Source organism: Episyrphus balteatus, chromosome 4, assembly GCF_945859705.1.
Source record: "Episyrphus balteatus chromosome 4, idEpiBalt1.1, whole genome shotgun sequence".
Classification (NCBI taxonomy): Eukaryota; Metazoa; Arthropoda; class Insecta; order Diptera; family Syrphidae; genus Episyrphus; species Episyrphus balteatus.
The window spans coordinates 79,071,774-79,319,407 of record NC_079137.1 but is presented as its reverse complement, the minus strand read 5'-3'; the positions used below and the strand labels follow the sequence as shown (position 1 = coordinate 79,319,407).

Below are 247,634 nucleotides of genomic sequence, written 5' to 3'. Positions count from 1 at the left end.
GCTATAGGCCGACTGAATTTTGTTAAAGAAAAAGATAAATCCATTTTTTTTTAATGTACCTTAGCATATTATACTTAAAAATTGTTAGTAACATCCTCCCTCATTCTTAAAAAGTAAAAAAACAACAACAAAAATTGAAGAAAAAAATATTGTGAGTGGAAAGGAATCAACTGGTGTCCAAAACCCCAATTTAAGCGTCTGTTATATTTTATTATTAAAAAGAAGAAACAGAAAAACAAGAAATACAAATTCAATAAAAAAAAACAAACACTTTGGGTTTAAAATGCCACTATCTTAAAAATTGAAAAGATGAAAAATTGAATTGTAATAAAAAATATAAAATTTAATATGTGTGCAAATTCAACTCAAGAGTTTTTGTCAAAAAATAATAAAATCTTAACTGCTTTCTAGTCAGTTTTACCTAAATAAATAACGTTTATTTTTTTTCTTTTATTCTGTGTTAGCTTTAAATTTATTATAATTATTATCAAAAAAAAAGAGAAAGAAAAAAACAAAACTTAGCCAGTTGATTTATTAGAAAAATAAAAACATCAAAACTCACAATTTTTTTTGAACAATTTTCAAAAAAATTAAAATCAAATCAAAAAACAAATAATTCAAACAACTAGAAATCTCACATTTAATAATCAATTTTTCATATCTATGTATATTGTTTAAATTTATATTTAAACTTAACAAAAAATATAGTAAAAATGTGTAAAAAAAAAACAAATAGTAAAATATTTAACTCTGTAGATTTTTACCAACCACCACCATCCAGTATGAATTTAAAACAAAAAAAAAATGAAGAAGAAGATAAAAAAAAATCAAGACAAAAAAAAAACAATTTGTATTTCATTATACCAAATTAATTAATTAATTATTATTATTATTATATACCTAATGTTTTCTGTTAGTTAATATTTCAATCAGTGTTATAAAAAAAATACATAGTTAAATAATAGTTTATTATATATATATATCATAAAACAAATATTAAGCCGTTGCCTTTTTCTTTATAACAACAAAAACAAAAAACGAAAAAAAAAAATATCAGAACAAAATTTTTAATTTTGTGAGAAACAACAAAAAAAAAAATACAATCAAAAAATGTAATTACTAATTTATATAAAACTAAAAACAAAAAACAATACGTAAAGAATGTGAAAGGTGGAGATGCTTAAACACAGTAAAGTGATGCGGAAATCTTTCGAATGGATTTTTGTGGGACTGTAACAGATGAGGAGAATGTCGTCAAAAAAAGTATATTTTTTTTACTGGAGAAATGTTTTCGAAGGTTTGTAAAAGTTTATTGTTAGGTTTAATAGTTCTTTTTTCAGTTATTAGATCAAACAAGCAATCAAAATCAAGAGACGAAACATTCCGAACAAAAAAACAGAAGGATTTAGATACATATTATACACCCTTCAAATAGAAAAAAAGAGATTTGAAGATTTAATCAATCAATTTTTTTGTTTATTAGTTATCTCTCGTTAGAAAATGTCAAATATATTGAGAAGGATTAGCTGACGAGCAAACATTTCGCGGCAAAAACTGTTAAATTCAATCTCACAGGACAACATTAATTATGTGTGTATTTCCAAGTTTTCTATACATATTGGCTGAAATTCCGGCGATTGATTGTCGCATTCCTAATGGATATTGTCTTTGAGGACTTCAAAAATCTGAGGCTTGATTACATAGACTCGTGACTTAAAAAAATACTACGAGAATAAGTCTGGAACGGGTATGTAGGGCGATTTTGTCGGTCAGTGTGAATTACTAAAAAACAATTAAATCGCGATCTTTAAGAGCAAAGCAATTCTATGTTGATCATGTGTATTTCTTAGGTGTTTACTTGACTAGCTGCCACAATGTTAAATAAAGGTTGATCAATAGTAGGGAGACAAGTAGTTAAGTATCTTTTGAACTAAACGAAATAAATTGACTTTCGTCAGAAAATGATGGAAAAGTATTCTTAAAACGGAGAGGCACTTGTTTTAAAACTTCTGATGTCAAGATCTCCTGGTGTCTGTTAAAAAGTTCTTAATTTTTGCAACTTATCTAGGAATTAATATGAAAACAACTATAAAGAGCTTTGAATATTCATATGTTTAGTTATCCGAGCGATACTCACAATAGGACAGAATATGCTGATTTAGGTTTTTTAGTGTTGACCCAGAAATATAAACAGATTAAAAGTGTCATTGCTCTTATAAAGGTTCTTCTAGTCCGTTGGAAGGTGCTAGTATGAGCTTTAAAAACTATTCGAGTAACTTTTGCTCCATAAAACGTAGCACAATAACAAATACTTTAGAGATATTGCTCTTCGTTCAGTACAAAGAAAAGTATTAAAAAAAATCATAAAAATCTCTTTGAAGTGAGAATACGAGTAAAACTTTTAAGAAGAGTTTTGCTATTTGGAAAACGATTTGAAACACAAATTTTACACTTGTCTAAAATGGATAATTGCAATTTAAATATTTGAAGTAGTTTCCAATTTAACTTTTTAGACTTTCGTTGTTGTTATTAGACATGATACAAAATATTATTTTGGATTATTCTGCGTTTAAATTATTTCAGAGTGCATTTTCGTACTCACCCTGAACGTTTCGCAGCAATATTGCATTGTGCGTGGTCACCGGGAAACTGATGTTGAAGTTTGTTGTTGATTAGCTTGTGCAATGAGTGAGTGAGTACGAAAGTGCACTCTGAAATAATTTAAACGCGGAATAATCCGAAAAAATCATTTTTATCATAAAGTACAATTGTTGAGATTCAATTAACCGTGTCTCAAAAAAAAATCATATGAAAAAAATCCAATTATAAGAAATACACGGCTCTTCTGATTTTCATTCGAATTCTATATTCTCGTATTTTCGAATTTTCGCTGTTCTGCAATACGTATTTGAACACATTTTCCGGATTCATAGACAGTCTAAAAAACTTAAAGTTAAATGAATATCATTTCGAACTAATGTCATATTTCTATAGTCTTTCAGATAACCTTTTTTTTTTCATATGGAACTAATTACCATCTCATCTTCGGAACATAAATTCATGATAATGGCGTTTTTAAGGATTTACTTTCATCAGAAATTTTAATGAATGGAATTTTCATCGGAATTTTAATCACTGATTTTGTTATTAATAAAACGACACCTTAGTTTAAACATTTTCTCTTTTAAATATAAGTTTTTGAATTTTTGAAGATTTTCCAACATGTTGACAACATTCTCTTCATGGATTGCATAAAAAAACACATCAAAAATATAATTTCATTTTTCAAATTACAACAAGGAGGCTATAAATACATACAACTTCACCGATTCATTAAAACAAAAAATTAATTAAAAAACTTTCATCACAAACGCATCTCTTGTTGTTTCATAAATAAAAACAAAAAAACAGATTTATAAGTTCAAAAACTATATGTTTCCTTTCGTTCCACCATAACATACATATTTAAATTTATTACAAAAAAAAAAATACAAAAAATAATCAAGAAACAAAAAAACAAGTAACAAAGAAAACGAAACAAAATAAAGTTATAAACATAAAACATACATTAAACAAAAAAAAAAAAACAAAACTAATTAATTGTGATCGTCAAAATATATTATTATTATTAAATATATATATTCAAAAAAACAAAAAAAAAATTAAACTTTTATTGTAAAATCAAAACAAAAAAAAGTTTGAAAAGTGATTTAAAAAATTAACAAAAAAAAAATTATGTGTTAGAATTTTTTTCGAATTGTAAAACGAAAACAAAAAAAAAACTCATTGTGTGAAAAAAAAAACAAAACAACAAATTATAAATAAATATTAGTGTCTTAATTTTATATATATATAAAAATGAAAAAAATAAAAAAAAAAAACAAAAAAAAAAAAAAAATAAATGCCCTCTGTATACAAGAAACAAAAAATTTAATATTAATATAATACCTATAGATATTTTTTTTATATCTTAACAATTTATTAGCGGGTTTCTTTAGATATATATATATTAAAACAAAAAAAAAAACTATTAAAAATATTATTATTACAAACATATTATATATATATTTATATATGTAATAATATATATTATACTTACAATGAAACAGTAGTAGTTGTTTGGCGGGCTATATAATTTTTATGTGTTATAAATCCTCTCAGACAACCGTAACAAGTTCAGGGTTAAAGTAATTTGTTTTTTTTTTTTTCATTTAGTTGTTGTATTTATTCCCCTTTTTGGTAATTATATTGTTTTGTTTAATTATATTATTTTCTTCTAAAATATCAAAAAGAAAACGAAATTAATTAAATTTAAAGTTATTTGTTTTTTATACTAATGTTTGACCTTAAATTAAAGTTTATTCGATTTATTTGTTTCAAATCAGAAATTATTCGTTAATAAATTTTTTGTTTGTATATTATATTTAAAAATGACTTTTTTTTAATTTTTATTTAATGTATTGAATAGTTATTGCAATATTGCAAAATTCGAAGATTTGGAGTGTTTTTGCAATTTATTTTCATATTTTTAATTTTTTTTTTAATTTCATTCCTTAAGCCTCTGTCGGCACACGGGTGCGAATTTGGCAGGACAAAAATAAAAAAAATTACGATTTTTCAAAAAAGTGGTCACAAAAAAATCTCTTAAATTTTTTTTGAAATTGTGAATGCAATGTTCGAATTCTTCGAAAAATTCTGCATCAATTTCATGTATTATTCTCTATAAAATATTGAGACCGAAAAAAGTTCTAGCGACATGAAACAAGTATAGACCGAATTCGCACCCGTGTGCCTATCACGTCACAAAAAAGAGGTTTTACAGAGGGTTAATATTACGTACTTTTAGTGAAAGCGTGAAAATTTATTTTATTTTTAATAAACTGTTTTTGTTAAAAAAATAATTGTTTTGTTTGAGATTAAAAAATTCATTTTCATTGAAATCGTAGAGTCGTGTGATTAAGAAATTATAGGGAATAGGCTTCTTTTATAATTGAGTCCTTATTTTGTTCGTTTGTTTTGCTTTTTACTAATGATAGTTTTGAAAATAAAATAAAATTGTTTATTTTATTTTTCAAATTATTTACATACCTTAAAAATCGTTTAAAATCAAATTTTATAGAATTTTGTTTATCTGGTTTATTGCTTTCGGCGTTCAATGTATTTACTTGCTTTCATCAAGTAAAAGACTTGAAAACATAAAATGATTCCATTTGAATTTAAAATGAATGCTCTTCAGTAGAGATCAATGTGCTACTACAAAGCAAAGAATGTTTGTTATATAAATGTTTGTTATATAAAAACGATGGCAAGGTGAAAAGTTCTCAGTCTAACAACGGCCGACAGTTATTTTCAGTTTAAAAAAAAGTTTTATTTTTCTGCATAATCTCCTTGTTTTAGCGTTTATCCCGGAAGAACTATTCAGCCCTAATCTAAATGAAAACTCTCGGGGAATCGCGTTCGAGAGAAGGGCTTCCAAGGAAAAAGGTTTGGTGAAATTTTGCGCTTTTTCTGCTTTTTCATTATTTTTAACGACAAGGGAACAAAAATAAAACAAAAAAGGAATGATATTTTTAGAATCTTTCGATTAGGGGCCCTTCTCACCAACACATTTCCCCGGGAGTTTTTAATCGGAATCGGGCTGATTGTGTACTTGTGAAAAAAGATTTTTTTTTCTTGAAACCGGCCTCTCATGAGTTTTGGCATCCATCTGATCAAGAAGGTTTGAGTTATAAAGTCCTGTAATTTTGCTACCCTTCTCAAGTTAATCGACCTGCAGAATCCCTTTCAGATCTCAAAAATCTCTAGCCACAACCTTTCCCGGCAGAGACGATCTACTTTGGTTTTCGCAACAAAACTTTGTTTCCGAGCCCCTATTTTTTTCTTGGCTTGAGGATCCGTTGCTTGTTAGTTTGGAACGTCCCTTCGTATCAAAATACTCAAAGAGATAAATGGATTTTGGAAGTCTTCAAATAAAATTGGGGGTATTTTCGTTCAGTATAGATAAAAAATGCTGGTCACTAGTGTGGTCCACGTTATAAGGCAAAAAAATAAACCATATAATTCATTAGTTCCCCACGCATTATTTTGCTTCAGACATCAATACCAACACATGCTGAAAGTTTTAGCCCTCAAAAGTAAAAGGAAGAGGGCGCTCATCAGCTTTGGAATATTAGACTTTGTTACCCTTACCTTACCCTTAATATCTGATTATATTGTATTAGGACTTGGCTTGAGGTTGGAATTTGGCTTAAACATGATAAGCACGCATGTTCCCGACAACCATGTAAATGATTTTCATGTTTCTTTGGTTTTGAGTCACTAGCTCGTATTTCATTGATTAATTCTGTTTTGTTAACTTTAAGCAAAAAATACTTAGAGACGAATTTAAATGAACAAAAATTATTATCTGTGAAAATATCACTTAACTATTGGTTTTTTATGAAAAACTTTACCACATCATAACTTAATCCACTTGATAAATCTAAACAAGAGTTAATTACTAGGCATGAGGACTAAGCTATAACAGCATGTGAGCAAAAACTTTGAGCTTGTTGAGCGCCCACTTACACTTCAGCTAAAAAGCTGAAATTTCACGTCTGTAATACAAAACACATATGCAACCAATTTTTGAGTGGGGAACAACGGAAATGTAAAAACCAAAAAATTGGACCACCCTACTGGTCACCCTAATGCACATAGATAAAAAAAAATTTTGTGGGTGCCCTTATTGGAGTTATAAAGGGTGTAACGTGAAAAATCAAAAATTTAAAACAAATCGAATACAATGGACAAGAACTCAGAACACCCTTCTAAGATCGATATTGAAAAAAAAAAACTTATCAAAGTTTCAAGGCCGAACAGATTTGGATTGGTTTCGTTTATTTCATTATACCTAGGTTTCGGAAATAAATTTGACGTAGGATTTTGAAATTAGCTTCCGTCTGCTTCCTCCAATTTAATATAGCTCTGCTTTAAGATTTTAACAATAATAGGGGATGAGTCAAGGGGATAAAAACTTGGGTGATTTTATAACGATAGCTGTAAGCTTTTTTTATAATATTCTTTATTCTTCTGAGTATTAATTAAGTGGCGTTCATGGTTTTCAAAATGGGCAAAAAAATAGTGAAATTACGCCACATTATGCCGAATAATTGTGTACCTACTACGAATGGAAATAGTCTTTCGCTATTATTTTTGATTGAACCTGCTTCTAATGAGAACAATTATTATTCTAATGATTTGCCTTTCATAAATTTTGATATTTTTGTTACTTTTTTTAAAATTTGTTTATGGATTTTATTTTGAAACGAGTTGATTCTTTTTTTTTCTGTTGGTAAATTGTTAATTCCATTTTTTATTTCTTACAAAATAATTTTTAATAAGCAAAATGTGTTCGTTTTTTTTTCCAATATTAGTAGATACTCTTAACTTTTTGTTGAATAAAAAAAATAACAAACCTAATTGTTGATTTTTGTTTTTTTAAAATTAGATTCTAGGTTTCAAAAGAAAACAAAAAAAAATCTTTTCTTAAAAAAAAGTAAACTATCACTATAACAATTTTAAACTACAAAAAAAAAAAAAAGAAAGTAAAAATAAATCCCACAGAACAAAACAAACATGAAACATTTGTTTTTCTTTTTTATATATAGTGCTTAAAATACAATACTAAATTATATTATATATATTTTTGTATGCTTATGAAAACACTTATGATAAAAATAAAAAAAAATAAAAACATTAAAAAAAATATTAAATGTTTCCAAAAAAAAAATTAAAAAACAAAGAATATAAACAACCATTAATAACATAAACTCAATTAAAAAGAAAAAAAAAAAACGCAATTTGACTTATGAATACAAAAAAAAAAAGTAAATAAAATATAAACTTTTAATAACAAACTACATATTTTTAAGAGCAATATACTTCGATTAGTAAAACTAAAACTAAAATTTAAAACAAACCAAACCAAAAAACAGAAGAAAACTATGACTCAAAATCTTAAATTTTAAATAAAAATTATACTTAAAATATATATTCATAAACAAAATATAAAACTTTGAATTAACAAAAAATTTTATCAAAAAGAAAAAAACCAAACTGTATTGGAAAAAAACAAAAAATTAAATTTCACAATATTTATTGAAAAAAAAAACAAAATATCAGAATTTTATCGATGTCTACTTTGTGTAATGGAATATATCGTGTGTGTAAAATTTTTAACCAACAAAAACAAAAAAAATGAATTTAAATTGACAAGAAACAAAAAAACATTAATTATATTATCAAAAAAAAAAAAAATTAATAAGAAAGTATATATGAATATGAATAAACATACATATAATAATATTGGTTGTGTAGAATTTATCAAATAAAAAAAAAAACGAAAGAAAACAAAAAAAGCATGTAACAAACAATTAAAATGTATTATCAATTTAATTCACTTTATTCATACACACGAAATGAAATTAACAAAAAAAACAAAAAAAAGTAGTAAATGAAAAGCATAAAATCCAAAAAAAAAAAAACAAATATCTATGTGCAAATTTAAACAAAATAGTTTTTTCTTTTTTTTTATTTTCAAAAAACTCAACGAAACATTTGAGACTTTCGTTAAATTTAGCTGAAACCCATTGTTTCCCTAAGCAAGATAGGATAGAATCACTCAATTTATTACATAATCTATCGTTATTAGGTTAAATATAATTCCCTCATAATTTGAATATTCTTGGGACTACACACGGTAGATTGTGTGATTATTGGTAAATGTAGTTCTAAAACTTTCTTAACATTTCGGATTATAAAATCTAAATATTTTCCGACTTTATGAAAAAAAAAGTAATAAACCAAAATGAAGCTAAAAATTAACGTTTTTTAAACTTTTAAAAACATTTCAGCAATATAAAACAATTTTGAATGAAACAAAAAGAAAACCCAATAAATAAAATATTATTCTTACTTTACACAAAAAAACTGAAACCAAAACTGACTTAAAACAAAAAAATAAATAAAAATACAAAAAATGCAAAAACAATTTAAACTTTTAATTAATTTTAGATATTAAACTACATGTGCACAACCTATTCGTACATAGTTAATAATTACTAAAACCAAAAGATGCATAACTAAATCTATCTAATTGTGGATAAATTGTTTCAAATGAATTACAAAAACCAAAAATATATAAAATGCAGCGAGATATAAATATTATAAATTCCAAAACAAAATTCTACTTTCTCAATATGTGTCTACATAAAATAATAATTTTTAAACCAGAAACAAAATATATACAAATTTAATTAAAAATATATCTCTTAAGCAATGTGGAAGAAAATTATTCAAAAAAAAAAAAAACTTCAAATTTGTGACAAAATCCAGCAACAAAAGTAAAGTAAAAACACAAAAAATTAAAACAACAACAATTATAAAACAATTAAATGAAAAGGTAAAAAAAAGAAACAATTTAAAAATAGAAGACATACATAAAATATAAATGTAATAACACAAAAAAAAAGAATCTATTATTATTATTAAAATAAAAAATTTTGTTAAACCAGAAATTCCTCAGAGCTTTATAAGAAACACAAAAAAATGGTACATATTAAAGTATTAAAAGAAAATATTCTACTAAACGGAAATAATTGTCTTTTTATTTAAATCTTTTAACTATGCGAAATAAGATATTCTTTCGGACTTCAAAATGGTCTTTCGGTAGGTATTTTTTTTGAAATTCTTAATTTGAAGGAAATAGGCTTTTTGCGAAGGTCGTATCATTTGTCACAAAATTCCGTAAGAATTTCTAAGAATGCCTTATGTAGTTTGCTAATGTATTGCCCCAATAAGTGTGAACCTTTCAATTTTCAAATGAAAGTTGCGTTCCTTCGAAAGTACCTACTACTCAAGTCATGAAAACTTTTTCAAATGACTACACTCTCGTTCAATTTTGTAGTAGAGCGATGACCAATTTTTTCAATGCTTGGGTGGTAGCAACAGTTTCAAAAATAGCCGCGTTTTTTAATAAAGAAAGTACTTCGATAAAAAAAGGAAAGCGACCATTTTGAAAACGAAAGAAAATATGCGACAAATTAAGAACAAATTCTTTCGTTTTTCATGTTATATGAAGCAAACCGTTTGCATGCACAAAAAAATTTGATCGTCTATGCCAGGTTTTCTAGATATTTCAAAAATAAGATCTTAGCCCGGGTCGTCCAAAATACCAAATATTTCATTAAATATCTTCGTTTATCGCAATATTTTCTTTACATTGGTTCATGACTGATCCATTAGAGAAAAGTTATTCCGACTTTGATCAATATGATTCGCTCCAAATTAACAAGAAAATTTTAAGCCTAGAACGCTGATCTCGCCAGATTTAAGTTCACATTTTTTTTTTGACTATTTTTCTGTGCTTTTTGTAAGAAGCTGGAATTCTTAAAAAAAAGTTAAGATCGGTTAATTTTTTGAGAGAAGTCTCAAAAGGCTAAGAAGAAAAAAATGTCTTGCTCCTCATGCAAGAAACCAAATGGCTGGAAAGTTCGAATTATAGCTTTCATTGAATTGGTTCTTAGAAATTTTTTATTTATGATTTTAAGGTTGCTGCCTTATAATGGTTGTTAGGGAAATAATAATGACGATAATCAGACCTATTGTAAGTTTCACGTGGAATGTTTTCCGCCCAGAATATTTTTGTCCACACGGAATTTTAAAAGCGATCATGAGTTTCCCCCGAAGGGAATTAAGATTTTCCGCTAAACTAGTTTCTTGTTCGGCACGAAAATTTAGGTGAGAGAAGAGCTGTCGAATGCCTCGCTAATTACCTAAAAAAAATACAGGGAGATGTTCGAACTCACAATAGGGGAAAAAAGAAATTAAATTTTTCCAGGTGGAATCTTGTTCGCGTGAAACTCACAATAGAGCTGAATAAGTTTTTTTTTTCAGAAATCCAAAATTGATATTTTTGAAAATTTTAAAATTTCGTTCGAAATGTTCGTATAAATTTGTCAAATGGTTTACGACAAAATCAGAGATCAAGAAAACCGTTCTATGGCAGGAATCGGTTAATAACGGTTCAAAATTCCCTATGGCATGATTATTTCTTCACAAAAATGTCAAAAACAATTACAGGGGTTAATACAAGCCGATTTGAGAAAAAAAGGTTTTTTTATGGCAAGCACCGTTAGTTTTGGTGTTAAACCAAAAATTTCAGTTTCCCTCTAAGCAATATAACCAAAAAATCTTTGGTAGGTACCAAATTTGAAGAAAATCGCTTCAGTGGCTAGGACTGATAGATAGATACAGCCACACAAACTGGCAGACGAAATTGAGAGACCGAATTTTTTCGCGTTCTCTACCATCGTATTGTCATGTGTGATTTTCATTTGGAGTTCGATTTTTTAAGACTCCTTAACTTTCCCCATAGTCAATACCGTCTTCACGAACCACGGGGCCCGGGCCCAGAGCCCCAATTCTCAGGGGGCCCCGAAGGAACGACAATTTCTCTCACACATTTATTCTCAAAACATTTTTGTCGGGTAGACCATCTACTAAAAAATTTTAATTTTTATATGGCAACCAAACAATCAAACAAAGTTTTTTTCTACAGCTAAATGGAAAATACATGTTTTCAAAATGAAAACAAATTATGTTGCGTTGTATGTCAGCTATTACATGAAGCCTCAAGAGGCTTGACTCTTTTTTCGAATTTTCTTTTGATAATCATTCTGTGAGGCGCGTACTATTACACGATGCCTCTTGAGTCAAAGACTCAAATTTGACACTTCTCTTTTGATTTAAGTATTGTTGTTGTTGTATTTCATCAAGAAGCAAAAAGAATGAAAGGGAATGTTGAAAAAAAAGAGTGGAAAAAGAAACGTCAAAAAAGAGTCTCAGAATTTTGGCCCACGACTCTCCGGTCGGATAATTTTTTGTTTGATCTTCTATCTCTTTTGCACTCATTACTTTTGAAAAGAGGCGCGCCTCTTGAGGCTTCATGTAATAGCTGACTATGCGGACAAAATTTTCAATCCAAACGATCAATCCCAAATTCAATTTTCCAAAAAACACGACAGTAATTGTTATAATATTTTCAAAAAACAAGAAAATTATCTTTTTCTGTCCACTGAAAGGTTATTTGTTATTTATTTATAATTAAAACAACGAATCTTTTTCCATAAATAATAATTTCCTTTGAAGTTTGCAAAACTGTCGAATTTGTAGTAGGTAGGTATGTGTTGAAAAAGTGTAAAAATGGCTCATCGACGGTACATCAATATTTTGGTACAATGGAAAACGCCATAGAGTAACGGGTATAACAGTCGGCACCCCCAAGCATTTTTACTTGCCCTCTAGGGGAAGTATTGGTTTCGTGTCGAAAAAAAAATGAGGTTTTAATCAAAACCAATATTACGATGATGGAGAAGTCCAAAAAAGTGGGTCTCGCAACTCCTTCCATCTGTGCGTCCATATTAGGGCTGTAAAAGTAACGACAAAATGAGTACCCGCATTTATACGTTACTTTTGATACTAGTACCCGCATCAATAATATCGTTACTCGTTACTTTCGTATGTTTCGCATTTTTCGCATATTTCGTATGTTTCGGGTGTTTCGCATGTTTCGTTACTTTCGTTACTTTCGCATGCTTCGTGTGTTTCGTACATTTCGTATGTTTGGTATTTTAGGTATGTTTCGTACATTGGTATAAGGGTGTTAATTTTTTTTTTTTTTGAAAAAAACCAAAAACAATTTCTATAATCTAAGCTACATTTTAAGGTCATAAACATTAAAATTAGTTGCGGCATTCTCATGTAATAAGAGTTTAAAGGTAGCTATATTGAATTTTTTTCGTTTTTGTTTTTAATCAAACGTGGAAACTTTTTTGATTTTTTTCCAAATTTTTAGACAAAACTTGGGTAATTTTTTGTTTATATTCTTTCAGTAATCTTATCACAATTCTTTAGAAACCTTTATTTGAAAAGTGCAACGCGCAGATCTCGAAATATTAACACTTCAATACAACCATGTCGAACAATTTTTCATTTATTTTTTCTATTGAGAGTGATTTTCAAACCTCGTTTTCTCTGCTTTTTTTTGTGTTGAAAATTTTGCACCTAAAATAAACTAATTTTTTGAAAAACCAAAAAACTTTTGTACATTCTTAAGCTAAATATCAACTATTAACACAAAGGCCATAAACAGATTGGTTGCGTCGTGGTGATTAAGTGATGATACCGATATCGAACCGATACGAGATGAGATAAATGCTGTTCAATTCAGAATGTTCTACCGAAGGGAACCGCAAACGAATACGTAAAAAGCGTACTCAGTTTTAGGGAAAATTGCGGAACGCAAATTATCCTCATTCCCGAACACGCCCATGTTTCGTTTCCTCCCGGTCCAAACTTAAAAATTGTCACTGCAGCCAACCTAAAATAAAAAACCATTCAATCATTTCATTCAGTCAAACTCATTCCATATTCTCATTCAAAGTTGTCGTCACTCATGTCAGACACCACCTCACCACACACAAGCAAGAAAGTAGTACCTACTTGAAATCAAAAGAAAAAAAAAAACAAAAACTTAAAACCACGAATAAAACCAAAATTGTAATTATTTGTTTGAATCAAACTAAAGAATAAAATAAATTAAACAAATCAAACAAAGGAAAAGAAAAATTCTTTTTATTAATTACAAAAGGAGAAAACAGAATACAAGTACGGCTATGCCCCAACAGATGCAGTGTACCATTTTGTTTTTGTTTCACATTTCGTATACCTATCCAAATTGGTATTCTAATTGGAATGTATCTACACTACACTCAAACACACTTTCACATATCTCACTCCCACATGTCCATAAAAAACAGGTACGAAAGAGAAAGAAACTGAATTCTTATTTACCCCTTTTGATATACATACACAAAAACAGAACAACAAAATCGTAAAATACATAAATGATGATACCGAACCGATACGAGATGCGAAATAATGCGCACACGACAAATGCAGTGTACCATTTTGTTTTCGTTTCGCATTTCGTATATCCAATCCAAATTGGTATTGGAATTGGAGTATCGTCGTTACTCGTATGTTCCGTATTTTTCGTATGTTTCGCACGTTTCGCACGTTTCGTATGTTTCGCATGTTTCGTTACTTGTTCAGTACCAGTAACGAAACATACGAGTAACGAAATTATTTGGGCAGTAACGTTTCGTTACTCGTTACTGAAGTGAATACCCGCATTTAAGTAACGAATACATACGGTTTCCTACAGCTCTAGTCCATATGTACCCATTTCCACATCCTAAACGGGTGGACGGATTTTCTTCAAATTTGGTACAGATGATTTTTTAGGAATTTTGAAAGTTGTTTTTTTTTGTTTTTGAAGTGAAAACTTCTTTAGTATCGTAGTGATTTGAAAAAAGATGAAACGAAAACGCGACACGACTTCAACTTGTTATAACTTTTTTGTTTAAAAAGATAGATGAATGAAATTTGTACTGTAGATAGGTAATTAAATAAGTTATAATTGTACAAAATTTCAATTAATTTCATATTCAAAATTCGGAGATAACGGTAAAAAAATGTTCTTTTCCAACACACAATATATCTTTTGATCTAGTGCACATACAAATTTGATTTAACATTAATACGCATGCTAATAACATAAGCTTTTATTTGATATATCACACATAACGGTACGTGATGCTCTACAAGTTATACAATCTTAAATTGAAAAAAATTGAAAAATACCTCAAAACACATCTGGAGATCTGTTGGCGATGACCAGCTACCAGTGTAGGAAGTACCGTAATCTCAGTCTGGAAATTCGACATGGTTGACTTTACAAAATTCTAACTTCTCTTGTAGACATCTTTGAAATAAGATTTATACATCATTATACAAGGTGAAACAATAAGCTTTCACATGGTATAAAAGTTTTTATAGGTTGTCAAACAAAAAAATTGAATTAATAGCATGAGAACATAAAAATAAATGTTTTTTTTTTGCTTTTTTGATGAAATTTCATCGAGTTTAAAAAATTCTAGCTCTTTTTGAAGATGTCTCATAGGTCTGATCGATATATATATTTTGAGCTAAGACAATAAGCTTTCAGATGGTATTAAATTTTTTATAGGTTGTGAGGGAAAAAATGCATTTAATAGCGTGAGAAGATAAAAATACGTGTTTTTTCGCTTTTTTTTATGGAAATTGATCGAGTTCAAAAAATTCTAGCTCTTTCTGAAGATGTATCATAGAACTGATCGATATATATATTTTGAGCTAAGACAAAAAGCTTTCAGATGATATAAAATTTATATAGGTTGTCATATCAAAAACATGGATTTGAAGGTGATAGAATAAAAATAGGAAGATTTTTTCTATTTTTATTTTCAAGAAAAATGATTTTTTAAGGTTTCACTTCTACCACGTGTGAATTGCACACATGACTTTTTTTTTTTTATATGTCGTTTAGAAAGTGTAACTCCCATACAAATCTTTCAAGTTATAGAAAATTACTCAAAAACGGCTCCAACGATTTTGATTAAACTTTGCAGACGTAATATTCAAAGGAATTGCAATTTTTAGTTTTTCTCAAAAAAGCCAAACAACAAAAAGAAAAAAAATTCATTTAACAAAATGTTTCCCTAAATGTCGATTCTTACCTAACGTCAACAAAATTTCTTTGAAATTTATGTAGATGCAGCTCTTAAAATCTACAAGTAAACTGACATAAAAGTGTTTTGAACTGTAAAAGCAAGTACGTGCGACCCATTCGTGCATTTTATTTCACTTTGAATTGCGAATTGCTCTCGTATCGTATTAAAAGATTGACACATAAAATCCATTAAATAAATTAACTTTTTTTACAAATCCAAAAATAAATTTTATTAAAAGTTTTCTTAATTTTAATATCAGTATAAAATCTTTTTATATCAAAATTTTGATTGAAATCGGTTGTGTCGTTTACAATAAAAAATCGGTTCTCTGGCAAGTAGGTACCATTAAAAACGGTCTAAAATATATTTTTCTTATTTTAAAAGTGCGGCCTTATTTGCAGCATTACATGCAATATCGTTAGCCGTTTTTGAATTTGAAATTGCAATATCTCAAAAGCTTTTATATTTTATTGGAGATATCCGTTAAAAAGGAGACATTAAAATAAAATAAAAACGCCTCCTGAAAATCACGTACAAATCGTCTGAACCGAGTTTTTAGCAAATCTAATAATCCGTTTGAGCTATTTTTTTTCCAATTTTTTCAAACTGAAACAAAGACAAAGCTTACCTGTGATTTTGTTGCTACTCATACCTCTTAAATATTCAATGTTTCACATGCATATTAAATAAATAAAAACACCATATACTTGAATTTATTACTCACATTAAAAATTCATATTTTTTTTTAAGTTTATTTTTCCTTAAATCGTATTTTGTTTTTTTCTTTTACATTTAATAATTTTTTTTTCAGAATAAATATATTTTATTATTTATATAATGTTATAAATTTTATTTTATGCAATTATTATGTTTTTTTTTTTAATTTATTTTTTGTTTTTCTCCCAAATATAATACAAGTTTTAAATAAATTTTATTTAAAGACTTAATTTTTTTTATAATTTCGTTTATAATTTTTTTTTTTATATTTATCAACATAACAAAAATTAAATAGCTTACATTTTTTTTTACAGGGCTGTTAGTCAGTTGTTTTATTTTGTTTTTCTTTAGTATTTAATTTTGTTTATGAAAGTTTTTAAAAATTCTTCTTATTAAAAATTCTTAATTTTTTTTATATAATAATTCCTTTGTATCATGAACACATCTAAAATGTTGTGTTTTCATATTTTTTTTTTCTTAAAACAATAAAACCCTTATTTTTTTTTTAAACTTTTCCATTAAATTTATCAAACAAAAAAAAAAATTAATGAAAATTGAAAATCTCAAGAAAAAATAAATTAAAGAATTTATCACAAGATGACGGTCCACAGGATATAAGAGCTCCTGGACCGAAAATGAAGTAAAAATAAAAATATATATTTAATATAGCCGCATAGTTGTAGTTCATTTGATCATTTATTCATAGTTACTAACTAACTTCCTGTCCTCTGTTTGCTCTGCTCTAAATTTAATAAAACGTCCAATCACGTCTTTTGAAGCGTGTTTGATTACGTCTCTCTTTCAAAGCCTGTACATTAGGTCACGAAGACATATAAGTGCAATGTGTTTTCGGTAGCTGTTCCGACACCTCACCCGGTGGAATAGCAGCCCGCTTCCAGTAATCTCGCACGTTTTCAACTGATTTCAAAACACGCAAAAAATTCTTTCCAGCCAACATTGCAATATCCTCCTCACTCCAATTTGGATCCTCCAGCAGAGTAGCCAACAAATCGGGATATTTCGATACATTCTCCAAACCCACCGGAGGCTGTTCAATCCCATCATACCCTGCCCCAATCCCAATGTGCTGAATTCCAGCAATCATACGAATATACTTTATATGTGCCACCACGTCCAACAGAGTCGAGGTGCGTCCACAGGAAACAACCTCCGAGTCAAAACTAATCATAATCAGTCCGCCATTGTCCGCCACCATTCGCAACACATCATCGGGAATGTTACGTGTCGAATTGCACAATTGCCGGGCTGCGGAATGTGAGAAAATAACTGGCGCCCGGGTAACCTGGAATACGTCACGTGCCGTCTCATCGGACGATTGTGAAAGGTCAATCATCATGCCCAAACGGTTCATCTCCTTTACCACTGCCTTCCCGAAGGTGGACAGTCCCATTTCAAATGCCGACGCGCTCGACCCGGCCCACGGAATGTCACATTTGTGTGTCAAACTCAAGTATCGGGCGCCAAGTGAATGGTAGGAGCGCAATACCCCCAACGATGAGCCGATGGCATGTCCGCCCTCGATGCCAATCATTGAAGCCATTAATCCTTGCCGTCGAACTGTTAGGATCTCCTGATACGAAGTAACTAAGGCTGTATCCTTCGGATACATATCGGTGAGTCGATGTATGATGTCGATTTGCTCCAATGCCAGTTGGACAGCGTCCAGCCCCTGGGCTTCGCATGGCACATATGCTGACCTGTAATTATTTGGAACGTGATCAAAATTGTCAATAATGAAAAAATAAAAACAAGTAAATTAGAATATATGCTCCTTACCATGCTTGCACACCGACAAGTCCTTGCCGTAGTCTTGTGATGTCTGTTTGTGACCAGGCGGGTCGATTCCACATCGACTTGTGATCCATATCGTGGCTTAGTTCAACCAACTCGAGACTACTGTGCGCGTATTTGCGGACATTCCAGGCAAAGTCATTATGTCCATCGACTAACGGTACATCGCGAAGGATTCTCCGCACTATTCTCAGTCTTTGTTCGTGTGAATTACGGCTGGGAGCCATTAAGAAATGCTGGTAGGCGAGCATGGCTGCGACTAAGGAGAGCGCCAGTGCTGCCATCAATGATAAAGTGTAAATGCAAAAGTTACGCTTCGACGAAGCGTGTTGTTGGGTGTCGTTTTGATTTTTACTCTGCCTGGATGTGTTGGGCTTAATGGTAAGTCCTTTGGTCTTCTGTATGCTTGAGATTTCAATCGAATCGCTATTGGATATTGAATTTTGACGAGATATCGAACGGCGGATGTTTGAGTGTTCTGTTACGTCGGGTAGGCCACCAAAGCCGGTTGTCTGCAAAGAAAAAAAAAAAAAATAAGAGAGGGTGTTTGTAAGTATAACGGATATAAGGAAGGATGTTGGTTTTTATAGAATAAGGATGGTTTGATTGTACACACGAAATGAGCTTTGATTTACGCAAGATAATTATACCGACCATCAAAACGAACGTTGAATGGTATCAGTTTTATGGGGGTTTGAGAGGATAAAGGAGAAAGTCTGTCTTTCGGATGAAATGTGATTGAAATTAGATCCTTTTTCCTTTTTCTTTAATGGGAAATTGGTTGCATGTTCACAAAAGGGAAGGAGATAATTAAGAATTTCTTTTTTCTTTTCTTGAATTGGAGGAAAGTTCATATTAATTTTCCAAAGAAAAATAACCGATTGAAGGACGTGCGGAAACTGTATTTTTCTTTGGTATAATTTTGTGTGAAACCTAAACTAACTTCCTTTCTAAGGAAAAAATTGTGGAGGAAGGAGTGCATATAAGATACTTATATAATTATTATAAATTTCTACAGAAAAGGATGTAATATTTTTTTTCTCAGAATCGCTCAAAGTAAAAAAAAAACGCTGTGGCTTGATAAGGAAATCATTTTTAATATGCATATCGATTTACTTTGACAAAAAGTGGGTGTGAATAATATTTGTGTCGGTACACTGTACACTTTTGTAGATTATAAAAACTTAAAAAAAAAGTATGAAAAATATTTTTACTATAAATTAACGTTTAAAAGACATTTTTATTAATAATATGGTAAAAAAAGCTTAGTCATTACCCTGGTACCTACTCATTAAACAGAATATAATAAACTATCTTTAATCTATCTCCAAGAGCCATATTTTATCCTTTTAAATATGTTAATTTTTTTTTATTATTTTTTCTAAAGGATATTTGATATACATAGAAGTGTGTGATATCTCAAAATCCTAGTGGTTAAGGTTACATATCGACGGTTAAACTTCATAACCTCGTAAGTCGTTTTTCAAGTTTTTCAGAAATCCAAAAACAATATGTTGTGTTTCTTGTTTTTGTATAGGATCTATCAATACGAGCTTTTGAATTTTCCTGAAAAATGTTCAAAACAGCATTGTAGAACTGAATATACCAAAAGATAGCTCTGAATTTTCTGAATTGTTTGCATTAATAATATTTTTTCGAATTTTTTGACTTACGAGGTTATGAAGTTTAACCGTCGATATGGTGTTTCGTTCGAAGTAGATTTTAAGTAAATTACATTTTTCGACTCTTGATTTGGATAAAAAAAGCAAAATATTACGGAAAAATATATATTTTAGATCAAACGTCAAAAAACATTTTATTCAAAATTAGTTTTTGGGAGTTTATAGCGAAAATAGTGTTTGAATAAATCTGTAAACAGTTTTGAATTCAGAACACTCAAATTAATTAAAATCACCTTACAGAATTCTTGCTCCCGACTTTTTTTGGTTTTTTGGTGTTATTTTTAAGTAAGTTATTAAGAAAAGGAATTATGATGAATATTTCACTATCTTAGTTAATAAGACTACTTTTGCGGGTTTTACAATTACATATAAAAATGCAAGCAAAGCTGAAAAGAACATTTTTTTAAAATAAATTTCAATCTAATTTGGGTTAAAAAAATAGGAAAGTCATATATGAGTTTTAAAGTGGAAAAATATGATCCTAAAATTCAATGAAAAAAAAGCAGAAACAACCGATTAAATTGAAACTACATATTGGGTTTTGGTAGGTGTATGTATTGAAGTATAAAAGACACACTTATTGAAATATTATTGGTTTTTGTAGAAAAGCATTTTTAATTGAGCATTTGATTTTTCCAAAGAGCCGTTTTTAGTGTTTTTCAAATTCACTGTGAAATCGAAGATTATGTTGCCAACAATCAAAGAGAATTTTTTTTGAATTTTTTTAAAGCTTTAATTAGTCACTGACATATGATTATTTCTATAATCATCCTTGATCAGATCAGTTCAAGGTCATCAAAATAAATAATAAGAACAAAAAAAGAAAAGAAAACAAAAATAGGGACAAACTTATTAAGAAAGACTTTGAGCTTTAAATTTCTTTTTCAAGCACTCCAATACGACCAATATTAAGAAAGATATGTACTTTACAATTTTTTTGACCATTTAATTTTTTCCACTACACTGAGGAAAAAAAAACGCAAGGTAAAATGTAAAATGTTCAACGTTGATTGAATGTTGAAAAAATTAAGAAACTTCTTCAAAATAAAATTAAAACAACTTAAGAAATTTTTTTATTTTTGTCGGACTTCAGCTTTTGTTGCATTTAATCACTCTAATTTTTAAAAGTGAGATAGCACGTTGGTAAAGCATTCGCCTAGTAACCCAAGAGTTGTAGGTTCGATCCCTAGCTGCTGCCAATTTTGTTTTTTTTTTTTTTTTAATAAATTGATGCTTTTTTAAAAGTTAAACTTTGATTTAAAGAAACGGAAAACCACTTTAAACTAACGATGTTCTACTTTGATTTTAAAATATTCGTCTTCAACGCAAAATCATTCCTAAAAATAGTTGAATCAACGTGGTTTGCGTTGATTTTAAGTTGTTTTTTCCCTCAGTGTATGCTATACACAAACATATCGCACCAATATTACAATACTGTTTGAACTCAAAATGTAATATCTTTCTGAATTATAGAAAAACTATTTATGCTGTTGTTGATTGCATGAAAATATTAGAGTAGTAATTAACAAATAGCATGCAGTTAGCAATTATTTCCAATACTGTTTATATGACGTTATTATTTATAATATATAGTTTACTCCTGTTTAAAACAAAATTTGAGTTGCAAATAAAAATTAACATTAACTTTTTATTGTATAAAACAAAATGTTGCACATACACCACAGTGACCCATTTTGATATTTTTTTCATATATCTTTGTATAAGATGCGACGGAAATTAAGTTCAAATAAGAAAATAAGAAAAAATGTATGGGAAGGATATCTGCAATTCTGCATTACGTTCGCCTTTTTGTTGGGTAGGGCAGTTGTAATGTTTGTCTTGAAACATTACACTGTTCAACAAAATTAACTTTTTTTTGGCACAAGAACCAAATCATACTTTTCCGAATTTGTTTGGTGTGCTGAACTCGAATCCGAAGTACGAAATATTCAGCTTGAAATGTAACCGTTCTAAAACGTTTTTTCAGAAAAGTATATTTTGGTTCTTGTGACAAAAATCTTGTTGATCAGGACATAAATCTAGTTGCTTTAGTACTAAAAATTTAGAAGAATTTGTTTTCAAACTCAAATGAAATAAATAAAAAAACAAAATGCTCGACTGGGCCAAACGTACATCTTCTATTAAAAAAGTGTAATTTATTTTTATCATTAATTTTAAAAATTAAAAAAAAAGGATTACAAATAGTTTTTCAAATAGAGAAAACACATTTTTAAATTGTCTCCAAAACAAAGTACATATGTCATTTAAAATTTTGTATTCAAAGAATTTTTTAAATTTTTCTTTTGAAAATAGCAGGAACGGTTATTCAAAAAAGAAGTTTTTTTTTTATACAAAAATTTATTATTTAAACAAAAACGAACACAGAAGGCTTTAAGAATTTGTATTATGCATTATTTTAATATAACGGGTACTCAGGCGCTTTGATTAAAATTAATATTCATTTATATATGAGAAAGGCAGAAATAAAGAAAACGTATCCATGACATTTACGTTTATTGTGGTTAAACAAATTTTTGAAGTGAAAACTTCTTTAGTATCGTAGTGATTTGAAACAAGATGAAACGAAAACGCGACACGACTTCAACTTGTTATAACTTTTTTGTGTTAATACACTACTGGAAAAAATTAAGGGATCAAAAAAAAAATTCCAAATTTATGGGCAAATTTCAACAGGCCGTAACTTCGAAAGAAATGGTCGTACAAGAAATCGATAAAGAAGGAAATTGTAGCTCCAAGTGTCTAGTTTTTGGATTAGAACTTTAAAAATTTTTAACCTCTGCGGTTTTTGAGTAATCGTAGAAAAACCAGCAACAAAAAAATTTTCAAAAATTTTTAAAGTTCTAATCCAAAAACTAGACACTTGGAGCTACAATTTCCTTCTTTATCGATTTATTGTACGACCATTTCTTTCTAAGTTACGGCCTGTTGAAATTTGCCCAAAAATTTGGAATTTTTTTTTTGATCCCTTAATTTTTTCCAGTAGTGTAGATAGATGAATGAAATTTGTACTGTAGATAGGTAATTAAATAAATTATAATTGTACAAAATTTCAATTAATTTCATATTCAAAAATCTGAGATAACGGTAAAAAGATGTTCTTTTCCAACACACGTTATATCTTTTGATCTAGTGCACATACAAATTTGATTTAACTTTAATACGCATGCTGATAACATAACCTTTTATTTGATATATCACACATAACGGTACGTGCTCTACAAGTTACACAATCTTAAATTGAAAAAAATTGAAACATACCTCAAAACACCTGTGGAGATCTGTTGGCGATGACCAGCTATCAGTGTAGGAAGTACCGTAATCTCAGTCTGGAAATTCGACATGGTTGACTTTAAAAAAATTCTAACTTCTCTTGTAGACATTTTTGAAATAAGATTTATGCATCATTATACAAGGTGAAACAATAAGCTTTCACATGGTATAAAATTTTGTATAGGTTGTCAAACAAAAAAATTGATTTAATAGCATGAGAACATAACAATAAATGTTTTTTTGCTTTTTGGAAAAAATTTCATCGAGTATAAAAAATTCTAGCTCTTTTTTTTAGATGTCTCATAGACTTGATCGATATATATATTTTGAGGTAAGACAATAATCATTTAGATGGTGTAAAAATTTTTATAGGTTGTTAGGTAAAAAATGTATTTAATAGCGTGAGAAGATAAAAATACGTGTTTTTTCGCTTTTTTTGTATGGAAATTGATCGAGTTCAAAAAATTCTAGATCTTTTTGTAGATGTCTCATAGACCTGATCGATATTATATATTTTGAGCTAAGACAACAAGCTTTCAGATGATATAAAATTTATATAGGTTGTCATATAAAAAACATGTATTTGAAGGTGATAGATTAAAAATAAGTAGATTTTTTCTATTTTATTTTTTTTTTGCAAGAAAAATGATTTTTTAAGGTTTCACTTCTACCACGTGTTAATTGCACACATGATTTTTTTTTTTTTGATTTCAAAAGAAGGATAACACACTTTATTAAATTAAAATCGTTAGAGCCGTTTTTTGAGAAAAACAAGCTTTGTATTGGATTTTTTGTCGCTGATGAATATTTATGGCATAGCCAAATGTGAGTTATATTTTCTTAGAAAAAAAAAACACACATCGAAGCAATGTTTTTTTTTAATTTTTTGGTGGATAAATTTATGTTCTCATGAAATCGAATTTGAAACAAAATGATGATATTTCTTCAAATCGATTTGCGCTTCTCCCCACCCCTTCCTTCCCATTTAATCAATAACTTTCCCATTTTCTTTGAAATCTGAAGAACTTAACTGAATAAACAGCTAAACCTATGCAAAACCAAACACAAAATCAGCTAAAATCAATCACTGATCCATCAATCTCCTTATAAGACTTACCCAACATCATCAGGAAAACAGATTCGAAGATGAAAATTTGGTTAACTTTTCGTATAGATTCATTCATACATCTATACGAGTATAATAAATAATTAGGTTACTTCGAAATGCCATCTTGTCAATGATTGAGTGTTGTACAGAAAGCCCACACAAAGACATAAGCCCCCATTCAAAACACAGCACAAAGTACTTAATCGATTCACCAAATCCATCACCCATTCCCTTCTCGATATGTACCTAATATAATTTTATGTGATGAATTAATCGGTGTAAGTAATTTACATCTCGTGGTTACTTCGCATAGGTAAATAAATATACTTTACTTGCTCTTGCTCGATGATTAAGTGAAAGTTAACTCAAGTTCTGTGAAGATGTGGATAACTCTTGTGGGTATCCCACATAATGTGTTATCGTTCCTCATGTAAATTAATATACAAAAGCCACAGCAGCAACGCCGAGCCGAGTTCTAGTTTGCCTCAAGAAGATGTAAAATGTACCAAGTTGAAGTAGGGTGTTAATTCACATCAGGTTAAAGATAATTACAGAAACCTGACTGATGTATAAAAGCAAGGCAAAGCATATACACGTTTGGCTCTGTGCGGTCTGTCTGTTGGCTTTTGAAGAGTTTATCCCAGGCGAAGAAATATAATTAAGTGTGAAGGAGACGGAGAGAGGGAGAGACTGAAAGAGATTCAAGTGAAATTGGGCATATAGATGGGCTATAAATTTGATATAAACCACTGCTGATTTATATTACAGAGAATTCTGCTGTTTTCATATATTGTCTCGAGATGTGATACAATCTTCTTCGTCTCTCTCGTCATGATGTAGGTTTTATTGTTCGTATCTTGGAAATATGGCTGTGGGTTTTCGAGAAAGACATTAAAAGGACAATAATTCTGAGTTTGAGTGGAGAGATTGTTTGGCATATAAATACTTAAGTAACAAAAGACTCTTGCTAAATTGGTTACTTTTGGATCCTTTGAGGAAATGGCGCCCAATGGGAATTCATATTTAGAATAGATGTTTTCATTTGGGAATGACACATACCCATGCAAGAAGCAATCAGTGCTGAATTTATAGATATAGATACTATAAGCACGTACTTTGAGAGTTCCGTTGTTTTGAATAAGAGCTAATATGTTTTGAAGCATTTTTTTGTTCAATGTCCAATTGAGTGCTTATTTGACGAGAGGGAAATAAACTTTTGTATTAGGTCACGACCCAGACCCACGAAAAAATTAAATTAAGATTCATAAATTTTAGATATAATTAGTAAACATAAATAAATGCTTAATATTGTCAGTCTTTGGGTTTATTATTCGACTTTATTATTTAGAAGACTATTTGAAAAATACCAATCAGAGAAATTGAAAAGTGTTATTGAAATGTATCTGATATAAAAATATTTTTTTTTGTTTTGATTTTTCGGCGGGCCACCCGTTAAATTTGTTCCACTTATCTATAACATTAACGTTGTGAAATTTCAAGTCGCCTTGAGCGCAAGAGGGTGCTGATAACAGTTCAATGTTAAGGCTTTGTACGTTATTTGATTTTTTTTTTTTTCAGTTTCTTGAAAAGTTAATATTTTATTTGAAATTTTACTTGTTTTTATAAAATATACATATAAAATATTTTTTTCGAAAAAAAATTTGAGTAATAATTTATTATTTATAGTCAAAAAGTGCAAATCAAAAGTCCTCAACAAACAGCCGTGTGTTCTGTTGCTGAAATTTACCTGGATGTTTTTTTTTTCAGAATAAGTACAACAACAACCACTTTCAAATCAATTTTTTACTTTTTTCTAAAAAAAATTCAATTTAATTTTTTTAATTTTTCCAAAAAAAATAAAATACATTTTTTCAATATCAATTCGAAAACAATATGACGTCAATAGGATGTGGAACCAAACTAGGTGGTGGACCAACCACTTTTTGAAAATACAAGCGTGTTGACCACCTTAATCGAGCCGTTTTGTCATATTACCGTTAGCGACATGGCGTTACTCGAAGTTTCCTTGCTTTGTTTTAAAGTATCCTATTGCATGTGTTCCACCCGTGACATACCTACCTTGTTACGGTCTAATCTTCAGTTATGAAGCATGTCTATCAAGTATTGTTTGCTTTGGAGAATGTCATGATTCTAACATCAATCATTGATTTGGGTCACTGTGGTGTATGCGCAACTTTTTTTTTTGTAAAACAAAAATCAATGATTAGTAAAAAAAAAATTTGTAGCTTTCGCTGCTGTTGATATCGTATGATCATTTGTTTTGCTAATATAATGCGGTGCGTAATCTAGCGGAATAATCTATTTATATACTTTTTTTTAAGTGCATATCATTTTTCAAAAAATGTAAATAAAGTTATTGAATTAGATTTTGCATAAGATGTTACTTTTTGAAAATGAAAATGATCAAAAAAAGTTGGAAGTCTACTAAAGGTTCAAAAATTAAAGAAACTGAATGTGAGAGGGTATTGATGTTAATAACATCAAGGCCCTGAAACTCTCGTAAACTCACAAAATTTTAGTGGCACAGAAATATGTTCATAATAAATTACATATAGGTAAGAAAATTGAAAAGAAATAAAATGCACTACTGGGGTTGAACTTACTGGCTCTTATAGTAAAAGTAACTCTTGTATTAAAGCTTTTTATTGAACAAATTTTGGGAAAATTAAAAAAAATTTATACGTACATATTTTAAGGAACTTCATAAATAGTGTACAAAAATAAAATCTGTTTTTATAATTAATTAAACACTGTTTTAAAAGATCTTTATTTTCACAGAACCGAGTATGCCATTTGATTTCATGCATAAAAAGGATTTTTCAGAAAAAAAATTTTTTTAATCGTTAGAGCCGTTTTTTTTTTAAATAATTTTTATACATACATATATACAAATTTTCTAACATTTTTCAAAAAAAAAGTTGGTATGTCATTTTTAAGAAAATATTATTCAACATATAAAAACGAAATCTCGATAAAATTCATCAACCCGTTTTCAAAAAATTGATTTTTCAAAAAAAATTTTGAAATTTTTTTTTTAAATTCCAAAAATGTGTTTTTTGAAAAATTTTAAAATATTTTAATATAAAAATTGTGTTAACGTTTTTGTATAAAAGTTTTGGTCGAGCTTTGTCGTTAACGAGAAATTCATAAATAAAAAAAAAACCGTTCTATGGCAGGTACCGTTAATAACGATACGAAAAATATTTTTTTTATTTCCAAAGGAAGCTTTTATATGTTAAACACAAATTTTAATCAGAATCGTTATCTACAGTCGTTTTTGAAAAAAAAATGAACTTTTCTATTTTTTACTTGCGATATAAGTACTATATATCAAGTTATGCATTCGTACAAAAAAAAAAGTTGAGATAACATTTTTCCATGACATTACGATGGTAGAGAATGCCAAAAAAGTGGGTCCCGGAAGTCCGTCGGTCTGTCTGTCAGTCTGTCTGTCTGTCTGTCTGTATACGAAGCTACAGCCTAAACGGATGGACCGATTAATGTCAAACTTGGTATGTAGCGTTATTTGGCGACTCTCCAGAGGGGTTTTTCGAATTAATTTTTTTGGACCAAAAATAACAGTACTTGTCATATACCGATTTTAGTAAAATTCAAATATCTCAAAAACGGCTCTAACGATTTTGTTTAAAAAATTCAAATGTTAGTTTTCAGCTAAGGTCTATCATTCAATGAAAATTTTTTTTTTGAAAATCATTATTAACGGTACCTGCCATAGAACCGTTTTTTCCAAATCCGATTTTCTCCGAAACCGCTTTTTCGATTTCAACGAAACTTTTTGTGAAAAAGCATTTATATAATTTAAATATAAGCCAAAAATAAAATTTTGATTTTTGGATTTTTAAAAAAATTTGAAAATTTTTTTTTTTGAAAAATCAAGTTTTCGAAAACGGGACACTGAATTTTTTTGTTTTTAGATGTTGATTAGTGATTTCTACAAAATGGCATACCAATTTTATTTTAAAACTTTTTTTCCAAAAAGTTATTTATAAAAAATTAGTTTTTTAAAAAACGGCTCTAACGATTTTGAAAATTTTTTTTCTAAAAATGCATGTTAATATATCAATCAAAACTGCATACTTGTTTTGGAGGGCAATTTAATTTCAGATTTTATTTTATTTTTTTTTTAAACGAATTTTTTTTTTCCAAATTTCTATATAAACAGTCTTAAAAATTTAAGCAACTTTAACTCTAAAAGCAAGTTCGTGGGACCCAGTCGTGCATTTTATTTTTTATATGAAAGATATTGTTAGTATCAATTTTGTCTTCTAGGAAATTACCCAAAACTTTTAACTAACAAGTTTGAAGAAAATTGCTCCATTAGTTTAGGCTGTAGCTCACTTTTTTGGCATTCTTCATCATCGATATGTCATGTAAAATTGTTATCACGAATTCGATTTTTTTTCCGAATCCTAAACTTTCCCTATAGTACCTATATCGCAAGTAAAAATAAAGGTTGGAAACCTACTCTTTTCACAATCGACCATTTTTTTTATAATTTTATTTCTCAACCTATGAGAGTTTTCTTTCCTCCTCACATCTCAATATTTGACAGCTCACAGACTCAATAGGAACCTTCTCATCATTGAGTTCATTACTTTGACAGTTTGACAAATCTAAATTCTACAAAATAATTGTGTCTGTGCGTAGGTGTGTTCCTTTTTATAAATGAATTTCCAAACCTCGTACAATCCCTACCCATATTCATATATATTTATTTTGACTTAGAAAGCTTTAATCAAAATGGTTTCTGCAACGAACGTTTAATATAAATGAATATTTCATCAAAAAAAAAAAAAAACTTAATTCAATATAAAGTTGTTCTACAAAACATAAAATCCACACCAGTGAATATTGTTCAAACGTCACGTTTACCTAAGATCTTTCTCTTTCTCTATTCAATCTGAGCCTTTTGTAACACCCACACATACAGAATCATACCAGTCTCAGTGATTGTGTCAACTTTCACATTTAAAATGTAAATTATTTGTACCTACCCACAAACCATAAAATCCAACCCAAGTTAGCCCAGCCCAGCCCAACCAACTAACCAACAGAACCGACTTCACTAGAAAAATGAAGCATGGTCATTGTTCTTTGGCTTTTATGGTAGAATAGTAGCCAGGTAGTCAGGGTTTCAAAGAATGTTACATAAAACAAAACAAGCAAAAAAAACTTTAATATACTTTTCCCATTCTTGCACACTACTATACTATTTGCAATAAAGCCAAACGCATTTAAATTCAATTTATTTTCAATGCAAAAATTTCATAAAAAGTTGACAAATGCAAATGGAGACATAAGAACCACCAAGCTAAAGCACCTACACCAACACGAAACGGAACCTAGGAAAAAAAAAAATAAAAAAAAGGCTTTGGAAAGCAATCCTTATGAAGAATTTTTGTATCCTGTCGGTTTTGTTTGCTTTTATTTTTGTGTTATTACGGTATTCATGTTTTTTCTATGAAAAACCATATCAACGGACGAATAGAATACCTTCCTCTCGTACTACTCGGTTGATTGTGTGTGGACAAAGTTTTAGAATTTAAATTTTACGACCGACTCCTGAAAACGGGCCATAGAATAAAAACAAAGGATCTGTAGAACACACGACAAGTTGTGCGGTTCATGCGTTGTCACATAGTGGTACTGGTTCTGGTGGGTTCCTAGCTCATGTATAATTTAGATCTGTGCAGAAACAAGCTTATTCGATTTCATGAACTTCAACTTCAAAAACATTCATTGAAACCACCTGTCATCGGTTAACAACATCCACATGCTAGAGCAGAGCATTTTCATATACAAAAGTTTGACGAATTCAGACAAAGAATGCTTCTTCTCTGATAGAAAATGTCATCAGAGAAGATAGTTCTTGGAACTATTTTCCAGTTTAACGAGACTTTTTGTGTTACTTTAGCTTGGTACTGTGCCACTAAGTGGGATTAATTAAAAGTTCGACAATTTGCTCCTCTCTGGAAGAGAGTTTTTGAATGGTCTTTGAACCCAATTCTAGCTTCGTTACCAACGATGACAGACGAAGCGTTGGTGCATACCAATCGAAATTCCTCTTCTATATTCATTCATGCTTTAGATTCTTATACCTACTCGTAACCTACAACAAGCTTTTTCACAGAGAAGAAGACACGAGATGAAAATAAATCCTTAAACTCAAGGACTTTTTGTGTTGTTGAGAACGACGTCAAATCGAAGCTGTATCATTGTTCTTCTTCATTGAACTTTAACTCAATGTAAAGTAAACACATAGCCTTTTACCATAATAATAGCTATAACCAATGTGATGCGGAGGGTTGACATTCAGAGCTTCCCACTTTAAAATCACTTAACTTTTTGCGAGACATAAGACACCCATCAGACTTGGAGGTATCTCCTCTCGACTAAAATCAAGAAGAAAAAAAAAAATAAAAATGTCCTTGAAAAAAATTCTTGAAGAATTCTTGTGGAAATTCTCCAAATTGATTTTTCATGCTATCTTATTGTTTTTGTTTTTATTCAAAGTGTTTTTGTTTTTTTTTTTGTCTTTTTAAGATTGTTTTAGAATTTTATTTTTTTAAATATAATACAATTGAATTTAAAAACAAATTTAAACTTTTTTGCTTGCTTGCGTGGCGTTGTCAACATTTGCATTTAATTTAAAAGGATAGCAAAGGTATTTAAGGAGTTTTGTGGCTTAGAATTGTTTAAAGATTATTTTTTTTCAATTTTAAAATACTTTTTTGTTTTCTTGAATTGTTTTGCGAGGTTTATCATATTTTTTTTTTTTTTTCACTTCAGATTCTTTGATGAAATATAAGTTGTTTTGAAACTTTTAAATAAATATTGCTAAATGTGACAGATGCGGGAAATCAAAATGTGACATCTTGAGTTTTTCTTCACTTTATATTTCATAAATGCAAAAAAACAACAAAAAAAAGTTACCATTTCGTCAATACTAATTTTGTTACTTTTGCAAATACCTATGTAGATTTATTTTTCTGGCAACTTTTAGTTCACAAATCTGCAAAATTTCGCAAAATTTCGCCTTTTTTAATATCTTTTTGTTGCTTTTGTTTTCTGAACGCACTACCTACTTTTGGCCGTGTGTGAATTGGGTTAAATATTTAACCTCTGTTATACTTTTGACAATATTGAGGTGAATAAAAAAAATTTCAGCTGTATAGCTTATTGTTTAATATTTTTCTCTGCTTCTTTTCTGTCATGATACATACTCCTTAAAAAAAAAAAAAAACAAGCAAAACTATCTGCCTAACCTAAATTTAACCTGGTCCCAATTAATTTTTAACAGCTGAACATTTTTTATTAACCTCAATAGTGTCAAAAATTTAACAATGGTTAAATATTTAAACCAATTCACACACAGCCTTAATTAATATATGAACGCACCTCATATAACATCCCTGCACATTTCAGCACATTCAAAATATTTCATTGCAAAGAAGTATGAAGTGAAATAAAGTACGTGTTATTTGAACGCAAAGTCAAGTTGGAAATTAAATAAGACGAAATTAGTTTTATTGTGTATTTTTTATTTTATTTCCTTTAAATACATGATTTTTTATATGACAACCTATATTAATTTTATATCATCTGAAAGCTTATTGTTTCAGCTCAATATCTTTTATATCGTCCATTTCTATACAACATCTACAAAAAGAGCTTTTTTTCTCAAACCAAATCACTTTTCATCAAAAAAGCAAAAAAATCAATCTTTTTTCTCCTTTAACACTATTAAATATATTTTTTTAAATGACAACCTATAGTAAATTTTATATCATCTGAAAGGTTATTTCACCTTTTATATGACGTATGAATCATATTTCTACCATGCCTAGAAAAAAAAAAAATAAGAATTTTTTAAAGCCAACTATGTCGAAATTTCAAGCTGAGATTACAGTGGTCATCGTCAACAGATCTCCACAGATGTTTTGAGGTATTTTTCAAGTTTTTCGATTTAAGATTGCGTAATTTGTAGCTCGTATAGTTAATTGTGATATATCAAATGAAAGGTTATGTTATCAGCATGCGTATTAAAGTTAAATCAAACTTGTATGTGCACTAGATCAAAAGATATAACTTGTGTAGAAAAAGAACATCTTTTTACCGTTATCTAAGAATTTTGAATATGAAATTAATTGAAATTTTGTACATTTATAGTTTATTTAACTAACTATTTACAGTATACATTTCATTTATCTATCTATTAAAACAAAAAAGTTATTACAAGTTGAATGTTCGTGTTGCGTTTTCGTTTCATCTTGTTTCAAATCACTACGATAATAAAGAAGTTTTCACTTCAATAAGGCAAAAAAATTTTTCCAAAATGAAAAATTCACAAGATTATTCCTCCGACAGGCCTACATACTATTAAAAAGCTTAGGATTCGGAAAAAATTGAACTCGGAATAATAACCAGGCATAACATTAAGATGAAAGAGAATGACAAAACACGAAATCCAAAAAATGGTGGATTTCGCCAGGGGGTTGGCGTCCGAAAAACCAGGGCTTAAGCTTTTCTAATACCCCTCTTTCAGATTTGTAAAATTCAGCCGTCCTGTATTTCGTTCCTCAAAATGCTTGTTTTATACTAACTTTCTTGTTCTAGAGATAGAACACAAAAAAAAAACTTTGTAAAAGCTGTATTCGGCCACCTTTTATTGATAAAAGTTTAAAAAATGCAAAAAAATAAATACATTTTTGAATCATTTGATTTTATTATTTATTAATATTCGAAGTTGTCTCTTAATTCTTAAAAAATAAAAATTTAAATAAAAAACATTAAATTTTTGTAAGCTTGACCCAATGAAGTCAGTGGCTGGAGTTGGGACACTAGGGGCCGAAAAAAGTAAACAAAGGCCAAAGGCCGTATTTAGGAAAATCGGACTTTTTGAAGTGAAAACTTCTTTAGTATCGTAGTGATTTGAAACAAGATGAAACGAAAACGCGACACGACTTCAACTTGTTATAACTTTTTTGTTTTAATAGATAGATGAATGAAATTTGTACTGTAAATAGGTAATTAAATACATTATAATTGTACAAAATTTCAATTAATTTCATATTCAAAATTCGGAGATAACGGTAAAAAGATGTTCTTTTCCAACACACGTTATATCTTTTGATTTAGTGCACATACAAATTTGATTTAACTTTAATACGCATGCTGATAACATAACCTTTTATTTAATATATCACACATAACGTTACGTGCTCTACAAGTTACACAATCTTAAATTGAAAAAAATTTAAAAGTACCTCAAAACACCTGTGGAGATCTGTTGGCGATGACCAGCTACCAGTGTAGGAAGTACCGTAATCTCAGTCTGGAAATTCGACATGGTTGACTTTAAAAAATTCTAACTTCTCTTGTAGACATCTTTGAAATAAGATTTATTCATCATTATACAAGGTGAAACAATAAGCTTTCACATGGTATAAATTTTTTTATAGGTTGTCTAACAAAAAAATTGATTTAATAGCATGAGAACATAAAAATAAATGTTTTTTTGCTTTTTGGATGAAATTTCATCGAGTTTAGAAAATTCTAGCTCTTTTTGTAGATGTCTCATAGACTTGATCGATATATATATATTTTGAGCTAAGACAATAAGCTTTCAGATGGTGTAAAAATTTGTATAGTTTGTTAGGGAAAAAAATGGATTTAATAGCGTGAGAAGATAAAAATACGTGTTTTTTCGTTTTTTTTTGTATGGAAATTTTTCGAGTTCAAAAAATTCTAGCTCTTTTTGTAGATGTCTCATAGACATGATCGACATAAATGTATATAAGCTAAGACAATAAGCTTTCAGATGATATAAAATTTATATAGGTAGTCGTATAAAAAACATGGATTTGAAGGTGATAGAATAAAAATAGGTAGATTTTTTTTTATTTTATTTTTTTTTGCAAGAAAAATGATTTTTTAAGGTTTCACTTCTACCACGTGTGAATTGCACACATGATTTTTTTTTTTTACAAAAACTAAAATAAATTATTTTCGGCAACAAATATTTACTTTTTTTTTTGTTAATTTCACCAAAGAAGAAATAAATAAAGTAGGTAGGTACATTTTACTTCAAGAATTATTCGAAAATGTTGATTTCTGATGTTTGCTGTTCTTTATTTTATGAGTTGTTCTTGCTACTAGGAACTCTACCCTAATTAAGTAGGATAATATCACTACCATATCTGTCTTTGTACTTAGATGATATTGGAATTTTGAAACCCAAAACGCTCTTAAAATAATCAAGCTGCAAAGCCCATAGTAATGCCATTTACTACATTTATTGAAACAAAGCGACAAAAGTAGAGTCCATAATATCACGACCTAATTTCGTTCCAAAAATCAATAATGACTATACTAACTATACGCGTAATCTTTACCACATCTCTGCATTTCATTTGAAACTGGTTCTTAATTTATTTTTTTAATTTTTAAAATACCATACTGCCAAATATTTGAAAGAGTATTTTATGTAGGAGGTATAGAGACTATATTTGCTTAAATTCAACAGTTTGTGGGGAAGTACGTCCAATATGACATACCATAAGCTTTTTCGTCAATAAAATAATACCCCTGGTGCATAACACAATCTTTGCATTTTTTCTTTATTCTTTATAATATTAGGAACATTTTGTAGTACTCTTTGTATTAAAAAAATAAAAAAATTTAAATAAATTAAAACTTTGAAAAAAAAGTATCGAAATTCATTTTGTCCATATCGTATGGACAAAATGACATAAGTCATATGGACAAAACGACATATGACATTTTATATGCAAAAATACAAAAATTAGTTGGCAAGTGTAGATTTTCAAAGGAAAGCTTACTTGAATCCACCTAATTCTTCGTATATAGGACTTAAAAAATTTGTTGGTGTCCAGTATGCTTCACCTTAATGTAGCCAGCGGGACACCGAATGTTTTTGATCTTGCAAACCCGCCCATTTTGTTTTCATTAGCAGCTTCAATGGCCCCCGCATCGCCTGAATCATGATTGGCGGTCGGAAGTTAGCTTATACCCCATTGACATATTTAAAGTTAAAATTTAAAAAAACAACAACAATTTCTATGAAGTTGAAGGTATGTCGTTTTGGCCATAGGTAGGGTATGTCATTTTGTCCATATCGTAGTTTTGACACATTTTTATACAAAACACTGTTTTAAACCCTGACTTCATAAAAAATATTAATAAGTTTTTAACTTTAAATTGTAAACTGTCGTTATACCCAATAAAATATTCAAAAAAGCTACATACAACTCCCAAAATAACAAAATTAGTCCAACCCCATAAAACATGAAATAGCTCCTATAAACACACTTCACTTTATATTTTTGGTTTGGGGCTGTCAATTGAGTTGTTATTTTGACAGAATTTCAAATTTCATTGGTTTCACCTACTGAGATAGGAGGTAGGGTTACATGTGGTACACATTTCAAGTTAAGGCTGCTATGTCATATTGGCCGTGTATGTCATTTTGGACGTATTTCCCCTAATTATATTATTCTCTATGGGAATTTCAAAAATGTTCATCTTTTGTTTTCTCTTTACTAACTTAATTATTCTTGTTTAAAGGATAATGCTTTTTGACAGGCAAGCTTCGATGTAATATGAGATAACTACATATTTCCATAGTTAAATTTTTGTTGAATAATGAAAATAATCTGCACATGTAAGATGTAATACCTTTTAATCAATCATGTCATTTGATTAAGGGCGTAATATTATTTGTATTTGTGTTAAGTATTTCCTTTTCCAAAAACATTAAATCTTTTAATAACTTTAATCTGACACGTGAGGAAATGACACACAAAAAAACTTACTTACTTACTTAACTCAAACATTTATGTTATTTCATATTTATTTATTTCAGATTCACTCATAAGGTAAGGCATATGTCTTTGAAATTATTTAAAAGCTTTTAATAAATTTAGCAAGTTTTGGGAGTGGAGGTATAGTAAAACTCGCTTAAGAGAAACCCTCTTAATAGAAAAACCCGCTTATCTGAAACACTTTTGTCATTCCCGAATATCCTTTTTCATTTAAAGGAGGTTCATTTAAGAGAAAAACCCGCTAAAGTGAAATTGTGACATTGTGCCGTTTCACTTAAGCGGGTTTGACTATACAACCAAAATAAAGGTGTGCAGTTTAATATTTATATGCGAAATCAAAAGTCAAGATGTACGGTTTTTCAACCAACCATATCTCAGCTCTATTTTTGGTAAGTTTTGAATTCAAACAAACAAAAAATTAAACGGAAAACATTTTCACTTAAACAGCTTTTATCTGAAGCTATAAAGATTGCATTTTCAAGATTGAGGTCTTCAAGGTTAGAAAAAAAAACAGAACATAATAAAATGTGAAAACTTGTGAATTTAGCCAAATTATGTGTATACCTTATTTGGAAAGCTCATTTTCTATAACTCTCCGAAAACCATATAAATCCGCGAACTAAAGCTGTCTGACTTTTGAATCCGATATCAGGACGCGTACCTTTATTTTGATTATATCTACAATGCCAAAATTCTCCGTGAGCTCTTAGATAAGAAACGAATAAGAATACAAAACTAAGTTAGCAATAAAAGCGAAAGGCACTGTTAAAGTGATCGTTAAATGTGAGCAAACGATTATTATCTAAATGGCTTCATTTTCAAGCTTCAATGGACTTAAGACAGATATAAAAAAGATTTTGCGGCAGATCGTGAAGGCGTTTGATTTGACAAGATTAAGACAATGTTAGTTATTTTTAGACCAACGAGAAATAGAAAAAAGAACATTATCGAGATCTGCAAGTGGAAACGCATTTATGTAGTGACAATAGACTTGGTCCAAAGGTGGACCTTTGTGGAACTCCAGTTAAAACATCAAAGAAGTTATGGAAGAGTGTTTTTGGATCGGCGTTAGAGGTCGAACATTTGAGTTATTTATCAAGTATTATCAAAAAGTCAACCTAAAATTACATGTTTTAAAGTTAGGTTTGATGATAAAGATTAGGTACTGAATCGACTGAAGACTTTCTACAAAGTAAATTGGTGTTACAATCTCTGTATCCCGACAATAAATAAACTTAAATAGTTAAATCTCAATTTTAACGCTTCCCTATCACTTTTCGAAGCTGTTAAAAGAAATATAATTAGATTTCCCATCAAAAACTATTGAGAAAATTGTTTGTACCTGATCGATAACACTGGTCAACAAGGTTTTTGCCACAAGAACCAAAATATACTTTTCTGAAGGTTTTAAGGGTGCTAAACTAGAATCCAAAGTCAGAAAAGTTTGATCGGCCTCCGTTCTTGAGATATTACCGTTATAAAATGACAAAAAAGTACATTTTGACTGTTTTCAAGGTTATGTTCTTATGTGAGGTATTTCATTACAAAGAAATTTCTAACGGTGTCAGCAATAATTGTTTTCCTTCCAAAAATTGTTAAAATTTTTCCGATATATCTTTTATTACTCGAGATTTCTTAAGAATAAGTAAGTTTTTGGCTCAAAAACAGCACTGGTCACCCAAATTACCCTTTTTTTTTGTCACAAGGACCAAGATCATAGGCGGATTTAGGGGGGGGGCACGGGGGCACGTGCCCCCCCCAGAACTTAAAGTTCATACTTAAAGGAAATCAAACTATAAGAGTTTTAAAAATATATGAATAATAACAGAAAGAACTTGAGTAAAATTCTTGTCTATTTCTGGCTGAAAATGCGAATTTTGTTGATTGTTTCATCCCTTTCCCATGAAAAGCTCCACCTCACAAATAAATAAACGATTTTTCGATTTAAAAAAAAGTGAATTTTCAAAGTGATTTTGGTGAAAAATTTTGATATGGACATCGAATGACATTGAATGATATAAAAAAAATAATTGTACCTATATGCAACTCTATTTTTTCATACAGAGGGGTTAAAAAATTTGCACTTTTTTCGTTGTTTTTTTTCAACATTAGTGTTTTTAAAATAGCGGAACACGTCACAAAATTGCATAAACTATACGTTATAGAACTGCAATATATGTAGAACAAACTTGCATTTCAGAAGTTTGCCCAAGTTTGCACCCCGAAAATAAAGACCCCTTGAAAAAAAACTCCTCAAAAGCGACCCTTACTTATAGATTTTTATAAATATTATTTTATTGAGCAAATTTCTCCAGGGATACCTCTAAAAATATGTAAAAATAATAGTGTTCCAAATTTCAAAAGAATCGGTGCAGTAGTTTTGAAGTTATGAGGAGCACCGGCGTTGAAAACATTAGTTGTGGGGATAACGATTTAAAGTTTTGAACTCTGGACTAAAAGACTAAAACGTTCCTAAGGGTAGTATTAAAATACTTATAACTTGGTCAATTTGGCTCCAAGAGACCTACGATTTGAACACAATATTCTTGAGGTATAAAACAATTTAACCCCTTGCAGCCCCATGTGACATTTCTGTAACAAACCGAAAAAGATTGCATAAAAGCTCTACAAACTATTTTTTTTTCTTTTGAAGCTTCTAATATTATAATCTTTAAGTATTGCTTTATCGAAATAGTACTTCAAATTTCTAATAAATAGCACCAATAGTTTTTAATTGACAGTTAATGTTGAAAGTTGGGCTTTTTTTGAAAATAAGCAAATTTGTATAAAAACTACGAAATTCAGAAAAAAAATAGTTTTTATTAGTAAACCCCACGGGGTTTTATTTTTGGATTTTAAGAAAGTGCCTAAAAATTAATATTAGATAGTTTTTTGCTTGAATTTTTGAATTTTTATATAAAAATACACTAGCCCAAAAAATTAAGGGAACAAAAAAAAATCGTGATTTTTTTAGTGATTTTCGATAGGCTGTATCTCAGTAAAAAATGACCGCATCGTGATAAAATAAAAAGGATGTGAAAGCTCTATTCTTCTTGTTTTAGGATTAAATATTAAATTATTTTATTTCTAACGGTAAAATAGCAAAATTGTTGCAAATGTTCAAAAACCAAAATTTTCTAATTTTTTTATGTTTTTACTTCTCTCGTAAGGAAGTGGGAAGATTTTTTCTGATAAAATGATTATTATTTTTAGAAAGGCTTTTTATTTGGCTTTAGAATTCCTTTTGTTTCAAACTTCTACGATTTTTTTTACACTGCAATATCAGTCATCAAACCAAAAACCATACTTTTGACTTTGACTGTCAATATCTCAACAACGGATCACTAAACAGAAAATTTAAGGACACATTTAAAAATTTCATTCAATTCTCTACAAAGAAAATAAGTTTGTTTTGTAAAAAAAAATGTTTTCTTATTTTTGAGATTAATTTAGGAAAGCTATCAAAATAGGCATTTTTACGGTTTTTTAGAAAATGTACCGCTATTTAATTTCTATGGGTGAAAAGATTAAACTGAGGCTTAATTATTGAAGCTTAATATACCTGGAATTAATATGCAAAGTTTCAGGCTTATTCATCAAGCAGTTTTTCTGTTGTGAAGGTTTGAACATTTGAGATGAAGTAAAACACCATATTTCTGCAGTTCTAAATGACTTACTTCTTGTTACTTTTTTATGAGCAAAATCAATTTTTTTTGAGTTTATTTGAACATTTTATTGATAAATATCGTTTAAATTATAGATAAACCAAAGAAAAACAAAAAAAATTTCAAAATTAGGAAAAATATCCAAAAATGGTATAAAAAGCTTTTTTTCAAAATTTAAGTTTTTTTGAAAACTTTTAATTTTTTCTTGGTTTATCTTAAATTTAAACGATATTTATCAATAAAATGTTCAAATAAACTCAAAAAAAATTGATTTTGCTCATAAAAAAGTAACAAGAAGTAAGTCATTTAGAACTGCAGAAATATGGTGTTTTACTTCATCTCAAATGTTCAAACCTTCACAACAGAAAAACTGCTTGATGAATAAGCCTGAAACTTTGCATATTAATTCCAGGTATATTAAGCTTCAATAATTAAGCCTCAGTTTAATCTTTTCACCCATAGAAATTAAATAGCGGTACATTTTCTAAAAAACCGTAAAAATGCCTATTTTGATAGCTTTCCTAAATTAATCTCAAAAATAAGAAAACATTTTTTTTTACAAAACAAACTTATTTTCTTTGTAGAGAATTGAATGAAATTTTTAAATGTGTCCTTAAATTTTCTGTTTAGTGATCCGTTGTTGAGATATTGACAGTCAAAGTCAAAAGTATGGTTTTTGGTTTGATGACTGATATTGCAGTGTAAAAAAAATCGTAGAAGTTTGAAACAAAAGGAATTCTAAAGCCAAATAAAAAGCCTTTCTAAAAATAATAATCATTTTATCAGAAAAAATCTTCCCACTTCCTTACGAGAGAAGTAAAAACATAAAAAAATTAGAAAATTTTGGTTTTTGAACATTTGCAACAATTTTGCTATTTTACTGTTAGAAATAAAATAATTTAATATTTAATCCTAAAACAAGAAGAATAGAGCTTTCACATCCTTTTTATTTTATCACGATGCGGTCATTTTTTACTGAGATACAGCCTATCGAAAATCACTAAAAAAATCACTATTTTTTTTTGTTCCCTTAATTTTTTGGGCTAGTGTAAATTATTTAAACTTTTTTTTACTCCCAAAATATCGAAATAACTAAGTAAATAATGACTTTATTGAATTTTTAAAAAAATACGTGTTTTATTAAAGATAAAGGACAATCGATTGACTTATTAATTTTTAAATTTACGACCTTGGGTTACAAAAGGTTAATGCAAATAAAAAAAAAAAACTGGGTTTCCCGGCAAAAAAGTAGGATTCAGTTTTTTTGTTATTCTTAGGAACTTTAATATTTATTAGAATGAAGTCTTTAGTATTTGACTAAAAACTACTAGGTCATTAACTAATGGTATAATTATGTCCATAATATTGCAAAATTTTATACAAAATCAATTAAAAAACAACGTAAACATTTTTTTTTTCAAAATTTCATCTTTAAAACTTAATTTCTCAAAATCTATTTGGTGAAACAACTTAAGTCAAAAAATTAAACAAAGAAAAGATTACTAACTTCAATATAGCACAGAATTGTACGTGCATTTTCTGATTTTTTATATTTTTTTTTCTTCCGGCTAATCCAGGAGTAAGAGGGTTAGCACTTAAGTGGCTTTTACTGTAACAAGAAAATGAAAATTTTTCCTTCCGAATAACTTTTTGGTCATTTGGTACCTATTTGATGTGGGAAATGTGCCTAAATATTTTTGGCCAGGTTTTAGACCACTGTGGGTCGTTAAAATTTTCTGCTTGTTAGTCAGTCGTATGGTACTTCACTTTATTTCTAACTGTTATTGCTGTTTTTTTTTGCCAATCCGTCCCTTGTGCCCCCCCCAGAAAAAAATCCTGGATCCGCCCCTGACCAAGATATACTTTTCTAATTGTTTTTGAGGTGCTGAACTGGAATCTGAAATCAGAAAAATTCTATTAGCCTCCGTTCTGGAAATACTACCGTTAGGAAATGCAAAATAAAGGTTTTTTTTTAATAACGGTTATATTTCAAATACGGAGGCCAAGCAAATTTTCTGACTTCAGATTCGAATTCAACACCCCAAATTCCTTCATAAAAGTATATTCTGGTTCTTGTGGCAACAAAAAAAGTTCAATTTTGTTGATTAGTGTAATTGGATCTTTTACCTATTGTTTTTCAGAATGTCCGTTGAAGCACAACATTTTTATAGTTGCATTATTACTTATGGACTTTCTGTACCGTATCTCGAAAACAAAAATTTGAAAATTCCAAGCAAATATTGAATCAAAATTGAGCCTTCAGCTGAATAAAATTGCGCCAATGAATCTGATATAAAGCCATTTCGACTTGCCAGACACTTTTAAGATATGAATATAGAAAATACAAAATTCCTCTCTAAATGTTTTCATTTTATATAGAAAGATGTCTTAGAATTAACTTTTGAGTACCTATACTCTACCCATATTCTGTAAACAGAAAAAAACAACAACAACAAAATCCTGTAAAGTCTGGGATCTAAAATATATATCCTTTCCAACTTACATCAATATTTCAACAAAAATCCACTCAAGCAAGAAACTTCATACTTCTACGTCAGGAAACATTTTTAAAACATAACATCCTTTCCTCAAGAAAACAATAACAAAAAAAAAAGTAAATAAATATAAAACGACACAATTTGAGGTTAACATAATTTCTAGACCTTTTTTTTAAAACGCTCCACTGAACCCTAAACAAAACAAAAACAACAAAAAAACGATTTCTCTCATATAAGTTTAATTGCTTCTCGTTTTTGAAGAGCGCACAAGGCAGAGGCAGTCACAGGGAGCAAAAGAAAGCGACTACTCTCGTCCCTGTTTTTAAATGCAAACATACATTAACATCAAGTGTTCACCTCTTCCTTTTACCTATACTCTCTCTCTTTCTCTGGATGTGATGCCTTCAAGCCGAAAAAGGAGAGGAGGGTTTTTCAACTTGGTGATGATGATGTTTTTGTTGACGTTGGATCCATTACTGTGCCCTCCAGATTGCAAAAAAGACCTTATACATTTTAAAGCTATTTACCGTCTCCTTCAGACATGTTTACAAAAACCTTATGCTCGCTTGCACGAACATTTACTTCCCTTTACCCATTCCAAAACCTACCTTTGAGGCCGAAAAATAAAGGCTTAACATAACCTAAGTACATTTAAAATGTTCAAGTTGTTTCCCGCCTTCTTTCTGCTTCTACCACCAGCGTGATTTAATAATCTTGCGAGGCCTTTTTTTCCCTCTCTCTGGGACTATTATCAACTCTCGGTCTTTAAAACTGAAACTATGCTCTGATACTTGTGGTTCTTAAACTCTATTAGGCATAATAAGGTATAAGAACGAGACGAGAAACGAGGTTAAATATGCCTAAAATGGGAACGTAGAGCCTAGAGAAGAATGAAAAAGACGCGATTTAATTCTTCGTCAGCGCAGCTAAAAGGAGATTAGTATTCACACAAAAAAAAAAAACTATAACCAGTCCTTAACTAAGCCTCATTAAAATATGCAAATATAGGTTTTGCGCCCTTTGATGTAGGTCGGTTACTCTTACTTGATAATCCATGAAATTGTCATCGAAGCTCATATACGAATTGTACATTTCTGCTGACGATGTTCCAGCACCAGCGCCACTGGTGCATGACTGCTTCCTGGCCACTTCTATAGACTCCATCATGGTCTCCTCTTCACCCGGTTCTCGTTTAAATGAAACCCTCTTTGGAGTGCTGGTAGCCTTACTGCTGTTTACACAGTCCCCAGCCCTGCGGAGTGTCCCCACCAATGCCCCACTGGTAACCATATCGCCGGCAATGCTCATCATTGCCAATGCATTGCATCCAACAACTGGGTAATCCTCATTGTTGGCTCCAGCACCACCTCGTTCTCCGGTGACTGCCCTTAGTTCGTATTCATTGTTATCAATTGTACTACAGCCTCCGAAACTGAAACCGGGAATGCATGTGGTTGCTACTGTTTCATTTCCATCCATTCCACTCATGGTGCTCTCTGTGGAACGTAATTTGTTATTGGCGCTAGTATTGCCAGCCGCTCTACGTCTTGATTGTTGGCTATCATCGCAGCTCTCTGATGGAGCTTTTGAGCGAGTGAGAGTTGCGTAGGAGCTGCTGCTGGTGGTGGACAGACGACGATGCCTCGGGCATCCAGTGGATTCCATGGCAGCAACAGCGGCGCTCGGATACATAACCCCACCGCAAGCAGCACTGGTAACAATAGGTGCCATTGTGGGAGTCTGCTCGTTGGTAATGAGGGATGGCATGATTACCGCCCCACTGCCACATCCATTACTCATGCTACCACCACCACCACCGGACTGTGACTGTACATAATAGGGTTGCTGCTGTTGATAAGCGACAATAGGGTTTACACTGGCGGAAGCGGCTGCGGAAACAGACGAAGACGGATGATGGTGCAACTGATATGAGGGCGGCTCCAACTGCTGATGGTGCTGATTAGTGTCGTTAATTATGGTTCCGATTACTCGGTGGCCACTATTATTTCCTCCCACAGAACCGCCGCCGTCCATAGAGGTTATAGCTGAAGCTGGGATAACCATTACCGGTACCATTGTTGCGTTTGATAATCGCAACATCTCCAATTGACACAGTTCATCGTAGTTTAAAGGTCTTAAATCCATTTTTACACTGTAATTTACACTAAAAAGTCGAAAAGGAAACGAGAACACAAAACCGCACAAAACAGAAAGAATTTCTATTCTTCTTTTGAATTCGCACAATTCAAACACACCCACACACGCCCAAAAATGTTCCCTTTTTTTTTTTTTTTATTTTCGCTTAGACAGAACCAGAATTTAGAAAACTTGCAGAGGGGCTAATCTGAATGAACCGGTAGATGGCGCTATTTGAATACATCGTTGTTATCGAGTTAAAAGTAAAACGGAGACTGACTAGTTTCATCTGTTTTTTGGCAAGGATTTACGGTTTTACCAGGGAGCTTTTTCTCCGAGCTGGATGGCAGTGTCCTGCGCGGTAAATCCTTGTGGATTGTATGTGGATTGTATCTGTTTTTTCGACTCAGCTCAGCTTGTTGCAGGTTCGTGTTGTGTGTGAATACTTGTTTTTTATATGCGTCGCTCGTCCTTATCGTATACCCATCCTGTCTGGAGTCTGAGTCACAATGATTTTTCGATAAAAGGGAAGCTAACCTTAGGGTTTATATTTTACTTTTTTTTTTAAACTGGATTTTACGATTGGATTCGGTCTGGGGTATAAAAGTATGAAAAGTACCGAGAGCGTACAGTAAAAACTCTTCAATGATCCTGGATATCCTGTTGGATAGGGTTTATGTATTGGAATTGGCGGGGTTGTTGGTTGGCGTATAGCGCAACAAATTCGCAATTGACTGGGTTTAAAAGTTTAATGAATTGGGATTAATTTTATGTTACAGTATGATTTAGTTGTCTAGTGCGATGTTATCTCTTAATTTATGCTATAGGAATTTCAGCAAAATTTATTTTCAACTCGAATTCACCCTATTTACAAAATAACTAGGAGTGTCTGATGTTGGTGGTGTACACATTAGGGAACTCAGGGGCTTTGGGGAGTTTGTCATAATTTCATCGCTTTACTGTATTCTTGTGTGAATGTGTTTGTAAGGATTTTGTTTACCCAGTTTTGGGTAAATTAAGTTCCAAAAGCAAAACAACACTGATTGCTTATCATTTTGTTAGTAATGAAGGATGACACTAAGCCTTGAGTATATCTCTTAGTCTATATAGTATATGTGTTCGCAGGAGGATATAGGGATAAGGAAAATATAAGAAAACAAATCATTTTCTCTTGATCTATTGACGGTTTAGTTTAAATTGGATTTTGGTAGCTATATTGACATGACAGACAACGGATTTTGATGAAGATGGATTGTTTGTTTGTCTTTTGTGCGAAGCGAAATGGACTATAGATAGAATATATAGAAGTTTATGCGAAAGGTCGATATCGATATCATCATCGATGAGTGCGTGTGTAATGGCCTACGAATGATACAAATGTTTTTGATTTATCATCAATTTGTAACGAAATATAAGAAAGTTGAGAAACTAAATTTAAGTTTTAATTGAATCTAATCTAAGATGTAGAAGGAAAGAAAGATAATCCTGTTGAGGGAACTTTTAAACAAATGGCTTTAAAAAAAAGTTTAAACCAATTTTTGAGCGGAAGAATTTTGAAGAAAATATAATTTTTTTCTTTTGAGCTCATATTTTTATACTGGAAAAGGGTAAATTTACCTTGTTTAATGCACCAATTTCACTTCGATCACCGATAGCTCAAAGATGAAGTGCGGCATCGGAGTTGGTTAAACAGCTACCACACAAAAAAATTAATAAAAAGTTCTGACCTGTGCACAGTGGGTCCCGCCATAGGTCAAAAATAAAAAAAGTAAATGTCAATTTTTTAAAATCCAATGATTAAACAACGTTCTACAATCTCCCATCGAACCAAAACCAAAAAAAAATTGACGGTTACCCTTTTTTTCATTTCTTAATAGCCATTCAAAGTCGGTATATAAAAAAAAGTACAGTTTTTTACTTGCGATATAGGTACTATAGGGCAAGTTTAGGATTCGTAAAAAAAATCGAACTCGAGATAACAATTTTACATGACATTACGATGATGGAGAATGCCAAAAAAGTGGGTCCGGCAATTCTGTCTGTCTGTCTGTCTGTCTGTCTGTCTGTCTGTCTGTCCGTCTGTCTCTATCTGGAGCTGCAGCCTAAACGAGTGAAGTGATTTTCTTCAAACTTGGTAGTTAGCAGTTTTTGGTGATTCCCTAGAGGGGAAATTGAAATTTTTTTTTTATGACCAAAACTAACGGTACCTGCCATATAACGGAAATAGAAAAGGTAATTTTTTTCAAAAACGGCTCTAACGATTTTGATTAAAATTTTTGTGTGTAGTACTACACATAAGGGCCAACTTTTTAAATAAAAAAAATATTTTTTGTACCGTTATTAACGGTACCTGTCATAGAACGGTTTTTTTCGTTTCTGAATATCTCGTACAAAATTAACCCGATTTAAATGAAAATTTTTATACAAAAGTGTGTAAGTAAAGATAATATTAAAATTTTAGAAAATTTTCAAAAAACGCATTTTTGGTTTTTTAAAAAATATTTCAAAATTTTTTTTTGAAAAATCAATTTTTTGAAAACGGATCAATGAAAAATTTTGAAATTTAGTTTTTATGTGTAAATTAATTATTTCTTCAAAATGGCATACCAACTTTTTTTTTGAAAAATGTTAAAAAAATTTTATATATAAAAAATTATTTTTTTAAAAAACGGCTCCTACAATTTTCAAAATTTTTTTTCTAAAAATACCTTTTTATACGAGAAATAAAATGGCATATTTGTTTTTTTTTTAAGATATTTTAAAACGGAGTTTTATTAATTATAAAAACAGATTTAATTTTTTTATACTACTTATGAAATTTCTTCAAAATATCGAATTTTAAATTTTTTAAATAAAAAGCTTTAACATTATAGTTACTTTAAGCATAAGAGCAAGTACGTGCGACCCCAGTCGTGCAATTTATTTATCGCTGCAGATATAAGGTGTGAACTTGCGATAGTGATAGCGGGTGTTAAAAATTGTGAACAGTATTAAATTGTTATGGATATTAAACGAGAAGGTTAATACTTTCTAAAAACATAATTATATTGTTTAATAACATTAAGGCTAATTGTAATGGGGCTCGTTAACGAAGCAATTTTAACCATTTTTATTTAGCTCAATTTTCATTAAATTAGAGATTTAGTTGGTTTGCCTTCGAGTGCCCTCTACAATTTAAGTTCTCAAATGAAGAATACCGTTCTACCTTTCGAAATAATAGCACCGTTTTTTCCCCTTTTTTCCCCTTTTCGAGTAATACGAGTTTAAATGACGATACACGGAGAAAAAAAAATACAACGTAAAACTAAAAAAATTCCTTTTTGGCACTATTATTTTTATTAAAGACTGAACTAGAGGGTAAGGGTAAAGTGCTCGACTGACAGGCAGGTCCATTTCCGGCATTAACCATTTTTTTTTTTATTTTCAAAAAAAAAAAATTTTTTTTACCTTTTTTTATTTTTCTTGAAAATAACCAAAATTTTAAAAAACTGACTTGATGCATTTTTTTGCAATAATAAATCATATAAAATGATAATACAGGTGTTTCATTAAAAAAAAAATGGTCATTATATTTTTGATCGCACTTTGTATGGGAGGTGACCCACTGTGCTGTGCTGAAACTGAATCCGAAGTCCGTTTTATTCGATCACGTCAGGTTTTCTAGATATGATAATACATTATTAATATTATTAATAACACTGTGCAAGTCGAAATCTTTGACAAGTGCTATGTTGACTGTTTCCCCTTATTGCGGACCTGATAAATCGATTGGCATCATTAGTTTTTCGATTTATCGGTACGACTTTGAACAAAATTTTTTTCGGAAGTTTTTTTTTAATAATTTTAAGCATTTTACCCGGTTTAAAGTAATTTTTCTTGTTTATATTGATATTTTTTCTGCTCAAACGTTATTTACTACTGAAAGTGAATCTTCTTTACAAAATAGTGGTGATATTATTTTTTCTATTATAGGTGATATAATTGTTTTTTTATTTTCTCCCAAACTATGTGAAGTAAAATCTTATTGTCTATCAAATTTTCTCAGTAAATCATACATTTTACTTCGAAAAAACACAAAGCGCCTTTAAATTAGTACACATTAAGAATTTTTTAATTTTTTGAAAAAATGATAATAAAATATCAAAAAAAAAAAAAATTCCAAAATGTGACATTTAATTATCATCCTGATAATAAAAATATTGTTTTAACATTTTAAATATCATAAAACACACTTTATAGAGCATTTTTGGCTGATATTTAAAAAAAGTTAATGTGATATTTAAAAAATGTAAAATTGATATTGGTTTTTTTTGTCGGTGTAAAATAAAATCTAACTTTTCCGTGCCATAGATTAGAAAGGGTGTTTTTCCGCTATTTGCCCCTTTTTTGGAGTGATATTAGACTTTTAGAACTGATATTATTTTTTCAGCGTTTTTTTTATCAAAAAGTCTCATCAAAACATTGTTTCTCTCCCAGATTTCTACCCAAAAACAAAATATTACACTGTGCTACAAAATAAAAATCATGTCAATTACTTTGGAAATGACCTAGCAGAGGTTGTAGGTATTACTGAGTCAAACATATTTCGGCACTTGAAATTTTTCGTAGACCCTCAAAATTTCAATTTCAAAAAACCGTTTTTCAATGTTTTCAGATTTCAACGATTTTTTACTCAGAAATTATTGGGTCAATTTCAGATTTGTTTACAGTTCTAAACAAAAGAGTACTTGTTCTTTTTGAAAATATTTTTTTATTATGCTTAAACACCAAATTGAGTGTAGATTTTATGGGCTGAATCTCAAAGTACAACATTTTTCCACGGTTTTTTAGAATTCGGAGACCGTTTTAAGCTTCATTTTGTGTTTTGGAAATTTTTTATAAACAGTTTTATTGTTTTATTTATGGAAAGCTTTTACTCATTAAAAACAGTTAGAATTTGTGGAAGTTATGGTTTTTTTACTAGAGAAAGAAATTTCAATTTATTGCAAGAAAAAACCCAATTTTCATGATTTTTTGAAATTTTATTAAAATTTTGAGGGTGTTTTTTTGCCACTTTTTGCACCACTGTTGAGGTGGCAGGCATCGATTTTGTTAATTACATATGCTTAAACTACAGATAAAAAATAATTTAAGAGTTATCATCTTTAACATTGAATAATGACGCTGGCTCCCGGGCTATTAGTGACAGCCAGGGCCATAAATTGGGAAAAAATCGATCTAAAGGAACAAAAAGAAATTGTTACTTTTTTAGTGAAAAATTATCGCATACTGACAAAATAAAGAGCTTGTGAAAGCTACATTTTTCTTATTTTACGATTTTAGTACATTTTTTTTTCGTTTACTTTACTGCATAATAATAAGAAATATTCCAAAATCTGAACTTAAAAAAATTTTTTTTTAATTTTCTTTCATAAGAAAGTGGGATATATTTTTTTTTTGATAAAAATCTCAGCTCGAATCCCATGAACATGGAAAATTGGAGTGACAAAATGCTTGTAATTGGTCCACCTTTTTATAATAACTGTTAGTTTGGATGCTATGATTTCATGAACTTTTGACCTTTGGTCCCTGGAAAGATGACAATTGTGCCCTTAATTATGAAAGTGCAATAAATCACTGCAAAAAAAAAACGATTGAAACTAGCATAAAACTTTTATAATTTAAGGTTTAAACTTCATTTAAAAGCCAAATCTCAGGTAATAGACTTATTTAATGTTCTTTTAATTGTTTCAAAAAAGAAATACCATTAAATTGTATAAATAAAATTATTAAATTAATTAGTGACTAAGTCCACTTTCATAATAGAATCGTAAGTTTTAAGAACGTAGTAAGTCCACTTTTTTTCCGAAATTGACTTTTTGATGCAACACATCTTCTAAGTTGAAAAAAAAAAATGATTTTTGGTGTCGAAGTTATAGTGGTTGAAAAATTTTATAAGTTTGAAGAACAGAATAAATCCGTGTTTCCAGGCCATTGATTCTGTCTTAACTAAGATGTTCAAGGGTTTTAATTGCAGAAAACGTTGAAGGGGTTAAATTTATAAGAGAAGATAAAGCCGGTAAGTGCTATTAAATGAGTGGGTGAAAATTAAAGATAGGGGTGTAAAAGCCCCCTTTTTGGTTTTTTCAATTATATCTCGTAAACAAAGCATAATTTTGATAAGTTGATTTTAAAACTTGTTGTAGAGAATCAAATTTAATATCGAAAAAATGTTTTTTAAAAATTGAAAAAAAAAAAAAATCCATACCAAAGCACCCCAAAAAAACATGAAAAAAAGTCAAGAAAAGCGATTTTTTGATTTTGTTTTTCTTTTTTAACGGTATTTTTTTTCGGGCTAAGATAATCATATACATTGCTCATACATAAAAACAGAAGATTAAATTTCCTTTAAAATTATGGTCTGAAAAAGTTTTTTCATTGAAAATTAACCAAAGAATATTCGAACCTATTTTGATTTTCCCATTTTTTGTTTTACTCAAGTAAAAAATAGACCACAAGGGACTGATTGGCAAAAAAATCAGCAATAACAGTTAGAAATAATAGTGAAGTATCATACGACTTACTGAAAAGCAGCGAATTTTAACGACGCGACGCACATAGGGGCATTTGCCAATTTTACGCGGACAAAATTTTTTTCCGGTTTATCTTCATCAACAAGGTAAAAGCTTGTACTTAGTACTGGAATGAAATGTTTTAAGTGTTGATTTCAATGAAAATATTTTTCTTACTAAACCACTTTTTGATCAAACAAAAAAGTGTCAAGAATGGATCCCAATGGTTTTTCTATTAATGGTATCGCCAATATAAAGGTCTTAAAATTTAAGAAAAATCATAAAGATTCAGGTTCTGTAACTCAAGAAGTTGAATCTTTAAAAAAACTTAAAATATGGATGCTGAATACAAGGTAACCATTTTTCAAAACCTAAAATCTTTAAGAAGGGCAAATGTGTCGAAGTTGCAATTAGTTGCACATTTTTTTACAGATTCAATTAGATAAGACATAAGAGTTTAACCTTTAGAAAACATTAAATTTTATCACACAATAATGTGAAATTGTATAACTTATCTCCTTACCAACACAGAAATTTAGTTTTTTTTACGATTAATTTATATTAAGATTCAACATATCACTTTTTTATTTATAAAGTAATACAACATTTAGATACAACATCTAGTAGACAGTTTCGTATCTCCTTATCAATATTCCATAAAAACTTTTTTCTACATCCACTTCAAAAAAAGTACCTACATAAGCACAGTCGCTAAATTACAAAAAAACAATTAATTTTATATTTGGGCTTAAAACTTTGAACTCTAGAGCGCTGCTGTTAGTCACCTGAAGGAATAACCAATTTTAAAACTATTAAAAAAGGCTAAGCAAGTTATCTACTTTTATTAGGATGTTGACTTTTTACGTTTGGATCAGTTTAAAATTTCGTGTTTTGTCCGCCTAAATTGACTAAATACCCCTATGTGCGACGTCCAGTGCGCTATTTTGGTCTAAAACCTAGCCAAAAATATTTGGGCACATTTTCCACATCAATTAGGTAAAAAATGACAAAAAAGTTATTCGGAATTAAAAATTTTCATTTTCTTGGTACAGTAAAAGCCACTTAAGTGCTTACCCACTTACCTCCCGATTAGCCGGGAGAAAAAAATATTAAAAATCAAAAAAAGGTACGTACAATCCTGTGCTATAACTTTTCTTAAAGTTAGTAATTTATTCTTTATTTTATTTTTTGACTCAAATCGTTTCATTTAGCCCTGATTTTTCAATCGTCAGTTAGATTATAAGAATAATAAATGCCAATATAAAAAAACTTTTATTCCTAGTAATAAGCTCTTAGGTTTATCGGACTATTGAAAAATTGGCCCTAAATAGTTTTTGAGAAATTAAGTTTTATGATTTTGTATAAAAATTTGCAATATTATATACATATTTATACCTTTATTTAATGACCTGGTAGTTTTTAGTCAAACACTAAGGACTTCATTCTAATAAATGTTAAAGTTCCTAAGAATAAAAAAAAAACTGAAACATGCTTTTTTTCCGGGAAACCCAGTTTTTTTTTTATTATCTCAAGAATATTGTGTTCAAATTGTAGGTCTGTTGGAGCCAAATTGACCAAGTTATGAGTATTTTAATACTTCGCTTACGAACGTTTTAGTGCAGAGTTCCAAACTGTGTAGGTACTTCAACCCCTCCGTATGAAAAAATTGAGTTGCATATACAATACATTTTTTTTTGGAATACCATTCATACCTTGATTGTCGATGTCCATATCAACATTTTTCACCAAAATCACTTTGAAGTTAAAAAAAAAAAAACGCTTAGAAAATTCACTTTTTTTTAAATCGAAAAAACAATTCGTGTTTACCCAACAAATAGTCGTTTTTTAATTTGTGAGGTGGAGGTTTCATGGGAAAGGGATGCAACAAACAATAAAATTCGCATTTCCAGCCAGAAGTAGAAAAAAGTTTAACTCAGGTTCTTTCTGTTATTCATATATTTTAACAACTCTTATAATTTGATTTGCTTTAGGTATGAACTAGTTCTGGGGGGCCGTTGAGCTCTTCGGTTTTTTGCGTTTTCCCAAAAATTTTGCAAAATGGACTTAATCCGTTCGTTATGGACACAGTTATTGACAATTTAACATATTTGGAACAGGGATATACCTCCACAAGATATATAGCATTCGCAATTTTAATTAACCTAAACACAAATTAGTTTCACCTTTTAACAAATATGTTTCACCCTTTAGCAAATATATTTCACCCTTTAGCAAATATATATAGCTAATTAAACTAAAAGCAAATCAATTTAACCCAAAAGCAAATATAATTAAACTAAAGCAAACTATTTAAACTTTTAGCAAATCTATTTAACCAAAACACAAATTTATTTCACATTTAAATAAAAAATGATAGTGATAATGTTTTTTTTAAATAACGTTAGGCCGTTTGCTGACATTGGAATAAGTAGAATAATGTCAATAACATTGCTAGGGCATTCTACTTTTATCAATTTTACTTCAATAACTGCAACCAAGTTATGGTCCATGTTAATCTTACTTAGAACTTGTCGTGCGTATATTTTGATTAAAGGAAGTGTCTTTTTTCTATAATAAGCTATACTTTAAGAGTTGGAGAATGTTACTTTTAATTTTTTCCAACATAAATTTTTTGGAAATAAAAAACATTAAAAAACACTGGTTTTACTGCGATGTAACTCAGAAAGTATAGCTCGCATGAGCAAATGAGATATGGGAGAAAGAAAGATAATCGTATTTTCGAACCGAAAAAATCAGCAAATTTCCTGTGCCACAAGTCGTTTTCGAGATATTGAGAGTAATGCGATTTTTTAAATAGCGGATGTCCCACCCAACAAAAAATTACGTAAACTGAGATTTATTCTCAAAATAAACCTCTCTTCAAAACTGCATCAAATCCTAGGTGAAGTTTCTTTTTTGTTAGATTTTTCTCTATTAACTGAAATGCACATTTTGTTTATAGGGTCTTATTGTGGCTTTTGGGGTGTTTCGTTGATTTTAGTGCTACGGACAGCTTCTAAATCCTAATCCTTTCTTCATAGCTCGATACCAAAAGCTTTTTCTATAAAAGGTTTAATCAGTTTGCGTTTAGTTTAAATAGATTTGCTAAAAGTTTAAATAGTTTGCTTTAGTTTAATTATATTTGCTTTTGGGTTTAATTGATTTGCTTTTAGTTTAATTATAGTTGCTAAAAGGTGAAATATATTTGCAAAAAGGTGAAATATATTTGTGAAACGGTTAAATTATTTGCGTTTAGGTTAAATAAAAGTACGAATGCTATACTTCAATAACTGCAACCAAGTTATGGTCCATGTTAATCTTACTTAGAACTTGTCGTGCGTATGTTTTTATTTAAGTAAGTGTCTTTTTTTCTTTAATAAGCTATACTTTAAGAGTTGGAGTATGTTACTTTTAATTTTTTCCAACATAACTTTTTTGAAAATAAAAACCATTAAAAAACACTGGTTTTACTGCGATGTAACTCAGAAAGTATAGCTCGCATGAGGAAATGAGATATGGGAGAAAGAAAGATAATTGTATTTTCAAACCGAAAAAATCAGCAAATTTTCTGTGCAACAAGTCGTTTTCGAGATATTGAGAGTAACGCGATTTTTTAAATAGCGGATGTTCCACCCAACAAAAGTTACGTAAACTAAGATTTATACCGAAAATAAACCCCTCTTAAAAACTGCAGCAAATCCTAAGTGAAGTTTTATTTCTTATTAGATTTTTCTTATTGTGTTTTTTCGGGGTGTTTCCTTGATTTTAGTGCTACGGCCAGCTTCAAAATCTTCATCTCTTCTTTGTAACGTACTCTCGAGATGTTGTCGAGTCGGAGATGAAAATTTAAGAAAACTTCAACCCCAAAACCACCCACTCCATACACTACCAGTAGGGTTCAGAGCTTACAGGGACTCTAAAACCTACATGGAAGCAAAAGTGGATGGGTGTCCTGTTCCCTAACCGCGCGGCATGCTTGCATGGCCAAAGGTTAGCTCGTCGGTGGGGGGATTCTTGTAGCCAGGGAACTGGACGGCCGTTACGTTTTCATGCCGTTGAAAATTGTACGAAAAATATCGCGAAGCTGATTTGTCCATTATTATTTTTACAACCTGAAAATATTTTGTTTCCTTGTGAAAGTGAGGAGAGCCAGATGTATTGCTCTCAGAGGACTATCCCACCCTATAGTGTCACACATTCCTACTCTATGAGCAGGTCCATGTGACCAACCTAGTTACCACGGCCTCAATATTTGTAGCAACCCCAAAAGAACAAAATAAAACAAAAAAAATAAACTAAGTTCTCATTTTGCCGTTATCGCCTTATAGCTCACTCTTGTGAGAGCCACATCCACCTGAAAAAAAAACCTAAACCATAATCATGGTTTCAACTTCAAAAAGCCAAAATAAAAAAATTTATAGCAAAAGTCATCTTATCAAATTCACAACAAAAAAAAAAAATGACTAAATTCGATGCAGAATAAAATTAACATATCCATATGTAAGTAACCTCAGTAAAGATAAAAGATGTTTTTTTCTTAATTGAAGTGTACAACAAATTTTATTAAAATTTAAAAAAAATATCAATAGAACCTAATACGAAATGTTTCGACAAATCACTTATAGCCAAAATGATAATAAAGAAAAATGTATAAATGTTCAAATTTTTTTATAAAAAAATATAATTTGATTATAAAATAATTCAAATTAATATGAATTCAATATTAATTCATTAATCATCACAAAAAAAAGTTAATAAAAAAAAAATCACAATGACACCTTCCTTAGCAATGTCAACAAAAAAAATTATCAATTAGAAAGTTTCAGTGTACTTTTTTTCTTTCTTTTTCTCTATATATATTTTTTTCTATCTTTCTCTTTAATCTTATTATTCTTATCTTTCGTATCTTTCTTGTTTTCACTTTTCAAATATCTTTATCTTTTATGTTTAAATTTGCAACAATTAAAAATTATTTAAATTAAATTAAATTATATTCGTTCGTTCAAATTTTCAATCAATAAATTAATATTCTCACTTACCCCACAAATTGTTTTGCAATTTTGCATATTTTTATGTGTTACAGTGGTGAATTGTATTTTTGTTCTTCGTTGTTTATAATTCACATTTGGTCATTTCCTCCTGATAATGTGCACACCATCGCAGGATTGAGTTTTTGTTGTTGTTTTGTTATGATTTTGCTTATTTATTTTAAAGCTAGACTAAAATAGGGTAAAATAGAAAAAAGAAATTTGAACGAATTGAATGTACAAGGTCAAATAGTAGATATGCAATAATTTAAGATTTATAAAACTTTTTTTTTTATTTTTTTACTTGAAAGAAAGATTTTTAGGTACTTAGCTTTTATAGGTTTTGTGATGATTTTTTTTTTGAAACGTGATGAGATGAAGGCTCAGGTAGAAGATGATTTTATATGTTTTTCCTGGATATTGCTTATTTAGGTTATAAGTGCAATTTTAGATGTTTTCCTGGATGTTTTCCGAGGATGAAAGTTTGGATGATTTTGATTGTTGAGTTGAGAGTGTGTGTTGTATTTTTTTTTTTGCTGTTAATTTTATTTAGTCCTTGCAGGATTTTTAAACAGGATCAAAAAAAATAAAAATATGTACTTTTTTTACACATTTAAATAAAATAAAGGTGCCAAGATGGAGATTTTGGGGGTGATTTTTTTTTTGTTTGCTCAGGCTGCGAGTCAAATAGTTTTTTTTTTCTGAATTTGGGCGATATTGTGCGGCTTAGCAAAAAGAGCACTTTTAGACTTTAAAAAGTCTGATTGGATGGTCGGGTTTTTAGTTTCGAATCGAATTCGATCGATTTTTACTCTGGAGCACCTGATTGAAAAATTACATTAATTTACATGTTCGTATCTAGGTACGTAGAGCGAGTAAACGAAAAATGTCTCACCTTTAATTTTAAGCAGTAATGTTTAATAAAACACCAAATTAATGTAGGTATGTAGGTGTTAATTAAAACAATTAGAATTTTCTCCACCTGGAGCACCTGGTAGAAAAAAATCACGAGGGCAAGTATTAGGGTAAAATGTAAAGCCAACTCAATTAAAAAAATCTCACCTTTTAAAATAATTGGGTTTTGCGCACAAAAGTAGGTATTGTTTTTTTTTTTAAGATAACAATTATTTGTAAAAAAAAAAACTTGAAAAAAAAAACTTTAAATTAAACTTTTTTTAAAAAAAAACTTGAAATTGAAAAAAAAACACTTGTAAAAAAAAACTTCTTGTATCTTTGACTCGGATATAACGTATAACGTGTAATGTACGGAAAAAATCACCAAAAAAAGGAAAGATTATGATTTTCTTGAACTATTTATACCCTTGAGTAGACTCACAGGTTCCCTCACACATACACTCTCAAAACAATCATGGACGAAATATTTGGGTTTCCGTTTAGTCATTTAATCAATGGTTTTTGACCACAAAAATACAAATAATATCTTAAAATTCATTTCTGAATTTTTCAAAAATATGTGTAATATTTCTTATCATTTTTGGTCAAAATTCACCGATTTTAAGATTTTTTTTGATATTATATTTCACTGTATATGTGAATTTCTTTTTTGTAAAATTTCGAATTTCGAAAATTTTATAAGAAAATTTGTCCTTGAACATTAATTTTTGTTTTTTTGTTTTTACCTTTTTTTTCTACCTATAAGCTTCTATTACGACCAAGTTGATTCTAGGTGCCTCGTAGTCCAGTGGATAGAGATGCTGAACACATCTCAGACCCCCTGGTTCGAGTACCGGTGCGTGCACCAATGTCTTTTTTTTTCTTTTTGTCATTTTTTTATATTTTTTCATTTTTTTTTTTCTTTCATAATTGTTTTTTTTTTTTTTTTTTTTAAACTACCTAATACAAAACAACTCTAAAAAAAAAACAACCCTTAGCAGTTTTGGAGAGGTGTAGAATATCCTTACATATTTTGGAAAGATTTCATATAACACCAAGTCGAGCTTACTCATTGCTCCTACGTGTATGCAACATTTTTTTTATTGATATATATTTTTTTTTTTGTTAGGTTCCACAAAGCTGAAATATACCTAACCACAGCTTCTCAAACTATTAAATATACAAACACAGCAGACATAGAACACTAACAATGACCAACGATGTTCTAGTTCTAGTAACTATTCACATCTTAAACACAAAAAATAAAGTTGTTAAATGATAGGTTTCCTACAAAACATTTTCATTTTGTATGCTACGAAGCTTAAAAATGAAAATGCAAAGAAACCTGAAAATGTAATTCTATCAAGAGAAAAACCCACTCCCGAGGATAAAGTGTCTCGTGTTCAGACTGAGTTAGCCTTGAGTTCACTTTTTTTTTGTTTTACTTTTTGAGGTCTTTCGAATGAAATATTCCCAGTATTTGTCCTTGTTCATTCTCCAACTCGTAAAGATGGTTACCAACAATCCTTTTAATTCTAGCCTTCAAAAACTTTGGACACAACTTAGCATTTCTTTTTTTGAATGCGTCGCTAAGGATAAAATTTCGTTTATATACAACATCACCTATCTTGAAATTTGAGATCTTGCTTCTGGTGTTGTATTTGTGCTCGTATTGAAAATGTGCTTTTTCAAGTGCTTCTTTAATACTCGCATGTAGCATGTTGATTTTAGAAGATTTTGGGATGATGTTTAGCTCTGAACTGTTGGCCTTACCTAGCTTTCTAAGTAGCTTGAAATCTGACCCATGTTCGACCATCTTTTGACCAAACAACGCTTCATACGGAGATACTCCAATTGCCGAATGCACAGCTGTACGCAACGCACATCCAATGGCAGGTAAATGGTTATCCCACTCCCTCTGATCCTGTTTTAGGTATGATCTTATAGCTGTGAGTATAGACCTGTTTACCCTCTCGCTAGCATTAGCTTGCGGTGCGTAAGATGCGGTTTTGATATGTTGTATACCTAATGATGACAAAAAATTTGAAAAGGACGAGCTAGTAAATTGTTTCCCGTTGTCAGTCATTAACGACTCTGGTACTCCAAATAAACAAAACAGATGTTCATGTAAAAATTGAATTGCAACTTCTGATGTCGCTGTTCGCAAGGCTTTTATAATGACAAACTTTGTCAATTGGTCGAGAGCAATAATAATAAATATGTTTCCTTTCTTGGAACGTGGATATGGACCAAGAAAGTCAACATACAGATGTTGGAAAGGGTAGTCAACCGTAAAAGCTTTCCCCATTTGTTCCCTCAAAATTTGGTTGGATGGTTTTGAAGTTTTGCATATTTCGCAACTGTTTATAAATAGTTTGACCTGAGATGCCATATTTGGCCAAAAGAACCTATGTTTAAGCCGGTGTAAGGTTTTGGCTATTCCCCCATGCGCAGCTTTAGCTGGCTGATGAGCCAGAGAAATGAGCATTTCGGTCAGCGACGATGGGACCCATAACTTCCATGTCTGGTCATCCTCGAGAGGATTCCCTGTACTATGATTGACCTTCTTGTACACGAAACCGTCCGAAACAAGAAGGTCAGGTAGTTGATGTTTTTGCTCTTCGATGCTGTCAATGATCTTCAGATATTCGTCCGACTTGAAAGCGGGATCTGTAAGATCTAGGTGCAGCACATCGGAAGGATCAATTGAAAGGGCTTCTAGACTCACTGCATCTGTTGCATGGACCCTGGATAGAGCGTCAGGCACAACATGTAGTGAGCCTTTTCGATGCTCGATTTCAATATCATATCCCTGGAGTTTTAGGCTCCATCGGGCCAACCTACCACTCAAATTCTTTTGTCCCATCAGCCACTTCAGACTGGCATGATCAGTTATGATTTTAAACCGATAGCCTTCAACATATTGTCGGAACTTTTCCACCCCTAATACCGCTGCTAAACACTCTCGTTCTGTGACGCTATAGTTCCGTTGTGCACCATTCAGCTTGTGGGAGTAATAATAAATTGGACGTTCTACTCCTTCATCGTCCAGCTGACATAGTACACATCCTATTCCCGAGTCGGAAGCATCACAGAGAATTATGAACGGCTTTTTGAAATCCGGATAAACTAAAACAGGAGATGTCGTTAACTTTTCTTTTATCAGGTTAAAAGCTTTCACAGCTTCCTCACCGAATTCGAACTTAACCCCTTTTTTCAACGAGTTTGTTATTGGGGTAGCAAGAGTGGCATAATCGCGGATAAACCTCCTGTACCACCCTGACATACCCAAAAATCTGCGAGCCTGACGTTGTGTTGTTGGAACAGGAAAGTCACTTACTGCAGCAACCTTATCTCTGTCTGTTTTCAGACAACCATTGCTCACAACATATCCCAAAAATTTCAACTCTTTGTAGCAGAACTTCGACTTTTCAACATTAATTGTAAGTCCAGCTACACTTAACCTACTAGCGAGTTCCATAAGGATTTTGACGTGTTCATCAAAAGTTCGTGAAATAACGAGAAGGTCGTCAACATAGGGGAACACATTTTGCTTAAGTTCAGGAGTCATTACCTTGTCCATAAGCCGACACATACGTTGGACACCCCCGCTAAGACCAGGAGGCATAACAACAAACTCTAGCAACGGTTTACCAGGCACTGTGAATGCGGTTTTTTCCCTTGATGACTTTTCAAGTGGGATTTGTAGAAAAGCATCTTTGAGATCTATGCTCGAAATAAAAACCGCATCCTCCACCCGCGACAGAAGTCCCTCTATCGGATGAAGCGGATAGGCATCATTCTTAGAGACAGCATTAACTTTTCTGTAGTCCAGGCATAATCTATTTTTGCCGGGTTTACGCACTAGGACTACAGGAGAGCTCCATGCACTGTTACTCGGTTGAATGATACCCATCTTCAACATCCGATCGAGTTCCTCGTACATCATTTCCTGGATTGCGGGTGAAACAGGGTAATGCCTTTGCTTTATGGGCTTGGCATCCCCTGTATCGATGACGTGTTCTTCTAAAGTTGTTCTTCCTAACCCATGAATGGCAAACGATGGAAACATTTGAACGACTGCTTTGATTTTTCTTGACTGCTCTTCTGTCAACTCATGTGGTTCAAAACAATTATGTGAGGGGGGTTTATCGTCTTTCTCTGCTACTATTTCCGATACAATTTGAGGAGCTAAATTAAATGCTAACCAAAAATTTATGCCTAAATATAAGGTTTGTTTTAAAGATGGAACAACAAACATTTCTATATCTTTACTTAGGCCATTATACGTAACTGAGGTTGTAAATTTACCTTGTACTGGCTGATTTGTTCCATCTGCAGTTTTTACGTTGGATACAAAATTTGTACATGAAACGCCCCATTTCTTTAGTAACCCTAGTCCACCTTGTCCCAAACAGCTAATGCTGGCACCACTGTCAAGTAACCCCAACATGGTTTCTCCGCAAATGGTCACCTCGGCATATGGCCTAGGGTCTCCATTAGAGCAAAGTGTGGTAGCTTCTACAGCTTTATGAGCTAACTTTTTTGTTTTAACTTTTTCCCGTATTTTTAGGACATTTTTGGAAACTGGTGTGGACTTAGGTCCAAAGATTCTTTCTCTTGCTGCTTCATATTCTAGAAGACGTTCGTGAAGAGATTTTCTAGGTTTGTTTTCTAATTTTTCTAATTTTTGCTCAGCTAAATCTATATTTGTAGCGCTATTTGTTCGTTTTAAAATTTGAAAAGCCTGATCTTTATTTGGCTGTACATCTTTTTCGGTTTTAAAAGGATGTTGTACATTTTGTTCGTTTTCGTTTAATTTTGTTTTGGATCCCGATTTTTGTTGGGAGAGCAATAAGTTTCGGGTGTCGAATTGCTCTTCCGCATGTTTCCCGGACATTTCGGATTAGGACATCGAGGAGATGTTGTATCCTCTTTTCCGCAATTATAGCAAAAGAGTGACGTCTGAGCCACGGGACATTCAAGTCGACCGTGACCAACGTTTTTACAGTTCCAACACGTGAAAGAACTCGTATCTTTTTGAAGAGCTTCAATATGGTCCTCAGATTCTATTGAAGGATTAGATTTATCTACTTCAACTTCGTGGACATATTTGCGAAACTGAGGAACTACGTTTGTTTGTACCTTACTCTTAGGAATCTCTTGGTCATTGATAAATTTTTCCATTTTTCTACACACGTAGACCAATTCCTGTAAGTTGTGAGTTTGGTATGTCACAAGTAGTTCACCCATTCTTCTACGCACATTTTGCTTTATAAGGCTAATGAGCTCAAAATCAGGTTTGGGAACAGCAAGCCTAGTATTTAACTTTTGCAGGTCTACATAAAAGTCATCGAATTTCTCGTTTGGTCCTTGACGCCTGTCATAAAGTTTCTTCGATAGTTCGGCATCAGTCTCTAAAGATCTGAACTGATCAATAAGGGCTACTCGCAACGAAGCCCAATCACCAGACCTATGACTTTTCCTGTAAAGCCAATACCAAGTTTCTGCAAAGCCAGAAACGAACTGGTTAAAATGTTTATAAATATCCTGCCAAGTTACATTGTACCCATCCTTAGCTATTTCTAATCTGAACAGGAAGTCATCAACGGTCATATTAGTACCATCAAAATTCACACGCCATTTATGACCGCTAAAGAATTTGGGACCTATACTATAGGACCTATCAAAAGATGGAACATTGGCTTGGGCGGGTGGTGGAATTGCCCCAGAAGCTAAGATGGACGGGTCACTCAGTCTTAGATTTTGCAGCTGTGCTAAAAATTCATTTGCTGAACTATAAACTGGTGTTGGTTGTGCACTAACGGAAGCGGAAGAAGTTTGTCTTTGTTGCTGTTGTTCTTGCTGAACGGGAGGGTTAATAGAGGCTGATTTAGCTGGAGCTTCACTACGTTTACGTAATTCAAATTCATTTGGAGATTCTGTAACTGCAGGAGATCTTGCTGCCGCAAGTTCTTGACGAATGATGGTTGTCAAATCCTGCCTCATTGCAGCAGAATTTCTCTCCATTTCGAGTTGGATACGCTTCAAATCTTCAGCTCTACTTAACCCAACCGTCGCAGAAACAATTCTTTGGATGTATTCCGAGAACTCTACCTCATCAACTTCTAAGCCTCCAGTTTCATTACGCTCATTCTGTACAGCTTGTTTTTCATTTTGATCAGATCTTTTTTCATTATGCGGGTTCCGAGGAACTTTTGGAATAGCCCCAGTTCCTGCAGCAGCACCAGTATTGGATGCTCCCGTTGCGTCAGATGCATTTGAAACATTTGAACCTATCCCCGTATTGTTTCCAAAATTATTGGACCAATTTCCATATTGGCTATGGTTTCGATTACGGCCATAAAAAGAGCCTTTCCTATGAGGAAGCCCACGCCTCGACATTGTCAAAAAAAAGATCAACAGCTCAAAGTGAAAAACCCAAAAAAAAAGAAGATCCCAAATTTTGAAAGCTTGTAACCGAATTACAAAAACTTAAAATTAAAACGAAGCTCAAAAAAGTTAATTAAGAAAATTTGTTGGTTTGCAAAAAAAAAATATGAAAATTAAATTTTTCGAAAATTTAAAACCTAATATGCAAAAAAAAAAAAAAAAAAGGAATCAAAGCTTTAATCAAATTAAAAAAAAAAAAAATAAAAATAAAAAGGTAATAATAAAAATCAAAATAATAACAAAATAAGAAAAAAAATTTAATCGAAATCAAAAAAATTTAAAAAAAAATCAATTGGAAAAAAAATATAAACCGAAAAAGCACAATATTTTTTGAAACAATTAAAAAAAAAATTGTAATTAAGTGAAGATAATTAAGTTTAAAAAAAAAAATAAATCGAATATTAATAATAGATACAAAAAAAAATTAATTTAAAAAAAAAATAAAAATTAGAAAGCCAAAAAAATCAAAAAAAATAAATTCAGAAAAAAAATAAATTAAAAAAAAATATCAAAAATAGTTGAAAAATATTGTTCTTTTTTTTACGATTTTCAAAACGATTCGAAAATAAAAAAAAAAATCAATCAAAAAAAAGGAAAGCGACTTTACCGAAACAAAAAAAAATTAAATCAAAAATCACAAATGAAATCAATAGAAAAATTATAAAAAAATAAATCAAAACAAAAAAATGTCAAAAAAAGTTTTTCAAAATATTTAAAAAAAAGGATCTTTTTTTTTTTTTTTTTAAATACCAAAGAAAAATGTAAAGTAAAAAAAATTAAATTTTGAAATATGTATTTTTAAAATGATATTTTCAACTAAAAATCTTAGTTGAAACAAAACAAAATATATAATGTATTTTGTACTCAATATTCATGATGTAGGTGGATGTGACTCTACGTTTTGAGAATACACCCGAGCTAAACGACGAAAACGATTGTTATATACTCACTCACAAGTAAACAGTATCTTCGATTTCTAATTATGAGAAGACGTGGACAATTTGAAGATTGTAGTGCTTATATGAAAATTTAAATTTTGAATAAAAAACAAACATAAATAAGTTAATCTTTTGCAGCGAACTAGTAGGCTCTTAGCCACGCTATCGGTCAAAAGATTAAACAAAAATGTAAGTTAAAGAAAATGAAAACTGAATCTAATTAAAAAAGTTAAATATTAGAAAGAGAAAAGGAATTAAGTTTATCTTTTGCAGCGAACTAGTAGGCTCCCAGCCACACTATCGGTCAAAAGATAAAACCAAAAAAGGAAAGAAAAAAAATAAATCTAATTTGAAAGGTAAGAGAAATATAAGTATTTAAGGAACAGAGAGAGAAAAGGTCCGAAGCAACAGACTAGACGAGGATCACACCCATCTACTGGACATCTTATCCTTACTCAAACTGAGAAACCAAAAAAAATTATATTTACAATTTAAGAAAAGCAAAAAAAATATTAAATGAAATCAACCAGGAAATAATCGATACCTGCAGCAGACTAATCGAGGATCTCACCCAATTACTGGTCAAGTTCTCGAATTTATTTTCCTGATGCCATTAAGAAAAATAAAAAAAAATTTAAAATTGAGAAAAAAAAATTAAAAGAAAAAAAATAAGAATTGAATGTAAAATAATTTAGCACTAACAACTTGCATTGAACCAACGCGACTCAAAAATCAAAAAAAAATTATAAATTTTTTTTTAAGTTTTTCAAAAACAAGACAAAATCGGGCCCCACGTTGGGCGCCACCTGTAACGTACTCTCGAGATGTTGTCGAGTCGGAGATGAAAATTTAAGAAAACTTCAACCCCAAAACCACCCACTCCATACACTACCAGTAGGGTTCAGAGCTTACAGGGACTCTAAAACCTACATGGAAGCAAAAGTGGATGGGTGTCCTGTTCCCTAACCGCGCGGCATGCTTGCATGGCCAAAGGTTAGCTCGTCGGTGGGGGGATTCTTGTAGCCAGGGAACTGGACGGCCGTTACGTTTTCATGCCGTTGAAAATTGTACGAAAAATATCGCGAAGCTGATTTGTCCATTATTATTTTTACAACCTGAAAATATTTTGTTTCCTTGTGAAAGTGAGGAGAGCCAGATGTATTGCTCTCAGAGGACTATCCCACCCTATAGTGTCACACATTCCTACTCTATGAGCAGGTCCATGTGACCAACCTAGTTACCACGGCCTCAATATTTGTAGCAACCCCAAAAGAACAAAATAAAACAAAAAAAATAAACTAAGTTCTCATTTTGCCGTTATCGCCTTATAGCTCACTCTTGTGAGAGCCACATCCACCTGAAAAAAAAACCTAAACCATAATCATGGTTTCAACTTCAAAAAGCCAAAATAAAAAAATTTATAGCAAAAGTCATCTTATCAAATTCACAACAAAAAAAAAAAATGACTAAATTCGATGCAGAATAAAATTAACATATCCATATGTAAGTAACCTCAGTAAAGATAAAAGATGTTTTTTTCTTAATTGAAGTGTACAACAAATTTTATTAAAATTTAAAAAAAATATCAATAGAACCTAATACGAAATGTTTCGACAAATCACTTATAGCCAAAATGATAATAAAGAAAAATGTATAAATGTTCAAATTTTTTTATAAAAAAATATAATTTGATTATAAAATAATTCAAATTAATATGAATTCAATATTAATTCATTAATCATCACAAAAAAAAGTTAATAAAAAAAAAATCACAATGACACCTTCCTTAGCAATGTCAACAAAAAAAATTATCAATTAGAAAGTTTCAGTGTACTTTTTTTCTTTCTTTTTCTCTATATATATTTTTTTCTATCTTTCTCTTTAATCTTATTATTCTTATCTTTCGTATCTTTCTTGTTTTCACTTTTCAAATATCTTTATCTTTTATGTTTAAATTTGCAACAATTAAAAATTATTTAAATTAAATTAAATTATATTCGTTCGTTCAAATTTTCAATCAATAAATTAATATTCTCACTTACCCCACAAATTGTTTTGCAATTTTGCATATTTTTATGTGTTACAGTGGTGAATTGTATTTTTGTTCTTCGTTGTTTATAATTCACATTTGGTCATTTCCTCCTGATAATGTGCACACCATCGCAGGATTGAGTTTTTGTTGTTGTTTTGTTATGATTTTGCTTATTTATTTTAAAGCTAGACTAAAATAGGGTAAAATAGAAAAAAGAAATTTGAACGAATTGAATGTACAAGGTCAAATAGTAGATATGCAATAATTTAAGATTTATAAAACTTTTTTTTTTATTTTTTTACTTGAAAGAAAGATTTTTAGGTACTTAGCTTTTATAGGTTTTGTGATGATTTTTTTTTTGAAACGTGATGAGATGAAGGCTCAGGTAGAAGATGATTTTATATGTTTTTCCTGGATATTGCTTATTTAGGTTATAAGTGCAATTTTAGATGTTTTCCTGGATGTTTTCCGAGGATGAAAGTTTGGATGATTTTGATTGTTGAGTTGAGAGTGTGTGTTGTATTTTTTTTTTTGCTGTTAATTTTATTTAGTCCTTGCAGGATTTTTAAACAGGATCAAAAAAAATAAAAATATGTACTTTTTTTACACATTTAAATAAAATAAAGGTGCCAAGATGGAGATTTTGGGGGTGATTTTTTTTTTGTTTGCTCAGGCTGCGAGTCAAATAGTTTTTTTTTTCTGAATTTGGGCGATATTGTGCGGCTTAGCAAAAAGAGCACTTTTAGACTTTAAAAAGTCTGATTGGATGGTCGGGTTTTTAGTTTCGAATCGAATTCGATCGATTTTTACTCTGGAGCACCTGATTGAAAAATTACATTAATTTACATGTTCGTATCTAGGTACGTAGAGCGAGTAAACGAAAAATGTCTCACCTTTAATTTTAAGCAGTAATGTTTAATAAAACACCAAATTAATGTAGGTATGTAGGTGTTAATTAAAACAATTAGAATTTTCTCCACCTGGAGCACCTGGTAGAAAAAAATCACGAGGGCAAGTATTAGGGTAAAATGTAAAGCCAACTCAATTAAAAAAATCTCACCTTTTAAAATAATTGGGTTTTGCGCACAAAAGTAGGTATTGTTTTTTTTTTTAAGATAACAATTATTTGTAAAAAAAAAAACTTGAAAAAAAAAACTTTAAATTAAACTTTTTTTAAAAAAAAACTTGAAATTGAAAAAAAAACACTTGTAAAAAAAAACTTCTTGTATCTTTGACTCGGATATAACGTATAACGTGTAATGTACGGAAAAAATCACCAAAAAAAGGAAAGATTATGATTTTCTTGAACTATTTATACCCTTGAGTAGACTCACAGGTTCCCTCACACATACACTCTCAAAACAATCATGGACGAAATATTTGGGTTTCCGTTTAGTCATTTAATCAATGGTTTTTGACCACAAAAATACAAATAATATCTTAAAATTCATTTCTGAATTTTTCAAAAATATGTGTAATATTTCTTATCATTTTTGGTCAAAATTCACCGATTTTAAGATTTTTTTTGATATTATATTTCACTGTATATGTGAATTTCTTTTTTGTAAAATTTCGAATTTCGAAAATTTTATAAGAAAATTTGTCCTTGAACATTAATTTTTGTTTTTTTGTTTTTACCTTTTTTTTCTACCTATAAGCTTCTATTACGACCAAGTTGATTCTAGGTGCCTCGTAGTCCAGTGGATAGAGATGCTGAACACATCTCAGACCCCCTGGTTCGAGTACCGGTGCGTGCACCAATGTCTTTTTTTTTCTTTTTGTCATTTTTTTATATTTTTTCATTTTTTTTTTTCTTTCATAATTGTTTTTTTTTTTTTTTTTTTTTTAAACTACCTAATACAAAACAACTCTAAAAAAAAAACAACCCTTAGCAGTTTTGGAGAGGTGTAGAATATCCTTACATATTTTGGAAAGATTTCATATAACACCAAGTCGAGCTTACTCATTGCTCCTACGTGTATGCAACATTTTTTTTATTGATATATATTTTTTTTTTTGTTAGGTTCCACAAAGCTGAAATATACCTAACCACAGCTTCTCAAACTATTAAATATACAAACACAGCAGACATAGAACACTAACAATGACCAACGATGTTCTAGTTCTAGTAACTATTCACATCTTAGACACAAAAAATAAAGTTGTTAAATGATAGGTTTCCTACATCTTCATAGCTCGATACCAAAAGCTTTTTCTAGAACAGGTTAATTCAGTTTGCGATTAGTTTAAATAGATTTGCTAAAAGTTTAAATAGTTTGCTTTAGTTTAATTATATTTGCTTTTGGGTTTAATTGATTTGCTTTTAGTTTAATTATATTTGCTAAAAGGTGAAATATATTTGCTAAAAGGTGAAATATATTTGTGAAAAAGGTTAAATAATTTGTGTTAAGTTTAAATAAAAGTGCGAATGCTATATAAGTCCATAGGTAATGGATGTTTTATTATGGACTTGAATCCTAATCTACTGGGACAAAATCCTTTATTTTCTTAAGGTGGGATATAAGCCCACAATTTAAAGTTCTTTGTAAAAACAAAAACCAAAACTCTCAAGACAGGTTACAAATGTTTAAAAGGTTACTAATTCTTTCTACAGTCAGGTAAGTGTGGGGAAGATACTGGCTGAACTGGGACAAAAGTCCATAATGTCCATAACTCTTTAAACTGTTATGATATATAGATATTTTTTTAGTTCCAAGGTGTTCAGAACTCCTGGATTCAGTTTTCACTTTGCAAATCAGGTGCAGTGTTTATTTTACTTCATCGTGTAAACGGAAAATCGTCACTATCAGAAACATGCGTAAAAAAAGCAATTTAAAAAAAAGATATAGGTTAAATTTTTGTTTTTTTTTTTTAATTTTGCCTCATTTAACCGTGTTTTCTCACACACCTTCAAGTAGATCAGAATTAATGGCATACACTTCAATGTATGTGAATAAATTGCTTGCATGTTATTTTTTTTTTTTTTTAATTCTAGGAAGCAAATGCCAATGTCGACATTTCTTTCACATCATCATCATCGTATTTTTTAATTAAAACGACAAAATCAACATAGATTCAACAGCTGGCTGAAATGATGGTAGAGTATGTTCAATGTTCATACTTCAGACATCATCATCCTGAAGCTTTGCATTATCGGAAATTCATCCAATTACCTTTGTGCGTTATGTATTTTTTTTTTTTATCCCAACAACAAAATATAAACTGCTAAGATGAAAAAAAAAACTTAAATGAAATGATGCCTCGTCAGCATCAAAATTGATTAAATTTCATGTTGCCGCCAGGACTCAGCAGTCAAAAACGAAGTCCTTTCTCTCTCTTCAACAAAAAATTACACGTTTATATAAAACTGAAACAACAAAAATAATATAAAAACAAATCCCCACATCCATCTTTCATGTCCGTTGTGTTTCAAAGGAAAAATAAAAAAAAAAAACACGAACATAAATTTGTTGCGTTCGAGCGTGTAAACACGTAATATGTATCAGTGCGATAATTGTAGCTTTGTTCCATGGAGGTCCTTTTAGGCAGAAAAAACGAAGGGAAAGAGAGTTTGACCTCATCCCCCCACTATACAACTTCTGCATCATTAATCCATTTTATTTCCCATTTTAAGTGGAGTCCTTATTTCAGAAACTTATATTTCGTTGGTTTGTATATACAAGGACCTCCACGATACCAAGGATTAGAGATTAAATGTGCAAAGTTTTTCCTTCTTCAAATTAAATAAAACACATGTTGGCTCTGTATATTTTGTCCTAAAAACTTGATTACTTTTCATTCAATTTGAATATAATCCCAAAGGATACACCAGAAAGCAGAGTGATACACATATAAAAAAAAAGGTATGAAAAAAGAGGAGATTTATTTATTTATTTTTTGGTAGGAGGTAAGGTATCCTTGTTTCGAAAGTATGGCAAGAGTCTACGTATGCAAAAGTTTATGTGTGCCATTTCTGAGAGTAATGAGATCGGTGATGAAAAACTCTAGGAAATAGCTTCATTAAAAACGAATTCAGTTTTTTTTTGTATAAAAGGACTTTTATTTCGCAATGAAATAAGTTAACCATGTATGTTTTTCCAACTTATTACATAAAAGGAACGTGTTTTATGTTCTTCTCAGTTAAGTATTTGAAGAATGGAGAAAGTTTTTTCTTATTTTTGTTCCTTAGAAAAATGACTTATTCGAATGAAGGTGTAATGATTAATGGGAAAAGGGTTTGAGTTTTGGGATGTTGTGGGTTTTTTCTTAGATAATAATTATAATAATTTATTAAGAAAAGGTCTTAATTACTCACAGTTTTATGGATTCTTTTAATTTGAATCTTAAACCATTGAAGAGTAAATTTAATTAAAAAAAAAAAGATCAGGGATAAATTATCCCCTTTTTGTTGGATAGTGAAATTTCTTGAATTTTAAAATTAATATGCCAATATTTTCTACACTTTGAGTGTTTTTTAAACAGAATTCCTGTTATTTTCACTTCATTTTCTATGAAGTTTTCAATCTCGTTTAAATTTTCTCTTAACTGAAAAAAGTTGTGCTATCAATTTCGCCTATTATAAGTTTTCCTCGAAATATTGTTCAGTTGATTTCCTTGAAGTACAATTTTCTTGCATGAGCCTAATTAAAATGAATTTATTTTGTTGTAAATGTCAATTAGCTGATAAAATTGAATACAATTATGATGTGAATACTTTTCAAGTGAAGAATAACAAACAACTGCAATTTGAATTGGATTTTTCACTAGAAAAGTTGAATATTGCAATTTTAATAACAAAAATGCACCAACTACTCTTTTACTGTCTATTTGAATATGATTAAGATTTGAAAGCATGGTCTTGACACCTGTAATTTTTTCAATGAAACACTTATTACAAGTGTCTACAAGTGTGCCAGCGATTTGTGGTAGTAATGACGTAATTAAAATAAAATGCACGAGATGTTAAAGTCTTGTGCTTCAACGATGCTTTAAGTGACTAAATAATGAGATGGATACGCACTGGGAGAACCATCAAGAAAATATCCAGACCCTTCGCAAGCATTGGCCCGTTTATCAAATAATTGCAAAATTTTTGTTTGTGATGCTGTAAGTTTATAAATTTTAAGGGTTCACCCGCATAATGCTCATTTACATTCGATTATATGAACAAATTCTGTCCAATTATCTTAATGGAGGTAAACCTTGCAGTAGTAAAGGGGGCTAAGAGTGAAGCTTAGAGCTATGTAGAAGAGCTTCGCATCTTCGTCGACAGATTCAAATAGAGTAGAATGTTGTTTTTCTAATGAAGGAAGAACTTAAAGCACAGGTCTATAACTATCGGGTAGGCATATCATTATTGTCCTTGCAGTCATAACAGGACATGTCCGAGTAAAAATAGAAATTGAACTGTTAAAGAAAAAATTTAAAAAAATCTTGACCTACGCGTCACAGCTGCACCACCTCCGTTTGGCGGAAAATTTCGGCTCACCACTGCCGCACCACAACTGCACAACGTCCGCACCATTTAATTTTGAATGAAAAATTCGGTGCACCATTTCATTTTGTATGAAAAATTCACTGCACCATGATACATAATTTTGGATTATTGAAAAATCAAAAAAAAAAACTACCGACAAGGAGGAGATTCGAACCCGAGTATCCAAAACACTTTCAATTAGAAGTCCAACGTCTTAACCACTCGATCACCAAGTCTTGCTTGTACGAAATGGCAATTTGTTGCTTAAGTCAAAATAACTTTGAAGACGACTTAAACATTTGTATAAGTACGAGAATAGAATCTTAGATCATGGTGCAAACGTGGTGCGGCGTTGGTGTACTGAATTTTTCATTCAAAATGAAATGGTGCGGCGGTGGTGCAGCGAATTTTTTCATTTTTTAAAAAAATGAAATGGTGCGGACGTCGTGCAGCGGTGGTGGGGCGGTTTAGAAATTTTTGATCATGGTGCGGACGTGGTGCAGCTATGGTGCGGTGGAATTCCATTTATACTCCATTTATACTCCACGTGCTAAAAAAGGGACTTTCAAAGTATATCAGATATACTAACTCTTTGAAGTCAAAAAGTGATACAAACAATAACATTTGACTATACAAATGGATTGTTTATTTTTATCTTACAAAAGTCCTTTTTTTAAAATACAAAAGCGATGGAATTTAAAAAAATTCTATATTCCTAAGGCTCAAACAAATATCCCAATTCAAAGAATTTTCTACTTCATCCCCATACAAACATCTGATGTAAACAAAACTGTTAAAAAAAAAAGTATCACAAAATCCAAAAACCAAATAAAAAACGAAACTTTTCTATTTAAACACAGAATTTAAGTCTTTTTTATTCTCAATCAAAAAAATATATACAAAAAAAATATCCTTTTTTTTCACCAGAATATTCTAGGAATTTTTATCTTCCCTTTAATTGAAAGCGATTCTATCCCCACAGGTCTTGAAAAAAAAAAACTTTTTATATAAGTGTGTATGTATGTGAGGAATGCACTGCGATGCTGCTTAGCTTTACTATACTATCAGTGTTTCACTGCTCCCAATCTTTGACGAGTTGTAGTAGGTATGCATGGAGATAGGGATTTTTTGTACTCATTTCCCTTTTTTATTTCAGAAAATAACAAATTTTAACCCTCCAGGCTCTAGCAGCACATCCAGCGCATTACTTTCTCTATAATACAGACATTTTTTTTTTTTAAGCAGGCAGAACAGAGAACATTTCGTGTTCCGGCGGCACAATCATTTCACTGCAAACACCCACTGTTTTTTGTTGTTGTTAGTGCTTCTGATGCTGCCTTCAATGCAATGAGCTGCTCTGTGTGCATGTGTGGTGAATCCTTTTTTTTGTTGGTCTTCCCTGTTTTTTTTTTTGCGAAAGGAATAACTTTTAATCTCTTTTACTACGATTTTTGCTTTCCCTCTTTTATTTTTTTTGTCTATAATATAAATTTCATGTCAGTTTGGGGGAAAAAACTTACCCCCTCTAGCGGGAGAAACGATCAAAGCCGTTGAATCTACAAAGAACGATAAAGATTGAGTACTTTGACCAAAATAAAACGACGACAAGGAGCAAGTTCAATACAGGGGATTATTGGCAAAGTGTGGCTGCAGTTGCCAAAAGCCTTTTACTATCCTTTCTGCCAACACACGAAATTATAATCAACTTCATAGCAGGACAAAGAGGAGGACGAACGAGGACAAGTCCCATTCGATGGTATAGTGATATGGTAGGTGGAAAGTCGACATAATAGCCCTGCTGAGGAAACTGCGACCAAGTATTGCTGGCTCTGAAACTGGGGCAATGAGAAATGTAATGACTTCATCCATATCCACCATATATGTGGAACACACAAACTACTGTTGAATGGCGCCCACATACTCTCGCGAAAATGGCGAAAATCCCGACGACGACGTCGCGTTGAATTATTGTTATGCTGGCGTTTATGGGATTCACGGGGCTTTAAAAAAAAAAGAGGTTTTCATAGGCGTCGCACAAATTGCTATTACTGCCGAGTGAGCCGCATTCACAAATCGTTGTAGCCAACCCTCTCTTTTTGTAATGCGCTCCTCAAACAAACATCAGAACAGACCCTGAATTCCAGGGGCATCTGGTGGCAACAATAACAAATCTCAATTCAAAAATTGGCATAGTTTGCTGTCAAAATGCGCATTGTACATATTTTAGCTTTAACTACAGGACAGAACACAGGCAATTGCACCGCATCACACTCTGCAAAATGCAAAATGTTTGTAACACTCTCTAAGCTCTTCAGCTTCTCGCCCTAAACATAAGCTCTGGTGTGTGGGTGTTGTGTTTGTTATGTCCGCTCTGGTACGATATAATTAAGGACACCGCAACACAGACTCCACCAAACGCTAAAACATTGAAACTCTCACTGCGAAATAAATATAAATTGGTTTTTTGTTTGAATACACTGCTGTGGAACTGTGCGACATGGAGGACGGACTTGAGTGTACAATCAATGCTAGAGAAGAGCTGTAAATTATATAGCACATTGCACAAGGCACATCAGAGACACCCCAACCAGCCGTGTGCAATTTCAACACAACAACTCAATTGTGTCCAATGCACCGGACACCACCAGCATAAGGTTGATAAAAACCTTTGTGATAGCAGCAGGTGGCGCTTCATTTGAAACATGAACTCAACACACGTAGAAAAAAAAAAATGTGCAAACAAAACTTTTTCCGCATAAAGTTTGTTAAATAAAAAAATCATTTTCAAAAAACAAAGAACTTATTTTTTTTGTTGGTGTTGTTTTCAACTTTTACCTCTGACTGAGCTCGCGAAGAGAGGGAGTTTGATATGAATTTATGCTCCAATAAGTTGCACCTGCAATTTGCCACGAATATTATTCTGTAATTGGCAATTTGTCTGCGAATAATTAATATATATAGAATTATTTTTTTGTTGTTGGGACAAAAAAGAGGAAATTATAAATAAAATATCACGCATACGCCCGAGTAATCGAAAAATTATTTTTTTTTTTTATTTTGTAATAAATTTGGAAATAATTTTAATTTAATGTGAGAATTGTTGTACATTTTTATAGAGAAAATAAAACATGACAAGATAAAAAAAAAAAACTTTTGCAATGAAAGTTATTTAAAAGTATTAAAAAAATAAAATCAATAAATTTTCTCAGAAAGATAGATTTTTTTTTTTTGGTATTTTTCAGAGGAATCAGCAAAACAAAAATTGGTTTGAAGAAAAGTTTTTTTTTTTTTATTTCGTTATTTGTTGTATGCGTCTTTCATTTTGAAAGGAAGAGCATAAAAGAAGAACAAGAGAATATAAATTAATTCGTTGAGATAATTATTTGGGTATATATTTTTTTTCTGAGTATTTTGTGTATGAAAAAGAAGGAAAATAGATAAAAGTTTTATCTTTATAGACTTGAAGAGATAGAAAGAGAGTATTTATCGAAAAAATATAAATTAGGTTCAGTCAAACGATATACAGACGACGAATATATAAGGCTTATGTGTAATAATAAAATAAATATAAATAGGATGGATTTTGAGAGTTGTTTATTTTATCATAGACTACGACGCCGATGAGAGTGTCTTTAGGATTACTGAAGTGTGTTGGGATCAGAAAGGCTAGATAATTGTCATGTTTTTGAAATTATCTGAAGAATTGTAGATGAGAAATAAGAAGCTTTATAATCAATACAAAAAATGTATGATTTATTTTTTTACTTGCGATATAGGTACTATATACATATCTATATTATACATAGATACTTTACTTTTATCATAATGATATATGCATTCGTAAAAAAAAGAAAATTGAGATAAAATTTTTCCATGACATTACGATGATAGAAAATGCCAAAAATCTGGGTCACGGAAGTCCGTTTGTCTGTCTGTCTGTATACAAAGCTTCTGCCTAAATAAATGGACCGATTGATGTCGAAATTTGGTACATAGCGTTTTTGGCCACACTCCAGAGGGTTTTTAAGAATTAATTTTCTTGCACCAAAAATAACGGTACTTGTCATAGAACAATTTTAGTAAAGCTGTAATTTCTTGAAAACGGCTCCAACGGATTTTTAAAAAAATTAAGAACTTTTTTTTTGAAAAATCAAATTTTCGAAAACCGGACAATGAATTTTTTGAAATTTTGGTTTTAGATGTTTTTTTAGTACAGGTAAAATAGGCATTTATAAAAAAAAAAAATTGTTACACTCATGAAACTTGGCAAAAAGTTTGCTTTTGGGATAAGACCCAAGTACAAAAAAAGTCTATGAAAAAAAGTTGGTCGGACAAGAGGGAGGGGGTGAAGGTCAAAAATATACTGAAAAAAATTGTTTTGTTGAATATCATCATATGACACATGTTTTCAAGGTATTTTTTGATGCTAAATCTAATGACATTAAAATAAAGTCAATACGATTGCTCTAAGAAAAGTTATTTCCGATTAAAACCAGGGTGCTTGTTTTTTGACCTCAACAATTAAAATATAACCGAAAACCATGTGAAAAACATGCTACACTGACAAAATTTTTGATGAAGGTTTAAAATAAAACAGGGACAAAGGATTCATAAAGTTTTTAAAAATATTTTGGGTGAAAGGGTGTTTTTTTGATAGGTTAAGTTGTGTGTGAGAAACATATCATAACAGCTAACTTATATTTTATTAATTTTTAAAACTTGGTGAAATAGTTTTGGTTGGTATAAGAATTAAGAATCTATAAAAAGTAAAAAATTATTTTGAGTGAAAGGGTGTTTTTTTTTCAAGAAATGATGAAATTCGGAATTAGTACCACAAAAACTGGGAAAAAATTGTTACACCAATGAAAATTGGTAAAAATGTTTCATTTATAACAGAAAGCAAGAACTCAAAAAGTCTATACAAATATTTTAGGTTAAAGGGTGTTTTTTTTTTGGAAATAGGGAAAAAATCAGTGATAAGTCCGATAAAATCAATGGTATAAATGGTACCCTTACGAAATTCAATAAATATGTTCTCTTTCCTATGTGAATTACGAATAATGTAAGTCTATAAATTTTTTTTATTTGAAAGGGTGTTTTTTTAGATGTAAAGAAAATATGGGTATATTTGAAAAAGTGTGAAATACTAGAGTAATATTAGTGGTACCCTATTGAAATTTAGCAATTATTTTACTTTTAAGATAAGAAACAAGAATCTTAAGTGTCTATAAAAATATCATGGTTAACAGGGTGTTTTTTTGAGTGAAAATAAAAATGATGGGTCATATCCTAATGAAATTTGGTAAAAACATTGATTTTGGGATAGAAAGCAAGAATAAAGAGTTTTCATAAAAAAAATTTTGGTGAAAGGGTGTTTTTTTTCCAAGAGACAGTAAAATCTGTAATTGGTCCCAAAAAGCCAATGATTCGCGTAAAACGTGTAAGAACTTATTTATAAATGTTTAATTTGTCATCAAAACCATAAATAAAATGAATCATTGGCATATCATTTGGTATATCTTTACTCATGTTAATGATAAAAACAGTAGAAACTGTACAGAGGTTTTTATTTTTGAAGAAAAAAGAAATGCTAATCATTGGTATCTTTGTAACGTTTACAAGATGTTGATATCTTTTTTGGTTGGTCAGATATTAATTCTTAAAGCTAATTTTTTATTGAACCTGATAATTTTGGACTTTGAGGCCAATTTTTTTTAGTGTTTTATTTATAGCTATATTTTTATGAAAAAAAAAAAACAAACCAAAAACTAATAAAAAAAAGTGATTTGCAACAGTTTCTACTGTTAGTATTAACATTAACATGAGTAAAGATATATGTACCAAAATAATTGTACGAATGGGTACACTTTTACTGACCGAAAACTCAAAATCTGGTCATACGATTTTGTTGTGTGCTATGAGAATTTTGTTCGGGAAATGAATTGCAAGTACTGTGCAAAAAATTGGATCTTTTGACTGAAACGACTTTTTCATACGGGAGTCCTTGCGGGGTCCTAAAAAGTCCTACAAATTCTATCAAATTGAACCCTAAGAGCAAGTTCGTGCGCAGGAGTTAGCGTGTATTTGTTTGGCTATAATGGGCCAGAATACTATTTTATCTTTTTGGTTATATCACAAATTAGTGGAAAAACTATTGAAGGTTATTAATAAAACACTGCAACATAAAGTTTTGATTGAAATATTCACATAAATCACGGTAACATTGTGGCTTATCCTGGTAACACAAGTATTTTTTTTACACTAAATATTGCCATCCCAGAGCATCAGTTTCATAGAGGATGTACTTGAATATTGAGCAAGGAATAACATCAAAGTTACCCTGCGTTACCATGTAGTATTGCGTGACCACGGAGTTACCGGATTTTTTTCACTTCAGATTCTTTGATGTAGTAAGCTTAGAACAAGCTTTTAACTACAATCAGAGGCTCATCATAAGTGCATGTTAGTGGTTAGTAGACAAAAAATACAACCTCCCACATGCACAATATAAAACAAAATAATTACGAACAAATTTACAAGTTATAAAATTATAAGTACAAAAAATCCAACATGTATAATTTATTTAAAACATTGATTAACAGTCACGATTGTGGAGCACTGGTTCGAAACAATGTTTTTAAACCCATTTTCGCCAAATAAAAGTCTAAGGATGAATGGTTCAAGTTAAAAAGTTTACTCATGCGACTAAGAGGCTCATTAATACCATAGTTTGTTCTATGAAAGTCGATATGCAAAGGTTCAAATCTTCGTAGGAGGTGAGATCCACCCGGATAATTTATACCAATACAAGCTAATAGATCAGGGGCGTCAATTTGGGAATTAATAAGCTGATGAAGAAAGATTAAATCATTATTTACACGTCTTTGTGCTAAAGTTTGTATCTGAAGAAGTTGAATGCGATGTTCATAAGGTGGCAAGTTGAAAGGGTCGGTCCAAGGAAGACCTTTTAGAGCGAAGCGTACAAAATTGTGTTGAATAGATTCGATTCGGTTTTTATGAACTTCATAAAAAGGACTCCATAATTGAGAAGCGTACTCAAGATGGGGTCGAACGTAGCAGTTGTACAAGTAAAGTAGAGTAACAAATGGATCATCAAATTCCTTTGCCCAACGTTTAATAAAACCAAGCATTGAGCATGCTGCTTTTCACTTATCAGATTTTTACTATAAAATGCTAGACTATCACAAACAACTTGCTCAAAAACCTTTGGAATGCAGGATAGTTTCGAAATAGGCCTATAATTCTTTATATCTGTCTTATCACCCTTCTTGAAAACAGGAGTGAGGAATGACTTTTTCCATTAGAGGCTGAACTAGGGACAAAAATAGTATAAAATGAGTTTTAAAAAATTTTTTTTCACCTATTTTTAACTTTGAAATCGATTATTTCAAAAACTATTGGTTATATTATATTGATTTAAAAATAAGAATCAAATGTACAATTTTTCCTTTCGGAAATGGTATCATTTATTACTGTAAGTGTTGCCGTTGTTTTTTAATAATTTTTTTTTATTTTGATAATTTTTGTTTAGAAAACTGCCCCTCCCACCTAAAGGGGGGAGATAGACCCCCCTTCCAAAGAAAAAAATCTTTGTATTGAGCTCCTCTACAAAAACCCGTTATCAAATCCTGGCGCCCAAGTTATCCCACTACGTGCCGAAACAACATTTTTGTTGTATACCTAAAAGTTCGAATTTCTGTATCTGGGTTGAAATCGAAAAATTTTTTTTTCTCAGCCAATTTTGAAGTGATTTTCATAAAAAATACCTCGATTGATTGGGAAATAGATATAGTTTATGAATATATTTTTTAAATAGCATGTTGTTTTGAAAACATATACTCTAAATTGATGCCGAAGTTGGGCAAATGACGAAAAAAATGGAATTTTTGAACTTTGGCAGCTTATAAATTCTAAGTGGTTTAACCGAGTTACATGTTTTATACATTGTTGAAAAGGTATATTTATCTTCTATCAGAAACTGTAAAAAAATCGAAAATGGATAAAAAATTGTCGAAGCTAGAATTTTTTCAATGGGTGAAGGTCCAAAAAACCGTTTTTTGCCCGTAACTCCAGATTTTGGGGGTGTTAGGGGATTTTCAAATAACGTTTCGTAATCAGTGCGACTAGCTCTACAAAACCTGATAGGTCTCCGCCCGCGTATATTTTGAAACCTCATTTTTGTAACACCGTGTTATTATAATTATTATTTGATTTTTTCATGGAAATGGAACTTACAAGGCAGCTGTTAAGGATGTTATAAAAATTTGTAACTGCTTCATCAATATTAGATAATGTAAGTATATTTTCTATCCCTGAACTAGATATGTTTTCAGAAAGCAACTCGAAATTTGCTTTTTTAAAATCAAGAGTATAAGAGCAATCAAAATCGTTACTGTTTTCAGTAATATGATTGCTCCAGTCAAAGAAGATATCCAAAGGTGGATGGTAACCGTCTATATTAGTGATACCATATTAGTGATACCAGTTCTAGGATTTTTCAGATAAGTACCGACGAAAATTGTGTTATTATGTATGTAGTAAAATTAAGAAACCCCCAAAAAATGCAAAATTAAACTGGGTCATGATGTATGAGACGGAAACCTTGTGAAACAAGCTTTTCAATTCAAAATCCATTGTATTTCACGTCTCTTCATGATTTTGTTAATGTTATGACGTTTATATTCTGTTGAATAGTGAGTCAACAAATTAACCAAAATCCTATAAAAGTCTTGAGAAATTGATGATTACGAAAAAAGAGATCAACTCGTATGTTCAACAAAGTGCTTCAATTTATAAACAACTTCGTAAAAAGACATCAACCGTCTCAGCTGATGAAAGTAACCCGCCCTCTTAACCTCTCCTCTCAAATGACAAACAAAAACCACGTCTTTACATTTTCATCTCACTTAACACAACCAATTTAAGTCTAACTACCAACCACTTCAGTCTGCCAAACGACTTTTCATTTACCACTCAATTCAAAATGTCGTCTCTTATTCTTCATGTCCTCTCCTTCGCAACTTAACTCATCCACATTACTCACAAGAGTGAAGGTGGTAGAGGTAACGTTTATACAGCTCCATATACGTGTTCTACACCTGCTAATTTCGAGAAGACATTAAAATAAAACCAAGTTACATGTTACATAAAAATTTTGTACTCTCATTGTAGTTGCCCTATTCAATTTTATGAAGCACTCTCTTTCGCTCTATTACGAGCTCGCAATAAGCCATTTGCCATTTTGCTCAAAACGAAACACAATGCAACACAAAACACTGAGATCACAGAAGTTCTATCTCTATTAACCACCTCTTCAACACTCAAGTACGTAGTAAAATTTCACGAAGTGTTTTTGAACATTTTTGTTGGTATCACTTTAACCTCTTGCCCTTCTACACTCTCAACCACCATCTTGCTTTGATCTGAAAATTAGGCATCCACCAGGCAAAAGTGAAATCATAAAAATTCTCATCTTATTAGAGAGAGATGATTCCGGCAGGAAATCCAACCAAACATTAAAATTGAGAAGCGAAGCTACCGAAAATATTTAACAATATAAACAAAATAACAAGAAATTCTCCTCTCTCCCTAGAGACACGTAAACTTCAAATGAAGCAATAAGAGTGAATTTCTAAGAAAAAAAAAAAACCGAACAAAATTTCTTTTGACAAAATTAGACTCCATAATCATGATGATAATGTGTGTACTTTGGGAGTATCTATAGACTCAAAGCTTGTTAAAAGTCGAAATATCAATATATTTACTTTATAAGCCAGCAAATTATGAAAGATTATCTTGTCTGTGAACACAAAATGCCAAGGTCTCGCATTGGGCGCCAGTTTATTCAAAGGAAAAATCCATTTAAACTTCAAAAAGTTCACAAATTGAATTGAATTTTTATCAAAAATTAAGCGAGACTGAAGGAATGAAAGGAAATTTGGCTCCTCGCTCTCTCACGAATGGAATCCGGAAAATAACATGAAAGTACATCACGTAGCAACGACGATGTCGAGGTACCTAGAGTTGACGTGTGGCATGGCAGAAAGACCAAAACGAGTGGAGTGTAGTGAATCGCCGTGGTGCCTCTCTGTGCTCCTTTTACGATCCACCACCACAGGCAGCCACAGGAAATCAAATATTGTATTATCCTTGTGTCTATTGGTGGTGAATGTCAAATAATGGACCTTATATGTGAGTAATATATCAATGCTGGTGTGGTGCACTGTTCAATCTGTATTTTATGGGAAAATGTCGTTTGCACACAAATATCATGGAGTATGTGATGTGTGGTAGAGTGGCAGTGGCAGTGGCATTTGGTAGCAGATAGAGTCAACCAACGAACGGAACGTTTCAAGGATTTTTTGTGCACCCTAGAATGAAATGCTTCTTCACCTTAAGGGAGCCCTTAACGGTAAACAAATCAAAATTCAATTTTGCTCCTTGGTATATTAGGAGCTGTATAGAGTAGACCCAGACTTCTTGTACTCCTCTCTAAACCAGGGAGATTCTTCCAATTTTTATTTCCCATTTTATCCTCGAATGAGTTTTATTTTCTCATCTCAAATAGGTGTTTTTTTCGTCTTACCAACCAATTTTAAGTATTTATTTGAACGACAACGACAATTCTCTTGGGTGAGAATTGTTTGTCTTAGAATTTCCCATATTGGTGTTCCTACCTTAAGAAATAAAGGGACTTTTGTTTTTTTTTTATATATTTTTTCTATTTTTCCTGGAAGTTGTTTTATTCAATTTGTTTGAGAGTTGTTGTCCAAAAAATTACTGAACTGAGATTAGGAGCAAATAACAACAAGGTTTCTTCTTGTGTTGTTCAAGTATCAAGGAATTGAACTATATTGGATAAAATTAAAGTTATAAAAAAATAATAATAACAATTTGTATCTGCTTTATACTATTACCGAAAATGACTTACAACTTAGAATTTTTATATTCAGCTCAAATTCAGCTGAGACTTACCTCATTCAGCTGAGTTTTTTAGCACATATTTACCAGATTCTGTTCATATTAACCAGTTCTAGCTATGATTTACTCAATTCAGCTACTTTTTCAGCTGATATTTTTAATTCTCTGTTATTATTTAAGAGTTTCCGATGTGTTAACTATTTAAGCTGAGTTTTGGCTGTGATTTGCCAGTTTCAATAATATTTACTCATACTTCTGGTGAGATTTTACAGTTTATATATTCTAGATTCAGCTGCATGTCAGCTGTAATTCAGCTGATATTCAGTTAAAATTTACCATATTTAGACGTTTCCGCTGAGTGTCGGCTGAGGTTAACCAGTTTCGATGGACAATTAATCATCCTGAAGTGAGATGTAACGGTTTTGGGTAAGATTAACTAGATTCAGTGGCGGTTTCAGCTGGTATTTACTAAATTCAGCTGACATTTATCAACTTTGGTTGAGATCGTTCGATTTTGGCTTTGATCAATTCAATTCAGCTGGTGTGTTCACTGATATTTACCATTTTCTTCTATAACTTAAAAGCTATCGGTTCTGGCTACGATTATCTGGCTAGAATTTCTGTTAAGGCTTACCAATTTGATCAAGATTTTCTAGTTTTGCTTGTAATTTACTAAATTCAGCTTATTTTTCGACTTAAAATAATCATTTTCTGATGAGAAGTTTCGGTCAAGATTTATCAGCTTTTGTTTTCGTTTCCTCAATTGAAATTGTATTTTGGCTGATATATTCTGTTGAAATGTATAAGTTTTTCTAGAAATTCACTTATGTTTGATATGATTTACTAAATTCAGCTGCATTTTCGCTAACAATTTTCAGTTAAAATTGAGTTTTTCTCGAACTATTCCAGTTTTGCCTATTATTTACTAAATTCAGCTAATGTTTATTCATAAATTTGGGATGATTTTGCAGTTTTTTCTTTTGTTTACTTAATTCAGCTCGTGTATTCTAGTTTCTGGTAATAGTTTTCAGTTTCGGTCGAAATTTGATCAAGTTTTGGCTGTTATTTTCTAATTTGTTCTGTGAACTTATCATTTTTGAATGGATTTACCAGTGTTGGCAAAGATTAAGTAAATTCAGCTTTTAGTTTTTTTTTAATTTTCCAATTTTTCTAAGATTTATCAGATTTTGTCAAGATTTGCTGCTTTTTTCTACGATTTAATCAATTCAGCTGTATTTAAACTCTGAGATTTAACAATTACTGTTTAGTTTCTTTTGAATTTCCAAGTTTTTAGCTTTAGACGTACACTATTCAGCTTGATTTCAGCGAATCGATTCCATGAAATCAACAAGTTTCCTCAGCAGAATCAACAGGTTATCCTAATTAAAGCACATTGCCATTATAAAACAAACGGAACTAGAAAGGCAGACTGCAAGGCCTTCTTCTGTAAAAAGAGTCAACCACTACATCCTTCTTACACAACTTAAACGCATTTGAAGTGACACTTTGGTTTAAAATTTCTACCAACAGTTCCTAATTCAATTTATATTTCAAATTTCCAACCATAATTAATTGAGATCTGCAGTAAAACATCTTATAAAAACTTCTCATCAAAAGCACTTATCAACATTTTACAATATTTCATTACATCTTTCAAAAAAACGCCATCGGGTATTAGTTTCCACTTTGATGACCTTGACAATTTTCATTCAACATTTTCTTGGCTCAGCCACAATCCTTAGCCGCCACTGCAGCCACAGCCGCCACCACAAACATGATTTATATTTATTTCAAAAAGTTAAAAACTTTATACTTTCGGGGAACTTTTTAAAAGGGTTTTATTTACACAAAACCCCAAAAAACCATAAGGCTTTAAATACGCCACAGTGGCTGCTGTTTTTTCGTAGTGGGAGTGGGAGTTACAGAGGGCGTTGCGGTTTGATCAAGATTTTTGACACACACACACACACATTCACACCGTGCTCATCGGTCGGTATATAACCTAAAATAAGAAGTTTTTAAATTACGAACATCCTGTTCGTCCTACATTTTACAAAAGTCGTTGTGCATCGCACAAAAACTTTTTCATGCACTAGTTTACTTTTTATGTTCTTTTTTTGTTAGTTTTTGTTATACTTCTTATGCGTCCACCTTTTTCTTCGACAGCAGCATTTTCTGTTCTGAAATTTTCTGATAAAGATAAAGTTTTTGGAAGTTATCCATTTTCTACCTGGTTCGTGGTGTCTCTGGATGGCATAAGTATGCCTCTGCTTCTGACTCTGACTCCATAGTTTTTTTTTTACTATAAGACCGTATTTCAAATTCCAACGCAAATGACAACAACGACACGGTAAAGGCGACTGCCAACGACGACGATACGGCGACGAACGTTCATTTCTTGGTCTACCTCTAAACCTTAAAAAGGTGATCGACCAAAGATAATTAGTTTTTCATCGTCATTTTTCAAAAGTAGAAATTAGCTTGGTAAGAAGAAAATACCAAAGCTAGCAAAGGCATTTGCAACAAAAGGAAATGCAGAAAAACTTTTTTTTTTTATTTTGGGGTTTTCCAAAATTGTATTAAAAAAGTTTTGCATTCTCTCCTTTTTGAGGGGATGCAATAACTTCTTTTATGTTTTTTTATTTTTCTTATTTTCTTAGAAATATACTCGTAAATGCAAATTGATGAACGATGCAAGGAAGAAAATTCACTTTTGCTTTATGGAAAATTTCCAAATGCCAATTCCAATAATAAATAAATTTATTTACTATTGTTTTGCCAGGAAACTTCACATAACTTTCAATTCAAGGGTTGCCATCGATCTTGTAACATTTATTTATTTTTTTTTCGAATCTATTCCCTGAATGTGTTCATATTTTTGAATGTGCTCATCATCTTATTTTAATGTGACACTTTTTCTCCGTGTAGCAAAAGATTTCTAATGCCAAATCAGTAAACAAGGCCTAATCTTAATTATTGTGTGACACACTAAAATACGTACTAGGCTTAAAAGCTGTACTAGCGTACAAGGGTTAAAAATTTTTGTAACTAATTTATCTACAAACTGAACACTAATGCAAACTGATTTCTATTTATATGTCTTCAATGGCCTAATGTTGGGCGCCATTGAAGCATGAATCCATTAAAAGTTTGCTTCAGAAATCTTTACTAATCTCATGAAGCTTATGTTACATTACTAAAGGCCTCTTTCAAAACTAACTACATAAACTTCATTAGCTTCCTCAACTTCACCTGTGGAAATGGTAACGGAGTTACGAATAACAAAGTTACGCGCGACAGAGTTACGGCCGTCAAAGTTACGAAAAACAAGAGTTACGAAAAACTAGAGTTACGAATTCTAAAGTTATGTTAAGCTATAACATGTGATTTTTGGGTTGGCAACAATTGCAACAACAGTTCACCACACCAAAATAACGTCTGTAAAAAAAAGGGGTGGTTTGGTTATTATTTTAATATAAATAATAACAAAGTGAGTATTACAATTATATTATTATATTAATTAATAGAAAACAAAATACGTATTTGCAATATTAGTTGGACAAATAAGAAGTTAAATTCAATTATGTCCCCCAAACTTACATTAGTATACTTATGTTTTTTTTTCTATTTCAACGTTTTTGCGATCTTCTCACAAAAACAAAACCATATATGTATATCTATACCTATCCAATCAAAATTTTACAAGATTAAATAACACCCATTTTCGCTTTACTCATTTAGTTCTGACCAATGAGAAAAATGTTAATCTCTTGTTTGTATTTCCATAATTCCATATCGTTACTCGCAATTGTTGCCAACCCAAAAATCACATGTCATAGCTTAACATAACTTTAGAATTCGTAACTATAGTTTTTCGTAACTTCGGTTTCGCGTAACTTTGACGCTCGTAACTCTGTCGCCCGTAACTCTGGTATTCGTAACTTCGTCGGTTTCCCTCACCTGTGACTTAAAAAAATCAGTAGTTGATTCCGATTGGACCTCGGGACAGGACATACTTTTCATGATCTAAATAGTACAAATGTTCTAAAAAGTACTTCGAGAAGTCGGATATGCAGAATCTACATTAACGAACCGCTGTTTGGCGAAAAATTTCGCCACACCCTTTCATTTTGTATGACAAATTTCACTGCGATGGCCGCACCACTTACCATATTTTACAATTTTTACAATTTGTATTGACCAATAAGATATTTCAATATAAAAAAGTTACACATACACCACAGTGACCCGCAGTTAAGACGCAAACCAAATTATAGCTGACCAGTTCAATAAAAGTCAACATTTTACATTTGGGATCCTAAGATTTCAGAGCCATTAAGTATCGCAGAAAACAAATTATAAAACAAAATGGCGGAAGTTGACGGAACTTTTTATTTTCTTACATCATACATATTTATTTTCTTGACTGAAATTTCTGTGACGGATCACATCCAACATTCAATGTCATAAATGATCGCCTTTTTGTAACAGTAATTATAAATCATCTTGAGAATGACTTCTTGCAGTATTTTACTGAACTGTTATTTACCCATAGTTGTTCAAATTGTTTTGGGACTATCTTATAGGTTTGGGTCATAACAAAAGTCTTTTAAGTACTATTTTTTCAGAAATAAAGAAATGGAGTATTTGTGTCATTATACTGTACCCTTTCCATTTTGAGCTGCAAAGTAGTTTTCAAAAGCATCCATTTGCCAACTGTGAATGTATCCTCATTAAATTTGCTTATGATCGTGACTGGTATCAGCTGATGAAATTCCGAAACAAGCTACTTCATTTCAAACTGAGTGATATTCCCTATTTACTGTTATGTCATTGACACTTTATGACTCCCTAATCCATTGAAAGCAACTATTTGCTGAAGCGATAGTACACGGAGAAAAAATAAAGCTAGGGATAACTTTACTTCTGGTATATTTAATCATAATATATAATCAAAATAAACCAGAATTTAGTTAAATTAACCAGAAATAAAGTTAAATATACCAGAAGTAAAGTTATCCCTGCGTTACTTTTTTTTTCTCTACGTCTAAGGTTGTGCTCAACATTTATAAGAGCTGAAATGATTTCAGTTTTGCCACTAAACTAATTTAAATAGCGGATCAATTTTTATTTAGTGAGTTATTTCAGAGAAATAGAAATTGAAAAATTCAATCTACAAAAACGATTTCAAAAACTTTCTAAAAATAGATGTTGGTAACCCTACTGCTTCCAATAATATATTTATTCAAAACTTTATCTTACAAAAGAATCACGAGAGAACAGAAAAGAAGTGATAAGAGGGAAAATAAAAGAAACTTTTCCGATAATTGGTCCGTTTTCTACTGATTGCTTTTTTTGTTTTTCTGTTTTTTAATAAAAACTTTATTTATTGTTGTATGGTTTTTAATAATTTACAATCGATTTTCAATTTTTTTTATCTCATTTGTTTCCTTTTCCGGTTAGCATTTAAAAAGGGTGAGTGTTATCGGGTATAATATGATCTTTTGTAAAACTCAATATAATTGTTGCAAATTGCTATGAAAACGTTTTCTAGAAAAAAGAATTCAACTTCAATTGACTTCAACTGACATTAAACAAACACACATACACTTTATAAAGCTTAATATACCTGGGTGTAGGGAGTTTTGTGAAAGAACGATGTTGATTACGTTCCTCGACCGACAACACCGACAAAGATGGAACGTACCGGATATCCTGAGTTCGATTCAAAGTGATTGTATCACATCACGATAAGACGACCGACGACGACACACTTACACACACTCACTTTGAAATGGCAAAAAGAAAAATGAAGAAGAAGAAGAAGAAAAATACCAATTTAAAACTAAAGAGATTTTGGACTATTGCCAGGTGGAGCGGAGCATCACAGGAACAGAAACGGGAACGTTAGTAGGATTGGTGGGGAATAGACTAACGTATAGTGTGATATATAACGGGCACGGCCAAAACATGAGGGACAATGTTAGAAAGTTTTCTGTTTTTTTTTTCCTCCTACTTTTCCTCATTATTTGTACAGCAGAGAGAGAGAGTGCATTTCGCAATAGGAAATTCCGGTACAATGTCGACCAGATTTTCTCATTTCCGCATTTGGCTATGTGATGTGTATAGTCTCGGCAGTCGGCAATAGTAGTAGAACTTGAGAGGATTTGAACCGTGAAAGTTTGTTGGTTTAGTTTTCTGTTATGTGAAGGTTGTTTTTAGGTGAAGTTGAATGTATTCGACATCGATAGTTGTTCATCCAGAAAGAAAAAAGAGAGAGAAAGGGAGATATAGTGAGAGTGAAGAGGAAATATTGAATGATAAATGATGAAACGGATGCGACATGCTTCGAAACAGTAATTGAATTTTTTTTAGAGAAAACTACCAATTGAAGAAATTACGTGATGAATTTGAAAGAACTTTGACTTTTTAATAAAAGAAGTATGCAAAAGGAAAACTTTGTGAGGATTTCTTACAAACTTTTTAAGTCCTTAACACAAGACAAAGAAAATAGAACAACAAATTGTAGTAGAACAAAAAATTGGAACTACACACAATTCCTTCTAAACCGCAGATAGACATTTTCTTATGTCGAATAATAGTACTTTTTAACTAGTACCGAAGTAGTGTGATGCTGTTTATTTAAACCAGAGGTCTTTGTCAAAACAACAGTGAAAAAAGTTTAGCCATCTTCAAAATAGTGGCACACAAAAAAGAACTTCCCAAGAGATCCCTTGGTATAAGTTCATTATGAATGCCAAAGGACAGGCGAGTTTTTGTATAGAGAAACAAAACTATCAGGTAGAAGAAAAAGTGTGAGAGACTTTCAAATTCAAAAGTTCCTTTTGACAAAGTTTTTTAAAAGTCGAAAGTTGGTTTTGAGTATTCGGAATACTCTTAAAATAAGAATGAGAGTTTGTCTGTTTAATGTGAGTTGTCTGAACTTAAAATAAAGAAACAAACTAAAGTAGTTAAACGTAACAGTGTAGCAGTATAGCACTTTTTAAATTAAAAAACAGAAGTAAGATACTACATTATGTATGTTTTTTTTAGGCTACATCAGTTGATAGTTGCGTTATTTTAGAAGACTGCTCATGAGAAGATAAAAACGATAATCTAGTACTTTTAATTTTATATACTTGCGTTCGCGAGTTAATGGGAATTGCATTGGTTTTCTTTAAAATTCGCTAGTAAAGTACTCATGATTTTTTAAGAAAAGCGACTAACATTTTATTTTTTTTTTTTGTTATTGTAGTAGATTAAGTAACAGAGTGGGAATATTTTGTGTGTTTTAGCTGCACTCTCTTAAACTAATATTCCTTCCATTCAGTTTCTTTGATTATATTAAACAATCTTCAAAGATGTGACATATGAAAAGTTGTAGCAGTAAATGTACTAGATCATCTAATCATGAGTAAACTATTTACTCCAATGGAACGGGGCTATTAGTAAAATGAAAATTTTGCCATTTTTCTTAACACAATGCTTCAAAAAATTTCAATATTTATATTTGTTTAATTTTTGTCTATTTCGTTCAACTACTTTTTCAGAAGTTCAGTATAAAAGTTCACTACATAATGTAGTAGAAGAAGTTGAAAGTAATTTAAATGGATTTATTAGGCGCGTTTCTTTAGAGGTCGTAGACTACGCATGAGTTATTTACAAGGGATTTTCAATGTGAATAGTACTAGTTGACAGTACTAGATTTTCGTTTTTTTAGCGCTTACGAAGTCTATGTAGTGTATGTTAGTTTCTTTAAGAACAATCAGAAAGTGCATTACGTTGACAATCTATTAAATTCAATTTTCTAACAATCTATTACATTCCTTCAATTTTCTAACAGAAATGAAATAATATCGGTGACAAAACCCAGCCCTGCGTGATCCCTTTTTAGTATGTATATCAATTCATCCAATTATGTTTCCGTGATACTTCATTTCTATAACTACATCAATATTTTAGACAAACAGAACCACATTAGCAGACCGATATATTTGGTTTTTACCCAGTTCACCAAATGAATGATTTCATCTCTAGCCTAACAAACTGTTTATGTAAATTAAATGTATATGTCTCATATAGTCGAGGCAATAATAATAAAAAAAACACTTGCACAGTGAATATAAATTACATAGCACACCCTCAGTGAGATTGATCAAAATAATAATGTAACATGCATGGCTGCATCAAAAAATCAGTTATACCTAAAATACAGACTCTCTCAAAATCTAAAACCCCGAACCTAAAATAATCTGTTGCCATTGCGATAGAAATGAAAACAAATCACGTGAAATGTGAAAAGCATCGACAAACAATCGAATATAATGTGATTGCTATGGCTTGGGCCATGGCGGGGCGGTGTATATCGATATAATAGATATGCTTCCTGCGTGTACACAATCCAAAAAAAAAAAAAACCTATAAAGTACGCGTGAAACAACAGGCAAAAATCCTCTTTCGTCGTGTATATAAAAAGGACTTTCTAAATTTGTATGCAAATGTCACAATTCAGAGCGAAAAGGTACGTGACAAGCGTATTTCTGTTGCTGGTGGATGTCGTCGTTTCGTCGCGTCTCGTCGTGCTGTTGTCAACAGAAAGTATCTATACAAGTACTATAGGAGCATAACGCAGAGGCAACAACAACAACAACAACAAAAAAACAATATTGCCACCATTATTATCCCGAAGATACTTACTCTGATAAAACACGCAATCGTATTAATGTCAAACCATTCGTGCGTTCCACTGAATACATCCATTTGACTTTATTAATTTCCACTGAATGTGTTGTCAAAGTAATCTCGATCTCGATTTTCTCTCGATTCGACTCTTCTCTCCAACTGCTGTCGATAGCGTAAATTACTACTTCTATGCTATACTGTTGCTTGTTCTATCGTTATTTTGGTATTTTCCGTGTCTGCATATATATCTCTATATCTGTCATTTCATTTAAATTTCTATTTAACTTTTCTTGTCATTTAACAGGAAAACACACGGTTCAGGTACCTCTCTTTCTCTTTCTCTACATTTATACTATCTACATGGAAAATTGTTCATTGTTTGGATTTTCAACTACAACACATATAAACGAAAGCGCAATTGTCACTTTGACATTTTCAATTTGTGATTGACAAAGACTGTCATCAAATGTACAGCTGAATGCATTCGTTCTCATATAAAATCAAAACATCTGCATATCAATCACATTCTGTCATTTTGGTAATATTCAACCGAAACGATGATGACTAGTACACAGCAAAAGCAATAGAAAACTGTGTTTGGTTGTGTAGTAGAGTTGTTGTTTTTTTTTGTACTAGAATATACCTAACCTTCTCTTGTTAACAAAATCGAAATAAAAAAAAAAAAAGACAATTTCGCCTGGCAGTTCTAGCTCTATTGAAAACCTGAACGGCAATATAACGCTATATGAAAGTGGCAGCAACCAGAGCACGAACAACCAGCATACAGCCAGCACCACTCAATATAAGAAGTATGAAGAGTATGGAAAAGCTTTTATGTTTTACTCCTCGTACTCGTTGATACAACATAGATGTTGCAAATTTTTATGATTATGCCTTTTATGGAAGTTTGATTGAGAAATTGCCGTTCATAGGGCTGATGGTGATCAATTGAGTGTTTAAAGTAATAGCTTTCGAGTTTGATTGGAATTTTTTTTTTTGTCGTAACTCTTTTTTGCTGTGTTAAGAAAATTCCTAGGGCAGGATTTTAATGTGAAGTGGCTATGGATGATAATAGAAGAAAAAAACATGAAAATTGAAAATAACTTGAGGCATTCTTAATAGTGGATTGAGAGACAAGGTGAAATATCAATCATTCAATTTTAACCAACATTTACTTAAGTAACCTTAGGATTCTTAGGATTCTTTAGTAGTAGATTACTTGCTCACTGATGTTTATTATTATAGCACTAGATCACACGATTAAACATTTAAAAATGTAATTGCATTCTACTACATTTAATTTCACGAACGTTTTGAGGAGACAAAAGCCGCATTCGATTATACATAGGAGGTAAACTTATGAGTAGGTGATCTAGTACATTTGCTACTACATTAGAGTGGAGCGTTTTTGGACTTTTCTTTCAGATCACTGCGTGCAACTCATGGTTTATGCCTTGTGATCTTCTGAACATATTGCTCGTATTTCACGAAAATCGATATTTTATGAGGCGTTAGAACCCATCTGAATTGACTTAATCTTTTTCATTTTACTACCAACTGCTCATAACTTATGCTGAGTGGTCTCTAGAACCAGATCTGATCCCCAATTTTGAGTTGTTAATGGAAAAAACGAAATCGGGAAGGCTCCGAAAAATGCACATTTTCGCAAAAATTCAGATTTTTTAAATTGTATAAAATCCGACCCAGAACAAATTTCTTTTACAACTTGTTTGTATTTGCTATATTTGTTAGAACCTATTTGAACCTTATAAGCTATGGAACACTCAAACTGAGAACTTTTCTGTAATAATGACGTCGTTTATGGGGGATTTAAGAAAATGCTACTTTGACATCCCCTGACCCATTTCAATAGAATTTTAAATTCTAATGCTACACTTAAAAACTTCGTTAATAATTTAATTTTTATAGAAAACACTAACCTTTGTAACTGCATTTAATTTATGTCGATATCTTATTTCAATCCTTAAATATTTGACATTTAGGTGTTTCCATAATTCTTGCCCATACTAAATTCTTGCCATGCTAAATTTTTATTTCGAAGTCAAAATAGCGTAATAATTATACCGTTTAACGATTTATTTTTATGAATTTAACAATATTAAAAACAAAAGTTTATGGAAAACAAAAGATTGTATGGTATTTAAGACATACCGTGTGCAGGTAAAGTTAAAAAAAAATTAAGTATGGACAAGAATTATGGATTGTTCCATTGTTGGTCTGAATGGATGTATTTTCACTGAAAAATGTAAAATTTTTTCCAGTTTTACACAAACATACAACAACGCCTCACTTTGGGCGCCACTTTATTTTATTCCGAATACGAACAACTAAGATGGTAATAATTTTTCTTATGACATCTCATATGTTTGAAGATTTTGTAAATACCCATAAGGAGACATTATGTACTCTTTTAAATTTATAAATTTGATTATAATAGTTTGCTCAAATTAACTGGCGCCTCGATGTGAAATTTTTAACACAATAATAAGTTATTTGTAGATCTTATATTGCACTCAATGTAAGAATTTCTAAAACATTAAAGTTAAAAAGTCTGTCGCCAGACAAAAAGGTTTTCCACCTGCACGATTCTTTCGAAATAAAATGTTGCCTCACATTGGGCGCCAGTTTTTTTTTTCAGAAATTCTATTTAAATTTCATTTAAAATCATGCTCGTCTGCATGATGGGAATTGCTTTGAAGCAGCAAAAACAAGGACCTGCCTACTTCAATATAGAGCAGCTCGACCCACATTTTGAATAATTTAAACTTCTATTAAAAATTGGGCAGGTTGAATGTATTTGCAATAATTATTCAGCTTGACAAGTCAGTAAAATGAACCTTCGATGTATGGATTTATTAATAAAGTTCATGGTCGAATCAGAACTGTCAAGAGCATTACCATAAAAAAAATTTAAAATTCCAAGTTTTAAAGTATCATTGGACAAGTGTTAAAATCCATAATACAAATTCAATGCTTTCAAAAGCCTAATTACTATGAAACTGTAATTCTTTTGTAGAATGCTCTTATATAAAAAAATAATTCCAAATAAATCCTCAAAAACTCTCTTAATTATGCTTTGCAAATTGGATTCGCATTCACACACACTCAGCGTATTATTTATTCAATAACCACTGCAAAGCCTCATCAAAAGTAAATAAATTGTTCATGATTAATAATAATGTAAGTTTTTTTTTGTATTTTTTATTTATAGCAAAAAAAAAAACTTTTCCTCATAATTACACATGCACTCAATATCCTTCAAAATAAAATAAATACAAAAAAACAACAAAAAAATTCATGAATAAAACTGAAACAACACACATAAAGCCCAAATTGAAACCATTTAATTAAGGACTTCGAAATTCTCTTCGATTTTTTTTTTGCAGGATTTTCTGTTTTATTTTTTTTTTTTACATTTACATTTATTTACAGTTTGAATTATATTTCAGCACATTTGCACCCAACCGTATACAACTGACCAAATCGAGCATCTAAAGCAACATATATAAAAAAAAAGTTATAAAAAAAAAAAACAAAGTCAATCCCAGGTCGTCGTTGTCGTCCGTGGGAAACAACCATCGACAGGACTTCAATATACTATACGATGAGCTAAACAAACACGAAAAGCCAATCTAAAAGAGTAAAAAAACAAACCTTAAATAAGACCGACAAACTATACATGGACATTTGCTAGGTGTTTGTTTTTTTTGTTTTTTATTTTTACTCCCAACGAAATGCTAACCAAATGAAATAAAAATTTATTACAATTCCCTTCGGCCAATACAATGAATCCTTGATTCTAGGGACGATGTGACGGTGAGTGGGTTCCAGTTGTCAGGTCCGGGATATGATTTTCATAAAGGGGGCTATTGATTCTTTCTAGATTGTGAAAGAAAAGGTCCAATAGTATTCATATAAACATTAAAACAGAATGAGGAAAAAAAGTGGTATGAGTTGTCCCAAGATGTTTTAAAAAGGCACCAGCTTTCTATTGTTAGAAACAAAACGAAGAAAAAGTCGAAATTAATTAAAATTGTTTGTTTTTCTTTGGAAACTCTCGACATTACCCCCCTCTTTTCCCCCCTTTCCCTCTTTTATCTCAAAAAATGTCTGCGGGCATCACTTCTTCAATTTTTGTTTCTTCTTATTTTCTTCTTTCAATTTGTCAGCCTTTTTCATGTTTTTAAACCAATTTCCCCCCTCCTTCGACAACCCGTCCCTGACACATTGATAACAATACCAGTTGGTTAGGTATAAAAAGGATTTAGGACGATGGTGGAGATGTTGTATAGAGGCACGTTGGCGCTAGTTATTTGGTGGTTTTGCCAACTTTCATAGTTCAATGGTCAACCATAATACATAAACTATAGACCGGCAGCAAGAGAGCACACGACTATCTGCGAGTACCAAGGGAAAAAAAGATTTGCACCCGTTTTACATAAGTTCTTACAACCCTAGTGAACAAAAAAAAAAAAACGGCAATGACTTTTGCCCATTAACCGCGATATCAGGCAGAGAGAGGGTTTGCCTTTTGCGCTAGGGCTTCTTGAATCCCGAGAGAGTTTAGGACGAATGACCAAAAAAAAAAAAAAAATGAACAAAAAAATGCAAATACCTTAAAGTTTTAAAAACTCCCTTGAGTCTCGCTGTGGAATACATAAAGAGGACTTTTTAACATTTTGTTTACCCGGCGATATAGTCCAATCTTGATGGTAATGGAACTAAGTTCCCCGAAAGAGGTTAAAGGGTGAATATATAGTTTGGGGTAAACTTGTAGAGCTCATGTTATTGCATATAAAAAGAAGGACTAAACGACGACGACCGAAAACGACGATGACGCTGACCACATTATCCCCAACGGAGTGACATTTAAAATTGATGAATGAAAATTTGAAAAGGGTTTTATTTACCGGTTTTTTTTTCCTTTTTTTTTTAGAGAGAGCAAGCTCCGGGTCTGTGGATTTAGTCCTTAAAATTTTGTTTTATTTTTATCGACTTATCTGAAGAGAGAGAGGGAGAAAAAAAGGAGGTCGATTTTAATCACCTGATGCATGGGAATGCCAAGTAGTTAGACAACCACGAAAAAGCCATAAAAAATGCAACAAGGCAGAACACAAATTTTCAAGTAGTTACCTATACTACCTATATTATATAGTCGAATTTGATCCTTAGTCCTTGTGGTTTGATAGGTAAACCTATAAGGTATATAATGGTTAAAAATAACTCAGTCAATGGATTGTCTTGCAGAGTGGAATTGATGTGGATTCTTCGAAGACAAATGACAGGATGTCGTGTCGTTTTTTGGCTATAATGTGGGTATATAGAGCGGGTTAATGTTCTGAGATTTTTTTTTTTCTTCTGTATATTTTGGTTTGGGGATAATGCGTTGTTGTTGTTTTTGTAGTAATTTTAAGCTCATTTTATTTATTGCCAAATAAAATTAGGAACAGATCATACGGTTCATTAACTATTTACGATTTATTAATGTGGATATTGGGGAAAAAAAGCTTCAAGGATACGGTTTGTCCTTTTAACAGAAAGACGTTTTTTTTTTCGCTAACAAATTGATATTTTAGAGTGGATAAATGAATTATTATGTGACAAAGGCGACTCTATTATTTAAGAGGTTTTAAGGGTTGTGGCAGGATAAAGATAAAACAAAAAGAAAAAAATCACTTTGACCTTTTATCCCGAATTGGTCGGTTATCAACGTCGTCGTCCGGATAAAAAAAAAAAACAAATAATCAGTTGAAAGAAAAGAGATAATGGTGGAATTGAAATGAATATTTTTTAAATTTAAAAAAAGAAGCTTAAATTATTCAAAATGACCGGTGAGATGTTGTACAATGAGCGAGGTAGGATTAGAAGGTCTTTTCGTTTCTCAACTTTATTTTCAACCATGACATTATGATTTCAGAAAATGTGATCGTTATTCTATTTTTAATCAAGTTGAGCAGTGAACACTCCCAATTGCAACAGTGTTCTATTTTCTACCAATTTATCATTCAAAAAGAAAATTAACGTACCAATAGTAACTTTTCGAAAGAAGTTTCTGTTCACTTCACTGATTTCTATGGTTTTTTGTGAAATTTTTTTCATATTTTTCATATTTTTCATTAGATCTTCTTAGTTACTTATGGTAATTTAACGGCTCTGCGAAATTAGGCCCCAGGAAATAAGGCCCCCAAAAGAAAAAAATGAAATAAGGTTCCAAATTGAGGTATTATTTTCATAATGAAACTATGCCCCAATGAAACAATAAAGCCCCAACTTGTTTTGAACTTTTTTTAGAAAATGAATTAAGACCCCAATTTTTCTTTTTCATGATTAATTTATTTTAGGTACCTAATCAAATATCATGCCAAACCAACAGAACCATCTTTTTGTACGAAACTTTTAAAATTGCTCCTCAAGACCTCAAGGATGTTTTAAACAGTTGTTGCGATTTTTTCCAGCTATTCTGTTACTTATAAATGAAATTTGTGTCAATTTAGCCGACTCACATCAGAATTAGCTATCGGCTCTTAGACTATATAAGTAGAATTTCACAAAAAAATTTTTTGCAAGACAATTTAGTTTAGCATTTTCATGTAAATTATGAATAGTGAAATAAGGCCCCAAATCGTTTTTAAAATACATAAAATAAAAGTAAGTCCAAAAATTAATTTTAGGGTCTTATTTCATGATTTGATTATTTCATAATAAAACTATGCCCCAAAAACAAAATGAAACAAGGCCCCAAAAAATGAAATAACACTCCAAAATTTGAGAAATTTTGTTGTTTTTTTGAGTGTATTTTTTTGGGACCTTATTTCATTTTTTTTTAGTTCAATTTTGTCGTAGGCTACTTCATTGCAATTACTTGATTTAACAGAGTTCTTTCCTGCTAAATAAGGTTTTAGACCTCTAATCATTTGGCTATTTTAGTTTTTTTTGAACAAAATCTCCAAAAAAATAACTCAACTTGCTTATATCTCCAAGAAAAAATCTCCTTTTCGCAAAAATAAAATGAGCTAGTCTTTGTGTGAAAGGTGTTTTTTTGAGGGAATAAGTTATGTGCAATATTCCAAGAACAGAGTTTGAAAAATTGTACCCAATTGAAATATAATAATAGCAGTAATAATCTTACATTAGGATAAGAGCCAAGAATCTTAGGCAGCCACACAATTGTTTTGAATGAAAGGGTGTTTTTTCGAGGAAGGGAAATGTTTTGAACTAAAATTTTTTTTTTTATTTTAAATCTTTTTGGTTTTAATCACAATTTTGGTTAAGTTATTTTCAGAAGGGTACAACATTAATTTTATTAATTAAAAAAATAATTTTTTGGTTCTATCTCTTTAACATTATAGCTAGATTTCAATAGGGTACCAATGTTCTTAACTAGTTCTTGCAATAAGCTCAAATGTTCTCTTCACCTCAAAAACAACAGTATAATTGTATAGGCTTATTTTTGATTCTTCATTCCAATGGAAAATACAACATTTTGAATGAAGCTCGTAATGTTCTAATACCTCGTAACCCAGAAAAGTCGATTTTTCAGTAGAGGCGAAAAACTAAGTATGAAATGTATGAGAACCAATACAAATGATCGGGTTTTAATTAAGAAAAGCTCTGAAAATATCGATTTTAGGCAAACAGGATCTTTTTTATTACCTACATCCGGATTTTTTTCAACAATATCGGTAATTGCATCATTATCCCAAAAAATTTTTCTGGGTTACGAGGTATTAGAACTGCAGTGACGATTTATCATTAATTTTTTAAAACTTAAATGGAATTTCCTGTTTTTGCGATAAATGTTTTCGAAATTTTCTTGGGATATCCTTTTTGTCACGGTTTTTTTTTGGACAAATTCTACATTTTATCTTTATTTTAGAAAATCCCCCCTCCCGGCTAAACGGAGGGGAATAGACACCCCCGTCCCATACAATTTTTTTCTTGCCTTGACTCCAGTATATCGTTCATCTCAATGGTTGCCAACCCAAGAACATCGTTTCATAGCTTTGGTGTTCGTAACTCTGGTTTTTTGTAACTTCGGTTTTTCGTAACTTCGGTCAATCATAACTTCGGTCTTTCATAACTTCGGTTTTTCGTAACTTCGGTTTTTCGTAACTTTGACGCGCGTAACTCTGTCGCGCATAACTCTGGTATTCATAACTTCGTCGGTTTCCCAGAGAAAAAGACCACCTAAAAGTATGCGAATTTTTGCATAGTTTTTTGCCAAGATTACTTCCATCTTAAATACACTAATTTATTACTCAAAATCTAAAAATATGATTGAATTTATGCTAAATACTATATTCATTCATTTAGCTTAGTTATTGAAACATTGCTTCGCTTAGTTGATTTGAATCTATAAAACCACCAACTCTCATTAAAATAATTAACTCCCTTCTTCATCAAGATTAAAACCAGTTCACCAATATCCCAAAAGATAAATATTTATTCTTCTACCAAAAATTTTAACCTCCACAATTTAATTAACTGAAAGGTGAGAATAATTAATTTGATAAACCATAAAAACAACCTCTAAATAAATATAAATTTCAAATGCCCATTCTACGTTTATGATTAATTGCATTAACTGTCCACAAAAGATCCCTTTTTTTTTTTCTTAAACAAAATGCAAACAAATTTACCTCTTAGCTAAAGATATAATAAATTTCAATTTTCCCAGTAAAATCTTCTTCTTAAAAAAAAAATGTTACTACAAGACAAGACATAACCAGAAAGAAAAAAAAAAAAGCAAGAAAAATGTATAAAAATAAAATAAATATTCCAATAAAAAAGCTATAAATCCCCAAATATATTATAACCTCAGTAGCACTTTAGCTTAATAACTTCTGCAACAACTTATCTGACTTTGAATAATGTAATCTACTGAACTGAGTATTTTATAGACCACAAATCACTCTTCTCATCCTTCTCTTTCGTTTGAACTAAAAACCCACCAAAAACAAAAAAAAAAAAAGGATCCGGAAATAGTCAAGACACCCAACAACAACAAACAAAGCAAAATATCTATAATATTCACCCTTTTGTCCCTTTCTCCCTGATTATAATTTATATATTTAAACCCCAGCTACAACAGCACCCTTGTTATGTGTGGAACCCAAAAAATAATCCCCAGAAACACTGACCTCAAAAAAAAAAAAAAATTCTCAAGAAGATCAAAATCCATTGATCCCAAGGTGGTGATTATGAGGTTTACACAAAAACAAACAGAACTTAAACCCAGTTATGTGTTCGTTCTCCGGCAGAGAAGGACCAAATTCAATGGTAAAGCCATTTGAGTCCCAATTTTAGGAAAAAACAAACTTCCTCTAGACAAACACGCAAATGGACTTAAAAAAAAAAGGGTTAATGGAATTGAACGCGTCATAAATTCCATTCAAATTCAAACTTTCCTCGTCTCTGTCTGTCAATTGATGGAGGACCTTCACGTGCATGGGGCTGATAGATAGCTTTGCCTAACATATACAGACATTTAACCAAAATCAAAACAAAGAAAAAAGAACCCTCCCCAAAACACATTATTTTATTTCGGGGGCAATAATAAACACGTTCCAATGCCAGAAGACCCAATATTTTCCCCGCAAAACGGATGACTGAAAATCCAAAAAAACATTGGGCCATTCATTTATATGCCTCAAATAGCACATTAGCTTTGATAAAAATTAATCGTTCATCTTTTCCTTTCGAACACACAACAGAACACACAGAGAAAGGACTCGAATCGGATTTCTACCACACAATAGAGAGAGGAGCCAGGACGTGAAAGGACGAAAAATGTGATATAATTGAGGGCGAATGGTTTCGACATGGCATCTGTCCATCCATCGATCTAGCCTCGAACAACTCTATACACAAAACACGATACTGAGATACGCATCATCGCCGCATTGTGGCGCCCGCAACCGTCATGTCGTCAGTCGTTCCAGGATGCAATCATTTAAAAAACAAGAATTTCATTGCAAAATTTTGCATTTATTCGCTCGGCCAAGCAATCTTCCGCTCAATCAATCCTTTCCAGTTAGTAAAATATATATAAAATTCATTCCTCTGCGAAACTTTATGTCCTGGGTGCGGTTTGTTGGTTATGTATAGTTCTGATTCGGGTATTGGAATGCATTGGTTCGTAATTTCGGAGAGACAGCATGTGAAATATTTTTTACAATTCAATGATAAATTCTTTATATTTCGTTCGACTTTTGATTTTGTGTATATCCGCAACTGTCAAACTCCCAGGACCCATCCCCTTCAATATACTACCCCAAGGGTAATAGGATTAATAAATTTGTACAAAAAATGGGGGTAAGGTTATTACCAACAACAATATTAAGTTTAAATAGAACAAAACTCTTCTCAAAAAACTTGGGGCAAGTTCGTTTATAAGCAAGTTTATAAGGATAACTGGGACTTTGCATGTGTACACATAACCCAGATACTTATCTTATGGGTTGTGTCCCACATTCTTGTGTGACAAAACATCCCACCATCTGGCATTTTATGTTGTGTGTGGAAGAGTGTGTGTATGAGCGGGAGGGAATAACGGTGTGAAAGTGGAAAATTTGAATTAATAATCGTTAAAGCTTTAACCAGTACATAGTTGAGGATGGCATCATCACACATATGTACTTTTTCATCAATCTAGAAAATAATAACTGTTGTTCTGAATCTATGCCTTAGAAAGATTTCTTTGAGGATTAAATTTCAAATCTGATATTCAAAGTGGACGCTCGTTGCCGAAACAAGTTATAAAAGTTTGTGAATAAAAGACGATATTGTTTATAGTGTTAAGCATTTTAACCACGTAGACAATTTTGAAGAGTAGAAGTACATTGCAAAAGTGTAAAATATTGTTGGTTCCTGTTGCCTCTTTCCCATATACTCAGATAAGTATAAAAACATATAATGTTAAAAATTGCTTTCTTTTATTTATTAAATATATATTCTTTTTTTTTTGTTATAGGTGCATATTTTAAAATTAAAAATCGTAATTTGATATTTTTGTGAAATATGGAGGCACGTACGTAATCTTCAACTTTGGACCGGCAAAGGGGGAAAAATCAACACAAAATAAAAACCATATTAAAGGCGATTCTCAACAAATCCTGTACAATTGAAATTGTCATTGCAAACTAAAGCAAAACATGGAATTTAGTAAGTGTTGCATTTTATTTTATTTCTCTAAATATTTAAATTTTGTTTTAACTTAATATTATCAACATTTCTCATAGGTACTAAATTCTTTATATTTTTATCTTTCCCCAACTTATTCAATTTTTTATTTTTTTCATATCCAGAGTCTAATGGTGCCGATTTCAATAAGGTAAGAATTAGATAATTTAACCTTCTAGCTATTTCGATTTTTTAAACCAAATACTACATATTCATTTAACTTATACAAACTTTTTTCTATCTTTCCAGATGATGCATCCATTAAAGAAGTAAAATTAAATTAATTTATAGTGAAATTTATAGTGACAGTGATCAATAAAACATTTTTATAACGTTTAAACTTAATAATTTCTTTTATTTTTAAAAACAATTTTCATTTTTTTGTTTTAGATTTTGGGTTGTTTTCTTTTGCAGTTTGTTTGTTTGGAATACAATTTTTTAGGAACAAATTAAAGGCTTGGAATGGTAATGTATTATATGCATTTATATAAATAACTGCATAAATTTTAATGAAAAGTGTATTATATTTTATGAAAACAATCATAAAACTTTAAGAAAAATTCATAATTTTTATGATTTTTTTCAGCAAAATTTCATTTGAATTTTTACGAAATTTATGAAAAAAATCATAAAATTTAAGAAATAATCATAAAATGTAAGAAACTTTTCTTAAACTTTGTTCTTAAATTATAGAAGAAAAAAAAAAAGATTTAAGAAATAATTGTGCCCATGATTATGAAAGTGGACTAAGTCACTTTTTGCATTGTTTGAAGAAAAACTTACATAATAATTTTCTTATAACGATTTAATTATATTTCTTTTATGAAATCACTAGAGGAGCAATAAAGAAGTTTATTTACTGCGATTTTGCTTTCAAATAAACTTTACCCCTTAAATAATAATTATTTTTAAGCTCGATGTCATTTTTGGGAGTGACTTAGTCCACTTTCATAACTAAGGGCACAATTGTATGAATTTTTCTTAAAATCTAAGAAACTTTTCTTAAACATGTTCAAAACTTTTCGAATTTGTTTATGAACAGAATTCTTAAAATTTAAGAACTTATTCTTAATTTAAATTAATTTCCCTTATGAATTTGTTCTTAAAAAGATTCTTAAATTTAATGAATTTTTACATTGGCTCATTTGCCATGAATTTTTACATTAATTTAATGTACAAATTCATTAATTTTATTTAGCTTTTTGGTTCAGTGTAGAGGTCATTAATTTTTTTCTGGAGAATTATGGATTTCCTTGTTAATAAATTTTTAACAATTCTTTAATTATTTCTATCCAATTTAGGAAGTATTTTCTCCATATTAAGAAACACCCTAATGTATTTTGATATAGGTAGGGAAGGGACCTAACTCATGAAATGAGGTTATGTAGGCAAAAGTGACTACTTAACAACACTTAAAGGAGTAGGTAGAATCCTACTTTCATATCTTGTCGGCAGCTAAAAGTGTTCTTCATTTAAGTTTGTTGATATGATATTTTTTTTGTATTCTTTCTTATTTTAATTTTTAGTTGAGTTGGTCCTATTTGCATCGTCATTTTCATCATCATCATCATAATAATCATCATCTTGATCCATCACCATACGCTATTGCTATCGTGTTGTGTTGTTCTTGACACTATAAAGGAATAGATAGAATACATACAAGTATTTTATTATGTATGTGTTTTCCTATGAAGTACCTAAAACACATATTGTAAGAATGATGATGGTCGTTAGCATGCATATTAAAGACGACCATATTCATTCAGAGTTTCCAAGTGGACAGTTTTCTCAAGATTTTACCTACCTACTATTTTTTTTATTTAATTTTTATGAAGAAGAAGAAAACTTTAATTGCAATATCCTTGGAGAAAAAATAATCTTAAGAATAATGTTATGTTTCTTTTTTTTTTCTTCCTCGAAAAAAAAATTAAAAACATTTACAGAGAAGAAAAGGACTAAAAAAAAGTACTTAGAAGAAAAGAATGAGTGCAGTAAGTTAAGATCTTATTCATGCATAATGATTGCTGACTGCTTCTACATGTAAATTTGAATTTTTCATTTTTTTTTTCTTCTTCCTTTTTTTTTTTGTTTAGGTATCCTTGACCAAGCTATGTCTTGACTTCTTATTCAAATTTAGTAAAAAAAAAAAAAATTAAACACTTTCAGTATTCACTTCATTTCATTTGGACTTTGAGGCATAAGATTCATTTCAAAAATGCAAAAATAATTGCAGTCTTTTTTTGCTTAGTACCTTGTGAAAAATACAAGCAGATGTGCTGCCCTTAAGTATACTTACAAAAAAAAAAGGAGTTAACGTACAAAGCTGACTTCTTACTTGTAATAAGGAACTTGTTACAGAGAAAGAAGAAGGAAGTTTTTTTAACTGATTGGACAGCAATCATGGAAAATTTAACTAAGAAAAACTAGTTAGGTATACAAAGAACTAATTTAGTGTAAAGTTAAGTGGTAATTATTGAAACAAATACTGACAAGAATCAGTCAAAGATTTATTATTTTCTACTGAGGGCTTTCACCTACAGTCAATGTTAGCAGCAATTGGAAGCATTTTCTTACTTTTAGGTTGATGTAGTTATGCAATACTTAGATGAGAAGATATTGATGTGGAAATGACAATGTTATCAAAGTCGGACTATGGATTTTCTCTTGAAATTTTCTCTAGATTAAATAAAAAAGAAATGCGTGGCTATTATTTAAATTTTTAAATGAGAAAAAATCTCTAATTAAATGTTGTTTTGATTTAAAAAAAAAACGCCTTGACATCAAATTTCCACCTCCATGATTTTGACCCATTATACTTTAAAGTAAGCATTTTGGGGGATAGATTTTAAAGGAGCAGATCATCCAAGGAACCATTCGAGGAATTTGTTAAATTTAACCTCATGTCCGATTTTGAACGTATCGTCAAATACAAATCGCGTTCAAAACTTGTCCAAAACGCGTACAAAACGCCTCCAAATTGCGTCCAAAATGAGTATAAAATGCGTCCAAAACGCCTCCGAAATGTGTATAAAACGCGTCCAAAACGGTTCCAAAACGCTAACAAAACGCATCCAAAACTCATATAAAACGCATTCAAAACGAGTCCAAAACGCGCCCAAAACGGGTCCAAAACGCGTTCAAGACTGAATATAGAGCAACTGTATGGATATAAACAATGTCTTTTTAGAGAAATGTCTCAACAAAGTAAAAATGCTTCAGCTGTAATGAAAACTACACCATTTTGGTAGTTTTATTTATATTAGTTGGGGAAACTAATTCTTAACTGCAGCAACAATTTACAAAAAAAAAACGTTTTCTTACAGAATGTGGGTCCGATGTCAATAAGCAGAAGCAATTCAAAAGTCTTTTTCCTTGCGGTCGATCAAAATTTTTTAATAAATTACCAACATCGTTATGGTATTTAAACCATGAAAGAAATGATTGTTATGTTATATCAGTAGGTACGTGGACATCTTAAAACTGACAGAAAATTACAAAAAATTAACACAGTGAACGTTGACGCTGCGTTGACAGATTAAGTGTTTTTAGTGACGTCATAAATTCAACTTGTTGACAAAATTTACTGACAGCTTATTTGAAATTTGAGAAATGGAGCGTACTGAGTGCAAAATTTTTATGTGGCTGAAAATAAACCAGACCCAAATACTTGTCAACCGGACACAGACAGGTGCAATTTAAACAGTCACTTAGAGACATTTCAGGGTTATTCGTACTCCATATAATTCAAACTCTTAAGGCTCAATGCAACAAGTCTTTTCTTATAAGATTTGAAGTGAGAGTCAAGTGGCCTTTTGCCAAAATCCTTTTGGGGTCAAAATCCCGAAAACCGAAATCCCGAAAACCCTAAAATCCAAAACCCCGAATAGGTTCCCGGAATAACAAATAAAATATATAAAATCAAAAATTTGCTCCAATTTTTCATTTTGTATAGTTTTTTGAGATTTTGATTTTGGAAAAATAATCCTAAGTGTAAATTTAAGGTAAATTGTTAAAAGTAATATTAATATATAGTACTGTTGCCATCTCTTCGAACATGATTTCAAGATCTTACGGAGTTTTTAAGTAGTCTTGTGTTGTGATTGAATTAAGTGGGAAAAAATCGTTGAACTAAAATTAATAAAATTGTGAATCAAATATCCTCTAAACTTTAGTTCTAAACGTTTCCCAAATAAAAATCATACTTTTTTAAATAAAATTGAATTCAACTTTTACCAAAATCGACAATTATGTATCTTACAAAACTAAAGGTAGCTTAAACCTCAAACATTAATCGATTTAATTTCCCAACTTTAATTGAAAACTTGTCCTTTTTTTTACTTCTTGATTCATATCACTTACTATCAATTCGCAAAGAATCAATAAATACCTAACCTTCTCTTTATGACCTTGCATTCCCAATAAAAAAAACATAAAACAAATTGACAATAAATAAAATCAAAAATCTTTAACCTCCATTAAATCTCATGTGTCAAATTTATATGATTTAACTTCCAATTTCAACAAAAGCCAATTCTAAGATAAGTTAAGCTACTTAACACTCGAATTCATTTCCTTTTTCATTTGATGATAATAATATTTCTAACTATTTTTAGGCTCCATAAACCAACTTAATGACTTCATTTTTGGTTCATGTTCCCCAAAACAAGAATGACAATAAAAACCACTTTCGATAGAAACTACAACTTGAATGCATAATTCTATTCCACAACACACATAAGTATCCAACGAACAATGAAAGAAAGAAAGAAAGAAAAAAAAAAATTTTGGTCCTTCGAGCCGGATACTCATTTAATGATCAATCAATTTTATTTCCATCTTCACTGTTGCGGATATATCATTCCAAATAATAAACCCTGCTGCTGAATTTCTATAGAAAAAACGACGAAGTGAATGCTAAAGGAATATGTTTTTTTCTCATTTTAAGTTGGCAACTCTATAGTAGATATGTTGTAGAAGTAGTTGAAGAGGACGCATTTTTATATGCGCCTTAGCTGAACGACTCTTACGAGAGTGTTTCAATGTTCACTCATCATCATCCTCTTCTTCTACTTATTCTAGATTCTACAATCACACATTTTTGCTACCAAAAGCAAACAACTATCCTTGTTTCCGTTCGTTCTCTTTCTGTCCGTCACCCTGCCAGCAGCGCCCTCTCACCGTCACTTTAGCTCCGCTATAAATTGGAACGTTGCTCCTTTTATGTTACAAAATTGTACTTACACTATACACGAGGATCACCACAACGACATGGAACAGTGGCGGCGAGGACGATGAGGACGGGGGACGGAGGGCTAAAGGAATTTAATGGTGATGCTTGTTAATATTCCTTTTAGATGGATGGTTGCTGGAGGAAATAAGTAGAGAAAAGCATCTCATGAATGGGAACATACAGCACACATGTAAGCGTCTTTATATAGAAAAAGTATAATGTGCAATAGGACCATAAGAAGGACTCTCTGATGTCTTTTCATTTCTTTGGCTATATTATTTTCTCCATCTTCATTCCGGCGAATGTAATTCAGAATCTAATTAAAACACGTATACACTTGTACGAGGTCTGTCAGCCAGCGCTAGCAAAAAAGTATAGTTTCCCCACAGGCAATGAAGATGATGATGAGCTTATAGACCTGCCTTGCTTGTATAGTTACCGTTAATGAAAGTAAACAGACGACACACGACAGAGGGCGCTTTTCTTTCATTCTTTTTCAAGGGTCGAAGAACTCAAGACCTTCCTGAAAAACACATTTATACAAAAGAAAGCTCCTCTACTTGTGTTCCTGACACCTTGAGCGTTGTTTGGCTTCAAGCCTCAAGTAAACTTTAGTGCCATTCGGATACCTTTTCATTTGATTTGAGAGAAGAAAAAATCCTATAAATGTTGGAAGAGCCTTCTTTTCAACGATGAAGGAACATAGTGGCGAATGAAAAGTATCACCATCATTTTTGTTCTACACTCTCTCGTATTCTATTGGATTTTCCGGAAATGAATCCTTCCTGTATCCTTTTGTGTTGATATAGTTTTTTCTTTGTTCTGTTATTTAGCCTTAAACAATGCGAATTCATTATTTATTCGAGAAGAGAGAGAGAAAAAAAGTCACCCATAGATGGCAGCAGTATTTTATTCTATCAGTTGACAGGAGAAACGTTTTTCCAGTTTTTTCAGTTTTTTCCTTACTTTTTTTTTCATCTTTGCAATGTTGTCCCTTTTTGGTTTGGTTTTGTTTCTTGTTGTTGTTGTGTGTGGTAATCTTTCATGCGAATCGAATATCTACACTTTAAAAAGGATACTCGTCGTATACAACAAGAAACCAAAAAAAAAAAAGGATTTTGTTTTTATTTTCATTCTATACGTGTTGTGTGTTGCCTGTAGGTATATATGGCTCTTGAGGAGATCGTCTCTGTAGGGTTTTTTTTTCAGTATATTGGAACCGTTTGGGATAAAATTTAAAGGAGATTTGGGTGAGTGGTCATTCTTGATGGGATTCTCCCTTTATTTTTTCTTACTTTTTTTTTTTATTGAAGGTTGACGTTTTACACATACGGATGGATATTTTTTTTTTTAAACAGTACTGTTAAAAAATATTTGTCAATTATTGGAATCGCTGAACACCTGTTATGCAAATGACTGAGACAGTTTTAAAATCGAGTAAGTTTCACTTATGTGAAGCTTGTCGAAGAGACCCGATACAAAATGACTTTAAATATTTAATAAACACGGTTGGTGTAAATTTTAACTTATATAGAGTTCCCGGGTGCCATTTACTGATATCATTTTTAATATAAGTATTTTAAGGCTTATGTCAGCAAACTTATACTTATGATGATTGTAACTAACATTTTCTGAAACCTGGGTCACAAAAATAAAATTATATGATTAAAAAAAGCCTTGCTCGGGCGCCATTTTCAAATAAATTTTCTGTTCGATCGATAAAATCATAGAAAAATAAACCAGCATCGATCATAAGAACTACCTTTTCAAAGGTGTTTTAACAACTTTCATATCAACAAAGGGTTGGAATTCTATATTTCAATATTTTGTAGAACAAGGCAACTATATTGGGAGCCATTTAATATGCTAAAGTAAACTTTTTCTTGGGAGCACAGTTCTTGTTTGTTTCGTATTTTTATGATTAGGGGTTTAAATAAATTGCATTTTAAATAAATGTAAAAGTCAAATTTATCTGCTCGGGAGCCAGTTTTTGAAATTTTATTTGTAACAAAGCTGTTTTTTCTTTTATTTAAAGAAATAAAATCTTGCAAAAATGTCTGCTGCGTGTTTATATTCTAGATAACTACTTTGTGTTGATGGTGATCCGTCTGTGGAGAGTTACTTGCATTGATCATAGCGATCATAGTTAGTTTTCGCTCGGGCGCAATTTTAGGAGACATTTTTTTTATAACTACAAAGACTGTCTTTTGCCCTTAAAATTTGATCCAAAAATGTAAACAATATTTGGATTTTGGTACACAACAAACGTATACCTACAATTTGAGGATATTCTTACCCGGGCGCCAGAAAAATTAAATTTTTTTCCAGACCGATCGAATTAAATTAAAATAAAATGCACGACTGGGGTCGCACGTACTTGCTCTTATGGTAAAAGTTACTCTATGTCAAAGCTTTTTATTTAACAAAATTATGGAAAATTTGATATTTTAAAAGAATTTCAAAGTAGTAAAAAAATCTCTTTTTGGAAACAAAATTCGAAAATCGTTAGAGCCGTTTTTTTAAAAAAATATTTTTTATATGTATATAAAAATTTTCTAACATTTTTCAAAAAAAAAAGGTGGTGAGCAATTTTGAAGAAATAACTTAATTACACATAGAAACGATCATATTTGAAAATATTTCATTGACCTATTTTCAAAAAATTGATTCTTCAAAAAAAAAAAAATTTTCAAATATTTTTTTAAAAATCCAAAAATATTTTTTTGGAAAATTTTCTAAAATTTTAATATTACCTTGACCTAAACGCTTTTGTATACAAATTTTCGTTGAAATCGGGTTAGTTTTGTACGAGATATTCATAAACCAAAAAAACCGTCTTCTATGGCAGCGACCGTTAATAACGGTACAAAAAAATATTTTTTTTACTTCAAAAGTTGGATCTTATGTTTAAATGTTTAAAAATTTTAATCAAAATCGTTAGGGACATTACAAAAAAAATTATCTTTTCTTTTTACGTTAAATGGCAGATACCGTAAGTTTTGGCCCTAAAAAAAATTTCAATCTGTCCTTTAGGGAATCACCAAAAACTATTTAACTACCAAGTTCTGTTTCGCCATACGTCATATTATATATAAAATCTCGTCCTTTTTTTGACTTTTCCTCGTTGAAAAATGGAAAATTTACCGTACAAGGTTTATGAAAACCACTTATAAAATTTTGTATTAAATTAAAAATGTCGTAAACTTTCAATCAATTTTTTCCACATTTGAATCGTTTATTTCAGAAACAGCATAAGTCCACTTTTCCCAAAAAAATTTTTTTTGGAGATTTCTCATTTATGTATAGTAATTCATCTTCTGGAAAAAAATTAAGTATGTCAGACCCCCCCAAATACGAAAACTGAAAGAAAATGCTTCAAAATATATGGAAATATTTCACCCGGTGACAACATTTTTTACTGCAAATACATGACTTTTTACCAGTTTTAAGATATTTTGGCAGCAATCTTGACAAGCACACCCTTTTGTTATACATCTATAAAAAGGTAAGGTACTCTATCTATATCTTTTAAATTCATTAAAATTGAACTCTGGGTTCAAATTTTATAGCCAGATTTCTCGCGGTGGTAGCGTTTTTAACTGTTAAATATGTGACATTTTACCAGTTTTTAATTATTTTGGCAGCCATCATGACACGCAAGCTTTAAAATTATACATCAATGAAGAGGTAAAGATTTACTCTTTCTACTGCTATTTTATTCATTAAAATCAGAAGAAGGGTTCAAAAACTATAGCTAGATGAAAACAAAAGTTTTACCGACAAAAATTCGTTTATTTCAGAAACGACATAATGTAAGTCCAGCGACTTTAAAGACTTTAAAACCCGCTAAGACTTGAAAAAAGGTTTATATTTTTAAGGTTTTTAAATGCGTCTTTAGCTAGATTATAACTCGGCATACTCTAAATTTGAAGTGTTCTGGAGTTTTTACATAAAAAACAGTTTTTTGTTGCTCCTGAAAAGTTAGTGCTCATGGACTTATGCTGTTTCTGAAATAAACGATTCATTTACCAAATTTAGATATTCCTATAAAAATGTTAACAGTTCGTTACCACAAGTTTTATTCTACCATGACGTGATAGGATGATGAAGTGTGACAGTTTGTGCCGAAATACAGTACCTGAAATGACAAAAAAAAATTATATAAATAAGCCTTTTCGCTAAGTTTTTATTGAAAAGTTATAAATTTAAAAATTGAAGAAAATAAAAAAAAAATTACCACAGCACTGTTTTATTTATGTTTTTATTTCAGTACCCCTTAAAAAGAAGATATGTACATTTATATATGTATTTTCTGTCAAAGAGTGCTATTTATTTAAGACTCGAAGACTTCTATCACATTGGGGGTTTTAAACTTTAAATTGAACTAGGTCGTGCTCTCGAAGATTAAGATATGGGTAATATATTCACATACATAAAACGTATACTTTGTGCATATACATATAAAAAGAAGGTACTTGTTTATGACATGTGTTTGTATGTATAGGTTTTTGTTTGAATATAAATTTAACAAATATATTAATATTTAAATATAATTCTTTACTCTTGTTGTACATACATAATATTCTTCAACTTTCGACCTTTCTCCCTTTTTAAAACATGTTTGTATATTTTATTTAGGTATAGTATGTACCTACCTCTAACTACTCACTCACTCATACATTTTACAGAAATGACAGGGCAAAGTGTTCACTCATCTGGTAAGACATTTTGACATTTGACATATAAATATGAAAATCGAACTGAAGTGGAAAATTACTTCGTATTAAATTTGTGTTTGAATTGTGTTTATGGTTTTTTTTTCTTTTTTTATGTTGGAAAAGGAAAAGGGAAAAGGAATCAATCTGGAAGATATAGGAGGCATACAACATGTGTAGGTTACATTTGTGACCAAAACATAAAGTTTACAACGGTTATTTGGGTTATTTAAGAAGGAAAGATTACATCAATCTAAATATTCTTCCTTTTAAGAAAAAACTAAGACCCAGTTTTACATTCGAAAAGGAGGTAATTAAGGATCAGTTTTCTAGTAAACATTTAAAGGTTAAGAGACGGTAACGCAATAACTTTCCATGATTGGGGGCCTTATCGCCACTTATCCGGCTGTAAAACTGATCATTTCAGAAGTAGCAAATAGTATAAACGTAACGGTCAGTTGCACAGTCGATTAAGACGACCTAAGGTGACACTTACTATCTTAAAGTGTGCACTGCGTTACCATCTCTTTTCTTCGTTATGGATTGTAAAACTGTTGCAAATTGTTATGGAAACGTTAATTTTAACAAGAGTTATTAGTAAGACCAATCAAATAAAGTTTTAAAAAGTTGACTGAATTCCTTTATTTCAAAACTACGAACGTTACCTGCGTTACTTTTAATGATTGAGGGCTTTAACGCACCTTATCCGGCTGTAAAACTGATCATTTCAGAAGTAGTAAATAGTTCAAACGTAATGGTCAGTTGCACTTTGCACAGTCGAGTAAAACGCCCTAAGGTGACACTTACTATGTTAAAGTATGCACTGCGTTACCATCTCTTCTCTTCGTTATCGATTGTAAGACTGTTGCAAGGTGTTAAGAAAACGTTAATTTTAACAGAAGGAGTGATCAGTAAGACCAATCCAACAAAGTTTTAAAAACTTGACTGAATTCCTTTATGTCAAAACTACGAACGTTACCTGCGTTACTTTCTATGATTAAGGGCCTTATCGCCTTTTATCCAGCTGTAAAACTGATCATTTCAGAAGTAGTAAATAGTATAAAAGTAAAGGTCAGTTGCACCGTGGAGTAAGACGACCTAAGGTGACACTTACTATCATTAAGTGTGCACTGCTTTACCATTTCTTCTCTGTAGAAAACGTTAATTTTAACAGAGGGAGTGATCAGTAAGACCAATCCAACAAAGTTTTAAGAACTTGACTGAATTCCTTTATGTCAAAACTACGAACGTTACCTGCGTTACTTTTAAATAAATTTAAATGCCTCTGAAATATTTATCATATTTGGTTTTGGGGCAAATTATATGTTTATTTGAATAGTGCATAAATTTGAACTGCAATCCAAAATATATTGTACTTTGTGTGACTGCATTAATGTTGCGTTACGTGACGTTTGATGTTGATTTATTTACTTGATACTCAGAAAATCTAGAAAATCAGCCATTTATGTGGAAATATGTTGCATATAAATTATACTTTCCAGCGTAACGTATCGTAATATAACAAAACGTAACGTAACGTTACAGCACGTAACGTAATATATTTTTAAAAATTTAAAACAAATTCATGATTCTTTCAAATGCCATAATATTGTTCTCATTTTCCCTTCTTTAAAGAATGATATGTTTCAAGTATCGTTTAATTTTTCCTTCTAAAAATTCCAGTCAACAACTTTTCCTTTTATGAGCTTGAGTAGAGTATATCTACTCCAGAAATCCACTTTAAGTATTCACATCCATCGCCATCTGGTTCATCTCCCATAAAGTAGCTTAATTCTATTCAATTGTGTACCACATGTGTCACTCCTTGCCAACCCCATTTTCGAAAATGATGTTTAATTATCTCATAACCCAAATTCCTTCTCCCATACAACACACCACACTCTTACAAAATACTCCCCTTATACACAACACAGACATCTCATACTACTCAATGTTTACAAAACTGTATGTCCTGTCTCCGGAATTATTATAAAGATATAACAATTTTTTTTTTGTTTGTATTTTATTTAAACGACCCTGCTCATTGCATTTTGAGCAGACATGACCAGATACAAGCAATTACCCCCTCTATCTCTTCCCTAGGTTTAAGGATCGTTCTCCCTACAGAGAAGCTTCAAGATTGTAGAACCACTATTCGGAGCCCCATATGGACAACTAGGGAAGAGAGAAAACGAAGTGCAAAGTGCAAAATCCAGAAATGTTAGGTCATAAATTGTTTGTAACATGCTGAGAAGCAAAATGGCAACTTTTAGCTTTACTTCTTTATATGAAAAGTACTTCTCGTCGTGTCGTCGTATTGCTTTTTCGAAGAAGATTCCAAAAGAAAGGGGAATGGGTTATAACATCTGTATAAAGGGTATCAAGATTTTTGCCGAAAGGTCATTCTTTTTGAAATGAATTTGTGGGTGGTTATATTGACGAAAAACAGGAAAAATTTAATAAAAAAATGCTTTCCTTTCGTCGAAAGTTTTTGACAATTTTTTAAAGGACGAAAAGCGAAAAAGGTCCCTTGACAACATAATATTTTTGCTCGGTGCAGTTGGCTAATAATTCAATAAGGAAACTTTAAGGAGCTTAGGTTCCCGATGACAGTTTCAAATAAATATAAGTGCGCCATCCAAGAGCAGTGAGCAGCAGTCTTTGTGTGGGAGCATTAAGCAACCAAGTAAAGGAAGCAAGCAAAAAAAAAAAGCAGTCTAGAAGAACCAAACGAAAAATAACGAGAACGAATTTGTTACAATCGATTGTGTTGACAATTTGATGATGAAATATTGAGACAGTCGACTTATTGGCAAATACCAAACGACACTAGCTTTGTTGTGTTTTTTCTTTTGTTTGTTTCTTTTGTTTGTCAATGCAAGTATAAGAATGCACAGTCACAGAGTGCAGAAGAAGTGAAGTGGAGAAATGTTTTTTCGTCAAACTTTTTGAGTTTTGATATAATAGCAGACTCTTACTATAAGGTCTCAAAAGACATAAATACCAATTAAAACATTATGGCTAAGTTTAAAATCAAAATACGTTTCAAGGACACAGTTGGTTGATGTTCATTTTGATGAAGAAGGTAAAAAACGGTACGGAACCAACAGACAACTGTTAGTCAATTAACACTTTCATGGCAAACAATTTGGTTAAGTTCTCCACTTTTCAAAATAAACATGAACAGTGAAACCCGCTTGACTTAACTCTTTTAACAGAAAAACCCATAAATGTAGATATTACATATATTTCCTTAAAAATTTTAATTTTTTTCATCGAAAAATTAGCTTAACCGAAAGGCCTGCATACATTGTTATTTTGTCGTTTCACCTAAACGGGTTTGACTGTAATATAAATAAAACGTGAAAAATTAAAAGGAACAAATTTGAAAAAATAAGTAATCAGAGTTAATTCTTATAAATCTAAAAACTGTATTTATGTCAGTCAAATTGTATTCATGCTCATATAATCTATTGAATAGACCCTTTTGAATGGAACAAATTCGTTCAAGAGTTTTTATTGCAGATTATGATTCCTTGGCATAAAAGTATACTCCAGCCAAAAGTGCTACTAAATCCATTGGTGCATTTCTGAGAAAACGGCAACACTGGTCGGTTTTCAGTTTTTTTGATTTAACTCGAAAACCAAGCCTAACTTTGAAATGGTTCAACGACACTTTTCATAGCAAATTAAATTTTTTGTCAAGTTAAGATGGTTAAAAAATTTTAAAAATTATTTTTGACTAAAATTCTAACCTAAAATCAAAGAAAAAAAAATTAAAAAATTGACGATTTTTTTTTTTTTACTAAATCAAGGGGCATTTTGTGTTAGTAGCCGTTACGTCCAAACTTTGTACTAGTGAAATATAGTAGAGGTAAAATCCTTTCATAATATGCAATTTTTTGTTTTTTCTGTCAAGAAACAACTTAAATGTACCTATTCAAAAATTTGCACTTTTTCTTAATTTTTGACTTTTTTAATTAAAAGCAAGTTTTTAAAACTCGATAAAATCGTATTAATTGGTAACTTTTAGACTTTTAAAGTAAAAATACTTCGAGGGATTGATTCAATATAAACTAAATATCACAAACAAAAACATTTATTTGCATCCCTATGGCCTTGTGTGCAGTTTTGTGTATGTGCATTTTTATAAATACGCATCGAATGGATGGACGGAGAGCCATTAGCTTTGGTATTTTGCATAGAAGGACATTTAATACCAATTCTTTTATTATTTTCAATGGTCTGAAAAACATTTCTTGTAAAATCAGCGACCAACGAAAAGTTTCTCTTGAAAAACGAAAAAAATACTCAAATGAGTTTTAAACAAAAAAGCCCAGGCAAATTAGTAAATCAAATTGCATTTTTCGCGGGACAATTTTTAATCATGGAACCGTGTCGTAAAAGTGAATTTTTTAAGATGATAGGACATCGGGAACAGCCTCCATCTTGGAAAAGAGGTCGGTGCCGTTTTTATTTCATAACTTCATTTTTACTCATTTAAACCAAAAATGTCCAAGGACAGACTTATTTATAATGAAATTATCTAAAAAATGATATAAAAATGAATTCCATGAATTAGTATATTAGTATTAGATATACTCAAACAATTTTCCTTATATAAAGGAATAAGGTCCGAAGAACTCAAAAAAACGTTTTTTGCATTTTCTAACGGTAATATCTCAAAAACGGGAGCTGATTAGAAGTTTCTGAGTTCCGATTCGAGTTCAGCACATCTGCAATAAAAACTCTTGAACGAATTTGTTCTCTTTTTGCTCTGGAGCTCCGGTCTATTAAATAGACTAATATAAAAATGGTTAATAACGAATCAGAAGTTTTTGTAAAGAAAATATGAAAAATTATAGAAAAAAAATTTTGTTTGTAGTGTTGCTTGAAAATTGATTTTTGTCGGTGTATATGGTATAAAAGAAGAGAAAATAGCCAACAATTTAATGTATGGAGTACATCTTATGTCCATCAAATTTAAGTTCGTTGAAAAATCAGCACTTTTTGAGTAAAACACACTAAATAGGTACTTTTTTCAGGCACTGTTTTTATAGACTTTCCAAGCTTTTTTTGACCTTTTTAGTGAAAAGCATAAATCATTTTTTGAAACGTCTCACTTTTCCAGTAATATCCCTCAGTAAAAAAAAAAACTCAATAAATTGACCATCCGCAGGTTTCGGCAGCAAGTCTACATGTCATTATATTACCAAATACAAAAAAATTTACTGTGCCAATGAAAATATTGCCGGATCGGGGGCGATAATATAACACAATTATAAAGTAAAAACTTCACACTGATTTATTGAAAAAAGACTTTGAACTTAAATATCCGCTAATAGTATTAAAACCGTTACATATTTAAAAAAAAAAACCAAAAACCATTTTTTACTAGTTTTTTTTAAATCTTATACTTGTTTTTTGAAAAATAAAACATTAAAAATGTGAAATTTCAAAATGCAAAATTTTATGTTTTACTCTTCTAATTACATATTAAAAACGAACTTTTTCAGCCTTTCCCGCACGTTTAATTTGTGCAAGTTTATAAGTTTCGATGATACATTAGCATGGCTAGCATTATTCTCTTACTTTGACTTTTTAAAATTTTTTTTTCCATTACTTTAAAAAATTGACTTTTGGTAGCCTTAATCCTTCAAATCGACCGCTGCAGCGGTTCTGGATATACTTCATGAAATTTCAATCTCAACATAAAATTAACAAACAAATATGTATGTAAGTTCAAAAATTTAAACCTCGTTAGTTCATAGATTTTGCACCTAGATGGCGCTATTATAGTGAGAATCTTATAGCCTTTAACCAAATCACAATCAAGGTGCTTCTTACGATACATCATTTGTCAAGTAATGATAAGTAGTTTAGGAGTTATGAAGGAACATACATGCTCACATAAATACAAATCTGTTTATATCATAAAACTCTTTTAAGAAAAACAGAACAATATCTGTTAAAAGTGTAAATAATGGGGAAGGAAGGTTTTGTTGTTCTTGTAAACTGCCAATTCATCAAATCCGAATTAAACAACTTTTACGTTCTACAGGCACCCTTTATATCAGTTCTATAAGAAATACATTTTTAACTTAATCATTGTACTAGATTTTGCCTATAGGTAGATACGCTCAAAACCTTGTTTCCCTATAAACATCTTGATGGAAAAAACATAAATTTTTAATAAATCTCATAAGTTTAATATTAAACCCTGCTAAAATATTTCTTTAAGCTTTCCAGACTCAAAATGTTTTGTCTTGTCTTGTATTTTTTTTGTACTAAATTTCCTCTTGACAGGAGAGATAAACTACGAAAATCAATTAAATTATATTTTCGGCACATAACTCTCCACAAAATTAATTGCCCTTCTTTGGTGATGCGATAGTGTGTGTGTGTTGTATATTTCATTAATTATAATCTGTGTAAAATTATGATGATTTACGAGTAATATCTTTTTTGCCCGCCGCCGCCGCGCCGGAAGCTGAAGGGGCAACAACAACAATATCTTCTGAACAAGCAGATGATTTTACGGTGTTTCTTCCTTCTTGTTCTGTCAATGGATTTTACAACCCAAAAATGTATTAAATTTTGTCCCTAAGTCCTGACATTATACTCTTCTCTATAGATCTTTTCTTGCTGCTCTCTCATTGAAATCTTCGTGTATACACCTTTTTTTGTTGAATTAAAAAAAAAACAGGAAAAAGAGAAAAAAAATTTAATTTATTTCATCCCGTTTGACCTTCCTTCTTCGTTGATTTAGTGGTTTTAATAATAATTATGAAGCAGTAGCGTTGGCAGTCTCCAGTCCTCTTGCTTGGCAAGGTTTATGCTTCTACACCACGATGATGCAAGGTTAATCCACCGCAATCCGTTACATAGCAAAAACCCTGCCACAACTCTCTCCCATCCTACACACACATACAAAAAAATCAAGAACTCATTGTTGGTTGTCCTGACTTCTGACTTGTAGTAACTCCTACTTTTCTGCTTCGCAGTTAGCGCGTTTCTATAGAAAATCGGGATAATTTTCAACAAGAAATAATCCATGGAAAAGACAATGCAGTGGGGTGGTATGAGTTTTGTGAGGCAGCTAAATGCGATGATGATGGTGCATGAGACGATGGTTATGCGAGACGAGTTGTTGGTGTGGTTTATGATTTTGGCTGCCACTCCTGCCATATCGTTGTTGGCTTTGGTATATGGTCTTGTCGATGTGAATGAGGATGTAGGAAGGAGCACAGCGCATTGCTGGGTTGCTTGAATCCTTGTGACTTGTGGTAGATTTAATTAATTGTTAGACATTTTCAAGGCTTAAATGCATCCACTTTTTCCTATTTACGTTTAAATTGCAAAATTAAGGATATCATGATGGTTCCTACAGGAGATAGATATGGATTAACTTTGAGAAATGCCTCGCATTTGTGGGGTGGATGGTAGATGTTTTCATTTTCTTTGATGTGCTGCCATTTCTGGAATTTAAGATATGTTTTTGGTGGAAGAGAGTACAAAATTCAATCGGTTTTGGTTTGACAGTCAAAATACTTTGTTTGATAATGTTCATGTACCTACCTATTACTGATGATGATTTTAAAGATTAATGATGAGTTTAGATATTTAATAGTAGGTACTGTGCAGTAATACTTGTAAATTTCTTCGAATATATGTAGATTTGTTTTGAAAATTGTGTAGTTCAATAAAAATAAATAACACACAAATAACTTAGAGCAGCATAGCTGGGAGCCTGAGTTAAAGATGGAATTCCACCGCTGCATCACGTCCGCACCATTATCAGAAATTTCTATTGCGCCGGATCACGACTGCACCACGTCCGCACCATTTCATTTTGCATGAAAAAAATCGATGCACCATAATATTTCGAATGAAAAATTCTGTGCACCACTGCGACAGTGAGCCTGCACCATGCTCAAAAATTCTATTCTCGTACTTATACAAATGTTTAAGTCGTCTTCGAAGTTATTTTGACTTGAGCGAAAAATTGACAATTCGTAAAAACATGACTTGGTGGTCGAGTGGTTACGGCGTTGGACTTCTAATTGAAAGTGATCTGGATACTCGGGTTCGAATCTCCTTCTCATCGGTATTTTTTTTTTTTTTTTATTTTTTTATAATCCAAAAATACTGTTTCATGGCGCAGCGAACTTTTCATACAAAATAAAATGGCGCGGCGGTGGTGTGCCGAAATTTTCCGCCAAATGGCGGTGGTGCAGCTGTATTGCGGCTTTCAAGATTTTTTTTTCTTTTTTTCTTTAAAAATTCAATTTCTATTTTTACTCGGGAGTGTAAGTCACTTAAATTTGTTTTGAGAACTCATGTGACACAAATTTATTTAAAAGCTTTTGCTGTTGTAAACGGAAACATCAGAATAAGATAGCATTCATTAATAACTTCGGGAAAACGTTAAGTTTGATTAATCAAAACATTTAGTACTCAATAAAAATAAAATGATAAAAAAGAAGTTTCGGAATCTCAAAGATACGCTCCTTTTTTTCCCATCTATAATTTGTAAAAATGGTTGTATGTACTACCCAATATCTTTACTTAAAGAAAGATGCAGTTTAGGGTCTCAATAATAAATAACTCTACACAAAATTTCATCCTCAATATCAAGTCCAAAATAGCCCACTGGCTTTTTTAAAACTTTTTACTCGCTATAATTATAATACATTTGTTAACGTAAGGACCAGCAGGAACCAGCTTTCCAATACAAAAAGAATTATCAAAATTGGTTCACTCAGTCCAAAGTTATGACAGACATAAAAAAAAAGTACAGACGAATACAGACCACCTCTTTTTTGGAAGTCGGTAAAAAAAAAAAAAACCAATTTGCTTAAATGACATACTATTATTTTGTTTTGAAAAATGTTCGCAAATTTGTATACAAAAAAATTATTAAAAAAAACGGCTCCAAAAATTTCAAAAATTCTTTGTTTACAAGAAATCATTATTTATCATACATCATTTGGTAATTAACCCTCTGTAGGCACACCTCTTTTTTGTGACGTGATAAGCACACAGGTGAGAATTTGGTTTGTACTTTTTCATATCGCTAGAACTTTTTTCAGTCTCAATATTTTATGGATAATCATGCATGAAATTGATGTAGAATTTTCCGAAGAATTCGAAAATTGTATTCACAGTTCCAAAAAAATATATTTTCACCATTATAAAGGGACTTTTTTGCGGTTACGTTTTTGAAAAATCCTAATTTTTTTATTTTTGCCTTGCCAAATTCGCACCCGTGTGCCGACAGAGGGTTAAGATCATTTGAAAAGGTGTTTTCGTTTATTTTTTATGAATGCTATAAAAATTTTTAACATTCCAAGCAATTTTAACCATAAAAGCAAGTACGTACCTACGACCCATTTACGGTTTATCTATAGCTGAAAATGTATGGTGAAACAAAATAGCGTTTTGGACTTTATTACCGATTTCCAAAAAGGAGGAGGTATTCAATTCGCCTGTATTTTTTTTTTTTTTTTATGTTTGTTACCTCATAACTTTGCACTGAGTGAACCAATTTTGATAATTCTTTTTGTATTGGAAAGCTGGTAACTGCAATGTGGTCCCATTTCAATTTCGTTCAGTTATAGCCATAGGAACTATTAGAAAATCCATAAAACACAGTTTTGATCCATGGAATTCGGTTTTGTTTTTTGATAAAAAAGATTATTGATAAAAAAGATTATTACATTGAATTTTATTTCATGGCATTGATTTGTTTTTAAGGTCCCAGATCATTTATGTAGCTATAACTTATAGCTACTTCATTTAAAAAAAAAAAAGTATATCTCATTTGAAAATTTAAGAACAAAGAGGTCCTTATAAATTATATTATCCTTGTTCATTTTGGATTTAATAACACTTAAAACAGTTTTAATGGCTAATATATTTTAATTAGAAAAACTTTCCTAATATTTATTTGCTAATAAAATTCATTTAAATGATCATCCTTTTGTGGTAAAATATTTCTTCCCCAAAAAAATGTTCAAAACCTTTGCTATAAATTTATTGCTTTTTCCATAACTCATACTTCATGACACTTTATTACCAGCACATGCCGACCTTTTTTTTTGCAATATCAAATATATGTTTGTAGGTAAACACATACAAAAATCCAACTAACCCAAAATTGTATACATTTTAACTTTGATTCACAAAAAAATAGTACACAAAAAAACCAACAAACAAACCTAAATGAGGGCACCGCACTAAATTTATCAACTGCCACTCCATAGCCAAACAAACTTTTTTTATCCAAAAAAAAAAATAACCAAAAAATTCGAACAACAAAAAAAAAAAATGAAATTTACGAGTTTTAATTAAAAATTCGCCAATTGAATAATCCCACAGACAAATTCATCCGAATAAATAGAGGTAATTTTTTTATTTTTTTTGGGTTTTTTTTTTTTGTTCAGTTGTTTGTTTGTAATTTGGCAACTCAACATGAGGCGAACATCAACACAAGCTTTAGCCATCATTTATGTAGTTATACCTCCTCTATCTCTCTGTTGACTGCTACAATAAGAAAATTCCCAAACCATTGATTCCCCGTATATATCTCCAACATGGTTTTGCGCCTTTGATTTTTACTCTGTTGTGTACCTGCTCTACGATTGTGTGTCTATGGGTAGATGGTTTTTGGTAGAGCCTTAAGCGGTTTTATTACAGGAGGTCCTTTCCAGCATCGAGGAATGGGTGGATGTGTATATATTTTCTGGAGTTTATTGGGGTCACAATGTGCCCGAGAAATCGTGTAGTAGAATAACAAAGTGGTTTATGTGGTGCGTATTTTGTTAAATTACCGAGAGTAGGAGAACACGCACCCAGCAAAAGTTCCAAAAAAAAAAAAAAAAAAACAAAAAAACTCAAACTCAAGTCACAACTAAAAGGACCAAACACAAAAAAATAACACAACACAAAAGAAAAAAAAAAAAAACAAAAAGAAAAACAAGGAATTATGGGTGGTTTGGGTAATTTAATCTTTCAATATATTTGGGGATACCTCGAGGTAAATGTACAGGAAGGATGCCTACTTACGGTTTCTAGTTTCATCTCGAAAAAATCGGGGGTCGTGGTTGTGTTCGTGTTGAATGTCCTGGTCTCTGTTTTTTTTACTTATTTTTTTGTTTTTTTTTTGTTACAAATAACCTAACATTTCTACGGTATCCTTATTTTTTTCCAAGATAAGATGGAAAAGTACACACAAAATTGGAACTCACATTCATTTATTTTATTTTTTTTGTTGTTGTGTTTTTTGAAAAAAAAAAGTTAATTTCAGGAGAACACTTTTTTTCTGTCGTCGTTGGTGTTGGTACAGGATAGAAGATAGAGACTTATTAAATTACAGTTAGAAGAGTGTAACGACTAATTCAGTTCTTTTGGATGTTAATCGACTTTTGAATCCTTTTTGCACTGTGGATTTACTAATTTTCTTCTTCTCTGATGCCATCTGTGTGGAAGAATATAAAAGGACCTTTTCTACATTAAGTGGATTCTGAATGAAAAATATATAAAATCTCTGTTTTGGTCGCAACTAAATGCACAATGATTTGTTAAAAAAGTATTATAGCAACAGAAGGACTTAATCGCTTGCCTTAAAAAATGATTAAGGATCTTAATTGGTTTAGTTTATTAGGGTCACTTAGAATGTATTAAATGAAATAAATAATAAAGGGCCTTAGATGGTGCCTTGTGGAACACTTGTTTTTTTATGTGATGTGTGAAATTATTGGCAACAAATCTTTTTTAAAGGTAACAGCTTTTTTATTTTTAAATATTCTTTGACAAAAATATAATTCACAGTTGAAAGAATAGTTTGAAAGCTGTTTTTTAATTAACCTTCATTTCAAGCTTAAAGCTTCCTTCATGCTTCTGATTTCCATTAATATAATCAAAACATTTTGCTTTCTGTAGCAAACTAGAAAACTACTGTGTGTCGGTCGCCAACTAAATGTATAGTTGTTGTTTTCCCTTGAGATATGCTTTGGGGGTAATTTTCTAAGGCACTATTCTCATTTTAGGTTAATTAATTTGATGGAAATGGAAACCATTTGAGTTTAATTAACTGTCCGGCAAAATAGTTCTCTTCACTTTGTGATTTTGAATTAAATTTTGAAACCAAAAAGGATTTGCTTTGCGGCTGTGAAAACTACAGTGTTTTTTAACTTTTGGTCAAAAGAGTTTCTTAGGTGGGGTTGAGTGGTGACAAAAATTACGAAAAATTCTTGAGCGAAAAAAATAATGGGTCAAGAAGGAGAAAAGAAATAAAGATTTATAGACTTTGAAATCAAAATGTTTTTTTCTTATCTTCGGAAGCAAATATCTTCGGACCAAAGTCTCGAAACTTGTTTAAGTTTAAAGATATGAGTTCATATTGCAAGTGCTTATGCATTTAGGTCCAAAAATTGAAATTTATTTTTTTTTTTTGAGTTTCGAAAAAAAACAAGGTTTCTTTGAGGTTTGGTGGCAAAGTTATTAAATTGATTTACTACATATTTGGGCAATTTTATTTAGAGTACCAAAGTATTCTTAAAAATTAAGTTTCAACCATAAATGTTGCCCACATGCACATATGCAGCTCATTTTACTAGTTTTACATAAAATAAAATGGACGAATGTGCCTCAAAAACTTGCTCCTATAATAAAAGTAGCTTGAATATTTTTTTATGACAAAAAGTGTCGAATAATTATTATAATTTTTAAGAAATTACCTAAGAAGCAATTTTATGAAAAATATAAAATCCATTTTTACATTGTAAACACCGTTTAAATTTATTTTGGACGTGCAACAAAAGTGTGATTTCATTTGATTTCTTGTGTAAAAATTAAAGTGAATTTTTAGAAGAAAATTGATTTTTCAAAAAAAAAAGGTGAACTATTTTCAAAAAATTCAAAATTGTATTTTTGAAAATGCTATAGGTACAATTTCAGTTACTTTTACGCTTTGGAGGAAAATTTTCCCTCAATGCAGTAATTTCAAAGAAATTGATCAGAAATTAAAAACCCGTTCTATGGCAAGTTCTTAAAAGATTTATTAAGACTCATCATATCATGGTGAAAAGGCGTTCGTCATTCATAAATTCACCCCATGGAGCTTAATTAGCTTAAATATTTAAACTGTTAAAACATAGAGATAGAAAGAAAAATGAATTTTCTAATAACTATATATCTTTATACATATAAACGACGTTCACTGTGGCGTATGCGTATTATTTTCTTAATAAAAAGAGAAAAACACAAAATTTGCACCGCTGTACAACTAATGTCATTTAAAAGATCAGAAAACGATCGTAAGAATTTATTAAAAACTGGTTGTTTGATGAGTACAGTTTATAAGTCATATGTCAAGACTTTAATGCTTCATTTTTTTACCATGTACGTTAATATCTATTTTAGCCTTAAAAGGCTTTTTTTCATAATACGGTGGTAGACAATGCCAAAAAAGTGGGTCCCGGAAGTCCGTCTGTCAGTCTGTCTGTCTGTCTGTCTGTCTGTCTGTATAAGGAGCTACAGCCTAAACCGATGGACCGATTAATGTCAAACTTGGTATGTAGCGTTATTTGGCGACTCCCCAGAGGGGTTTTCAGAATTAATTTTTTTTGACCAAAAATAACGGTACTTGTCATATACCGATTTTAGTAAAATTGAAATATCTCAAAAACGGCTCCAACGATTTTGTTTAAAAAATTCAAGTGTTAGTTTTAAGCTAAGGTCTATTTTCTAATGAAAACATTTTTTTTTTGAAAATCATTATTAACGGTACCTGCCATAGAACCGTTTTTTTCAAATCTGATTATCTCCGAAACTGCTTATTCGATTTCAACGAAACTTTTTGTGAAGAAGCATTTATATAATTTAAATATAAGCCAAAAATAAAATTTTGAAAAAAAAAAAAATTTTTGGATTTTTAAAAAAATTTTGAAAATTTTTTTTTGAAAAATCAAATTTTCGAAAACGGGGCATTGAATTTTTTCGAAATTTTGTTTTAAGATGTTGATTAGTGATTTCTACAGAATGGCATACCAATTTTATTTTTAAACTTTTTTTCCAAAAAATTATTTATAAAAAATTTGTTTTTTAAAAAACGGCTCTAACGATTTTGAAAATTTTTTTTCTAAAAATGCATGTTAATATATCAATCAAAACTGCATACTTGTTTTGGAGGGCAATTTAATTTCATTTTTTATTTTTTTTAAACGAATTTTATTTTTTTTTTCCAAATTTCTATGTATATAAAAAGTCTTAAAAATTTAAGCAACTTTAACTCTAAGAGCAAGTTCGTGCGACCCAGTCGTGCATTTTATTTTTTATTCATTTGAAATTATGTTTTTAAATGTAACATTTAATATTTTGTGATACTATTTTATTACAATCTTACTTTTAGTTAAAACAAAAAAAAAATTATAGTTATTGACTTTATAATTTATTTAATTATGAATTTTTAACCCCCAGTTGTGAATATTGTACATTGTAATATTTACTACAGTTTTTTATTAAAAAAAAAAAAAAATAGTACGCATACGCCCTCGTGACCCACAATTTTCAATAAAATTAGCTAATTTCGTTTTCAATTCATTCAAAAATGTTGTAATAGAAAACAAATTCCACAATCCCATCTTCATTTTCAATTCAGGAAAAAAAAACATAAACCTACTGCATGTGACAAAAAAAATCTATTGTTTACGATTGGTAGATTATTAAATAATGCCTAAGAAAAAAACGATAACCTTAATAATTTATTGAATTTTAATCAAATTCCATAACTGAAGGCGATTTCAACAACTTAATTAATTCATCTAATTACCTACAAACTATTTCCCTCTGGTGTTATTTAACGTCCTCCCTAAAGACACATATCAATTTAAACTACATATTCTACAAGATACGTCTGAATTCAAAAGAATCTTGTGCTGGCAGTTTAAGAGGCTGTTATGAATTATTTGCAGTTGAATTATTTATTGTTATAGATGAAAAACATTTTTTAAATATTTTTCACTTAATCCAAGAATAATATCCCCCTGATTGATTCTGAAGAAAAATCACCAACGTATATTGTAAATATTTCCTTGAATAACCAAAATGCCTTGGAGTAAAATTATATCTACTCGTCTGTTTCTTTCTCAAAATAGCCTCATTATATGCATTTTACATTAACCATATTGTGCCGATTAAGTGCTTTATATTGAGTTGAACAAAAATGTTGAATGAAAATTGACTTTCAATATGAATATCACACAATCGATATGCACTTGCACATATCGATGCTGCTGCTGTTTCTCTGGTGTGCTGTGAAATTATAATTTTCTGGAAATCAATATCCGGATTCATTTTCCGGGGTGGTAGGTATTTTCATCATGAATGGTTTGGTAATATTAATCGGAGAAAAGTACTTTGTATTGTTATGTGGATCGGAATACAATTGTATGAATGGATAAACTATATGCGTATTGGGTATTGTCCAGGATTAAATATACCACTATTCTCATGTATCCTGTGTGTTTCTGTTTCTATGAGGATAAAGTGCGTATTTTGTGTGGTACAAGGATATTGGAGAGTATATAGATTTTATATCACAGAGTTCAGTTTGCGAAGAGCTTGTGAAAATTCACTTACACTTCATAGCTTATCGAATTAATGAAAAGGGCGCCTAAAAGTATGTCCTGTTTCTTTTTTTTTATTTATTTTAAACTTTGAATTCATACCAAAGTAATTCATAAATTGGAAAAATATGGTCAATAACTTGTTAAGATTAACCAAAAAAAAATGTCTTGGCTTAAATAAATATAATTATTGAAAAGAGGTGCCTAAAATTATGTTCTTATCATCATATAATAAAACGGCAAACACTTATTTTGTGGTACAAAATACGCGGCCCACAAAAACCGAAGGGGCATAAATTATATACCGAACGATAGGAAATTTTATCTAGATGTGCAGAATGTATACTTTGTTTATTTTTTTTAATTAGAAAACCTTAGCATACTTTTAGGCGTCCATATAAATTTTGACAGATTATTTTATTGATGGAGCACACAGAAGTGAACGCTTTAAATGTTCTGGAAGTCTCAATTATTAAAACATTGGTGACGTCAAACTTGCCGAAACCGATTTCAAAACCTGTATACCTTGAAAATCAAGTTAATTTTCCAAATTAAAAATAATTCCTATCTACTTTTTGAAGAGAAAGATCTTTTATCAACACTTTAAGCCCCCTTGTAATTCACGATTGCAATACATGACCTATTAAAGCCCCCGAGCTCTGAACGTAAATGAACAACACACTAAGAAAATTGTAGTAGTGAACTCTCCTTTAAAGCCCTTGAAATCCTTTTTGCAAAGTATTTCAGCTATTTTCCTTTATGGTATGTCCACTCCTGCTGCTGTTATTCTGATGGTGTTTTAGCTTTTAGGTTGCTGCTCTGTGTTGTTGGGTTTTTATCTCACACTCATGAACACTTTTCGCTTATTTGTTGTATAGTTGTTGTAGGTACATCCTTGTTATTTTTTGTCCTTTCTATGTGGTATGGCAGGTTCATTGCGGTATGTGTTGTGATATTGTGACTCTCCTTCCCCAAAACAAAAAAATACAAAAAAAAAAAAAAATGAGTAGGGGAGAGTGGGGCCAAATGTAACACTTTTTTCTAAAATCGATGGTTCTCCTACAAATTTGAAAGTGGGTCAACCAGACCTTTTTTAAATTAAAGACCCATGTTTTAGCTCCAAGATCCATCATAAAAATTTAGCAAAACATAACGGTAAAGTTGAAAAATAAAGCTTCCAAATAAAAAATCGTGTTGTTTCAACTTACCCCACATACGGGGCAAAGTGTAACACATACCGGGGTAGGTTGTACCAAGAACTAAAAATAAGAGAAAAATACCTTTATTTGTTTATATTTATTTATTTTTAATTAATAACAATAAAAACAAACCTCAGTCATGAAATTTTGGTGCGAATTTGTAAAAAAAGGGGCAAATCCAAGATTTCCAGAGAAAATTTGACAGTAGTCTTAAATAAAAGTTATTCGAATTCATAAATTGTTTTATAAGCTTTATGAATTCAAGTGGTGGTTCAAAAATGTGTTTCCAATTTCAAAATAAATACAAATTCAATTACAAGCATTCATATTCAGGGTTGTTAATTATATTAGGTAAACAATTTTTCAGTATAGGTAAGTTTTTACATGGTACAACTTGCCCCGGAAAAATGTTACAACTAGCCCCAGCATGAAATTTGGCACATAAAATCAATTAAAAAAAAAAGCGAAACATATATAGACATAACATATACACGCAATTTGAGCCAAAACACAGTTGCATATAACAAAAAAAACACTTAGCACTCTATCTTTTTCGGGTAAAGAGGTAGACCAAAAATAAAATTAAAAAAAAAAGTTACAAACATGCATTTTTTGGGCACCACTAGTGTAACTTCTCACCCTGTCGTCTAATCTTCATCTGAAGAAAATGTGCCGGTAGATATGCAAAAATTGAGCATTTTTCTCCTTTACGCGTTTCTTAATATTGAAAGGAACATCGCTTTTTTTAGCTGTTAATTCTTACCCCTGTTACATTTAGCCCCACTCTCCCCTAGGTATAGTGCTGACAGTACACCCCAGCGCTAAAAGTGAGAATTCCACACACAAATAGAATTTCCTCTTTAAATTTAAGGACATCCTTAAATTTATGTGCCTTTTTTCACAACAAAAATACTCAAAAGGATCTCATATATGTAAGTTGAGTTGGTATGTGACTCTGACTCTGGGATGCTTTGTATATAGAAAATTGGTAGGAGAATGGGTTAAAGAGAAATGCCTAAAGTTTTTTTTTTAAAGGATTTTGCTCTCCTTTTTGAAGATTAGGGTTCTTCTAAGGAATTTCATGGTGGGACACCTTATGTCTTTGTAAAGCCCTTTAGCCTAATGATAGATAATGATTACGTTAAGGATAAAGAAGGGATTTCTTCTTCTTCTCTCATTGTATGATGGGGTTTATTAATTTTAATCCTTTTTACGTTCAGCAATGTGACATAAGCACACGACGACTCTCTTTCTTTCTGTAATGGCTATTGCGATCTTATTTTGTTTTGTCTGAAGAAAATATCCTTAAATTCGCCCTTTTAACCCTCAAATTTTTCAAATTTGATTTCTGAAAATTGCAAAAAGTGAAATTTAAGATACTCTCTACGTGGTCACAAAGGTTGTCAAGACTCCACTTTACTTACAACCTTCTTGTGTTTTCTTCAATATAACGTGCTCATCCTCTTTTGTTATATTATACCTCAAGGCTTCAGCCTCTTTAAATGACAGACGAAAAACCCAATTTAACGGTCTTCTGGAAACAAGAAAATAGCACGTAAAAGTGTCCAAATAATTAAAAGGATACACTAAGGCGGTCATTTCTTAATTATTGTTTCGTTTTAAGGGTTTCATTTGTGGCAAAAGCAAAATAAGTTATTATACTTCCTTTTCTGAGGATATCACAAGCATCCTCTCTAAAGCCTAGAAGAAGCAAGCGAAATGAGATTGAAAGAAACCTGAAGAAAGGATACACAATGTAAATGAGATATTCTCATCTCATTCAAAAGGAAGATGAAAAACGAAAAAAAAAAAAAAAAAATTCCCAACAATAAGGGAAAACTTAAAAAAGGAAAATGAATTTCCGAAGGGATACAAAGAGAGCCTTGTTAATTTATATTCTTTCGTGAATTCAAGAATAAGGATAAATACCCTTCGGGATAAAATATGATAGCACACAGAGGAGAGTGAGGACTTGTTGGAAAAAAAAAAACCGAAACACAACAAAATTGTTAACATTGGTCGACAGGTTGTCTGAATTGCAATTCAAGGGATTAACATAAATTTGGGTCATCAATTGGGTTTCGACTTGCTCCGCTCCACCAAACTATAATATTATGGGTCACGCAACATACGGACTAGCGAGAGGCTTCCTTTTAAGTCTCGAAGGCTAAGGCTTTTTGTGTCATTCTATTTCGCCAATGAACCGTATTTTATTTTTATGAAGTAAGCATATTATGGAGATACTCGAGAGTTGTATACATTTTTATAATCCCCCCACCCACCAGAGATATTAAGGTCAGAGATTCGTCTTCTATAAGTAGGTTATCGTAGGTAGAGGTTTGTATTCTGATGAAACATGAGTAGGAGGATATCGTTTGTTATAAATGAATAAAGATAGAAAAAAAATAATTTTCCAAAGAATAAAAGGTTACACACAGAGAGTGTTATGTCCTTCAATGTCAAGACGGATCGATAAATATTCTTTATTCTACCTTTCTCGAGATAGCTTTTATGTAATAAAATTCCAAGACGATTAAACTACGTATATTTATTTTTTTTTCCACTTAAACTTTTTTTTATCGATAAAGATTAAAAATCAAATTAAATAAGCAGAGTAAAAGTAGTAGAAGAGGCCAGTGTCTAGATGAAGAAGAATGATTAATTCATCTAAAATAACCTTGAATCAATAAAGAGAAGATTGATTTTTTAATCTGCCACCGAGATGAGGAAAAAAATTAATGATTTATTGAAAGGTTGCCTTTATTATTATTAAGAAAGTTCACAAAAGCTAAAGAGTGTCAAGTTTGAAGGAAGACGATATAATTGAAAGGATCAAAGATACAAATTAAACCATCATGATTCATTTTAATTTTCATACCACGCAGGCAGAGTGGGAATGTATTTTATGTTTTAATTTCGAAGAGAAAATTCATTTGGAAATTCAATCCAAAATCAATTATGTCAATCAATTCTTTACTCTTCAAGTCAAGGAGTTTTTTTTTTTTTAATTTAAATGACCTTTGGACAACTGATGAACTTCATCTGTGTACAGTGTATACAGTCTTAATTTAAGAAATATAAAGACGTGACAGCTGATGGTTGATGGGAAAGAAAGTATTTATAGGCTTTTTCGACACGATGCACAATGGGCCCAAAGGACCATTTGCGTCTCAAAAATGGTTTTTATGAAATTTTAATTTTTGGTAATTTCTTTACGGAAATGAATCAAGGGAAAGTTAATCTATATATTTTCATTGAAAATTGATTTTTAAAATGAGTTCCTCTATTACAAAATTGTATCTGAAGTCTCCACTTGAAAATACTTTGTTTGAGTAACAAAATAAACCAAATCTTCACTATACGTTTTCAAAACTATATTTGAATAAATTATATAAGTGTTGTATGTCGTTGGAAAGCTTATTTTAACTGCTATTTATATTGCTGAAAATAAAAAAAATATATTTTTAATTAATATTATTTTTTTCACACAATAAGCTTTTATTTGCAGTTTTTTAATTTCAAACTGAGTTTCAAATATTTCCGCTGTCTACTTTTTTTCACAATTTTGTTCTTTGGTTTATGTACTAAAAGATACAAAAAGAATTGGCTGCTTTTATCTGCTTTTCTTTGATAGAGAACGATATATCTGTCGAAAGACATAGTACAAAAAAACGTATTTTGGTGCATCCTGACCTGTTTCAATACATATCTTGAGTTCTATTGATCGCACTGTCAAGATTGATGTCTTCAGGCTTTGGGGGAATGACAGAGCATCAGTCCTTAGGTATATTCAAAATGTGATTTTGTGTTAATTTAGCCTACTCACATTAATTGGAAAACTCGCGATATTTAACCCCTCGGAAACCATATGAAACCGCGATTTAAAACTGCCAGACTTTTGAATTCGTTATTAAAACGTATTAGGCTATAAAACTGCATACTCACATTTTGGTTATACCTCAACTCCCAAAATTTGCTGTGGGCTCTTAGACTTAGTATATGCACCCAAAATTGAAGATTAGAAAACGTCTTAGGTAGCAGAAAAATGTTAGAATTTCATATTGTAATTGTTGAAAAAAATTTCATCTATGGAAAAAGTTACATAGAGATTTTATTTACTGATTTTGATTTTACTCGAAGATTTTCAAAAGAGCCGTTTTAAGTATTTAATTAAGAAGGATTTTCGTGAAAATTGACAGCCAGTTTTTTTTTTGTGATTTCCTTTTTTTTGCTCTTTTCTCAAAAGCGTAGTTTTTCGACTATTTCACTTTGCCTTACAAACGACTTTATTTAAAATGAGTATAATCAATATTTTTCTTATAATTTTTCAATTAAATAGCTTTAATTTCAAATAACGTAACACAAACAAACTACATTGAAATGTATTTTTTCTTTATTGCATACTCATAAAAATAATTAAGTAATTTTAAGACACGAAAGGAAGGCCTTTATAAAATTAAGAAACCAGTTTTATCTTATTTTGCAAAATTTGAGAAAATAATCTTTTAAGATACAAAAGTTATAGATTTTTGAGACGTTCTAGCCTAGTCAAAATCGATTTTTTTTAGCTTTGAATAAACGTTTAATACTTAAATAAAAATATTAGCTAAAAAAACAGTGTGTCAGATAATTTATTAAACATTTCAGGTAATATATTCCTAATTTGAGTTAATTATTTTCAGACTCGATAAAATGACAGATTTTTGGAACGCCATAGTCGATCCAAAATTGTACTTTTTGAACTTTGCCTAGCTTTTCAAAGCTCAAAAATAATTTGCATTTAAAAAAAACTACACTCAATGATTTCTAATACATTAAAGATTATATGTTCCAAATTTGGTTTAATTATTTCAGGAGACAAAAAAGTTACAGATATTTTTAAATACCCAAATCAAACGAAAATCGTACTTTTTGAACTTTGACTAATTATTAAAAGCTTAAAAACAATTTTAATTTAAAAAAAAAGTAAGTTGGATGATTCGTAATATATCAAAGACATTATATTCCAAATTTGAAGCAATTATCACAAAAGACAACAAAGTTACAGATTTTTGAGACGCCTAAGGCCATATGGGCCCACTGTGCGATGGTGTGGGCCTTTTTTTTTTTAAATTCCAGTTTTTCAAATTCAAAGAAGGACTTTCGTTCAAACAATTTGAATTATAGAAAAAATGTAAAGGAAAAAGTTCCTAGAGTGTTGTTAGCTATTATTTTGCTGGAATTATTTTAGATGTGTCTTAACAAAATATAATAAGGCTTCTTCTATTTTCACCATCAATGTAGGACGCAGGTGGAACCAAAAATTGTGTGTAGATTTTTTCTCTCGAAACATTTCAAAAAGTTTTGATGTGCCTTCGACAAAGTCGATATCTCTGCACCATATAGCAGGTAGCAAAAAGAGGATAATGATAGTCTTGTACAGGGACACCTTAGTTTCTCGAAAGAGGGCTATGCTATTCAATTTCCATCTGAAACCAAAGTAGAAGGGATTGTTGTCTGTGTTTATTGTGGGGACTAGGTAGACAAAGTCCTTTATTACATTGAGGTTATGGCTGTCCATTGTGGCTAGTGGGTACACATTAGTGGAGTATCCAGAAAAAAATTTGGAGGGGGATAGAAAATGTTTCAAAAATTTTTTAGAGGGTAAATGTACGAAAATTTTGTTTCTCTTTTTTTTTTATTCATATTTGGTCGAGAGTTAAGCACTGTGCTGCGGAACTGAAAGTGGCATACTAGCATTTTACTGCTCTCAACAGCTTCGTTCTGCTGTCTCCTCCTTTCACATTCAAAGCAGTGTTTTTTTTCAGAGTTCTTGTATCCCAAACATTTTATACAAACAGCAAGGTGTTGAGTCATCCTTAAAAAAACATTATTTCGTTCGAACTTTGTCATGTGCTTAATTCAAAACTGTATACAGATTTATTCCTATCACGCCTAGTTTTTGAGCTATTCCTATACTTATCATTATTTTCGATATAAACGCCCATGTTCCGCTATCCGAACAAAGTGAATTGAAATCACTTTTCAATTTCTCGTGAAATGAAATATCATAATATTCTTCATTTCGATCGATTTCGAAAACTTTGAAATTGCTTCGAACTGTCAAAACTGAAGGATTTTGTTTCTAAAGTGAAATTACTGCTGCTTTGAACATGAATGCAATTTTATAGGCAATTTTAATTGAAAAAAGCAGAATAAAAAAAAAAAATGAGAAGACGTATTTTACGAGACAAATCAAATATGTAAGTGAAATGCGGAACATGGCAGATATCAAATAAGTAAAGTGTAAAGCGAATGAGGTTGCAAACACAGAGGCATTGATGAATTATGATATTTCATGAATATTGTGTTTTATGTATTTTGTATTAAATTAACAACAAATAAACATTAAAATAAACAATAAAAATATAAGTTTTGAAAGTATTTTGTCACGAACAGAAACAAATTGAATTGAGTTCGATCCAGAAAATCTAAATGAGTGAAAAAATGCAAAAAATCTAATTTCTCTTTCGGCAATTGAATGCGCAAAAATTGAAATACAGAACGTGAAAATCTTAAAAACTAATTTTCAATGAAATTCTTTTTGATGTAAAATTCAAAATATGTACATATACATTTTTTCGTAATATGTTGCTTTTTAAATCCAAATCAGAAGCGCAAATTGGAATTTGCTTAAAGAAACCCTTGGTTATGTATGTTGGCAACTAAGATTTTGAGATATCAAAAATTTCTATTTGCAATATTTTTGACAAAAATATTATTTTTGAAAAAGAGTAAATACATATAACTAAGACGATAAAATACGGTGTTTTGAGATTTCATAAGAAGTTTTGCAAAATGTACAGTGATGTAAAGAATTCCGAATTGGACTAAGATACGAAAAAATTAACTCAACTCTCAACGCCAGCTAAGGCTTTTACTCAAACAAACACAAACCGTTTCAGAATTTGGAGAGGGCCCGAGCATTTGAGCTGCCTCTAAGTCTCTAAGATTTACGAACAAATTTCAGTTAATCATGTACATTATGATGAAATCAGCTAAATAATAACATGATTTTGAAAGCTTGGGGGTGGGCTTGAGCTCCCCGAGCCCCCTCAATACGCAACTGATCACGCATTCAAAACTATAAAATAATTTTTCTAATTTATATCAAATGATTAGACTTAATAATCATTTTTATCTAAAAACAAAATCGACTTCCACTGATCAAAACAGGGTTTTATGGTTTTTCTAATAGTTCCCATGGATAAAACTAAACGAAATTAAAATGGGACCACATTGCAGCCACCAGCTTTCCATTACAAATAGAATTATCAAAATTGGTTTACTCAGTCCAAAGTTATGAGGTAACAAACACAAACAAAAAAAAAAAAATACAGACGAATTTAATACCTCCTCCTTTTTGGAAGTCGGTAAAAAAAAGAGCGCACTTTGTTCAAAGTTAATAAAACTACGCACACTCAAAATGTGCTCTACGCTTTCTGATCTAACTATTTGATATAAGTTAAGCGCCTGATTCATTCTTAATTGAAGTAATTCTTTTAATTAGTAATTAAACGGTCACTGGGGTGTATGTGTGATATTACGTTCTGTTGCACAATTTTAAAAATAATAATTGAAATTATTTCTACCACCATACGCTGTGGCACCAAAACCAAGTTTTTTTTCTTGATTTTTCAAATAAATGTTAACCCATACTTGATTTTTGTGGGTATTCAAGATTTCAAAACACTTCTCAATTTTCTTGTGCAATTAGCGGTTGCGGAGATATTGATGGTTTAAGACAAAAAGATGCTTTCCCGTTCAAAATTCTATATCTCAGAGTTGAAACTTTAAAATCTTTAAAATTAAAAAATGAAAATTTTCTTTATATCTATAGATCCGTTTTCGAAAAACAAACACTAATAAACGTAGGTGAAAACTTGAACTGCCGATGATGCATTGTTTTATCCGAATCAACCCATACTTTGGGTTGTATCCCCTATTGTTTTCTAATTTCTAATCTACTAACTTAGGTACTTACTTCAACTAACTACCAATATCATCATATTTCATAAATACTTCCTGTGCTTCGTCAATATTTGTTCTTGCCTTCTTGATATTTTAATCAATAAAGTATAGTTTCGAAGAATTTTCATACAAATTAAAATGAATTTATAAAGGTTCATAAATATTGAAAGTAATAGGTACAAACAATCGAAAATATACCAATATCTCACTTTATCATTTCTTCACAAAACTACAAGTTGAAAAGTAGATATTCATGTTTCTAACAAAAAAAAGAACATCTTAACTGCCATTTTGACAGGTATAAACTACAAAGGTACCTTCTGCTCTGCCTATCAAAAATGAATTTCCAAAAATAAATCAAACCCATCAACATTTCATTTCATAACTAATTCAACATATTTTAACAATATAAATTATTGAGATAGAGAGATCAGATAATCTACCAAGGATACATATTGGCAAGGTATATATCCAATCCATCCACTTTCACAAGATGATTCCTTGTATAATTTATCCCCAAGGAATTGTTGTATACTTTTTTATATTTGTGTATTTTATTTAATATTTATTTCTCTTTTCAATTTATATTTATTGCGTGTTCATGTGTGTTTTTTGTGTTACAATATTTTATAGGTAAACTTTTCTTGGTTATTCATTATTTTATTCAATAACTTTTTATCCATCTGTGATGTGTATTTTTTTTTTGAGAGGATTTAACAGAATAAATAAAAAAATATGAAAAGAAAAACAAAAAAAAAAAAACTAATAACACGTATACGAACAAAATTGAGGAATAAATTATATCGATATCAAATCGATATCCGGTTTTGTAGAAAAACCCAATCTGACATTATTGCCAGTATTATTGTCTAAAAAGGAAGCCAATTGCAAAACGAGTTATTCTTTTTCTCATTCGTCGTCGATGGTGGCGGCGCGATACAACTTTGAATAAATTTCCTTTCAACAATCTTCATGGAAATCCATACGAATAAAAGTTTCATCGAAAAAGAAGGAACAAATTCCGCGATACTCTATAATCAAACCGAACAACAAAATAGAAATCAAATATTCACCTTATACGCGCTTCGAATCGCATCGCAGGCAGTATAAAATCAATTTCCACAAAATCCTTCACGAGACTCTCTCGTCTCGTATAAATTCAAAATTCACAAAAGCCTTCTAGCATCGCACAGTGGGACGTATGTATGGAAAAATCGGCATTTCTGTTATATTGTGTGTGACTGAAACTACGCAGAGTTGCATTAAGACGTCAATTTATACCTAAATCTATGAATTAAAAAAAGCAAGGAAATTCATATTTATTTAATTAAAAGAGTTGAGCAGCGAACTTTTTTTTAAAGGATATTCTTTTTATTAATGTAAATTTATGTAAAATATGAGTAACAATAGCATAGATATTAAAACATTATAATTTGAATATTCAAACAAAAAAGAAAATAACAAAGTTTTTAAAATTTGGTCTTTTTTTTGATACAGGGGTTGAACATAAAAAATGCGATTTTAAGTACTTGGCGCAAAATTGCCGCAAGATTTTTTTCTTGATTCATTTAGAGGACACTTTATTGAGTATAAAACCATTAAAACCCCAGAGAGCCTTTTAGGTGTAAAAAAGAAAATCATACTTTAGGTCAAAAAATTTTTTTTTTTATCTTTTTACTTGGAAAATTACGAATAAAAAAAATGCAACAAAAAAAAAATTAGTTTGTTATTAAATATTAATTTAAATACCTTGATGAGTGTTATTATCCATTATTAAATTAATTTTTTAACACACAAAAAATTTTGGGAGTAACACAAAATCAAACTTGACAATGTTTGGAGCTCTATAGCTTTTGCACTAATTTGTCAATGCAAATAATTTTGACGCAGTTAGAACCTAAATATATTTTGGATGACATCATTCAAAAGCACCGCAATAATATTCGAATTTTTTATTTTTTGCTATGGGTCGTCCCACTGTGCATCGCAGGGAGGACTGAGGGGGAGGACAATTTTTGTTTTATCTAAAAAGTCAAGCCAAAAAGATAAAATTGACATAACCACGAACACAGCATTGCAGAGAAGAGGTATGAGAATATGGTGTGCGACTTTGTCAACACAACAAAGCCTTCAATTTGCGAAATTGACTTCAAGCCCGAAGAGCCTTTCCAACTATACCCCCAAACAAAAATATCTCTTTCGCTGATCTAAATGTTGTGTACACAAAGCCGCAGCAGCAGCAGCAGTCGTGTAGGTATTTTGCTCGCATACATATCCCCGTGCAATATTTGAGTGCCTCCACCAAACAAACCCAATCCCAAGCCAATCTCCTCCATGACACATCCTGTGGGCTTGTTTATTGACGCGCATCTTTCTAACTCAAATACACAAATCTAAAAGAGAGAAGAAAACTATAAAGCAAATCTTTGCCGCTTTTAAGGACTCCATAGCTCTCATTCAATCCTCCTAATGTTACACATTCTCGTCTGAGGATAAAGACATAATAAACAACAAACAACAACATAACAAAAAAAAAAAAAAAACTACAATAAAAGCGTTAAAAGGAGAAAGAAAGAAAGAAAGAAAAGCAATAGAAAAGTTATCACTCCGTTTTGTACGATGCTAACGGCACCTAAGTGTACAGAGATGGTACTACTATATTCTGATACCTTAGCCTTAGGTGATGGAGATGGGGATGGTGTCAATAGAGACGAGAGAGAATGTAAATATATTTTTATTTCCTTTATAAGAAATGAGAAACACCATTCAAGGAAGATAAGTGTCCTGTCAGTAATATTGTGTCAGTGCCAATGTAGCCAAGTCATTGCCTGTTCTCATTCTTTTTCGTTAAACGTAATTCATATGCAAGTTCCAAAAGCAATGAGTATTTTTTCTCGAATATAAACGAAGTGATTTACTTCTCCCCCCCCCCCCTCTTCGCAATTTTCTGTTAGAAAAGAAGAGAGTCCTTCCTTATTTTTGTTTTGTGTAAATAAAATGGAAGTACCTAAAAAGGACTTGGAGTTTTTTTTATTTTTTAAGACAATTTCTTGGACAGATACATATATTTACATAAAATTGAAGGGAGATGAGATTCGATTTGCTGTTTTCGGTGAGATAAATGATGTTAACTTTAGCTTTACTTTTGAAGGAATTGTTATGATGAATTCGAAAACAAATCCCCATATAGTAATGGTAGCAGGAGAGAAGAGCTCTTCTTTCCAAAAGTACTACTGTCAAATTGTTTTTTTTTTTTTTGAGAAATTGATTTAGGTACATGAATTATTCATATTCATAAATTCCTTAGACAGGTTTGATACCCACACTGATACCAGTGTTTTGACAAAAAAAAAAAACAAAAAAAAACAAGGAAAACATTAGCACAGTAGTTGTTCGTAAAGCGACTTTTTAAAGGAACATAAAAGAAATGTAATCAAAGTAATTGAACAATCTTTTTAAACGTCAACTATAGTTTGAAACATTCTGAACTTATTCTGTTGTTGACTTGAACTACCCAACGTCTTAAAAACCTTTCTTAAACTTACTGTGAATTGTAACAATATAAAATGCTGATTTTGTTTGCTCTTTGGCAAAAATTCTTTAGTTTTCATGACGTAAGCCTTAAATTAGAGAGATATAGCTCAAAAAAGTGCTAAAGGAGCTTTATAGAAGTACTTTAGGAGTATTAAAAAACTACAAAGTAACTTTTAGCTTTAGTAACTGAATGTTATGGCGCAATCCTTAACGAGGAGCAAAATTGCTTAAAGGAGTGTTATAGTAGCTTTATAGAAGTGCTATAGGAGTATATACAAAATGCTGATTTTCTTTGGTAAAAAATTAAAAATTACTTTACTTTTCCACACGCAAGCCTTAAAGAGGAGAGTTAATGCTTAAAGAAGTTTTAAAGGAGCTTTATAGAAGTACTTTAGGAGTATTAAAAACTACAAAGTAACTTTTAGCTTCGGTAACTGAATGTAATGACGCAATCCTTAACGAGGAGCAAAATTGCTCAAAGGAATGTTATAGGAGCTTTGCAGAAGTGCTATAGGAGTATTGTATCATTGCTCTAGTATTGGTAAAATTGCTCTAGTTTTCATGGCGTTAGCCTTAAAGAGGAGAGATATTGCTTAAAGAAGTGTTAAAGGAGCTTTTAGACTAGGTACTTCTTATTTAAAGACACAGTTTTTTTTTAACTTTTGGGTCTTTATGACACTAAGCCAAATTGTTTCTATAAAAGAGCAATTTGGCCTTATTTCACTCACCCAAAGTGAAAAGTGGGTTTCATTCTCTTTTGAAAAGTGAAATAAGGCCAATTTTTGAAAGTTGTCCTTATTTCAGGCAGCGGTGAATAAAATTGGATTTTAATTTTTTTTTTTATTTTATTGGCAACTCTTAATATCTTGATTTTTAATCTAGAGTTTTTTTTATCTGCGCTAAAAACTTAACTTAATTCGGAAGTGTTTCTTACTAAAACAAATTATAAGCAATCGTTTCTTGTTCAAGCAATAGTAATACTTTTTTTAAATTATAGTTTCGCAATTTATTTACAAAAAATGTTTTAAACTTATAACATTTTCTCAAAAGAAAGACCGCACTGCTTGTGTCATTCTATACTTATTGTAAAGTGAGATACTACCTCTCTTGTTATAAATTAAATGGCCACCATTACTTTTACCCTTACCTCAAGTGATTACTCTTAGCTTAAAAAAAAACCACAGTCAATTAAATGATTTTTCAATATCAACAAAAGGTTAACCATAAAATTAAATAAAAAATAAAGAAAAAAAAAAACTTTTACAGAAAGTTCAATCAAATACAATTTCCAATCAAAAGCCTTTCACACCTTCATCTTCTGCGTAAAATTTAACTTTTCAAACAAAAAAAAAATAAAAATATAAATCAAATAACAAACTTTATGCTGGCTGAGAATGTTCGCCATAAAAAAAATTAAACCCGGATGCGAAAATATGATGAAAAAAAAAAAGGTCAACTGACTCATCAAATTAAACAACCTTTTCAAAAGTTCATCTATAACTTCTGAAAAGAATAATACCAACAAAAAAAAAGTATATTTGTATCCTTTCAAATAAAACAACAATATTTTTTTCTTTAAATAAAAAGAACAAAAAAAAACTCATAACTTTTGAATTGAAAGCAAAAAAAGACTTAACTTTTAAAAATATAAAAAAAAAGTCACGAATAATAAAACACAACTTTATTTCCAGCCTAAAATCACTCTCTGTACCGTTTTTATATTATATTTTCCCTCGAAAATTTGTTTTTCCTTTTTATTTTGTTTTTTATTCATTTTTGTGTTATTCATGCCTCCAATCAATAAAAAGCAAACGATAACCACAAATACCCGACCCGATGTCACCTGTCACTCTTAATTAGTTTCTATTTGTTTTTATTGAACAACAATCTGGCTTCCATGTCCTCTATATTCCCCACGGTATCCTTTGCTCCTTCCAACCCGAAAGTTCGAATTGAAATATACACCACATTTTGCTAAATTCACTCGCTCTAAGGATCAAGCAGGCGTCAGCGGATAAACAGCTTAAAATAAATCAATCAGCAAGTGAATGGAATTTCTGATTACCAATTACGGCCTGCTGCTGGAACTCTCGAACTCCCCTACACTCTACCGATCCCCCGAAAATAATATAAAATAAAATAAAAGTAATCCTTCGAGTTCGAGTCCTAACATTCAATTCGAAGCAAACATAGAATTTAAGGATTCATGTCCAACTGTGTCTTAAGTCGTAATGAATAGCGAATAGGGGAGAGGGGAAAAAGGGGGGTCGGAAAACTTTTGTGTTATAAATATATTGAATGGGCATTCCATATTCCAATCGGACTCGGGCATCAGGCAAAGTTCCAAAAAAGTAAAGAATAGTTCTCCGGGTCAATGTTGATGCTGACACACAATCGTTTTGTGAATTTTTGGACAAAAAGTTACAAGACAAAAAAATAGAAGCACAAAGTTACAATGAAGTGCTTTTACGATGATGATGTACCCTGGCCTTTTGCGATAGGGAACACAGAGCCAATTCGAGTCCAGAGATGCCAGATGGTTCGTTTGTCAAATATTAGTCTTGATCCTGATTTCCAGAGGCAGAGCACACACAGTCTTCTATTTCTCAAAGTACACAAAATCCCCAAACATATAATTTGAATTGGGGGAGTTCGAGTTGAGAGCGATATGGAGGCATGTTCAACGAGTAGATATCGAAATGTGTGTTTTGAACAATAGACAGTGTTTTCATGAGGTCCTTTGGAGTACACCAGATACGTGTGTATCGACAAATATGATTGTATGATTGTGTGTGGGGGATATAAAGGGTTTTTTGCATAACAAAGGAGACAGACCACAAAAAAGCTTAATTGAGTGGATGGGAGCGGTGTATGGTGGTGAAGATGGTGAAGACACGCAGAGTAAAAATGGAGATGTTCCAAGGACAAACAAACTGAAAAAAAACATTATACAAGAATGATAGATGGATTGGGTTGAATTTCTGTTTTTTAAAAACCTTCTAAAATACAAACTTGACTTTGTTTATTTTTTTATGTTTTTTCTGAGCGGATTAACGTCAAAGGGTTTGATAGATGGATATGGAACGTTTTTTTTTTTCCTTTTAAGTAAGTGTACGGAATTTCAGCTAATCATATCCGAAAGCATTATTTTTTTGTTTGTTTTTCTTTTCTCTTAAAAAAAAAAAGAAATAAAAATAATAAAAGAAAGCGACAACACACAACAAAAACAAGGAAAAAAATGTAAAAAAAAAAAAACAACAGGAGGGAAAGCTGATTTGATGAATTTTTATTTGTTTGATAAATGCGTATTTAGGGATCCTTTTTTTTGAATTTAGCAATTTTTGTAAAAATATTTTAAGCAGAAAATTAAAACAAAATAAGGCAAAAGAAAGATATCCCCTAAAGAAAAGAGATCAAAATACTTATACCATTCCTTTAGGACATTGAATAATTTAATTGTGTAATTTGAGTAATTTTGAGATATTTAAAGGCATTTATATTAAAATTTTGAAAGAACTTAAAAGATTTGTATTCACTTTGGAACAACTTAATTTTTTTGAGCATTTAAGAGGGTTTTTTTTTTTAATAATTCAAGAGTAGGGTTATTTGTTTTTCCAGTAAATATTTATTTTGGAAACATTTTAATTTATTGAAATTTATTTGATATAATATGTATTAACTGTTGATGCCAGAATAATAAATATAATAATCATTTTTAGCAAAAAAAATAAAACCGACTTCCATGGATCCAAACTGGGTTTTATGGTTTTTCTCATAGTTTATATAGCCAAAACCGGTAAAAATTGAAATGGGACCACGCTTCGGGCACCAGCTTTCCAATAAAAAAAGAATTATAAAAATTGGTTCACTCAGTCCAAAGTATTTTGAATTTTGCTTAAAACTGGTGGGTGACCGGACTTGAAATTCGTGTTCAGATGGTCCAAATACAATATATCGGTAGGAAGGTCTGGTATAAAGTACATGCCACTTTTTTTTTGTGTGCCGGTGTTATTTAAGAATTCTATAGAAAAAAATGTTGCGCATACACCCCAGTGTCCCAACTTTTTATGATAACATAGCTCGAAACTCGTTTTGAAAAAGTGGTTGTCTGTAAATCCGGTTTATGGACGATGATTTTACGTGATAACGTCATAAGTAAACATGTTGTTAAAAAATATTATCTAAAAATTATTTACAACTTTCTTGTAAAAAAATGTATGCAATAATAAATCGCTTAAGCCAATGATTAACACCTTACATATTTATATCTGTATGTTTTGTAGAAAACCGGAATAACTTTTTGAACCCTATCATAATTTATAAGAAAAAACTAAAATAAATTATCTTTTTTTTTCTTTTCTCATTATATTAATTTTTCTATTTGAAGAGATTACAAAAAAAAAAAAAAAAAAAAACCATTAAAAAGCTTAATATTTCTTCTAAACAATTAAAAACTTTTTGAATTTTTACAATGCGCAAAAAGTATTAAAATAATTTATTAAAAACAACCATTTCTTATAAAAAAGTGAAAAAATCACTCCCATCACCGAAAAATCCATTTTTTTTCTGTAACAACCTATAATAAATTTTATACCGATCATGTCTGTGTTACATCTACAAAAAGCAAAAATATTAATCTTCTCACTCCATAAAAATTAATTTTTTTCTAAGAACGTGTTGAAAAATAGAACTTTAATTAACAGTTATCTGAAAATTGTGAATACGAAAGTGATTGAAATTTTGCACAAATATATAGTCCTGCCTATTATCTATTTACAGTATATATATTTAATTAATTTATCTGTTGAAAGAAAAAGATAAAAATAAAAAATGGTTAAAAACGGTCAAAAAACTTGGGACGTTATTCGGTCAAAAATCATTTTAAAATATAAATTTGCGCAAGCATGCGCACGGTCATAAACTATATATGTTCTTTAAGTTTGAGATTTTTTAAACGCTACGAAAAATTTATAAAAATAAAAATCCACCCAAAAATACCCCAAAGTGTTTTTTTTTTTTAAATTCATATTTCGAAACGCAGAGACTTAAAAAAATCCGTATCAGATCAGACTCTTAACTTTGTTTTTGACTAGCTTTCGAATGACGATTTTCAAATTGTCAAATGAAATTTTCCCTACCTATAATCACTATTTTGTCAAAGGTCTACCTCATGTTTTAGTTTTAAAAAACCATTTATAACTTGGTTTTGAAATTTTTAAGAATTTTGTCAATGCCACTGTCAGCCTTACAATGAATTTATCTATCGATTAAAAAAAAATTAAACTTTCTACAACGTCGCGTTTAGAAAATATCCACTTTTTACTTGCTCTATATAGGGCAAGTATTGGTTTCGTGTCGAAAAAAAAAATTGAGGTTTTAATCAAAACCAACATTACGATGATGGAGAATTCCAAAAAAGTGGGTCTCGCAATTCCGTCCGTGCGTCTGTACGTCTGTGCGTCTGTGCGGTTGTGCGTCCATCTGTACACATTTCCACAGCCTAAACGGGTGGATGGATTTTCTTCAAATTTGGTATAGATGATTTTTATGGAATTCTGAAAGTTGGTTTTTTTTTGTTTTTTTATATCTCGTTTAGAACGTATACCTCCCATACAAAAAAATACGATATTACGAATTTCTCGAAAACGGCTCTAACGATTTTGATTAAACTTTGTATACGTAATATTTAAAGCAGTGGCAATAAAACTGCATTTTTATTTTTTCTCAAAAAAGTCAAATAACAAAAAAAAAATTTTTCATTCAACATAATTTTGCCCTAAATGTCGGAGATGCTCCCAGATAGCCATTTTAATTTTTAAAAAATCAACTTTTTGAATTTTTTTTTATGCCATTCGTTTGTGATTCGTTTGTGACTGTTTGTGACAGCAATAAAAAGTTTTGTGACTCGCTAGTTTTTTAGTTATTAACAAATTAAAAAAAAAGTACCAGTTAGCCATTTTTTTTTTCAAAACTGAAATAGTATGGACTTTTTTATACTCATTCGATCAGAAATCGTTTGTGACTCCCGAATATATCAATAAAATCGTTTGTGACAACTTAGTTTTCGAGAAAAATAAGAAAAACTAATTAAATTTCACCACACTTTCATTTTGTTTATCAATATGGGCGGAGCTATGTATAGGATTCATGATGCTGAGGTGAGTTTTTATACTTTGAGGTGAGCAACATGTTGCAAATGTATACAAGTATAGGAGATTGATTGTAAGCAAAAACGACTGTTGTTTCTACTTCAATGAAGGGAAATGGAGTTTGAATTTTTAATTATTAATCAAAATAAGTCAGCGACTACCATTTTCATCTAAACTCTTATGGCTTAACCTTATCTAATGTTTAACTTCATTCTATTGAAAATTGTTAACATATTTCGAATTTACTAACAAAATCGTTTGTGGTTTAACAAATTGTTTGTGATAGCCTATTTTCCAAAATCTTTCTGTGGCTGGTCTAAATTTTTACTCATTCCATTTGAAATTGTTTAAACGAATAGAATTTTCTAAAGAAATCGTTTGTGACAACCTAATTTGTTTGTGATAGCCTATTTTCCAAAATCTTTCTGTGGCTGGTCTAAATTTTTACTCATTCCCTTTGAAATTGTTTAAACTATTAGAATTTACCAAAGAAATCGTTTGTGACAACCTAGTTTGTTTGTGATAGCCTATTTTCCAAAATCTTTTTGTGGCTGATCTAAATTTTTACTCATTCCATTTGAAATTGTTTAAACGAATAGAATTTTCTAAAGAAATCGTTTGTGACAACCTAGTTTGTTTGTGATAGCCTATTTTCCAAAATCTTTCTGTGGCTGGTCTAAATTTTTACTCATTCCATTTGAAATTGTTTAAACGAATAGAATTTACCAAAGAAATCGTTTGTGACAACCTAGTTTGTTTGTGATAGCCTATTTTCCAAAATCTTTCTGTGGCTGGTCTAAATTTTTACTCATTCCCTTTGAAATTGTTTAAACTAATAGAATTTTCTAAAGAAATCGTTTGTGACAACCTAGTTTGTTTGTGATAGCCTATTTTCCAAAATCTTTCTGTGGCTGGTCTAAATATTTACTCAATCCATTTGAAATTGTTTAAACTAATAGAATTTTCTAAAGAAATCGTTTGTGACAACCTAGTTTGTTTGTGATAGCCTATTTTCCAAAATCTTTCTGTGGCTGGTCTAAATTTTTACTCATTCCATTTGAAATTGTTTAAACGAATAGAATTTTCTAAAGAAATCGTTTGTGACAACCTAGTTTGTTTGTGATAGCCTATTTTCCAAAATCTTTCTGTGGCTGGTCTAAATTTTTACTCATTCCCTTTGAAATTGTTTAAACTATTAGAATTTACCAAAGAAATCGTTTGTGACAACCTAGTTTGTTTGTGATAGCCTATTTTCCAAAATCTTTCTGTGGCTGGTCTAAATTTTTACTCATTCCCTTTGAAATTGTTTAAACTAATAGAATTTTCTAAAGAAATCGTTTGTGACAACCTAGTTTGTTTGTGATAGCCTATTTTCCAAAATCTTTCTGTGGCTGGTCTAAATATTTACTCAATCCATTTGAAATTGTTTAAACTAATAGAATTTTCTAAAGAAATCGTTTGTGACAACCTAGTTTGTTTGTGATAGCCTATTTTCCAAAATCTTTCTGTGGCTGGTCTAAATTTTTACTCATTCCATTTGAAATTGTTTAAACGAATAGAATTTTCTAAAGAAATCGTTTGTGACAACCTAGTTTGTTTGTGATAGCCTATTTTCCAAAATCTTTCTGTGGCTGGTCTAAATTTTTACTCATTCCCTTTGAAATTGTTTAAACTATTAGAATTTACCAAAGAAATCGTTTGTGACAACCTAGTTTGTTTGTGATAGCCTATTTTCCAAAATCTTTCTGTGGCTGGTCTAAATTTTTACTCATTCCCTTTGAAATTGTTTAAACTAATAGAATTTTCTAAAGAAATCGTTTGTGACAACCTAGTTTGTTTGTGATAGCCTATTTTCCAAAATCTTTCTGTGGCTGGTCTAAATATTTACTCAATCCATTTGAAATTGTTTAAACTAATAGAATTTTGTAAAGAAATCGTTTGTGACAACCTAGTTTGTTTGTGATAGCCTATTTTCCAAAATCTTTCTGTGGCTGGTCTAAATTTTTACTCATTCCATTTGAAATTGTTTAAACGAATAGAATTTTCTAAAGAAATCGTTTGTGACAACCTAGTTTGTTTGTGATAGCCTATTTTCCAAAATCTTTCTGTGGCTGGTCTAAATTTTTACTCATTCCATTTGAAATTGTTTAAACGAATAGAATTTACCAAAGAAATCGTTTGTGACAACCTAGTTTGTTTGTGATAGCCTATTTTCCAAAATCTTTCTGTGGCTGGTCTAAATTTTTACTCATTCCATTTGAAATTGTTTAAACGAATAGAATTTACCAAAGAAATCGTTTGTGACAACCTAGTTTGTTTGTGATAGCCTATTTTCCAAAATCTTTCTGTGGCTGGTCTAAATTTTTACTCATTCCCTTTGAAATTGTTTAAACTAATAGAATTTTCTAAAGAAATCGTTTGTGACAACCTAGTTTGTTTGTGATAGCCTATTTTCCAAAATCTTTCTGTGGCTGGTCTAAATATTTACTCAATCCATTTGAAATTGTTTAAACTAATAGAATTTTCTAAAGAAATCGTTTGTGACAACCTAGTTTGTTTGTGATAGCCTATTTTCCAAAATCTTTCTGTGGCTGGTCTAAATATTTACTCAATCCATTTGAAATTGTTTAAACGAATAGAATTTTCTAAAGAAATCGTTTGTGACAACCTAGTTTGTTTGTGATAGCCTATTTTCCAAAATCTTTCTGTGGCTGGTCTAAATTTTTACTCATTCCATTTGAAATTGTTTAAACGAATAGAATTTACCAAAGAAATCGTTTGTGACAACCTAGTTTGTTTGTGATAGCCTATTTTCCAAAATCTTTCTGTGGCTGGTCTAAATTTTTACTCATTCCCTTTGAAATTGTTTAAACGAATAGAATTTTCTAAAGAAATCGTTTGTGACAACCTAGTTTGTTTGTGATAGCCTATTTTCCAAAATCTTTCTGTGGCTGGTCTAAATTTTTACTCAATCCATTTGAAATTGTTTAAACTAATTGAATTTACCAAAGAAATCGTTTGTGACAACCTAGTTTGTTTGTGATAGCCTATTTTCCAAAATCTTTCTGTGGCTGGTCTAAATTTTTACTCATTCCATTTGAAATTGTTTAAACTAATAGAATTTTCTAAAGAAATCGTTTGTGACAACCTAGTTTGTTTGTGATAGCCTATTTTCCAAAATCTTTCTGTGGCTGGTCTAATTTTATGTCAGCAAAAACAATGGTTTTAAGTATTTACCTATCTAAATAAACAAAACAAAACCTATACCTACCTAATGTCAGTCACCCTTCTGCATGAAAAAAAACTGCATTTATTTATATTAATTTGAGGTTAAAGAACTATAAGTAGTGACTAGAAGTTTTTTTTACATAGGTAGGCAGGTACCTATCACCCATGTAAATGCAGACAGTATACCTATACCTATTAGATTATAATGTGTTATACCTACCTACCTACCTATATTTTATATGGAATATGCTAACCATACTAGTTAGCATTAAGGATGAAAAAAAACCTATACGATTTTTCTTACTTGTGTCAGGTAATTTGTAAATATTTTCTTTTGGATATCTCTGTAGGTACCTATTGCAATAACGATTCACATTGTCTGAATTTGCTACAAGTTCCTTGTTTAAAGGCTTAAGCATTTCTTATTATTTCGTATTTTTTGTATAGTCGATATACCTACCTAGAAAGCATCTTCTTACATGAAACTTATGTATTTTGTTCGTTTTTCTAGTTTTTTTTTTTACTTAGCACCTGTTTGGCTAAAGCAAACCTCCTTTTCAATCGGTGGTTATGAAATAAAGAAATCAATGTACCTATAGCACAGATAATAAATTATGATTAGGTATATTATCTGTGCCTATAGTATACAAAGTATATGTATCTACTATAGTTACGAACTTATCTACCATTTAACTACCTAAATGTCCACTTTACATGATCTCGCAAATAGATAGAATAAAAGAAAGAAAAAAAGTATCTTACATAAAATGCAACAAAAAAGAAATTGTACAGACGTCTACTTTATAAAAATATGAATGGCTTTATATCTACCTACCCTAGATAATGAAAAAAAAAAAATTACCAAAACGGTAAATAAACTTCATCATCATCCTGCTTCAAGTAACCGCCCACACCATTCCATTACAAAACTGATTTTTCTCCCATTTTTTTTTTACTATTCTTGAATTCCGTTTTATAGAATAACATATCGCTCACTCTTTCGCACTCATGAAAGATCACTTTTTAATGTTGCGAAGGATTTCTCTGTTGTGATTATCTCTGCAATAATTTGAGGGTTGAAATAGTTTTTCACACGATTTTGTTCAAGAAAAATCGCATTTAAACTTAAATTATATTTTTAGTTGCTATTGAGAATTGAGAAAAAAATATAAATCCTTGCAGAAAATAAAAGTTTTTTTCTTTTCCTTGTTGGTGTTTGTATCAACATTCATTACCTATCTCGCTCTCTCCCATTTAGTTTCTTCATCTCTAAAAATCAACCCTCTCTTTTCTAATAGCTATTTCAAAGAAGTTGCTAAACATGTTGCTAAAAGTGTAGCCATGATCAAAATCTGCAGAAATATAAAGCGAAATTTATTTGTAAAAATTATCGTGAAGAAGAGACTATTCTTATCAAAATAAAAATAATAATAAAAAATGCAAAAATACAGTTAAATAACATAATTCAGCTAAGTTATTGTCTTACTTCTTGTATACAAATCTGTCATAAAAATTTTACTGTAAAATTAATCAACAATTTTCAATGGAACCAGCCATTATCTATGCAGTTTTGGAAAAAAGGCTATCACAAACAAACTAGGTTGTCACAAACGATTTCTTTGGTAAATTCTAATAGTTTAAACAATTTCAAAGGGAATGAGTAAAAATTTAGACCAGCCACAGAAAGATTTTGGAAAATAGGCTATCACAAACAAACTAGGTTGTCACAAACGATTTCTTTAGAAAATTCTATTAGTTTAAACAATTTCAAAGGGAATGAGTAAAAATTTAGACCAGCCACAGAAAGATTTTGGAAAATAGGCTATCACAAACAAACTAGGTTGTCACAAACGATTTCTTTGGTAAATTCTAATAGTTTAAACAATTTCAAAGGGAATGAGTAAAAATTTAGACCAGCCACAGAAAGATTTTGGAAAATAGGCTATCACAAACAAACTAGGTTGTCACAAACGATTTCTTTAGAAAATTCTATTCGTTTAAACAATTTCAAATGGAATGAGTAAAAATTTAGACCAGCCACAGAAAGATTTTGGAAAATAGGCTATCACAAACAAACTAGGTTGTCACAAACGATTTCTTTGGTAAATTCTAATAGTTTAAACAATTTCAAAGGGAATGAGTAAAAATTTAGACCAGCCACAGAAAGATTTTGGAAAATAGGCTATCACAAACAAACTAGGTTGTCACAAACGATTTCTTTGGTAAATTCTATTCGTTTAAACAATTTCAAATGGAATGAGTAAAAATTTAGACCAGCCACAGAAAGATTTTGGAAAATAGGCTATCACAAACAAACTAGGTTGTCACAAACGATTTCTTTAGAAAATTCTATTCGTTTAAACAATTTCAAATGGAATGAGTAAAAATTTAGACCAGCCACAGAAAGATTTTGGAAAATAGGCTATCACAAACAAACTAGGTTGTCACAAACGATTTCTTTGGTAAATTCTAATAGTTTAAACAATTTCAAAGGGAATGAGTAAAAATTTAGACCAGCCACAGAAAGATTTTGGAAAATAGGCTATCACAAACAAACTAGGTTGTCACAAACGATTTCTTTGGTAAATTCTATTCGTTTAAACAATTTCAAAGGGAATGAGTAAAAATTAAGACCAGCCACAGAAAGATTTTGGAAAATAGGCTATCACAAACAAACTAGGTTGTCACAAACGATTTCTTTGGTAAATTCTATTCGTTTAAACAATTTCAAATGGAATGAGTAAAAATTTAGACCAGCCACAGAAAGATTTTGGAAAATAGGCTATCACAAACAAACTAGGTTGTCACAAACGATTTCTTTAGAAAATTCTATTCGTTTAAACAATTTCAAATGGAATGAGTAAAAATTTAGACCAGCCACAGAAAGATTTTGGAAAATAGGCTATCACAAACAAACTAGGTTGTCACAAACGATTTCTTTGGTAAATTCTAATAGTTTAAACAATTTCAAAGGGAATGAGTAAAAATTTAGACCAGCCACAGAAAGATTTTGGAAAATAGGCTATCACAAACAAACTAGGTTGTCACAAACGATTTCTTTGGTAAATTCTATTCGTTTAAACAATTTCAAAGGGAATGAGTAAAAATTAAGACCAGCCACAGAAAGATTTTGGAAAATAGGCTATCACAAACAAACTAGGTTGTCACAAACGATTTCTTTAGAAAATTCTATTCGTTTAAACAATTTCAAATGGAATGAGTAAAAATTTAGATCAGCCACAAAAAGATTTTGGAAAATAGGCTATCACAAACAAACTAGGTTGTCACAAACGATTTCTTTGGTAAATTCTAATAGTTTAAACAATTTCAAAGGGAATGAGTAAAAATTTAGACCAGCCACAGAAAGATTTTGGAAAATAGGCTATCACAAACAAATTAGGTTGTCACAAACGATTTCTTTAGAAAATTCTATTAGTTTAAACAATTTCAAAGGGAATGAGTAAAAATTTAGACCAGCCACAGAAAGATTTTGGAAAATAGGCTATCACAAACAATTTGTTAAACCACAAACGATTTTGTTAGTAAATTCGAAATATGTTAACAATTTTCAATAGAATGAAGTTAAACATTAGATAAGGTTAAGCCATAAGAGTTTAGATGAAAATGGTAGTCGCTGACTTATTTTGATTAATAATTAAAAATTCAAACTCCATTTCCCTTCATTGAAGTAGAAACAACAGTCGTTTTTGCTTACAATCAATCTCCTATACTTGTATACATTTGCAACATGTTGCTCACCTCAAAGTATAAAAACTCACCTCAGCATCATGAATCCTATACATAGCTCCGCCCATATTGATAAACAAAATGAAAGTGTGGTGAAATTTAATTAGTTTTTCTTATTTTTCTCGAAAACTAAGTTGTCACAAACGATTTTATTGATATATTCGGGAGTCACAAACGATTTCTGATCGAATGAGTATAAAAAAGTCCATAAAATTTCAGTTTTGAAAAAAAAAATGGCTAACTGGTACTTTTTTTTTAATTTGTTAATAACTAAAAAACTAGCGAGTCACAAAACTTTTTATTGCTGTCACAAACAGTCACAAACGAATCACAAACGAATGGCATAAAAAAAAATTCAAAAAGTTGATTTTTTAAAAATTAAAATGGCTATCTGGGAGCATCTAAATGTCGGCTCTTCCCCAATATCAATTTTTACTTGCTCTATAGGGCAAGTATTGGTTTCGTGTCGAAAAAAAAATTTGAGGTTTTAATCAAAACCAACATTACGATGATGGAGAATTTCAAAAAAGTGGGTCTCGCAATTCCGTCCGTGCGTCTGTACGTCTGTGCGTCTGTGCGTCTGTGCGTCTGTGCGGTTGTGCGTCCATCTGTACACATTTCCACAGCCTAAACGGGTGGACGGATTTTCTTCAAATTTGGTACAGATGATTTTTATAGAATTCTGAAACTTGGTTTTTTTTTGTTTTTTTATATCTCGTTTAGAACGTATACCTCCCATACAAAAAAATACGATATTGCGAATTTCTCGAAAACGGCTCTAACGATTTTGATTAAACTTTGTATACGTAATATTTAAAGCAGTGGCAATAAAACAGCATTTTTATTTTTTCTCAAAAAAGTCAAATAACAAAAAAAAAATTTTTCATGCCCTAAATGTCGGCTCTTCCTCAATATCAATTTTTTTTTAAATTTAGAGCCAGCTTTTAAAATCTACAAGTAGACTAACATAAAAGTGCTTTGAACTGCAAGAGCAAGTACGTGCGACCCCAGTCGTGCATTTTATTTTTTTAAATTTAGATCCAGCTTTTAAAATCTACAAGTAGACTAACATAAAAGTGCTTTGAGCTGCAAGAGCAAGTACGTGCGACCCTAGTCGTGCATTTTATTTTCTATTAAATAATGAAGAAAATTTTTAAAATTCTTCTAATGTATTCAACTTTAGGTTGTTATCTTTCAAATTAGGTATAGAAGATTTTTGTATCTTTAATAGTTTATTTTTAATTTTTAATTGAAATTTTTGTTTGCACTGCTAAAAACTTCGTGGATGCTGCCATCAATTCAAAGAATTTTCAATACTGAGTTATGCATGCAAGGCAAAGAACTTCGAATAAAAAGTTATTATAGGTAGGGACAAATTTTGTACATACATTTTAGTTATTCCAAAGGAAAGATAATTCAAAAATTACACATTTGATAAAGATTATTTTCTAGGGCTCTAATTTTCGAAAAAAAAAACACCTATTTTCGGTTTCTGGTATTTTTGGGTGTTGTGTTTTTTTTATTTTTAGGAATTTTTGAAAGTTAGCAAAACACCTTTAACTGAAAGGACTCATATGTGAGATTGATTTATACATGAACGTCTGAAAAAAATTGGGTTTCTAAAACAGTTTTTTCACCGAATAACAGTGCCCCATACTTTTACCTCCTATTATAGCCCAAGCGGAGACCGTCGAGTTACTTAGCTCATAAGGTTAGAGGTTAAAATTAGTGTCAAATGAAAGATAAGTTGATACTGAAAATAAAAAAATAGGGTTGCCACTTCTAAAATGGGAACTTCCATGTGGCAACCCTATTTTAAAGGAAAAATTGTCACATAACTAATACATTCATATCTTTGTTGTTTGGCCAGATAAAAAACAATTTTGAAAGGCCAAACGAAAGCCAAAATACTAAAAAAAAATAATAAAATAATATAAAGAACGTAACCCTACAAATGTAGCAACCCCATCCAAATGAAAACAACACTGACAAAAATCTTCTTTGAACAAAACAGTATAACTTTTTATGCACTAGAAAACTAAACTAAACACCATATTTTAGATAATACTCTCTTCTATCTAAAAAATGTCGGGTGCCACCCCGCAAATGCAGACAAGTACTCGGCAACCCTACTAAAATGCTAAAAAAACGCAAAAATCACTTGTTTTTTGGCATTTGGATAAGGTTGCCGAGTACTTGTCTGCATTTGCGGGGTGGCACCCGACATTTTTTAGATAGAAGAGAGTCTAAGCTAAACATGATGTATTTTACAGCCTTTAACTCTATAAATATTATACACTTTGGCCAAAAAATAAGTGATTTTTGGGTTTTTTAGCATTTGCATAGGGTTGCCGAGTACTTGTCTGCATTTGCGAGGTGGCACCCGACATTTTTTAGATAGAAGGGAGTATTATCTAAAATATGGCGTATAGTTTAGCTTTGTAGTGCATAAAAAGTTATACTGTTTTGTTCAAAGAAGATTTTGTCAGTGTTGTATTCATTTGAATGGGGTTGCCACATTTGTAGGGTTACGTTCTTTATATTATTTTATTATTTTTTTTTAATATTTTGACTTTCGTTTGGCATTTGAAAAAAACTTTTATCGGGCCAAATAACAAAGATATGAATGTATTAGTTATGTGACAATTTTTCCTTTAAAATAGGGTTGCCACATGGAAGTTCCCATTTTGGAAGTGGCAACTTTATTTTTTTATTTTCAGTATCAACTTATCTTTCATTTGACACTAATTTTAACCTCTAAACTATGAGCTAAGTAACTCGACGGTCGCCTCTCCGACTATTACTGTTGTTTATCAATAAACACTAATTTTTGTTTAAAACCTACATGTTTCGACATTTTGAATTTATCTGATTTCAAATCTATTGTGTAACCAAATTTTCACTCAATCATTTCATCTATTTTAGTAACAAACACAAAATCCATTTGACATACCAAAACATTATGTTTATTTCCAACAATATCTCAACGCCTAACATGTCAGTCATTAGTATCTGTATCCTTACCTTACCTAAAGTAAATTTCTGACATAATTTAGAACACAAAATATCTACCTAAAGTCCCAACTCATTCAACTTAAAACCTAATTCCTAAGCAATTTAAATTGTAAGTTGTCTCTTTAATCAACCAAACACGCATGTGTTCAACACAGTTACATGTGTGTGCTTTAATCTTCTCAGAAACTAAGAACCCTCTACCAACTATAACACATTCAATTTAATTTCAGTCCCCACATTTGGTCCTTTGTATTTCCTAACTGGCAATAATCTTTCCGTTCTATATAGCTTTGCCTAGTCGTGTTGTCTCCTGCTGAAAAAAAAACTTTTCATTTCTTATCACCAGAATTCAACTCAAACCACCAAAAATTCATGTGACCCTTTCCTTTTCTGCAAAATGTCAACCCGCATTATACACAACTACATATTTCACTGTACGTTCGTTATACGGATTTACATTTTACACCTATGACCCTTTTCATACACATCACAAATACAAGCAAAAATGTTGGCTCCTTTGTATCCTTTTTTCCCATGACACTCTATTCTATATAGTACCCCAAAACCATAACCATTTCTAAGAGAACGAAAACGAACCGTATTTCAAGGAAAACTTTCCAAAACTCTAATCACTTGTAATTTATTTTCTGTCCACACTGTCCTGCCATGTCCTTGCTGTACTCTCTGCTCTAATACATCATCTCCTACCACACACACACACACACACACACATACAACAGCAATAGCAGCAAAAATGCATTACTTTTCTTTCCATGTGCATAATTATGTTCATTAAAATAAATATATTTGCACGAATATGAAAGTGCCCTAGAAAATTTATAAATTTTTTTTTTTGGCGCTGCATTTCTACATCATTTTTGCCCTAATGAGGTTGACTTTGTATCTCACCCGGGACCCATTCAATTTAATTATTTCTCATAAACATTACCAACCTTCGTCGCAGTCGTGTTGAGTATTTTTCCTCCTACGTTCCGCAGCTCCATCTACAACACCACCATTTTTCCCACCGGAAACACACTCTTACACAATCATAAGCATGAAATGAATGAAGAGTTGTTTTTATGAACTTGAGAGATAAAGTTGTTTCCAAGCAGTTAATTAAAGACACAAATGTGATATAAGAGAGAACGAAAAAAAAAAGGAATGAGGAATAACAAAGCTAAAAGAATAATAAAAAAAAAAAAAATAATAATAATAAGAAAACAACGACAAAGAAAAAACTTTACCCATTCTTGTTTGCTGATTATATTTTTGTTTCATTTTTTATTCTCACAAAAATGATAATTTTTATTTCTTCAGTTGAAATACTACACTAAACCACTTCAACACACACACAAATACAGAAATGAAGAAAATGGTAATGTGTTTTGGGGGAAGTTCCCCTTTTCCGCCCTCCATTTTTCACTCTTCATTCAGCACCAGCACACAAAACAAAATGTCTGTCAATGTAAAAAGTAACTGAAAATGAGAATTTACTCGCTTGTGCGTGTTTATTTTTGTGCTAGAGGAAATAATTGAACATTTTTTTTTTTTGGTTTTGGTTACCTTTTTGTCAATTAAAAGAAGAAACAACCAAGAATTCTCCAAGTGGTGCTTCAAATTTTTTGGTATTTGATTGGGAAGGAATTTCTATTTATTTTAACCTCGCAATACTTCTAGGGCAGGTTAGCTACAAATAAAATGGAATTTTCGGTTTTATAGATAGTTTGGAAGGTAACGTTGATAAAATCATGGTTCTTTGGCAGCACAGAAATCAAACTTTTATGTTGAAAGTCACAAACGGAGGACATTTTGTATCGATAGAAAGAGAAGGAAACAAGTTAAGCTTTGAGGTCAAGAGGCAGAAAACAACATTTAATTGCATAGGGGAACCAGCAGGGTTTAATAAGATGAAAGAAATTTGGTAGTTTCCTACAAATTCCAAAAAAAATTTAGAAGTTTCAGCTAAAAATTGATAGTTTTCAATCGATTTCTGCTAAGATTCAATAGTTTTCTCCCAATTTCTGCTGGAATTTATCAGTTTTCTTGAAATTTACTAGTTTTAAGTAAAATTTAATGATATTCATGATTTGTCTCTCGTCTGAAATTTAACATTTTTAAGCTGAGCGTTAATTTCAGACGAATTACTACGGAAATTTATGGGTTTCCAAGGAAAAAATTTTGGTTTAAAGTCGGTTTAAACCGATTTATAACCCCAGGTTATTTCCAAAGAAAGTTTTAAATTGGTATAAAATACGGTGTAGAGGCGTTCCAGGAACCTCTTTGTTTACTAAAATGGTCAGTAAATTTCGAACTTAGGTTTTTTCGTGGTAACAAAAAACTTGTTTTTATCAGTCAATTTAGAAACTGTTTAGAAACGGTTAGTATTTAATGCTCCATAAATGTTATTTCGAAGCGTAATGGTGACGTATTTTAACTAACGGTTGTATACAGGTAGTAAGGAAACCTTTTTCGACGGTTATTGACGGTTATTAAGAAACCTCGTTGGAGGTTCTAAACAGGTAATTAAAAACACTTTTTTTCTTGCCGGTTGGAGGTAGATTAGAAAAAACCCAGTATTATGCTCCAAAAAAAGTTATTTTATAACCTAAAAATTAGATATATTCCTTTTAAATATGAAAAGAGGTTAAAAAAATATTTTTTTTTTACTTGCGATATAGATATTATCAAGTTATGCATTCGTAAAAAAAAAAGGTTGAGATAACATTTTTCCATGACATTACGATGGTAGAGAATGCCAAAAAAGTGGGTCCCGAAAGTCCGTCTGTCTCACAGTGGGGAAAAGGCGGAAAAAACCCAACTTTCGGAAGTACGATTTATTTTGATACTGCACGTGTTTCTAACAGTAAATTAGTTGAAGAATCAGAAAATGAAAACTGTTTTTCAAAAAAAAAATTGTGGTCCTGGAGATTATAGCTCAAAGTTGAAAAACAGTGAAAACTGATAAAAATACAAGTAGTTTCAAAATGATCTATTTTCCTTAAAATTTAAAGGTTTGAATCAATTTTTGTTTGTAAATAGGCTTAAAATAAATTGACAAACAATATGGTACATTAGTTTAGCGAAAAAGAATTGAATACAATTTTTTTGACAAGAAAACATTCAATTTTAGTGACTTTTTAGGTTCAAATTAGGTTTTTACTACTGCCTCCGTCTGCCTCTGTTGGCGGATAGGTTTTCCTAGATAGTATTGAATCTCAGCAATAGTTTAAAAAAAATCTCACCCGAAGACGTCCGTATTCGGTTTTTATAGCAATTTCAATCTGAAAAAGTCATTCAAAAAACCAAAAAAAAAAAAATAAGGCAAAAAAGAAATATGCAGCTATTTTCGCCAGACAAATCTTTCTAAATGTATTTTGGTATGCTGAATCTGAATGTGAAGTCCGTTTTGCTAAACAGCCCAAAATTTTTGATAAGATTGCAAAAAAAAAATTTTAAACCCACAATTTTAAGGTTTTTCCCAATTTAGTCGCTGTTGGGATCAGGAGTTTGTGTTAATGAAACCTGCATTGCACATTTACCTATTAAAACAAATGTTTTTTTCACTAAGCCACTTTTTTGACTTTATTTATAACTATCGGAATCGGAATACAGTAAAACTGGTTATTTGAAGATTCTCTTATCTTTAGTTCCACTTGTTTCCAAAAAAAGGATGGAATGATTTGATGGAATGTTGCGCTAATTGAAGGAAAAGTTTAGGCTTGGTAGCCGTTTAAATTTTAGAACTAACCAAGGAAAAAAAAGTTTCCAAGAAAGTTGTATTTTGAAAAAAATGCCATACCTACCGTTTTTGGACATTTTTCCTTTTTTGAAAATTTTTGATTTTTTTTTTTGATTTATGTAAAATTTAAACGGTATTTATTAATAAAATGTTCAAATAAACTCAAAAAAATTTGATTTTTCTAATAGACCGAGAGCTGGGAGCAGATTTTTTGCGTGAGAGGTAACCGTTTCATATTAATATTAGAGTAAGTCCCAGCCATGGTGATGACGAAAACGAACGTCTGCCAGCATGTGTCTGCGCCTTTGCTGAGAAAAAGTGCATTAAAAGTACATTTTTTCTGAAAATTGATTTAGTGAGGGTAACCACCTGGAAACAATTGGAACCTGACGCCCTCGTCGCCCTGATTACAAAAACACCCATGACAGACGTTTTAACCGCGCCCAAACACCCGACAGACGAGCCTGAAAACGCGTTTTTTTACGCGTTTTTAGGGATTGGGGTAACCACCTACAACCAATTGGAACCTGACGCCCTCGTCACCCTGATTACAAAAATACCCATGACAGACGTTTTAACCGCGCCCAAACACTCGACAGACGAGCCCAAAAACGCGCTTTTTTACGCGTTTTTAGGGATTAGGGTAACCACCTAAAAACAATTGGATTCTGTAGCCCTTGACTCCCTGATTGCAAAAATACCCATGACAGACGTTTTAACCGCGCCCAAACACCCGACAGACGAACCCGAAAACGCGATCTTTTACGCGAACGCAAGGGCTTGGGGCAACCACTTAAAATTAGTCTCATTCTGTTGGTCTTGACTCTCTGATTACAAAAATACCCATGACAGACGTTTTAGCTGCGCCCAAACCCCCAACAGACGAGTTCTAAATCGCGATCTTTTTTCGCGAAATAAAAAACCAAGGACTTGAGGTCACCACTTGAAATTAATCTCATCCTGTTGTCCTTGACTCCCTGTTTGCAAAAATACCCATGACAGACGTTTTACCTCCATCCAAACGCCCAACAGACGAGTCATAAACCGCGATCTTTTTCGCGAAATAAAAAAGCAAGGACTTGGGGTAACCACTTGAAATTAGTCTCATCCTGTAGCCCTTGACTCCCTGATTGCAAAAATACCAATGACAGACGTTTTATCCGCGCCCAAACAACCGACAGACGAACCCAAAAACGCGATTAAATTTAATTGAAAATTTTTTCTGAACAAAAATTTTTTTCAAAAATTTTGCTTAAATTTCATACATTTACTAATGCCAAAAGATTGGCTAGGCAATTAAAGGAAAACAACTATTTGAGAGTCATGGACAATTTAGTTGTTTTCCTTTAATATGAGTGAAGGACAATCTTCCATCTCTTAGGCGATAAATGCAATATGTAGAAATGAGATTCTGGCTTTTTAAAAACGTGTATGCAAATATTGTAGGTGCTGACCGTTGTGTTCAAAATATTTTGTGTTTGAAGTTAATTTTTGAGAAAATTACATTTATCGCCTAAACGATGGAAGATTGTCCATGACTCTCAAATAGTTGTTTTCCTTTAATTGCCTAGCCAATCTTTTGGCATTAGTAAATGTATGAAATTTAAGCAAAATTTTTGAAAAAAATTTTTGTTCAGAAAAATCTTCAATTAAATTTAATCGCGTTTCTGGGTTCGTCTGTCGGTTGTTTGGGCGCGGATAAAACGTCTGTCATTGGTATTTTTGCAATCAGGGAGTCAAGGGCTACAGGATGAGACTAATTTCAAGTCTGTCATGGGTATTTTTGTAATCAGAGAGTCAAGACCAACAGAATGAGACTAATTTTAAGTGGTTGCCCCAAGCCCTTGCGTTCGCGTAAAAGATCGCGTTTTCGGGTTCGTCTGTCGGGTGTTTGGGCGCGGTTAAAACGTCTGTCATGGGTATTTTTGCAATCAGGGAGTCAAGGGCTACAGAATCCAATTGTTTTTAGGTGGTTACCCTAATCCCTAAAAACGCGTAAAAAAGCGCGTTTTTGGGCTCGTCTGTCGAGTGTTTGGGCGCGGTTAAAACGTCTGTCATGGGTATTTTTGTAATCAGGGTGACGAGGGCGTCAGGTTCCAATTGGTTGTAGGTGGTTACCCCAATCCCTAAAAACGCGTAAAAAAACGCGTTTTCAGGCTCGTCTGTCGGGTGTTTGGGCGCGGTTAAAACGTCTGTCATGGGTGTTTTTGTAATCAGGGCGACGAGGGCGTCAGGTTCCAATTGTTTCCAGGTGGTTACCCTCACTAAATCAATTTTCAGAAAAAATGTACTTTTAATGCACTTTTTCTCAGCAAAGGCGCAGACACATGCTGGCAGACGTTCGTTTTCGTCATCACCATGGCTGGGACTTATTCTAATATTAATATGAATCGGTTACCTCTCACGCAAAAAATCTGCTCCCGGCTCTTAGACTATAAAAAAGCGATTGGAAGTAAGTCATTTACAGCTGCAAAAACTTGATTTCTGATTTTTTAATATAATTTTTTTCTGAGTGGGCGTGGCAATGGGTGGTCATTGGTGTAGATTTGTCTTGCTATTAGCTACCTTTCTTGCAAATTTCATGAAAATTGGTTCAGTAGTTTAGTTTTAATTGAGTTTTTTCCGGTCTCCCATACAAGTTGCCCCACAGTGTGTCTGTCTGTCAGTCTGTCTGTCTGTAAACGAAGCTACAGCTACGGATGGACCGATCGATGTCAAACTTGGTATTAAGCGTTATTTGGCGACTCTCCAGAGGGGTTTTTGGAATTAATTTTTTTGGACCAAAAATAACGGTACTTGTCATATACCGATTTTATTAAAATTGAAATATCTCAAAAACGTCTCCAATGATTTTGTTTAAAAAATTCAAATCTTAGTTCTAAGCTAAGGCCTATCTTTAAATGAAGAAATTTTATTTTGAAAATCATTATTAACGGTACCTGCCATAGAACCGTTTTTTTCAATTCCGATTATTTCCGAAAGTGCTTATACGATTTCAACGAAATTTTTTGTGAAGAAGAATTTATATAATTTAAATATAAACCAAAAAAATAATTTTTAAAAAAATTTTGAAATTTTTTTTTGAAAAATCAAAATTTCGAAAACGGGACATTGAATTTTTTTGAAATTTCGTTTTTAGATGTTGATTAGTGATTTCTACAAAATGGCATACCAATTTTATTTTAAAACTTTTTTTCCAAAAAAATTATTTATACAAAATTAGTTTTTTTTAAAAACGGCCCTAACGATTTTGAAAATTTTTTGTCCAAAAATGCATGTTAATATATCAATCAAAACGGCATACTTGTTTTGGAGGGCAATTTGATTTCAGATTTTATTTTATTTTTTTAAAAAACGAATTTTATTTTTTTTTCCAAATTTCTATATAAAAAGTCTTAAAAATTTAAGCAACTTTAGCTCTAAGAGCAAGTTCGTGCTACCCAGTCGTGCATTTTATTTAAATATATTTTTAGTTTGTGTTGCTGAACTGCAATAAAGAAAATATAAAAACTGTTTTTAAACAAAAAGTTAATAACGTACTTTAATTAACTTAAAACTAAATAACGAAGAATAAAATAACAAAAATAAAAATACCTGGGCGAAACGCTTTATTAATTTTTGGAGTTGAGGTCACTTGAACTTATATTGACTTAAAACTAAATCGTAAAGCTAAAAACTAAAACGTAAAATATAAATACTTTATAATATTTTAAAAAATCTTAATCTGAATCGTTGCTGAAAACAAAATAAATTTATATGAGATTTGGTAGTTTTTGACCAATTTCTGCTGAAATTATTTTGTTTCAGGTTACACTAAGTTGATTTCTCCAATTTGACAGTTTACCAGCTTTTTTTCCACATAATTCCAGCTGAAATTTATCTCAGATTTGGCAGAAAATTAAACTAGCAGCTATAACCGTTTCCGCACTGGATAGATCCAATTAATTCAACAGTAGATATAAATAACTTGAGACTTTTCAAGGCTAATACTGAATTCTCTTTTCCTATTGTATATGCTTTTAACAACAAAGGAACTATATAATCCGAAAGTTTGTCGCCACGACATACATTTTTTCATAAACTGATTTTCTTTTATAAATTTTTGATTTCTTAAATATTTCTTAGGTTGAATGTCCTTTGAAAAAAAACCTACTCTTAAAGGCAATTTGCCACCAGCTCGATGGAAGCATATGCCTTTTATGAAAATTAAAATTAAATTAAGTAATTGCAATATAAAATAATCTCACCCTTCTTTTAAGATTGGACTATAATTTCATTGTACAAATGTATAGTCAATTGAAAAGCAAAATCTTTTGAGATTCCAAAAAGGTATGAGTAAAAGTATCTTAAGGTATTTATATATACACAAAAAGCATTGAGCTATGGAATATTTTACTTAGACAATTCTTCTCTATCTCTCTCAATTGATATTTTAATTCAATTTCAAAAATTACAATTAACTAAAAAGGGTAAAATTGAATTTAATTAAAATCAAAATGTTTAGCTTTGTAACTTACCAAAAGCATGCTTCTTTTGTAATATTTATGTGTAGGTATTGATGGATCAATTAAAACTCTTTAACAAGACATTTTTATTACTTTAATTATTCCATTTAAGGAAAAATTATGTTTTTCTTTTCAAGCAGGTGCATAATTATTTTTAAGAGAGAAATGAAAAATATCTCAGGTATGTCTTTGGTTACTGATAAGAAAGGCATAAACCACAAATATGTTTCGATTTATCTTATAAATAGAAAGCTTATGAAACAAGACATTTTTGTGGTTTTCAAAGACGTCTTAGAGATTATAATCTTCGGTTTCATTGATTCAAAGCAGGGCATAAACAAAATTTACTATACAAAGGACCTATTAAAGTGAGAGAATATATTTTTGAAAATTTTACAGTTGACCAGTTTGGTACAAACTAAATTATAAATACTGAAAGAAAGGATAAAAGGTATTGTAATTCATCGATTGGAATACAGAATTCTCTTAATAGCACTTTTTAGCCTCTTAAGGAAAAATTCTATGAACTTGCTTGAAAATGTAGTCCATCTATGAATTGCATCTGATATGTTTTAAATAAAGGCTTGGCATGAAAAGTACCGCAAATAGATGAGATGATTATTCTTGGTGATCTTTACTTCAAAATGAAAGTTTAAAATTCGATATCTAAAAAAACTCAAAACGTAAGAGCCATTTCAATGCTAGATTTAAAATTTCTTGCCAATATTACTGTTACGAAAAAATAGATCTTAAAAGTGTTTTATTTTTTCAATAAAAAGTGAAGTCTTAAAAAAAAAGTTTTAGTCTAAATAACTGCATTCAAAATTTTTGAAAAATCTAAAATTTTTTTTGGTAACTTTTTTGATTGAAAAATAAGCTAATTTTTCAAATTTAATTCGTCAAAAATACAAAAAATTAATATTTTTAAAAGAAACATTTAAAATAGATACGAACCATAACAAAGTAAATTTTGACAAGGTTCTGTTAAAATCCAACAATTTTTGTAAAAGATAAAAATAAAAAAAACCAAAAAATCGTATTTTTGCATTTTTCTTAATATCACAAAATTTAACTTTTTTTTGCCACAAGAACAAAAATATACTTTTCTAGTAGTTTTTGGGGTGCTGAATCCGAATCTGAAGTCAGAAAAAATTGATTGACCTCCGTTTTTTAAATATTACCGTTATAAAATGCTAAAAAACGTCATTTTGGCTGTTTTCGAGATTCTCTTTTATTGCTCGAGATATCTTAAGTTTCATATAATAAGCCAAAGAGAAACTAAACTTAATCTGAAGTATAAGTCACTGGTCACAGAATTTTTGCCACAAGAACCAAAATATACTTTTCTGAAGGTTTTCGAGTTGCTGAACTCAAATCCGCAATCGGAAAAATTCTATTAGCCTCCGTTCTTGAAATATAACCGTTATAAAAAAACCCGTTTTTTGCATTTTATAACGGTAATATTTCAAGAACGAAGGCTAATAGAATTTTTTCGACTGTGTATTCGAGTTCAGCAACCCAAAAACCTTTAAAAAAGTATATTTTGATTCTTTTGCCAAAAAAAGTTTAATTTGGTTGGCCAGTGTTGTTTCTGATTCAAAGACCGCTACTTAAGTTTTAAATATCTCGGGCAATAAAAGAGATATCAGAAAGATTTAAACATTTTTTGAAAGAATAAAACTAGCTCTTATAGGCAACGTTACAAATTTATTCACAATGAATTACTCCACATAAAAACATAACCTCGAAAACAGCCAAAATTACGTTTTTTGACATTTTCTAACGGTAATATTTCAAAAACGAAGGCCAATCAAACTTTTCTGTCTTCAGATTCGGATTCAGCACCCCAAAAACTACTAGAAAAGTATATTTTGGTTCTTGTGGCAAAAACCTTGTTGACCAGTGTATTTTTAAGGTTATAAAAAAAAATGGTTTGAGTAAAAGTTGTAGATCTTTATATTATCTACAACTTTTGTATTTACCTTTTTTCTCTTTTGTCTTCTTTTGACAGAAATCGTAAAAAATCATGATTTTTGACAACCACCAAATTTTTTCGCACACCTAATTTGTTTGTGGGCAATTTATTTTTCCTTTTTCATATAACATTTATCCTAAATTTTTCCACCACCCTAATGCTGCTTATAGTGTTAATTTTTTTTCAAAATTTATTGGCACTGGTCTATAATTTGTCTTAAGATACTGGAGAAAGCTAACTAGCCAGTACCCTGAAAAATGTTCTGATGTGGTTGAGGCTTGGATTCGAGGCTTGGAACTCTGGCGTCGTAGTCCATCGCGCTAATCTGATTGCACCACGTTTTTAAATTAAGATCTAGAAATATAAGAAGAAGATTGCTAGTTCTTTCACAAAATAATCTTAAATGAAAAAGCATATTTTTGTTCCCTAATTAAAAGTCCCGTAAGACTTCAAAGCATCCAAAGTATTCTTGATGGTTGTTTTTTGACCAAACAAAGAGTTTTTGTTCTAATTCCAAGTAATCATGTGATTGAATTTTGACTTTGTCGATTTTTCATGTCAAAATTCACAGCCCTGCCTTTCTCTATTCTTCATTCTTATCCTGCCTTTTCATTCAATCCCACATATCAATTCTAAAACCACAAGTCCACTTCTCAAAACCCAGATTAATTCGTTTTTTTGAATTTTTTTGCAAATCAATTGATGAAGAGTACACAAAAGAGTTTTCACGTTGCGTTGTGTTTTTCTCTTTTTTTTCAGTTTTTTTTTTTCAAAGAAGAAAAATCCCTTTTGAAATGTTTGAATAGAAATTGAACCTTAAAAGACGTGCTGATCTCCTAACAGACACACAGACACAGAGCGATAGCCTATACAAAAAACCTCAACCAAAAAAAAAAAAAATGTTTACTTTCTCTTTGACCTTCTTTTTTTTTGTGTTTGTTTGTATTTTTCATTTTTTTTTTTTCTACAAAGCAAAAAAATACTCTACCTTTGCTTTAGAATACGATATACCTATCTTTTCCGACTCTCAAAACGGTATATATTGGTTTTGCAATTAGCATTTAGCCTTGAGCAAAGTTTCTTTGTGATGAATTTTCAAATGTTTTAGAAAAGAGAAAGAGAGACTGGATACTGTCTGGGCGAGGTACCTTTGCCAGCATCTTCCAAAAGGCATTCTCCTTCCTCGATTTTATGTTGTTTTCTTTTTCATTTTTTTCATTCAAAATGGTTTGTGTTATAATTCTTCAGAAAACTGACAGCTCACAGTGCAAAAAAAAATAAGTTTTGAATCGAAAGGAACTTGGAGGATGTTTGTTCTTTTTTTTTTCTCTTTTTCGTGCCTTGTTTTGGAGCTAAAAGGAGGCTATTTTTCTTGCCACCGGTAAAAGTGATTATGAACACAATTTCAATAACTAAATTCTTGGAATCAACTGAATACATTTTTCCAAGAAAGAAACCTGCAGAAAAGTTCTACGAAAGAATGTTTTATAGTTTAAAGACTGTTTCTTTGCTATAAAACAAACGTCTTTTCCTAAAGCTTCAGGCAAATTGAATATAACTTCAAATTACAGCAACCTCTTAAATAAGCTTAAATATGTATTTGGACTTAAACTCTGTTTAATTACATTCAATTAAAAGAATTAATTTCACTCAACAGACAAGAATACTAAAACACAAATTAAGGCCCCTCTCAACATGAACTTAAAACAATTCACAAACTACTTATCTTCCAAAAACTCGAAGAAGCTATATTTCCCACATAAAATTGGCTCTTGTGGTTCCACACTTTCTAGATCCCTGTAATAATTAACGTCGGATTACGTGAAGAAGAACTTGTTAATGTAAACAATCTTATACCCTAAGAAAATTTACACAACACCCAGCCTTAAGCCAACTTTAATAGAACCAGAAGCGCCCTCTACCTTCCAATCTATCTATCTTTCTATCCTGTGTAAAATTAACGTCACTCATGATTGAAAATTGTGTTCTCGATTAAAAACTTTTTATAGGTTAAGGGGAATGCGCTGTCATATTATCCTCAACTCCTCTCAAACTATACACGTTATGAGTTTGACATAAAAAAAAAAAAATAATGTCACTCCCATATTTCCTCCAGATCTGACATTTTCAGTGAGAGGTAAAGTTCAATGTGGGTGTAGAGTGAAGCTTTAATAAAACGGATTTAGTATCCGATTAACAAGAGTCGACGAATTATTAAAGTTCCAAAATGTATGATGTCTTGAACAAGCTTCCATACATCACACACACACACACATGTTTATATGATTCTGTTGTAGAAACCAAGTGAACCACTAAAAGGCGATTAGGATTTCCTCTGGGGCAGAAAACTCATTTGTCGAAACCATGATAAAAGAGAACGAGAAGACTGACTTGCTTTTCTGGCAAATATAGCAAATCAACACATGCTAGACTGCCACTGAACGCACTCATTGTAACAAATCCATTCTAATTGTAATGTTGAATGCTGGAATACTTCCCCCAACAAGAAGGAATACCAACAAAAAAAAAAAACATTCACTCACTCAGTCAAGTTAAAGAAGGATAAAGCCAGAGAATGAATGTGAGAATGAGGGGATTGGTGGAGATTCTCTCTGGGTGCACATTCAGCTGCCGCCGAAAAACGTACAGAGTTATGAATGAGAATTTCAATTAAACGCTAACATGAGTTCCAGCCAGCCAGCCGAACCTCCAAAAACCGATCCGCCACCATCCCAAACTACAAATCTCAATTAAGACTTGAATGGAAAGCTGTTAATTAAATACGTTCAATGGCAGCATCCAGAGAGATTGTGAATAAGCTGAACGCTGCCGGTGAGTAGTGCGGTGTGGAATATGGCTGTGTTGTGTGTGTGTGTGGTTTATGTGGGCGGATTAATGTGATGGAAAACTTTAGCAAAACTGGCAATGAATGAACGTAAAAGTTTTTCTACTGTTGCAGTTTTGCGTTACTCATTCTCCATCAACTCTGTCGGGAACATACACACACACGAGCTTAAAATTTTGAGCCAAAAAACAAACGTACTCTACTGATTCTCTGTGGTTGGAGGTCTAGGTACACCTACCACAGAAATCAGAAGCATAAGCAATTTGTTTGTGTTCTGTTGAATTGCTGGGTGGCAAATAAATTACTGTTCGAGAAGAGCATCTAAATCGGAATAATTTCGATACGATGCGAGTGAATTCAGTCACACACAAATTGGTTATTATTAACAGGCGAATGATAAACGTTCTTAAAAGTTCCCTAGACAACGCGACACATAGCGACAACACACAGCGACACATTGCGAAAGATGATAAAGATGGCTTCGTGTTGTGTTTGAGTGTTGTGTGGAATATAACGCGTGTTGTGGTAAATAGTATGTTGGAGCGTGGTGTATTGAAGATTTTAATTGGGTTGGGATCCTCTGTGAAGTCGTAAATATTAAGTATCGTACCTCTACCGTATACTATTCCATCACAACACATAGCCCGAATATAACAAGCAACAGGAAGAGAGGGAAAAATTCGATTTGTCAATTTGACAGTTAATTGGAATGTTTTATGACTTTTGACGTTTTGCTCGTTTTTTTGAATTAATGTTATTGGTCGAAATGATTAATGTTTTTATTTCCAAGGACATTTACCATGTGCTTTATCCTTGTGGTTATTTTGTTATTTATTTTTGTTATGGTTATTTTAAAGCTATAAAAACGAAAGAACCTTTTGAATTTTCAATGAGTTAGTTTTATGAAATAGACCTTCAACTTGTGGTGGATGGATGAAAGAAGAAAGAAATTTTGTTGATTAATTAACATTTAATGGGATACTTTGGGTCCTTTTATTGTTTAATGTGTTGACAGGTTTTCTATTGTCATATCATTGTCCTTGGACATAGTCTTTTGACTTTCAAGTTTCATTTCTATCTATATTTTTTTTATTGTGTTAATTGTTTAATGACACATTAGAATTTAGTAGAAGCTGTAAAATTGTTACACGCGCTGGGTCTTGTTTGATGAAAAGCAGTAAACCATTTTTAATGGTTTGTCATTTTGACAAAGGACATATTTTAGCCATTAGATAACAAAAGATATAAAAGATATTGTTAAAGATGATTAGATCGTAAATGTTTTTTATGTAAAGTGGGTATATAATATGTAAATGTCTTTGTTGTATTAAAGTTGAAGCTAATAATGAATTATTTTAACTACTCTAACAGAAGATGACTTAATTGAAAATAGTAATTATGGAAGTTTAGTATTAAAGGTTGTCTTGATAGAATGGGAAAAACGTTTTAAGTAACTGATTGTAGTGAATTTTGGTTTATTGAACATTATGTCAATAAGTCCTATAGTTATTTTAAAGCCAGTCATGATTAACATGATAAGCGTTGCCGTTTCTTGAGAAAATTAACATATTCTATAACCCTGTAAATTTTGTCATAGGCTGAACCTTTTTTTTTTGAAGTGAAAACTTCTTTAGGTTAGGTTAGGTTAGGTTAGGTTTTTTTGTAGGCATCGTAAAAATATGATTGAAGCGTCATATAAAAGGTGAAATAATAAGCTTTTAGATGATATAAAATATATTGTAGGTTGTCATTAAAAAAAATCTATTTAATGGTGTTAGAAGAGAAAAAAGATTGTTTTTTTTTTTGCTCTTTTTCATGAAAACTGATTTGGTTAAAAAAATTCTAGTTCTTTTTTATAGATGTTGTATAGACATGGTCGATATAAATATTATGAGCTGAAACAATCAGCTTTCAGATGATATAAAATTTATTAAAAGTTCTTATAAAATAAAATGCACGACTGGGTCGCACGAACTTGCTCTTAGAGTTCAAGTTGCTTAAGTTTTTAAGACTTTCTATATTGAAACTTGGGAAATGTAGGTATATATAAAAAAAAACAAATACAAATAAATAAAATTCATTTTTCAAAAAAATAAAACAATATCTGAAATCAAATCGCCCCACAAAACAATTACGCAGTTTTATTTTATATATTAAGGTACATTTTTAGAAAAAAAATTTCAAAATCGTTAGAGCCGTTTAAAAAAAAAAAAAACTAATTTTTTATAAATATTTTTTTGAAAAAAAAAAGTTTTAAAATAAAAAAGGTATGCAATTTTGTAGAAATCACTAATCAACAACTAAAAACAAAATTTCAAAAAAATTCAATGTCCCGTTTTCGATTTTTGATTTTTCAAAATTTTTTTTTTAAATCCAAAAATTATTTTTTTCAAAATTTTATTTTTGGCTTATATTTAAAGTATATAAATGCTTTTGTATAAAAAATTTCGTTGAAATACAATAAGCAGTTTTGCAGAAAATCCGGGGTCCTATGGCAGGTACCATTAATAATGATTTTCAAAAAAAAATTTTTTCTTCAAAAGATAGACCTTGTTTAAAAACTAACATTTGAATTTTTTTAACAAAATCGTTGGAGCCGTTTTCGTGAAATTAAACTTTTCTGAAATTTTTGTATGACAGGTACCGTTATTTTTGGTCCAAAAAAATTAATCCCAAAAATCCTTCTGGAGAGTCTCCAAAAACTGCTACATAGCAAGTTTGGAGTCAATCGGTCCAACCGTTTAGGCTCTAGTTCCTTACAGACAGACAGACGGACTTCCGGGACCTACTTTTTTGGCATTCTCTATCATCGTAATGTCATGGAAAAGTGTTATCTCAATTTTTTTTTTTGTACGAATGCATAACTTTGATATACAGGGTGTCCCAAAAGTAATGGATCAAACGAAATATGCTGATAGGCCAACTTTAGGGCTCTCAGAATTTGGTAACTTGTTCATCCCAAATCCTTACGGTTTTCGATTTAATGCAGTTTTTGTGAAATTTCGAAAAATCCCGACTTTGCAACAGTATTTTGCTTCCTCCGCTCATAATTGATTTTTGTTTTTTACAAATCTTTCACTTAAACATTGCCTAATAATAAGAAATAATTAATTAATCAAAATATTTTTCATTTCATACGCCATTTTGCTGCAAATTAATTAACAGTTCCATGTTTTATAAAAACTCAATTTCTTTCTTTTATTTCAGAGCAACACCCTGAAAAAAATTTGTATGGTGTAACACTGGTTTATTATTTTGAAAACTTGCCGTGTTATTGCAGTTTTCAAAAATGAATAAAAATTTCCAAAGTTGATTTTATAACGAAAGATATTACAATTTCAATGCAAAAAAACAGACGTTTTCAGAGCAAAATAACAAACAAAATTCGAGGCTTTTGTTCAAAAAGAAATAAACAAACAACAGTCGAGAAAATGTGTTTATTTTTCTTTGTTATTTTTCTCTCAAAAGCCCTGTTTTGTTGCTTTTAAATTGTAATATCTTCAGTTCTAACTTCAACTTTGGAAAATTTGTATACATTTTTGAAAACTGCAATAACATGGCAAGTTTTCAAAATAATAAACCAGTGTTACACCATACAAATTTTTTTCAGGGTGTTGCTCTGAAATAAAAGAAAGAAATTGAGTTTTTATAAAACATGGAACTGTTAATTAATTTGCAGCAAAATGGCGTATGAAATGAAAAATATTTTGATTAATTAATTATTTCTTATTATTAGGCAATGTTTAAGTGAAAGATTTGTAAAAAACAAAAATCAATTATGAGCGGAGGAAGCAAAATACTGTTGCAAAGTCGGGATTTTTCGAAATTTCACAAAAACTGCATTAAATCGAAAACCGTAAGGATTTGGGATGAACAAGTTACCAAATTCTGAGAGCCCTAAAGTTGGCCTATCAGCATATTTCGTTTGATCCATTACTTTTGGGACACCCTGTATAGTACCTATATCGCAAGTAAAAATGGATTTAATGGTGTTAGAAGAAAAATTTTTTTGTTGCTTTTTTCATGAAAAATGATTGTTTTGAATAAATTGTAAAAATTTAAGGAAAAAAAATTTTGTAAGCTTTTTAATGGTATAATTTTTTTTTCAAGAAAAATGATTTCTTAAGGTTTCACTTCTATCACGTGTGAATTGCAAACATGATTTTTTTTAATTTACTGATATTTTTTCATTTTTAAGAATTAAATTTGTTTAAATTTGTTTTTAACAATAATAGGGTAACCATAATTGTTTAATGTATTTTATTATTTTTTGTCATTATCTATTCATTTTAATGGCATTTTAAATCAAACTTAAATATATTAATGTATCAATTTTTGCCTATAAAATAGAGTTGCTAAGTGAAAATTTCTATTTACAATGTGGCAACACTATTTTTCATTTTCAGGATCAACCCATCTTAATTTGAATGTCTTTTTTCTCAAATATTCCACAACAAAAAATAGAATCATTTAAAATCAAGTTTTTTTGGGGTGTAATGAATTTTCGGAAAAAATAAAAAAATATATAGCTATTTCTGAAAATTTCTTGAAATTTGCGTATACTTTAACAAGACATAAATATTTTCTTACTTTTTAGTTATTTGAAAAAAGTTGAAAGTGTTTTAAAAATTTCCTTTAATTTAATGAAATATTCACTTTTAAAAACGTTGGTCTTCTAAACTATTAATATCTTATGCCCAATTGAAATTAAGAACAATGAAATTTTTTAGTTCAAACACCCAGCAATTTAAATCAAACAGTTCCAGTTAAAAAAATATTCCTTATGCTAATGTTGGCCCATTAAATATCTCGCCCTGGTATCATCATTCCACTCATACTAATGACACCATCCAAGTGAAAAATTCAAACAAAAATGGTTTATTCTTTTCTTTCTTGTTTTTCTTTGTGTGCAGCAAACACACAAATGAATGTGTCCAGGATGGAAAATTAAAAGTAATCTTTCTCATTATACGGTTCTAATAGTTAGTTGCCTCCTTTTTCTTTTGTTATCTACTGAGTGCATTCACTGTTCGTTGCGCTGTTTCTACTATACCGACTCTACTGATGAAAACAAACAAAAAAGCAGAAGGCAGCAGATAGTACGACGATTCGGAGGGTTTTCCACTTTTTCAGCTGTGCAAATTCCCAAGTTCCCAAAGCTAACATTAAAAACTGTAATATGACCCAAAAGTTTTTCTTCAAGTGTATACTTAGGTATCATCCAACCACATCATAACCGTGAATCACAGAAGCTATCAACGAGACGGTATAATGCTAGGCATGGCTCCGTGTGGAAAAGCAGAGGAAAAATCATCGTTGGCTTGGCAAAGGGTAGACTAGTGTAAGTTTGTGTGTGTGTTTGTAAGTACGTAAGTATATCACATCGTACAAGCGACTTAGAGCAATTGTTTTTCATCAAAAAATTTTGGTACATTACAACTTTCATTTGCCTTCCTCTTCCATTTCCTGCCTTTCGGAATTTTTTTTTTTTGTGTAATCTCATCAAGGCTGGAATAATTTAAAGAAAAAAACAGGTATCTTATTTCAGGCCCTATTTCATGTATTAAAAATGACAGATGATGGGTGACAATTCACTTGTCATCTTGTCAAATTTCAATGACAAGAAAAACCTTGACAGATTGAAGAATTTCTAAAAAAAAAATTTGGCAATTCGAGTTACTGCAATGTCATTCATTACATTGATTAAGCAAGAGGTACATTTGAAGAGAATTATTCAGCAAAATGCAAAGAAATTTTCTATAACATTACTTTTCGTTGGATTTTCTGATAAGAAAAAAGAATATACCGTAGCTGAAACTGATTAATCTGAGATAAATTTTAGCTGGAATCAGGTTGAGAAATTTGAATCTTAGCTGTTAATTAAAGCAGAACTCAGGTGAAAGCTAATAAACCTCAGTTTAAAAGGAACTATTTTAGTGAAATTAAAGCGGAAATTACTAAACCACTGCTGAATGTGGTAGATATCAGCGGAAATAGAGCGGAAACTACAATAGCGCCGCTGAAAGTGTTAGATATCAGTCAGGATCTACTAAATCTCAGCTAAAACGGATAAATTTTAGCAAAGATTCGACAGGATGTACTTAATCTTAGCTTAGAACAATTTCAGCTGAAACATGAGCGGAATTTACAATATTTCTTTGAAACTGAAAATTTTGAGCAGATATCGGAAAGTCCAGAAAATTTAAGTTGAACTGGTAAATTGTAGTAGAAATTGGACAGAATCTACTAAGTTGAAATAGAACAATTTCAGCCAGAAACCGGTTGGAAACTACTAAATCCCAACGAAATTTACTTAATGTCGACTATAACTGAAATATTTCAGCAAATTCTCAGTTGAAACATAACAATAATAATGTAATTATTGTTTTTGCGGAAATCGGTTGGAAACTACTAAATCTCATAAATTTTCAGAATAAATAAAGCGGAATTTACTAAACCAACGATGAAAGTGGTATATTTTAGCGGAAATGAAGCGGAAACTACTAAAACTCTGCTGAATATGGTAGATTTTAGCCAGAAACTACTAGATCCCAGCTTAAGCTGATAAATTTTAACACATATTTGACAGAATGTACTAAATCTTAGCTCAAAAAGAATAATTTCAGCAAAAATCTCAGCAGAATTTACTAAATTTTTCTGAAACTGGAAAATTCGAGCAGAAATCGGGTGGAATCTATAAAATTTCAATTGTGGACAGAATCTACTAAGTCTCAGCTGAAAAAGAATGATTTCAGCAGAAATTGAATGGGAACTACTAAATCTTAGCGGAAGTCACTGCATTTCAGCTGAAAGTCGAAAATTTCAACAAAACTTCGGTGGACTCTAAAAAATTCCAGCTGATAAAAGCAAGTGTTAGCAAAATTTAGGCGGAAAGTTTTAGTTGAAAAAGATTATTCAGCAATAATTGAAATTGGTTGAAACTACCAAACAGCCGAAATTTGTTATTTAGCAGGTATTTAGAAAGGAACAAATATCAGTTGAATAACTGGAAAAATTTCAGCAGTAACTGGGTGGGGACTGCCAAATCTTGCTTGAAACCAATAAATTTCCACAGGAATTTGTCGGAAAGAAGCAAATTGCAGCTGAAACTGATAATCAAGCAGAAATTCTTCGAAAACTTCAAAATTTCAACAGAAAATGAATTCTTCTAAAAACTACAAAATTTCAGCAGAAAATGATAAGTTCCATCAGAAATTAGGAGGAAACTAGTGATAACTTCTTAACCTCAGCTAAAATTGATAAAATACAACTGAAATCGGTTTATTTCACGAAAAATTATGCGGAAAATATGTACTTATTTTCTGCTGAAACTAGAGAATTTCAATAGTTATTGTGTTGGAACTACTGAATCTCAGCTGAAACTGGAAAATATAATCAGAAATTCGGTTTCTCCGAAATTATGGCGAAATCACTAAATGTTATATGAAATTGGTAAATTACAGCTAAAATCTGTTAAATTCAGCAGAAATTGTGTAAAAACTACTAAGTCCTAGTTGAAATTGGTCGATTCCCAACTTTCAGCAGATTTGAAATGATTTCTGCAGAGTGTTGAAAATTTTAGCAAAATTTTTTGGAAACTACTGAATCGTTTCAAAAACTGATACTGAAACACTTCTGCCGAAACTTATTAAATTCGGCTGAAATTAAGCTACTCTCTATTGAGTTGTTGGTGTTCTCTAATAAAAAAAAACTACAAATTCAAACTGAGCACGACTTTTGTGGAACTTAACACGACAGATTGACAGGTCTAAGATCTTAATACACCCAATATCCCTACTGAAAACAAAAGCAAGTTTTGTGTCAAACTCAATTCAGCCCTGTTCGTTTTACAGCCCCGACTGTTTGCTAGACTTGGCACGGCAGCAGTGCAGCGGCACACTCCAACATCGACTTGTGTGCTGGTGTGGTTCCTCTTATTTTTCATTTTTTTTTTGAAAGTTAACAAGGAAGAGGCAAACGAAAAGTTTCATGTCCTGTTCGAGGATATTCCCGTTTTTATGTACTTTACTCGTGTATGTAAGCTGGAATGTAATGTATTTTGTTCGCTTTTTTTTTTTTTGTTCTTGGGATGCTCCTGATGCTGCTGCGATTTTTCGTGCCCGACTTAGAGGATGCTTGTCTTGTGTCAGTTAAGTGTACCGACAACATAAACTATGATAGCTCGTTGTTGCTGCTTGCCAGTTTTAGTATAAGTATAGGAAAGGAAGCCTTGTGTATAGTATCCTGCCAAAGGTATGTATTTGTATACATAAACAGCGAGTAACTATAGTTTTAATGCAAAGTTTTTTGTTTTTTGGTTGAAACGCGGGGGGAGTTATAATATCGAGGCAGAAGAGATACAATATGAATGGCGTCGTTCGTAACCTAAAAAATATATATTTTCACCTCCTTTTTTTATATTTTTATTTCTTTGCTGTAAGTACCTTTCAAAAATAAAGGAAGAAGCACAAAACTTTTTGGGTAGAGCTATAGGTATCTTTTTTTCTCTTTCAACTACTTGTCGTTAGATTGTTGTAAAGGCTCCACTACACGTTCTTTTCTCTCCTGCACTTGTGCTTTTTTTCCGCTAGGTGGTGCTGGTGCTGCTGCCAAAAGCCCACTTATCGCATCGTTTCTTATTATTATTTTGCTTGCAGGCTTCTTATTTTTATTCCTTTTTTTTTTGGTTGAAAAAGAAGAAGCATTCACAAGGGTTTTTCGTTGTCCTTTATGTTCTCAGATGTATTGTATGAAGACATCCTTATAAGAGTAACTCTGATGGTAACGAAATTGAGGCAAATGGATGTTACTGTATTTTGATGTTGATGATGATGCTCACTTTTGCTGCTGCTGCTGTTTGCCACTACTACACTTTAATGCCTTTTTCTGTTGCTGTTTTTTTTGCACATTTAAGATCCTTTATGTTTTTTTGTTTATTTATTATGTAACGTAACGTTACGAGTTCTTTGCACTTTTAGCAAAAGCGAAATTGTGTGTTAATAAATATATATATGATGCGCCAAAGGTACGTGTTATACTTAAGGTATCCTCATTTTTCATAAATTCACATAACCTAAAATCCTACCTTCAACACACAGTTACACATACGTAACGGTAACGGTAATGTGATAGAGTCCCTAGTGAGAAATGGGAAAACTCTTTCGTTTACACAACACTAATGTCAGCTCAAAAGGAATGAGAAAAATGAGAAATTATGACTGTTAAAGGTAGTAAAAGTATACAAAATGGGGGCACCACCACCGGCAACGGCATGGGATACTTGAGAAATGTTGGTTGCTTCACAGGAATCAGGAATTTAAATGTCAAGAGAAAAGCGAGCAAGCTCACTTTTGCTTTGCGTAGTGAAGGTATTCGTTTTTCTTTTTTCTTTTTTTTTCTACCAATTTTCTTTTATCGAAAAAGAGAGAAGTGAAAAAAAGTTTTTATGAAAGTGGCTCTCGAAATATGGCCATTTAAGTTGAAGAGACAAAGAAAGTTATGTATATTTTTAAGTCAATAAAAAATTATTGCTGAAACGTTTGTGTGTGTGTTAAGGGCTTTTTGGTTTTGATTCATGCAGAAAATTGTTCAAGGATATAATAGTGGTAGCAATTTTTCGTTCGTTTTTATCAAACAGATTTAATAGAGATGGATGAATTTTGGATTGGGATTAGGTATCAAAATCAAAAGCCTTAAAAGCACCTACTTTATGCTGCTGTTTTAGAAAAAGACATTGAGAATTTAGAAGGAGGATCTTGAACCAAAATTTTAAGCAGAATTAAAAGTGTTATAAGCTCAAGGCTTAATATCTAATCAATCTGGTGTAATGAAAGGGTAAAATTCAGCTGGGTTCAAATCCAGCCAACAGGGGGATAGTGTTTTGCAGGGAATCGAAAAGGCCTTCAATCACTGGTATCACTGCAATAATATAATTTTGGAGGTAACCCGGTTTCATTAATTCTGCATTGAAAAGAGTGTCTTTAATTTTTTTGTGTGAATTAAATTGAATTGAATTGAATTGAATTGAATTGAATTGAATTGAATTGAATTGAATTGAATTGAATTGAATTGAATTGAATGGAATTGAATTGAATTGAATTGAATTGAATTGAATTGAATTGAATTGAATTGAATTGAATTGAATTGAATTGAATTGAATTGAATTGAATTGAATTGAATTGAATTGAATTGAATTGAATTGAATTGAATTGAATTGAATTGAATTGAATTGAATTGAATTGAATTGAATTGAATTGAATTGAATTGAATTGAATTGAATTGAATTGTCAAAAATCTTAATTCTTAAAATGTAATTAGTAAATTTTAGCTATGTTGTCACAAAGAAGTGTAACAGTTGTAGAAAAAAATTAGATAGGTTTGATTTGTAGAAATATCTGGCTCGAAGGACCATTTTTCATTTTTTTTCTTCTTGAAGCGAAAGTAAAGTGTTGCCTTAAATGGACCACAACATTAAAATAATTACATCTACTCAAACTTCAAAAAACAATCAAATACAAAAAAAAATTATATTTAAAAGGTTTTTCTACTTTACTCATCAGAGATACAATTTTATCAAGAATTGCAGACATTTTCTCTCAACCCACACCAGAAAACATCAAAGGTAAAAAACCATTAAAAGTACTGCAGTTGAAAGGTAATTATGAACTACTTTCAACTTGTTCACTCTTAAGATAGAAGCTTTCATCCATCATTGCACCAACGTCTTTTTATTGCATATTATATATACTTGAATCCTTCTGACATATTTTTGACAGCTCAGTTTTTTTTTATTCCATCTTCATCTCAACATAAAATAACCAAGAAAGACCAGGAAAAAAAAAATTAAAACCATGAATAAAACAATAAATGCAAATATTGTTTTTGAGGGTAAAAAGAGATAAAATAGAAAATATATGCTCCCGTAAGTTGATACCAAAATTGAATATACTACATACAAACATACATATGTATATATAAAATCGGAAAGGAAAAACAAATAAATTTCCACCTCTTTGACCTATGAGCAATTGTGATGAAAGAGAATTATTAAATAAAATCATGCAAGAATGAATACTATCTACCTACACACACATTTTGCATCGCCTTTCAATTTGAACTTTCAAAAACCAATTTGAATGCAAAATATCAACCTCATCCCCCGAAAAATTCAAAAAAACCTCATTCATTCCATATGCACCTACACAATGAGCATAGAGCAAAAAAGCAGGGTGATGCATTGTTGTGTATTGTATTGTCCTGGCCATATCCTTCCGAATGTATATGTCTGTTATATGAGGAAATATAATATGCGATCATGGGTGTTTTTAAGCAAAAACAATGCAACAATTTTCTGCAAATTATTCTGTGTATTTAATTTTTATTTTTCTTCTTCCTGAAAACTGAAAATTGCATCAAACATTTCATCTCTCTTTGGCTCTCACTCTGATTTTCTTGGTGTACCACACAAATGCATATATATGCGCCATGAGGCTTCAATAAATTTCCATAACAATGCACAACATACATATATCCAGGACAACAACAACAAAAAATACTACCAAACAAGGATACGACGATATGATCATGACGACGACGAAAACGACAACGACACAGTCAAGAATAAATTAATAAATAATGATACACCCTGTTTTCTGGTTATACTGTGAGTCTAAAAAATTATCGTGTACATATTCACAAATAATTAAAAAAAAACGCCAAAACAGATAATGAAATAATAAAATGAATGAAAATTAAAATTATGACCGTTGTTAATGAATAAATATACAAGGCGAATTCATAAATTCGCTTTTGTTTTTTTTCCACTTTTTTCTTTAATTTAATTTTTTTTTTTAATATTTATTTTTTTTTTTTAAAGCATGCAGATTGCATCTGTGAGTAATTTTAATGGAATTACTGCAATGAAAATCCGCCTTAAATCAACTTATCTGGGCTATAAAAAATGTACATGGCACCCAGGCTGCACTGGAGTATATATACAGAAAAAAAAAGGGATTAACAATTTCTGTGTCATGACTGCAAGTCATCCTTTTGAGTACCTACAGCGTGTATGTGGTTATGGTGGTGTAGAAAACTGAACAGGGAATATACTACAACGCGACCACAGTTGAAGTGTACAAGTGGGGTTGTATGAAATTGCCAATTGATTGTTAAATTTTAACGAAAGCAAAATTCACAACTGCTGTTTCCTTGATAACTAAAGTTAACGACAACTTGACGAAGAAGCAATATTTAAACAAGAAAACCATCAAAAATCGAGAAAACTACAGCACTGTTCTAATAGTGAAATAAGTACTTAGTTTCGTTAAGTTTCTACAGAAAAAAAATATTTGAATATAGTACATATTTGAATATCGTACATATTGTAAACTTAACGAAAGTCAGTAACTAAAACTGTATAAGGATCTACCTCATAGAAAATTATTCAAATTTAAAATAAAAAGCATTCTATTTTTTTTTTAAAGTTAATTCGAAAGATAAAAAAAACTTAACGAAACAAAATAATATTCACTATAGAAATAACCAATATGATAACAAATGAGGACTTCTGATTAAAAGGGAATACTTTTAAGTTGTAGGTGTTTCTTTTATATGAAAGAACCAAAAATAAAAAAAAAATAACTTAACGAAACTCACCAATCGTGCTATAGGAATAAAAATTCAGTTCAAATTTCAGTGGATCCTTACATAAAAAGAATGAATCAGAGAGATGGAAAACTTAAAGAAACTTGCAAAATAAAACAATGTAGTAAAAATTATCGATAAAATTATCAAAAATTTTAACTCAACTTCATACAAATTATTTGACACAAAATAGATATTCAATTAGAATTATGGAAAACATTAAAATTTTAGGTAATTAATTTTAGGTATTATTCAGTATTGGAAGTGAAGCTGTGCAATTATTGACCAATGATTAAAATTCATTTCTTAAATGGAGGACAAATATAAATAAAAAATTTAACGAACAAAATTTAGTTGGCAAACATTTCTTGGAAAGGAAAGAAAATTTAAAAAAACTTAACGAAGCTGATGAATAATTATGAACGAAGAGTAAAAAACCTTCACAAAAATTGAATCACAACCAAACTTAGTGGATACATACAAATATTGTATAGTGTAAAAATTTAAGAAAGCTGACCAATTCTAGTCGAAAAGCAAAACACTTAACGAAAATGAGTAAACAAAATCGATTATAAGAATTATTTCAAATGGCAAATGATTTCAGTAATTACGAAAATTTAAAGAAACTGAAAAACTTAAAACTAAAAACTTAACGAAATTAAATTACCAATTAAATCATAAAATCTCTGTTATAATTGAATCATTAAACTATTTTAAATCATGAAGATAGAAATGATTCATAAAAATATTTCATAATATGTGAAATGAAGAAATGTGGAAACAAACGAAACAAGAAAAATTATCACTTAATGATGGTATAAAGTCATAGGCAACTTGACGAATCTGTATAAGGTTATAGAAAATGGAGATGGAAAATTTAAAATCATTTGAATGTTAGGGGAAGTCCTAAATTCTTTAACGAAAAAAACAAATATCTTAATAATTAAAACAAGTCGCAGGAAACTTGACGAAACTATAGAATATCATTGCTTAAAATTAAATAGGATCATGTATCTAAATCATACTAAGTGGGAAGAATAACTTAACGAAAAAACAAACGTATAACATTTAGATTATAAAAAATATGAAACTTAACGAAACTGACCAATCATACTCAAGTAATTAAAGGTGAAAATTCACCGAGAAATTTGAACTGATGTCTTATAGGAAACGAGTGGAACGTAACGAAAATAGCAATTTATAGTCAAAAAGACATTCTGGCTTCATTCTTAATTTTTTTTTTTTGTATGAAATTCCTAACTAGCCTTAATCTCACCTACATACAGCACAAGTGGGAAAAAAGGACATTCAGAAATACCAATTATTATCCATAGCTGTACATGTTCATCTTCCCTACCCAAAAAAATTAACAAAAAAAAAACAAGAAACAGGACGACACACATCGCCCAAACAACATGTGGGATAAAAATGTCAACATGCAATCATATAGCGAGGAAGACGAACAAAATTGTTGGTAAAAAAAACCTCCTCCTCCTCGTACAAAAAACTGCTGAAAAAAAAATAAATAACAACACAGCAGAACCGCAATTAAAGTTGCATATAGCCAAAGCCAGGATATTTATGCGGGGTAGCGAGAAACAATAAATTCGTGAATGTGCAACACTTTAATATGCAAGCCAAGTGACTAATTATTACACTGCATCATGACACTGCTGCACCCAATCATTTTTCCGTTTTTCATATTATTCACAGGCACATTATTTTTTTTTTTTACAAAAAACAACAAAAGAACAAGTGATAAAAAAATGCAAATTTAAAAAACAGATGAATGGCTGAATTTTAAAGATTTATCAGGATGCATCATCATCATCAGAGATAGCGCGCGGTAGAAAGCGTGTGAAGCCTATAACAGGGTCAATTGGTGCCACATTCTCTTTTTCTGTTGCAACACTATATCGGAATCGCCATCGTATGCAATTGATAATTATCAGACCATACTGCTGCTTGTGCGGTTAAGTGCTGGTAAATGCCACAAAGTGAGAGCACACAGTGGGGCGAGGAGTGATAAAAAACCAACTTAAAACCTCATGAACGTCAGCATACGTCAACAACATAGATCAGAGAATTTTTTTTAATTTTTCTTTTTAATTTTGTCTGTGTGTTGGGGCAATATTTTTTAGCCGCAAGCACCTGCTGACACAGAGATAATTATTTATGCATCAAGTCATGAATGTTGGACGAGTATTTGGAGTTGCTACAGTTCGGAGTTGGAGTTGGGGTCTCGGTTGTGGAAAATGAATGAGTGAGTGAACAATTCACACGCATTTGAATGTGTGACGTTTGTGGTGTGGTGTGGTGTGGTCTAATGTGGTGTACGGTGATAGGCTAGTGATGGGAATTATGTGAATAAAAAATATCAAACTATCGATAATTGTAAAATATTCATTCATTCGATAGTTTTAAATCATTCATTGATTCATTTAGTTACTATTTTCATTCGAATAGTTTTTTTTATTCTAAATAGTTTTTTCATTCTAATTGTTTTTTTTTATAAGATAGTTTTCTTAAACGATAGTTTTTTCATTCGATAGTTTTTTATTCGATAGTTTTTTCATTCGAATAGTTTTTTCATTCAAATATTTTTTTATTCGATAGTTTTATTCGATAGTTTTTATCCGATAGTTAATTCGATAGTTTTATTCAATAGTTTTTATTCGAATGAATGAATGAATGAATGAACTATTCGATAGTTCAAATCATTCAGTTACTAACTATCGATAGTTCAAATCATTCGATTGTTCCCATCACTAGTAATAGCTATGGGGTAAGTTTTAGAAACGAATGACACATTATCGAATTATGATTACTCTCTGCAAATTGAATATTTATTTAAACAGAAACTAGCGCCGGAAATAGGTGTTGGCAAAAAGAGCCTTTTTAGACCCACCCGCACATCATGCAAATTTGCAACTTTATTCCATTATCAAAATTTAGAGAAAGGGGTGCAAAAGAGTGATGAAAATGTATATATGTTTGTGGTCAAATGCACGTTCGACACGGTGGCAATTTCAATTAGTGTAAAATTATGTTTGGGTAGGCGCTTTTCTATAAACGCAATTGGTAATTTTGTTTGTGCTGCTGCAAGACAAGCAGACATGCAAGTTTAATTACGGTTTCCTATCTATTTTTGTAAATATAGATTTTTTGACATTTTAATGGATTACTTTTAATTAATCATAAAAATATTATAAATGTTTTGCATTAAATGAGTATATTTCTATATATAATGTGTACAACTAATCCAACCAGAAGTTAATTTTAATTACATCCTACTGACTGCGTAAATGATTTTTTTTTAAATTCAAAAAAATTCTTAATCGGATATAGAAAATGGGATAATTTTTTTTTCAATCACGTTATTTTGTGATAATTTTAAAAGGTGTGCACTATGCACTAGTTTTTGAGTTCGGAGAAAAGTTGTAAGATTAAGAAATTAATGGACTTATTAATATTTAAGCCATTTTAAATTGATTCACTAAAATCTGATAAATGGATTTCTAAGAATCAAAAAAACTGAAAAATAAAAATATATATTCACAATTTAAAGGGAGTAAATACAATTCTGGCAGATGGGGCCACTATGGGACCAAACGATGTAAATCATCTCAAAATTCCATAACTTTTTTTTTTCCTAATATTTTTGTTTGAAATTTGGCACAAATATACTACAATGTATATGCTTCAACATGGAATAAAAATCAGAACTAAAAAAATTATGTATGTATTTATTATAACATTTTCAAAAACAAAAATTATGAAAAAAAGCTCAAATTCATCAATTAATGGCTTAATTCATATACAAAATTATATTTTAAGTCGTTGTAATTTGTGTTAAATATAAGTGAAGTTATCCTATATATAATATTTATTGATAAGAAAGCAAAAATTAAAAGATTATTAATTCAAAAAAAGCATACGAATGAAAGATGATATAAAATTCATTGTAGGTAGAATTTATTTTATAAGTAAGAAAAGAAAGAAAAAATGTGAAAGGGATAAGTATCCAAAAACGTAGAGACAAAATTTAATCAAAACATAATTTATATTTTATAAAGAGAAGGCTTTTTAAATAAAACAAAAGCTTGAGATAAGAATTAAAATAGCGTAAAAAAATAATAGTTTGAAAAAATGGGATGAAATTAAATAAAATCAAATCTGCAGATTTTGATTTGCGGCAGAAAATGGGACTTGAAATCCGTTCAGATGGTCAAGCTTGTTGGGAATTCCCTTTATAGGGGATCCCAAAAGTAATAATTCAAAATACATATCTCAAATTCTTACCATTTTCGATTAAATGCACTACTTGTGAAATTTCGAAAAATTCCTACTTTGAAACAGTATATTACTTCCCCTGTTCATAATTGATTTTTGTTTTTACAAACGTTCACTGAAACATTGGTAAATAAGAACCAATTATTTAATCAAAACATTATTTATTTTGTTCGCCATATCGCTACAAATTAGTTAGCAGTTTTAATGAAACTCAATTTCTTACTTTTATTTTAAAGCAACACCCTAAAAAATAAATTGTACATTTTGAAACTGGTTTATCATTTTTAAAACTTGCCTAGTTATCAAAGTTTTCAAAAAAAGTATACAAAATTCGGAAATTGAAGTTAGGATGAAAGATACTTTAATTTGAATTCAACAAAACAAGGTTTTTCAGAGTAAAAAAAAAAAACAATAAAAAACATAGGCTTTTGTTTAAACTAATTTGTAGCGAAATAATTTTTTTTTTATTTGTCAATTGTTCTTAATTGTAAATTATTGTTTTAGGGACATATTTGTAAAAAAAACAAAAATAAATTATGAACAGCGGAAGCAAAATACTGTTTTAAAGTAGGAATTTTTCGAAATTTCACAAGAAGTGCATTTAATCGAAAACCGTAAATATTTGGGATAGACAAGTTACCAAATTTTAAGAGCCCTTTAAATAGCCTATCAGAATATTTCATTTGAATCATTAATTTTGAGACATCCTGTAGATGACAGTAAAAAAAAGATTTGCAACAATTTTTGGAAAATTTTTATTTTATACATTTTTGACCGTAAATCAAAATGGCGCAAATATGCGCAAAATTTTATTTCTATTCCTTAATTTTGAGTAAAATGAGATTCTAAATTCATTCATAACTCGACATCGGCAGTCGTCGGCAAAGGAGAAATCTACAGTTGAAAATTAAAGTTGTCCAAATTACTTCCCATTAATTGTTATTTTTTCTAAGCAATCAATTTAAAGTACATTCAAAAACAAATAACGGATTTAAAAAGTAGAGATTCTAACCTTTTTATTGATATACAACACTTATAAGGTTTCTTCACAAACTTCTAAGAAAACTAAGTTTAAACTGTTATATAAAATTGGACGAAAAACAATAAAAATTGAAATGTAAGGTTCGAGACTCATTTTAAGTACTTTTATCCAAAATATATTAAAAACGATGTATGCTATCATCATGGCGCACATGTCTATTACTTTTTTGAAATGATCACATTTGTTAAAACCAATTTTGAGATGGTTTTGGTCGTTTGGTCCCATTGTGGGGCGGTGCCCTTAGGCTCCCTACAGATGCCAAAGTCCAAAAAAAATTCTCTTTTTCGAAAATCTCGAAAAAATCAATTTGTAACTTATTTGACCTAAATGCATAGCGTTGTTGTCTATGAACGCATACCTGGAACCCAAAACTTTTTTCGAGAGTTTTCAAGGCTCCGCGAAATTAGGCCACAGGACATAAGGCCCCGATAAAAAAATGAAATAAGGCCCAAAAAAATACACATAAAACAACAGCAACAACGAAATTTCTCAAAATTTTTGGTTCATTATGAAATAAGGCCCCCATGAAATAAGACCCTAACATTAATTTTGGGGCTTTTATTTTTTTTTTTTTTTACAATTTGGTGCCTTATTTAATTTTGCATAATTAACATGAAAATGATAAACTAAATTGTTAAAAAAAAAAACTTTTGTGAAATTCCGTTTATCAAGAACCCAGAATTGGCAAAGTACAGCATATTGTTGACTCCTAATTGGATTGCAGTAATATCTTTACATTGAAAAGCATAAAGTTATTTATGAAAAAGAAAAATTGGGGTTTTATTTTATTTTTCTATAAAATTTCAAAACAAGTTGGGGCTTTATTTCATTTATTTTTAGGCCATTTTTTCATTTCGATGGGGCCTTATTTCATTGGGGCATAGCTTTACTACGAGTACCCCAATTTCAGGCCTTATTTAATTTTTTTTTTTGGGCCTTATTTCCTGGGGCTTAATTTCGCGGTGTCGTTTTCAATTGTGAATAGAGCTTAAAAAATCTTTCTTTTGATGTCGCACTCAATGGATTTGAAGGACATTTTTGAAAATGTATTACATTTTGGAATTTAGATTTTTTTCGAAATAAAAAAAAAAAAATAGTATTGTAACTTTCCATAGGCCTGTTGAGTGTTGAGTATATGAGCTCATATCTTTAATTCAAAACTTTTTTTCGAGACTTTGGTAAAACGATAATGGCCTCGGAGTGTAAGAAAGAATATAAAGTTTCGGTTCGAAATATTTCAGGGTTCCTGAGATACCTCCAAACTTGGCCATTTCTTGACAAAATATCATGAATTTGGTACACTTGAAAAATAGTAGTATGGAGAATACTTTGTTTTATTCAAAATTGAGGCCAGAATGGGCCTTTAAATTAAATTTTTGCATGAGGAATTTGGAAGATTTGGCAGTGCATTTTTTTCCTTAACAAAAAATTATAAAGACCGTAAAAAAGAAATTTTGAATTTCATTAAATTCTTATTAAAAATTGCTATTTAAGCTGCTGTCAATTTCAGTTTCCTAAAAGATTAATGATAACTTAAGTATTTTTAACAGCTCAAAATACTATAAAAGATTGAGTGATCTTGAAATAACATCTTCTTTTTTCTTTTCTACTGAAATATCTACATATTTTGTTTGACCTTCCTAAAAATATTTTTCTAATTAATTAAATTGACAAAAAAAAAAGTATCCTCTTTTTTTTTCTTATTTCATCTTTATCGAACCTCTCCTCATTGACTTATAATTCCATCCTTAAAGGAAATAGGATATCTATCAAACATAAGAAGTCACTTTGTTAAGTCTCTCTTCTTTGACTCAATCCTATTTGAGAATTTTTACATAATTATAATCTCCTTGAAATTAAATCAATAAAAAACACACACACACACATTTCTGAGATGTAAAAAAGAAATAATAAGAAATTACTCTGCCTTCGCTACAATGTCGCCTTAATTTAGCTTATCTCTAAAGAAAAAAAAACATCCACCCACGAACCTATCACTATTGACAACTAAGTCCATTTTCGTAAGCAATAAATCAGGATACGTACTTGTATAAATAAATTTTAGGAGAAGAGATACATAATAAATCTATCAAACACACACAAAAAAATAAAACAAAGTCTATTAGTGTGTTTATATGTGTGTGTGTATTTGCTCGCTATCCCACGGAAATTCAGCCTTAATTAATGACTTGCCATTCGTCAAACACACAAGGAGCCGCTTCGCTCCAGTGGAATATCATATTATATTCGTTATCATAATTATATCAAGTTTATGCTCACAGAAATATCCTATTCCATCGATATATTGATAAATTATTATTATCGATTATATTTCACTTCAACACAAAAAAGGCAACAACAACAGAAAACAAAAGCAAACACAAAAAAAAAAAAGTTACGTATACACCCCAGTGAACAATCGAGAGAGAGAGAAGATTATTTCAACTCACTGTGTCAAGTAATTTCGCGAAATCTGTTTCAGTTCATGCCATTCACTGCTATTCCCATTTATTACTTACTAAAATCCTTGATCCCTTCTTTTCTCCTCCTCTCAACAATGGATATAGGATGTGCAAATAGTAAGTATACAAGCAGCAGAAAAAATTCAGAAAAAAAAACAAACAGAAACACTATCCAAATGAACACGATTTTCATTCTTGAAGAGCTTAAGGAGGGAGACAACAGAAAAAAAAAGAAAATAACACAAACTCAAGTGCATTGTGAACATACCCCACTCGTTACCACTCACTCGAATTAGAATACGAGAACCATTCAGGACCAGAGGCAGAAATTTAAGCATGTTTTTTTTTTCTTCTTCTGTGGTGCATGCCACCCCCTCAGTTACCACATTCACCCCCATTCTCACATAAAGGAGTTTGTTATTTTTATTAAAAGGCAACCATCATCATCATAGTGTGCAGCATCCTCCCAAAAAAAAAAAGGACGAAAATGAGACGAAAAAATATACACAAAGACTCCTTAAAGAGCACAGCGACAAACACACAAACTATAAGACTATACAGCAGCGTTTTCCGTTTTGTGTTCGATGTTCATTAATGAGCAAAGCATCTTTTCATCTCCCTTTGCTTCAATTCGTGCCTCCAGGGGCCCTCTACTTTGTATGCACGTACGTTTGCTGGCTGTGCTAGTGGCTTATCGTGTTGAGCGTAAGAAACAGGAAAAACCATCAAATGGCTTTTACTCAAACGACGACGACGGTAAGGCACATCGTCACTATCATCACATAGAGATTCGCCTCCATTTTGATGTTGTTTTCGTTTTTCGGAAGACATCGACTTGAACATCGAAAACGCCATTCACAATGATGACTACGACCGACTGACACTTGTTCTGAGACTCTGGCCCTGGGTATGATGGCTTTGGGGCTTGGGTTTGGGTCACCCTCTATGAAAGAGCAACAGACTTGTGTTTGGTTTAGAAATCGATTTGTAGAGAAGGAATACACCGCACTCTGGAGCAATGGAAGTGACAATGCGGGATATGGGAATTGTTTTTCTCGACTTAAATGCATAATGTGTAGATTTTATCCTCACAGATACCAATTTACAGAAACACACTACCAACCAAACTCTGTTTATAACAATGGTTATGGTGACATTGACCCGCTTCAAACCACACAGAGAGAAGGATGGAATTTATTCCTTCTGTTTACCACTTAACGATATTTATTCAGAAAATATATTTAATGTATCCTCCCCACTCCATTCCACACACACACAATTTAAGGATTATTCTGTTTGTTTGACTGGAAATTGTATGGTATTTCAATAAAGATGGAAATTTTGTGTGGTTTCTTGCAGAAAAATAAATAAAAATGGTAAGAAAACTTTGAAGCAATTTTCATAATTTTCTAAAATAAAAGTTTTATTTTGCTTCGTTAAGTTTTTTTCTACTTAACGAAAAGTTTCGTTAAGTTTTTTTTTTTTTTTAATCGGATTACATCAATATTAATATTTTGTTTCTTTTTTATACCTTAATCCTTTTGAATTGGCCTTATACCGTAAAACACGTGTGTTAATGCCCCAAACAGAATCAGATAATACAACAAAAAAAAAGGACAAAAGGATAATAATATTTTGGCGACAGGTCACGTCCATCGGGGCGTATAGAATAAAAGACAGAGTTTACATCTAATTGCCACAACGACAAAAATAACCACAAAAAAGTACATTTTATAGCTTTTGGGATGAGCTGCAAATAAGAAAAGATGAAAAAACATTGTTTGTTTCCTCTGGATGGGAGGAAAAAAAATGTATTAAATTGTTGGGTTTATGGGGTATTTCATTTTTTTTTTCTGATGATGTAATTTTTTTTTAAAGTTTTATTGTTTGTTTACGAGATTGCTTGGGATGGACATTTTTATTACAAAAAAAAAAAAAAAATGAAATATAAAAAATAAATTTTTCAAGTGGAAAAAATAATAAATAAATGCGTACCAGACCGATAAGGAAGCTAATAAAAATAAAAATAACCAACCTCTCTTTTCTCTCTCTCTACACACTCCCTTAGAGCACCTTCACGACTCTGACTCCTAACATAGCCAAAAAAACATCAAACCCTAAATTTGATGGGGTTTTTATATTTAAGTATGTTACTTTATATTTAGAGAAGAAAGAAAAAAAGGGTAAAATAAAGCATAAAGATAGACAAAAATAGGATATTTTTAAAAAAGAGCTATAACAAATTAATGTTATGATGGTTAAAAACCCTAAAGGAAGTCATAACCAAAAAAAAATATAAAAAACACTTTTGGTCCTATTTTTTATGTTTTTGGAAAAGATTTTCTTTTGTTTTTATAAATTTAAGATTTTTTGGCTTTTTGTTTGTATGTTTGTTTGTTTGTTTTTTTTTTTTAGACAGTAACTCCATGTCCGTTCTGCTTAGAAAAAAAAATATATCTAAGTAATTTGTGTAAATGCCCGATCTTAATGTTTGATCTTGAAAGTTCTTCTAATTAGTATTAGTATTTTGGGGGAATCAAAAAAAATTTATCTCATTAATTGAAATAGAAAATGACTGAGAGGAGCTACAAAATTAATTTTTACGCAAAAAAATTTTGTTTTGCAAAGCTACAATTTCTAGAAAAGAAAAAAAATTTGAAAATTCAACTTTTCTGAAAATTTTGACCGTTACATATGAAATTGAGTCTTATTTTAGCGGAATATTGAATAACAAAAAAACTGTTCAAGCTACAAAAACCAAGTTAATGTAATTGAAAAGCATTTAAAAAGCTACAAATTTGGAGGTCAACTAAACTCAATAATTTCAATCATTTCAGATTTTGTCCGCTAACTTCAGACTTATATAAGCGGAAAATTCAATAATTCAAAAACTATGCGAGCTACAAATTTTTGGTTTGCTTAACAAATTAGCATTTAATTAGCTACAAATAATGAGAAAAATTTTTTTTGATTCCGCCACAAAGTGTCCGCCAAAGTAAGGGACGTATTTTTGTCTTTAATCTTTCGTTCAAAAAGCTGTAACTTACTCTTGGGGTAGCATTTTTTTTAAAGGTTTACTGTACCTAACAAATTGGAAATGAGATCTCTGCAGCAGATACAGTCTTCAGTCCATTCAAAACGACTGGGGTCGCACGTACTTGGTCTTATGGTAAAAATTACTCTAATTTTAAAGCTTTTTATTGAACAAAATCAGGGAAAATTTGATATTTTTAAGGAATTTCATAAGTCGGTAGTTAAAAAAAAATAAAATCTGTTTTTATAATTGAATAAACACCGTTTAAAATGATCTTTTATACAAAACTAAGTATGAAATTTGATTTCTTGTATAAGAAAGAATTTTTAGAAAAAAAGTTTTGAAAATCGTTAAAGCCTTTTTTTTAATAATTTTTTATATATATACAATTTTTTTTCAAAAAAAAAAAAAAGGTTGGTAATGCAATTTTGAAGAAATAATTAATTTACACATAAAACCGAGATTTCATAATTTTTCCCCAATCCGTTTTCAAATAATTGATTAAAAAAAAAATTGAAATATTTTTGAAAAATCCAAATATTTTTTTTAATTTCTCTAAAATTTCAATATAAGTTTTATCTAAACGCTTTTGTGTTAAAATTTTCGTTGAAATCGGGTCAATCTTGTACGAGATATTCAGAAACCAAAAAAAAACGTTCTATGGCAGGTTCCGTAGATTTTAATTTTTATTCAAAAAGTTGACTCTTAAGTGTTATATTAAACACAAAAATTTGAATCAAGATCGTTAGAGCCGTTTTTGAAAAAAATTAAGTTTTCTATGTCCGTTATATGGCAGGTAACGTTAGTTTTGGTCATAAAAATTTAGTTTCCCCTTTAAGGAATCACCCAAAACTGCTAACTACCAACTTTGGAAAAAATCACTTCACTCGTTTAGGCTGTAGATCGGGGTATATACAGACAGTAAGACAGAATTGAGGGAAGCACTTTTTTGGCGTTCTCCATACCTAATCGTAACGTCATGTAAAATTGTTTTCTCGAGTTCGATTTTTTTTACGAATCCTAAACTTGCACCTATATCGCAAGTAAAAATAATTCACTTGTCGAAGTCTTTTCACAGACTTTGGTCACTATTAATTAATGGAAGGTGGCCTAAAATGGCCCCCCTAAAGAAAACGTCCTATATCTCGAAAAACAGTAGCATTCAAACTTAAATGCTATATACTTTTCAAAGTTTAATATATTACTCTCACATTTTTTCCATTTGCGAGTTAAAAAAGTTCGAAGAAGTATTTAATTTTTTTAATTTTCAAGACGTCTACAAATTTCACTGATCAAATTTACCCGGGTAAAATGGCACACTGTCCAAACATACGTGATTTTAAATGCAAAATTTAGTCAAAGGGCTCCTTTTCCATTTTCTTGGAACAAGTGGTGCTTAATCCCCCCAGATCTTTCTATGAGTCATTCAAAACCCAGTTCATGTTGGTTGATCGCCTCGTTTTTGTAGTTTTTGCAACTTTGAATGTTTTGGATGCTTTTTTCCAGGTTTTTGACGGAATCAAGGACTTTTCTCAGTCCAGGACTTCCTCTCTGTACATCGTTCATAAATAGCAACTATTTTCTCTTTAAAAAAAATGAAAATGTGAAAAAAATTTAAAATGACATGTGAAATAGGTATGCCATTTTACCCGATCACTAAGTAGGCCATTTTGCCCATTTTGAGTTTTTTCAATTTAATTTTTACACCAAAAAATTTAAAATCGTTTCAAACCAATTTATTTCAGTAAATTAATAAGAAATACTTCAGCGTACATACATTAACTTCTTTTTCCAAAATATAATGTTTTTTATACTTTTTTTTTGCAAAAAAAAATTCACAAAATTTTAACGAGTGTACATTTTGAGGTGGGTAGAGACAGTTTGACCTGTCAAATTTCAAATAATGGCTTGAAGTTGCTGAAATTTCGTATATGTTGGTTTTGCCAGATAAACTAAAGAATCGCGTTTATAAAACTTTCTAAATATTTTCGATTCTACGATTTCTAGCAAGGGGGCCATTTTACCTTGGGGTGCCATTTTAGGCCACTTTCCCCTACACCAAAGAAACAAAACTGCCAATACTATTTTATAATTCAAAATATGTTGAAAAAGTAAAGGAATTCTTTGATTACAGTTCTTATGATTTATAACCATTGTCACGGGTGGAAAATGTGTAGGATTGAATTTTGTTTTTTTTTTTTATTTTTTATAATAATTTTAGAAAATGTAAGGTACACATAATTGATTTATATTTTACATTACAGTGGAAATATTCCACCTTATTTCATCTTTGAAAATAAACAGTATTTTTCTTACTGTCACGGGTGGGACAAACAATTAATGTTGGCTTCTTTTCCGATTATCTTATTGAAGTGAATTGTACGCCAGACCGAGGAATGCAGTAATAATGCTCATAGCGTAAAATACTCAAAAAAGAATCAACGAAACTCTGAAAGAGATTAAAGTACCTACATCTTGAAAACCGTAAACGGGAACACCCCTTTGTTTGGTTTATAATTTTCAAAAAAAATTACCTATGTTAAACTTTGATAGTACCTTTTGGAATTATTTAACATGAAAGTATGTAATTTGTACAAAAATCCAAAATCAAAAAAAGGATATTCTTATCCTGACAGAAAATGAGTTAAAATTCCACCAGGATTATGTTTTTCCTAAAACAATTTATTGTAAACAAAATAAAAATGCTGTCTTTCTTTGATTATACTTGAGTCAAAAGATTCTTTTCCCTAGATAAATTCTTTTCTTTAAAGGGTAACAACTCTCTAAGCTCTTTTGCCATTCAAAATTTTGACAACAAACGAATATAAATTGTTTTTTTATTTTTCCTTTCTATACGCTCCCTCTTATTGTGACATTAAATTCTTATATTATTCTCATTGAAAGACGCGCATACAAAATCCTCTTGCTGGAAAAAATTTCAAAAAATTGTCAACGTAAATTCATTTCCTTTATTCCCAAAAGAGGATTCTACTCTCATTTTTATGGAAATATAACGATCTTCAATTGCTTTCTTAAAACCAATAACTTTCAAATAAAACAAACAAAATCCCATCCTATCTACATTTTTTCTAACAAAAAAAATATAAGTACACACGTGCAAGGGACTATTTAAAGCCCTTTTGAATGCTTAAAAGGAAGATCTTGAATCCCAGCACGTATTATACATATACACAAAAAAAAAAAACTCCAAGATAAATTTCTATTATTTTCCAGCCCGTTATACTCAGATTAGCTTCACTCTTCCATATGAAAATGTAAATCACGAATCTTTCCATCATCCTATATGAGAGTGTGTGTGTGTGTAAGGAAGGTGAAGTCCCAGGTGCTTTACCCTCTCAAATCTTCCTTGTTTATTCAAAAAAATATAACACAAACTCATAATAAAAACAGAAAAAAATCAAGAAAAATAACACAACGAAAAATGTGTATGACGAAGAGACAAGCAAAAATTCCTAGCTGAAATAATGAACATCCTTTTTATTTAAAATAATAAAATTCCAATGTTATGAAGTGGAAACATATAAAATGAAAGAAGAAAAATTCCCAAAAAAAAAAAAAAATAAACAAAAAGATGATAAATATGCGAAGAAGTTGTGCTGTACAACATCATCACCAAGCAAGCAAACAAACGACGAACGAAATAAATCTTTTTCAGCCAACAAAATTAGTTAAATAAACTTCACCCTAATAAGACCCACTTCCGACATTATATTTGCAAAATACCCACAAGACCAGAGTTAGATATTCACCCAAAAATAATATCCCACACACACTAATAGAATATCCTTGATGGACGAAAAAAAAAAAATACAAACACAGACTTAAAAATGAAAATCTGTTCCCCATTAAATGTGTTCTATGTTCATAATGTGGTAATTAATTTTTCCTAATGGTATAAAGCATCACGCCGTTGAGTCCTGAATCCCCTATACGTATACGAATATATCCACTAAATAATATGAAAAGAAATGGGAAATATCCTCCCGAAGGACCAACGACATGACGACGTGAAATCTCATATGTAAACATTTTCTTTTTTTTTTTGTTCCCACATTGCGGAGCAGAATTACCCTGATTGATGGTTTCTTTCAAAAAAGCAACACAAAGAAAAAAAAAATAATACAAGAAATGTATATCCTGGTCCTGGTTTGGGGTTCTGGAGCACATAGCAGAAGAAGATAAATCCCTAATCTATCAGCCGAAAAAAAAAGAGTATATCCTTCCAGAAAAGCAAGAAGAGGAAGAGGACGAGCAAAAATATTAACAAGAAAAATAAAAAATGTTGTACAAAATGATAAAGCTCACATGAAAGCCATGATGGAATCTCATTTTAAAGTTGGGCCGCTCTCTACCTGTGCAAAAAATAAAAAAATTCTGACTCCACATCAGGGCTGGCAGAGAGTACTAAAAGTTTATTAATTAACACTCTCAACTTTATCAAGAAGAATTTTTGACTTCTTAGTTATAGTTTTCATAAGCTTTTTTTTCCGCTTGTTTTTTCCGCATCTTTTTTCCAATTGTTTTTTTTCACACTTAAGTGATATGGCATCAAAATTAAATGTGAAGACACATTTTAAAATTTACTAGTCTGAAATTTAAGTTTGAACAAAACCCTTATAAAACATGAGCGTCTTTTTCCGCGAGTACGTTTTATTGCAAAATTTCCTTTAGCCGTTCTTTCCGTGTATACACATGAAAGCAAAATAAAACACTAATTCAATAGCAAATTCTTATTTTGAATAAGCTCGGAAAATTCAGCTTAAGACAAATTTTGCTTCATGCGGTTAAAGTTGCAAGAGCGGAATTTTCCGCCTGTAAATTTTTGGCAGCGGTTTTTTTACGATTTTGTCTGCTTTAATTTTGCTATCAAATCGATAAACACGTGAAAGTTGTATGAACTCTTCTTTGTACTTATAATAGAGGAATAATTTACATTGCGGAAAAAATCGCTCGCATGAAATTAAAATTTAAGTAGATTATGAATTCACATTTTGAAATGCAATAGATCAGCTGATCAAAGAAAACATAAGGCAAGAACTTGAATTTAGTGAATGTAAAACTTGCGTTTTTTTTCCGCTAGTTCTCTGTCTGGCTCTTTTGTTGCATGATTTCTTCTGCACTAAGAAAATAAATTAAAAGATGCTCTTTTATAAAATTCTACTTGTTAAATCTTATACCTGTGATAGAAATGGAGGTGCGGAAAAAAACGCTTGTGTGAGAAATGAACGCGTGGGAAAAAACGCATTAATTTAATTAGCATTCAAGTTGAAGAATCTTTTCGAAAAATTTCGAAATTTCCTTGGATTAATTGATAATGCGCTTTCTTCAAAGTCAAATTGTCTTAATCATTTGTAAGATATTGACGACATACATATTTATGATTCTTCTAATGAAGAAAGAAGTAAGAAACCCCCTTAGGCAAAAGAAACCAAGACTCCCACCATTTCTTGTTTTTTTTCCTTTATAAATCGACAGCCCTGTTCCATTACACCGCTGAAGTTGAATAATCATCCCAATTTGTCAGCACGTTTGTTGCACCATTATTGTTGCCGCGAGCTGTTTATTTTTTTTTATGGTTGGTATTTTCTTATTTATTTACATTTTTTTTTTTTTTTGATATTCATGTAACACAATTTTTATCAACGAATCTAATGGGCCTAGAATTATGGTTGTTATGTTCTTCGTTCGAGCATCATCTTTCATCGGCTTTGAAGTTTGAAGTATGACAGGAAAAAGAATGGAAAAAAATGTAAAACGAAAAGGAAAGAAAATTTCAAAAATTTCTTTGGTTTTTTGTCATCTTTCCTGTTGTCATTCAATTATTTAAATTTTTTTCTGAATTTTTTTCTTTTTTTTTTCGGTTTCGGTTTGTTTCTGTGGTAAAAACCATCTCAGGATCATTTTTACGCCTCAAAACTTTGGAATAATATATTAAGTCGGTGAGAGTCCTCTGACAGTTATTCATACTTTTTTTTTATGTTAGCTCTGTTTCTTAGTCAAAGACAAAGCAATCAAACTTTAGGAAGTGTCCTCAAAACTCTTTTTGATTTGGGAGATGGTTTCTCTTCGAATGTGTAATGGGAATTGGTTAAATAAAGAAGAAATGTAACCCAGCGCAGTGAAGCATTAAATATGTTACACATTGAGGAGTTTTATTGGGCGCGGATTTTAGGAGGCCCCTTTTTTGTACAAACACGTACGAGTTAAACATTCTTAAAAAAAAATGTGTTAAGCCTAGTAAGCAGCTGAAGCGGAACAAAAATATTTTTTTGTCAGAATTGTATTCTGTCAAAAACAAAATATAAAATGAAAACCGTCAACACAACTTTTTTGAACTACAAAAAAGTCAAGGACAATAAAAAGTGAATGACAAATCAGTTAAAACTATACAAGCAATTTGGAATTGTTATTTCTCTACAGCTGCGTACCGAAATAAAAAAAGCATGTTGAATTTTTTCTTTCGGGATTTCGTTATAGTATTTTTTGTTCAAAAATTTCATTTCGCTATTAGGCCTTAAAAATATTGATTCAAGGATATATGAATTTCTACCAATTTTTGGCTATACCACGATTTCTTAGTGCGCCAATTATTCCTTAATTTTTTTTTTTATAAAAAATTTTAATATTAGATCCTCGTTCTACCCAGTCAGATTTGGATTAAAAAATGGATACCGAAAGGAAAACTTGAATAAAATTTTATCATTTTCGTACAAATTACACTGGTCAACAAAATTAAATTTTCTTTTTGGTGCCAAAACTAAGATATACTTTTCTATAGGTTTTCGGTGTGCTGAACTCGAATCTGGAGTCAGAAATATCCTATCAGCTCTAGTTTTGGAAATATTACCATTAGAAAATGCAAAAAAACGTTTTTTTCCACTTTTGATGTTATGCCCTTATTTGAAGATTTTATTTTAAATATAAATTATAACGGTTTCTATAAGAACTATTTTCCTTCTTTCAAAAACTGTTTAAATCTTTGCAATATCTTTTTTACTGCCCGAGAAATTTTGGAATGAAGTAAGTGTGTTTTTATCAAAAAGGAGATGAAAACGTGAAATCTGTTTGATACATTACAATAAGCCAAAAAACTCGAACAATAAAAAAGATATCGAAAAGATTAAAAAAGATTTTGAAAGAACGAAAAAAATTCTTATAGAAACCGTTATAATTTATATATAAAAAAAAAATTTCTTCACATATAAAGCATAACCTCATAAGTAGATTTTTTACATCTTCTAACGGTAATATTTCAAAAACGGGAGCTGATAGGATATTTCTGACTTCAGATTCGAATTCAGCACACCGAAAACCTACAGAAAAGTATATCTTAGTCTCGGCACCAAAAACCTTATAGACCTGTGTTATGAATGCAGAAAACATACAAAAATCGAACTTGAAACAATAATCCAAACCTGATATAAAAAAAATCTTTTTCAGTGACGCAACACTGCCACAAAAAAGCCGCAATACAAACGTTTTTGATGTTCCCAATGAACACTCGAAAAAATATTATATTTTTGAGAAAATATTTTATCGAGTGTTGCGGAGGTGTTGCAGTACATGTAAAATTTCTCACGTCTTTTTACTACTTTGCGGCAGTGTTGCGGCGGTGAAAAGCCAAGTGCTGTTGCGTCTAAATTCATTCTTACTCGGGGTTCGATGGAAAAAAAATAGTCAAATAATTCAGTGTGTGTTTTTGTCTGCATCAAGTAAATTGCCAAAGAATATACCTAAAACAAATTCGTTGTTGAATTAAAAAATTTATGTAAATGTGAAAAAAACGACATCTTTAAACTACCACAAATTTGCTAAGCACAAACTACTTTTCTGAAAAGCGCAATGCTTTGCCATTTGCAAAGATTTTTTTGATTTCGTTGCACCAAAAATGATAATTTAAAATTAATCGCTTTGAACGACTTTTTGAAGATGAAGAGTATAGTAGTAGTTACATGAGTGATGTAAATTTAAGAACAAATTTTGAAATTAGGAAAATTTAACTATTGGGAATATTTAACTATAGTTAGTATATGTAAAAACAAGTTGAAGTTACATTGTTAGAATTTGTTGTGTTCTTTTTAAAAATCCTATAGGAACGATTTGTTGTTTGATAATGTTAAAGGGCCCTACCAATAATCAAATTTAAAGCTGACTTTAATTTTTACCTTATATCTACATATTTCACAATACCAAAAACTAATTTAATAGTCAAGTTAGAGGCTAATGCTTAATTAAAATTTATAGTTGGGAAACTCAATATTGTTCAGTCTTAAGTTTGACAAGTTTTTTTTTCATTAAAATATTGACTGTTGAAAAATTCTTGGATACGAGTCCATTTCGGATTAGTTAAATTCATTAGCAACAAAATTTTGTCCAGTCAACTCGTTGTAGGAATTATTACTCTTATTGAACTTTTATTTAAGGCTTTATCTTCAAATTAGTGAGCAATTAAATTGTATCAAAAGTCTATTAATAGTCAACAAAGATCGATTATTACTTTGAAAATTGGTCATGGAAACAAAAACTAAATTTTCCAGATACACTAAAATGACCCAATTTGATAATATACTAATGGGTATACTGCATAGTTGGATATACTCCTCCAATGTTTGTTGTATCTTCTTTCAAATGACATATCAATTTTTAAAATCGATCAAGAATTGTCGCAAATATAGCGTATAACAAAAACTATTATCAAACTGGGTCACTGTGGTGTATGCGTAACTTTTTTTCTAATGAAAAATTTAGCTTGCTTCTTTAAAGTTTTTATTGATGACCAAATAATAAGACCAACTACATAATTTGTTTTTAATTATTTATAAGCCTTCAAATAATAGAGCTTTTAAGTAAAAAAAAAATTTATTTTGAAGTGTCAAGGGCCTTTGAAAAAAACTATTCTTTATATTAGCTGTGTTCCTTTGGAAATATTTATCTACTTTTTAGTACTTAAAACTACTTTGAACTACTTTGCTATACTGAGAAAGTAGTTCAAAGCAGCTTTAAGTACTAAAAAGTAGATAAATATTTCCAAAGGAACGCAGCTATTGAGTTACTTTATTTAGAGTTTAGTCAAAAGTATGAAAATATTATCTTTTCTTTTATCGGTTCAGGAAAATCAGATAACACTAAAAATCTTAAATAAATGACTACCTGAAAACTATTTTCTAATTTTCTTCAAATTAAAATAACTTATTACTGAAAAAGTACGGCTCAAGGTCAAATTACTTCTATACCCCCCAAACCCAAATAACTTTTAATGATACTTAAACTACACACTATGCGGGTTTTTGTTATTATAATATATGAATGTCCTTGGGCCCTTTAAAACTCTTTATCCGCTTCTGCTGCGATATCCGCGTGCCACCAAACCAACCAGCATAAAGGCCTAATAATATACGGAATTCTCTCAAAAAAGGAATCTCAAAAACCTTCAAAAATAAAAAGAAAATGTCTGAAATAGCTTTGATTATGATAATGCCTGCGCATATTTTAAGTTTCGTTGTTATTTTTTTTTTTATTTATTTTTACGACGAGAGAGAGTATATTTTTGGAAAAGAAAAACCAAAAAAAATCCTTGTGGCAGTGTATAAGGATTGTTTCCTTTGTTGGCTTTCAACGGAAAACAATTTTTTTTATTTATTTTTGTTTGTTTTTTTTTCTTCTGTTGCACAGAGAGACAACAAACAAGAAAGTGTCGAAGGCGGGTTGAGGGGGTAGATGGTTAAAATAGGAAAACAGTAGCTTTGAAATAAAAAAAAAGAATCCATTAACAAAATAGATCAGCCTCAGGGAAAGGATAGGTAGGGGTTTGTGTTTGAATAGAAAATGCTTGACTGTTGATTTTGAATACTCTCAGTTTGATCCTTTGAAAATACCTGTGCCTCTGTTTCTCTACGTATTCGGTGACTATAATAGGCTCAAAGCGAGTGAGAGGTTTCACTTTATTTTTATTTCCGCTTATTTCTAGGAATAGATATATATTTTTGAATGGCTTTGTGTGTGAGTTGTAGAGGGATTTTTTTGAGGGAAGAGTTGAGGGTTGAAACGACCAGAGTTTGACTCACATCCAAAACCATCATCATCAGACAGAGTTAGAGGCAAGGCAACCAGCCATGTCGGCCATGCATTTCCCGTTGTTGTCTCGTCGTCTGTCAGTTTGACGTATCACAGTCAGGATGCTTGAATTTGAAGTGTTTATTTAGTATTTTCTATGGAAATTTTGTGTTGTGGTGCAAACAATTTGATTTTTTTTTTTTACTACTTTTTAATAAAATTATCATTTTATTGTGTTAGAGTTAGCGTTAGAAAGAGAAAGGGAGAATTTGAATATTCAATTTTTGATTTTGAAAATTATGCAAAGCGGTTTATCAACAGTCAATTGTTTGCTTATTGATGAGTGTAAATTGTTGTCCGCCTCAAATAACTGTGAAGGCAAATAAGAGCTAATTTATAGGTTAAGTCTCCAACACACAAAACCACACACAGAGTCAGTTTAGATATATGTTTATGTCATTTCAATTACATTTAATAATAATTGAGGTGGAAATGATTTGAGTTTTTGATTTATTTAAAAATAAAAAAAAATATTTATTTGCATGCAAACATAAAAATCATGGTTCATAGAGTTTTTGAAAAATATTAAATGCGATTTGGTTGTTATTGATTGAACTTTAAATAATGAATTTATGAGTTTGATTTTGTGGTAGTTCTTTGGTGGTGGTGATATTTACTCAATAAATGGATGAGTGATTAGGAGAGAGAATTGTAAATATTGGTTTTTTCAAATGTCAATATGCAAAGGACAAAATAAATGGGACAAGTTTTGGCTATGAAGAGACAAATTTCCATGGAAATGTAATAAGTTCTATATGAGAAAAAACGACGGCAACGCGATGAAGCTGCAATAACACTGCTCGATCGTGCAATTTTGTTTTTCAATAATTTCCTAAGAAACTTTTCCGATTTTGTTTTGCTAGTTTTCAATTAATAAATAAAGAGTTAAAGAACATCTGTATTAAATTATTTTATCAATTTGATCAATAAATATTGAACTACCACAAAGTGAAGTCTCAATCTATTCCTCTTATACAAAGTTTATATCATCCACCATGTCACCTCCACGCACGCGGCAAACGTCAACAAATAGCCCATCTGTCAGTGTAGAAACAAGTGATGAAACTCTTTGGAAAAAGTTGGAGCTTCGCTTAAATAAACAATCGAAACAAATTAAAACCCTAATTGAAGATAGTAGTAAGGAACTATCTAGAAAAATCGACCAGGCATTAGGTAATCTAAACAATCGATTCTCACAAATTGATAAAATAATAACATCAATGACCGAAAGAATTGAAAGTCTAGAAGAGCAACACAACAGTATTCCTCTGGGCGTGAACCATGAAGATACTAATTTACATGTCCTAATGGAAAAAATTGATTTATTGGAACGTGAAAGTGTTTCTGCTGATGTTGTGCTTAATGGTGTTCCTAAAAAAAGCGATGAGGATTTGCATGATCTGATGCATGAACTTTGCACGTCATTAAATTGCACTCCAACCCCCGTCCTTAAAGATATTTTTCGCACTAGGGCGAAAGGCTCATCTGCAGACACATCAATCATAATAAAACTCGGCAGCAAAAAAGACAAAAATGTGCTGCTACATTCCATAAGTCAACGATACAAAACTTCAAAAAAATCACTTTGCCTTCGTGATATAAATATGAACTCTGATAAACGAATCTACCTAAATGAAAGTTTAACCACACATAATCATATGATTTTCCGAGAAGCTTATCATCTCAAACGCCAAAAGAAGGTCTCTTCAGTCTTCACACGTAATGGCCAAGTATACGTACGTCCCACACCTCAGAGCGACACAGTTTTGATTACTTCCCATGATCTCTTGAAAAAAACAATTGCATCTTATGAGAGAGACCTTGATGACAACAGAAGTACAGGCGATGGAACGGGCACTGATAACAATAACGATGAATCATCGCAGCATCTTGCGTGAGCTTCGCAAAATAATTTTTGTTACTTATCTAGTTCCTCTGCACCTGCAGTCTTTAATGTTTCTATTAGTTAAGTTTATTTTCTTTTTGAATTCCTGTAAAGGCAATTGTTTGTTGAATTTTTATTTGTGTAAATACATCAACTTTTTCATTTTTTCGTCTAAACTCATATTTCATGCAAAACATCAATATAAGTGTCTGTGCGTACTGTCTATCATTTTTTATATAACAATATATTATTCATTTGTTATTTTCATTTATGAATACAACTAGTGGTTATGGGGTTCATGGTGGTGGTGTTCTTGATAACTCTCGTATTATGTTAAATATCTTGTGCAATCAGAAAAAGGGTTTGAATCTGTGCCATATAAATGCCCAAAGTCTAAATGCAAAGCTTGATGAATTTCGAAATCTATTTGTTGAATCTTCTGTAGATGTTCTGTGTGTAACTGAAACGTGGTTCAAACCAGCTATAAGTAATGTTTTTTATGCGCTCAACGGCTATAAGCTTTTTCGTGTTGACAGGCAGCATAGTGGTGGCGGGGGTGTTGCAATTTATATAAAAAATAAAATAAATGCAAAAATGGTTTGCGTTTCGAATCCAGGAGATGCTATTGAATATTGTTTTTTGGAAATTATGAATGGAAGCAAAAAAACTTTGTTAGGTGTAGTTTATAGACCCAATAACTCCATAAATTTAATTCCTTTTTACTCAGTTCTTGAAGAAATATGTGCTTCATTTTCTGAAATTCTTATCAGTGGTGATTTCAACTGTAATCTTCTGGTACCAACGATTTCAGAAAGTTTCATTCAAACATTACATTCGCTATATTTGTACCCTGTAAATGTTGAAACACCTACCCACTTTACAAATACCAATGAGACACTTTTAGACCTCTTTCTTGTAAGTGAATATAGCAATGTTGAAATTTATAGCCAATTATCTACTCCGGTATTTTCAAAGCACGATCTCATTTTCATGACGATAAAAAGTGATGTGCACCATTCACCTTCTACTTTTACTTATAGAGACTTCAAAAATATAAATGTTGCGTGTCTTGAAGATAACATTTTTCAAATAAATTGGCAAGAAGTTTATTTCATGGTATCTCCAGATGAACAAATTGAATTCTTGCAAAATAATATACGTAGTCTATACAATGCTCATGTACCGCTCAAGACAAAAATTGTAAGGTTTCAAAACAACTCTTGGTTTACACCTGAAATTTTAGATTTAAAAAATCAACGTGATTCCGCTTACAAAAGATGGAAAAAATTCAAATTGCCTGAGTTCTATGAAGATTTCCGTTTGTTAAGAAACGAGGCTAACTCGAAGATCAGGCAGGCCAAAAAGCTTTTTTATTCCAGGCGACTTGATAGTAGTCAACCATCGTCCGTGTTGTGGAAAAACTTGAGAGATTTAGGGGTCGGGCGAAATAAAACTCGGGACTTCGATGGAATCGATCCGGATAAACTTAATGCTACTTTTTTAAAATCTCAAAGATCATCCTCTGCAGTTCTGGTACCTTCTGAAAGGATCTACTCTGGTTCTTTTCAGTTTTCAAGAATTGAACAAACGGATGTTGTTAAAGCTATCTTGAGTATAAAATCCAAATCTGCTGGCCTTGATGATATCCATCCACTTTTTGTTAAAATCATTCTCCCACATATTCTTCCAGTTTTAACTCATGCTTTTAACACAATAATTCTTACGTCATGTTTCCCCACAGTATGGAAGGATGCTAAAGTAGTTCCAGTACTCAAAACAGCGGGTACTCGATTATGTGAGCCTGAATACAGACCAATTTCGATTTTACCTTACCTTTCAAAAGTAATGGAAAAACTTTTGCATTTTCAATTATCTGGTTTTTTGAAAACTAATAACCTTATTTGTAAAAATCAGTCTGGTTTCAGGCCTCAGCATAGTTGTGTATCCGCACTGTTAAAAGTATCTGATGATATAAGAATTGCTGTCAATAATGATTTGGTAACTTTTTTGACCCTGTTGGATTTTTCCAAGGCATTTGATACGGTTGACCATAAGCTTTTAGTATCTAAGCTCAAAAACAATTTTAGAATTTCTAATAATGCTGCTGATTTGGTTCAATCCTATCTGTCTGGTAGAAGGCAATCAGTGTATCTGGGCGAGCATTCAAAATCACAGTTTCTAGATATATTAAGCGGAGTTCCACAAGGATCTATTTTGGGCCCACTCCTTTTTACAGCTTTTATTAATGATTTACCTCAATGTGTCAGGGAAGCTAATATTCATATGTATGCAGACGACGTTCAACTTTATTTTTCCTGCAAGCTTGGTCTAATCGAAGATGGTGTTGTTAGGCTTAACTATGAGTTGCAAAATATTGTAGATTGGGCAGAGGACAATAGCTTACAATTAAATCCAAAAAAATCAAAATGTTTAGTCATCTATAGGAGTAAACTTGATGTTAGCTATTTCCCAGCTGTTTCCCTTGGCCAAAACCCAATCGAATATGTTAAAAAGGCCAAAAATCTAGGAATCGTATTTGATGGACTACTCAGATGGGATGATCATGTCAGTGGCGTTATTGGTAAAGTGTATGGGTGTCTTAGGTGTCTGTCAATGTCAAAACATTATACTCCCTTTGCCACAAGATTGATGCTTGTTAAAGCCTTAATTATTCCCATTATCACCTATGGATGTCAAATAACACAATATTGCTGCGCTGATACTAGAAGGAGGCTTAACGTGGCCTTTAATAATATTTGCCGCTATGTTTATGATCTTAAGCGCTTCGATCATGTTTCACGTTATACACAAAACATTCTTGGTTGTAATTTGGAAACGTTTATTAAATTTTGTAGCTTGAAATTTTTACATATGATTATGGTTACCAAAGAACCGACATACCTTTATGAAAAAATTAGTTTTTCTATTTCATCGCGTTCATTGGCTCTTATACAGCCCACATTCAACTCTTTATCTTCCGAGCGACAGTTTTTTGTAGTCACCATCCGCTTATGGAACTCTTTGCCCCTTAGTATAAGAAGACAGTACTGTACACCAAATTTTATTGATGTTTTGTTTTTGCATTTGAGTGGTGAATAATTTTGTATTATAAAATAATTTTAATATGTTCTTTTTTATATATATATATAATTAAACAGTTGCCTAGATTAAAGATTAAAGTAAATTTGAAATTTGAATTTTTGTTCAGCTTCATTGTTTAATTAAATACCTTTTATATACTTTTGCAACTTTAAAGATTTAGCGATCTAATGTAAAAGATTTGAATAAAATAAATAAAATGAAATAAAATGAAATGAAATGAAATGAGAACTTCAAAAAGGACATTTTCAATGCAAAAGAAATAAAGTTTCAATTTTGATACAAAAATCAATATTTCTCAAAAATACTTTAAATTCTATCCAAACCATTAATTTACTGTAGTATCGTAATGCTAAAAAATAAAAACAGAAATAGCAAAAAAGATGTAACATTAAAAAACGAAAACAATTTAAATTATTCTTTCCAACCGAGTGCAAATTCAAAGGAATTTCACAAAAATAAACTCAATTGTTTCTCCCTTAAAAAAAAAATATGATAACATTGTTGACAATGCAAAGCTTTTTTTTCTGGACAGAAAAACAATAAAAAAATAAGACAATTATTCATAATAATGAATCCCATTGCAAAACCTTTCGACTTTATTAAATTGCAAAGTGTTTTTATTTTTTTTTTTTTTGTTTTTATTTCGTAATATTTTAGCTCTTAATTTATATCTCGTTTGTTTTTTATTTTAATATTAATTTGTAGAAAGTAGAAAAATTCTTCTACTTCACAAAAGCATTTTTTTTTTTATTGTAATGAAATCTTTTCTTGTCCAAGAATGTTGTGTCTGTTTTTTTTTTTTCAAATTAAATTAAAATGGAAAATAATAATAAAAAATAGCAGTAATATTATGCAAGAGGAATTTCTTTCTTGGTTTACGTGTTTTTTTTTTTCCTCGAAATACGTTTGTACATAAAATATACTTAAATCATTCCATTTATATTTTTTTTTGAAATGAAGCTGGTGGTTGGAAAAATGGATAAATTGAATCCGATGGTTGTAAAGGAGCTTAGAATTTAGAAGAAAACATTTTTGAAGTGAAAACTTCTTTAGTATCGTAGTGATTTGAAACAAGATGAAACGAGAACGCGACACGAACATTCAACTTGTTATAACGTTTTTGTTTCAAAAAATAGATGAATGAAATTTGTACTGTAGATAGGTAATTAAATAAACTATAAATGTACAAAATTTCAACTAATTTCATATTCAAAATTCTGAGATAACTGTAAAAAAATGTTCTTTTTCTACACACGTTATATCTTTTGATCTAGTGCACATACAAATTTGATTTAACTTTAATACGTATGCTGGTAACATAACCTTTTATTTAATATATCACACATAACGGTACGTGCTCTACAAGTTACACAATCTTAAATTGAAAAAAATTGAAAAATACCTCAAATCACCTGTGGAGATCTGTTGCCGATGATGATCAGATCAGCCACCAGTGAATAAAGTACCGTAGTCTCATTTTGAAATTTCGACATGGTTGGTTGGCCTTAAAAAATTCTTACTTTTTTGGTAGGCATGGTAGATACATACATTATTGAAGCGTCATATAAAAGGTGATATAAAATTTGTTATAGGTTGTTGGAATAAAAAAGGTAGGTTTTTTCGATTTTCTTTGCAAGAAAAATGATTTTTTAAGGTTTCACTTCTAACACGTGTGAATTGCACACATGATTTTTTTTTTTTGTTCAAGTTTTCTAGTTTTACTACTCGTAGTAAGCCTCTTGAAGGCAAGGAATCATTTTCTAAAAAAAATTGTAAATCTACCATTGATTTTGTGAGGCTTATCAAAAATTTTAATTTTTGAAGTGAAAACTTCTTTAGTATCGTAGTGATTTGAAACAAGATTTTAAGGTCAAATCGCGAAATGGAGATTTTCAAAATTAGCAAAAATAGGCTATGGTATTATATACACATATGATACATGTTTTCGAGGTATTTTTTAATGCTGATGCCAAAAAATCTAAAATCAAGACAATCTGACGTCTCTGAAAAAAGTTATACCAGTTTTTCATTTGTCAACCCATATTATTATAACAGTTGCAAACTTACTACCGAAAAACCCTTAAAAGTTATGGTAAAGGAACCAAATTTTGCATGAAGGTTTTCATATCCATTATTTTTAGGATTCAAAAAAATGCAAAGAAAAAAACATTCATATCTATGAAAAATTGGTATTTTTTGAAAAAAAGGGGAAATTAGTGCTAATAGGCTAATTTTTTTGTTACTATCTTTGTTTGGATATTCTATATCTTATGTCAAAAATCTTAAAAAAATCTCATGTCCGCAAGTCCAAGACTTTATTTTTACACAATTTTCAATTAATTTCGTATTCACACATAAACATACAAATAATAATAATAATAATATTACCTTTCATTTGATATATCACACATAATGGTACGTGCTCTACAATTTACAAAATCTTAAATTGAAAAACTTGAAAAATATCTCAAAACTCCTGTTAAGATCTGTTGCTGATGACCAGACACCAGTATACGAGTAAAAAGCAACGTAATCACAGTTTGAAATTTCGACATGTTTGGCTTTAAAAAATTGTAACTTTTTTTTTTCTAGATTACGTACAAATATGATTGAAACATCATATTAAAGCTTAAATAATAAGCTTTAAGATGTTATAAAATTTACTGTAGGTTGTCTTATAAAAAAATGGATTTAAAGGTGATGGAATAAAAAAAGTTAGATTTTTTCAATTTTTTTTTCAAGTAAAATGATTTTTTAAGGTTTCACTTTTACCACGTGTGAATTGGAAACATGATTTTTTTTTCTAAATAAATCCTTTGACTAAAAGCGAAAAAGTCCGCTGTGAACGAGAAGAACAGTCGCTAAACAGAATTATGTATTCGATAAATCGCTGAAAAGAACTTTTTGGTTACTAAGTAACCAGAGCCAAAATGTTTGAATTATTAATTTTGTTTGTATTATTTTAAAATAAATAAAATTAATAAGGAGGTTGAAGAAGTATTTTAAAATTTTTGATTCTTATTAGAAAGAATTTTTTGTTTTTTTTTTTACTAGAACAGAACGAGTATACACATTACTTGAAAGGGAATTTTTAAGTGACTTTAAAGATATTTCAAAAATGTTCCTTCTGTCTAAATGCGACAAAGTTGTTCTAAAAAGAACTTCGGACGAAAACAAAATTATAAAAGTTTCTAAATTTTTTACAAATCCTTTGTTTAAAAATCTAATACTATCTGAGCAGCGCTGTCTTCTAAACAAAAAATTGGAATACAAAATATGAAAACTTCCCTTTTCACACACAATTCTGGAAATAATCAACTTGTCAAAAATATTCTTGTACCAAAACAAAAATTGTTAACCTAGTAAGCCAAATAAATCACAACTATGACATCTAAACCAAAAAAAAGAAATACAAAGAAATAAGTGGTGTTGTAAAAATAAAATAAAGAGAAACGAAAAGAATTCCAAGTCCTCTTTTATAGCTTGACAGCTTCATAAACTATATCGTCTTCTGTTATGTTCTATAACAATAATAATTTCTATCATAAATTCAAGTCCTTGTTATATGTAAGTGTATTATATGCAATAACAAAACATAACACAAAACTTGTCCCATACACAATAACTTGACAAGTCAAAGCATCCACCGAGAAAAAGGAAACTAGAACACTTTCAAACCGCAGGATATTTTTTTATGTATTTCAATATGAATATGAGAGAAGAAAAAAAAACATACATATAAAAATCTATTTTGCTGGCATGTCAAACTATATCACTTTGGAAGTCATTAATGGGTGATATGCTCTGCCAAGACAACAAATACTATCTCCACTTGCACACACTCTTTCTATCTCTCTCTGCCTCTCTGGTGAAGATATGAATTTGTGAAAGAAAAAATGTCTCGACAGGAAACCAACCAACATGAATAGGGTTAACATTACAAAGCTCCACCATTTTCTCTGGCTGTCTTCGTCCTGTTGTATATGCATAGATGGCTTGGTAACGGTAAATGGAATGGAGAGTACTCAAGTATCCCGCAGGGTTTTGTATCTCTTTTTGTCTTGTTTTGCGATATAAAAGAGTCGTGTAAGTCACATATGTGTCGGTATAGCAGTGTTTCCTGTTGCTGTTTAGTGACCTTAAGGAATGATTTTTCATATCCTGATCTCCTTCTTCCTCTCTCGCAGAGAAGCTCTTTGTTTTTCGATTCTTTACTTCCTCCTTAATCGTATATATAACATCATTGGAAAAGTATTAAAAATATATTATTATGTATTTTAGCCCGAAAAAACAAAAACGAGGCTAACTCACCACTCACCCTTATACGACACACACAACTTTAACATAATCGACGGTAAACATTATCCTAATGCCATTTTCACAGGCCCTGAGTTTATGGCCATTATATTATATTAGAATCCAAGGTTGGGCCTTTGGCAAGCAACCAAGTCGTTCTCTCCTTCTTAGTTTTTGGTCCTTCGGTTCCGGTTAAGGTCTGGGAATATGGTATACGAGTATGTGTGTGGTGTGGATGTGCCTTTTAATAACAACCAGGTTCGTAATGGCATAATACAATACATTTATTATATTCGTACTTATTTCTGCTGTCAAGCGAGAGGTGGTTTTGGGGCTTTCTCTCCTTATTTCTGTTTTTCAAGACTACATAAATGGGGTTCTATTATACGCCTAAGGGAGTGAAAATACCCCCGACACAATGTCACTGTCTTTCACTATGATGATGATGATGATTATGACGACGACGATGAAAGACCTCTGAGACAATAATGACGACTACAGGACGATGATGATGATGATGATGAGAACGACTGAAAGTAGTCTTCTTTTACTTGGCCTGGTGGACGATATAACAAAGCGAAAGCAGCAGCAAGAATAAAGAACTGCTTTCTAACAACGGATATTACACGAAAGGTCATGGTGTATGAGTGAAAACCATTTTCATATCCGGTGTCCTTGGCCATTTCCCCAGTCGTCATTGTTGTCGTATATTGTCGTCATCGTCGTCATAGTTCAGCTCAGCTCAGCTCTCGCAGTTGTTTTCTCATCCCTCATCGCATAACGCTTAAACTCCCTCGAGATTTTAGTTCTTTTTACAAAAAAAAAAAAAATAAGAATAGAAAATTATTATTTTTTTTTCTTGCAATGTTTTGCTGACTTTCCAAGTTCTTGTATCCTTTTTTCCGCTCGAATAGAGACACAGAAAAGCACTAGGATGAACAAAATCTGGGACCATCTCATCAGGAGAGAGCGGGAAAAATGTGTGCCAGAGATATGTGTCTGTGTGTGTAAGTGAGTTTGGTGCGGGTCTATTTGAAATGAAAAATTACACAAAAAGACATTTCTTTGCTTCATATTTATACGAGAATGGAGTCAAAGGAGACAGAAACTTGAAGAGATATGTATGAGCAAAAAATATGAATATATAAAAGCACAGTGATGTGAAAAGGAAAATATTATTATGAACTTGTCAAACCTTTATATGGAGATTCCTAAGGGATTAACATCGGGTCTTAAATTTTATGATCCATAGCAGAAGGGATAATAATTTTTTTTTTTTTTGGAAATTGTTTGCAAAATAGATTTTAATATGGTTATTATATTTTGGTTTGGTGACTTGATTAAGAAATTAGGAGCCTATGTCCATTTGTGGAGTTTTGGCTATAACTCTACCAAATTTCATCGAAAAAGGTTCAGTGGTTTGGAGGTTTTAGAGGCACACATATGCAGAAAACATAAACTAAATTAATTTTTTAAATTAAAAGCGCCCTCTGAAGGTCAATCTGTTGTTGGGAACTTTCAAGACCTGGAAAATAAAATCATAGTTCTGGCTTGAGCATCAAAGATTTGATTTGACCCCGAAAATCTAAGGAAGCCTATGAAATTTTGTACCTATCCAAGGGATAATGGTTTGATAACGAATTTTTGTACAGCCAACATTTTTTCTGCATTTAAAGTACCATTTAATTTCATCATCGGGTTTTTATGACTGGATTAGGTCTCATTTTCAAGGTTGTAAGCTCCATTTAATATTTCCCAACATCTTGGCATTTTGCATTTTTAGGTATCAGCATTCTCTTGTTAACCCTTTTTCTAAGGTCTTGATTGATGGAATATCTCCTGTCCTACCAACTTTTACTACCATTTCGTGAATGCTTCAATAAATCTTCAACAATATCAATCCAGAAGACTTGGTTTTTCCATTTCCGAATAAAAGGTATTTTACGGATTCTAATGGGTTTTGACAGTTTCGGAAAAATTCTTACTTTTTTTTTGTAGCCATCGTAGAAATATGATTGAAGCGTCACTTGAAAGGTGAAATAATAAGCTTTCAGATGATATAAAATTAAATATAGGTTGTCGTTGAAAAAAATGGAGTTAATGGTGTTATAAAAGAAAAAAGATTGATTTTTTTGCTTTTTTGGATGAAAACTGATTGCGTTCAAAAAATTCTAGTTATTTTGTAGATGTTGTAAAGACATGATCGATATAAATATTTTGAGCTGAAAAAATAGGCTTTCAGATGATATAAAGTTTATAACAAGTTGTCATAAAAATAGTTGATTTAATAGTGTGTCTTTTTTCATTAAAAATGATTGCTTTGAATTAATAATTGTTTTTAAACTTTTTGTGAATTGTAAAAATTTAAGTATGGCTTTATTCATTAGGAAAATTTGTAAGCTATTTAAAAATGATTTTTTAAGGTTTCACTTCTACCATGTGTGAATTGCGCATATGATTTTTTTACAGCTTTTAATGAGCTTGGCAGTTTCGGTGGCTTTCAAGAAGTAAAGCTACGGAATAATCGATTGCTAACAGAACTGTCTTATCAAGAACACTGGACGAAGAACGGTCTCCCACCTGACAAAAAAAAAAAAAAAAAAATCCGCGGAAAAATCGGTTTATTGCGATTGACTGATCCTTTGAAAATAAATAGATAAGAAACAGCCGCGGAAGAACAATTTTGTTGCATAATTGTTCACAGCAAAAGACTGGATAATACAACGGTGAATTATTCTTGACTGACAAAATCCTGACGGTTGTAAGCTTTAAATAAGGGTAGTTGCGGAATAATCCGTCTGTACCAAAAAAACACTAAAAAATGAAACGTTGAACGGCTCACAACTGAAGATGTGAATCCAAAAATTAATCCGTTGGTAACTGACGATGATTGGTTTCCGACTGACGGATAAACCGCGGAAAAATCAGTTCGTTGCTGGGCAAATCGTTTTAAGAGTATAGATGGGAAAACAGCCGCGGAAGAACCATTTGGTTTGCAAAACTATCTTTAACAAAAGATTAGAGTAAACAACAGCGAACAGTTCTTGATTGATAGGGTTTTGACGGATGTACGCTTTAAATAGGGAAAGCTGCGGAATAATCAGTCGGTTGCAATTCACTAAAAACTAAATCTTTGAACGGTCCTCGACTGACAATGGGAACCCGAGGATTAATCTTTTGGTGGCTGGACTGACCCTGGCAAATAATTAGAGAGTAAAACGATAATAATCTCCGATTGACGGAGAACTCGCGGAAAAATCGGTTAGTTTAGGGATTGATTCTTTAAAAAATAAAGATGATAAACACCCACGAAAGAATTGTTTGGTTGTAAAATTTTCCCTTGAAAAAGACTAGAATATACAACAGTCAACAATTCCTTGCTGAAAGGATCCTGACGGTCGTACGTTCTAAATAAGGGAATCTGCGGAATATTCGGTCGGTAGCAAAAGACTAAAAAATCTTCGGCAAAAGCATGTAATTCTCAAACCATTACACAGCACTGTAAAAATGTCAAAAAGACGAGAGATTTCAACGAAAAATTGGATAGAGAACGGGAAACCTTATTCATTTGCTCCAGATGAAGATGACTTATTGGCGGAACTTATTATCGTCAAGACTAAGTGGAATGGACGTTGGTCCATCTCCTATATAAAGTCAGTCCTTTTGCGCTATTTTTCTTGTTCTTTTCAAATATTCTTGATTTGTTACCCAAGAGTTTATTATAACAATTTTTTTTTGTTCATCATTTTCCATCTCTCTTTTTTTTAGAAAACTTCCTTCACTCTCAATTTTTATGAATATAAAAGGACATTTTGCAGCACTTTGCGGAAAAGTTTATCTTGAATTTTAATGAGCTACTTTATGCTGCCTTTTGTGTTTGATGGTCTGACACTCTTGTTTCTTGTCCAACATTCCGTTTTCCATATCCAACAGAGTCCTTCCAAAAGGACATTTTATTTTGTAATGTGCCAAAATGGACAAGCTTGTCGCTCTTGCTTTTTAGTCGTCTTTTTGATTTACAAAATAAGTCAAAAATATTGTAAATTAAAACAAGAAAAACGGTCCCTTGCCATTTTTAGTCATCATCATCGTTCTCTTCATCGTCGTCATCATCATGATCGCAGTCACTTGAAGGGACAAAACCATTTTTTTAATGTTTTTTTTTTTTTTTGCATAAAAAAGTTTTCGATAAGTTTCTTTTTAAAGGTATAAGCAAGCAAGCACCTGTGTGTTATGTTACTTTCTCCATTCAGCCCTCAACTCCTACTCCAAATGCTTAAAGGTTTTTTTTTGTCCTGGTACCTGGTCTGGTCTGGTCTGACCACCACACCGCCATCAGCATTATTGCAGGTCTCCATTTTGGCAATATAATGCGGAGGGGTAAGGTGATGTTATGGGGATTGAGGTAGTGTGCTAGGGGATTATTATGGTGATGGTGATGGTTTTTGTCTGCATGTTGCTTCATTAAAATATTATTTTTGCCATAACCAACGATGGGGAATTTTAAATTAGGGAAATATGAAAATAATTATAAACTTTTTTTTTATTTTTTGTTTCTTTTCTCTTGTTTTTTTTTTTTTTTTTAATGGCAGGTTTATATTGGGAGTGATTTTCATTTATAAACATTGTACAGGGACTATGAATGGAAGAGGGTAGATGGAGGTGGTTAAAATATTCAAAATGTATTTTGGCAGTTAATTTCCGAACAATTTGACCGAAAGTTTATGGACGATTAAAGTGAATTGCATTATGAAAGCTAATTTTTGTTTTTTAATATAAAATTTTTAGAGAAAAAAAAAAAAAAAAAAACAACTACAACTTGGTTGAATGGAAGTATAAGGTTTTTTGGTTGTGGTTTATTTTTCTAAAGGTAGGGTAACTACCCTTAGTAATGATACCCCTCCTTACTCTCTTATTTAAGCAGGAGAGAAAAAATGAATTTAAAAAAAAAAATATCAAATTATATTTTTTTTAAGGAATTCAGTGATGAGTTTTAAGGTTCTTCTCTCCCTTAATATAAGTTTTCTCGAAAGGAGAACGGAGAAAAAAACTTTATAAAGTTTGTTATTTAAGGATCCTCAAAGTAAACAAAACAAAAAAAAAATAATAATTCTTGAGGGTAGATTGAAACTTTTTTTTTAAAATATTGGGTTTTTAATTTTTTTTTTTATTTTTATAGAATGTAATTTATGAAATAAGTTATTGATGTTATTAAAGATTTTTTTTTTATTTGTTTTGTTTTTTAATTTATTCATTTTCAAAAAAAGGTAGGTAACAATAGGTATTAAAAGTTCGATATATATTTTTTAATTAGGTTCAATGTTCCTTTTGTTAAGCTTATTGAATTCGATAGGTATTATTTTTATTTTTTTTTATCTTAGGGACATGAACTGTATTTAAAATGCATTAATTTACCGCTTGGGGGGCACTGTATTCGATATATTAATTGTTATAAATGAAAGTGATATTTATGTAACAATTGACATTTATTTAAAAAGAATTCAATTAAACAAAAGGAAAATAAAAATTTGATGGATTTTTTGTTCAAAAATGAAAAAAAAAAACAGTAATTTAACAATCTTAAATATACCAAGTGTAAATGGGTTTAAGTGGACTGTAGTTTTTTATAGGGTTTTTATATTAAAGTTTCTTAGTCTTCTCCTTTAAATAAATCAAACACGTTTTTATACGACCTTTCTTGGCTTGAACTCAACTTTATTGTGCCGTGATAGCCACGGCAGAGCTTTACAAAGGAATGACGAAATTTTAACGAAAGAATAGAATGACGAAAGATAAATTCACAATGAGTTACAAGTTAAGTCGTTAACATAATAATAAAAATTAATTCACAATAATGATAAGTAAGTTTAAGTAAATAACGCAATGGCAAACATTTAAATTTAGACTGGTAAACATCCTCCCGCCGTTGAAAGATATTTCAACTAAATGTCTATGAATAGCGGACATAGCTTGGAAATTGGTCGCTTTGCTTCTCCCTTGGACGTTCTAACGGATACGACTCGAACTAAACCATCAGTTCCTGGATAGACTTGCGTAACTCTACCAACGAGCCACTGGCATGGGGGCTGATTGTCGTCTTTGATGATAACGATATTATTTATTTCGATGTCCTTGAGCTTCTCAGCCCATTTATTTCGTTTTTGGAGCTGACTGATGTAATCGCTCGACCACCTTTTCCAAAACTGTTGAACAAGCCGCTGAACATATTGCCATCTCTTTAACGTTTTAACGCCATCGTCTATGGTCTGGTCAGGAACACTTGTCATGGGACGCATAATTAAAAAATGTGCTGGCGTAAGAGGATCAACGTCTCCTTCAAAACGCGAACACAACGGTCGAGAATTGGCGCAAGCTTCTATCTGACAAAGTATTGTAGTAAATTCTTCGTACGAAACTATAGTATTGCCTAGTATTCTCCGGAGGTGAAACTTCACCGTTTTGACGCCGGCCTCCCACAGACCACCGAAGTGTGGAGCATGTGGAGGTATAAAGCGCCAGTTTATGCCCTGGGTCGTCAATTCGTCGGTGACATCACCTTGAAATTGGTCTGAGAAAAATTGTTTGGACCATTCGCGAAGCTGATTATTGGCGCCGACGAAATTCGTGCCATTGTCGCTGAAGATGGTGTCGCAACGGCCACGCCTGGCAACGAAACGTCGTAAGGCAGCTATAAAGGCTTCTGAGGTTAAATCCGTAACTGCTTCTAAATGAAGGGCCTTGGTAGCTAAACAGACGAATAAGGCGATATAGGTTTTAAATCGCTTGGCACCACGACCTTTCCAAGAACTAACGATAAAGGGACCAGCGTAATCAACGCCGGTGTTGTTGAAAGCTAATCCTGGCTCCAGTCGCTGCCTAGGTAAATCTCCCATCTGCTGCTTAAAGGGAATAGCACGCTGTCTCATACAATTTGGGCATTTATAGATGCATCTCTTGACCGAATGGTGTACATCGACGATGAAATGCTCCAACGATAATAAGTATGTCATTTGACGAATTCCCGCATGAAGATTACGCATATGGCATTCAAGAACGATGAGGTCTGTTAATCGATGCTTCTTGTGAAGGATTACAGGATACTTTTGATTAAATGGCACCTCGGCATTGGACAACCTACCACCTACACGTAGTACACCATCTTTATCAATAAACGGGTTCATTCTGAAGATTTTGCTTTTCGCTGGAACGGGTTTATTACGAAGTAAACAATCAATTTCTTTGGAAAACGATGTTCTTTGTGATAATCTGAGTACAGCGATCTTAGCGGAATGAATGTCACTCGGTGACAGCCACAAATTGTTCAAGGGAATCCTAGGCCTACGGTACCTTCGAATTAAACGTATACAACGCGCAACGACGCGAAGAAGTCGGTTGAGGCTACTAGAAAATTGAAAAATATCCCACTCAGACTCGGCTGAGATAGCGAAACAAGAAACTTCGGTTTCTTCGACGGTTAGGTTTGAATTAGGTAATTGCGTGAAAATAACATCGGATTTTTGGAGGAATAACGGTCCTTTCCACCACAAATCTAATGAAGGCAAATGTTTGGGCATAATGCCTCTAGTACCACAATCCGCTGGATTTTCTGCAGAGCGCACATAATGCCAAACTGAAGACGGTAATTGAGCAGTAACTTGAGCTAGTCGATTATCGGCAAAAACGTTTCTAGGGCGAGGATATCCCTGGATCCAATGCAACACTGTCGACGCGTCTGTGTATGCAAAGCATTCGATGTTATGTGAGTTGAGTGACTCTTTAGTCTTGCTAAGCAGCTTGGTTAGCAGTAAAGCGCCGCACAACTCGAGCTTGGGAATGGTCAACTTCTTTCTTACTGGTGCGACACGCGTTTTAGCACAAACGAGCGATGTGGAAACGCATCCATCAGTTCTTTTAACACGACAGTATACTGCTGCAGCATACGCGGACTCAGACGCATCCGCGAATCCATGCAGCTCAATCAATTCCCCTTTTTCATGCTGGATCCATCGAGCAATACGAATTAATGCAATGTTTTTTAGATCTGCCCTAATATCAGCCCATTCGTCGTAGAGTTCTGAAGGAATTATCGAATCCCAACTTACTCCCTTAAGCCATAATTTCTGCATAAAAAGTTTCATTTTGATTATGGTAGGCGAAAGCAAACCTAGTGGATCAAAGATCCGAGCGGTATCAGATAAAACCTCCCTCTTGGAGATTTGGGATCGTAACGACGGTAACTGTAGACTGAATTTGAAGATATCAGCTTCAGTATCCCAAACTAAACCAAGTAATTTAACGCTAGAGTCACCCATCGGCAGGTCACTTGAAATTTCGAGGCTTTCGGCTTCAAATGTTGATAGGAATGTCGAAGAGTTAGAAGCCCATTTCCGAAGCTCCATACCCGATTCCCTAAGGATTTTACACAAATCGTTTTTAGTTTGAACCGCGTCTTCAACCGAGTAGAACCCTTCGTTGTAATCATCGACGTAAAAATGATACTTAAGGCTGTTGCTGGCCTGAGGATATTTTGTTGAACCGTTAATACCTATCTGCTTGAGGACTCTGGTAGCAATAAAGGATGCCGGAGCCGTTCCATAAGTCAGAGTCAAGAGACGATAGTCGATAGGCTCTTGGTTAACGTCCTCTCTCCAAACAATTCGTTGGTAGTTGCTGTCATCGTCGTTGACCAAGATTTGGCGATACATTTTAGCAATATCCGCCTTTACTGCTACCGCGAATTTTCGAAATCCTATTAGCGAGGTCACGAGATCGTTTTGTATGACAGGTCCTACCATCAAGCAATCGTTAAGCGAAATGCCATTACTTGATTTACAAGACGCATTGAATACTACCCTCAGCTTTGTCGTTGTGCTAGAGGGTTTTAAGACTGCGTGGTGAGGCATATAAAAGGAAGGCTGATGTGATTCGCTCGGCGAAACGGGTGCCATGTGACCTAATAGCTCATACTCACGCATAAATCGGATATATTCTTGTTTTAGATCAGGATTATTAACAAATCTTCGTTCCATAGAATGAAGGACACGAAGAGCCGCATTCCGTGAGTTCCCGAACTCAACGGTTGACGTTTTAAATGGAAGCCTTATTACATATCGACCATCGGGCCGAACACAGTGGGTTGAAACGAAGTGATTTTCAATCTGCTCATGTACGTCGGATTGCGAAGAGTGAATCTCTGGAAAGTCTTCAAATCCCAAAAATCTTTGGAACAGATAATCGAGATCAATCGCAGTTGTAAAGATTTTAAATTGTTGCTGACTATCAGAAGAAATGTTTCCTGCGAGTATCCACCCAAAAGCAGTGTTTTGAGCTGTTGGTGAACCTGACGGATGAATGATTTTACCATCCGAAAGAATATCGAAGAAAACATCAGATCCAAGCAAAATATCGATTTTACTGGGTATAAAACATTGAGGGTCAGCTAACTGAAGATTTTCGAAAAACGCAAGTTTTGATTTTGGAATCGGTAAAGTAGGTAAATCGCCAGTCAATTTTGAGAGTATATATGCGTTTGTAGAAATCATAAACTTTGACTCACCTGATGAGTGTAAACTCAAACTTACAACTCCTCTTGTTCCCAAGGAACTGCCGTTTTGCCCAATTCCATGAATAGGTATTCTAGCGTGAGATCTCTTTAAATTTAACCGTTGTACACAATCTTCTGAAATTAACGTTGCCTGCGACCCGGAATCAAGCAATGCTCGGCATTTATGTAGCTGGCCGCGAACGTCAACAACAGAAACTATAGCCGTAGGTAAAAGTGTGTAGCACTCCCGGAGCGCATGATTAGTTGAATGTACCGACATTCCACAAGCTATATTTTTTAAACAACCCGGTAAACTTACGTCAGGCCCGACGTGGCCTTGATGTAGCATCGTATTATGTTTTTGCGAGCAAAGCCTACATACAGAAAATTTACACTCAGAGATGTTATGTTTTACGCGGAGGCAATTTTCACAAATTTTATTAGACTTCACAAGTTCAACGCGTGCCGGTACCGAAAGATTGCGAAACTCAGTACATTGGTACAGATAGTGGTTTCGTTTACATTTTACGCACGGTTGTATAGATGTGCATAAGACGCGTTTACTCGGAGTTTTACAGGCGACTTTTTTTATTAACACGCACGTCCCGCGATAAGTTAAGGCTTTCGAGTTCGTTTATGCGATCCTTTAAAAATTCAATAAGGTCTTCGATACTTGGATCTTCTTTTGTTTTAGTGGCTCGGACCCACAAAACTCGGGTTTCTTCGTCCATCTTTTTTGCGAGTACATACACTAATAGCGTATTCCAAGATTCAACTGGCTTTTTAAGAGCACGTAACGCGTTTATGTTTTCACTTATAATTCTAAAGAAACACTTTATTTCGTCTAAACCGGTGCCTTTAAGCATTGGAAACTCAAAAATATTATCGAAGTGTGCAACCGTTATAAACTGGGGTTTATCATAAAGCGATTTTAACAGATCCCATGCCACGTCGAAATTGGCATTGCTGGGAGACAAATGTTTTATGACCGACGACGTGTTGCCTTTAAGGCATGAAAGCAAATAGTCCATTTTTTCGGCTCCCGAAATATTTTCCTTTGACTGGACCATCGCGACGAACAAATCGTGAAACCGCATCCACTCGTCATAGCCACCATGAAACTCCGGTAGTTTCGTTTGTGGAAGTCGCGTATTCGAATCGACCTTTGTTATGTTTATGGATCTACGCGATTGTTCACTGACTGTTTTTAACATTTCGGTTAACGCGCTTTGGTTGTCAGTTAAAATTTGTAACGATTTATTGAGCTCATCACTCGCACCACCACCGAATGGATTAGAAACACCCTGCGATTCGATTATGTCAGATAAAATAGCAGCATTATTGTAGTACGATTCCTCGAACTCGACACGATAATCGGTTTCGGATGCTAAATCTGCTTCATCATCTAACATTGCTTCTATTTCATTTTGAATTCGTTCAAAATCGGTCATATACCCGTCTAATTTTGTTTTTAAAGCCCGTGCTTTTGACACTTGTAACGAAGGTGTTTGACAAGCGGCTGAAATTCGCGTAACTTGCCCTTTTAAAGCAGCACGTTGACGTTTTAACACATCCATATCGAAAAGAAAACAAAATAAAGTTAAATTAAATACGTACGCAAAAATAAACAAAAAAGTACTTTAAATTCAAAAGTGGCAGCACTAAATTTTAAAGTTTGTGCATTTAACGAAACTCACAAATTTCAACCACATACACACACATTTGATTTCCCCTATTTATTTTCTCTTGTATTATTATGCGCGGACAACTCAACTCGCAAAGAATGTATGAGGAGTGTTATACACAAATAAAGAACACCGTTGGAATTTGAAAGAAAGAGTAACAGACGTTAGAGCAGATTTTGTTTTGCACTTTACTTTAACAAAAAACCAAATATATGAGGGTACACGAATTATTTTTGATGTGTGATGATGAAAGGTATTTGGGTGGTTGTTTTTTTACTTTTTGTTGTAGGTATTTCGTACATACAAGAAATGCACTAAGCACGCGACAAACGCGAAGACACTTCCACAAACACAGACAAGTCTTTTTCTATTTTTTTTTTAACTTCACACACGAAGACGACACAAGCGCATGACAAAGAAGCTTTTCTCTTCGATTTTTTTTTTAACTTCGCACAACTGCAATGACAAAAAAGCTCTTTTTTTTTAAGAACTACCGTTGCAAGAAAGTTAACGGGTCGTCTGCAAATTTCGATTTGCACGTGATTTGAATTATTTAATGAAACACGAAATAATTTAACTATTTTGGGGGTTGGTTTTTGCACTTTAATAGGTGTTATGCACACACGAATTGCAAATTGCAATAAAGTATTGCCGAAAACACAACCGAACCGACAAAAAAGGTTTTTCCTCGTGTCTCCCGCCGTTCGAGACGAAACTACGAAACTCAACAAATACGAATTTGTTTTAATTATTATTATTTTTTAGCACTAAGCACTAATCCGGTTCGAACGGATCAAATGTAAATGGGTTTAAGTGGACTGTAGTTTTTTATAGGGTTTTTATATTAAAGTTTCTTAGTCTTCTCCTTTAAATAAATCAAACACGTTTTTATACGACCTTTCTTGGCTTGAACTCAACTTTATTGTGCCGTGATAGCCACGGCAGAGCTTTACAAAGGAATGACGAAATTTTAACGAAAGAATAGAATGACGAAAGATAAATTCACAATAGGTTACAAGTTACAAGTTAAGTCGTTAACATAATAATAAAAATTAATTCACAATAATGATAAGTAAGTTTAAGTAAATAACGCAATGGCAAACATTTAAATTTAGACTGGTAAACACCAAGCTAGTTTTAAAATAAAATAAATGTATTTTTTTGCATGGAATTATTTCATTTTATATCGTATTGAGTTATTTTTTTAATATGTTGTTTTTTATAAGTGTGCCCCACCTAAATGGGGCACAGAAAAATGCTTCAAAAAGACCAAAAAAAAGTAGATCTGACCAAGTATTTTCTTTTCTCCTTTACACGTTCATTATCTATAAATGCTCAAAGGATAAAAATAGACCATTTAGTAAAAACATCAAAAATGTCATTTTTTTCTCTTTTTCGAATAGTTTTTCTTGAGTTTTTTACAATATTTTGATTTTTAAATTTTTTAAAAGGACATTTTTCAATAGGAAATTTAATTATCTACAAAAAATTTCTTAATAAAAATGTTTAAATTCGGCTTGCTTTTCAAGTTATAGACAAAAACTCAAAAAGTAACAGAAAAAGTCGAAAATATTGATCGTTCCAAAAATGGTCATATCTCTATAACTTATCCATAGATTTTAAGGAAAATTTTCTTTGAAAGTGAACTACGCATAAAAAGTTTAAAACAATGAGGATTTTAAAGATTTTAATTTTATCTTTCAGTAATAAAGTTTTTTTTTTGCAAAATTTTCTTTTAAAAAATGGTTTCTTTTTAATGTTTTATTACATTGCACTTAAATATTTGGAGTAACCCAGAAAAGTTATTCTAGTGTTTCTTGATTATTTACTCAGCAACGACAAAAAGCTTTGAAAAATCATATCTCGAAAACCTAACCATAAATATTTTTGTTAGATAAGATTTTCGATTTTTCTGGGCTCAAAACTATAAGAAAAGTATAACGGCACTTGGTGTCCAAACAAATTTTATTTTTTTGTAAACAACTAGTGTTTTTAAATCAAAAAGGCTGAGAGATTTTTTTTGACAATATCCATTAGAGTTTCCTGATGTACATACCTATATTAAATTGAATAATGTTTGTTATTTTAAGATCTGAAAACAAAAGAGTTCAAGATTAAAATTGATTTGATTACGTCTCCAATACGACAATTTTTAGCAATCATAAGGGCCTTTCAAAAATCACTAAAAGTTTGGAACTTTTTTGATCTTTTATTTTTTCCAAAAAGCTAAACAAGTTCAATGATAGGTGACTCTGAGTTGTAGCTCTGAACTATAGCAAATCCTTTCCAAAGCAATGTTCTGAACTGAGGAATTAATTTTTTATTCGGAGATAAAAACAGCCTCGTTAGCATTTTTTGGACAAATTTTTAATTCCAATGAGCTTCTAAATATTTTCCAATTAATTGTTGTAGAAAATTCTAAAGGTTTTTCTACCTCTTCTCTAATGTTGTCTCTTATATTTCTTATATTGTAATTTATTTAGGAACATCTGATAAAAAACTTTATTTATAAATGCAAAAATAAAGATGAAATGGTTTAAGTGGTTTTCCAGAAAAAAAAAAAGATAACAAACAAAGGAATACCTCTTTTGTTTTTTTATTTTCCATTTTTAATTTAATTTGATGAAAGCCAGACACAACATTCTTGGACGAAAGAGATTTCATTACATTGGAATGGGTAAAGAATTTTATTTGTTTGCTTCCAAGAAAAAAAAAAAATATTTTTTATAAAATATTAAATTAAAAAATCAGAAATGGGATTCAAATTAAGAGGTTAAAAAATATTACAACGAACAAAAAAACAGATTTGATAAAGTCAAAAGGTTCTGTCGAATTCATTATTAAACCTAACTGAGAATTCTTTTTTTATTTTTTAGGAGAAAAACAATTCAATTTATGTACATATATGAAATTTGAATTTCTTTTCAATCATCACTTTATTGAGATGAATAATTGAAATTGTTTCCGTTTCTATGTTGTATCAATTTTTTGACAAATGTGTCTATTTTTTTCAGGCTAACACAGAAGAGAGCACCAATTGAATATTTTGATATTTGGATATTTTCGATGGATGTTTCAAGTATTTTCAAAGCAATTATAAATAAAATTGTTGCTCTGAATAGAAATCCATTTGCATTGAAATTCAATCATAACTTTATTCACTTTTTCTTTGATGAATGTCCTTTTTAGTTGCTAAATTGAAGCATCCACTGGAAAAAAAAAACAGAACACTAATAAAAAAATATTAAAATTGAAACTTCACAAAATAGTTTGCCATATTTGACAAAAACATATGGTTTCCAATTAAATTTATTGAAAGTGTTTTTTTTTTTTTGGAATTCCACCGCACCACAGTTGAACCATGTCCGCAGCAGTCTTTGACCGCCACACCTACTCTGCACCACGTCAGCACTATTATCAGATATTTTTTTTGCACCGCACCACCGCTGCACCACGTCCGCACCATGTTCAAAAGTTTATTAACCGCTGCACCACCGCTGCACCACGTCCACACCATTTTAAACATTTCTAAACCACCGCACCACGACTGCACCATGTCCGCACCATTTCATTTTAAATGAAAAAAATTCTATTCTCGTACTTATACAAATGTTTAAGTCGTCTTCAAAGTTATTTTGACTTAACACTTAAGCAACAAACTGCCAGTTCGTACAAACATGACTTGGTGGTCGGGTGGTTAAAGCTTTGGACTTCTAATTGAAAGTGCTCTGGATACCCGGGTTTGAATCTCCTTCTCGTCCTTTTTTTATTTTTCAATAATCCAAAATTATGTATCATGGTGCATCGAACGTTTCATACAAAATGAAATGGTGCGGACGTGTTGCAGTCGTGGTGCGGCGGTGGTGCGCCGAAATTTTCCGCCAAACGGCGGCGCTGTAGCTTTGGTGCGGCGGTCAAGATTGTTTATATTTTTCTTTAAGAATTCAATTTCTATTTTTACTCGGGTCGGGATGCTCCTCAAACATCAACTTTGTAGTTTTTCAATACCATATTCTTATAAGATCCATCATTTTAATAGCTTTTCGATAACAAGTTATGAATTGATGAGGCTTTCAATTTATTCATTGATATGTTCACAATGTATACACATCCCATTTATCGACTATAGAAAAAATAAGGTGATAATTGACTTTTGATTTCCTTAAACACATTAAGTCCCCAATTCAAAGAGATGAATAGATCCCCAAACGACTCAACTCCACAGTCGACACAAAGTAATTTAATCTCAAGTCTTTCGTCTATTTCATCTTTCTACCCAATGCCTTCCGCATTTTTCTTTATATTCCCATTCCAAAACCTAGGGCCCAATCAAAAATCTGGTAGTCCCTTAAGCACCTTAGGTGCACAACTCACAAATCAGCAATAAATCAGCTTTGCTTTTTATGTTGTTGTTGTTATTATTATAGTTGTTTGTGTTTGTATTTGTTGTTAGATGGTCCTTGCTGGAAGCGTCTAAAATCATTATCTGATAACACAAATCCCATTTCAGTCGTTTTTCACAAAGAATATTGCTTGTTGCCTTGTGTTATTGTATACCTTCTATACTACTGTACTAATACTATACTGGTTGGGTACTTAACTTGGCTTTCCATTTCGCCAGGACAAAGTATTTTTATTCCATAAGTAGGTTGGTATTTTACTGTTATTTGAAATGTTGTAACGAGTATAGGCGGTTTAACCAAAATTAGGTAGCTGTTTATTTAGGGAGGGGACTGCTAACAATGTCATTTTCATTTTTTCTTTGTACATCTCTCTTTTATCTGTGTGGAGGTGTTTTTTGAGGAAATACTTATGTTATTTTATTTTCTAAATAAGATTTTATGTTTTTCTGTGAAATAAAACGTTTTTTTTTTTATTTTGAGTAAGTGTTTTAATATATCAATATAGAATATAAGTTCTTAAGTGGCCCAATGTACATACTAAAGTCATCAAACTCGATCGCCAAACACAAGAGTGTCAAAAATACAAGAAATTTCAAAAAATACTCGAATTATTGTAGATTTCAAATAAAAAAAGAGGTTGTCTGTCAAGACGGTTTACGGACGATAATTTTAAGTGATAACGTCGTCAGAAAACAGGTTGTGTGCTTTTGTTTAAAATGAGTCAAATGAAGCGTTTACTTATTTCATACAATCATAATTTACAAGAAAAAGCTAAAAAAATACCTTTTTTATTTTCTCATTATATTAATTTTATTATTTTAAAAGCTTACAAAAAAAATTATGCAATTTAAAATCCAAGTATTTCTTCTTAATAATAAAACCATTCTTAAATTTTTACAATGCGCAAAACGTATAAAAATAATTTATTGAAAACAATCATTTTCATCAAAAAAAGCAAAAAAACATGATTTTTTATCTTCTCACGTCATTAATTCCATTTTTTTTCCCTAACAACCTAATAAAAATTTTATACCATCTGATTGTCTTAGCTCAAAATATATATATCGACCAGGTCTATGAGACATCTACAAGAAGAGCTAGAATTTTTTGAACTTGATCAAATTTCATTAAAAAAAGCAAAAAAAACATTTAGTTTTATGTTCTCAGGCTATGGAATCAATTTTTTTGTTTGACAACCTATAAAAAATATATACCATGTGAAAGCTTATTATTTCACCTTTCATATGACGTATCAATCTCATTTCAAAGATGTCTACAAGAGAAGTAAGTATTTTTTAAAGTCAACCATGTCGAATTTCCAGACTGAGATTACGGTACTTCCCACACTGGTGGCTGTTCGAGGGGCAACAGATCTCCACTGGTGTTTTGAGTGTTTTCGCAAGTTTCTTGATTTAACATTGTGTAGCTTGTAGTTAGTCTACCGTTATGTGTGATATACCAAATGAAAGGTAATTGTATCAGGATGGTCATAAAAGTTTAATAAAATTTCTATCTGCTCTTGGTCAAAAGTTATAACCTGTTGAATTCTAAAAGTATTTTACCGTTATCTCAAAATTGTGTTTACGAATTGATTGAAACTTCGCACACATACAGTCGTAGTCATGGTCTATCATTACTCTATATACTTTATTCCTGTATCTATTAAAGAAAAAAAGATAAAAATAAAAAAAGATGAAAATCGGTTAAAAACGATCAAAAAACGTGTTTTTTTGAAAACTTGTTTCTTCCGTTTTTCAGTCAAAACTCACTAAACGATTCCATGTATGCACATGTATGTATAAGGCCAAAACCTACATGTCCTATAAGTTTGAGATTTTTTGAACGCTCCAAAAAAAAGATAAAAATCAAAAATTACCCAAAAATACCCCTAAAAAACAAGGTGTTTTTCAAAAATTCATATTTCGAAACGCAGAGTGTTGGAAAAAATCCGTATTAGACGCCTAATTTTTTTTTCCCCCTCATCTATCAACTGAAATCTTTAGAATTGTCAAAAAAAAATTTCCTTTACCCAAAATCATCATTTTGTCATAGCCTCAACACATGTACAAAGTTCAAACAAAACGTTATAGCTTAGTTTCTAAATTTTTTTTGAATTTTTTCTTAAATGCAGTTATTCTTAAATTAGTCTCATCTATCTATAGCAAAAAAATCAATTCTCTACAACTTCGCGTTTAGATTTTAGCCCAAATTTCATCTTTCCGTTTACCCCTGTTTACCCTATTTAATGACGGAATTTTAAAAAATCCTTCATTTGGATTAAGCTTTAGGTTATTATCTTTCAAATAGGCTATAGAAGACTTTTGTATCTCTAATAGTTTATTTTTAATTTTGAATTGAAATTTTTTGCCGCACTGCGAAAGTGCGAGAGTGTAACGTTAGAAAATGGCGTCACTTTTTTGTGGTGGCTGCCATGGTTCATCGATTTATAAGACGTTATCACGTCAAAAAAAAAAAAACACTTTTGTCAAAAACTAGCTATGTGTTGAAAAAATTAGAAAATTTCCAAAAATTGTTTTTGGGGCCCTTAAAAGTTTTTAATATATATTTCTACTTATATCGAATAATATTTTCAATAGTATTTATTCCTATACAAAAGCAATAGTCTTCGTGTTATTCCTTCCAATATTTGTACATGTTATTTGAATATTGACTATTGTAAAAAGTGCAAGTTTTTCACATGAAGAGAGAGCTCGATCCACCAATTTGAATAAAAGATGCAAAAAATTTGGATTTCATCAAATAACTAGGTACCAGTACATTTTTAGAAAACAAAATTTTGGCAAAGCTTTTTAAAATAAAACTTTTTAAATCAAAACCAAGTCGGTGAATGATGCAGTGCATGAATTTTGCATGAATCCTCTGATTTGTTTTCTTTATTTTTATTAAAATTTTAACTTAAATCATAAGCTTTAAGACCACAGTACGTAGTTTTTGAAAAAAAATCTGTTTTAAAAGCTAAAATCGACAAATACTGAAAAATTCTGCTGTTGTTTTACATTTTTTTAATTTTTGACAATTTTGTGTTTTCGCCTACAAAATTCAAATTTTAAGCGAGCTTTTATTAGTAACGATTTTGAAAAATTTTGTGAAGAAAGGCCTTAATTCCTAAAAGTAATATGTTTAAATTTTTTATTAACGGTTCCTCCAATATCACCGTTTTTATTTCTATAGTCAAGGTATTTCGATGCTATTTTTTCATACAAAGGATTAGTTAAGCTTTTTTTTAAATTAATATTACAAACTTTCACACAAATTCCTGTGACTTTTGGCCCATTCACAATGGTGCATGTTTTTAATTGCTTCGCTATATTCCTCCAAAATTTTAAACAAGAAGGACAAATATAAAATTCGATTGAATTTTCGAAAAATACTTTATTAAGTTTTTGAAACATGAAGCCCGCGTCAATTTCGAAAAAATCTTTATAAATTTTTTAAAATCCAGTTTTATAAAATAACTTTCAAAAATAGTTTTGAAAAATCAAAACTTGGGTTTTAAAAATTGTAGTTCTCCGAATTTCAAAACTTTCAAAAAAAAATAGATGTGTGCTTCATTTTTGAAAACTTAATAAAGTAATTTTCTCAAATTCACGTGAATTTTTGAAAATTACCTTATTAAGTTTTCAAAAATGAAACACTAGTCAATTTTTGAAAGATTCTAATTGAATATTCAATCACCGATTTTGAAAGAAAAAAACTTTCAAAAAGCCGTGTTGATAAACAGAAATTTGGATTTTTGAAAATTTAATGTAGGTACCCAGAATTTTTTTTTGAGGATTGATACGCTTGTTTCATATTATAGTACAGGTAAAATAGGCATTTATAAAAAAAATTGTTACACCCATGAAACTTGGCAAAAAGTTTGCTTTTAGGATGAGAACCAAGTAGAACAAAAGTTGGGTGGAAGGGTGTTTTTTCGCGGACAAGAGGAAGGGGGTGAAGGTCAAAAATATACTGAAAAATATTGTTTGTTGAATATCATCATATGACACATGTTTTGAAGGTAATTTTTAATGTTGAATCTAATGACATAAAAATAAAGTTAATACGATTGCTCTAAGAGAAGTTATTTCCGATTAAAACCCAGGGTGCTTGTTTTTTGATCTCAACAAGTAAAATATAACCGAAACCAATGTGAAAAAATTGCTACACTGACAAAATTTGGGATGAAGGTTTAAGATAAAACAGGGACAAAGGATTCATAAAGTTTTTAAAAATATTTTGGGTGAAAGGGTGTTTTTTTGATAGGTTAAGTTGTGTGTGAGAAAGGTATCATAACAGCTAACTTATATTTTATTAATTTTTAAAACTTGGTGAAATAGTTTTGGTTGGTTATAAAAAGTAAAAAATTATTTTGAGTTAAAGGGTGTTTTTTTTCAAGAAATGATGAAATTCGGAATTAGTACCACAAAAACTGGGAAAAAATTGTTACACCAAAGAAAATTGGTAAAAATGTTTCATTTATAACAGAAACAAAGAACCCAAACAGTCTATACAAATATTTTAGGTTATAGGGTGTTTTTTTTTTGGGAAATAGGAAAAATCCGCGATAAGTCTGATAAAATCAATGGTATAAATGGTACCCTTACGAAATTCATTAAATATGTTCTCTTTCCCATGGAAATTACGAATAATGTAAGTCTATAAATTTTTTTTATGTGAAAAAGTGTTTTTTTAGAAGTAAAGAAAATATGGGTATATTTGAAAAAGTGTGTATTACTAGAGTAATATTAGTGGTACCCTATTGAAATTTAGCAATTATGTTACTTTTAAGATAAGAAACAAGTACATAAAAAGTCTATAAAAATATCATGGTTATTAGGGTGTTTTTTTGAGTGAAAAAAAAAAATGATGGGTCACCCTAATGAAATTTGGTAAAAACATTGATTTTGGAATAGAAAGCAAGAATAAAGAGTTTTCATAAGAAAAATTTTTGTGAAAGGGTGTTTTTTTCGAAGCGAAAGTAAAATCTGTAATTGGTCCCAAAAAGCCAATGATTCATTTTATTTATGGTTTTTATGACAAATTAAACATTTATAAATAAGTTCTTACACGTTTTACGCGAATCATCCGCGAAAAAACACCCTTCCACCCAACTTTTTTTTTATAGACTTTTTTTGTACTTGGTTCTTATCCCAAAAGCAAACTTTTTGCCAAGTTTCATGAGTGTAACAATTTTTTTTTATTTATTGATTTTATGTACTATTTTACCTGTACTATTAGAAAAAATAATAAAGTAATTTTCAAAATTTGTCTGAGAATTATTTCATTAAGATAAGGTTTTCGACAAAATTCTTCATACAATTTTCCAAAAATTAGATTTAGAAAATAATTTTAAAATTCTATGGCCCAATTATGAACAGTATGCTAATAATTTTGTTGAGCTATCCAAATTTTTTGTCTTATATGACTGTGCTACTTTGAATTCAACTTCTATTGTTGATCCTCATAGATTGTTACAAAATGTACAAAAATCTTAAAATGGTAATGGACCAAAAGTACTCCCTTGCGGAACACCATAATATTGTTTTTCCTTTGCCCGAAATTTGTTTGTAACTAACAAATTTTGGACAAAGGAAAAAAGGGAATTATTTTTGGTCCATTACTATTTTAAGATTTTCTGTTATTTAAGAAGAATATAATATGTAGGTCTTAAATATTTTTTTTTTCGAAAATATACTTAAAGCTTAAAAATTTCAAGATCTAATGAAATTTTTCAAGCTTAAACCTTTTGTAACTAATTTAGTTGTATAACATTCCAAAATGTCAACACACACATATTAACAAAATAAGACAATTTCATTAAAGAACCATTTTCAAATTGTCATCCAAAGACATACACATATCCCTATTGCAAAATTACACACATTTTCTAAAAGTTAAACAAAAAGACAACTTTTTACCTCTGCAAATGAGCAGAGCACAGAGAAGAAGTATAAAATTACATATACTATACATATACAGACATTTCCAAATTATTTCAGAACAAGGACGAAAATCCAACGAGAACTTATCCCAAGCAACCACAATCAGTAAAAAGAAAAAAAGAACCCCCTTCTACACCAATCCCCCAAAAAAAAAAAAGAAAAAAACCCAAATTCTCAGTCAAAATCCAACATCAAAAACGTGTCGAATTTAAATTCAACAAGTTTTTTTTTCTACTTTGCTTTTGCTTTGCCTCTGAACTTTTACGTTCCTGCGGTAGAGCAGAGCAGAACAGCATATCACAACCAGAAGCCAGAACTCACTACACTGGCTTGACTTTTTCATGTTCGTTTTTCGTCGTCGTTTTTAGTTTTTTTTTTTTTTAACTATTTTTCTGTTGGTTTTTTTTTTTGCAGTCAAAATTCCTCTATTTCCTGTAAAACGCAAAAGTTCCTTTTTCCATAGCTATACTTTCATACTCATCTCGGTAAAAAAATATGTACAAAACGAATCTCTCTATTGTCGAGTTTGTGTGACAAATTTGCTCGCCAAGTCAAAGTAATGCATTTTTTTTTTTGTTGCCTTGTAATTCAAAAATTTTGAAGGGAAATCCCTTTAGAGGAAAGAAGGATAATATGTGTGATGCTGTGCTGAGTGCATGAAAAGTGTCAAAATAGAAATCCTCCCAAGTTTCGGGTGTGACACAAGGACATGCACCAAAAAACCTAACCAAAAACAAAGATAGACGGCGGCAAAAGCAACGTCAACCAACGACGAACGAAAATTGAGATAAATTTAATTTTGTTAAAATTACACACAGACAAAAAAAAAAGGACCAAAAAGGATATAATTAGAGTGAGAATGTGTAAAGAGCGCAGAAATCATCTCCTCGAGGAATTCAAATGAAAGAGGATATTCAACGACGACGGTGAAATGGTGACAGAAATCCTCGTCACACAAAACCTGACATCCCACCCAAAGAAAAAAGGATATTCACAAAAAAAAAATAAAAAATAAACCTTAAACAAAGGACGAGAGAGAATTTTTTTATCCTACCTGATAATCCATCGAGTTGCCATATCCCATGTGATTACACGAACAGGAACAATGTTTGATATGATGCTCCAGTTCATGGTCGAACATACCCGAACAAGGATGTTGATGTTGGTGCTGCTGGGACGATGGCGGAGGACCTACCCCATCCGTGGCAGTTGCAATTCCTGTTGACTTTGTTGATTGTATTGATTTAACTAAATCGTTGAAATGATTTGTCGTCCTAATGCCGCTACTGCTCGAGTCTTCATCGAGTAGCAGTTGTTGAAGTTGCCCCTTGGACGATGATGATGCTGCTGCCAACAGTGTGGAGGAGGAGGGATCCATAATGTCAGAGTCCTGATCACTGGTTCGGGTGGGATTCAGTGCAGATGCATCCAGTTCGATGGCACAACCGGACATGAGGAGACTTTTGGTCGGACTCTTTCGAATTGTGCACGTTATGCCCATTATGCTACCACCACCGCCACCGCCCGTTGCACTGCTATTGCTGCTGCTTCCACCACTTCTACCATCACCAGCACCACCACGACCAATACCACCCACAAAACTGTCACAACCTGTAAAACTTAAAAAGCTTTTATGTCGATGTTGTTGTTGTTTTTGTTTCTGTTGTTGTTGTTGATGATGGTGTCTTCGGGTGACTCCAACCGAACTGTTACAATTCCCATTGGTCAGGATGTCATCGTCCATGCAGCTGTCATCATGAATTAAAGAGGATATCTTTAACGGCCTTGTTCCACCCAAACCAACACCACCTACACCACCATTACCACCAGTTGCTGATAAAGAGGACGATGCTGAAGCAATCGATGGTGGTATTTCCGGTGAATTGGATTTACTCGAAGTTGCGGAGAAGAGCATCAGTCGCATCATTTCGATGGAGTCCTTGGTCAATGGGACCGTACACGAGCCACTATCTGTGGAATCGTAGTCGTTGTTATCACTAAGACTTCCCGACAACCCTAACCCACCACCCAATGTCCCCGATGGACTGCTGCCACCGCCACCTCCTGTGCAACTTGTGTAATTGCAATTGTAATTGCTACGACTGCGACGTCTTTCAAGACCTCCACCACCGTTGGCGCCACCACCACCGGAAGCCGCACTCTTCTTGCCCAATATCTGATGATGAAGACTCCGAAAGTGGCGACGTACAGCAGGACCACCACCACCCGAATGCGATAAAGTTGCACACCTTCGTATCGGTGGCGGTGTGAAAATGGGTGATGCAGTAAATTGCGGCGGCGAGAAAGTTCCGGTCGATGGCTTAGCAGAACCGGAAGACAATGCCGACGACAATAAAAATGGTTGTGTTGGAATTGATGATGTTGATGAGGGTTTTTTCTTTTTTCTACCAAGCGATAGAGTTGATGCAGCCACATCGGAGGAACGAAAAAGTGTTAGCGGCAGAGGTGGAACGTCCAGCAGGCCATCGCCGTCTAAATCACCACAATGCTCATTGATTGTGGGAAGGATTATCTGTGGTTGTGATGATGGTTGCTGCTGGTTGCTAGTAGAGGACGACAACGATGCATTTACTGGTAAAGCTGCACCGGATACAGGTGGCGGTGGTGGCGGTAGAGGGGTTTTAAATAAATTCGATTCACTTATCGCACGAAATTGAGCTTGTTCCTCCTCTTCTAGTGCCTTGAGAGCACGTAGATCCCATTCCCCGGATGTCATTAACTGTGTGTGTCTTTTTTTTTATAAAAAAAAAAATTTATTAATTTTGAATCCTTTTTTTATTTTTGTTGGTGTTTTAACCCTCATTCACACTTTTTTTGTGCTGTTATAAATTTCATTTGCAGACATCATTTCGAACGCGACACGAATCCGCGAGCGATTTTTTTCTTTTCATAATTAATTCCGCCAAATGTCATCGCTTTTTTTTTTCCTTCCACTCTCGAGAATTTATTTTTATATCCTTCGGCAGGATTCTCGTAGAATTTGTTATCCTTTTGTTCGTATTTATTTTCACGATTATCACGCTTCGTGGTCTGAATCGCAACTGAAGTGGTAACAAAAATTGTAAGCCATTTTATTGGCAAGACAGGACGAACGCAAGCAAAACATAGATTCCAAAAGTCTTACCCAGCATCCACTAACGAATCCTTGGTGCTGGGTAGTTTTTTATTTGGTTCCCTAGGAAAGGAAAAGGACTTTGAAATAGTCGAGTGTAGATAGAAATTGACTGGTTTTGGCCTTATCACCTTATTAACCCTCATAAAAACGAATACATTCCACAATAGAAAAGCTTATGTTCCACAAAAGCTTTTTTTTGCTTTTAGGAAGGTTATTTTTTTGAAGGACGGTGGGGATTGGAAGATACCTGTCTGATGCCACCTGTTCCGGGGTATTTGTAAAGTTTTTTTTTTTCATTCGGTCGGTCTTTTGGAATGTTAAACCTGATAGATATGGAGAGCGAGAGACTCGACCCGAGAGTTTTGTGTATGGACTTTCTGTCATATGAGCTGAAAATGGACTTCTTTTTTCGGGCAGGACAGAGGACAACTGTTGTTGGCAAAGTTTAAGTTGAGACCGAAAAAAAAAAAATTGAGAGCAAATTGGTTGACGACACATGAGGGTTTGATTGCTTTTCGTTCAGGACCTATGGGAATTTTCCCAAATATTGAGTAGGTACCTGTATGGTACTTTGCTAACTTTTGAGTTTCGAAAATCCTTCTTTTTAAAGAATTTTCCAAAATAATAAAGTTTTTTGGGAATTTTTTAACTAGCAGGCATGATTTTAAAGTTTTGTTTGTTGTTTTTTATCCCAAATAACAGGTGTTGAAGGAATTATTTTCTTACAGTTTTTTTTTTGCTTTTTTTGAAAATTCTTTTCCACTCGAGACAGCACAAAAAGCAAGTAGCAGCTAGTGGAATAATTGCACTATATTCGCATCAGTGGTTTTTAACTCTCACAGAGTCAACCATTTAAAGAGTAGAAGAGGTTATAACAAGGTAGAGGTACCTACTCTTGAAGTTTTTTTTGTAACATCTTAGCTGTGTGTCTGGTTGGTATGGCTTTTTTGCTGCACAGCAGGAAAATGCAGAATGCACACAGCAAAAATGCAAACAGTGAAAGAAAGTTTCTCCGCATATAGAGAGATAAGAACCGGTAAAGGTAAAAAGTACTTACCTATGTTTGTTACATCAAAAAAAAAAGGGTGCAGAAAAGGGGGTTTGTTGAGAATTTATGAAGATGGTGAGTAGAGGTGTAGGAGGAGGTAGTAAAAAACTTTTTTAAGTGGGATTATTGATATCATAAATGGTAGTTTTCTTTTCCTAGATGTTAATAAAGTGCTTTTTATTATGACTTTGGGGACATTTGAAATGAGGTTTAAATATTATTTGTAAGTTATTTTTTTTTTGTTCGGACTTTTGTATGTGGGTAGTTTTGAACTGAAGAGGTCAAAGGATATTTTATTTGGAAAACCTTTTAGAGAAACACTGATGCGGAAAGAAATTTAGTTATTGACATTATTTTAAATTGCTTATTTGGACACAAAGTAAGAGTTTTTCAATATAAATAGCACACAAGTTATAAAATTTGACCTAAAATTTTAAGAGCATATGAATGAAATGATAAAGTAGAGAACTTGCTCTCTATTTAGAAAATGTGTAGAGTTACACAATCAACATTAAGAACTCCAGCTCAAAGCCGATCTATTTTGATTTCTCAACAACCATTTTATCTGTTTCTTTTAAAAAGAAACAGATATTTATATTTTTATATCACTCTCAATTCAATTAAAAAAAGTATGAATTCTGACAGATTTCCACTTTTAAAAGCGACTTTAAATACAGGGTGTCCCACAGTCACCGCCCCAAATGAAAACCATGGATTCCTGAGGTCATTTGAAGTCGAAAAACTTAAGAGGTAATTTTCTCGTTTTCGTCCCGTTTTCGAGTTACCACGGTTTTTATGATTTTTGCTCTCTTGTCCTTTAACTGGCCTTATCTTTGCCAAACTAAGTTTGATTTGAAAGATTTTTTTTACAACCAATCAAGAATTTATTACAGTTTAAGTTTGTCTCAAATTTTTTTTTCTGCGGACAACCGTTTTTCCACAATTTTGCATCAAACACAATTTTCTTCGTTTTTTAAGTTGTTTTTTACACTTTCATATCATTTAAGTCAAAAAAACACGTTAATGAGTATCAATTTTTTGTCCTTTTTCTTAAAGCCCAGTTTATTTTCATAAAAAAAATAAGTTTTATTTCATAAAAAAGGCTACTGAAAGTAATTAAAATAAAAATAAACAAACTGAGTGAATTAAAAAAAAAATAATTTTTAAATAAAAAATTGATTTAAATAAATTAAATTTTTTTCTGAGCTTTATCTATTTGTTCTTTTCTTAATCACAATTGCTCAGAAAAAGTTTTTAATTCATTTAAATCAATTTTTTATTTAAAAATTATTTTTTTTTTAATTCACTCAGTTTGTTTATTTTTTTTTAATTACTTTCAGTAGCCTTTTTTATGAAATAAAACTTATTTTTTTTATGAAAATAAACTGGGCTTTAAGAAAAAGGACAAAAAATTAATACTCATTAACGTGTTTTTTTGACTTAAATGATATGAAAGTGTAAAAAACAACTTAAAAAACGAAGAAAATTGTGTTTGATGCAAAATTGTGGAAAAACGGTTGTCCGCAGAAAAAAAAATTTGAGACAAACTTAAACTGTAATAAATTCTTGATTGGTTGTAAAAAAAATCTTTCAAATCAAACTTAGTTTGGCAAAGACAAGGCCAGTTAAAGGACAAGAGAGCAAAAATCATAAAAACCGTGGTAACTCGAAAACGGGACGAAAACGAGAAAATTACCTCTTAAGTTTTTCGACTTCAAATGACCTCAGGAATCCATGGTTTTCATTTGGGGCGGTGACTGTGGGACACCCTGTATAATGGAGATTGAATAAATTGGGCCTAGATCCGTTTGGGTACTCCCCAAAACAAACAAAAAAATGTGAATATTTTGAGCCCAAATCGTATTATAGCCCAGGGAAATTAGTAATTTAAATCGCATTTTTCGCGGGACAAAATTTTTTTCATGGAATGTGTTCGGGTGGTTGTCCTTATCATAAAAGTCAATTTGTTGGGAAAATTGGAGGTTGGGAACAGCCGCCATCTTGGAAAAGAGATTGGTAGCGTTTTTATTGAATAGCTCCATTGTTATTCATTTTAACAGAAAATGACAAAGGTAGGACTTATTAACAATAAAATTATCTAAACAATGATATACAAAACAATTCCGTGAGTTGATTAAATAAAATTTTATAGTTGGTCAAAGTGCGGGTTTGTATCGCAAGGTTGGGACAAAATGACATTTTTTCATATATCTGACGAACTTTTGATTTGTTTGGATAATTCTTCAAGAATGAATTATAGTACTTATAATTACCTATAAAATGAGCCCACAATCGTTATTGTAACCATCGTATTGTAGAAGTAATCTAACTCCGAAACTCTCCATGTACTAGTCAAAAGTGAGAAAAAAGCTAGTTTTTTGCTAGTAGGCCGAGAAAATTTTGGGAGTAGAGGTATAACCAAAATATAAGTACGCAGTTTTGCTGCCATACTCGTGTTAATGTCGATTTCAAAGGTCTGACAACTCTAATTTTGGGCTTTATACGGTTTTTGGGGGGTTAAATAACGTAAGTTTTCCAGCTAACGTGAATGGGCTAAATTTATACTATTTGAAATTATAAATATAAAAGCTGATGCTCTATTATTTTTCCTAAATCTGGACACCTTAATCTCGGCTATGGGGTTAATAGAACTCACGATATAAGCTTTTTTAACTAACCATATCAGGCTTTTCAATTCAAATAAACAAACAAAAATCGAAACAAAAAAGCCTCTAAAACATAATCGTATAAACGGCTTATATCTTGAGTTCTATTGGTCACATCCTCAAGATTGGGGTGTCTAGATTTAGGAAAAATAATAGGGAATCAGCTTGTATATTTATAATTTCAAATAGTATAAATTTAGCCCATTCACGTTAACTGGAAAACTTACGTTATTTAACCCCCCAAAACCCGTATAAAGCCCAAAATTAGAGTTGTCAGACCTTTGAAATCGACATTAACACGAGTATGGCAGCAAAACTGCGTACTTATATTTTGGTTATACCTCTACTCCCAAAATTTTCTCGGCCTACTAGCAAAAAACTAGCTTTTTTCTCACTTTTGACTAGTACATGGAGAGTTTCGGAGTTAGATTACTTCTACAATACGATGGTGACAATAACGATTGTGGGCTCATTTTATAGGTAATTATAAGTACTATAATTCATTCTTGAAGAATTATCCAAACAAATCAAAAGTTCGTCAGATATATGAAAAAATGTCATTTTGTCCCAACCTTGCGATACAAACCCGCACTTTGACCAACTATAAAATTTTATTTAATCAACTCACGGAATTGTTTTGTATATCATTGTTTAGATAATTTTATTGTTAATAAGTCCTACCTTTGTCATTTTCTGTTAAAATGAATAACAATGGAGCTATTCAATAAAAACGCTACCAATCTCTTTTCCAAGATGGCGGCTGTTCCCAACCTCCAATTTTCCCAACAAATTGACTTTTATGATAAGGACAACCACCCGAACACATTCCATGAAAAAAATTTTGTCCCGCGAAAAATGCGATTTCATGCCCATATTTTGACTAATTGCCCTGAGCTATTAGCGTACCTACTCTAAAAATGTGTGTTTTATACATTAAAAAAAAAAGAGAGAAATTTTATTTTTCCTCCTGAAAAATTTAACCCAAAGAATTTCTTGCGGCTAAAATATGAGTTTTTTAAATTAATAAAAAAGTAGAAATGTGATCAAAAAGTGATTTTTAAGGAATGCTGGTCACGCATTTTTGTTTCTTATGTTAATTTTTTTTTACTTGCGATATACATAGGTACTATATATCCAGTTATGCATTCGTACAAAAAAAAAAGTTGAGATAACATTTTTCCATGACATTATGATGGTAGAGAATGCCAAAAAAGTGGGTCCCGGAAGTCCGTCTGTCAGTCTGTCTGTAAACGAAGCTGCAGGCTACAGCCTAAACGGATAGACCGATTGATGTCAAACTTGGTATGTAGAGTTATTTGGCGACTCTCCAGAGGGGTTTTTGGAACTAATTTTTTTGGACCAAAAATAACGGTACCGGTTTTAGTAAAATTGAAATATCTCAAAAACGGCTCCAACGATTTTATTTAAAAAATTCAAATGTTAATTTTAAGCTAAGGTCTATCTTTTAATGAAAATTTTTTTTTTTTAAACCATTATTAACGGTACCTGCCATAGAACCGTTTTTTTTTTTCAAATCCGATTATCTCCGAAACTGCTATTCGATTTCAACGAAATTTTGTGAAGAAGCATTTATATAATTTAAATATAAACCAAAAATAAGATTTTCAAAAAAATAATTTTTGTATTTTTAAAAAAATTTTGAATTTTTTTTTTTGAAAAATCAAATTTTCGAATTTTTTTGAAATTTTGCTTTTAAATGCTGATTAGTGATTTCTACAAAACGGCATACCAATTTTATTTTAAAACTTTTTTTCCAAAAAATTATTTATAAAAAATTAGTTTTTAAAAAACGGCTCTAACGATTTTGAAAATTTTTTTTCTAAAAATGCATCTTAATATACCAATCAAAACTGCATACTTGTTTCTATATAAAAAGTCTTAAAAATTTTAGCAACTTTTACTCTAAGAGCAAGTTCGTGCGACCCAGTCGTGCATTTTATTTTTTAATTAGTTTGATGATTTTATTATTTAATTAAAATTTTGGTGACATTTTTTTGGTTTAGGGAAAAAAGCTTTATAAAGGAGTGAGAGACAATTTTCCTTCGTTTAAGCGATGGAAACAATTTTCTCATAAATTGATTTCAAATATAAAAGAAAAATATTTTTTTGAACAGAACAGCAGGAGAGATATACTGAAGTCAAGAAAAAGGTTCTTTAACAGGTACCTAGCATTTATAACGATGCAAAAAAAATTTTTTTTATATCGAAAGTAGGATCTTGCAATGGTACATGTATGGGAATTGAGCTCGAGCCATAGCTGACATCTTGGATTGAAAAAAAAAAATCAAATTTTAGTGAATAAATTGGCTATTATTAATTTTTAACAAAAATTATGAAAAACCTGTACAAAATTGTATTTTCTACAAATTTTATCTTATTAATTTTTTATTTATGATGCACATTTATGATTGTCTAAGATATGATTAATAAATGAACTTCGGTTGATACATATAAATATTTACAGTGCAAATTTAACAACGCTTCCACGTGAAGTTTGAAAAAAAAAAATAATGACAAAATCATGTTAATATAACATGATATTTTTTCAATCAACTCACAACCTTATTGATCATGTAACTAGTTTAATTATTTTAATAGTGTAAATAGTGTAAAAAAAATCGTGTTAGGTTCCTATAACTTTTGTAAAATCTGTATGAGATAACACACCTTGTAATAATAACATGATCCTTGTTAATTACCTACATATTGCTTTTTTTAAGTCTAACCAGAAGACGCAAACTGCAATTAAGTTCAAAAACCATTTATTATTTTGAAAAAAATAATATTACCTTTAGGACGTTTTCATCTGGCGTTTTCACAGTGCATAAGTAGGTTTGCAAAAACAAATTTAACGGAGATGTAAATCAACGTCAAATGTACCCAAGAAATGCGTTTTTGACCGTTAATATTGAAGTTTTCAAAAACGTGATTTGAAATTTTGACTTCGGATTCAGACTCAGCACACAAAAATCTTTTAGAAAAGTGGAAGCTCTATTTTCGTTACCGATCAATGTGTTTTACTTTTTCTCTGAGTGTACTCAATGCTGAGTTATGTAGATGGAATATGAATTACCATGAATTACTTTCTTTTACATTCCATTTTAATTAACATTTATTTTCCCAGTGTCTGTATTATTTAATTTTCAGTAATTATACTTATCTTTTAAAAGATATCAAAATTAATTAATTTATTCATTTAAATCTTAAATACCTTTGATTTGTTTTAAAGAATTCAAAAATTTCTCAAACCAATTTGTTTCATTTCGGAAGAAAAAATTAATAATCTTCCCTCAAGGTAATTCCATTTTTTTCCAAAGAAGAAGAAATTATCCCAAAAAAAAGAACACATCCTACCTTAACCATCATTTTTCACATAAATTACAATTCGTCTTCTTTTAATCTAATTTAATTCGCCAAACCAACGAAGAGAAAAAAAAAGATGAATTCTTTAGCAATAATTCAAATTGACTTAGTACAACACCCGATATTTTTTTTTTGTACAAAAATATTCAACAGAATATTTTAAAGGTTTCATCTTTTTTTTTTGCCTTCTTTTTTTTGTATATTCGTCTTGGTTTCTTCTTTATTTTTTCATTTTTCGTTGCAAATATTACCTAAGCTTATCGCTTCCAGACCTAAAGTGTGCAAATCCGAATTAATTTTCTTAAACTCACTCTACAGGGGATCTTTTACATATATTTTTTTTTTTAGGTTGCCCAACCTTTATGACAAGCTATCCGGCAACCATCTATATCGCATCAGAGTTAAACCAGCCAGCAGCAAAAGCCATCACATCAGTAACTCATAATAACGTCTTACTACCTTCATTACTCAACAGGTGTAGAGATATAGTACACTTGCTAACCGCCAGGTTTCTAGCTTTTCTTTCTTCCAACACTCGTCTCTCCACTCACACTCCTTTTTTTCTCCCGCTGATGATGTCTTGGCATAATCGGGCAATAAAATCACCACGCCATGTTCAAAAATGTTTGCTTTTCAAATCTTTTCAAAAAATAATAATTTTAGTCCATACCGGAGGGCTTTTTTTTTCGCCGCCATCCCGCCCTCTAGCGGAAAGAATGCGAAGATGGGGTTAAAAATGTGTATTTTTTGTATTCCTTTGAAAAAAAAAGAAGAAAAATGACATCCGGAAAAAGGATTCACTAAGAATTTTTTCTGCCGCCCTTAAAAAAAAAAATTGAATACCTTTTCATACACAGAATAAATAAAAAAGGGACAAAGGTATAGAGTAGGGCTTTTTTGTTTGTGTAAAATGGAGAGAATGTCACTGCAGTCAGTGAGAGCGAGTGTATACCTTTTGTGATGATGAGTTCTTCCGTCCGTTCGTGTTGGGATTTGTGCCAACTCATTATTTATGGAAATTCAAAGCAGATGCATTGTCCTACACATGATGACATGGAGAGTTCTCCGAACTCTGATCCTCTTACAACTTGCAATTCCCCCAGAACGTCAACAGAACGTTAGAGAGAGTAGTTCATCGAACGAGCAACGTATTATTATTTTAATTTTATGTACACAAATGCAAATGCAATTGTTCTATACTCCCCCATTCATGGGTTGTAGTCAATGTGTTGGATGTAGGTACTCTACAATACTGTGGAGAGTTTTTTGACAGTTGTGTAGATAATCTTTAGATGCTTGTTCCAAGTTGTCAAATAAACGATTTGAGGTCGGACACATGACAGAATCATTGTGGTACAGCCTTAAATCTGTCACTGAAAACAAAACAAATGATCGCTTGTTTTTGACGTTTCAAATGAATGCATCCAGCAATGAATTTTGACAGTTACATAATAGGTCTGTTTGGGTACTGCCTAAAATAGAAATATTTCTCCTTTTTTGTAACATTTTTAACTCAATTCCTGTTGGGGAACTCTGGAACTGTATAGTTTTGTACATTATTTTTGACAAAAATTAAAATATTTCTGTTTAAAGCAGTACCCAAACAGACTTAATGGCTCAAGTATTTGCATTTTTCGCTTTGAGAAAAGCGATGACATGGCATGAATTCGTCATCTATTTATTGTTGTTAGTCTTTTCTCAACGCCAAGTTGATTTATAACTCAGTTTTGGTTCTGGGTAAAAAGTTGTTTTTGTTCACAATAATTTGGAGTGAGATCATAGGCCTACCAATCAGTAGCTCCTTCCAAGTTTTTCCTAGTTTTCCCTAGATCAATAGCTTTTCCCCAGATCTGTTTGTTTACTTTGAAATTTTAGGCCTGTCGATCATTGGGCTTTTAAGCAAGAAGCGCTCAAACGTCAAACAGTGTACTTTGATGAAACTGACATTTGTTTTTCTATTAGAAAGCATCTCTGGGAACTATAAAATTATGTTTTTTAACAACAAAAAAAAAATCAATTTAACAAGAGTCTTTACACAGTTAGCAACAATTAAGCTAATAAATTCATACGAAAATTAATTAAAAACCCGTGTTTTATTTACTAAAAAATTGGTATCTGTCATGTTCATCAAAGTCGGAGTTGTCAGATTTGCCTATATGGCAGATTCGCTTACATTTTTATTAGCTTCTTCTGAGACCTGTCTGCTTACTTTGAGATTGTGGGCCTATCGATCAATAGTCTCTATCTCTCTAAGTTAAAAGAATGCAGAGAATAAACAGTCTAGTCAGATGAAATTTGACATCGTCCACAAAATTAAGTGAGGCAACTGAATAACACAAAAAGTGAAACGTTATGAACATGAAAAAAAAGTATTGGCCCTCTAATTGTCCCCTGTGGGACTCCTAATACTCCGAATATCAATTAGAATTATCTTATAGCAATAGCCATTTTGGTGTGGATGACCGGAGGCAGGACCTTAGATATCATGAAGGACACCTAAAAATTTCTTTCCACATCACTGTTTGAGGTACAATTGCCATTTTGACCCAATAAACTCCATGCCAACCACATACACTCTAACGTTTCCAGACACGTTATCGTCTTAATTCGATTTAACACTTTATGCTTGCGGATAATTGCAAAATGGTCGGCAACCGATATACTTTCCGGCAGGCCATCATCATCGTCATCAACAGCATTGGCATCCAACTATACAAAACTTCGACTCTAGCCGTTCGCGTACACTAAAACCGAATTATCGGCCGAC

The 247,634-nt window shown here is 31.2% G+C and overlaps 1 protein-coding gene and 2 long non-coding RNA genes across 4 annotated transcripts; all 3 read right to left on the bottom strand.

Annotated features, from left to right (window-relative positions):
* Positions 1-16,923: 16,923 nt before the first annotated feature.
* LOC129919570 (uncharacterized) lies at positions 16,924-237,709 on the bottom strand. 2 transcript variants are annotated; one of them, XM_056000502.1, is made up of 3 exons: positions 235,688-237,709; positions 18,168-18,694; positions 16,924-18,088 (listed from the first exon to the last, which is right to left on the bottom strand). In XM_056000502.1, the coding sequence occupies exons 1-3, from the start codon at positions 237,368-237,370 to the stop codon at positions 17,191-17,193; spliced, it is 3,108 nt and encodes a 1,035-aa protein (XP_055856477.1). In that variant the 5' UTR covers positions 237,371-237,709; the 3' UTR covers positions 16,924-17,190. The 2 variants fall into 2 exon arrangements, with proteins under 2 accessions (XP_055856477.1, XP_055856478.1); XM_056000503.1 differs by lacking the exon at positions 235,688-237,709 and adding an exon at positions 43,356-45,152.
* LOC129919577 (uncharacterized) lies at positions 55,778-57,166 on the bottom strand. The gene is made up of 3 exons (XR_008773092.1): positions 57,088-57,166; positions 56,921-57,016; positions 55,778-56,847 (listed from the first exon to the last, which is right to left on the bottom strand). It is a non-coding gene; the product is annotated as an uncharacterized LOC129919577 (long non-coding RNA).
* Positions 66,093-67,481, bottom strand: LOC129919575 (uncharacterized). Its single transcript, XR_008773091.1, has 3 exons — positions 67,403-67,481; positions 67,236-67,331; positions 66,093-67,162 (listed from the first exon to the last, which is right to left on the bottom strand). It is a non-coding gene; the product is annotated as an uncharacterized LOC129919575 (long non-coding RNA).
* Positions 237,710-247,634: the final 9,925 nt, after the last annotated feature.

What these genes read in the sequence shown, in the direction of transcription:
- LOC129919570 (XM_056000502.1), bottom strand. Translation starts at nt 237,370, where the DNA reads ATGACATCCGGGGAATGGGATCTACGTGCTCTCAAGGCACTAGAAGAG. An exon ending in GCAACTCGATGGATTATCAG is followed by an intron (nt 18,695 to 235,687) that starts GTAGGATAAAAA and finishes TTTTCTTTGCAG; the next exon opens with ACAACCGGCTTTGGTGGCCT. An exon ending in CTTGTCGGTGTGCAAGCATG is followed by an intron (nt 18,089 to 18,167) that starts GTAAGGAGCATA and finishes AAATAATTACAG; the next exon opens with GTCAGCATATGTGCCATGCG.